General features: G+C 40.2%; 19 protein-coding genes and 4 long non-coding RNA genes across 49 annotated transcripts; 13 read left to right on the top strand and 10 right to left on the bottom strand.

The window, feature by feature from the left end:
• The first annotated feature begins 3913 nt into the window (after window positions 1-3913).
• Window positions 3914-9081, top strand: LOC145434239 (uncharacterized). The gene is made up of 3 exons (XR_013913308.1): window positions 3914-6576; window positions 6813-6914; window positions 7580-9081. It is a non-coding gene; the product is annotated as an uncharacterized LOC145434239 (long non-coding RNA).
• A 2692-nt stretch (window positions 9082-11773) lies between these two features.
• Window positions 11774-18592, top strand: LOC145434236 (uncharacterized). Its single transcript, XM_080311587.1, has 5 exons — window positions 11774-12972; window positions 16422-16502; window positions 16673-16849; window positions 16908-17097; window positions 17164-18592. Exons 1-5 carry the CDS (start codon window positions 12946-12948, stop codon window positions 17223-17225), a joined length of 537 nt encoding a protein of 178 aa, XP_080167713.1. The 5' UTR covers window positions 11774-12945; the 3' UTR covers window positions 17226-18592.
• A 10371-nt stretch (window positions 18593-28963) lies between these two features.
• On the bottom strand, window positions 28964-34450 carry LOC145434234 (MORN repeat-containing protein 3-like). Its single transcript, XM_080311586.1, has 5 exons — window positions 34229-34450; window positions 34004-34161; window positions 33093-33252; window positions 31324-31508; window positions 28964-29247 (listed from the first exon to the last, which is right to left on the bottom strand). The coding sequence occupies exons 1-5, from the start codon at window positions 34371-34373 to the stop codon at window positions 29182-29184; spliced, it is 714 nt and encodes a 237-aa protein (XP_080167712.1). The 5' UTR covers window positions 34374-34450; the 3' UTR covers window positions 28964-29181.
• An 11324-nt stretch (window positions 34451-45774) lies between these two features.
• LOC145434242 (retinal rod rhodopsin-sensitive cGMP 3',5'-cyclic phosphodiesterase subunit delta-like) lies at window positions 45775-50779 on the top strand. The gene is made up of 5 exons (XM_080311591.1): window positions 45775-46020; window positions 46080-46168; window positions 47539-47664; window positions 49090-49195; window positions 49757-50779. The coding sequence occupies exons 1-5, from the start codon at window positions 45977-45979 to the stop codon at window positions 49836-49838; spliced, it is 447 nt and encodes a 148-aa protein (XP_080167717.1). The 5' UTR covers window positions 45775-45976; the 3' UTR covers window positions 49839-50779.
• Window positions 50780-57152: 6373 nt separating this feature from the next.
• Window positions 57153-58569, bottom strand: LOC145434233 (uncharacterized). Of its 2 annotated transcripts, XM_080311585.1 has the most exons (4): window positions 58320-58569; window positions 58185-58257; window positions 57461-57868; window positions 57153-57401 (listed from the first exon to the last, which is right to left on the bottom strand). In XM_080311585.1, the coding sequence occupies exons 1-3, from the start codon at window positions 58523-58525 to the stop codon at window positions 57818-57820; spliced, it is 330 nt and encodes a 109-aa protein (XP_080167711.1). In that variant the 5' UTR covers window positions 58526-58569; the 3' UTR covers window positions 57153-57401; window positions 57461-57817. The 2 variants fall into 2 exon arrangements, with proteins under 2 accessions (XP_080167711.1, XP_080167710.1); XM_080311584.1 differs by having other exon boundaries at window positions 57461-58257.
• Window positions 58570-68491: 9922 nt separating this feature from the next.
• LOC145434231 (tumor protein p53-inducible protein 11-like) lies at window positions 68492-80280 on the top strand. Its single transcript, XM_080311582.1, has 5 exons — window positions 68492-72340; window positions 72459-72578; window positions 73937-74029; window positions 77742-77886; window positions 79821-80280. The coding sequence occupies exons 1-5, from the start codon at window positions 72254-72256 to the stop codon at window positions 79967-79969; spliced, it is 594 nt and encodes a 197-aa protein (XP_080167708.1). The 5' UTR covers window positions 68492-72253; the 3' UTR covers window positions 79970-80280.
• Window positions 80281-82779: 2499 nt separating this feature from the next.
• LOC145434229 (uncharacterized) lies at window positions 82780-126384 on the bottom strand. Of its 17 annotated transcripts, none has more exons than XM_080311564.1 (41): window positions 126271-126384; window positions 125886-126098; window positions 123592-123672; window positions 122915-122969; window positions 118198-118368; window positions 117985-118135; window positions 110321-110453; window positions 110082-110260; window positions 108895-108969; window positions 108712-108838; window positions 107101-107265; window positions 106960-107038; window positions 106346-106515; window positions 105548-105621; window positions 105273-105489; window positions 105091-105218; window positions 104150-104367; window positions 103050-103228; window positions 102817-102902; window positions 102599-102716; window positions 100139-100225; window positions 99590-99757; window positions 97844-97916; window positions 97677-97778; window positions 97269-97406; window positions 96460-96584; window positions 96265-96370; window positions 95842-95899; window positions 95456-95588; window positions 94152-94620; window positions 93493-93647; window positions 93279-93406; window positions 92804-92913; window positions 92614-92746; window positions 92069-92134; window positions 91894-92006; window positions 90686-90924; window positions 89707-89845; window positions 84654-84704; window positions 83582-83721; window positions 82780-82988 (listed from the first exon to the last, which is right to left on the bottom strand). In XM_080311564.1, the coding sequence occupies exons 2-41, from the start codon at window positions 126024-126026 to the stop codon at window positions 82968-82970; spliced, it is 5301 nt and encodes a 1766-aa protein (XP_080167690.1). In that variant the 5' UTR covers window positions 126027-126098; window positions 126271-126384; the 3' UTR covers window positions 82780-82967. The 17 variants fall into 17 exon arrangements, with proteins under 17 accessions (XP_080167690.1, XP_080167695.1, XP_080167692.1 ...); XM_080311569.1 differs by having other exon boundaries at window positions 90686-90858; XM_080311566.1 differs by having other exon boundaries at window positions 93535-93647.
• Window positions 110437-111955, top strand: LOC145434232 (uncharacterized). The gene is made up of 2 exons (XR_013913299.1): window positions 110437-110565; window positions 110825-111955. It is a non-coding gene; the product is annotated as an uncharacterized LOC145434232 (long non-coding RNA).
• Window positions 126385-130694: 4310 nt separating the features above from the next.
• LOC145434227 (uncharacterized) lies at window positions 130695-137656 on the top strand. 3 transcript variants are annotated; one of them, XR_013913296.1, is made up of 5 exons: window positions 131141-131679; window positions 132796-132966; window positions 133035-133114; window positions 135092-135213; window positions 137123-137656. It is a non-coding gene; the product is annotated as an uncharacterized LOC145434227 (long non-coding RNA). The 3 variants fall into 3 exon arrangements; XR_013913297.1 differs by lacking the exon at window positions 131141-131679 and adding an exon at window positions 131735-132150; XR_013913298.1 differs by lacking the exon at window positions 135092-135213 and having other exon boundaries at window positions 130695-131679.
• Window positions 137657-141555: 3899 nt separating this feature from the next.
• LOC145434215 (T-complex protein 1 subunit zeta-like) lies at window positions 141556-150231 on the top strand. The gene is made up of 15 exons (XM_080311550.1): window positions 141556-141752; window positions 141812-141911; window positions 142566-142664; window positions 142720-142893; window positions 143613-143827; window positions 144172-144286; window positions 144356-144409; window positions 145520-145590; window positions 145653-145761; window positions 145823-145970; window positions 146035-146135; window positions 149109-149250; window positions 149776-149848; window positions 149911-150001; window positions 150066-150231. The coding sequence occupies exons 1-14, from the start codon at window positions 141616-141618 to the stop codon at window positions 149987-149989; spliced, it is 1617 nt and encodes a 538-aa protein (XP_080167676.1). The 5' UTR covers window positions 141556-141615; the 3' UTR covers window positions 149990-150001; window positions 150066-150231.
• A 1935-nt stretch (window positions 150232-152166) lies between these two features.
• On the top strand, window positions 152167-152949 carry LOC145434225 (small nuclear ribonucleoprotein Sm D1-like). Its single transcript, XM_080311563.1, has one exon. It carries the CDS (start codon window positions 152248-152250, stop codon window positions 152608-152610), a length of 363 nt encoding a protein of 120 aa, XP_080167689.1. The 5' UTR covers window positions 152167-152247; the 3' UTR covers window positions 152611-152949.
• A 7068-nt stretch (window positions 152950-160017) lies between these two features.
• On the bottom strand, window positions 160018-160408 carry LOC145434226 (uncharacterized). Its single transcript, XR_013913295.1, has 2 exons — window positions 160168-160408; window positions 160018-160126 (listed from the first exon to the last, which is right to left on the bottom strand). It is a non-coding gene; the product is annotated as an uncharacterized LOC145434226 (long non-coding RNA).
• Window positions 160409-170701: 10293 nt separating this feature from the next.
• Window positions 170702-174434, bottom strand: LOC145434211 (protein Wnt-4-like). 5 transcript variants are annotated; one of them, XM_080311541.1, is made up of 7 exons: window positions 174219-174421; window positions 173878-174027; window positions 173728-173815; window positions 173411-173555; window positions 171797-172119; window positions 171185-171325; window positions 170702-171115 (listed from the first exon to the last, which is right to left on the bottom strand). In XM_080311541.1, the coding sequence occupies exons 2-7, from the start codon at window positions 173952-173954 to the stop codon at window positions 170813-170815; spliced, it is 1077 nt and encodes a 358-aa protein (XP_080167667.1). In that variant the 5' UTR covers window positions 173955-174027; window positions 174219-174421; the 3' UTR covers window positions 170702-170812. The 5 variants fall into 5 exon arrangements, with proteins under 5 accessions (XP_080167667.1, XP_080167668.1, XP_080167670.1 ...); XM_080311542.1 differs by lacking the exon at window positions 174219-174421 and having other exon boundaries at window positions 173878-174138; XM_080311544.1 differs by lacking the exon at window positions 174219-174421 and having other exon boundaries at window positions 173411-173512; window positions 173878-174036.
• A 14273-nt stretch (window positions 174435-188707) lies between these two features.
• LOC145434210 (serine protease 30-like) lies at window positions 188708-195158 on the top strand. Its single transcript, XM_080311540.1, has 9 exons — window positions 188708-188813; window positions 190945-191080; window positions 191154-191239; window positions 192053-192177; window positions 192244-192377; window positions 192552-192716; window positions 192828-192988; window positions 193046-193195; window positions 193882-195158. The coding sequence occupies exons 2-9, from the start codon at window positions 191014-191016 to the stop codon at window positions 194086-194088; spliced, it is 1095 nt and encodes a 364-aa protein (XP_080167666.1). The 5' UTR covers window positions 188708-188813; window positions 190945-191013; the 3' UTR covers window positions 194089-195158.
• A 9109-nt stretch (window positions 195159-204267) lies between these two features.
• On the bottom strand, window positions 204268-206341 carry LOC145434222 (cyclin-dependent-like kinase 5). The gene has a single exon (XM_080311559.1). The coding sequence runs from the start codon at window positions 206206-206208 to the stop codon at window positions 205333-205335; it is 876 nt and encodes a 291-aa protein (XP_080167685.1). The 5' UTR covers window positions 206209-206341; the 3' UTR covers window positions 204268-205332.
• Window positions 206249-207734, bottom strand: LOC145434219 (protein saal1-like). Its single transcript, XM_080311555.1, has one exon. The coding sequence runs from the start codon at window positions 207502-207504 to the stop codon at window positions 206284-206286; it is 1221 nt and encodes a 406-aa protein (XP_080167681.1). The 5' UTR covers window positions 207505-207734; the 3' UTR covers window positions 206249-206283.
• A 2681-nt stretch (window positions 207735-210415) lies between these two features.
• On the top strand, window positions 210416-256970 carry LOC145434213 (liprin-alpha-1-like). Of its 4 annotated transcripts, XR_013913293.1 has the most exons (32): window positions 210417-212229; window positions 213642-213707; window positions 214363-214461; window positions 215019-215120; window positions 217112-217276; window positions 218018-218092; window positions 219136-219207; window positions 219778-219908; window positions 219970-220063; window positions 220648-220794; window positions 221699-221791; window positions 222382-222507; window positions 222702-222833; window positions 223006-223068; window positions 223340-223396; window positions 223837-224012; window positions 224601-224655; window positions 224713-224776; window positions 224872-224995; window positions 225905-226076; window positions 238083-238180; window positions 238738-238900; window positions 241824-241993; window positions 242560-242641; window positions 243030-243230; window positions 243799-243870; window positions 247066-247241; window positions 248399-248496; window positions 248992-249167; window positions 250499-250573; window positions 253955-254302; window positions 254352-256970. XR_013913293.1 is itself a non-coding variant. In XM_080311546.1 (31 exons), exons 1-31 carry the CDS (start codon window positions 212167-212169, stop codon window positions 254135-254137), a joined length of 3570 nt encoding a protein of 1189 aa, XP_080167672.1. In that variant the 5' UTR covers window positions 210417-212166; the 3' UTR covers window positions 254138-256970. The 4 variants fall into 4 exon arrangements, 3 of the variants coding, with proteins under 3 accessions (XP_080167673.1, XP_080167672.1, XP_080167674.1); XM_080311546.1 differs by having other exon boundaries at window positions 253955-256970; XM_080311547.1 differs by lacking the exon at window positions 223340-223396 and having other exon boundaries at window positions 210416-212229; window positions 253955-256970.
• LOC145434214 (uncharacterized) lies at window positions 229626-237838 on the bottom strand. Its single transcript, XM_080311549.1, has 12 exons — window positions 237261-237838; window positions 236615-236747; window positions 235891-236055; window positions 234521-234682; window positions 234365-234461; window positions 233949-234066; window positions 233199-233697; window positions 231752-232093; window positions 231452-231579; window positions 231221-231392; window positions 230811-230923; window positions 229626-230465 (listed from the first exon to the last, which is right to left on the bottom strand). The coding sequence occupies exons 1-12, from the start codon at window positions 237493-237495 to the stop codon at window positions 229843-229845; spliced, it is 2787 nt and encodes a 928-aa protein (XP_080167675.1). The 5' UTR covers window positions 237496-237838; the 3' UTR covers window positions 229626-229842.
• Window positions 256971-259738: 2768 nt separating the features above from the next.
• LOC145434209 (eukaryotic translation initiation factor 4E-like) lies at window positions 259739-260796 on the top strand. Its single transcript, XM_080311539.1, has one exon. The coding sequence runs from the start codon at window positions 259864-259866 to the stop codon at window positions 260494-260496; it is 633 nt and encodes a 210-aa protein (XP_080167665.1). The 5' UTR covers window positions 259739-259863; the 3' UTR covers window positions 260497-260796.
• LOC145434208 (notchless protein homolog 1-like) lies at window positions 260763-268802 on the top strand. The gene is made up of 12 exons (XM_080311538.1): window positions 260763-260895; window positions 261260-261389; window positions 261513-261644; window positions 261734-261816; window positions 262879-263035; window positions 263665-263799; window positions 263859-264014; window positions 264074-264247; window positions 266377-266579; window positions 266637-266739; window positions 268338-268465; window positions 268527-268802. Exons 1-12 carry the CDS (start codon window positions 260876-260878, stop codon window positions 268537-268539), a joined length of 1434 nt encoding a protein of 477 aa, XP_080167664.1. The 5' UTR covers window positions 260763-260875; the 3' UTR covers window positions 268540-268802.
• Window positions 268803-270659: 1857 nt separating this feature from the next.
• Window positions 270660-271736, bottom strand: LOC145434207 (NAD(P)H-hydrate epimerase-like). Its single transcript, XM_080311537.1, has one exon. The coding sequence runs from the start codon at window positions 271601-271603 to the stop codon at window positions 270752-270754; it is 852 nt and encodes a 283-aa protein (XP_080167663.1). The 5' UTR covers window positions 271604-271736; the 3' UTR covers window positions 270660-270751.
• Window positions 271628-274586, bottom strand: LOC145434206 (uncharacterized). The gene has a single exon (XM_080311536.1). The coding sequence runs from the start codon at window positions 273912-273914 to the stop codon at window positions 271665-271667; it is 2250 nt and encodes a 749-aa protein (XP_080167662.1). The 5' UTR covers window positions 273915-274586; the 3' UTR covers window positions 271628-271664.
• A 572-nt stretch (window positions 274587-275158) lies between these two features.
• LOC145434205 (protein flightless-1 homolog) lies at window positions 275159-279991 on the top strand. The gene has a single exon (XM_080311534.1). It carries the CDS (start codon window positions 275221-275223, stop codon window positions 278965-278967), a length of 3747 nt encoding a protein of 1248 aa, XP_080167660.1. The 5' UTR covers window positions 275159-275220; the 3' UTR covers window positions 278968-279991.
• Window positions 279992-288358: the final 8367 nt, after the last annotated feature.

Genomic DNA, 288358 nt, shown 5'->3' with positions numbered 1-288358 from the left:
GATTAGGTATTATTCAAGCGGCGGTATGTCAATTCACCTAGTGTGATATCTTGACACCGGGTAATGCGCGAAAGTGTTTCAATTCTCACCGCGGCTTATGATGATAAAGTATTGTACCGGTTGTTAATCAGCAAACGAAATTGTTGTTTCATCTTTAGTCTTGGGTACTGGAAACAATTACATTTGTAAAATGTTTTCTGATATCCGCAATACGCAGAGTGATTTGTACCAACACGGAATATCTTCCAAATCAATAACATTTCAGACAAGTATAGTTTTACAAATCAATATGTTAATAACAACGTTTCCGAAAAGTTTGTTACTGTCATAACTTTCAACACAACGCGGGTCTAATTAACGCGAATAATTTAATAATCAAGTCGTGATCAACTATTACATACGTCAAATCAATGTGTCAATCCTTATGTTTACAGTATGATAACTTTTGATATAACACCTGTGTTCGATTGTAAGAAATGAATTCTCAACTACGATGGTCAGACTGTCAAATCTCGTATACTCAAACATATTATGTTAATCTCAAGTCGCCGACACTGGGAAGTAATTACTTTTGTCTTACAAAATATACCACATAGTAATTTCTTTGTCTTGCGGAATAGTAACGACTTTTAGTGGAATAAAAATACGAGTTGGTGGACTATGAATGCAACCGAACTTGCTATGGATTTTGGATTGTGGTGATTACTCACGTAGTCTTGTCTACTTTTCATAAGAATACTTTTTGCTTTGGTTGGGTAAGTTACAAACGGATTGATTTGACAAGGTTTTTTTGTATTTTACTCTTTGGGGTGTGGTAAGATGTTAAAAGATCGAGACGTAATACTATTTCCGTTCACTCGATTACAACAAAAAATAACCTGATAGTTTGTTGAAGGTTTCGACAAATAGATTGAAATATCCTGATTTAACTCATCGCGTCGCAACTTGATCACGGTATGCACAAGTGGTTGTCAAGTTAGAAATATTTACAACAGGTGTTATTTCATTGATTGATTCTATTGTGTGTAGTAACACATTAAAATATCGCGATAGTATTTACTGAAACTGATAAACGGAAAACTCAGTCGTGAATAGAGTTGTTAGTTTCAAGGATTGTTTCAAAGTATGATCTTGAAATGTGACTGGATCAAAGTTGGTAGTCATGTTTGTCAATATATTTCAATTCAGACTATGTCAAAGTCCAAATATTTCATTCTGGATTATTTGGATTTACCTTTAGTACATCCCGCGAATGGATTTAAAGTTGGCAAATTACCAAAATGATTGAATATTATCGGGTTAGAGATAGTTGGTATTGATTCTATAAGTGTTAAAACAGCGGCGTGGAATGTGTGAATGATCCGATGCGGGTGAATGTTGGCGTCAGTAATATTCAGGTTACGTTCGATTCAACAGATCGCGTTAATAGGATTTGTCAAAGGATTTGAGTTGGGTCGAATCAATACATTCAAATACGATTCAACTTGATTTGTGTAGTAAGTTACATTTCAAGTTGACAAACTAACACATTGATTGAATATTTTCATGGATCTTATCACGCAACTAAAGTCAGCCACTATTCGAGAGGCGTGAAACATATAGCGATCGCGGGCAAGTGACAAATTGTTGGTTTTCGAATCACCGTCTGCGATGGTTCTGGGACAAACTAATTACCGAAATATTACCTTGTGAGCGGGCATGAGGGATTGCTATGTCTGAAGCATTATTCGGTGAGTGGTCGTCGGATTTTAAAATTATATCACATCCTGTTGAATAAGCGTTCACTTCACAGAGGATTAGGGTTAGAGCGGAAATAAGTGACAATTTGTCGCTATTCAAGTTACCGACACTGGCGGTCTGTTATTCGTTACTTGTTAAATCTTACCAGCGAAATCAAGTTCTGTGACAAACTGATTACTAAAATTTCACCGCGTGAGCGAGCCAACACGAGTTTCCAATACGACATGCGAGAGATACCTATACTTGAAAGTACGACGTGCGAGCGCACCCATAAGAACACATGGCGAATCACCACCACAGCCTATACCTGTAACGTTATCATGTCGCCGCGTCCATAAGAATAACGATATATCATTGTCGTCCAAAATATTACTTATAATTCCTACCTTTGTAACACCAAACCACGAGAGATGACTATTCTGATGTGTTATCTTGTGAGTGGTCGTAGGATTTTTACAAATATTTCACACCTTTTTAGAGTGTTACTATGCGAACGCGGTTATTGTTGATATTCGAATAACCGTCTACGCCGGCTCTGCGGTAAACTAATTACCAAAATATTACCTTGGAAGTGATTCCTAGATTTAGCAAACTATTTCGCACTGACTGGATTAGTGTAATAATCGATACGATAGTAGCACAAAACAGCTGCCCGGGCAACAATTCAGCGCGCAGGTCATTCGAAATATAGGTCGCACCCGCTGCGTAATCCTCACAACAAACCACGTTTCCGTTTGTGCGGTTATTGTTGGTGACTCGTACATATTCAACACCGCGCGAGAGATGCCTGAAAGTACGAATCACGACCGCACTCATAAGAACACATAGAGCAGGGCCGGCCAACCTGTGGCCCGCGAGGTAATTTCCGAAATTTCTAATATCATCAAAAATGGATTGCACAGATTGTGAACTTGCAAGGCGAACCAAAAATTTGATTAGTCTGGCCGCAACACTTGAGATGTGATGTCTAAAATATCAGTTCCGACGCGTTGACAGATCCATCAGCCATTCACATATTGGTATATCTTCGTACACTAAAGCAGAATAATTTGCGATAGATTTATCAAGGGTAAAAATTTTCTACAAGTTTGCCGCCACATGTTGTCACTCGATTTCTTGTTTTCAATATTGTTGCCCTTTTGTGAAAATGGAAGAATACTCAAAGTATCAGATTGAGTCGAACTATATTCACGATTAGAAGACAAAGTGTCGTTCAACATATGCGACATTGCGTTTGCACTCGCAGTAAGACCGTCGACTATAAAACCTAGGCACGAAATGATTGACGCATGTAGGTCGCAGCTTTCGATATCGATATGTCCATGCGCCGAATAGCCTAGTCCTCGCAAACTTAGCCCAGCGATATACAACATGCCCGCAATATAGTGAAGTGACAATATTATTGACCTATGAACTACAAAAAAATTTCGCGCTTCGCGCGGCCAGTGGCCCGCGCAATAGTTCGTCAATCGAATGTGGCCCTTTGGCTGAAAAGGTTGGCCAGCCCTGACATAGAGAATCACCAGAGACCGCGTAAGAATACATGACAGGCACATCATCACCGCGGCCTATATCCACAACGTTAGTTCACTACGACACAAGAATCCGTGGGCACATCATCGCCACAGCATATATCTGAAAGGGTACCATCATCACCACATAGGCACATCATCACCACATAGGCACCTCATCACCACAGCATATATCTGAAAGGGTACCATCATCACCATATAGACACCTCATCACCGCGGCCTATATCCACAACGTTAGTTCACTACGACACAAGAATCCGTGGGCACATCATCGCCACAGTATATATCTGAAAGGGTACCATCATCACCACATAGGCACATCATCACCACATAGGCACCTCATCACCACAGCATATATCTGAAAGGGTACCATCATCACCACGAGTTTTCACGGCACATCACCGACGCAGCCTATACCCGAAAGGGTACCATCATCACCACGAGTTTTCACGGCACATCACCGACGCAGCCTATACCCGAAAGGGTACCATCACCAGAGATCCCATAAGAACACATGGCACATCACGAGCGGAAGGGGGGGTCAAAAGGGTACCATCACCAACACGAGTTCCAGGCACATCACCAGCGGGCCCATAAGAACCCCTGCCACATCACGAGCGATCTACTATACTACTTGCGTTAACAGCGGGATCGGCGATGAGGATATATACTGATATAATTACGAGCCTTGTAATATCTGGTCATTGTGTTGATATATAAGCGATTGGGTACTTCCAAAATTCGAGGCCTAACTACCATTTGCTAGTGTATACTAAGATAAGAATTAATATATAATGTTATCATCTGGGCATTAAATACAGTGCTTTGATCAAGATAGATGAGTTGGCACTTTTTTCCGAAAGCTGTATTTATCGTGCGTCGGTCGATATTATAGCCAGCTTATAACATACAAGCTGCACTGGGACAAAACGAATGTCACCTGACAGAATGCGGAGTAAATCATATATCTCAAGACTTAGACTGATTTTGTCTTTCTGACACTATCAACTAATTGAGGTATAAATCGGTGACGGAAATCAAACTTGATTTTCAATCTCCATTGCTGATTTATAAATCACGTGAATCGAGGACATATGACATCACAGAAGGTTAGTTTTAATTAACGCTGAACCATGACTGCTTACATAGTTGGGGGCTCCACACCCCACACTTTCTTAGATTTTCATAATTGCTGCATTATTCCTGTGTGTTTGGGGGATTTCCGTCCTATGGACATTTAGATGGGCGATGGTTTACATGATGCTGGAAGCTATTCGCCATGCTCCGCCTTCACTATACTGGCTGTGTAAATATTTGAATACTGACGTATCGAACGCTGAAAACGGGTATGAAGTGATGTGAAAAACATATGATATTTATTATGACAAGAGTAAATTTATGGTTTGAAGATGCTAATTATTGTCATTAATATTCATCGCCATCACATCCGATTATGCCAGGTCTTCCAAAAAGTCTAGGACCAGCATGCTAACGTGAAAGTGGCAGCTCGGGAATCATAATAGCAATGTCGACCAAGTACGAAAGAATCATAGATGTCCTGGTATCAAAGAATTAGTGGCCTACACAGTGCACAGCACACAGCCCCGTCCATATGTCGCGCAACATGGATGTCGGGTTGACCAGGGGTACAGTAAATAATCCCCGCTTTCTTCCGGATCACTGATACTATACATTCCATGCTAACTGCAATTGCAATAATTGTTTCGGTCGCGTCAAATCGGCTTCATATGAAAAGTTGGGACCGAAAGGAAATACTTTTGTCAATGATGCGTGTTCACGAACAGATATCAGAGAACGTCATACTCCTCCAGTGGGACAACGACGGACGACCTCTCTAACTCGATAGCTAACTAGCTAATGGGGATGGTGTGAACGTGGGGTTCACGTTCGCGTTCTGCGTGTGAACCTCTGAAATTTAGAGGTTCACGCTCAAAAACGATCCTTCATAGGTTCTGCACTGTGAACATTTTTCATATATTACAATTGTTATATCATTATTACATCTTTGGTTGAAATTTACTGTATTTCCACTGCGAGCCACTCTATGCATGGCGCTGGCAGCATAAAAAAAATCAACACTCAGCGAGCATGCACCTTCACAACCTCAAGAATTTTACTTGCTTTGTTACAAAAGTTTGCTCGAAATATACAGCTTACCGTTTGTGAGTATTTAGTGACTCTCTGCGGTGAGCTTGACCCGCAATCACAAAACATCAAAAGCGAAATACACTACATGTAGGTAGGTAATCAGCGAATTATACACATGCAACCAGTCAATGAAATTGATATCATTGTCTGATGTAAAAAATCTAGCAGGCGTACAGGGTCAATCTTGATTTAATATGTTTATTGTATGATAAAAATCAAATCCGTGCGATTGGGGTGTTGGCTCCTGCTGTATAACTAATTGGGTGATATCGGTTGCAAGTATAGAAACCCGTTTTACACTTTGCTCAATATCAACGTAGCAATACTCAGACGCCGAATACATTGTCCGGTCTGGCCAAGACCGTTAAGGCGTAAGCTTATATTCCCTTGCAAGACTTCCTCGGAAGATATTGATTTCATGGGATTATTATATCATTTAATTGCCCCAATTGATTGATACATTTGGCGACGTTTAAATCGTCAATATGTACTTCATCATTGTGGCATTATGTGACCCGAGTCGTCGCTAGGTATCGACTGCATTAATATAGGCTATCACTGAAATGTAGGATTGTAATTAGCAATATGATGTCATGTGACGTCACGAGGTTCACGTTCGCGTTCACACAGAACCCTTTCAAAAGGTTCGCGTTCACACGAACCTGATTATCCTTTCAGGGGTTCACACCATCCCCAGTAGCTAAGTAGCTCTTCAGCCCTTGGCTATGGACCTATGGTCCGTGCCTACGACAACTCTATCAGTTTGTTTATCTAATAAAAGGATGACACAACTGATGTAAAATCGATACTAGTTATAGTAGTTAACAACTTTTAATTCTGCTATTATTCTGGATGAATTGAGAATACCAAGTATATTAACGGGGTTGTTGCTCTAACATACTACATCCAATCAGAATATTGGAAGCTACCACGCTAGCAAACTTAGGCCAACTAATGATAACAACTGATGAGATTAAGTTTTTATTGCCTAAGCGCATGTGTTTTTTCAGTAATTCTTGATAACCTAATCTTTAGTATGACATAATCACCGTCATGGCTGAAGAGGGTCGAAATCAACGTCCTGACTCTCGTGATATCAGCACTCGCTTAAGCAACTCCTCGCTTAAGGGTTCAGGTAAGAATGTCGGTAGACTAGAGCAATGAGAGTTAAGCTTTTTGATACTCGACCATAACGCGATGGTAAAAAGATCGCACCCACCACTCTTATCGTCAAATCCAAAAGCATTGAACAGAGCACCGAGTCTGGGTGCTGATCTCGACCCAGTCTGCAGTAGCAGACATCCATGAGAGAATCCACGGTGTCCACATTCCACAGCAGATTTGTAATATGTCGGATGTACCATTTTGCAGCAAATGACAGCACAAAAAGAACGGGTCGTTCGTCGAGAAGAAACCGAAGATCTGTTAGATCAATCTTATGTTGCTCACAAAGATCACTGCAACATAAAACGGGTAATAAAACTGCTCTTTGTCAATAAAACCTTTAGGTCAGTGTTTCTCAACCGAGGGCCCACGGACCCCTCGCTGAAGGATTTGTCAGACTCTTAAGACCTGGTGTAAAAGGCCATAGTAGCCGAACACCATACGTACAATACTAACAACAACAACTATAGGCTGGGCGTTATATGTTCACTAAAAATCTGTTTCTCAATTTTGGTGTCATATATGTTGCAATCATACCCAAAGGTGTTGTTGGCAACGTTGCACGTTATTATTGCATTCGCCACCAACTATCTTTTTGAAAGCGGATTTTCGGCACTCGCTCATATCAAATAGACGGCGAGGATTTTCAAGACACGACCGCGTATGTCAGAAAAGTTAGCTACAGAATTCGCCTTAAAATAATGAAAGTATTCCCAATTTCTACATAAATAGTAAGTTATGATGTTATTTTTAAGAATGGTCAATTGGTCATTTAGTTGCTGTTTATCACTAGCCTACAGTTGATATAAGGGGCCCGCGCATACAGAAAGAGTGAGAACCGCTGATCTAGGTAGTAGTAAGCAGTGTTGGGATGACTCGAGTCATGACTTGACTCAAGTCCGTCTCGAGTCAAATTTGTCGTATGACTTGACTTGACTCGAGTCACTTTACATAAATGACTTGACTTGACTCAGCGCTTCAGAAATGTGGATTGACTCGTGACTCGGAGCAAAATTTACGAGTCAATATCAAGTCATCAAGTAAACGGTGTCGATTAAATCAGTGGTTCTCAACCGCCGGTCCGCGACGACATTCCTGCCAGGTAAATTACAATTTTATGCCTTAATTTCTAGATGCAATGTTGAAGGCTTGTCCATTGATAAAATAAAGAAAACGTCAAATTTTAAACTGATGCAGAACTTCGTGAGGTAACATTAGGGCTGGCAACATGTTCGATTTGTCTTGAAGTTCAAGACGTGTCATTTCACGACATCCGAGCTACAAGTACAGAACAGATACCAGCTGACTCATCGCTACACAGCGCAGTTTGCGCGATCATTCGTTTTCGATTCATTCATTTGTGCAGAACCCTAACTGGGGCACCCCAAACCTTCCAATTGGAGATGGGCCGAGCTTAAAAGGGCCCAAAATCATTAGAAAAATGAACATAAATCATACCAATTACACTACATGTAGTCAGCGAATGATGCTTATTCAGCCAATCAATGAGATTGATATCGTTGTCTGACGTAAAACAATCTAGCAGGTGTACGGGGTCAATCTTGACTTCATATGTTACTGTATGATTTCTACTTCGGTTCACTCTATGCATGGTGCTGGCAGCATACAAATCAACACGAAACTAGCATGCACAATGCACATTGCACATTGCGCATCGCCACTCTAAAAAAAATTACTTGCTTTGTTACAAAAGTTTGCTCGAAGTATCCAGCTTTCCGTTTGTGAATATTCAGTGACTCTGTACTGTGAGCTTGACCCGCAATCGCACAACCTCAAGAGTGAAACACGCTATGTGTAGGTAAAGTCAGCTAATGGTGCTTATTCAAATCCAACAAATCAATGAAATTGATATAAAGAATGCATCGTTATCTAATGTAAACAATCTAGCAGGCGTTCGGGATCCATCTTGATTGGATATGTTTATTCTATCATGAAAACCAAATCCGTGCGATTGGGGTGTTGGCTATTGCTGTATAACTTGCTGATGGGGTAATATCGGTGACAAGTATAGACACCCGTTTTACGCTCTGCTCAATATCAACGTAGCAATACTCAGACGCCGAATACGAATTTATTGCCTGGTCTAGCCTAGAGCGTTACGGCGTTATCTTATATACCCTTGCAAATCCTCGTCGAAATTGTTGGCAAAGCGACGGAAGATAATGATGTTATGGGATTATCATATCATTTGATTGCCTCAGTTGATAAATTTAACGACGTTTAAAACGTCAATATTACTTCAGCATTGTAACATTATGTGGCCCGAGTCGTCGCTAGCTAGGTATAGTATTTATTAATATAGGATCACTTCACTGAAATATAGGGATGGAATTAGAAATATGACGTCACGTGACGTCATGAGGTTCACGTTCGCGTTCACACAGAACCTTTCAAAAAGGTTCGCGTTCACACGAACCTGAACCTTTCAGAGGTTCACGTTCGCGTTCTGTGTGTGAACCTCGGAAATTTAGAGGTTCGCGTTCACAACAGAACCTTGGTAGGTTCTGCACTGTGAACCTTTTTCATATATTACAATTTTCACTTCATTATAAAAGATCTTTGGTTCAAATTTATTGCATTTCAACTGCGGGCCACCCTATGCATGGCGTTGGCAGCATTAAAAATCTACACTAATCGAGCATGCACCTTGGCAATCTCAAAAGTTTTACTTGCTTCATTACAAAAGTTTGCTCGAAATATCCAGCTTTCTGTTTGTGAGTATTTAGTGACTCTCTGCTGTGAGCTTGACCCGCAATCATACAACATCATGAGCGAAATACGTGGTCAAGGAATGATGCTTATTCAACGAAATAATGAGACTGATATCGTTTTCTGATGTAACAATTCTGACATGCGTACGTGGTGAATCTAGGCTTCATATCTTTCCTGCATCATTAAAACCAAATCAGTGCGATGGAGGTGTTGGCTACTGCTGTATAACTTGTTAATGGGGTAATATCGGTAGCAAGTCTAGAAACCCGTTTTACACTCTGCTTAGTATCAATAGCAATACTACGCCGAATACATTGTTCGGTCTGAACTATAGACCGATAAGGCGTAAGCTTATATTTACTGGTAGGTCCTCGTCGAAATTGTTGGCAAAGCAGCGTAAGATATTGATTTTGTGGGAGTATTTTATCCTTTGATTGCCTCAGTTGATACATTTAGTGACGTTTAAAACGCCAATTTTTACTTATGCATTGCGACATTATGTGGTCCGAGTCGTCGCTAGGTATATCGTGTACATTAATATAGGCTATCACTTCATTGAAGATAGGGTTGTAATTAGCAATATGACGTCGCGTGACGTCATGAGGTTCACGTTCGCGTTCACACAGAACCTTTCAGAAAGGTTCGCGTTCACACGAACCCGAACCTTTCAGAGGTTCACACCATCCCTAATAGATAGTGCAAGAGAACGAATTCATGTATCAGGCAGCTTTGTGACACAGGAAACTAAATTTTAGAAATATTTAAAAAAAAAATCATTTCAAACCATGACACAAAATAGACTTCCATGCCGAATTGAGCAAGACAGTTCAGATTTCTCGATGATAACTCTGTCCCACATAGTACCTTGTAAATTTGGCATTTGAGAGTCAATCTTGTATGAACGATCGGCCCAGCCTCTAAATATTGCAGATCTGGTTCCAATTAACGACTTAGATGGATATATAAATGAAACCAAACCTAAAAACAGCAACATTGACACCAGCATCAGATTCTTCCGAATTCCAATTATGAATATCGAGGCTACATCTTCCAAATTGTCAACTTAAACATCAGACATATTGAACAGCCGCCTGCAATCATGACCTTGTCAGATCTCGAGCTGGAAACCTAAGATCATCACCAATATAGCTCAGTTATTCTGGCCACAACCAGGCAGTGGAAAGACATGTGACAGTGGTGACTGAAGCATCTGCCCATGTTTCAGGATTCAAAAGTAGAGATGGCCTCATCAGACAAAAACTGAAGTCTTGCAAACATTTTGTTTCCAAGATAGAATTGATATTTGTGTTTTGAATGTGGATCTCCAATTTTTGTGCTTTCAATCAGGAGCTTTGTGATGCACGTGATACAAACCCTACAACAGCATGTTGGTAAAAAATCTCTTTACAGTCACTGTTTTTAAGTTATCGAAATCGCGAGGTCGCACTGCCGATGAACGCCGTTTTAGATACAGTTTTAGAAGTCACTATTGATGCCCGAGCCCTATTTATACTTGGTGGGGGCTTCATTTGTTTGAGCAAGTTTCGAAAAGTAGTTGTAATTGATGGGATATGTTGCTCAGTCATAAGATCAATCACTACACGCTTTTGCAGAGGTGGTCAGTAACGAAGTACTTCTACTTTTTCGAAGTAATCAAGTAGTGTTCCTCTACTTCTGGTACTTACTCAAGTAGATCTGATTTTCGCTACTTCCACTTCTACTTCGTAATATTTTGTGATCTACTTACTTACTTTTCGCTATTTTCGGTTTGTCAAGTAGAAGTAGTTCAATCTTCCAATCAGGAAGATAGCCTGAGGAATTTCGGGGCTGTTTTCACAGAGCTTCAGCATTTAATTTTCATAAAAGTTGAGAAAAGCCGAGAATTTTCGTCGCGCTTCGCGCGCAGTGTTTGCGGAGTTACCAGTATGATTTTACAGAAGTATCGATGAATATAATTTAGGTAGCGGGTTCGCGTGGTTCCATTCACACAGGGATATCTAGAACTAGATATGCCTGCGTTCACATTCATACCACATTGTCGCCCTTCACCCATATAAAATAATTCATCATAGTATATATGGCTCATCATAACCTTTGAAACTGATGTTTCGCAATCTACCATTTACTTGTCATATCGTAATCTAGCATGTCCATGGCGCGTCCTAACCTGGAAAAGTGGACTGTGACTTTTTATTTAGTTTTAGTGCTGTTTTAGCCACCTTGAAACTTTTAACCACCTTTGAAACTTTCTGGACTAAAGGCATGAAAGACGTGTTCTGCTTTTAGAAGTAGTATTTATGTTTTATTTTCAATTCTCAGTATCATATACTTTGAGTAATAATTAATATCAGTTCTTTTGTCTGGATAAAATACATGTTGAAGTGTAAAAGCAAGTGTAGTAATGCCTTTAATTTCCGGAAATAAAGCTATACACAATATGGTATTTTTACGGTCCCCCATATTTTTTACTAACGTTTACTAATCGCGCAAAGTGTTTACACCGTATCCTATACAACTTCTCCGTATTGCTCTTCGACTAAACTACGGACCTTATAATATGGGGGATGGCGCCATACCATGCTACTTCCTAAAACGCGCTGTTCGAGAAAACAGAGGATATCAATACTATCATTTTCATCCCATGATGTGGATGAATGCTTATGCTATCGAAAATTGGATACCTGCTGGTATGCATCAATATGAATCAAGCTCGTCCCCTTTCGCCTAGCTCAATTTGCACCTTTTTACAGTCCATGTGAACGAATTAGGATCGTTTTCACAACTACTTACTTACTTGAGTACTTTTAAAGTCAGTCAATTCTAGTTCTACTTCAAGTAGTTTTAGGTTGCTTATGGAAGAAGTACTTCTACTTGTACTTGAGTAGATTTTTTCGTCGCTACTTCCACTTCTACTTGAGTAGCTTTCTTGACTACTTTGACCACCTCTGCGCTTTTGACATCCCACCGACTGCTTCAGTGCTTAATTTTACCTATAAAATCAGTAATTTGCTTGTAACTTTTTTCTGTTCATTTTTAAGAGTAAGTGTTATGGAAGTGAGATAGAAACATGTTGCTTCTGCATCTTTTAAGCCTAAAACCAGCTCTCTAGTGTAAGCGGTTATCAAGATATGGCGAAAGTGGCTATTTTCGACTCGTTCGGTGAAAGTGCACGACCACTAGAGGGCGTACGAACCCAAAATTATGACAGAATTTATTTATTTGCTATTTGGCACCACATATCAAGACACTTTTTTGAAATTCAAAAATTTTCATTTTTCACTCCACCCTAGAGCCACGGGTGTCCTTGACGGTCCAGAAGGGGTCCGCGAAGACAACAAGGTTGAGAACCACTGTCTTAATAAGTCATCGGTATTGCCCGCTCTTTTTTCGATCATCGAGATTTAATCGCTTAAACTCCTTATGCTTTGCATATTCATCTATCCCGTATCGTGACGCTGCTAACAACCTTTACTTCCCACAGGAATCAACCCTTGTATTCGAAAAGGTCTTGCCCCTCTCATGTGTACTGTTTTATTCGATACTTTTCGAAGCAACCATTACCAAATGCCCTGAGCAAGATTTGTGTGCCAAATTGGAAGATTTGCGGATGACAATGAATTCGAAACTGGAAAAGGTCAGTCACGGTTATTCTGCCTCAAATATATTAATAGGGGAATCCAGAGAAAATAACTTGTGTCAAAACTACGAACGTCAATGCAGCGAGTTCAAAATGCATTCTCTTTCAAAATAGCGCTTCTCAAAACAGCGAGTGTGCTGGTTGGGATTCGCTCATGTCAGCGAGCGTCAGACAGCGAGTGTCATAATAAGAAATCATATTCAATACTGAGTCTAGAAAGAGCAAACGCGCATGATAACAGCTCGTCATTCTAGAACAGAGGTCTCAAACTCAAATGTCATCGCGGGCCAGTTTTCCAGTTTTTACGACGCCGCGGGCCGCAGCTTTTATAGGGGTATTCTTTGTCTTTCCAAGTTGGCTTTGTTTGGCGGGAATGAATTGTCCTATTGGAAGTGAGCCGATACAGCAGACTGACAGTAAACACACATCGTCAAAATGTGATTTACTTTTGTATCAATTTAGGCCTGGCACGAAAAGAATCATCACATTTATAACTATTTGAATAGAATTGTTGTTGTACTTGATATTGTCGCTGTGTATAGGTATCAGACAACTGTGTATTTCACGCCCATACGAGCATGTGACGTAGACTTCCTATTGCGATTATGCCGAGCGTTTATAAGCTCGTGCAAGAGCTAAAACGAGATGAGATTCATGCTAAACCTACCGAAATACGTTGATAATAAACTGTGTATGAACAATATATTCGTCCGAAGAATTCACGACTACAACGCAGGACATTCTCTCAGTTAAGTACCAGACAGTGCAGCCTATACCCCAGGACATCTACTCGTCTGAGTTCTACTTACAGAGCCATAACCTAATAAGTTGTTGCAATTATCAATTATATATCAATTATAAGATAGAGACACGATATGGGCGGACAAATGTATGATGCTATCATAAAAGCTGCCGGGTTATAATTTTGCAGCTACTATGAATATTTTGAATTTAACAGATTGATAATAGAGACTGATCTGATATCAAAACATTTTTAAGTTGAGCATTGTAATTCCAATCCAGGATTCAGGTATACTTCTGATAAGTAGGTTATTAATCTCATGGCCAAATATTTTCAAATTTAGGAGCAGAAAAAAATATAAATATAATATAAATATATTAATGAATGTGTCCTAGTGATTGAAATGTCGGAACGCCGAACGGCCTATTGTTGTTACATCGTTGGAGTGTACCACTGCGGTACTTGGTACTTTTAAGTGGCCTTAATAACATGGTTTAGCGACCAAAGATGTAACTAACAGATCGCCAATAGTTGCCATAACTACTTGCTTAGTTTGCGAAATACCAAGCTGCGACCTTCTGATCTATTGCTATTCTCCTGATACGCTATTAGCTTGTTGCGTCCATGATTCTAACATATTCATGGCATTCCGAGTCACTCCCAGTCCACTCGAGTCATTTTCATTTTGCCATCGAGTTAGCCCGAGTCTGAGTAATTCTAAGAAAGGTCGCGCCCAAGTCAAACTACCAAATTTCAGTGACGAATCGTCTATAGGTCAGGTTTTGTCATCATGAATTGGAAATGCGGCGAAATAGTGAGTCTTCCACTACATGGTAGCGTTTGCAATTGATGTGATAGTGAAGTTTAAAGAATAGTTTCAGGCTTTCGGAGCGATTTAAGAGGGAATTTTCACTTTATAACCCGAAAAGATATATGTGACACTTGAATATTGTCGAATTAATAAAAATCTAAAATGTCATCGCGGGCCGTACAAAATGCTATGGCGGGCCGCATGCGGCCCGCGGGCCGCGTGTTTGAGACCTCTGTTCTAGAAAGAGTCGCGCTATAGTCATTCAGTCACTCGCTCTTTAACACTCGGTACATGAGTGACTAGCAATTATTACGCATGCTTTATTGACACTCGCTATTATAAATGACTGGACATTTCCATTGCCTCACTATACTAACATTCGCTGTATTGAATACCAAACATTGCCGATATGCAAACTTATTTGTAGCTTCGTTTCATTTTGGAGAGTAGTCAAAGTTATATTTTCAGAAGCATTGGCCTGCGGACTTCGCCTTTGATTTTGCTGTAATCGTAATCGTAATCGCGTGATTCAGAAGTAATCGTAATCGCAATCGATTTCATTCATGAAGTAATCTACCCCTGTCTGATTGTTGTCCGTATAGCCTATACGCTGTTTTCTGTAATTCATTACTGCATTTTCTGCATACAACAGGCTGTATTTATATACGGTTCGAGTAGCAACCAAATATTTGTTCTTGGTAGAGCAATGAATCGCTATATATTTTAGACACACAACTGAGAATTAGAAATCTCTGGTAGTTGAATTTACGGTTTCAGTGTGGTATTATTATTTCCAAACAAGATCAATCAAATAGCCAGTAGGGATGGTTCTGTGTGTGAACCTCAGAAATCTAGAGGCTCACTTTCACAAACGAACCTTCGTATAGGTTCTGCAATGTGAATCTTTTCCATATATTACAATTTTTCACGCACCTTGCAATCTGAAAAAGTTTACTGAAGATATTGATTTTATGGGTATAGTATTTTATTGCTATAGTTGGTACATTTGATGACGTTTAAAAAGTCATGTAGGCCTACTTCAGCATTGAGACATAATGTGACCTGAGTCGTCGCTAGGTACCGTGTATTGTATATTAATAGGGTTGCATTTAAAACACATGATTGTTTAAAATACTTTGTTCGAAACAGTGTTTTAAACTAAGGCCTTTAAAAAAACTGTGTTTTTTTCAAGTTGTAAAATCATGCCATAATTGATAAATACCACCCACCCACGCACCATCCCTAATAGCCAGTACAGGCTACTTCTAGCAACGAAGTATCGAATTCCCATTATCTAGCAACAACGCTTGTATGTTGCTTAGCTAATTATCCTCGAATACTTAATGGACACATTGGGGAGATTTTGTGTCAGGACTCGAAGTGTCAGACGTTCAGTGGGTTTCTAATGTGTCGATACAATATTCATTGCTGCTAAACACAGTAAAGGTGGGTCTATTTTGATAAAATTGCACAATTTGGATGGTGGTTAGTGTTAGTGTTATGTTCTTGATCTTGTTGAACAATAACTCATACGACGGGGTTGCAATATGAAATCAGTATATTATCTGCACTCAGCAGAATAACTTTAATACAGGAGACACGATCCAACGTAAAACGAAAAGCCCAGCCAATGATATATATACAGCAGACAGCAGAACACAGGGTATAAATACGAAACACGACCAGGAGGAAATAATGATTGACGGCAATTACTAATCCGAGACAAACGATACCCACGTAAAATGCACGAACATAACAGTTAGGCCCATGTGAGATACTGAGTAAGCAATAGCAATACAATAGTACGGTATTTTGAATAAGTTGTGATAGGCATCATTGAATGGTCATTATCACGAATACGAACCTGTCTCACGAAACAGACATTGCATTTAGATAAGCAAGCTGTTGCTTGATTGCACAGAAGAGGTAATCATCGACTGGTCGCTCATTCGAACTTCCGTCAAGAAATATCAGGTAAGCCTCAATCCTCGAAGCTTAAACGTATGCTGTGGCATTGATCGTCACTTCCAATAACCGTTTCGGCGTTTTACTGGTTGATGTCCAGAGGTTCGGCCATTATTGTTCGGTACTATATTTTTATGTTATGATGAATCCGAATGATATTCCTTCCTCTCATATTCCAGGTTGATGTCGTGCACATTGTTGTGAATGGAGAGACACCAGTCGATGATTACAACAGAATTTTACAACAAGGAAATCAGCTGTCCGGATGTGATGTTCACGTCCAAATCCATGCTATGTTTTACGCTCAAAAAGAGGATGACTTGAAAAACATAGTTACAGCTAGTCAGCAAAAGACGGTAGTGATTAACACATGTGGTTACTTGCCTATTTTAAAGCAAATCTCCCGCCACACAGATATGGAACGTCCGATGCGCGTTGAAGTATCGATATCGTCCTTCACGCGAGGACATTCAGTCTCTAGTCAACAACTGTAATTCGAGGAAAGTAACACTGTACCTAACTGACGATGATTACGCAGAGGAATTAAGGAAAGTGGAGACATTTTCAAATGGTTGTGGTACCGAGTTGGAAGTCTTAGCGGAAGGTACGTCATTGCTTGGTTGAAGCGTGGCACAGATAATTATGTTCATGTCATCATTTTTCCTACCAGGTGATGGAGGATGTTGGAATTCGTGGAAGATCGTCGACAGTGAGAGGGTTTATATCAACTGAGTCATACTAGCGTAGCCAGAGGGCGAAGGTAGTCATGTCATTCCGAAGTCCAACCTTTTGTAGAAGATAATCGTGTTGTTGTCGTTTTCTGATCATGTGATATATTATTTGTACTTAATGTTTACGATTTCTTTCTGAATCGTTCGGTAATTCAATTTCATATCAACAAGACCAGGGAATGATTTCAAGCCATCTTCCTTTTTCTGCAAATTTGGGTGTCTTTATCAAAATCGTTGATGGGTTTCACCAGTCTGTTTTTGTTCTCCGCATTCAGCGAAATTTGCATTAGTGTTTATACTGGGTATAGCACAGGGTGAATGTCTTTGTGCAATGTGATGGTTATACTTGTGTAATCTGACTTTAGAAGGTTACTTGCACTATTCGCTGCGTCTACCTACCTTGCGACGGACCGACGTCCAGCGGCGGCAGTGAACGGCTTGTTTATGAACGTATCGCTGAGTCTGTCTTATACCACGTATTTCAAGATCACACGGACAACTGTCTTCGTTTCCGACGACACTTGTAGTGTTGAATTATATTTTATACATTGTATCAGTGGCTTAGCAGCATATGCTGCCACCCCTAGCTTTCGTTGAAGGTGCTGCCCTAAGTACACTACGGCAAATTTTGAAATAGTTTAATGTGAAGCAATTTTTTTCAATAAAAATAATTACAAGTAATGTGCCGCGTCTCATAAGTTCTCTATTGCTTGAGAAAGAAGCGTCACTGTCTCGGCGTTCAGGCCCAAAATAAAAGATAAAAATGGAGAACAAGTGTATTAGTTAAGGCGGATAACAGGTTTTCCTCGCCATCTGATCCGCATAGGCCATTGGTCGGGAACCTATGGCTCGCGAGCCATGTCTGGCTCTTTTGGGTATTAAATATGGCTCTTTGAGAAATTTTCAATTTTATACTGTATCAATATTCCAGCAAATCGTTGATAAATTTTCATGGCAGCGAAAATAATTATTCTCGTGGCAGCATAAACAATTAAACATGTGTTTTAGGGGTCAAGACAGTGGGGTATCCAAGGTTAGGGGCTCGTGCCACCCTATTTTCAAAATCTCGAAATTTAAGTTAGTAACACCACTCGCGAATTCGATCTAACCACTATCGCGCGCCTAGAAATTTTGGATTGCACGATAGCTTGATTGACGAAAGAGAATAGCAGACATGGCGACACTTGCAGGACAATGCAGTTTTCAAATACACATTGTTTTTCTGATCTACGCCAAGAAATAAAATGTCTTGGAAGTGATATTTACAATTATAAATTCAAATTAAAAACAACGCCATAGCTATCCATTTTCTTGATTGGTTAGTATCTTTCTAGCACCGCCGTAAAAATGTAGGTGTGTAACCCAACATTACTTTTCGACGAACATTTTAGAAGTCGATCAATACTTGGATTTTCAGATTCCACGCGACAATTACATTTGATTAATATCAGTGATCATAAATTCTAAGCTATTTAAGATGAGTTGCGCTGTTACACATAGGTGAGGCTTGGCCCGCCTGTGCCTCATCTGAGCCTGACCTCTCCTTTCGTGCTTTATTTACGAACACTAAATATGAAAATTCCGTGATTTATAAAAATTCCGTGATTTTGGGAATAAAAATGTTCAAAATCTAGTCAATTCATAAACATCGATAGAAGATACCAATACCCATTGAAGGGTTCACAATTTTCTTCACTCATCCCTGACGATATCTGAGGCACTGCCTCATGCACTTTCCTTCCCTAACCCCACGTCACTGACGTATCACACGGTGGGTATGTACTGCTGTAGTGACCATATTTGGTTCTACCAACCAGTGGCGGCTCGTCCTATAGGGCAACTGGGGCATTGCCCCAACTAAAATTCTGTTCAATAACAATTTAACCATTTATAGACGCACAGCGATCAATACATACCGAGATCACAGCGAAACCCGAGTTATTTTTGTGCTTTCGCTAGCAAATGCCCATACATAGCGAAGTCTCGGCGAAAATCGAATTCTCTTTTGTGTTTTCGCTTTGTGAATGCCTAGCCGGGGAGCGCTCAAGCTTTCACTATCTATTCTCTCAAAGCCGCGCACAATAAAGAAACGCTGATTTACTCTCTCATATTCGTAAAATGACCGAGCAAGTGGGGCAACTATGCCTGTTTGCCCCTAAGGTGTGATGTAACAATCATATCTATATCTGAACTCGGTTACCGTAATATGCGTTGAGTCGACCTTTGCTGGTATAGGTCGATTTTGGCGGCGCTTCGCACCATGATAATTCTTGAAACTTGGTATGATATGTCGTGAAGGTAGTATTTAGCACTGCTCCAAGTTTCAGGCTTGCTACTTAAAGATAAGGGTAGTTATTTCGTTTCCGAAGTTCAGTGTGTGCTGATCTATCATGTACATTGTACAGCAAATAGATTTTACTCAAAAGCCGGTATTGGTCTCCATTGATTTTGACGATGTTCCATACCGAGATCGGTCATGACATTTGGCACGGTAAGTCTTAATGTTAGTATCGATCGCTGTAACAAGTTTGAAGGTTGTCACTGAACTATGTGGGTTAGGGTTGTCCATAATTTGGAAATTCTTACGAATCCTCCGTTGTAATGTCTTATTCTATAGATTATTGATAAGAAACGACACTGAGCCTGAAAGAAGCTCACAGGAAGGCCGTTAAGATTTCGTGCAAAGCGTTTGAAAGTAGCTGCCGAAGAATGGGCGTTCCACCGACCATAGAACGGCGAGAACACTAGCAATCACGAAACCGCGGCTCTTGATTGGCTAATCCGCTACGCTTCAATGACCACGACATCAGCAGCTTGCTGTGTCGTTGATCAAGGAGTCTGCTACCGGCGGCGATTCTGAAAGCGCATTTTATGTCGGTTCACAGATAATGATTTAGGATTGATTCAGGGTATGTTGAGGTACGAAATACATGATGAACAAACAACAGCTGCTTCACAAAAACGTCTAAAGCATGATTGCTTTATTGTGAAGGAAACCGCCGTAGCCTATATGCCTTGTTTTCAATGAGGGAAAGTATAGGAGCTTATGCAAATACCGACGGATTCCTAGTTTTAGAAAGGCTATATCATTATTGAATACAAAGATAAAGCTTAACAATGACACTGTAATTTGTGTGATCTTATTGGGCTCAGGTTATAGTACATAATTGAAGTTTTGAATGCTCTAGGGATCGGCTGAATCAAACGGTTAGGCTTGGCACTCATCAGACGTTCACAGCAAATTGAATTCACTTGTAAGTGTTTTCAAAGTCCCTAATGATGCCGCAGAAACGAGGTTTAAATGCAAGCACAGACTATGCTTGATATGATGTACAAACTATGCTGCATGCTATGCACTATGCAGCATTGCCTGCGCCTACCTTCACACCCCTGTTATGTGCGAATATTAAGGACTTTGACATATCCTGTTCAGCATAGTAAGTGCTTACTTTTACACCTCTTTTCTGCGTCATCATCAAGGACTTTGACAACACTTGCAAGAGAAAACATTTTGATTCAAGCATCTGACAAGAGTCAAGCATAACCCGCTGATTCAGCCGATTCTTAGAGCTTTCAAAACTTCAACTATGTACTACAACCTGAGCCCAATAAGATAACACAAATTATAGTGTCATTGTTAAGCTTTATATTTGTATTCAATAATGATATATTCTTTCTGAAACTAGTAATCCGTCGCTACTTGCATAAGAGCCTATGCTTTCACTCGTTGAAAACAAGGCATATAGGCTACGGCGGTTCCCTTCACAATGAAGCGATCATGCTTTAGACGTTTTTGTGAAGCAGCTGTTGTCTGTTCATCATGTATTTCGTACCTCAACATTCCCTGAATTAATCCTAAATCATTATCTGTCAACCTACATACAATGCGCTTTCAGAATCGCCGCCGGTAGCAGACTCCTTGATCACCTACGCGGCAAGCTGCTGCTGTCGTGGTCATTGAAGCATAGCCGATTAGCCAATCAAGAGCCGTGGTTTCGTGATTGCCAGTCTTCTTGCCGTTCTATGGTAGGTGGCACGCCCATTCTGCGGTAGCTACTTTCAAACGCTTTGCACGAAATCTTAACGGCCTTCCTGTGAGCTTCTTTCAGGCTCAGTGTCATTTTTTATCAATAATCTATAGAATAAGACATTACAACGGAGGATTCGTAAGATTTTCCAAATTATGGACAACCCTAATGTGGGTGGTAATTTTGTTTCCAAAGTCGAGTGAGAGCTGACTTTTCATTTATCACTAACAGATTTACGCAAAAGCCGTTATTGGTCTCTATTGATTTTAACGATGTTCCATACCTAGATCTGTCATGAGCTTTTGAACGTTATGTCTTGATTTTAGTATCGAGCGCGGTGCCAAGTCTTAAAGTTGACTCTCAAGGATTGAGGCAGTTATTCCGTTTTCGAGGTCGAGTGTGGTAGAGATGCGCGCTGATCTGATACTTAGCCTACGTCCATCATTGCGGATCTCACGCAAAAGCCGGTGTCTGTCTGTGCTAATCTAGTCAGCGTTCCATAACGAGATCGGTGATGATATTTCCAATGGTATATCTCGATGATTGCATGAAACAGCTAACTAAGATTCTCGGTTTGCATTCAAATATTCACATAATTTTATGTTCACCAATGTCCATTTCACTGTGAAATTGTGGCCTTCAAATTTTACTCAAACTTCGCCGTTCGTCTGTTTGAATTGATTTTGACAGTGTACCATGCCGGGATGGGTTATGAGATTGCGAATGCTACTTTTCGATGATTTCATGTAACAGTATACTAAGTTTACGGCTTTCATTCATGTATTTATTGATTAATATATTTTCCAACGGCGATTTCGCAGCAGACTTATAGAGTGTAAGCAGTGGTTGCCCTACGATTGGGGGGCCCTGGGCGAGACTTCCGGGGGGGGGCTATAAGTATGCAATCGCAGCTTCGCAGATATGGGACTTTTTACTCATCTGAACGCAATCATCTTCTTAATTGGTACAAGGATTTCCCCGTCTTTCCGCTACAAACCCTTGAAAAAAGCGCTAAAACCGAAGAGGGGGCCCTTCGACCAGGGGGGGCCCCGGGCGACCGCCCACCTCGCCCACCCCAAAAGCCATCACTGAGTGTAAGCCGTATGTGTTGTGTCACAGTCTCCAGTTTCAAGGCCAAAATGTGATATGCTGTTCCGAGACCGAAGTTCCGAGGCTGCTGTCCTTAGTTCTTCAAAGACCATTCAAATTGATGTTCTGGATTCAATATGACAGGCCCAATCTGTGAGATAACAATTGCGTATGTGTCCGAACTCGTTGACCTTTGCAGTTAGGCTTACGCAATCTCTCGAGTTCTATAGTCATTGGAATTAGTCTGGTCAAGTCAAGTGCGAACATGAATCGTATTGAATCTTTGCTCCGTACGTAGTTTACGCAGTTGCCTTTAGAGCGAAAATTGGAGGTCTAGAAATTGTCCAGTCCATTGATCCAATCGTACGCCGGGTACCTCCGCTTTGGTTGCCTATCACCTGGTCGTTACTAGGGCTGGACAAAATCGAGTACCTGAGTGATTCGATTCTGAATCACGTAAAATGCTTCGAGTCGAGTCGAGTAATCGAGTATCACTCATTATGACGTCATAGCAGAATATTATTTGTCAATGTTCAAATATGTACCTTTTAAGCGACCACAAAGAATATAATGCCTGTTATCCATCATATTGAGCATACTTTGGTATTTTTTTCGACCATACCGATTTCATTGCACTTGGTGACAATATTGTGGGATGCTCATGACTTCGGAAATGTGCTATTTCCAGTAACGTTCGTAGCTTTGTACTTTATGTTTCGTATGCTACGATACGGCCAACCAAGGTTCCAAGGCTTCAACAGTGAAATTAGCATAAGCTCGTTGATCGTTGATAAACTCCTCGTTGATAAATCAACTTTCAGTGGTGAGGAGCGTATAATTTCAGTACTCAAAAAAATCGACTTTTACTACTCGACTCGAATCATTAAAATTAATACTCGATTCAGATTCGAGTACTCGAATCATTGTGCCCACTGCCCAGCCCTAGTCGTAACCAGGGCTGTGGAGTCGGAGTCGGAGTCGGGGTAATTTTCGCTTGATGGAGTCGGAGTCGGAGTCGTGAAAACTATAATAGCTGGAGTCGGAGTCGGAGTCGTGGGGAAAATACTGACTGGAGTCGGAGTCGGAGTTTGTGAGAATGACCCTGACTTCGACTCCGACTCCGACTCCAACTTCTGTATCATGAAAACATTTGCTTTCAAAGAGTTTTCAATAGAATTTTTATGTACCACCAATCACTGTTATTAATAACCATACAGATCAGGTGCGACCAGCCCGTGGCACACAGGCCAAATTTGGCACACGATAAGGCTAGGTGTGGCCTGCGAGGTAATTCTCGAAATTATTTATGACATCAGGTAAAATTGTAAGGCCAACCAAAATTTGATTAGCATGATTGCGACATTAGATGATGACTAAAATAACATTTCTGACGCATTGACGTATCCAGGTGCCAGCCACATTTATCGCAGATCTTCGTATATGACCATAAAGTAGAATATTTCATAGCGGATTTATTTGACTTGAAATTTTTCTCGGTACTTCGCATGATTCATTGTCACTAGATTTCTTGCATTCAGTATTTGAGCCCCTTTCTGAAATTTATAAATACATAATATTCACAGAATTGAGTCTAACTATATTCGCAATTAGGTAATAACGTGTCGTTCAACATGCGGCTTCGGTTGTGCACTCGCAGCGAGATCGTCGACAAAGCATTTGCACAAAATAATAGAGGCATGTTCACTGATACCGTCGATTTTGCTATGTCTAAACGTCGAATAATCCTGTCCTTGCCAAATGAGCCCAGTGGTATACAGATGCGACCCCCAATGTATATTAGCAACATATTTATTGATATAATTCAGTCATTATCTTGAAACAAAATTTCGCACTTCGCGCGACCAGGGCCTTGTTGCGCACTGCACAGTTGCATGACATATTGTTATCAATTTTAGAGCGTATTAATATAAGTCTTGTTTGCAATGTTACCTAATTCGGTTCGCTTCTATAGGATATCGGACGACTAAAAAAAGGTTATCAACATTCCAGTTGCCCGCGCAATGGTTCGTAAATCTCATGTGTCCCTTTGGCCGGAAAATTTGCCCTGATATAGATAAAATTAGACATTATTTGCAAATTGCAACTCAGTTGCACTGGGGAAGAAAATCGCAATATGCGTTTTCGCGATGCAGTCAAAATTGATGCAATTTTTGGAATTGTACCATGATACTGTTGCAGAGCAAATGCATCGGCTGGTTATGTAAAATTGTAAAAATGATGTAAATATGGCCAAACGATGCTTCCCACTTGACAAAATTAAAAATATTTGTAGTGTAGCTCAGCTGTTTGGGTCGAACAAATGATTAAGAAAGACTACAAGTCTTAGTCCTTGAATACTTGACTAAGTACATGTAGACTAGACATAGGCTATGGTCTTTGACTACTTAACTAAATTCCATTAATGACCAATGTCTATTAGTAGTACGAGTGTGTGTGCTTGTAATCAGTATAGTGTGCAATGACAAAATTAGTGAGTTCAATCTCTTTATTAGTTGCTGACTCATACACAATAGCTACACTTGGATTTTTATCTACATTTTTATTGTACAGGATTGGATATCTGCCATATTTGAATGATTCATACATTTCAGGATATTAGTGGATATTAGTCCATGTTATAAAAACTTGAAAAAGGAAGGATATTTAGGAAATCTTTCTTTCATGTTAATTGCATAGTGGATAATTCGAGCTGTGCCACAATGAAACAATTTAGCATGCCACCGTTAATCATATGTTGACAATGTGGCATATAATTTTCGAAGTAAATTGGTAATAATGCTGGAGTCGGAGTCGGGAGTCGGAGTCGGTACGTTTAAAGACCCAGCAGTCGGAGTCGGAGTCGGTACGTTTTTAGACTCAGGAGTCGGAGTCCGAGTCGGTATATTGAAAATGTGTGGAGTCGGAGTCGGAGCCAGAGTCGGTGGTAAAATTTACCGACTCCACAGCCCTGGTCGTAACCACCAGCTCAGTGGTCGTAACACACCGAGGATCGTGTACGAAACACTTTCGGACGGGCTTAGAAAAATTAGGGCCTATCGATTTGCGTAATCTCTAACTCTACTATGAAATCATAACGCATGCTACTAAGGATGACCTGATAATTGATTCGTGGCATAGGGACGATTCTTAGTTCACGTATATTTTGTAAAATAATCCTTTGATTAAAAAAAAATGAATAAAACATTTGTTACCACACTTCAAGTCACGGCTCACCGGCAAACCTCTCGCGGCACCTACGTTCGTTAAAATCACTGTTATCGGGAAATTCATGTGACCATCATAAAGTTACATTTTTACGTTAGAAAACGCCATTGTGACGTCATGTTGATAAAAGTCGCTCGCAGCCCTTGCCCCACCACCCGATATTGTCACGAGCCGCCACTGCCACCAACCCATTTGGGCAGAAAAATATGGCGTACACTACGAATCCCATATATTAGTGCTATCAATACGTCAAGGATATGACATGGTGACGTGACAGTTGATTGATATGTAAGGCTCTTAGGGACTTACAATTGAAAATACTGGGCCAATATGGCTCTTCGGTCGATAAAGGTTCCCGACCACTGGCATAGGCGGTATCTTACAAAAGCCTATAGAAGTGGGCCGCGCTACAATTAAGTCGGCAGCTACTAAATCATTATAAAGAATATCGTCCTGGTGAAAAGGACAATTATAGTCGAAAAGACGATGAATACCACAAACAACAAAAGATCAAGAGCCTCCTCAAAATTGAACTTGTCGCGCTTCCGCCGAAGCAAAATCAGCGATAATATATTCAAAATTAAGTTATTGAATGCACTGCACACTTGCACAGAAAACACTCTCAGCGAAACCAGAACCCACCTCAGACTTTTACAGAGGTATAAATCGAGTACAACAGTTTATTACAAATTATACATGCACGTAATAGGAACGTGTTATGCAATGTACGTACGTACACGTAGGCGCGTAGGATTTATGACCGCGACATAGTTCTGATTTAGGTTCTGTTTTCGTGTACCACCCTTTGTGGCCCTTTGGGTGTGAACTGTGAACACACACTCTTTTCGCTAAGAGTGTATGTAGTCTCTTTCTATATAGAAAGATTCGATATATCTATAGCCGATCATTATTCATGGTAAAACGTAAATACGACTTTATCATTTTGAGCTTCAGTCAGAAACTCCTCTCACACACAGCTCACAATTGAAACACCAACGGTAAGATAAAGTTTCCGACACAAGCATAAATATGGTGCCGAATCAAGTAGGTGTGATTTAGTCCAATCCCTGTCTGGACCGTACCAAATTAGCTCATGATTAGCCATCTTTCCGTGCTGTGTGCACTGTGTACACAGCCTGATTTGCCGCTCCCTTGCAACCTGCCACCCCTAGCGCAGAGCCAAAACCGCCAAGTGGTAGAAAATTCGTGGTGGTAACGAAGGCAACGACCTTTTTTTTAGTCAACCAACATAAAGTGTGAAATAAAAACTGTTATTCTGTAGTTGAGCCGGACAGTTGACCATTTATTTTTTTAGTCAACCGACCACGAAGTAGGTAAAATTTCACCTTATTTTCAGGATTTTACTCCACTATTCTAAGTCTGAAAATTTTGAAAAATCCTTTCCCGATTTCAAAATATGGTAACCCTAGCGGCATATGGTGTCCTAAATGGTGTGGACACAGCGAGATTGAACGGCACATTTTATTTGGGTTACGTCATACTTTCCATTCGTTCAAAGGCAATTTTACGGTCATTTTTGACCGGCTTGCCGAGCGCTCACTTTGATAAAACGGTTATCAATGGAAAGCCGCCGCTGTACTGAGTACGAAAATATATATTTTATTCTTCCAATGGCCCTGGAACACTACAAAATCAGACTCGAATTTCACATTGTGATGGCGTTTGGTAGGGTGCGGTGTATGCGTTGCCAAAATGATTGGCGGCTCTAAAACTTTGGAACAAAATAATTGCCGCATGCTGGCCAAAACGTTCGTAACATTGATATGCCTACTGTCCAGTGTCCAGGCGCCGAAATGACCAGCGTCGAATAGTCAGTGCCCGCAGCTTGAGCCGCATGTATCAGATGAGACCTGCCAAGGAAAATAATGAGCCCCGTGCCAAACGCGAATTGGAATCGTGTTCGTCTCGCAGAAGGAGACGTACGCCAACGACACGAGCACTGCCGAGAATACGAAATTTACGAAGGTATTTATAGGTTGCGAATCGGCAGGTGTAGGTGAATCGGATAGTAATGTAGCGGATATCCTGTATTGTGCATGCCTGCACTGGTTGCTGTTGTTACGGAATGAACTGATTGATTGCGACTGTACCGTGGAAGCGAAATCGGACACGCCGGCGATTTAACCCCGCTCTGAGATATGTTAGTATTGCTATCTGAGCATATCGCGGATAAACCCCTATTGGTGCTACGCAAACGATGTGCTTTTATTGCTTACTTCATCCACCAAAAGGTGGAGAGCAATACCACCACCACCACATAATTTTGGTAATTGTACGGCGATCTATGTCTAATTAATATGAATCCACTAAACCACATTTGTTTTCAGTGGGCCTATATGGACCCAACTTGGCAAGTTTTGATACCTTGAACCTGAGTGTGTTTGCTTCGCAAACTGTATTAACAAAGAAAGTACAGTCTAAAAACAAGATAGCAAGAGTAATGTTTGCACCATAAGTACAGCTATTCGTCTTTCTGTGTTTGTTTGTTTGTTTTGGGGTATTCATGGTGTTTGTCGACTACTATGGTCATTTACACCAGGCCGATATTATTCTTATTTTCCGTAACTGCCGACTTATAGCACGGCCCACCTCTAGGCTTTTGTAAGACACCGCTGACGCGGATGAGGTGGCGAGGAGGAGCCTAGGTAAACCTCCAACACTTAGGTCTTTCTGTGTTACTAAATATAGACCTCCCTACCGAACACCTCGAGTAAGCGGCTCTCTATCTTACCCAGCCTGAATCGCCTGAACATATATCTGAATCCAGTTCGAGCTATCCTACAATATCATGATGACATACGGTTTATCGCAAACGCATCCATCGTTATTTTTAATGTTTTTTTTTTCAGATTTGGCAATAAAGGCGTTTCTGAAAACCATAGAAAGAGCCAGTGAGAAGGAACAAATACCGTACCTTTATGAGCATATGAGTCGATCAAAAACGTTTCGTCTCTTTCGAAGGTAGGCTGGGAAAACTGCGAAGTTCAATGGGTGACGTATTGCGATATATTATGTTTCAAGGACAGTCACGTCCTCTCTTGGGGCTCTAGCGAGACCGGGGAATCTTATAGTCTACCGACCCTAGGTATAATAGGAGGGGAGAATCCGAGTTTGGTGGGGGTCAAAGTCTCAAAAAACTTCATTGACGCCACGGAGACGGTTGGAATGGGTCACAATTCCGCTAATGATGGGGCCTAATTGCCTGCAAACAATGATGACCAAGATGGCCTCGTTATCAAAAATCATATTAATGAGTTTAGTGTCTGTCTTGGCATCCGTGGAACCCCCGAGACTGGCTCATGCAACTCCTAGTGTTCCGTGGAACACCGGTTAATCGAATCACTGCTCTAATACAACAATGCCACATTGCGACATATTTGTGATAAACTGATAGAAATATATATTTTACTTGCGTAGCATAGCTAACATATTGTTTAGAAAAAATTTAGCTTAACCCTGCCATGTTTAAGTTTGGCAGTGGGGAAACGGTTGCCAGCACGTCGAGCCTATAAGCGTGCGGGAATGGAAAGACTGTAAAACCGATGGTCACAGTGTTTTGGATATCGTTACTGTCTTTGGTGATGACAAACAGATTCAATCTTCCGGTAGAAATTCGCTCTCCGCATCCTCGAGGACATTTCCAACGCTCTCTAATTTTACCTGAAATGAGAAGAAATTGGATCATGTCAAGGCATTTCGATCACTCTTAGGCGGGGATGATCTATCAGCTAGACATATACGAGGTTTGATGCAAATTAAAGCCGGATTAAACTCTGTCCCGAATATAAATCCTTGCAATATGCCTTGCACCCGATAATTCACTACTTACACCTAGGCATGCCATAGAAATCGCAATGAATTATGCATTGAACGGACAGTTGCGTCGCGACTGTGGAAGCATGATGAAGATAACCTACTTCTGAAATTGCAGAGAGGATCTGCACGAATAACGCAAAATGACTAACGACACTACAAATTGATGCAATTTCCACACTTATATTAGTTACCATGATACGAGCTCTATTTGCCCAGACGTTATGAGGTGGAAGTAGTAAAAAAACATGCCTACTGGAGTGAGTTAACAAGTAGGCAAAACCTACTTAAGTACTCCATGAAAGTATAAGTACTCATTTACTGACCAGTGACCACATTCGGATAGAGGGGATTATATCGATCAGCTGTTATGATCAAATCATCCAGGCACTCAATTTGGCCCTGTCCTACTGACTACCTCTTCAGGCGGTATGGACAGTGGACACTAGCACCATCAATGCATGTCCATATAATATGACATTGGATTACAGCAGTGGTGTATGTTATATCACTGCACCACTGGGGCTGTGGGTTCGTATCCGACCAAGGCCAACCAGAGCAGTGGATCTAAACCACCGGTCCGTGGACCGGTGCCGATCTGTGACAAGATTCCCACCAGATATATTAGAAATTTATGTCTCCATTCAAAAATGCAAGATCTCGGGTCCTTGTCAACTGATTAGAAAAATAGACATCAAATTTTAAATTTATTCAGAAGTGTGGAACGTATTAGATGCATGGTGTCGCAACATAGAGTTCATGGTCTATCTTACGTGTTGGTCACAATGTGTTCACAGTGGTTCGCAACCTTTATGTCTTCATTCCCCACTTCAGATTTATTCCGAGCCTTCATTCTCCACTACCCAAAACTTTTGTCATTACTGAGCAGCTATTTGCTTGTTTGAGTACACAATAGACACACAACCACACCAGTACACAAGACAATCACCTATAACAGCAACATAACCGTATTGTGAACCGATACTGGTAACCCTCAAAATTTAGCGAAAGCGTTATTTCACGTCATACTGGTCGTGCTGGATGCATTTGTGATGTCATCACTGGTTATCCGGAGTTAAAAAGAGTTTTTGTGAACAACACGCAATAAAATTTTCAGAGCAGTTAACTGGTAACGGTAATTGCGCATTTGTGTCCGTAAATATGTAGACTGTCCTGTAAAAAGTGTTCAACAAATGGGTCTATTCCCCACCAGAAACCATTGAATTCCCCACCGGTTGGAAACCACTGTGTAAACAGAAAAGTGTTATAAGTAACTGTTGAAAAGTACCCTAAAACTCGTTTCGGACAAGTTATGTGTGAAAGCATCGGAGACGTTTGAATTAACTCTTGGCAGTATGATAGAGCCTATCGCAAATAGCTAAGTCACATTTCTTTTAATGGACACCAAACAATGGCAATCAAGTTAGTGGTCTTCAATAGGACCTTGCAAACTTCGCCTTGCAGAAACATCAACAAATATTTAGGGTGAATTTTAGTTGTTGAAGGTTCATCCGTAACCAGCAGGATTTATTTTGAAGTTTTACTGGTCTGCGAGGTCAAAAAGGTTGAGAACCACTGAACTAGAGCCTCGCTGCCTAAGTGTTTGAGGTTCATCTAGGCCCCACCTCGCCATTTTCATTTTCTTTAGGCCATATCTTGGCCATGGGCGTGTTTGAAACAATGTGACTCGGATCAATGAATGATCAGAATAAAGTAACTAGGCACTCTAGCACCTCCACAGTGGATGAGTAAACCTTAAAACTAAAGTTTTAAGAAAAAGTCAGTTTTGAAAAAGTGTGTCATAAGCTACTTAGATTCCACAGCGATGAAATATTGATCTCATTAGGGCGCCACCAGGGATGATCAGCTTTAAAATCCGAATTTAATCTGCTGGGACACAGAGTATTAAACTCAACCACTTACTGCAGGAATTGGATACATGGTTGGAGAGGGTGCACTTTCGCGCAGAAAATCAATCATGGTCCCGCACTTGGCGATATCATTCACCCAAACGCCTTCATAAACTTGTCCGGAGTCGAGGTAAAAATATCTTCCACGTCCGTTTTTCTTCCCGTCTCTCCACTCCCCTTCATAACGATTCTCCGAAGCTGCAAAGTTTACAACATATTACCGTACCGTACCTATCTAAATCGTTTTAATTCCAGAGTGGCCTGAAACCACATACTAGTGTTTCTTAAGATGCCCGCCTGATGATATGTTGCTAATTTTTGTCGGCATAGTGGATTGAAATAGATGAACGTATACTATTTGAGAAGGTACTGTGTGAATATGTGTGATGCGAGAATACAGCGGGCTATTTGTGGATGTCAACATTGAAATCACCATGACTTTATTATATGACTAGTCCAACCGATATTAGAACTTTAGACCGATGGTGGTATCAACGATATAATAGATTTTTGTTAATAAACCGATACCAAAATATCACATATTCAAAGTGCAACTTCTAATTAGCGACAATAATTTGAAAATTACATCTCATATCACCTTCATGTATTTACAATAAATGGGAGCAGAGATACACTACAATTTCCATTCCAAAAGGTGTATATTATCCGGTAGGCTAGTTGAAGAAACACAGCTATACCATCACATAATTGTTCATGTTCATGACAATGGAGTGATAGAATCAACATTTTATAGTGGTAACAACTTGGGTTGCTTAGAGCAAGGAAAATAAAACACTCGTAATGCCCAGAGTAATTTGATAGGCCAATAAATATGTTCCGAAGTTGGTCAAGACCAATATTTTTACAAAGGCAGATATCTGCCGGTCGATATATCAGTCTGACTCTATATAAGACACTTATTTGGAATGATGTACGATGTCTATATAATGTTTTTATTTTAAATCACATCTATGTTTACTCTTGTTATATCCTTATTCTCGCTACAGCGAATTAAGAAGATTTGCCTCACAACATGCAGTTGGGTTGAACGTTTGTACACAGCAGCTCGCGCGCCCAGTGGCGCAGTTAACATAATTTTCTTTGTTGCATTGTTTCCTCAGATGTAGTTGGGATTATATATTTAAATCTAATACATCTTCCGCAGGAATGGTATGTCCCTAATCTCTCGTCATTATCAGGAGACAAGACTTATTAACTCTATCAGCATAATAAAATAGTTTTGGTGCATTCAAGTTAAAGCATGTTTACAAGGCTTTGCATAGACCGCCAAAATATTACAGATCTTATTTCAATAGGGAGTTAGGGGCAGAATATTATATATAAGATACTAATCCCCAGAGGTGGTCAAAGTATTCATCATTGGTACTCAAGTAGAACTAGAAGTAGTGATTTCCAAGTAAATAATAAAGTGTATTCTAGGCCTAGTTTTGTCTAGACAACTAAAAAAATGTTTAGTAGAATTACAAGTGGAAGTATAGGCCTAGTCTCAAATCACCACCATGTGAATAAGTAGTACCAGTGCGCAAAGTCTACTTGAGTACTTTGAAAGGTAGAAGTACTTTCTTCTTGACCACCTCTGCTAACCAACATATACAGGCAGTCTATAATTAAGAGTGGCATCCATCAACCAAAATCGACTGCGATTAAAGACCAAGTTGATTCAGTCCAAAGAAATCATATCCTACATCCCTATCGGTAATAGTTGCTGAATTAAACCCTTACATTGAGAGACATCAACCTGTGATTCAAATCGAAACTCACCTAATCTGTGCATTCCTCGGCCACATTGCTTATCTTCTTTCCATTCGCCTTCATATATTGATCCATCGCCAAAGTACATTCTCCCCCATCCTGACCTTTCATCTTTGAACCACTCTCCCTCGTAGTACTCAGTATCAGTGTAGAAGAAAGTGCCGTATCCCTTAAATATAGTAATGACCATTAAAACATAATAACATCATCCTTGAATCGAGAGTCTGATTTTCTATGTATATGGTGATTGCTGAGTACAGAGTAGTCAAGTGTGTCTGGTAACCCAAGTTGCTGAAGTTGCACAACATTTTCTTCGGATAACGATTGGTTAGAAATAATAAGATATGTGGACTTGCATTTTGCATATAGCTGACTGGGCAAACGAAGGGAGGTTTATTACCAGCATCTTCTTACATATATGGGATCGAGATTGAGCTCACAGATTATGCTACACTAGATGCAACAACCAGAAATACTTTTACACAAATTTAGAATGGCCAAGCACAGGTTAGGACAACTTGCCTTTTTACCTTGATACTGAATTGACCGAGCTATATAGTTGGCTACATAAGCTACTCGCTTCATAATTTATGACTCTGAAAAAATAAAACCTCAAGCATATTGTTGAAAAAGCAGGATCATGTACGGTTAGGACTCTTCTTTTTCTCAGGTGTAATACGCATCAAGTTCATGAAATATTTTTATAAATGTTGGTAGAAATGGAATTCAGGAATCGTTTTGAAGAATCGATACCGGTCAAGTCGTCTCAAAGCAAGCGTAACGAAAGGATTTGAGTTCAAGATGACTCGAAGTCTCTTTGTCGGAATCGAGAGAGTCAGATTGGCAAGACAGCTTCGAAGCTGACCCAAACTGCCATGTAAATGGGCCTTATGACTTGAAGATATGCAACCATAACCTACGTGTTTCATGTCATTTTTCCATCCTCCGGAATATTGCTTTTTGAAGATACCTGCTTCTTTATCTGGAATACTTAACGTTCCAAACCCATTCCGCTTTCCATACTTCCAATCCCCGTCATAGATACTGTTGTCTTCTTTCGATAGCTTTGTGCCCTTACCTAGTATATAGAGTGAAAATGAATCAAATAACCGCTTATTTAAGATTGAATTATTGAGAATACATACCGTGTCTTTTGTTGTCTAGCCATTCCCCAGTGTATTGATCACCATTCACAGAGTATACCGTATGTCGAAGTCCTTTCTTTTGCGCTTTGTAATCCCATGCATGCCAAAGCGGCTCAACCTTTCTAGCTTCTTTAATGCGAGGCATGATATTTGGTGTGTATTAGTGAAAAAATATATGTACTCTGCAATTTTACTTTCCCTAACAATAGAAAACATTCGACATGAGTTGTTGGAAATCGGGTCATGCTGTTACCATGACAATAACCCGAGGTTGTGTAATGAACCGTTACAGTCATTTGGTTCTGAACACCGACCATAGCCATAGACTATGCCATGGCCTTTACAAAGGCTATGCACCGACCAAGCCATATGCGAGAGCTATGCATTCTAAAATTACATGGTGATCTGCTTTTCTATGGTAAAGGATAAAAAAATTTGGGTAGTTAAGTATCATTTTATTATTAATTTTATCATGGTTGCTAATTGCTAAAATCGCTAATAAACCACTGATGATGGTTGTATTTGCATTATAATATTTTATTTAGTTATTTTATATATATTTTGTTCGATTTTGCTGATACCTCGCTTAAATTGACTCGATCAAAGAGGGTATTAATTTATCTAAAAACGAACAAAATTATAATCCACTAGTCGATCGTTGACTGTTTCGGAAGTCCGCTTGCCCGGATGAGAAGAATATCATCAACTTATCGGATTACGCACTGTCGTCGACACTCGCATGGATTAAATTTTTGCATACCACCAATTAATGTCAAGAGTGAGGAGGTTTTCGCCGAGATGCTAATACAGGGGTTTTCAAAGGGTGGGCCATGGCCCACTGGTGGACCACAGAGCATTCTGAGGTGGGCCGCAAAGCTATTTAGAAAATGTTGGAGTTAATGTAAGTTTAGTTATATTTGTAATGTTAAACGCTAGAATTATATTCATAAACTTTTCATCCGACTCTGAGGAGACGTAGTGGCACGTGTGGAGTCAGCATGTACAAGTCGAAAATGGGAGAGACAAACGGCGACTTTCTCCGCTGGCTATGACAACCTACGGCTAACAGCAACTAAAGTAATTTCGAGTATATGATAACTGGAAGTATTGCTGAAGTAACCAGGTATTCCGACAGGGTCATATGTCGTATGCAATGTTCCCTCTAATTTTTGACGAGCCTGCGCAAACTCACCAACTCGCACTGCGCAGACCCTGGGACAGCAGTGCGAAGCGACTAAAAAAAGGTCATAACTTCGGATTTTTTGTGCGCAACTTAGATTTTCTGTGCGCAGAGACTGTGTCAGCACTGCGCATTTGCGCACGTGCGCAGCTTGAGGGAACATTGGTCGTATGTCGTTGAAAGGGTGTGCAATAAACTCGGAATGAAGTGTAATTGATGTAGAGATTTACTGTACTTCGGCAGATCGGATTATTGTAAGACAAAAATAGCCATAATTGAAAATTATTAGCAACTTCTGGTGAAGGTATACTGCACCACCGCAACGAATCGTAATGGATTGAGGATTTCGTGGAGTGCATTAATCTTTGCAGTCGGTTTAAAATGTCCGGCATGAAAATCATTGAACATAATGAAAGACTCACATGAAGTGATTGTATCATTGGATTGAATATTCTGACATCGCAACTTCAGTTGGTTTGGTACGAGACATACAATGTACATTGTATAGCATGCATATTAAAAAAACTTAATCCACTTCTCTGTAGTACTATCACCAAATTCATTACTATGCCGCTCAGAAATCCAGACAGTTTGTTGCGTCACAATGTTCAACTCGATCACAATGCAAAAATCGTGGTTGATTTTGGGGGTTCAGCTCCATGAGCAGAATATAATTTATATTTAAATAATCAGTACTGCGGCAGCTTCTCATTGATACCCGTTTTATCAAATTTAGCGCTCGACAAGCCGGTCAAAAATGGTCGTAAAATTGCCTTCGGACAAATGGAAAGTATGACGTAAACCAAATGCAGTCAACCGTTCAATCTCGCGGTGCCCACAACATTTAGGACACATGCTTTCACCCCTAATGGGTGGGCTGGACCCAGATTAAGAAACCTGCCTTTCACAAACGCTCTTCTCGCTTGTAACGCGGTCCTGTTAACACAACACCATGAATGAAATACACTATTTGGCAGGCCGTGTTATTTTTGGCATATGCCAAAAATTGCTTATTTTTGGCATTTTCAAATTTTTATTTTTGGCAGTTTTGGCATCTGGCTCCTGAAATGCCAAAAATAACACGGCCTGGGCATGGCGCAATGTGCATGGCACAGTGTTTAATTCGATTATTCGATTTGTTTCAACCGGAAAATATCATATTCAGATAAACTTGATCGACACCGGATGGAGCTGGTAACGAGTGCGCCAATATCGAACGTCAAACCATTGGCTATTTGGTACGAATCGAGTTTCTATTGATCACGTCGTTATATCCGCCCATATTGCTCTTACAACAGTTACAGTTGAATAATAATTGCACATTTAAAAATTGAATTGAGCTGTATGGCTTAATGTTAACGAGTACGGTGTGCCAGTGTTAAAACGCCGCATCAGAATTTTAAAGCTGCACACAGCAATGGCACGGAGTAAAGTGCGTTCTAGTGCAACTATGAAATTATCGACAATTGACAAGTATTCATTATGTCGTCACAAGCCGTTACAGCGGCACCTATGTCTTCGTTGCTGCATCCGATGTTACTGACGGCTGACAGACTCTAGATTACTATAGATAACTAACCTACGGTTAAATTAGTAATCTATATAGACCAGGGGTGGCCAACCTTTTCGGCTAAAGGGCAACACATGAAATTGACGAACGAGTGCGCTGTCCACTAGCCGCGTCAGGCGCGTATAAATTTCGAAGGTAATGTTATTATTACTTGGGTGTATTGCGGGTCAACTGTATACCGCCCGCTGCGGTCAGTTTGCAAGGACAGGACTATTCGGCATCTGGACATATCGATATCGAAGATTTCCGCTAATAGACGACAATCCTTTAGTGCCTACAATTCATCGCCGACGATCTTTCTGCGAGCGCAAACGCGAAAATACGTTCTCTCGTAATTACGAATATAGTTAGACTCAATCGGATACATCGGGCGTTTTTTCATTTTCAGGTGGGGGTAGGCTACAAAGAAAGAAATAGTGTGACAATTAAACACGCGAAGCGTGAAGAAAAAATTTACTACTATTTTAGTTTATTGTAACGTACGACGATTTACTAAAAAATGTGACTGGACCCTGGATCTGCCAATGCGTCGAAACAGATATTTTAGTAATCAACATCCCAAGTGTCGCTGCCAGACTAATCAAATTTTTTGTTGGCCTTGCAAGTTCACGATCTGAGCAATTCAATTTCGATAATGGTAACAGAATTCCGATAATATAACGGGAAATTAGCTCGCGGGCTACTCAAAAACTTCTCGCGGGCCACATATGGCCCGCAGGCCGTGGGTTGCCCACCCCTGATATAGGCAGACACCTTCGATAGTTTTCAGAGCTGGAGCCGGAGCAGTGGTAATAATGCGGCTCCGGAGCTGGAGCCGGAGCTAATGTATGATAGGGGAAAGCTCCGGAGCAGGAGCTGGAGCAATGCAAATTTACGGCTGCTTCAAGGCCCTGTTCACAATAAAGCGGTTATGATTTAGACATGCCCTGAATTAATCCTAAATCATTATCTGCCAACCTACCTACAATGCGCTTCAGAATCGCCGCCGGTAGCAGACTCCTTGATCACCTTATCAGCAAGCTGCTGCTGTCGTGATCAATGAAGCATAGCCTATTAGCCAATTAAGAGTCGTGGTTTCGTGATTACTAGTCTTCTCGCCGTTCTATGGTCGGTGGCATGCCCATTCTTCAGCAGCTTCTTTCAAACGCTTTACACGAAATCTTAAGGGCTTTCCTGTGAGCTTCTACTTGGCCCATTTTTTTTTTATCAATAACCTATAGAATAAGACATTACAACGGAGCATTTTTAAGATTTTCCAAATTATGGACAACCCTACTGTGCAGCAATATAAAGTGTTCAAATACATCGTAGTTAACATAACATAACCTAACATACCACGCTTTCTGGTGATTCTGCCGAGTACCGACTGCTGAATCAGTCCATCGATGGGCAGGATGTATATTTTTAAGTAACAATCGAATTTTCCGAACAGTCCGACGCCTGGATCGACCATAATAAATTGCCTTGACATAACCGATTTTACAGTTTTACTGCATATTTTGCTGTATTATTCATCAATCGTTTCAACACTATACGCAGCAGTTGCCCTCTAAACCTCGATCGTACCGCATAAAGAGATCTAAATGTACGCAGTGAGCACAGACTATGCTGGTAGGACCAGTAAAACTACAGTTTGCTTGTATAGCCTAGCACATGGGGCTCTGAGCCCTTTCTCGGCCGTGGCCCATTTTCCGGTTTAAAAATGTGCTGTGGCCCACCTGATATCTTAGAGTCATAATCCTGTTTAGTGCGTGGTCATGGACAGCGCCTATGCCTATTTCTCCAAAATATGCGCATTTTCTCTAACTGATGATATTTAAATCTCGATCTCCCGGGATATGAAATCGCGCGAAGCGCGAAAAAACTTTCAAGTTGAAATTGACCAACGAAATAATATTGGCCCCCTTCGAGTTCCCCCAATTGGGGGTGTGGGTGCGGCAGTTACGGCCATGGTAAATCATAAGCTAAAACTCCTAAGTAGATTATTTTCATCCGCTGCTCCATTCGCGACGCGAAACACAATGATCAGATCCCAGCACTGTGTGTTTGGGACTTTAGTAATACTATTGTGGGGTATATTATAATCATTCTGGGCCAGCATCGAACAATTCATTGGTGAATGGGGTACTACAGAGAAGTGGAGAAAGAATTTTCAATATGCATGATGTACTTTGTATGTCTTGTACCAAAACAACTGAAGTTGCGATATGTCAGAATATTCAATCCAATGATACAATCAATTCCTGTGACTCTTTCATTATGTACAATGATTTCCAGGCCGGACATTTTAAACCGGCTTCAAAGATTAATGCGCTCCGATAAATCCTCAATCCATTAAGATTCGTTGCGGTGGTGCAGTATGCCTCCGCCAGAAGTTGCAAATAATTTGCAATTATGGCTATTTTTAGCTTGCAATAATACGGCCTGCCTGCCGAAGTACAGTAAATCTGTACATCAATTGCACTTCATTGCGAGTTCATGGCGTACCCCTTTCAACGGCATACGACATATGACCGTGCCGGAGTACTTGCTACTTCAGCATTATCTTCCAGTTATTAGACTCTTGAAATTATTTTAGTTACTGTTAGCCGTAGGTTGTCATAGCCAGTAGGAAATATCACCGTTTCTCCCTAACGTTTTCGATTTGTACATGCTGACTTCATACGTGCCACTTCGTCTAATCAGAGTCGGGTGAAAAGCTTTATGTAGCCTACGTATAATTCGATAATACGAATGTATTTTTAGAGAATAACATAAGAAATATAACTAAACTTACATTAATTCTGAAATTTTCTAAATAGCTCTGTGGCCCACCTCAAAATGCTCTGTGGCCCACCCTTTGAGAACCCCTGGCCTAGCATGTCCCAATTGAATCATAGATTACAGGCTGCGTCACTACTAATGCTTGAATGAAACCAGATATGGATCAAAAATGCATTGAAGCGATGCGGTAGTTACACTTCTTCAGAGTTCCAATATAAGCTACCTGGTCAGTCCACCTCCACATATCATCTTCTGAGCATACAGGATTGTGTCCAGAGCATCCATCACACATGGTGTGCTGCGCCAGTTTGGCGATGACTAATACTTTACCTGCACCCAGAAAAGCAGGACTCGGCGTAATCGCAGGCATGTCAGACTAGATATTTATTGGATTTATACTTAGTTCTACAAGTTCACAATCATTCGCTGTTTCACCTCTGCCATGTCTGTTATAGGCTATTGTTGCTCTAAACCACTGTTTCCCAAACTTTTTTGAGCTACCGCCCCCCTGGACAACGAATTAAGTGCTAGCGCCCCACGATTCCCCCTCACCACACGTAAATCATAAAACGAAAGTTGTTCTGCATTTATTACAGCTAATGATGAGACGGATGAAGCTGGTGCAGTAATGTTATTATCATCATCCTTGACGTCATTTTGGATTGGAGTTTTGATAAGAACAATCTCATTTTAAAATCTCCAGTCTTCACGTCCTGTGTGCCGTGAAGTCGGTTTCTGCTGTGAGTCGGGAACACGTTCTAACAAATATGAGCGGGGACGGGCAACGAAGAAAAAGCCAACCCGACTCCAGCGAGACTATTTATATATGATTTAATTGTGTATCGAGAACGATTGATTGGAGTTATTGAACTTTGCATTTACCTCAAAATTATTCTACACTACAATGTAATCGACTTCTCAATTATTTCATGCTTAGAAACTTTACAGAATGGATTGATTGTCCGGTAAGGAATTTCTAATTAGAACATATCCTAGAAATAAATCCCCATATCCTCGTGCAGTTTTCTGAGATGATTGATTTATGTGTCTCCTCTCCATCAAAATCGGGTATTCGAGCAGGACCGGTAGACCATGCAAGCTTAAGAATTGGATCAGTTCACGTGTCGCAAAATTGCGGTGCAATATCACGGATTTATCACTGAATCCGGACTGTGACATTTTTCACCTTTATCAGGCTTCATCATTACTAATAACGGATATATTCTACTCATAGATTTTGGAAAATATGCAGGTCAAGCAGAAGCGATATCGTTTCTCGCAATCAAAACGCCATGTCAAAGGCCACGGTCGCAGCACTGTGGAAAATCCACGATCGTTTGTAACGGAGATTAAAAACACGCTGGACAGTTTCTCTTAAAAAGTCATATCACACCTGGCAGTGAGCAATAACTTCTCAAATATTTCGTAGTGCTCACAGCACACATTGAACCACGAGTTCTAGGGACTGCTAAATTAGTCCATTGATGGGCAGGATCAACATTGTCAAATAGAATTTCTAGTACAGCTAATTAAATAGATTGATGACCCTAAATTGCCCTGACTGAATCGAATTTGGAATTACTGAGTGTTTCGCTGTTTTATTTATCAATCATTCCAACGCTGCGCAGCAGTTGCCTTCTAAACCTACACCGCCCCTATTTTCTCTCAGCCACCTCCCAATCGCCCATTTCATGGCCAGCGCCCCCTTCACGCTCGTGGACGCCCCCAGGGCGGCGCTGGCGTCCACTTTGGGAACCACTGCTCTAAACCTATCGTAACCTACTTTTAAAACTAAAACATTCAATGACCAGGTGTCACATTTCATCGTTAAATTACCAACATACAATGCACTTACAGAATCATTGCCGCTACCAAACTTCTTGAACGAGTAGAAGCACATAATCAGCAAGCCGATGCAGTCGTGATCATCCAAGCATAGCTGATTAACCAATCAAGAGCTGTGATTTCGTGATTACTAGCTTCTCGCCGTTCTATGGTCGCTGGCATGCCCACTCTATAGCAGCTATACTTTCAAATGCATTTCGACAAATCCTAACGCCTTTCCTGCGAGCTTATTGCAGGCTCATTGACGGTTTTTTTTTTTATCAATAATCTATACAATGAGACATGGATACGCATTATTTTTGGGATTTTCCAAATTATGGACAACCCTAATGGACATACGTTGAGGACCTCTTCTATAAAGACGCTGCTTCACTTTTGAGTGAATCCGGACTCACACAGTCCCATATTCCCCTAACACAGGGGCGGACAACTTCTCCAGTCGGCGGGCCAGATTTAGGAAAATTTAGTACTTGGCGGGCCGGATTGCTGAATCGATACATTATTCACCCATTTATCCACATATAGGCCTACAAGGAATAAATCGTATTTAATGAATGTGTTTTAACGACAGCAATGTCACTTCAAAGCCAATTCTCGTCCCTGATGGCGAAGACAATGTGTATTTGAGAATAACATTGTCATACAGGCGCCGCCATGTCTGCTTCTATCTGATCAATCAACACACGGTGCAATGTCTAATTTAGATTTCAAGGCGTTCGATAAGCCCGGTGACCCAAATTTACCTAGATATCAATTCATTAGGGTTGAGTAGCGTCGTTGTTCAACTGTGTGGCCTAATTAATCTCGATATTGAATTCATGCGGCCCGCGTCCTCTAAGAAATTTGAAAGTTGTCCTGCGACTCGTTTTGAGTTGGCGGCCCCTGGCATATGCGGTGCAAAAAGCCTAGAAGTGTGCCGCGCTACAAGTCGACGGTTACGGAATAAAAAATAAGAAATATCAGCCTGGTGTAAATGACCATTGTAGTCGACAAAAATCATGATTACCACAGACGACAATAGGGCTGAGTGCATCGTAAATGCCGATAATGCAAGTCTTCTCGCTTCGACGAACTTCCGCGTAAGCTCCACTCTCGTAATGCTGCTCATACACGCATATAATAACTAGGGCTGGGCAAAATCGAGTACCTGAGTGATTCGATTCTGAATCACGTAATATGCTTCGAGTCGAGTCGAGTAACCGAGTATCACTTATTATGACGTCATAACATAATGTATGACGTCAAAGTTCAAATATGTACCGTATAAGCCACCACAAAGAATAAAATGTCTGTCATCCATCGCATAAAAGATATTGGGGCATTTTTCGACCGTACCGATTGCATTCCACTTGGTGACAATGTTGTGGGATAATCATGACTTCAGAAATGTGCTACGTCCAGTAACCTTGGTAGCTTTGTACTATATGTTTCGTATGCTACGATACCGCCAATCAAAGTTTCAAGGCTTTAACAGTGAAAATTAATATCGAAACTATAATTCTCGTTGATAATTTACCTTTCAGTGGTGTGGAGCGTATAATTTCAGTACTCGAAAAAATCGTATTTTACTACTCGACTCAAATCATTAATATTAATACTCGATTCAGATTCGAGTACTCGAATCATTGTGCCCAGCCCTAATAATAACATACGGTCACTAAAATTTGACGTAGTAAGCAAGTAGTGGGGAGTCTCGGCAGACTGGGTCCGCGGGCCACATTATCATGCAAGACGGAAAACTGTCCGCGGGCCGGACAAAATTCCTTCGCGGGCCGGATCCGGCCCGCGGGCCGTATGTTGCCCGCCCCTGCACCAAGGTTGGTTTACATCTTATAAAAATAGTTTTTTATAGCTAGTGGCCTATTGTCCCTCATGAAAGTAGATCTCGCTAGAGGAGTTTAAAATTTGAAAGTAGGAAATTGCCTCTCGAAGATCACCACGGAGCTGAAGGAACTTCAAAATTTATTTTTCTTTTTTCCAAATAAATTTCTTTATTTTCATTTTTTCATTTTTCGTTATTATTGACTGTGTTCAGGTGGTTTGAAATAATCAATTGTGGCTATAAATGTCCAGTAAGAAAAAGCGACTAACGGTTGACATATATGGCTTCAGAATGAGTTTGTGGCATCGCTGTTGGATTGGAAAGTAAAGTACATCTTGATGAATTGAGCAATTTCATTCACTTTTGTTGAATTTTTTAAGAAGGATGTATCCAAGCAACACAGAGGAGAGGGAAAAAGGATAATAGCTCGTCCAACTCTCGAGGGACTCATTTTCACGACATTGAGTCTGGTCAAATGACTGTTGAAATTTGTTCATTTCTTGAAAGGATTGCATGCCCTAATATATAATAGCAGTTAACAATGCATTATGACTGCATAGTTCCTATGCAGTATTATTGTGCCCTCCATTTCGTGTGGTGGAGAGTTAGTTGATATACGCATCATCGTCATTGAATCGTCATTCTCGTAATTAACGTTTCTTTAATGACCCTGCGATATTAAATGTTTAAGAGAGTCAGCAGTGCAGACAGAACATGTAATCTGAAAAATATAGCATATTAGATAGCATAAATGGCACTGGTGCTAATGTTAGGTCTTATCCATATCAGTTTCTTTTATATATATCACTTCCATGTGGGACTTAACATTTTATCATTCCAGTATCCATTAGTGAATGCGTCAATACGTCTATTTTTTCCGAGAATAAACGGTTCACATAATTACGGGGCCCCGGTCTTTGTGACTATTCCGTTATTCGTTAATCTTAATGGTTCACAAAATTTCCCACAAATTTCTCAATTCTACGCGGTTCGACTGCCGAACCGTCCTTTGAATAATTTTTCTCTTTTCACTCCATTATGTCATCTCAGTTTACGATAAATTTGTCTTGCGATATAAGCATATATACACGTAACTGTAATTTTGTATTGTCGCTAATCACGTATTTTTAGTGGAGGCGGCGTGGAGCGTCTGGCTCTCTCTCTCTCTCTCTCTCATATCTGTATATTACGTGATTTATATCTTTTTTCCCGTACCACGTGACTGACCATTTATCAGCCCGTGCATTTGAATTATAAGCCAGACTCATTTGCGGTATCCTACTGTAGGCTATATTCCTTGCATATTCGACCAATATATCTATCTGAGGCAATACTCTCGTTGCATTTTCGTTGAAGTTGTCAGATCAAGGACTAACGCAAGGAACCTGCGTCTACCACCGCGACCTAAGTATTATCTACCCAGCCACACATTACGTAGGACTCAGGTTACAACTCTAGCAGGTGATCAGACGACACACGCCTTCTATAGTACGGAATCATCTTCTTGATTGGTACACGGATTTCCACGTCCATTCGCTATAATCCTTGATAAAGGCGCTTAAACCAAAGAGCGGGGCCCCTTCGAGCAGAGGAGGCACGGGCAACCGCCCTCCTCGCCCGCCCTAAAAGCAACCACTTACAAGGCATATAGGCTCTGCAGCCGTTTCCTTCACAATAAAGCGGCCATGCTGTAGAAGTTATTGTGAAGCAGCTGTTGTTTGTTTATTATGTATTTCGTACCTCAACATGTCCTGAATTAATCTTAAATCATCATATGCCAACTTACCAACAATGCGCTTCCAGAATCCCCGCCGGTAGCAGCCTCCTTGAACACTGTCGTGATCATTGAAGCATAGCCGACTAGCCAACCAAGAGCCGCGGTTGTGTGGTTACTAGTCTTCTCGCCGTTCTATGGTCGATGGCACGCCCAGTCTCGCGCAGCTACTTTCAAACGCTTTGCCCGAAATCTTAACGGCTTTCCTGAGAACTTCTTTCAGGCTGATTGTTGTTTTTTATCAATAAGCTATAGAATGAGGAACCAATACGGAGCATTTTAAAAATTTTCCAAATTTTGGACAACCCTAATGTATATGTATCATTGAGACAAGTCATACGATTCAGGGATATCCCTGATGCGATTGTACGATTGTTGATATACAATGTTATTTCCAATTCTCTACTAGTGGCTGACGATTACCCTTGACGAGTGTCAGCCGAAAATATTCGGGTTCATTTCAATATGAATATACTATTCAAATAAATTTATGAAAATATGTCAATGTCTACGTAGCAAATCGGACGTTGACGTAGTTCACGCATAGATCCTAATGTACTTTTTCATTTCGACAGCGACATGTATTCCGCGTCTGTTGCGACGGTTTCCGTTTTATTAGTTCTGTAATTTAATTCAGATTTATGTATCGGTGGGGACGAATCTGTGGTCTTCATAGAGCGGTAGATCCTATATATATCATCAGTTAATTTATTGTTGGCCATGACACTTCATCTTTACTTATTTCAGTCAAGTTAAATACCTATATAAAAGGTAGGGTAGAGCCACCAGCCACGATGGAGGATGAGAAGGCGAAAGGCATCATGGAAGGCTTTCAATTGTATGATCACTGCAGATACGAAATTCCAATTTGTAAATTACATGAGATCTTTTTTATAGAAATTGGATGAACCTCAGAGATGCATCTTCGGGAAAAATTTTATGGCAAGGAACAGAAGATCTTTCACTGCCTGAAAAAGAACATGAAGGTTTGAATTGTAATTAGCAATCTCATTCCGACTAATAGTGCCCAGTCCCGCTCAGCTCCGTAGTCAAGTGAATTACATCAGCAGCAGTTGTCCTCGCCTTACAAGACAATGGCTGATGATTGATTAAGATTATTCTCTAACAATATATAGAACTGTAGGCCTATTATTCTTTTGAGAAATGTTGGTGTATAGGTTGTTAGGTAAGAAATACGTTACGCTTAGGTGAGAACTTAGCATGGATGTTGCATAAGTTGGGCCAGTTCATGATAGTCCAATGGGGGTGGTATGGTAGGCCTACTATAACTGCTGGGTAACCTGGGTTCTTGTCTATATATGCAACGATACCTAGGTGCTAAAGGCCTATAACAAGCCACGCTGCATAGGTTTGTCGTATTGATCACTAATCGTCTAGCTGGCCACCCCATATCACATTAATTTCAACTCTGAAACCAACTTTCAAGGAAACAAGATGATGTCAATAAAATCAAGAAAAAGTTATAGCCTCAAGACTTGGTGATGTTTAGCTTTGTTGTTAATGAGACGTATGCGCGAGGGTCAAGTTTCGGGAATGTCATGAATTGACGGCAATGCTTTATTTTTTAAAGTAAGGGATATCTAGTTCTAGATATCCCTGTTTAAAGTCGTTGCCATGTTGAAAGATGAACAATAGAGATTGCCCGTTAAATCATTTGTGGTGCCATGAAACATTATCTTGCGTGCTCGGTTTTCTGGGTATTGCCTACCCGACCTACTCCGAGTCATAAACTTTCAATCAACAGAGATCGAATTGCACAAAAGTCCGCTGCCAACTATCGGCTCAATATGCCAAAGTCAATACGAATGTCTAATTCCTAAAGTTTTTTTTTAGGATTTTAACTCGACAGTGACTAGTTAGTGAAATACTGTGTCAGCCGTCAATAGCTGCTTACGTAACCATTGTTTCAATCTACTTATAGGCCTATATATGATATGGTATTATATTTCCATTTCATGATGTCATTTATGATATTGGATTCCGCTAATCAATATCTTTGTCAAATTTTATCTTAACCAAGATCAAAATATGCGATAACTGTTCTCTTCATTGAATTATTAATACATAGCCTACTTTACTGATAAACATGATACTGCCTTAAACTGCGATATGTTCCAATGCAGTTGTTAGAATGCATGTCACCTGTTTCAACATTGTCAAACATGAGGACACTGACCACCAATTGAAGAACGATGTACATGACAAAAATATTTTTGTTTCTCCCATCTTATAAAAGATTGAAGTTGGTATTGTTATGTGTATGAAGCTGCTGATCCAAGGTTATGATATAGGCAGAAGATCGCACATATTTAACTGATGATCATCTTCTGTTTAGCGCGTGTTCCAAAGAAGATTCTAAAATGTAAATCAGTGTCAAGAGAAATTAACTTTTCATCGAAAGAAGCAATGGAAAAGTTTCGACTCGAACAGAAAGTATATTTCAAAGGAAAAGTACTTGAAGGTAATGTTCAGCCTACCGGTGTGAGTAAGAGCTGGCCTTTGTATGGTCATATTCTGCAAATTTGAAAACTATGGATTTATAGCGATCTTTGAATCCATCTACATATACATGTCGTCAGGAAACTGCAATGAAACGCACTAGCCTATTTCATAAAAATATGGGTAAATTGTAGGAGTCATCAATGCTCCTTGATTTGACCTCTGTATAGATGTCTTGTTGGCGTTAGAATCATTCTCGAAAATCAAGTCGCGAGAATAATCAATTTGATAACCCAGGTTCAACTTGTTGTGATACTCAAATCCTCTTACATTCACAATTTGACTTAGTATATGAATCTGAATCATTCATGCTTACCGAATCGATTGTCCATGCCTGATTGAATACAGTCGAGCGGATTACAGTCCCTGATTGAAGTATCATTGACAGTGTGATGTATTTATGGTGGAGACTCTTATAAAGTGAGTAGCTCATAAAAATAGCAGGTCTTCCTGATGTCTTACTGTGCAGTGCGCAAGCAAATTGCCATTTATTCTGGCCATTGTCAACCTATAAAAGGTAATGATAATCTTCAAACACTGATTATTCTGCACATTTTTTTTTATTCTTCACTACAGCTGCCCTTTTTATTTGCAGTCTTTGTCATTTGACTTTTTCGGTGTAGGGGGTCGTGTAGACAGTTTTGAAGTTGAATAAATCTGTCCAAAATACTGGTCGAGGCCACGGATTGGCTACCCCTGGCCTACATAATGTGTAATATTACGGATCATTAGGGTTCTATTCTTGCCTTCATTTGCAAACAATGGAATAAAAAAGACACCGATCTTCCAATTGAATACAGTGGCACAGTGGTTTAAACACAATAGCTCTTAAATATGTGCTGGTGCTGACATATTGTGATTCTCTCTTTGTAGTGTTGTGGCTCAGCGTATGCGTCACAAGAGATTTAGCTATAAAGACATAGTGTGATTATGATGCACAAGGTGTCGAGTACTCACTTCTGTGAATTTACAGTTGTCAGTCCAGTTATCCTGAAATGGATAAATGAATTGTTGGGCCAGATCGTTGAAGCTTTGCAGGAGGGCTATGCCAAATCTCTATACTTTGTAGTTCGTAGAGTCACCGATAGTCAGTGTGATTCGGTAAAACCAATATGACTTCAAAATTTTTCTAATCTCCGATACGGAAACTGTTTGCAAGTAGTAGGCTACTCCACTCTTCCCATGATAACTAGGGGACATGAATCTACATTGAGGGCTATTGACCGGCAATGACGGTTTTAGTTATTGAACCGGGTTCACTCCTAGTGCTTGCACAACCCAATTCTTTTGAAGCTCTGCTGATCATGTTTCAATTGATTAGCAATTTCTATCCCGAGGACCTATGTTAGTGGGTTATTCCATTAGAAAATTTTCATGTTTTTTGCAGAATGGTTCTTTCAGTTCGGATTTGTCATTCCGGATTCAACAAACACCTGGCAGTCCACGATAGAAGCCGCCCCACAAGGACAAATGATGCCCGCCAGTGCTCTCAGGTAATAATCGACTCACTGCTTTGATTGACACATAATAAAGTGGTAGGTTAGAACACAATTACAGATTACCCACATTGTGTTCAACTACAATTCAGCAGTTGAATAATAAAAGCAACTGAAAGTTGTCTGTAATCGACACTTTCATGAAAACAGCATGGGAAATAGTTCTGTAAAGTGGTGGACTTGAAAAAGATATTCTCAGAATGTAACTTGTAATGTCCTACAAAAAGCTACTATTCTCTGCTCAGCAAAACTAGATAGAAAAGTAGGTGATAAAGGAAGTTTTGTCTTTCGAAAACTATTGGCATGATATGGCAAATCTTATAGAAGACATAGCCACTGTACAATGGCTAGTACAATGTACAGTATATGCTCCTTTACGTTGTATATCCAAATAAACCACAGTGCCAATTTTCATGGATAACACAGCTGCGCAGTAGTGATCACAAAATTTGATTTATTCCACCACCAGAACAGGTACACCTAATGCAGGGTTATCATTATATGGATCCGCTGTTTTCGTCAATGCACTATGTAACAAAAAATTTGTTACCTTGACAGTGGGAATGTTGTAATTGAAACAAGCTTTTTCGATGAAGATATGCTTGTGAGCAAGTCCAGGGTGAGAGTGTTCTACGTTTGAATCCGATTGAATTTCTGAAGACTCCGGGTTTGCCATGCCTAGAATTTGCATCACGTTTACTGCAACAAACTCTTCTCAATTGACTGCGTTCATTTCGTTTACACTGTCCCTCTAATCTAGCTTGCGAAATAGTTAACAGTAATTTAAAAATACAAATATCTGTAAAATTATCAGCGATTTCGCTAGCAACTCTGAAATATTTGAGATGTACAGAGTTACTCATGCTATAAGTAACCTATTACATCAGCAACGCCGAGACCGCTCATTGATAATAACTGATTGATCAAAAGACCTGGAACTTAACATTCGCAGTGTAAACCGACCCATATGCACAGTTACGTGGTTGCGTCGCAGACTTGCAGTACCTGTGAATACGGTAAATGAAATGTGCGTTTTTTGGTACGTGTTTTATGTTTCTTGGTCGAATTATTGTGGGCTTTCGTAAATTGAGAGGATGATGGAAATATGATGGAGCACGCGTTGTTGGTGACTATTTCCATTGGACGCTTGTTCTAGTTGAAGCCAGATAATTCTTCTAATCCACTGTAGTGACGTATCTGACTTATCAATATGATCAATTTCTGTTTCATGCTCCTATTTGATGTTCAATGATTGAAGTGATTATTATTAGGCATGCATTGTATGGAAATGAAATGTGTAGTCGGTATATATTTAATAGCCGCTGGAGCCACAGTTCTCTTTTCCGTGTCACAGTGCGGTGCATTTGATACGTTGAACATTTAAGGTAAGGTGTCCTGAACGATTTGTGTTTTTTCTGTACGCTTTATTGCTGTCTGAATGTAGATCCGCGCAGTACCCATACAAGTCTTGAGAATTTCAAGTGTGCGTACGTGATTTGGCAGAGTCGAAAATATTATATTGTGTCTTATCTGTATAGGAGAGTATATTTTTTCGCTATTACAATTCTCTTGTGGTTGGTATGACTGCTGACTTGTGTGAATCGGGTTACCAGTGCGCGGAATTAGGATTTTGTCAGCTACATTCATTCTGCTGCTGTATGTTTCTATTTGATTTACTTTGACACAAGAGTGAAGATTTGGGGGAAACCAGTCATTTTCAGAGTTCATATAGTTAACTGCATTAAACTTACAACAGGGTCCAGAATTATCGCCACTTGAATAGAAAGATCATCATTTTAATAAAAATTTTATCAAATCAATGCACCACAAGATTGCAATATAATGAAAAGATGGAAGATGAAGATATGACTTGGAGTTATCTTTTTATCAGAGACCCACCTTTGCCTACGTACAGCATCTAAATAAGAGGCATGCACACTGGATTTAAGAAAGGATAACATTAATGGAAGCGACGAAAATCCTAGCTGTAAAGGAGGACGAATTGCCAAAAAGGTGGAAAAAGGAGGGCAAATTCTAGTGGGGAGGACGTATGGTAACCAGAGGTGGTCAATGTAGTCAGGAAAGCTACTCAAGTAGAAGTAGCGACGAAAAAAATTATACTCAAGTACGAGTAGAAGTACTTCTTCCATGAGCAACCTAGATCTACTAGAAGTAGAATTGACTGACTTTAAATCTAATCAAGTAAGTAAGTAGTTGTGAAAACGAACGTGCCCGTGGTTTAGTCGCAGAGCAATACGGAGAAGTTAATTGTATCAGATACGGTGTAACTTTAATAAAAAATATGGTATATCGTAAAAATGCCATATTTTGTAGCTTTATTTCCGGAAATTAAGGGCACTACTACACAATTGCTTTTAGAGGTGGCGAGATAGCGTCGTGGTATAATCCACGGCTGCAACACCGATGGGTTGCGGGATCGAGTCCGACCTAGGTCGACTCCAGAATTCCTACCTTAAGTGTTGGAGGATTATCTATAGATAACTAACCCGAAGGTTAGTTATCTATAGTTTATCTAGGCTCCTTCTCGCCATCTCATCCGTGCAAGCGGTGTCTTAAAAAAATCCTAGAAGTGGGCCGTGCTACAAGTCGGCAGTTACGGAATATAAATGAAGAATATCGACCTGGTGTAAATGACCATAGTAGTCGACAAACACCATGAATATAACAAACAAACAACCAGAGGTGGTCAGTAACGAAGTACTTCTACTTTTTGGAAGTACTGAAGTAGTTTCCCTCTACTTCTGGTGCTTACTGAAGTAGATCAGATTTTCTCTACTTCTACTTCGTAATATTTTGTGATCTACTTACTTACTTTTCGCTATTTTCAGTTTGTCAAATAGAAGTAGTTTAATCCCCCAATACGAAAGATAGCCTAAGGAATTTCGGGGCTGTTTTCACGGAGTACTAACATTTAATATTCATAAAAGTCAAGTAAAGCCCAGAAATTTTGTTGCGCTTCGCGGACAGTAGTTATATGGAGTGACAAATATGTTTTCATTAAAATATCAGTGAATATTATTTAGGTACTGGATTGCTTGATTCCACTCACACCGCATTGTCGCACATATCACATATTTCATCACAGTAAATATGGCCCACCATAAGATTTGAAAATACCGTTTCGTAATCTAGCAATTACCTACGATATCGTAATCTAGCAGCCCATGACGTGTCCTGCTAATCTGGAAAATGCGGCTTTTTTAACGTTACACCTGTTTTAGCAGATCACCTTTGAAGCTTTATGGACAAAAGACATGAAATATATTTTCCGCTTTTTAGAAGTGGCATTCATATTTCATTTTCAATTCCAAGTATCATACTGTGAGTTCTAATTACTTTCAGGTTTTTTGTCTGCAGAACATACATGTTGAAGCATAAAAGCAAGTATATAGTAATGCTTCTATTTTCCGGAAATAAATTAAGCTACGCTAAACATAAATTTACGATCCACAATATTTGTTATTAACGTATACTAATCGCGCAATGTGTTGAAACTGTATCCGATACAACTTCTCCGTATTGCTCTTCGCCTGACTTGGGACCTTATAATATGGGGTAGGGCGCCATGTCATGATATTCTCTAAGACTGGATTTTCTAGTAACCAAAGGGTTATTATCGCATTTTCATATCAATTCTATAATTTACATCCCATGATGCGAAAGAACGCTTATTCTGTCGAAAATTGATACCTCGCTGGCATGCATCAATACTAATCATGCTCTCTGCACCTTCCGCATAGCTCAATTTGCAGCTTTTGACAGTCCATGCGAACGAATTAAGACTGTTTTCAAAACTACTTACTTACTTGAGTAGATTTAAACTCAGTCAATTCTACTTCAAGTAGTTTTAGGTTGCTTACGGAAGAAGTACTTCTACTCGTACTTGGGTAGATTTTTTTCGCCGCTACTTCTACTTCTACTTGAGTAGCTTTCTTGACTACTATGACCACCTCTGCAAACAACACTTGCTTTTATAATTCAACATGTATGTTCTCCAGACAAAAGAACTGATTCTAATTAAAACTCAATTGGGAATTAAAAGTGAAGAATACTACTTCTAAAAGCAGAAAATGCATTTTCTGCCTTTAGTCCAGAAAGTTTCAAAGGTGGTATGCTAAAACAGGTCTAAAACTTAAAAAAAAATCATCAGAGTCCACTTTTCCAGATTACGGCACGTCTTGGACTGCTAGACTACGATATGATAAGTAAATGCTCCACTGCTAAACATCAGTTTCAAACGTTATGATGAGCCTTATATACTGTGTTGAAATATTTCATATGGGCGACAATGGTGTTAACGGAACCACGCAACCCGCTACATAAATTATATTCACCGATGATTTCGTAAATCGTATTGGTCACTCCCATCCACAGTGCGCCACGAAAATTCTGGGCTTCACGCATTATGAAAATTAAATGTTGATACTCTGTGAAACAGCCCCGAAATTCCTCAGACTATCTTTCTTATTGGAGGATTAAACTACTTCTACTTGACAAACTGAACATAGCGAAAAGTCACAAAATACGAAGCACAAGTAGAAGTAGCGAAAATCAGATCTACTTGAGTAAGTACCAGAAGTAGAGTAAAACTACCTGATTACTTCGAAAAAGTAGAAGTACTTCGTTACTGACCACCTCTGATGGTAACCCTATACCTTCTCAAATGTGGATTACTAGCGAATACCTACATGATGATGCATCTTCGGGAGGGTCAATTTTTATTAGTCACTTTGTTACATGCTGACCGCATTTCTTGACCTCCCATCAGGATTGTCGGTATAATGGAAATATATTGGAATCGGTCAGACGTACCAGAAACAAATTTGCTTCGTGAGGAGCACACGATTCCAAGTTGGTATTTCTATATAGGGTTCATCATCGAAAAATCGAAAAAGGAAGTCACATTGAAAAATGGACATGGACAGTTTAAAATCTGTATTTGGCGCCCAGTTTGTTCATTGCGAGCTACATATTCCCTGGAATGTGGCCGTAACCTATCCATGACTAATCGAAATGCGGCCGTGATTAGCAAAAAGGTTGGCCACCCCTGGTCTATAATATACAATGCGGTTTCGGAGGGTATTGTGCAGTGTCTTGGGAACAATGGTTCTCAAACAGGTCGTTTGTAAAACCTGAATTTTCAACATGGTAGATAACCTGATTTTCTTAGCTACAGTCGACCATATGAAGCAGTTCATAACCGCTAAAACGCCACGGCACACATCAGCAGAATGGCCGTTCAGATAAAAATATCCAACCCCATTTTAATTGCATGTATGCGATATAGTTAACGGGTATCCAGGACCGAAACAGCACTCCGTCCCCGGACCCTCCTTTTGCAACAGGCCTTTTATACTGCACTCTAAACCGCCATCCTTAATATGATGGACATTGGGCGTATTTTTCGTCTGATCGTGCCGCGTCCGAAAAAGTTTGCCAATATTGGTAATTGTATATACTATAGGCTACTATTCATTTTGGTCCTCATTCAAGCCACGTGATCAGATGTATCTGTGGAGCAATTACTAATTACTCTGTAGCATGTTGCTATTTCGTGACCTCCCGTCTGCTATGTGTGTACCATGACTAAACGATAAGAAAAACTTCTTTCATGAGATGCACACGATTTCAAATTGACATTTCTTCACGGGCTGTGCATCATATTTTTTTCTGCAGGGGCATTTGTCCTATGGGGCTCATTCATCACTAGGGAAATTATTTTTCTACCGAGAAACGAAAGATTCTTTTCTTAAAAATCGAAGTATTGCCATTAAAAATCTTTACTTTGAAAAAGATTATGACCAACGAAGAAATCTCTCCTGGTCCATTCAGGTAGCGCGTGCATTGATACAGCATATATACAGTGTTAACGTCATCATTATCAAACGTAAATCTAGGGGATCCTTTGGCTGCATCCGTTGTCCCGATTGCAACAAAATATGCGCAGCCAGATAGACTGGGTTAAAAACGACGAGGCATTAATATCCGAACATTAAAGTACTGTGCTCCAAATATAACGTGGTCTCAAATTAAATATAAATGTGTGAACGTCTGCAAAAATTTTCTACAGGAAATCACCGTGTTTAAACTGTAGCTAGGTAAATGATTTACACGAGTGTTACTTTCCACTAGAGATGGTGTGAACGTGAGGTTCACGTTCGCGTTCTGTGTGTGAACCTCGGAAATTTAAAGGTTCACGTTCACAAACAAACCTTGGTAGGTTCTGCACTGTGAACCTTTATCATCTATTACAGTTTTCACGTTATTATAGCATCTTTGGTTGGAATTTATTGCATTTCAACTGCGGGCCATTCTATGCATGGCGCTGGCAGCATAAAAATCAACGCTAAACGAGCATGCACCTTGACAATCTGAAAAACTTTACCTGCTGTGTTACAAAGGTTTGCACGAAATATCCAGCTTTCTGTTAGTGAATATTTAGTGACTCTCTACTATGTGAGCATTACCCGCAATCATACACCTTCAACAGCGAAGATTGCTACATGAAGGTAGTCAGCGAATGACGCTTATTTTCAACAAATCAATGAAATTGATATATCGTTGTCTGATGTAACAAATCTAGCAGGCGCACGGGGTAGGGTTGCATTTAGAACAAACGGTGTTTTGAAACACTTTGTTTAAACATGTTTTAAACAGTGTTTTAAACAAAGGCCTTTTAAAAAACAAAATTGTGTTTTTGTAAGTCGTAAAATTATGCCATAATTGTGTAAATGCTTTCCAAAAGACATGTTGTATTAGCCTACGGACAATTCCCATCCGATTTAGCTGACGTATGTCGATATGAGCTGGATGGGACCCTCAAAATAGTCGGTTCAGCAGTTATGGTACGGATATTTCGTCAAAGGAGCTATATCTACCCTATATTTTCAATTGTCAATGTCAATCTATTATGACGTTACAATTGAATATTCGTGACGTCATGACTTAAAAAACGCAATAAAAAACATGTTTTAAATTAGGGCCTTGCTAAAGGTCAACTGCATCTTCATGACAACTTTGCGGAATCATGTTCAGAATTTTTTTTCATAACGAAATTACCGACTTTCCGTGTTTCAACTCAATCGGAAATTGCCGTAATTTTGACTGAAAGTTCCAATATTGGCATGTTTACGGAAAAGCAGAATGTGCATTGTGACGTCAAGTGAGTGACACATATTATCAACACCGGTCACAGCGGCTGTTTGTGTTCTCGCAGTTTTTATTCTATTCAGTTATGCCCGAGGTTTCCATTGTAACGGATTTGCCAAGTGATATTGAGACTGAGTCCGAGTACTCGGATGTCGAATGTAAGTATCATTTTTGCACGTACTTACAAAATTACCGTTTAAATGCCGGATTGGTTCAGGTGTTGATGCGCTAGATCCCACGTCAGTGGAACCCCTTGCAGCTTCATATGATGGGTCATGATCAGCCTAGCTTGCTCAGCGCAAGCCACTCGTCGAGACTACATGAAATACAGTTGTATAATATAGTCTGTAGTGTAATAGCTCGTTTCAGTCATGTATCTTGTCTATCTTGATAAGTTTTTGCTGTAAGGAGGTTCCGAGAGTTACTGACAGAATTAAAGTGTATCACAGAATTGCCAGGATGCAATTCAGTGTGTCTGGACGTTGACGTATTGCAGATGTCCTACTATGGATATCAACAGGAATATGGCCGCAGAATAACATCGAGTTCAATACATGAATAGGATGAGTCTCTGATTCGGTCGCCAAATACTTGTCTCGCACTAATACACTTGTTTTCACTTTTCAGGAAGTTGAAACATACTGCCTACAGAAATTGTGTTCGCTGGGTATGGGGATTCTGTGGCAAAAAGCAGCTGAAAATCCTGCCTGCATGCGTTGTTACTGCTGTCCGAACAAAATTTACGTCAAATCATTATAAACGATTCCAGTTCAGTAACGCCACATTGTGAATGTACAGTTGTATTCCAAATAATAAACGCATATATCTCATCGACCAAAATAACTACTGTGTCAGGCAGAAAAGCATATCGAGTTTTATGTCGGTCGGGCAATAGCTTCCTCTCTGCTAATTTTGATTATGCTGCTAGTCAGAGGAGGTGGAACGGTCTCAGCACAATCACTCAACTCAACATCAGTTTCTGGTCCAGTTCTGATGAGTGCTTGAACTTCTTCGACAAGCTCATTGCAGTAATCTGAACAGGCATAACAATATGACGAAATCTTATGATGCAGTCAGATCGACGGCAGTTACCAAATGTTGAATTTTCAAGTATCTTGTGGACCGTACATTCCCCATTTTTGTACTTCGGGTATTTGACCGCGGTGCTCTTTCTTTCGGCATTTTCTGAGTTTTTGAGCAATTTTCATTGAAATGCAGGATTGTCAACCGCATCCTACAAAAAATGCATAATTGATGAGGCTAGTAATCATACCAAAATCTGATATAGGTTGTTTTGAATAGCCGAGACACTGCAAGGTACCTACCTGGCTTTTTGACTGAAATATGGTTGTAGTGATATAACTTGCAGAAATGATTGAGGAGGGCATTCATTGAATGATTCACTTCCAGCAGTGCTTCCATTCGGCGATAGATGGCGTATGTCATTTTTCATTCGCGTGGAGTAGAGAACATCGCAAATCCTTTCATATGCCAATGAATCTGAAAATGGATTGTCATAATGGTAAACAACAGAATCAAAGATGCTATTCATTGTAACTTAAATTTAGGCCTATATGTATCATGTATATATGCTGAATGCTGGAGCAGTTTGTTTCTTTTTGATACAGTCAAGTCTAGGCTATTTCATCTTTAATGGATGTGTAACGGCATCTACACTACCCGTAATGGCCGTAAATCAAAATCTGGAGTATGAGCAGTTAGTGCAGTCTTGCTTGATTCTCAGTGTGCTACCTAAACCAGACTCTTGCACGTCCGACTCTGATTGACACATTGGACAATGTTGAAAAATGCTCACCAGCTTATTTCTGTCCACAATCACAAACTGGGTCTTCTTGCTATTCTCCAGACATTCCTCTGAATCTGAATGCCTGCAAATCAATATCTTGGTGAAGACTTGGTACAAATATGATTACACTGTTCAAGTACTCACTCTGACTCGCCATCTAACTCTGTTGGGTGGAAGCTATCATCAGTTGACAGGGATTGGAAAGCACTTTCACAGTCTTCATAATCCTCTCCAGCAATAGGGTTTGGACAGCGATGAAAAGACACTTTGGGTACCGAATATCGCGTAATCGAGCAACCATACGCGACACGAGATGTACCTCCGTGCCTCATCTTCTTTATACCTTCCATATTCACAATCAAATCCTGTATCAAAATCAATCCCAACACTAATAACTAGGCAGTGGCTATTCGTCCGGAACCGGACGAATAGCCCGCAGCCATAGTCCAGGCTATTCGTCCGGAACCGTGTGACGTAACTATCCGAAATAAATGCTTCGTGTGACGTAACTGTTAAAAACCAACATACTGCATACTGGCATGATTGAGTATTGACAGACTTCGGCTGTTCATGTGTTTAGGTTATCGGTACACAATAGCGCCATGCTCTTAAATATATCTAATACGTTGTTTATATGGCAGCACACGGGGAATCTAAAAGACACAGTACACGATGCGTGAGCATGAGCATGACTAACTATCTGTTTACCATACTGAGCTATACCAGGACTTTAGCCGTGTCACTCACATGACGTCATTTCATAGCTGAATGATTTCACATCCGTTTTTCAGCTTTTCGATTTATAATTTAAATTACTTGAAAACTATCATGTAATTTCAATTTTTATTATTTCATTCATATTCCTAACCACATAACGTACGATATAAGGCAAAGTCATTTTTAAGATGCAGTTGACCTTTAAACATTTTTGTTTTTAATTTATTTATGTTTTAAATGCAACCCTAGTAACGGGGTCCATCTCGATTTCATATGTTTATTATGTCATAAAAACCAAATCCGTGCGATTTGGGGTGTTGGCTACGGCTGTATAACTTGTTAATGGGGTAAAAACCCGTTTTACACTCTGCTCAATATCAACGTAGCAACACTCAGATGCCGAAGACATTATCCGGTCTGGCCCAGACCGTCAAGGCGTAAGCTTACATTCCCTTGCAAGTCCTCGTCGAAAATGTTGGCAAAGCGACGGAGAATAATTCATTGTATGGATTAATATATCATTTGATTGCTCCAGTTGATACATTTGACGACGTTTAACAAGTCAGTATGTACTTCAGCATTGCGGCATTATATGTCCCGAGTCGTCGCTACGTATCCTGTATATTAATATATATCACTTCACTGAAATTTAGGGTTGGAATTAGCAATATGACGTCACGTGACGTCATGATGTTCACGTTCGCGTTCACACAGGACCTTTCAAAAAGGTTCGCGTTCACACGAACCTGAACCTTTCGGAGGTTCACACCATCCCTACTTTCTACCTTAGCTTATTTATTTGAAGTCATAACCATTTTCCAAAGTCCCGGCACGCATATCACCATCTCGACGCGATCAAGCAGGAAATTTGTGATATTTTCATTTATATCCCACATCATTTTGCCTCAGTTTTCGATAGAGGTTGTCGCAAATGGTAAATATGCACATTGCACAGAGATCGAGCATTATTTGTGAATTGGCTTATACTTGTTTTTAATGAACAAAGAGAAATTGTGATATAGTCTTACTGAATTTCGGAGCTTCGGCTATGCGATACACTACCATCACCAATCTTATATGGAAAACACCAGTATGCTTGAATAACTATTATAACAGGGTCGGGCAACATACGGCCAACGGGCCGGATCCGGCCCGCGGACAGCTTTCCGTCTTACATGATAATGTGACCCGCGGCCCCAGTCTGCCGAGATTCCTGACTACTTGCTTACTACGTCAAATTTTAGTGACTGTATGGCAATGTTCCCTCTAATTTTTGACGAGTCTGCGCACACTCAACAACTCACTGCGCAGATCCTTGGAAAACGGTGCGTAACGACTAAAAAAAAGGTCATCACTTCGGAATTTTTGTGCGCAACTTAGAATTTCTGTGCGCAGAGACCGTCTCAGCACTGCGCATTTGCGCACGTGCGCAGCTTAGAGGGAACATTGCTGTATGGTATTATATACGTGTATGCGCACCGCAGCGTTGCGAGAGTGGAGCTTACGCGTAAGTTCGTCGAAGCGAGAAGACTTGCATTATCGGCATTTACGATGCACTCAACCCTAATGTCGTCTGTGGTAATTGTCGACTACAATGGTCACTTGCACCAGGCTGATATTTCTTATTTTGATTCCGTAACCGCCGACTTGTGGCACGGCACACTTCTAGGCTTTTTTAAGTCACCGCTTATGCCAGGGGTCGCCAACTCAAAACGGGTCGCAGGCCACTGTTCACATTTCGTAGAGGACGCGGGCCGCATGAATTCAATATCGAGATTAATTAGGCCACACAGTTAAACAACGACTCAACCCTAATGAATTGATATCTTGGTAAATTAGGGTTACGGGGCTTACCGAACGCCTTGAAATCTTAATTAGGGATTGCACCGTGTGTTGATTGATCAGAGAGAAGCAGACATGGCGGGGCCTGTATGACAATGTTATTCTCAAATCCACATTGTCTTCGCCATTATCGGCGAGAAATGGATTTGAAGTGACATTGCTGTCGTTAAAATACACTCATTAAATACGATTTATTCCTTGTATATGTGGATAAATGGGCGAATAATGTATCGATTCAGCAATCCGGCCCGCCAAGTACTTAATTTTCCTATATCCGGCCCGCCGACTGGAGAAGTTGACCGCCCCTGTATTATAAGAATCGATCTTTAACCGAGGAGGGGCGTTTATAACACACCTTACATCAAAACTATGGAGCCAGGTCGACGAAGATCAAGAACTTAATTGCCACTACCATCCACCTTTGATTGCCATTGGAATCACAGTATACCAATCGAGAATCGATTCCTTGAGAAATATTTGTGGCTATCCGATCGCCGTAAACTTAATGGAGATATCAATAACATAATATTTTACGCATGACTGCACAAATTCTACAATAGTACAATTCGTTCCATAGAATGGTAACACACTAGCGAATAAATCAATGATCAAAAATTGCATTTGTATCGACCCCGAATATAAAGATCACAGAATCACAGTATACGAATCGATTCATCGATAAATATTTGTGGCTATCCGATCGCCGTAAACTTCATGGAGATATCAATAATATAATATTTTACGCATGACTGCACAAATTCTACAATAGTAAAATTCGTTTCATAGAATGGTAACCAATTCAATTACACTACCGAATAAATCAAATGATCAAAAATTGCATTTGTATCGACCCCGAATAAAAAGATAAAAAAAGTTATGTTGTTGGAACCCACTGAAGAAGTCCGTCTATTATGAATCTTGGTAGTTCAGAATATCAGCATTCCTTCACTGTTGCACTTTCTCTGCGCCTTTATTTGGTATAGTTAGGTGGGAAATACGTGATGCGTCACATATACTTTGCCTTTTCTTGATACAACAGCACTCAGTCTCATATAACATTAAGTCACAACGATAGACTCCAAAATTAGGGTTACCATATTTTGGAATCGGGAAAGGAGGACACTTTGTCAAAATTTTCAGACTCAGGATTGTGGGGTAAAATTTAGAAAAAAGAATAAATTTGTCCCGATTTTTCGGTTTGTCGACTAAAAAAAGTCGTCACTTTCGTTCGAACCACGAATTTCCTATTTAGCGTCATTTATCTGCGATCTGTCCACTATCTTAGCTGTAAAAGCTGTAAAGGAGGACGAATTGCCAAAAAGGAGGACATTTAGGCGTCCTCGGAGGACATTTTCAAAACCCCGAATAAGGAGGACAAATCCTCCGAAAGGAGGACGTATGGTAACCCTATACCTAAATGGACCGCCATATCGCATACAACTACATTTTCTCCTATGTAGTAGCTCAGTGCTGACGACGTGCAAATCCAAGCATGGCGAACTGCTTGGTATAGGCACTAACAACTTCCGAAACTTTCAGTATAGAATGTAAACATTCTATACTTTCAGTGAAATCGTGCCGGCACTTTCCTATCTGAACGAATGGTATAGCCAGACATTGCGGTAGTTCGAAAGAATCATTGTTTTGTATACTACTGAATTAATGGATATATATATATTATATATATATAGTATACTACTGAATTAATGGATATATACAGTATCACGAGGTAGGAGTCCTCTTATATCGCGGGCTATGTGACCTGGTCTGAGCCGAGGATATCCTGTAATCTCGTTGTGTGTGTGCAAAAAAAATGTAACCAAAAAGCGATAGGCTGTAACTTTCTCGAGTTAGCAAACGATATATTGAGAAGCTCTGAACATTTAGCAGCAAAAATATTATAGATCCAACCTCGAAATGATAAAACAGAGTATCAGCTTGAAATTAAATGAAAACTGCTACGGAAGTAATTTGACTGCCATAATTCTGCAAAATTCCGATTTTATTAAGGCGCAGGGAGAGGATATCGAATGACACATATGTAGTATTGACTATTTAGCGCCGGGTATTTCGGTCAAGATAGAGTGATGTATGATCAATTGATCATATACCGAAATCCTAATATTCCAATCTGGCAGAAAGCAATGTGGAGCGGTAGAGTATGGAGATGGTGGTAGTTGCTGGCACAAATTCATATAGCATTTCGTACACCATTACCCAAGTCTTTTACAGTTGCATATGCATGGTGCGCTTAGTGTGCGTCATATTTATCAACTTTCAAAATTTGTTGCTCGACCGTATCATCGGCCCTCACCCTGTGGGTCGAAAGGAACACGACCTGGGGACCTATGTGACATAAGCTCAAACTCTTAAATGTTCCAACTTTTCTTGGTGTGAAATATAATATAAGCTACTGCAAGCCAACGAATAATGTTTGATCACAACTGTCACGAAAATAGAATGAATAAGTCCTCAAATCTTGCCATGAAATCATGTTTCGATTTAAGCTCAAACTCACAAATTTGAAGTCACATGCACGTTGCCCGTAAATCGAGATTTTGTCTTCCAAATAGCTCATCACGATAAAATATCACAGGTAGTACTATACTATGTACTATATAGGTGTGTTACAGTTGTTGCATGACTAATTAATCCAACTATTTTGCTTGATTTGGCAATGGTATCATTGGCATAAACTCTATTAACTTTGTAATTGACTTGAAAATAAGTCCACCCAAGGATGGTATTGAATAAAATAAATGTGTGCCGTTATACAGCCTGGTACATGCCCTACACTTCACATTAAAAATGATTGCTGATCTGTTCGTGTTGAAGGTTGCAAAGAAAAATGTATGAGTCGATTAAAATTTATTTTACACCTAGCAAAACAGAACATCTCTGAGACACCATAACTCATGCACGTCGAAATTTGTTTGCGTGTGAGGAAAGATTCTGACAGCATGCAATTGTAGACAAATTCACGAAGTGTAATCATGGGATAATCATAGAGAATTTTTCAAGTATTTTCTGTCCCAGTGTCTCATCGGTACCACATCTCCCCTATCGGTTAAAGAGGCCTTATAGCCAATTTCATAGCGAAGATAGGTATCTTTTGTTTATTCAATTTGTTGAATGTTCCTAAAATTTATCTGCCCTTTGAATATTTAATGAGCGGATGTTGGTGCGGATTCAACTGATTGATCAATGCCTATAATCGCAATAATTGTTGGGAAACCCAAGGATTCAATCAGAGATCGCCCATCATGACGCATAGGTGTTTAAGAATTCGTGCAATCTGTATTTGACAAAACTACGAACTGAGAGGTCGGGATTTCTTAGGGAGAAGAGGGCTCATTGTGGGAACTACTATCAAGTATACGTCGTATTCTTTCTATATTTTAGGGATGGTGCGAATGGCAAATTTCAACGACTACTTCACCTCGCGGAGACAAAAGCGCACAAGTACAGCACACGCTCGTCATCGAAGAACAACTACCATGATCAGGACTGAATACAAGAAAACGCATTGCTCTATCAAGTATGCCGGACCCCAATTGTGGAACAGCATCTCGCCGGCTATCCGACAGTCGTCGAGCATGTCCGCATTCAAGTCGAAATACAAGCAATTTCTTCTAAATCAATACTAGCCAGTCTTCAGGATTACCGGACCGCGAACTAACATCGACCTCGCCCTCCGCCACATGCCACCTCATTTTCTCGCTTGCGTCTTGTATTCTCTGCATTACTTTTCATTCAGTGTGCATGCCTCTTATTTACTTCGTCTAGGCCAGGGCTTCTCAGCCCTTTCTTGGCCGTGGCCCATTTTCCAATTTGAAAATGTGATGTGGCCCACCTCTTATCTTGGAATCATAATCCTGTTCAATGCGTGGTAATCAACAGTGGCGAACTGGCGATATGCCTATTTCCCTAAAATACGTGCATTTTTACTTAATTTACTGATGATTTTTAAACAACACATCCTGGGACACGAAATCGCGCGAAGCGCGCCGAAATTTTTCACGTTGCGTAAATATATGCTCCAACAAACGACCAACGAAATAATCTTGAGCCCCTTCAAGCTTCTCCAATTGGGGGTCTGGGTGCAGCACTTACAGCCTGGTAGATCATATAGGCTAAAACTCCTGAGTATATTATGATCAATGATATAAATATTTATATCATTGATTATGATCTTCCACTACACCAGTCGCGTCGCGAAACACAATGATCAAATCCCCGCGTCCACTGTGTTATCTGAGATTTTGGTTTCACTATATTGAGGAATAATATAATCATTCTGGACCAGATTCAAATATTTCATTGATGAATGGGGTCCTACAGAGAAGTGGAGAAATATTAGTTTAAAATATGCATGCTGTACAATGTACAATATGTCTTGTACCAAAACATCATTGCATACCCCTTTCAACGGCATACGACATATCAACTTGCTAGAATACTTCTTTACGTCAGCATTACCTTCCAGTTATTATATACTCAGAATTTTTTTAGCTGCTGTTAGCCGTTGGTTGTCATTGCCAGTGGAAAAAGCCGCCATTTCTCGTTAACGTTTTCGACTTGTAGGCTGAATACATGCCGACTCCAAACGTGCCACTACTTCTAATTACAGTCGGATGAAAAGTTTTATGCAGCCTACGTATAATTAGATAATGTATTTTGTAGCGATTAACATAACAAATAAAACTTGACTTACATTAATTCTGAAATTTTCTAAATAGCTTTGTGGCCCACCTCAAATGTTGCTGTGGCCCACCAGTGGGCCATGGCCCACCCTTTGAGAACCCCTGGTCTAGGCTAAGGTGGGTGTCGGATCTTAATGGCTACTCCAATTTGTTTCGACACCTTCCTATCTTTTCATTGTATCGCAGTCTTGTGATGTTTTGAAACGATGAAAATATTAATAAACCTGATTGATTGATTGATTGATTGATTGGCAGGTTCACGTTCGCGTTCTGTGCGTGAGCTTCAGAAATTTTGAGGTCCGCGTTCGCAAACGAACCTTGGTAGTTTATGCATTGTGAACCTTTTTCGTATATTACAAATTTCCACATCGCTATAACTTGTCTTTATTTGAAATTCTTTGCTTCTCAACTTCCAACCACCATCCGTAAGGCGCTGGCAGTACGAAAAGAAACTCAGCACTAAACGAGCATGCACCTTGCCAATTTCAAAATCGAAAGTTTGCTTGGAATATTCAGCTTTCCGTTTGTGAATCTTTAGTTACTATCTGCTGTGAGCTTTGCCCGGAATCACACAATAGCAAGATCGAAACACACTACACATAGGAAGTCAGCGAATTGTGCTTATAGTCAACCAACCAATTATATTATGTGTACATCAACAAAATTATATAAAGAATGCTTCGATACCTGATGTAAAAAATCCATCAGGCGTACGGGATCTATCTAGATTTGATATCCCTATTAGGGCTGGGCAAAATCGAGTACCTGAGTGATTCGATTCTGAATCACGTAAAATGCTTCGAGTCGAGTCGAGTAATCGAGTATCACTTATTATGACGTCACAACAAAATGTAATATATCAAGTTCAAATATGTACTTTTTATGCGACCACAAGGACAATAATTCCTGTTATCCATCACATTAAAAATACTTTGGTATTTTTCCGACCATACCGATTTCACTGCTCTTGGTTTTGGGATGATCATGACTTCGGAGATGTGGTATTTCCAGTTACGTTCGTAGCTTTTGTACTATATGTTTCGTATACTACGATACGGTTTCAAGGCTTCAACAGTGAAAATTAGTATCGAAACTATAATCCTCGTTGATAAGTTAACTTTCAGAGGCGAGAAGCGTATAATTTCAGTACTCGAAAAAATCGTATTTTACGACTCTACTCGAACCATTAAAATTAATACTCGATTCTGACTCGAGTACTCGAATCATTGTGCCAAGCCCTAATCCCTATTGGATACCCGATTACGGTGCTGGCTACTGTATAACTTGTTTTAAGATAAAATCTGGGGCAAGTATAGAACCAGGTATTTCTCTCTTAAGGGGCACTGCGTTGATGCGTTCTAAAAATGATGCGGTCTCAAATTGAAGAACAGATCGGAGAAAAATTGACCGCAGCCTTTTTTCAGAAAGCCATCGTTATATTGCTGCAACTAAATGATTTTTTGAATAGCGCCCCGTTCCAATCCAGCTCCCGCGGCTGCGCGTCATCGTTTCTTAACCCGCTGCGAAATTTCTAGCACGATATCTCTACTGCCGCCATTGTTCGACGCGATTAGACAGCCCCGCAGAGAAAGCACCTTAGTTGTCAGACGATATTATGAAGGAATTGTGTCTTACACACCAATTGGTGGTTTAATTACGTTAAGTAAGCGTACGGTTAAGACTGGTTAAGAAACGATGATGCGCAGCCGCGGCAGCTGGAGTGGAACAGGGTTCCATTACGGTGACTTTCTGGAGAAAATCGCTGCGGACAAAATTTTTGTTCGATCCGTTTTTCAATTTGAGACCACATCATTTTTAGAGCGCAGTGCCCCTTAAGAAAGAAATACCGGGTTCTATACTTGCGCCAGATTTTATCTCAAGCACAAGTTATACAGTAGCCAAACACCCTATTCGGGTATCTAATAGGGATATCAAATCAAGTTAGATCCCGTACGCCTGATAGATTTTTTACATTAGACATCGACGCATTCGTTATATAATTTCGTTGATGTAAATGCAATTGATTGGTTGACTCAGCGCAATTCGATGACTTCCTTTAAGAATATACTTTCTGGTCTAGCCACGAGTCCTCCTTGAGATTGTTGGCAAAGCGATTGAAGATTTTGTGGAATTATTATAGCATGTATTGGCCCAGTGGATACATTAGAATTAGGTGACGTTTAAAAACTCAGCATTGTGACATAATGTGGCCCGAGTTGTCGCGAAATATCACATACATTAATATATTACTTTACGGTAATATAGCGTTGGAATTGGTAATATGACGTCACGGGACGTCATAGGTTCTCGTTCGAATTCACACAGAACCTTTCGGAACTGTTCGCGTTCATACCTTTCAGGGGTTATCACCATCCCTAATATTTATGTCATAGGAAAATTTATGACTTGATCGCAAATATCTGCGCTGTTTCATAATTAAATCAAGGATGAAACTTGTTTAAGAATTGTAGTCAAAATATGACCAATTCAAAACCAGATTCACGTGAAGTAGGAAGAGTTCGCGCTATACATTTGTAGGCATGGTAATTACTGCGTTTCTGGACTCTGCGTATATACTTTATGTCATAAAGTACCAACTTCCACACCATCACACACTATTCGTTCTTGTAATAGCCCATTATGATATGAATCTGCAAACTCGTAAATTCAACTTCTTCGATTACTCCCTGAGGGAATGGCCACACATTGCTTCTTGTGAAATTCGGGAGCGACACCAATTAGAGACTAAGTGGATCCCATTAAATTGAACACCAAATGATTGATAATGACACATATTCGCCGCTAAAATGCGAAGTCGATCGACATTGCGGTGGGTGATTACAGCGTGGCGTGGTTTTGATCGGTTTTATGTGTGCCGCATACGCGTCTCTCTTTATTCCAATGAGACCAGCTTCGATGACGCAATCCAAGAAAATATAGGCAATCCATTGACATGAGGCATTTCCGCAATTGTAAATACGCTTGTATTCTGCCATACAACTGGCAAAAGTGTTCAAATAGTCAATGAACGACCGTAGTACAGGCGACACGCAGTCAGCAGTCGGTAGCCGTAGTACCAGAGAATTAAATAAAGGCGAAGGTTGGGAAGAGTTAAAAGATTTGATAATAAATTGGTTGAATAAAGGCGAATGTGAAAATGACAACCGTCTATATTCTGGCGGAGCGTGTTTAGCTCGTGCGTTTGTCCAAAATGTATTTTTTCGTGCTGCATAACCGCGTAAGGCTCGGGCTGCGCGCCATGTCTCTGCAACACAGCTTTTTTTTTAATGCTTTGATCAATATGACTGGAGCCTGCTCATGTTTATTATGTAATTTGTGATTTCGTCATTCCCTGGACATTGGATAGTCCTCAATATTGTTTATGGTGGTATATCTGGCTTAATTTATGTTTGTCCCCTTCAGTCGACATTCATTCTCCATTATAAAAGCTTGAGAATAACACGATTTTCATATCGTGCCGTGTCAGGGTTACGTACTCTGCCGCTCGAAAAGAAAATTCGGAAAAATCGATTCTAACTAGGTGCCGAGACGATATAGCTCCTTTCATCTTGTTCTTCTTAAGTCACGAAAGTCCGGCCTATGTGGGGCTGTGGTATTTGATTCGACAACACTATAGTAGCCTACGTGCCTCCGATTAATAATAATGACCACGCGACGACCAACTTGCGGAAAAACTTCACTATTTTAGACCTGTGGTTCTCAAACTGAAGTCCGCGGTCACGAGACAATTTTTTGGTGCTGTGAAGCACATTCCAGAAAATAAACGTGATCCCGAAAAAAGGGAATTATTGGAATATGAAATGCGTCACATAAATTAACGTAAACAGAGTTTTTGGGGTATATTTATTCAACTTGAAATTTTCCTTCGCGCTTCGCGTAAGTTAGTGACACTCTGACACTAGAATATAGATTTCTTGATTTTATGATGGGTACATCCTCCCTAATTAAATACCCATAACTTACAGAAACTAGTCTAACTATATCTGTATAGCAACGCTTGAGACCGGTGGGAGGCTTCGGTCTTGAGGTGTGCATGTGCATTGTGCAGCTTGCGGCATTTTATCAGCATTTTATCGCCCGTGCCATTTCCACCCCAGTACACGCCAAGACATAACAGTTTTTGGCCAACGTTCGACTCCACAGCGTGCGCTGCTAATACAATCCACAACGGCGATAAAATCGTGGCCCAAAATGACCACCGCACGTGCAAAAATACTTCGATATTGAAATGTTCAGTTCAGGAGTCATAGGCGTAAAATAGTTTGAATTCAAATAATCCTGTCCTTAGCACCTGAGCACCGCGGTGAAAATGCGACCATCAGATGACAATATAATGCACCTCCAAGTGAATAATTAAACCTGTAATCAGTATGATGTCTGATTCCCGAATCACAAATGTATAGTGTATATTTTATTGCACCACAACAATCGTAGACGCCTTCTCTCTGAATTCGTAACTGTTGAGATATTTGTATTCGGAAGGAGAGAATACCTCACTCGGACAAAGTCCTTATACTTAGTGCTAGTCATTAGAGAACATATTTGCGTATTTTCATAACTTTCAGGAAGTGAGGCGAGTGGGCGGTAGTTACGACGATGTGCATATGAGAGATCGAGGTCGACGCTTCGTTTCTGTATCGCGCCACCAAAATGCGCTAGCAAATTCTGGTATGGATCCGGTGCCGCTAAGGGGTATGGTACGTAATAACGATCTCGGTAGTGCGTCATTGAACAGTGTAAGGGGAAATTATTTTTGTAGAGTCGTTCAATATGCAAGTTTGGGTGTCAGCATATTTCACAGAAGGGTTTTAGTTCCTATACAATTTAAACGCTGGTGTTACTGGGTTCGAGCTGTGTGCTCTGCATTCACACGCTCCCTGACTTGTCGACTCCGTTAGTTAGCAAGTGTCCATGTCCATTGTCCATTCTTGATATAGAAAATACCAAATTAGACATACGTACGGGCGTATGTTGAAAGCAAACAGCGCTAGCAAAATATGGCGGTACCATGAGAATGCAATCATCGCGAGCATTAGAGCAATGTACCGTAAGAACGAATAATATGACCCTATTTGAACTTCCACTACTACTGTAGCAGTTGAATGTACTTTCGTGCGCTAATATCTTAGTGATGACAATCCTATTATTCAATTGATGTTCTGTACCTCCAAGAAGCTCTTCAATCCTATTATTATATGCAGCACTGCGTCACTCAATATCAGGGAATATGCCGGTACGAAGATGCAGGATGTTCTATTCTTCGATTGTCTGATAAAATGTATTGTGGTGAGCGTTCTTGTACGCAGAGAAATCTCTGCCTCTGTTTTGGAATGCTTACTGCCATTGCATTTCCTCTGACGTAATGACTTGTCTGCCTGCTGTAGTAGACTTAACCACAGGTTTCAGTTTTCGTGCGACATCATAACTCGTGTGTGTGGATCGGAGAAATTTACTGGCAGCAGCGGCACTACTACAGTGATCAATGAGATTATAATTAGTATACATGTTAATAGTCACATCCGGAATACTGTTCTAACTCGATGTTCCCTTACCAGTATAAGCAAGGGCTATTCCCTATAATCTAATATTCTAGTGAAAATGGGTTTCGATATCGTTTTATATATTCAATTTATGCGTTATAGACCTTGTATCTAATTGCAGCGTTTTAGTGTGCTTATTATTCGTTTATTCACTATATGGCTCGACAATCATATCTTTTATAAAATGATTTAGAATATAGAGCTTTTTCACTTGACTTTCCATGGTGCCCAGTCGGGTGTGAGTATAGGTTAATCAATGATCAATGATCAATGATCATGCATGCATACAAATACGAAGGCGGAAAATGATTCTTATGGTGAAGTTGATTAAACGTCCGTGGCAAGTGAATTGATATACCAATTTCTGATAGGACAAGTGATTCAGATATTTTGAGAATTATACAGGTGGATATACTTTGATATCATTGAAATAACTGCTGCACGACCCCAGGCAAGATACACACTACACAGCTATATATTGATCTATGGATGGGCAATTGGGCTATGGGCATAGCTTATTGCGAACGTGATATTCTATAGCACGATATGCTGTGTCGTAAACCGAAAGCAATTGCTTTACTCACCCTTGGTTGTTGGATGAATTTGAGAATCGCGTCGCACGTTTCATAGTTATGGTGATATCTATGTATATGCATATTGTGTATAGTTTGGAGACTTAAATCAAACATTCGTATGTGGAGGTGCGGGCAGACTGCAGCGTTATTACCCATAGGTATTATTCCCGTACGGCATGCAGTGCTTCTAAGGCATTTCTAAAGCCAGCCTCACTTTGGTTATCTCGTATGGACTATCACACTGTATATTCCCATAAATCGGTGTTACAATATCAATAAGGACAAATTTGCCTACTGTCAGAAACAGGCCTTTTCCGTCTATGAAATCGTTGTCAACTAACACAGCATTGATTACGCATAACAAGAACTGTGATCATATTTAACAATTATTTGAGTCGCATGTTCCCCGTTTCATCTGCGATAGTGAAGTCGGCGACGGGTCTCAAGTTTTGAGGTGCATTAGCAAAGCGCCGAAGGAAGAATTATATTATTGCCCGAGACCTCTCGTTTCCAGATTTCGCTCTGTATCGCATTAGCTTGCCATTTTCGTTTGTCTGTATGCATTATTGATTCTGCTTTCAAAAAATACCGCGTAATCGTTTTTGCATCAGAGACGCGTTTTGAATCTATGTAATTTGCTATCTTGATCTTCATCGAAAGCTCGAGTTCTTTCTGACGAGATGATGCAGAGCATCCAGAGCAGGCTCAAGAGCAGAAAAGTGCTTGGTGTCGGAGAAGGTGCAAACGGGCGTCAACATCGCTCTAAGGTTGCTTATATTTATATGATATTGATTCGGCGAAATATATATGTCCAATGTCCATGCCCATACTAATTAAATCTATCGATCGCCCATTTTGTTACTATGTATTTCATTTGAAATTCAGATCACTCAGATCCTCGGATGCGATTCACTGACGGACTCGCAGCTGTCATCATCTGATTATCCCGTGTTGCTTAAACTCCTGCAGTACGCGACATGTCTATTGTTTTTGACGATCGGTTTGGTTAGTATTGCATTGTGACTTATTGTTAAACGTGCGTTCCACGCGAATCTTAGCTGATTGTGTTATTCTGAGATTCGGCGTAGTATTTATTAGTAACCACCGAGCACTGTTGTTAGTATCACTCGAGCTAATTGTATTAGTTTTCTTTGTCTGTTTCTTTACTGCATACATACAGTGCTTTTCGCACGCGACGACAGTTACATTCATCAAAGCCCATTGTCTTGACTTTGTACAATTTTGCATAAATTTATACTTTATCCAATTCAGACGAGTTTCACCCGCGCGCCCCTTTAGTCATTGGTATCTCTAGTTTTCACGCGTTTACATATTCATCATTGCTGCGACTGGTCTTATCTTTACCTTGAACTGTTACATACAATGAGTACGGCGGATTATCAGCCTAGAGCAGTGGTTCTCAAACTGGGAGGCGTAAAGCATCTGAAGGTGCGCGAAGTCGCGTGAGAGAAATGAAGTTTCTTGGACTCGGAATGAGTTTAATTTGTGCTGACACTTCCAAGTTCCAACAACAGCAATATTCCAAATTTTTTTACTATTTCAAAAGTCGTAGTTGCGTTGTACCGTCCATAGATCTATGCTAGATTGTGATTGATACCGGACCTTGCACCGACCAGAAGATGTCTCTGAATTAGGTATAACTGGTCAATGCGTGTAGGTGTCAGCTGATGCTTTTATGGTCTCTCTGTCGAGTAACTGTGCAGAGTGGGTAGAAAGACACAAAGTTATGGAGAAATAAGATATTTCCTTATAATACCATGTCAAATGCCATGTATGTGGCTCTGGCTATAGCTTATGGTCGGGTACGTTTGAGCCAAACCCAAGTCAGGAAATCAAAGGTATTATACACCAAAATCGCGAATATTGTGATATGCTATGTGCTACCATTGCACGTGATTGCTTTTGACAGATTATTCAAAATAAGATTTAGCGCGATTTAACTGCAGATCATCAATTGTTGATCTGCGTATAGCTCGAATTTCATATTTGAGAAGTCTCTCAACAGTCATAACCTTCTATGCCATGAAACTGTGCGTTTGGATTGCAAACATTCTGGTTGCTCTTCTTAATATTTTTTGATATGGGGGGCGCTAAATTTTTCACCATCATCAAGGGGGCGTGTCAAAAGGGGTTGAGAACCACTGGCCTAGATAAATTCCCGTCACATAGAAAATATGTAGAATCGGGGTTCGAAGGGCTCCGCCACTTTGAAGGGTGTCGTGACGGTGTCGTTTGACTACTGCGTCACTCGCTCCCCCTAGTTTCCTTTGCGTATGAAATCCGTTCAGTAGCCAATATAGCGACATGAATTTGTTACGTTAAATGGTTTACGTGTATTGCAGGTCCTCTTTTTCATGCCAGGTAGCGAATTCTTGGATGATGTATTGGGCACCGGGATTGCGAAGGGCGATGATATGCAGCAATGCGCGAAAGATGTAAGTTTCCATTATAGGCGTTGGGTGGCGTGAGATTAAATAATAAGAAATTGACCTCAAACTGTGAACAGATAATATATTACATGGCTGTACCCCGTAGATAGGTTTGAAATTGTGTCTTCCAATCAGGAATATGTCAGATGAAAATGCTCTTGGGATGGGATTGAATAATCATTCGTATCGCACATATGAATCTGACAAGAGAAATCATATCGAACGAACCTGAATGCATATGACAGATCAATTGAAGTGCAGTTCGTTCTGTCTCTAGACATTTCACATTACATAGTGTATTAAGGATGTCATTTACGCATAATAATCAATGTTCTTGGAGAATTTTGTAGACAGGCCAACATTGGCTCGAATGATTGATTGCCGCACGATTTTGTTTCGAAACTGCTGATATTATTCTTAAACAAACAAATCGAATAAATTGTAAATAAACAAGGCCCACCATCTACCACTGTCAACCAGACATAGTGCAATCGTAATTGTAATTAGAACGATTACAGCGTTTTCAAGTAATCGTAACAGTAACAGTGTTGGAAAGACCTGAGTCAGATTTTGGAGTCAAGACATTGAATATTATACTTCGCAAAGCATTCTGAATCTGTTGGTCGTACTGAGAAGTTACCGAATCGTCAATACTCAGCCGCTGTTGTAGTGGATTCCATTTTGAATTATGTTTTTATGTGATTAATTCATCTGCAACGACATCGCTGATAAAACACTGTCGTCATGCCCGTAACCGTCGTCGACTGGCAATATAATATCACTACATATACAACTAAGGATAAATGTATCGTGTATGGCACAGGTTCCGCAGAATTGAAGATCTGTGTGGTAGTGTGTCATATATGTCTGAATTCATTTTGAGCTATATGTGACTTTTAAAATCGAATTTACGACCACCAGTAACGGGTGTGGTTTTAGAATAACCATATGTTTGTTACATTATTTCGACAGTCCGTCGTTAAATTCGAATCCGCACTGTATGTAGGGCGTCGGCCTGTAGGCATTTTTAGAGGTAGGGGTGCACCACATACAACCGCGAACGAACAGATATGCGAAGATATGTTTAGTTGAATGGTGAAATGCTATTACTGACAACAAATGTTGGTGATTTCTGGACCATTTCGACGAGTTACACAATCAAACCATGTCGCAGTCAATAAACGTGGCTTACATTGAATTAAACTCCCATGATGGCCATAGTATATCCTGTGAGTAGCAGTCTCAACGACTTACATGAATAACCCGTGACTCATATAGTCTTGGTCGATTTGAAATGGCATGGCACCAAGTTTGACGCACTATTATGGCGCATTGAGTAATGGAGTATGCAACTGCATCCGCTCATTAACTCAATCGACACAAAATGAAAATATTTGTTGACTTGAAATTGACACAAAGTCTGAAAATTTGAGATGACCATCTTGACTCAAGCCACTCTAAAACTGTGCGTGACTTAGTCGTGACTTGACTTGGAAATTTTCGAAATTACTCGACTTGATTCAAGTCAAAATTAGAACGGACTCGAAATGACTTGCGACTCGAAGGTATGGATTTTATCCTAACACTTAAACGTAGTCGATCTCTTGACAGATTCCAGAGACAATCGTAATCAAATATTTTGGATATTCGATTGCGTTGTAAAACGCTGATTACGCGACTATGACATCAACTGAAAAAGTAATGGTGCCGTATACCAAGTTCTTGACAGCAGAAACATCAAATTAGTCAACCTCATGGGTTAATATTATCACATCAAAATACACTAATCAATTGTAGCGTCACTGATTATCCACACGTAGTTGCGCACGGTCTGTAAGTAGCCTACTCGATTCTCGATAGTCGATACTCGATAGTATTAGATGACCACTGCTCCACAATATTTCTGGTCACCAATAGGTACCGCATGTTCGTATAAGGGGAATGACAATCTCCACTTTACTAGAATTCAAACTTCTTTGAATCGTGCATGTCGCAATTAGTAAAATTGGTGTTTGATTGTTCTTGCCAGGTAATCGCGGTTTGATCGTAGTACGCAAACCACACAAATGTTAATGAATCGATTAAAGATTTGAAAATATTTAAGCTGTCGAATAAAACACTTCGATTGGCATATCAAGTTACTATAACTCAGCGCTGGCTAACAAAAATAGATTGATGATTTCAATAACAATATTTGATCTGTTGCTGCTGTATGCTTACCGTGACGTCACTAACGAAAGCCGAAATTTGATTAATTTATGAAAATGCGAAAAATTCATACGGAAAAAATCTTACGTGATAGAGAAATTCTAAGAATAGAATCGGATTCGGCAACCTTTAATTAGCCTAAATCAATCATTAAGATTTTTAACGCAATTTTTTTTTTCGAAATTTGTAAACCAGTGTAATCGCCCCATGTCTGGTATAGGCAGTCGATCACTCCAATGCAGGGGTGGACAAACTTTTTAGCTCGGGGGCCGCATTCAATATTTGTATCCATTCGCGGGCCGCACTATATAAAATTGGGATACTAAGCCAAAATTCAATTTTGTTACTTGATTATATAGTGACCGACGACATAGAAATACTATAAGTGTATTTGTATATTTAAAACGAACCAAACATTGATTTGATGATAACGTATACACGCGTTAGAAACATTGACGAGAATTTATAAGCTGGTCGTCCTCGTGGTCAAAATTAGGGATGAAAGTCGGTTGTCCCGATTCTTAGAACTGGGTGTAAATTTGAGTCTGTGAGAAGCAATCTGTTTATAGATTTACTGATTGTACTTTTGGTTTACCTCCAGGGCACACAGCGTCATTACCATTCTACTTTTAAATCCGCTTTTTACAATATATAAATATTATAAATATAAATACTTCCACACTTACAAGGAACGAATCTATCTAACTCGCTCTCGAGTCGTTTTTTCCAAGCACAGCGCTAAAAGTAATAAACTTTGTCGTGTTACCAATCTAAAATCACACTCTAGGTCCGAATTAAGTCATTTGCGTTTCACTATCAGTAATGTTTAGCAATTGAAACCATTCAAAATGCATGGGCCTCGAAGTCTGGCTGTCGTGCCGTCAATGATTTAAAAAATGCTATGATTAGAATTAAACTAATCATCATCAGGTTGAAAGATATTAGGAAAAAGTTTAGCCTAAGCAAGTAATTAATAAACTCCATAGATGACGCGAAATCTGCAATGTGGATGTTCGGGCGGGTCTTTTGGGAGTATAGGGCTGGAAAAATGACCTTTTTATCGTTTAGTCACACAACGTGATTCGGCAGTTTTCTAGTCCGGTAATCTAACTTTTGTAATTTGTAAGAAGTGTCCTCCTTTCAGGATCCCAAAATATGGTAACCCTAGTGCTAGTGTGAGAATAGTATGATTGGGCGGTGTTCGTATTTCTTTTGTATTTGATCCGTGAAGTACAGCCTACTCTCAGCTGGTGCGCAGTGCACCGCATGTTCAGTTCAAATCAGTATCGTGAGATGCTTCATGCTCCCAATGCGTGGAAATGTTGACTGTTTCACGAACAGTAAACCGTAAAACCGATATTGATAAGCAGTTGGACTAATAACGAGAGGATGCAACAAACTTGTTTAACACTGAAAGTTTTAAATTTGTATATAGTAGTCACAGTGTGATATCGGATCCCTGTTCTCCATATATTTCGTCGTGAACGTTAAACTGAGCATTTCATTTCAGCTGATGTATGCGCGAAAATTTGGTGCGGCAATGATCACCTTGGCATCGTTGTTTTTTATTGTAACGTTTAACAACTGGCAAAGCAGAAGAGCTGTCAGAATATCCTTGTTTGTTCTCAACGTGTACATCATCTTTGATTTCCTAAGTAAGTACGATGTGACGACTGCTTACACTCAGGATCGTAACAGCACTTCGTCAGCCCCCCGTTGTACGCTTTCACATCGATGTGTTCCCGTTCTCGATGGTCAGCGTGCTACTACTGTCTGGTCGCGCGAAACGCGAAAAAGTTTAATCCATGGTTGAACTACAGTCAATGATAATGGTAATTGGATATATTACAATCAAACTCAGCTCACGTGATTAGAGGTACTGTTAGAGCTTTGGGAATTTACGGCCCGCAATTAATACTTATACAGCATCTGCGGAAGGGCCCGTTGTTATTAATTACTCTGTTGTGTGTTGGTATTTCGTGACATCCCATCTGCCTGCTACCGGCCTACAGTCAAAAGAGTGCGGAATAGCGCAAACCTACCCGACCTAAATAACTTCTTCCGTGCAAAGCACACGATACCTAAGTGAAATTTCTGCACGGGTGTATAATTTTTCTCTATAAGCTCGCCACCCCCCCCCCCCCCCCCAACTGGGGGTTTTATGCTGCGGCAGTTACGGTCCGATGCTTACATTCATTGTACTGCGCTAGTGTACCGTACATATCACGCTTTGTGGTGAAATAACATAGTGAAACTGCTGACAAACCGATTTATTTTGACGATATCTAACGCATCTCCAAGAGATGGGCAAAATCGAATCACAGCCAATGCGTATTGGAAATACCAACGTCAGAATAGAATGGAATCCCTATTTTAATGATATCTTGAATGAACGCATGGACAGAATGCACAGTTGACACTGGACACGTAGTTATACTGAATGCACAATTGTACATGCATATATAGTGTACACTGTATTCAAGAGATCGTTTAAGAAGTGAGGTCGCATCGCAATTGGGGAGGGGGGGCTGTCAAGCATGACTGCTTTGGTGTATGAGAAAAAAACGATATGGTAATATTCCTGTTGATTCGCTTCGAATCAGCCTATTCCATTTTGTAAAGAGGATTGCTTTCGAACTGCTTGATTCGAATCGGACGGCAAATTGATTCGTAACGATTTGGAACTTACAGTGATTCGTTTTGCCCATTCCTAATGATGACCAACTACATTGCATTGGTTTGCTCGTTAGCAATATGCGTTAACGACATGCTTCTAGGCAATTATAGTTGCATGTCACAGACACATATGGATTTTGGATACGAATATATATTTACGAATTAATCACGTACGTGTTGCGTCGTACGTCATCAAGTATAGAATCACTGGTGTATTGTAGAATTGGTGGCGACTTCCAAGGTATGCCGCACAAAAAATGCTGAGTTGGTAACTATTTGAATTTGTGAAGCCACAGCAAATTTGACTCGGACGATTATGTCGACTCCCGAACCATATTTGTTCCTCTCTAACTGAGCACCTGACGGCATAAATGCCACGCTCTATGGGATGCATTCATGTAGGCTTACCATACGTTCTCCTTTAGGAGGATTTGTCCTCCTTTTTTGGGTTTTTAGAAAATGTCCCCTTTTTTGAGATTTTGTCCTCTTTTTGAGGAATTTTGGTCAAATCCATATCAAAATTCGACTGAGATTCCGCAAATCAGCACCGAAGTGACGCTCCGACGGGTATTTCGGGAGCGGAGTGGAAAGTTGATCTTTTTTTTAGTCAACCACCTGATAAAGTGAAGGAAAAAACAGTATTTTGGTCGCCGTGCGAGAAAGATGACCTTTTTTTTTAGTCAACCGACTGCGAAGTTAGAATTTTTTTTCAAGTTTTCAGGATTTTCCACCGGTATTCTAAGTTTGAAAATTTTGACAAAGTGTCCTCCTTTCCCGATTCCAAAATATGGTAACCCTAATTCATGTAATCCCAAATAAGAATTTCAACGTGAGATAGGTTTCGTGCATATTCAGATCGTTGATAGACGTATCTAAATTAACGCAGAATTTAGCAAATGGAAACACTTTTCAGCTGTTTGGATGGACAGTGACACCTTCATATGGACAAGCGAATTCCGCTTATCGTTGCTGATAAGGGCAATCATACTTTTGCTGTCCTCGTACTTTTACAACTACACGGGAATCTCCAATCCATCTATCCCAAATCGGGCCGGCGAATAGCGAGCATTGATTTCTGACAGCTTCACGAGACGATTCTGTTTCAGCGGTGGAAATGCATCGCGCCAACCAAACCCAGGAATCACAAGTTATTGTATCTTCGCCCGATTACGTTTTGGGTATCACTACCTTTGGATATGAACTCATTTTCAATCGTTGCCTATGGCAAGTCCGATTATTGTGTATTGGTTGGTCTATTTGTGATGGCGGGTCATTGCCGTGACCCGCAGCAGTATTATTATTGCTTCTTTTTTGCACTCTTTCGTTGCCACGCACTACGTACGGGTCAATATAATCTATTTTGTTCATTCAAACTACTTAGCGTCAGCAGAAACATCAACCTGTGGTGTAGTCAAGAGAAATATATGTTTCTTACGTATAGGGTTCATTACTTAGTATACTTCCGTTATATCCGTGGTTCCAAAACTGCGGCGACCCCGTCACCGTTTGTGGCAGTCTGATGCTCATGATGGGAATAATACAGTCAGTAGACAACTGGAATTATGACTTTGAGCACGTGGGTTGAGGTTAGATTAGGGCAGTGGTTCCCAACCGGGGAGGATTTCCCCCCTTGGGGGAATTTTGCAATTTTTAGGGAGGAATTCCACTTTAGAATTGTAGCAGATTTCGCAAATAGTTCATGTCCGAACTGACATGTAGTCAACCAGTTATATTCCAACGTATGCTCCTTATGGCTGTTTTTTGTTTGCTGAAAGTATGTTCACATGCTATTTGAAATCTCTTTTTCACATACAACCCCCCCCCCACCCCTTTTTAACTAGTTCAGATGTGTTGCAGTTCGCAAGAAAATTCTGTAGGCCTGCGACGGCCTCTCAATCAAATACATCCTAAGCAAGCAAATGTAGCCTACTGCCGAATCTATCACAACAAGGCCTCTAGTGGAAGTATTTATCCTATATTTTCAAGTCAACATTTTCAGACAGTGACAAAATATTCCAACGTCATCAATTCAAGTCAAAGAGATCGCTAGCCTTGCTTCATTTTTAGTGAACAGCTACCCGATCGAAAAAAGACATGGTAAACTTGGTGCAATGTTGCCGAAACGTAATGGGTGTCCTAAATTTCAATGAGCTCCAGCAGGGAATCTGATCACGTGTATGTTATATATCAGGGCTGTAACCCAGTCACGAGGCTCCGAGTCCCAAGTCAATCTAACTTTCATAGTTTTGACTCAAGTCAAGTCGAGTCATTTTCAATTCACCATTGAGTCAAGTCCGAGTCACCGAGCAGACGGTCGAGTCCGAGTCATGGTCACGTCATCACTGTTTGGTGATATTGAATGATTTGGATTTATGATATACAAATTTTCCTCACTTTGAGCAGTTTCTTGTCGCATTGTCAAGTACCAGGATCAATAGACGAAATTCCAACAGGGTGGTCACTTTACTGTTCTTCGAAATTACAATGAAATGTCGGTCTTGGCCGTTTTATAGTCTTGAGTCAAAGTCCAAGTCGAGTCAATACCCAGATTGTCTCGAGTCGAGCCGTTTCCGTATTTTGAGAAAATGACTCGAGTCAAGTCGAGTCATCAGAAAATGGTGACTCGAGTCAGACTCAAGTCTGGTCAACCCGGCTATATAAGAAAGTACCAATATTCTTGGCCAAATGCATACGCAAACTTAAGAAAAAAATCGCGAGACCAGTAAATTTATGGATACTGATTTTTCACAGCAGTTATATTAGCGATTGGTGCATGGGAAGCCGAAAACACAAATGGAAGTGTGGGGGTCTGTTGAGTCAAGCATTCCAGAATTTGTGTCATTGGGACCAAGACCATTGTTTTTGGAGGTCTACAAAGTAATATTACAGCTAGAAACAAACACTCGGTACCGCCCGTCTTATTCTCTCAGTCAACAGATGTTTGCGCGGTAAAAATGACCATTTTTAATCATCGGGCAGATTTATCATAAGGGGGGAATTTTGGCTAAAATTTCGGCCAAGGGAGGCACGAGATGAAAAAGGTCGGGAACCACTGGATTAGGGTTTGGGTAAGGAATAGGTTCGCGTTGATGTCGGGGTCGGGTTTGTGGTAATAAAGTTACATGCGAAAGAGTCGCATGCTCATTGCTCAACTGTCAGTTTTCATTGCAACTCGTGCTCAAATGTTAGGCAGCCGATTAATACAAGAAGGCTATACTCATTATCGTGTGGATACTGGATATGGTAGGTAGGCCTACTTTTAATGTACTATTTAACCATTTTTCACAGAAGACTAGAGCTTGCTATACCACCCTTCTCAAGTTTCACGGGACCTAATTTATTCGGTATCGTAAAGTTCAGTCCATATCTGTATAGTTGTTGACGTGAATTGCGAGAAAACACGCGGGCGTTTTCGTAACATGCAATCAGAATCTGTGTTGGCGAGAGATTGTCGTACTTACACAAAGGAATACCTTGTACTGAAAGGCATTCATTCCACTCACTCATGGATTAGGCATTCTTACAAAGTTAAAGCTCGATGAAGCGTTTCGCTCGTATCCAGCACGCAACTCTAAACGTTGTAATTAGTTACATTATCTGCGTCACATATCCGCTTAATTATTATCATGAGCATATACCATTCCATATTTTTTCGTTTCAAAATCTTAACAAGATAGCGATACCCCATTAAATGACAGAAACGACAGATTTAAATTAAATTTAAACACGCAGCTTTTCAAATAAAAAGCAATATTGAGGCATACACAGTACACACCGAAGTATGAATATAGCATACTTTTCGGCCCATACCCAACCTAGAATACCCTGCGCAGCAATAACTGATCTCTCCACAGAAGAACTGGGTACGCATGAATGATAGAAAATATTTATTTCGTCTGTACCATGAGCATGAAATGAAAACAAAAATTGAAATGCAAGAATAACGGAAGAGATCCACGTCCATATTGCGTTGACGGAAGACATGTAGCATCTGGGTTGGATCAACGTTTGCATGGAGAGAATTCTGGCATTTGAAATTCCAACTGTAGCCGTGACGGATTCACCACTTTCGTTTCGTAGTCTGGAATAATTGGTGTTATGTCGTTACACCAAACGAACTACAATTAATGTACCGTAAATGCTATAATTGATGACATTGTCTGTCTCAGTGGTTCCTGTATGGAAGGAATTCGGCGCTTAGGAGTAATGCGCGTAGGATATGTATGGTGTGAACCTCTGAAAGGTTCAGGTTCGTGTGAACGCGAAGCTTTTTGAAAGGCTCTGTGTGAAAGCGAGTGTAAACCTAATGACTTCACGTGACGTCATATTGCTAATTCCAACCCTACATTTCAGTGAAGTGATAGCCTATATTATTGCACACAATACCTAGCGACGACATGCAAAAACGATCACAAGGCCGCTATAGACAGTGTTTACCTTTTTATCAGTCAACGTCTGCAATAAGACATGCTGAATTCATCAATTCCATCAATTAACCCACAGAGTCACAACACGCGAAAGCGCTGAAATCCTGGACTTTCAGTAAGTCCTTGTTTTGAGACATAAGGCTATTTTGAAGAAGAACTCTTTGGGGCAAAGAAATATTCTCAAGTCAAGCCCTGAACAACGGATATGAATAGAATTCCGAGCCAGGTGGCATCTTGAATACCATACCTGTTTGGCGCTCAAATATCTCAACATCGGCGGGACTGGTCGTTTCGCAAGAGCCGGCGTGGTGGCGCACAGTTTTTCATCGATATCGCCTTCGATATTCAAGGACACCGATGACATGGAAAGCATGTCTTGCCTATTGCCTGGAAAATACGGGATTCTTGTAAACGCCAAAAACATACACGATGTAGCTGACAAATATTAAGGCACGAGTCACGCAGAATGAATTATTAGCAAATAATATCAGAGCCCATTTAACGTCGTTTTGTTGTTAGCACAAACTGGAAATGACATCACAATATCAATGTTGTATGAACAGTGGAATTTTACGCGACCACACTTATGCAAAAGTCATCATTTATGAAATGATACATGACTGATGACGGACATGACACGCTACGTGATCAAATATTAGCTGAAAAATACACGGTCACGGCATATTTGTAGACGGTCTCAAATGTGTCTTGGTGATAACGACCTTTCACAAGTAGGCCTATATATTTTCAATTTGTTGGAGAAGCTGGAATTCTAGAACGCAATTAAGAACGAAGTATCGATAAAATAAATATACGTTGAATCGGATGTTGGTGTAATTGGAGTTCCTTAAGATAAAGCTGTCCTGTTGATAGACCTACATGTATACAATCATACATGCTACTAACGGTTCTACATTACATTGGATAATAATCAGGAAGGTTCTCTGGTTTTTTTCAATCGTGACAATACCAATCCGTGGATAAATATACCAAACAACCCAATTCTTCAATGTTTGTTTCACAATGTCTCAAAGAAAGCGACATATTTTCAAATACAGTTGTAAATTATTGAAAGGTATCGTTAAAATTGCCCGTTACAATCGCATAGATCGTGTTTGTTTTCCTTGCTTTTCAATCTAGCCCAATTAGATATAATGTGTGGATAAGTGGTGATATTAAAAGTGGATGGAACGGCAAGTGATGCCCAACATTTAATTGACCATATGGCACGAATTCCACAGTACGATATGGCGTATGTAATATTTCGCTTAACTTCCACGCAAAAATGGTTGAAAATCGTTGTTTAGGTTATAACTTACACTCAGCAAGTTGTTTTTGTTTCCCTTTGTTCGTTTTTGATCCTCTTCCCGCTATATAATTCACAAAATTGATTGAAATGAGCTGTTTTTGAATAGTTCACAAAAAGCTACAGCAATAAGTTGTCGCAATTGAATCGCAAAAACACGAGGAATTTCGGTAATGTTAGGAGTACTCGGCAACGGCAGAACAGCAAAATCGTCAACACTGGTCGCTGTGTACAGGATTGCATGGTTTCCAGAGATATCATATCTTTCTGCATGATCACCATACGGAAAGGCAAAAACAAATACACACTACAACTTAGGCATTGGCCGATTGCTTACACGAAGATCGAGTCTTGCGTGAATGTGGAAAAATGTTAATATTTTTAAACCTTTCTACTGTCAAAACATCTCAAGGTTCCGATACTACGAAAAGATAGCAAGAAGTCCGCTGGTCTTGCGAAGATTATTGAGGAGTACTATTGATACTGCAAAATACAATGAAATTGAAACGAACCGTGTACACTGTACAGCACACTGAATTAATATGCAAGTGTAGAGCAACAGTCACAATGAATTGAGTAATAGCCAGGGCATGGTATGGTATGGAATCGGAATTTTTCATACTCCATACCCACCCAATTGTTCCATACCATACTTGGCAATTTTCCATACCATATTTGATACTTTTTCCATACTTTCGCAACTTGACCAACCTCTCAAGTGATACTCTATTTTTGATGTGTGGAAATGTTGCGGCGTTTTGATATTCAAATTATTTTGGATGAAATCACCCATTTCAACAGCCCTGATGCAACAATGATATCCCCAGTTTCTTTATATCATGTATCGTCAGCTATGTAGGAACGTATAATATATACACACGGGATTACTTGGAAATCACAATGGAATCTCACGACATGTAAATCTATGTGGTAACGCACTGCTAGCAGTAACATCATCTACAGAATTACATAAAAAACGGTATTGTCAAATTATAAAATAGGTCCCCAACCTTTCTACACTTTAAAATTACTCTTCCAATTAAATTTGGTAAGTCTTTCTTTTGTAAAGACTTGCTATTGGTGAAAGTTAAGACCCCCAGAATGGAACAGACGCAATAAATTTAATGAGCAGTGAACTGGTAACCATAAATGCAATGTTGCGTCTCAGTAAAATGATGCATATGTGAGGTAAGCCGACAGAAAAGAGAAAGGGTTCGAAGTTTTTTCAAATGTACCAAGGTAGCATCAATTTACATGTGTAAATGCCGAATATATTGCATGGGTCAGATAAACTTCCTGGTCTTGAATAACTTATGCGTATGGTAGATATAAGCCACCATAACCTACACTGCCGCCCGCTACTATTACTCGAACGGTAAGAAACATGTCATTTCATCAGTAACAAGTCCGGCTATGCTATCAATTAGCGATTCCACGATCTCCCGTGAATACATATTCGTATACAAATGAACTTTTATTATAATGAACCATGTGATTTCAATGACACCATTTCGCATACGAATGAATAACAATAACCTATATGAGGGAGGTTGCGTGTCACTGTCCAATCTATTCTCGCTAATTGGAGGCACTGATAATACGAATTGCTGAATTGCAAATGAGCGAAGTAATATTGGAGATGCGATCGGCATTTCATACAGAAGTTTAATAATCGAGGTTAATAATGTAAAGAATTTGTTTTCCAAGTGAGTCTATTCTCAAACAGAAGCCCTAAATTCCCCACAATTGTGGAATTCCCCACCGGTTGGAAACCATTGCATTAGAATATATCTTTAAATATAATTTTACATCACTACAATCATTTTGCGACAGCTGATCAAATGTCCATTTTACCCATCAATCTGTGGGTCACACTCATTAGCTTCATTAGCCAACATCAGGGTGTCCGCTGTCCAGTGTACATTATATCAGAAATAACCAGATTTCATGAAGTTACAATGCGTGATGTAGGCCGGCATATCGTAACGTCACTCCAAGACAAGCTACATATTTTTGAATTACAATGATGGTTCCGTCGAATAGATATTACGTGATGATCATCCTCCCAAAGTGCAGACAATTATTTCCAAGTTCAACAAATTGATAAAAATATTCATGTAACTTCTACATTATCAGAGTCCACGATTTTAAAACTCCATTGGTCATTTACGTAGTGGAAGTTACGATAAGCGAAATGACATTGTAACGCGACAGCGGTCGAATATCATTCATTTTGATGATATTTAAATTAGAATAATTACACTGGTCAACAAAATAAAAATAAATTTTTTAGGCAGAACATCTGAGAGCCGTTTCTGGGGTTTTTGAGGCTGCTGATTACGAATATCACATTAGTTTTGTCAGATTGGCTCTTCGTCAGAAGATATTTATACCCCTAAAAAAGCCCAAAATTACTGTATTTACCCTTAAATATTTCGCTTGCTAGGAAGAAAACATATTTTTTTCTAATTTTATACTGCGCATAAATAGCCAATTGAATATGAAGAACCCTCATGTCATTCTCAGTCATTCTATCAATATTAACATGACATGATGCGAAATATTTGTCTGTCAAAAAAGCAGTGTGTCAAGCCTAACAATTGTACTTTTGCACAACGGAAATACATATTCTCCTGTATCAATTGGTCATTCTACCAAGATTGAAGAGGAGTAAAAAACTATAAAATTTGTCCTTGAATGGCCTGACTACAATACTCATATGCGTCTCATTTCTTTTGACTGGTAAATGGATAATTTTCCGTTGAGGCAACAAAGTGGGTATTCCTAGTAACCCTCTGAAACGAAAAGCTTAAATCTGGTATCTGGTATAGTCGAAAACCGATGAAAGATTCCAATTTCCCATTAGGAAGGAGTTCACTGCATGTAATTTTCCCTAAGATGTAGTAAATAAAACTTTTTAGATGATCACAAAGCAACCAACTACAAACAGTAGGTCCGAAAATTCGTATCTGCATATCGAAAACTTGAGCACAAACATGACCATAAAAGTTCACTTCCTATTCAGTCATCTTGATATATTTACTGATTATCTTGTTGATTAGCAAGGGGAGAGGTTCTATCAAGACATCAGAACAGCAAAATGAAGATATCAGTGGAGAGGAGATGAACAATTGAACATATTATGCCAGACCATCGCCGGAACTTTTCGAGAAACTGCACTAAATAGCTTACAGGCGAAAATCGAACAAAAAACAATTGTGATTTAAAATATATCAATAATATTATATTCCAACTCATTATTTCAAATTTATAATAGGTGGTTGACGTAAAACTGATTGAATTAATGCCACGTTATTTGAGTATCTAGCTAAATACTTATATACATGACTGGAGTTTATTTATGTACATGATATCCGTGAAAGTCTGTTACTATGATAAATCAGTTACCCCTAAATATAGTGTTGTTGCTGTATTTTGATTTAAAAGAGTCTTCTGTGTGTAAAAATAACAAGCAGATTGAATTTATAAACTTTATAGTACGACTGAGTCGATTTTATATCTAGTCTTTACCGCGAAAATGGGAGATTTTGGTCTAAATAGCCCCATGGGTTATCTCCACAACAAGAGCCAACTTGAAAAACTAAGTTCATATTCGTAATCAGTGCCCTTCAGAACCCCCAAAACCACTCTTACTTTGTCTGCTTAAAAATATGTGTTGACCAGTGTTATCAATAATATTATTTTCATTCATATGCGTGTCGCGAAACTTTTTTGTCTTCAAATAGATGTCGACCGGAATGGGTGAGTCATGAATAACAATTTGAGATATGAACATTGACAGCGAGCGATTTTCTGTGGTATGCAATCAATTTGACAAATCGAAAGTAGGATTATTGTCATGGTTCTGGCAAAACTGCCAAAGTATGGAAAAAGTATGGAAGTATGGAAAACGCGTTCCATACCATACCATGCCATACCATATCATGCCCTGGTAATAGCTAGTAAGTTACTACGTAATTAGTAATAACTAGGGTCATTTAAAGTCATTAAAGTCATATTTTTTTCTATGCATCAGTAAGTCGTGAAATCAATTTTAACGTAAAAATCGCATCCATAAGGGGTATATTAAGAAAGTTATGAAGTCATATAAAGTCATATTTTCCTGGTTAGGTCATATTTGAGTTATAAAGTCATATTGTTGTATACTTTAAATAAAAAGTGTCAATTGAAGCAATTACGCACTAAGAAAGTAAGGCAATTTCTGATTGAGCGAAGGCAAACTGTAAGGTTAGCCTACATAACATTACAGTCGCAGACCTATGAGGTCACACATTGCATTATGAGGTCACACATTGCATTGTGTTGCTACGCGATCTGTTTTACTGCTGTGCACTGAAGTGGGACGTAATTTGAAATTCAGAGACTTTCACAAGTGAAGGAAATAGTCAACGCATGGTAAGCTGAAGGAGTTATTGTAAAGAGCGTCAAAGATTCAGTGAACGATCCAAAGTTGACGAGTCAGTTAACAGAAATATGCCTCCACTACAACCATATTTCAAACTTGATACGGAAAATGGAAAGTTGTACGTACACTATCAAAGAGGCTCTGCTGATTTAAATGCCCTCGATTTCGGAAAAGATCCGCGTTAGCTCAAAAATTACATTAAGAAGCGATTGCACAAAAACGATGTGAAACAAATTATGGAGCTACAAAGACAAGACATTTCACCAGCCCTGTATGCAAAACTGCAGAAGTGTCAACAAACATCAGCGTCTGTGGAGCGCTCATTTTCCTTACTAAAGTCATTTTTACGTCCAAATGGTAACTTTAAAGACTCCAACATTCTACACTACATGAAACTGTACTTCAAAAGTGGTTTAAAATAAAAATGGATGTGTATTACTGTTATGTTGTTCATGTTTTACTCGTCAGTTCCATGAGTGACGTTGGTTACATGTAAAAATACACGATTTTCGCATTAAGTCATATAAAGTCTTATTTTCCCAAAAATAAAGTCATATAATTGATTTTTTAAGGTCATATAAAAATGGCCCTAGTAATAACCATGCAAACTGCCGGTCAATGATATCAATAATGTACTTACTAATGGAGGACGGCACAACCTGCCGTTGGTGGACGTCAATCCATTGTTCTCGTATGCGACTGGTGTGTTCACTAGTTCTTGCACCAAATCTGATACTCGTCAAAGAGTGATCATTAAGTTTTTCGATGGTGGCGTTACCCTGCAATGAACAGGAATATTATTGTTCCTTTGCAGAGGTAGACTGGTCGCCGGACAGTAACAAGGTACTTCTCCCTTTTCGAAATATCGAGCAGGTTTTGTCTACTCTCAAGTGGGTGCTTCTTTGACTACTTCCAATTTTAGTTAACAATTTTTTACGCAAAATTATTTATTTTTTACAATTCGGATTTTGTGAAGTAGAAAGTCGTTTTGTGTTATGCTTGCATCGCTTTTGATGAGTGGAATTGTCACAACAACTGTGAGCGAAAGAAAACTTGATATATGTACTAAAATTGTAGCTAAATTGTCATTGAACACTTTGGGCTACTTGCAAACATGCCCCATGCTATTTAGAAAGCGGCCACCTCCGGTTAACATATAAACAGACTAGGGTTACCATATGTCCTCCGTATCCAGTTGATTTTTTAGTCAACATCACAAGATTTCTACTAAATATTACAAAATCAGCTGTTTTCGATTTCGGTCAACTAACTTTTATGTGTTGGTAAAAGTGTACTCCTTTGCCGATTCCAAAATATCGTAACCCTAATGCAGACAAAACATACTTTTAGAAATTACTTGATTACTTTTCGGATATTCATTGTCTACCTTTACTTGAAGTAGTTCTGACATGTCTTCGAAATTACTACCTTTACTTGAGTAGAAACGCTAACAACTTTGACCATCTCTGTTCTTTCGCAAACTTCATCGGGCCACATTAAACAATGAAACTGCATTTCGCAATTGTATTAGACATTCTTAGCAGCATACAGGAAAAGTGATCAAACTTCAAAGTATATGTGATTTTTTTAAATATAAGATGATTTCCTCGAAAAGTTACCTGTGAGTACGTCCTGATCTCATTTGCAGTCGGCCATTTTTCTTCAACATATTCTTCGATTTCACCCGAGTTGTGTTCTCGGCGAGTAGCGTTTTCAGTGTTACGGTGATTGGGAGGTGTGCGTCTCCTGCCTTTTCGTTCCGAGCTCTTTTGCGCGTCCGTTATTTCCCCATCTACTTTGTTACCGGTACAAGATTTAGTCGAATCATTGCCGTGACTGGTCTGATGGTTAAGGGACGCTGTAAGTAATACCCGAGGTGGTCAAAGTAGACAGTGTGGCTACTCTTACGGAAGTAGAAGTAACATCAAAAATTACTACTTTCTTCCAAGTAGATGTAGGAATTTTCTAGACATATCAGAAATATGCTTGATAGATAGATAGATAGATAGATAGATAGATAGATAGATAGATAGATAGATAGATAGATAGATAGATAGATAGATAGATAGATAGATAGATAGATAGATAGATAGATAGATAGATAGATAGATAGATAGATAGATAGATAGATAGATAGATAGATAGATAGATAGATAGATAGATAGATAGATAGATAGATAGATAGATAGATGGATAGATAGATAGATAGATAGATATATCGATGGATGGATGGCTGTATGGACGGATGGATAGATAGATCGATGCAATATAAAATAAATGCTGATTGTATTAGTAAAAATAAATCGTAAATAATTTTCGTGACCATGTGACTGAGTACAATACATACATGCAAAAACACATATAATATTGTATAATATATTTGTCATATGCACAGAGGAAGGCGGTATTCAACAGCAGTACGTATCCAATACATGTTGCTAACTTCGAAATTGCACGATGTATCTCCACTTCACCTTCATGATCAATGCAAAATGGCCAAGGATACTACAAATAGGTAGAATCTTCGAAAATATATTCAGTTATCGTGATAAGGGTAATTCACTCAGTAATATGAGGCAAAGTTATCCCAAAACTTATACTAACTTCTCAAAATCCAAATTGTGGTCTGCCTAAAACATAAAGTCAAATAGAAGTGGAACGGGGCCTGCGAGGAAGTAGTCCAAAAACAGAAACGCTTGAGTAAATAGTGCAAATAGGCGAAACCTACTTGAGTACTTCAAAAAGCAAAAGTACTGCGTTATTGACCACCTCTGAGTAACGCGATTGTTGAAAATATAATTTCCCACTTTATTGTGGGGCACTGTACCTGATTCCACTCTGGAATTTTCTTCTCCGTTCATCATTTGCTGCGCGGGATCTTCAAAAATCGAATCTGCAAATCTAGTGTGTGCGCGAGGCCGTAAGTTGATTGAACGACGTCTTTAAAAAGAAATAAAGTTTTGCAACGGGCGTGATATCATTGCATAGATAACTGCAATTACTTTTGCACTTTCTCTTCGGTGGTATTCTTCTGCTTTGCCAAGTTCGGGGGAGGGATTCCCTTGATGCTAAATACATGCAATGCGTAAATGACGAGAAAAAGTCTTTTTTGTCTAGCTATCATCAGTATGAAGTGACAGCGGTCATAAGCACAGTAAAACACAGTCAGATCTCACTGTTAGCAGCTTAAGCCAGAAATAAGGGAGGGAAAAGTCGAAACGAGTGGACACATTTCATATATTAAATATTAAATTAGTAATGCTTTGGAAATCATAAAACCTGTTTGATCATGAGCCATGAAATTGAGCTCTTAGTCATTTATGATTTGCAAAACTCAGTCGGGTCAGACGTGGAGTATGAAGCAAATCTACAAAACTATTTGAGCAAAAGAAGCTTGTATAATAAGCGGCTATCGCTCCACACAATTTCTAACCAGAATCCAACCAGGTATAGAATTCAAACAAGCACAAATATCCGAAGACAACAGCAGAGTTATATGAACATAGTGACCAAGTTCGAAATATTATAAAGTAGGTGCTTGGTATACTTTGGTTCTTCATCTTTTCCGTCACGTCCTTGTCCCATTAACGATCGCCTCAGTTCGGCGATGTTTGCAACTACTGGAGGTACCCTTTCCCCATGCTTTATGTTGCCTGACATACCAACTTGGTCAGACATGCCTACACGTAAATAACTTGGTTATTTGCAAAGCAGGTAATAGCAAGCAGACAATCTACCAAAGTAAGTTTCAGTGTCACCGTTTCCTTGATAGGTTTTCACTCGGACGCGGCTAGTGTGACCCTCCGCAATAACATTTGAAAGTGGGTTCTTTTTTCCTGATAACGCTCTGAAAACGAACAAAACATTTGTGTAATCAAAGGATCGCGAACCTCGTAGAAATGTAAGAGCACTGTAAATCGTGTCGAAAATTGCGAGTCTCAAAAGCCAGATGATATTGTATGGCATCCTTTGATGGATTAGTAAGTTATCAGAAGAGGAACGTGAGTGTAGAAACAGACAGTTTTAATTACGTCATAATTAATATATTGTCATAGATATTATTGGCCTTACATGAGAATGCGTGATACATTCATTCATTAGCTAAAAGTAACATTACAACTTGGAGAGTGCACATAAGATTTGCTTGTAAGATTTCAAATACACGATGACAGCATCCTATGTGAGTGTCATTGAAGTTATACAGAAATGAACCTTGGTCTGTCACGCTTCACTGGTTCTGGAGAATTCGCTTCTTTCACATCTAATACTACAAGCTGCTTCTTGCCACCCCATTGCTTTGGTATTTTTTCCATCGAAACTTCATTTGATCCGAAAGTATCCTGTAGTAGAATTGCAAATATAAATAAATAATCTATAGCAAATGTTATCGATTTACTATTAGCAACTAAAAACATTTAACACTAACGTTTGTTAAAATGGAGGCTTGACTATTTGGCTTCATCCTCACCCGTTGTCCTGGACTGATCACGACTTCTCTTGGGGCTATTTTTTCTTTGAGGCCTTTGTCAAGAGTGGTATCCAGCAATTCTCCAAATACCGAATTAGCTGCAATGGTTTTTGCTGAAATCGAGAGAGATCCTTAGAGGGATCTTGCTACAATCACAGATAAAATCGTATACTTTTTCTCACAAACTACTGTTTTAATTTGATACAGAACGGTATAGACAGGTACTAGTTAGTTAGCCATTGGTCTCTAAATTATATCAGGTATGAACATTAGCATCAATACTAGCCTGTGCCTCAGATCACGAGATCAATTGACACCTTTCTGTTGAAGTTAAATTCATAGTAAAGTTACCTCTTTATTTCAATTGAAAGCCTTTTAAATATGAAGAGTTATCTGCTGTATAATCTTGATCTAAGGCACGCAAAACATCCTCTAACTTAGATAAAGTATGCTACAATAATTGATTTAGTTTTAGTAACAATATTCAGTGCAGTACACCAACCAATTACTCAATGCATATGCATATCAAGCACTATGATACGCCACATTTTGGATCGACCCAACAAAACTATAAAGAGTCAAAATTAACTATATATATGTTGAGGCATATGACTAACCTTTTTCAATTGACGATTTGATGCCAATAGCTGCTGCAATATCTTGAGGCGTAGGTTTCTTTGTATAATCTTCAATGGCTTCATTTGGCATTGTAGCAGAAACTTCTTCAAATGACTTAACATCGTCAGTAATTGTAGTTTCTATGACAGGATTGTTCAGCCTTCCAAGACCCAAGTCGGGCTTTTCTTTTATAATAACTCCCGCGTTTCGTACATTTGTCGCGATTTGCTCACCAAAAGTTGAGTCATCAACGTTTTTGTTGTCGACTTCCATACCATGGGAATGCATAGATGAGGATATACTTGATATATTATCACTACTAGTTTTACAGCCTTCAGAGTTATTAGGCATTGTCTGTCTATTTCTTGGAAGTATATTTGAACTAAGTGTTTGCTCGGACGGAGTATCGGAAGTCAGTTTTTTGTCCGCAGCTGGTGTGTCTGAGCTGGAATCGAAAGCTCTACTTTTCTGAAAATAATAACCAGACAATAAATAGAAATCTAGAAATATTGGTAATTACAATGAATAAGGTAATATAATAAAATATTCAACTATGATACCAATCACGGGTCTCCAACTGCATGCCAAACAAACATGAACACATTGATTAGTTCCTTTCTGAGAGTGGCAATAAAATTTCCTGATTCGAGTACATCCTTACATAAGCGACTTCAGTTTTAGATTACCTCCCTTTAAACATTTTTAAAGGTAAATTGCTTGTGTTCAAAATTGTAACAGCTATAAAGTCGTTTTTGATAGGAACAGCATCATTGTTATGAATAGTAGTATGTTATGAGTATTATATGCCGAAGTGTGCTGCATCATCAACATGACCATCGTATATAGCTTTGAAATTAGAGCTATTTATAGCCAAATGTGTCAGTGAGATCGTGTAATAGGGAAGCTCAAGGACTATAAATAAATTGTCACAAAGTAATTTTTTAAACCACGTACTTTTCTACTGTTTCTCTTTTCTAATTCTACATGAAGTAGTTTTAACCCCCTTTGAAAGCCATTATTTGTATTTGTACTTGAGTGGAGGCCTAGAACATTACTTATATTATTACATCAGCAATATTATCGAATACTTTTGACCACATCTAGAAAATATTCCTATCATCAGCTACTATCATGACCATCATGCTGGTATTGAAATTAAAATCAATTTCAATCGACTGCTGCTACTCTCAATTATACTAGACTCATTTTCAAGCACACGGATACTGTGCCTTATCATACTAATTACACATTCCGTATCCCAGATAACGAGTTGCGAACGGGTATTCCATTAAAATCTCAGTACCTGGAAGGGGTATGTCGAATCAGAGGAAGGCACTGCACTTTTATTTGAGGTAGTGATAGTTCTTGCTGAACTGGATCGGATTGCTGCTTCATTTGAGCTAGGAGGACTTGCTGATCGTGCCGCCTGAATTTTCCTAAACAATCAATTACGAATTACCCCCTACCACTTACCCACATCACAAATGCAGGGATATCATGGGAATTATGGAATATAGAAGTTTCCTACATTAACTGAAATACGTGATATGACATCGAAAAGAAGTCATGCCATGGTATGAGATTACGCATGCAGAAAAGTAGGAATTTCCAGGCGAAATTGAGCAAGTATCGTATATTCCAGCATGCACAATTTTCAAGACTAAACAGATTTAACATTAAGAGCCATACCTCACAGTGTCTTGCCTCCATGTAGCAGATGCACAACGAGAATGTGGTACTGACTGACCTGGATATTGTGTGATTATGAGATAGCACATGCAAGAAAACAGAGTTTTGATCAGCACTCATAAAGCATAGTGTAGCTTGCCATGATTAGATATGAATTACAGAAAGATGAGATTTTTATCAACTTCATATCATTGTTAGGGTGATTGTAATGAATCGTCAGGTGGTAGTGGAGGAATAAGGTTAACATATGATACCCAAGAAAGATTGGATCCAGTAAATCTATTGTACTGGTGATTAAAGAGATAAAATTATGCTGCAAAAAGAGATATCAATCTTTGTTGTGTTTCATCAATGTATCAGGAGTGGTGTGTAAGCAATTAAGCTCTTCCATCAACAATTATAAAAATCTTAGTTTATACATACCTAGCTCATCTGCTTCAAAGGGGTTTGGGTGCTGTTTTAGCGGTGTCCCACTACCACGACGTACTTCAGTTGCTGAGATAACTGGACGATGAGACATTGTTGTTGCCTGGACCACAGAAAAATGTCGGTTTAGCGACGTGATCTATGACGTTGATATGATGTTTCCTCATTTCAATACTATTCTACACTATTTACCTGTTCCTTTCGTTGTTGCAAATGTGCGACAGCGGCCAAATGTCTTTGTGCCAGAATTCGTTGTTGCGCCGGAGATAGTTGGCGTCGCAAAGCAGACCTCCTCAGAATTTCGTACTGTTCTTCAGCTACATAATATAGAAGTGCATAATTACAATCTGGTATGATATATTTACAACAAAACGCAATCCAGGCAATACCAAACACAAAATGAAATCTACGAAATCAGTCACTCTGTAATAAAATAGCATGCAAAGGTGATAGAAACTCAGATCACAGCAACTATTAGAACAACAATCACTACAAAATATTTGATGATCATTAACCATTTTACTACACAACTATATCTTTAAGTCAAGGTTATTGCTAAAACTATGGCATGCCAGTGATATCAGGGCTTATCAGTTTTGTATAGAAAATAAGTATTTCTCCTATATACACATATGAGAATCTATGTAGGAACTGGTGATGGAACTAGTCGGTGAGTCAAATATATAGAAAATATTCACTACACTATAAAAACCTCACAAGCAAATGTGATTCAAGAATATTGTTATCCATTCTCAATGCCTGAACTTATAAAATGGATGTTACAATATCATATTATTTGAGGAAGTACCCGACTGATACAACAAGTTCATCAGCAGATCAACAATACTGCTGTTACAAGACATGGAAGGCATTTGAGATCCTTAGAAATATGAAATGACAATCATGCCCACTGTAAAGCAACTGAAAGCCTCTGATTGAATATTAGTGAGAAGATAGATGAGCACCCAAGAGCTATGATAATCCAAAACTCTGTACGGAACCTAAAACTGCCTCTTTTGTTGCATCATCACATGATTTATTGTCGGAATCGACATTTTGATTCAAATCTGGTTGGGGTGACCACTGACAAGCAGCATTCCGCATCAGTGGCTCAGCGTCATTTTCCGAATCAGATTCAACTAAATTTCGGAGTAAAGATATGTATTAGAAATAGTGGTAGTGGCGTGGTGAAAGTCAACTGGGTGCAAGCAGTCTATCCTTGTTAGTGAAAGTAACAACCAACAAATGATAAGCAGAGTGCAATTATCAAATATTAATATTTCTGGAAAACTTCTCATCAATATGCACTATGAAAGTAAAGAATAAGTTTGAGGTTTAAAACTTTACAATAATATCATTAGAACAATTCAAGGATGGACTGTATGTTCCCAGCTGAAAGTTATTCTAACCTGTCAAATCACCCAGTTTGTTGGTGAGATATTGCACATTTGGGTTTGATTCTTTATTTTTTCCAACACTATTTGTATAGCGCATGGAATAATCAGACGCTGCTAAAATGAAATAGCATGCTATGGTATTGCCGGCATCGTAAATATCTACAATGTTTATTACATACCATTCTTTTTATCGGGTACCATCAAAACACCGCTTCGGATGTATGCTGTTGTAAGAGCTTCAAGGTAGTCGGACTGAATAAAAAAATCAGTACTTTTGAAAATATATGTAAACCAAAAGAATCTCACTTGTTAAAGAATTATAAAATATAAAAACAGAAATAACCATGCTCAATAGAAGAGAAGCAATTCACATGCAACTTCCCTTAAAAAATTATAGAATTTTGAAAACGGTCAGCATACAAAAGGAAGCCGAAATGAAAAATAGGTTTGGAAACCCAAGAACCTGACAGAATTTATTACGCATAGGATATACACAGATAATGGGACTCAGCAACCAGTACATAAATTGATATCCTTTGAACCACGGTAAAGTGTGATTGACTCTTAGTCAGTTTAAATCGACTGACTGGTGATCACAAATAGTGTCAATCAGTCATTATCAAAGACAGAAAGTGGAACTTGACATCTATACAAATCAAAATTAGATAATTATAATTGACCACAATGCCACTCTCCAAGCAAAAGCAAGGGTTGTCTGCCATGGTGTAATACACCCAAGTCAAATGCTGTTTAATCTGCCGAGTCTCGATTAAAATTAAAGATTGAAATCACACCAATGACCGAGAAAGAACTTTATCGTTAATTAATAGAGCGAGATGATGATATTTGATAAATTGTAGCTACCAAATCACATACCTGAGCTACTTCTAGACATCTCCACTAGCATGACTGATCTGTTTTACAGGAATAATCTGATAAGGTTTTCTGATGCAGGGCTTCTCAAACTTTTTAACTTTGACACACCATTTATAAAAAAACAATTTCTATGCGACTTCACAATAGGGAACACTATCAATAGCATATAGATGTAGTCATTGGCAGGATTCAGTCAGTTCGCACCAATTCCATAGAATAGTCTGATGACATTTTATGAGATCAGCAAACCAGTTAGCATTACTAGTTACTGCCAATGACTTTTTGTAACAGAATCAGCAGAAAATATGACTTTTGTGACAGAAGTGGCTGGCTAAAATTTTGAATAGCACCACTGCATGGTATGTTCGACATGCAAAAAGTCCTTTAAAGAAAAACACGTGCCAATGCTAATATCAAGTGTTATTTTCATGAAAAAATACCCAATTACAAAAAGCGTAAATATTTATAATAATAATAATACTAGGGCCCGTATTGTATCTCTTGGGCAAATGTTTACTGCAATATCGGTAAAAGCTCACCACACACACATGCAAGCCATAGCTTCCTGGAAACCAACTGTACAATAAAATCAAAATTAAATAATGAATAGGATACTGCTGGGATATACAAGAACCTACACTCGAATGCAAAAGTGTCATGAGGATACAGTTTTGAGAGCGCATTACGATGTCAAAACTTTAATAGAGAGTAATAGCCAAGTTATTCAAAGCAAATGCATAAAAATTCAATGGTGACGTGACCACTGATCAGTCTTGTAAACAATTCAGAAAAATACACAAACATGACTTAGCAATGTATGCTTCGCGACGTCAAATATTTTTCTGATCTCAAATGAGGTCAATTCATAGTTTGAGAAGCCCTGATCTACAGCAAGCATCATTCAAACTAATTATAGCATATAACTATTGTAAGTGGTTATTAAATCAACATGGATGCAACCAGCTTTGATTTAACGTTGTATAATCAATCTTTATCCCGACATTTTGATTTGAAATAACTATCTGGCGTGCTATCCATGCAAGCAATACCCTGCGCTGTGTGATTTTGAAAGATAATTCCCGCTTGGAAATGTGGTCCTGTGGTAGCAGTGGCGGTTTACTGTCGAATGCCACGGCTTGTGATGTTGGCAAAAGGCTGAATACGGCTTTCTTATCCGGATCGTGATGTCCTACTTTCCAAGGCGGGGGATGCCGGATCTCCAAGTAGGAAATTATAATGTTTTAATTAGGAAGCATAGTAAATTAAGATAATCTACAGGAGCAGATTCACCACTGCTTTGGAATGCTAGCAATTTGCTCATAGGATCTCAAGCATTGTATAACATTCAATATGTCATTGATCGATTACTAACTGACTAGCACGTCAATCAATACAAAATACACATCATAATGAAGTGACTCTGTAATGGATACACATTACACAATGATTAATTAAATATCACAAATCGAATGAATTTTTGTGTAAAGATGAACAGGATGATCAATCTCTTAGCTTGGTAACATTGATTGGTTTTGACATGTGCACAAATTAATTGAGACACGCATGCGGTGCAGTACACAAAGTGGCTGTTACTCAACTCTACTGGTTGTGTGAGGCCGATCAAGATTTTGAATGGTCAGAATTCCGACCAAGGGTTCGAAGTACTTTATAGATACAGAGTTGAGCTGTAAAAAAATGTCACTAGTTATAATGACTTCAAATGTAAGACGCTTGATGGTTTTGTAAAGCTTCAGTTAGGAAATACAAACAACATTGGAAGCTTGTTGAATAGTGCAAACGGTTGTGCTGTGCATGAATGCATCTAGGGTAGGGGTTCTTAAACCTAACCCTAAATTGTTTTGGGTGGTTGTATGAACCACATACCATTTTCAGGACAAAGATAAAATTATGAGTTAAAATTCTAGAAGTAGATGACAAAAATGTGCAGGTCATGACTTTAAGCTACCTGGTGACTAAGGTCAACACTTCTGCCTAGTCCTCAGAACAGATCTTACAAGGACAATTTAGTTTCAACATTGGCCTCTGATTGAGTCCTTAAAACAGGAATAATGCGGAACCCCAAGGGAGTGTATATTTTCAAAGGTATCAGCAATAAAATGTTCGTTCCCTGATATACTGATTCTGGTTTGTAAAAGCCTATAACTATAATATAACAGCTCAGTAATTTCATCCTGCCATCTTGGCCTAACAAGACTCGATAATGAAGTCGCTCAGATGAGAGACCTCGCTGCGAGCTAACGCTGCTCCTACCCCTCCACACTCGTAACTACGACTCTCGCATTGCTACAAATCTGCTTTACAGTCTTTTGAAAAATACAGCGCTAATTTCGGCTCGTAAATTTCTATCTTATCGACTTTGCTTTTGGCGATCTTTTTCGATGGCTTCGTCAGCAGGAAGTTGACCGTCTTTTTCGGCGACTTGTCCACCTCGTCCGCCCTCAAAGTCGACACGTTGACAGTTTTTGGCAGAGACATAAACGACTCTGTCTGTTGGAAGTCGATATGGTCGTAGAATAACTGGACGTTTTCAGCCGGAGGTTGCGGCCGAATGGTCGATTTTGGTGAAGCCATCGTGTTCAGTGCTCGCACGGTCGTGCTAAACGGTCGGTTTGGCGCAGACGATATTTGATTTCTTTTCTTGTCGCAAGCGGCGGCTAACTTTCGTATCTCTTCACGTGGTCGAATCGGTTCGCCGACGCTAGCACGGTTTCTAGCTGAGTGTCTCGAGGCCCGTAGTGTCTCCAAATCGATCTGCAGCTTGGTTTTTGAGCCCTTCTTGTCTGATTTTAAAGTTTTACCTCCACTCCACGAGTTTCTAGCGGACGATTTAGAAATACTTTGAGGCAGGTTGGGTTTTGGTTGCGGTAGCTGTTTAGGATTTGGCTCATCTCCCGACATTGCTGTTTTCTTCTGGAAATGCCCGCAGCCCTTTTTAAACTTCGATTTATACTTCATGATTTCCTCGATGTTGATATCGTCGCCGAACGTCGTGGGTTGCGCGATCATGTTGAGCAGCGACGGGGAAAGTTGAATTTTATGTCTTTTCGGGATCGCGTCGCGTTTTCCGTTTTTCACGTCCTCTTCATCGGAGACGGCAAAGTCCAAATGAGACGAGAACACTCGGAACAGATCTTCGATCGGGCCGTGCTGACTCGCATCAACGGATTTGGCTCGTATGCACGCCGGTAGTGGCGCATAACCCGTCGTCAGCTGAAACGGCTGAGTTTTCCTCGGTCTGCGATGAGTCATGGGGTGCTGATGGGGAATGATCACCGGGCCGTTGAGTAACTTGTGGGGCGGGTTGAATTGAACGAAGGTCGCTTTGGTGGCGCCACACCTCATTCCAACCTGGGCGAAATGAGTGACAACATGAAGTCGGTGTTAAAATTGACCAACAACACTGGCTCTAGGCTACATATTGCTGCTGGGTTCGAATTAGCCCTCACATGACTGAACTGAATTGTTCTGCCGACCTGATATCCTTACGTTTCCATCTAGTATTTATGCACCTCATTGAAGCCTGGGTGAAATGAGTGACAATATTCAATTGATGTTGAATTTCCAGCTGGTTTGTACTGGGGTGACGGATATTTCACTGAATTGTTCTGTCAGCCAGTTTTTCTTGCATTTCCATCTAGTCTGCTGTAATGATGTAACGAATTTCCGTGACAGGCCAACTTTTACAGTATATTTATTGACCCTCTGCTGTAAATTTGTTATTTTGTCTACTACTATTATTGGTTCTGTTGCTGTTCCAACTTCTTCCCAGCTGTTCGGCCTGTAGCTATTTTACTTCAATTTGAGATCATTTTAGATACAAGAAACAGTTTCTAGGATATTATAGCATAACTCGTACTCTTTCAATGCAGTTGACTAGAAGATCATCGGGATCTCTGGCTGCAAAATGTATTGTGTTTTAATTGCAATTATTGTAAAATAAATTGTCTGCCTGCTTCTATTCTAACAAGTGATCGTTAACGGAAACAAGGAATGGCATGGTTTGAAAACAGTAATCTACCGATATCATGAATACCAACTTTTTTCGCAGCCCGGGCGTTGTCATCAGCGTGGAAAGCGGTGGCTTGCGGCGTTGTGCCCACACTGACTGCTGGATTATTCTCTTCACGCCGTTTACCACCCGCTGTTTGCGAATATCTGTTAAGAAAGTTCAAATTAGTGCGAAGGAAGTCCAGAGCCAATAATGTCACTTCAAATAGGCTGATACACTTTGAAAGAAAAGTATAGGAGTTACAACCTGACAGGTTTCGGCGCTTTGTCGAGAATCGGTTTCGCTCCATGGCTAGGCGTAGGCTTAGCATCGTCGTGACCAGTTGACGATGGCTGTGGCAGAAATTGATTGTAATATTAATCCATCCGAGTCACAATAATGTGACCATAGCAGAGAGAATAAATTCACATTGAGTTCCAACATTTTCATTTATACTAACAACAATCATGGCTTCAATGGAATTATCGATATAAACTAACCTTCCGTAATGATTGTTTGTTCCGGTCACGCCTCGTCTTCAATCGTCTCTTCCGCTGTAGTTTCGGCGCGATAGCAAGCAAATGAACAGGCAAGCGATCATCGCAGGACGAGTCAGATCCTGATGTGTCTGACTCGTAGTCGCTCGAATAATTGTCGATATCAACATCTCCAAGTGATCCTAAAATAGATATAGTATTACCAGACTATTGACCATATCAGCCTCTAACGCAAGCACTATCATACTCCAAAACAAGGACGTCAAACACCTGACCGACGAGGGCTGCAACGTAATTTTAAGTGGCCCATGACAGCATTAAATGCCTGATTGTACAAACATGAATGTTGAACAACGTGCAGCAATAAACTACCAAAATGGACAGCAATGCTTCCAAATCTATCCATCCAGCTATTTACCCTGCATGCATTTATTCAGACAAATGTTTCTTGCGATCAAATCATCACATATGTATTCCACATGCAAGCAATAAAGAACATTTACAGTAATTCAGCCACGCTCAACCAATACGGAATACGCTGGCTATACAGTATAGAGTTGGTGCCATGTCATATGTTTGATTAGTACTTTTTATTAGGTTGCACAGTTTGGCTCTTCATTGATGGTAGTGGTGGGTTTAATAACTAAAAAGAATTTAAACACATATTTCCCTGTACCTGATATATTTTATAAAGGACGTAGTTTATTTTTGTCCATGATGTTCTTGTGGCATATACACCGACTCATGATATACATGCACACGATCTGTGTATATATGCATACCATAAGTGCATGATATAACTTGAACAACTAATGTACTCAGATCTAATTCTCATTATGGATTCGATACACCTGAGTAAACTACATTGGATTGCATCTGAAATGTGTATCTGACCAATTGCTGATGTGAATTGTAGTGAGTGGATTATGAAGCATTCATATCAGGTGAGCACCCAAAGTGCCACATGCGGGTCACAAGCAGCAGGTTTGCATCGACTGAACCAGTTTATATACACTATTACTAGTCAACTAGTACTGAAGTACTGAAAACATTCAAATGCATTTAGTTCAGACGCTGGCTGTAACCTACTGATTACGACTTACCAGATCCATTGCGCATCTGCATTCTCTTCAAGATTTGTTTCCTCAACCTATCCTGAATCTCCTGGTAACATGCGTCAGTCTTGGATGTGTCCGGGTCGCAATAGTCCAACAGGGTATCGCAGAAGTTGTGGCCCATTTCCTCTAAGTCTCTCGAGCTGAAATGTGTCCCTTTGCGAGAGCCGAGAGTCGTTCCGCCAAAAGTAGCTTCCATGGTGTAGCTGCGATAATATACGAGTCACGAGTAGACAAGTGCATCAATAGAAATCATGGATTTTGCGCCATCAAACATCATTTAATCAAAACTTGCGCCTCAGAAGCATTTTAATCGAAGCATAGTGAAATTGAACAAATATATATTGCCTTATCAATACTGCCAAATGTAGACTGCCGACTGGATCCGTAACATGATAACAATAGGAAAAGAGTAGCATAAAAAACTTACATCCATGCTATACTTCAAAATTGTTAAAATGAGAGCACTAAAAATTTTAAATCAGTAAGCTCACAGTCAAGCGATACTGTAGCAAATTCAATTTGATAGCGCATAAAATGACGCCATCTTTTTTCATTCCCTTTGTTTGTCTTGGCACTCCGGTAGAATCCACAATAACATCCGTTTTCCTTTGCTGTGAATCCATTATTCCGTTTGCTCACTAGCTATATGTCATTTTTCATTTGGATTCACTTCATTTTTCTCAAGCTTAATAGCAAAGAACTTTACACGGTTTGCACGGTGGCTCCAATGCAATTCATTACAGATGGATATAATGATAATGATCCGTGCCAATAAACGATTACTAGGATTTTATATTTCTTCAAACACAACACTGAATCGACCCGATCGTGCCGAATAATTCCACATGTAGCTCACCAACAGATGACAGTTAATCCATAGGTCAGCACGTCTACCTACACAGATTACTCAGGTAGCATTTTCCTACCTGTTCATCACGCCCATCAGCCACACAACGACGCGCCCGGTGCCTTCTTTGCTTTTTTGCACTTTAAACTTGCAGCTTTCGTACGAGAACTTGGTGTCGGCATTCTTCGCCAGCATCAAAGGAAATATCTGCGCGAAAAGCGATCAGCTGATGCTATAAGGAGATCTACATTATCTGCCTACCCTTTCCTTCAGCTTTCTCTGCGGGTTGTTCTTGTTTTCACACCCGTAAATGAAGATGTTGTTTTTCCGCGAATGCCCGTGCAGGTCGCAGTACAAAACGATTTCTCTCTCAACGTGCAAACGTTTGATCATCATTTTCGTGTGCCATACCGACGGAAACGAGTCTTTTAATACGGACTTGTAGTTACGATTGAGGTCACGACCTGACAGCGAGCATCTGACAATCGATCGGTGTGTTATTAGTGCAAAAAATGACTCAGGATCAACTTTGTTACCTGTAATTTCCAACGATGACTCCGTCCGGATTGAGCATGGGAACGATTTTGAAAATGAAATTGTCACGGAGCAGCTATCAAATAAAAGCAACAGATCGTGATAAAGCACGCTGGAGAAAGTAATATTGATAATTCTGTTCTGTTTCTGCTGACGTTTAAGGCTGGGTGATTCGAGTACTTGATTCCCAGTCGAGCATCAATTGCAATAATTCCATGTGCAATTTTTAAGTAACGAAAATTTCCTGGTCATTATCACTATAAATACCTGTTCTGTGATGATGTTATAATGTAGTGTTCTCGAATACTCGACTCGACTACAAGCCAAATAATCGACACGGAATGGAATCACTCAGCTACTCAAATTTACCCATCACTACAATGTTATGAGTGTCACATAGAATAATTGCATGGCAATAACAAGTATGGAAATATGCTCCAAATAAGATTTCGTGAAACATTATTTACTGTTTTGTGATTCATCAAGTACAGTACCGGTATGCAACAGTTTGTGTCGCTCAGGGTTGTAGACTCAAAGTCATAAAAATTGAAAAACCCTTTCAGAGTTTGTTCGATTTCCCTTGATCCCGACTCCACCGAGATTTCAAATCTCATCAAATGTCACGAAAAAGTGCCAATAGCAAATGTTACTTGTAGGCTAATTATAGTAAATAGGATAAGTCCCACAGAAGTGCCATAGAATTTAATTTATCAGTATTATTAGCCGTAGCCGAAATGTGGTGATGTAGTATTTCGAATAACGTTGAAACATAGAAGTGGCGAAAAATAGAAAATGCATACCTTCGCATCGGGGGTACTTCCAGACAAAAAATCTAAAAATCCCTTCATCATCCAAGATGAATTGGTTTCGCCCGGATGAACCCTAGCGGTGAGAACAACCGCCTTTTTTGCCCTTGCGATCTCGGGATTTCGCGATGGCGATGTCACAGTAAGAATGTAAACGAGATTTCCTGAAAGAACCAACTGCCAAGTAACTCATCAGTATCAGCATCGGTTTATTAATAATTTCAAAACACCCGAAGACTGCGATACAATGAAAAGATAGGAAGGCGTCGAAAAGACGATAGACTACCTCGAGATTTTCCACAATGCGTGCAAGCAGCCTCAAGCAGTTGCTATTTGATGACTACTAGAGTGCGTAGTAATCACCTCCGATCTACTGCTAAAAGTATGCGACCCTACGACGAAATCTGATTTTTAAACTACTTACTTGAGTATTTTTCAGACCTTTCATTTTCTACTTTCTACTTGTAATTGAGTAGAAATTCCAGGTGTTACTTCCACTGCCACCTGAGTATCAAAGCTTACAAGTTTGACCGCCTTTGCAGATACTTATCGTTATCACCACCACAACAACCAGTTCATGCAAAATTGTATTAACGTAATATTCAAACCTGCTAACGTCCTGCATAGCACTCGTTGCTTACAAAATCTTGACCGTACCGGATCGTTAGCAAGCTTCAACAGATATTCCTGAATTGAATGTGTATTAATGTTGTGCAGCGATACTTCGATGTAACATTACAAAGTCTCACCTGTAAATCGGTATAAGTATAGGGATAACAGTGCGCAAAAAAACAGGTGTCATCTTTGTGTGGGAACTCCATCGTCCAAGTCAGCGAATAAAACGTACGACCCGATAGACTGCCGAGATTATTACGATAATATCGAATATCGGAACCGGCACGAGTCCAACCAATCTGGGAGGAGAAAAATATAGTTTTATTCATGGTTCAAGAGAGAAAACCTGAAGACATAGATATATATGACTGCTTCTGTACACTATAACAGGGTTGTAACCAAGACACAGGGCTCCGAGTCACAAGTCAATCTCACTTTTATAGTTTTGACTCGAGTCAAGTCCGAGTCCAGCGAGCAGAGGGTCGTGTCTGAGTTATGGTATTATGACTCTCGAGTCCGAGTCCAAGTCATTGTGTTGACTGCTCAGTTTCCGGTTAAAGTTTTGTTAAACCCTCATTTTATAAGTCTGTTAGGTGATATCGAATGGTTCGCATTTAAAATATACTAATTTTCTTCACTTTTAGCAGTTTCTGGTTGCATTTTCAAGCACCAGTACCAATAGACGAAATCCCAACAGTGTGGTTACTTTACTATTCTTCGAAATTACAATGAAATGTCGGTCTTAGACGTCTGAGTCTTGAGTCATATGACTTGGTTCGAGTCATGTACAATGACTCGAGTCCGAGTCGAGTCATTACTCGAGTCATTACAACCCTGCATTATAATACAGTAGTGGTCTTTTCAATGGGTATTGGCTGTGATTGGCGATATGATCATGCAGATCTTCAAATGAATAGGTACTATGAGTAATTATTTATTTAATATTTTCAAATCATGCCTAAATTATTATCGAAAAATTATCGCGATAAAAGACTTCGCGTCGTCGGAAGAGGCCGTTCACACTTTCATTTGTATGCCTTGGACTTGACTTTTATCAAAATATGCCGACCTAGTTTGTACCAACAGAAGGAGTTCGTGTGCCATCTAGATATAGTACATTGAGCTTAAGCAATCTTTTTGCCTCGATTATTCGAAATTTAATATTTGGTGATACGATTGTTGATCTACAATGTTCTTCTAATTCTCTACAAGTTGCTGACGATGACCCCTGACGAGTGTAAGTCGAATATATCCGGGTTATTTCAATAGGAATATATTCTTTAAAATATTATTCGCATAAAAGTATGACGAATGTACACATTGTACACTGTGAACATAAATTTGGAGAATCAAGTGGGCGGAGTTGGCTTTTGAGTGAATAATATTTTAGTTGCAAAATGATGCTCTTGGCAGGCGAATTTGATTCCAATTAATGTAACACTGTTGAGTGTATCAAATCAATCCCTGCATTTCGACCCTTGCAGTGGGTCAAGATATTTCAAAACCGAAAATTCCAAAACCTTCGAGGAAACCCACGTATGATTATTAATCCTCATTACTAGGTAAAGTATGACTTTCATATGACATCGACTTGATGCTGACAGAAACACATCACAAGTTGAGCATAGTTAAATAAAGAAATACTGCAAAATCACTATGAGGAAACATCTGTAATGTTTACATAGTTGGTTTGGAAGGGAAAATGTTCATTTTAATTTGGCAACAGCATCTTGCAAGCAACATACCTTGTTTTTCTTGGCATCGGCATCTGAGTAGAAAAGTGGCTTCATTCCATTATTATATAAGCTTGAAGGCTTCATCAAATTCACAATAGTTAGTCTATACGGTTTCCCAGGCACCATGTTTTTTACCCTGCAACAGGTAGACTATGTTACTTATACAACCAAGCATTATAACAAGGATCATACCGGAAGAAGTACCATTGGGTATGTTTGTCGGTGTATAAATCCGGACGCAATGTAAGCTCATAATCGTAGTCGTTACTGGAACAAAATATTTTTGGATTAAGGCTCTATATTAGGATAAGTATTAAAGTCAACAATGTTATAAAAAAAGAGTGAAACGTTGATAGCCTATTTGTTAGAGACGTGGGTAATAGTCGATCAGCAGAATCAATGAGGACGTGCCAAACTCAATTGGAAATGAATGCGATTCAGTAATTGAACAATCAACTCCGGTGAAAGTCATGTGGAGGCAAATAGCAGACCATAATATAACCATGTTCAGTTACGAGACCCAATTAAAATCTCCCAAATCCAACATCTTCTATTGACCAAGTGAACATACAACAGCTGATAGTGATTGTCTAGAATTGAGTAAGTGTTCTGTTCAAACTCAAATATTTCTTGGAAGGTTGCTTTGCCAAATATTAATCATGCTAGAAGTCATTCTATGCAAACAGGCCGCAAGTAATTTTACAAAATTTGTCCAGTACGTTCGATATCTAGTAGATAAAGCTGACAATTAAACTACTACCTACTAATGTGTCACACGCTGGGTAAAGTACAAGCTTGAATTTACTCTATACTGATTACACTGGTCAACAAAATGAAAAAATTTTTGGCAGAACATCAGGGAGCCGTTTCTGGGATTTTCAAGGTTGTGATTACGAATATCACATTAATTTTGCTAGATTGGCTATAGAAAAGAAGATATTTATATTTTATTTTATATTTTGATTGAAAACAGTTTTTAGCGTGTCAAAATAACAAGTAGATTGAATTTCAGAACTTTATAGTACTACTGAGCCGAATTTTTATCTAGCCCGTACAGCAAAAATATGAGATTTTAGTCAAAATAGCCCCATGGATTATCTCCAAAAATAGAGCCAATATGAAAAAACTAAGGTCATGTTCGGAATCAGTGCCCTTCAAAACCCCCAAAACCACTCTTACTTTGTCTGCCTAAAAATATGTGTTGACGAGTGTTATTGAGTTATTACTATCCATGTGTTCCACCACAGACATTGCTTGTGCCAGCAGATTTATCTGATACGGCAAGGCTAATTTCTGCAACAAAGCGCCATGTGATTCATAACGAACTAGGGCTATTCATAACATTAAAGTTCAAAAACGAAATCAGGCAACATCCGTACATCTTCACCGCTTTGAGCAAGTTACCACTCTCGAATCTCGATTCAAACTCGAGCGTGAAATTTCCTTGATCGACAGTGTCCCTCGGTGTGAGACTGATATCTCTCATTGCCAGACGGCAACCGGCCACCCTTGACCTCATAAAGTAAAAATCCCGTCCAGGATCGTTGAGATAAACGATCTGCGATGACGACGAAGACCAATCAATCAGAAATTTAACATCGATGAAGTGTTTAAATACCTCTCCACTAGGAGTGCCTCGAACTGCTGGTGTTGCTTCTTTTCCCGTTGGTTCGTAGAAAGGATCAGGAACTTTTGGTGTGTATTCGATAAAATGGATTGGTGAACTGACAACTTGCATGTGCGATGGCCATCTGAAAATATTAGTACGTCTTGTTTAGGTGCTCTATAAAAGCAAGAGGCGGTCACACTGGTCAAGGAAAGAGTGTGTTCAGTGCCTAATCAAGCTGTTCTGTTTTAGAGATAGTGTAATTGTTATGCGTCCTCCTTCTCGATCGGTAGGTCTTGGGTTCGATCCCCGGCCGGGTCATACCAAAGATTTGAAAATTGGTATCCGCAGCTATCCTGCTGGGCGCTCAGCAATCACGGATAGCATGGAGGAGAAAAAAAAAACAGGGGCGCAGACTAGATGACCTTACGGCCGTATCGCAACTCCGTCGTCAAAGCATTTCGATGGTGCAGGCGAAAAAGAATATCATATCTCTCTCTCTCTCTCTTGGACTAGTACCATTGCTGCTTTTAACGCTTTTCGAAGCTGGAAATCTTGCTTTATAACTCAAAGAATCTCGGGGCGCCTCTCATCAACAGTTATTGACAGACTAACGGGATTCAAACAGATTCAAAACCAGAGGTGGTCAGTAACAAAGTACAGTACTTCTACTTTTCCGAAAAACTCAAGTACTTTTCCTCTACTTGCAAAAATTACTCAAGTAAATACAATTTTTGGCTACTTCTACGTCATCATATTTTTACTTACTTACTTTTCGCTATTTACAGTTTTTCAAGCAGAAGTATTAAGTTCTTCCAATAAGGGGAGAAAGAGACCTGGACAGAGAAATTCGGAGATGATTTTAGCAGAGAATCCAGAATTTTCGTTGTGCTTTGGTGGAAATGTGTTTCCATGAAAGTCTCGGTCAATATCATTTATGTAGTAGTTTCGTGATTCAAGTGTGCAATTTCAGCTCGTATAGTCGCCCTTACGATAGTTCCATGACAGATGATATGGCTCAGCCAAACATTTGGAATTATACTATCTGTTGTATTTTCGCTTGCCTTCCTAATCGCGCAAAGTGTAGTATCTGATGCAACTCATTCTGAAAGAGTGTACTGCCATACTGTAAGTTGATATCATTTGTATCCTACGATGTGGTGGAATCCTTATGCCGTTGAAAATATATGTAACCCTGCTCTCTCCACCATTCGCATAAGTCAGTTGCCAGATTTTGACTGAGTGTATTTATAACTGATTTTCAAAACCACTCACTTACTTGTGTAGTTTTCAAAGCCACCAAATCATAGTTCTACTTGAAGGGCCGCTTCGAAAAGCACACTTCTACTCGTACTTGAGTACAATTCTGCCTCACAACTTCTACTTGATAGGCTTCTTGACTATTTTGACCACCTCTGTTCAAAAGTGAAACCAATATGGCAAGGTATCACATAACAATCAAAGTTATAGCAATGGAATTTATATTATAACATTGGCAACAACAAACTTTGAAAGGTACCATATAACAATAGCAATGCTAAAGTAACAACGGCAGACGAGATAATCAAAACAGAGCCAATTAATGAAAGATACGACGACCCATTGGTGTTGCAACAGTGAAATGAATCACTATGCTACTCACCACCAGACATGGGGTGATTACTTCATGAATGTAATCGATTACGATTACGATTACTTCTGAATCACGCGATTACGATTACGATTACAGCAAAATCAGGAAGTAGTCGATTACGATTACGATTACATTGGAAAAGTAATCACGATTACTCACGATTACATTTATTTTGCTTCTTAGAACTAATCTTAGAAGATATTGGTAGAAAATATAATTATTGTGATGAAAAGGCGTAATGAGATAACAACTTTATTTATAGATGATATATCATTTGCGTGTTACGTCATAATATAGGCCTACCGAATGCCCAGCTTTATAGATGACGATTTATCGCACCCACTCATTTGCTTTCTTGCCATGTCCGTAACTGCCGCACCCCAAACTCCCTAATAGGGTGGGGACTGGGGAGCAGGGTTGTAATGACTTGGGTCGCGATTTTGGTGACTCGACTCGAGTCGAGTCATTTTTTCAAATGCGTAAAATGACTCGACTCAAGTCAATTTTTGCATTGACTCGACTTGTACTCGAGTCATTATGCATGACTCAAACCAAGTCGTACGACTCGAGACTCGGGCGGCCAAGACAGACATTTCATTGTAACTTTGAAGAGAAGTAAAGTTAACACATTATTGATAATTCGTCTATCAGTCCTGATACTAGACAAATAGGGCCAGAAAGTGTTAAGACTGAGGAAAATTACTATATTATGAATGCGAGCCATCTATATTACTCAGAGTTGAAAAAGTGGGTTGAACCGAATTGTACTGAAAACTGAATAGTGAACATATAATGACTCCGACTCGGCCCCTTACTAGCTGACTTGGACTCGGATTTGACTCGTTGGTGAATTGAAAATGACTCGACTTGATTCGAGTCAAAACCATAAACTGAGATTGACTTGTGACTTGGTTACAACCCTGGTGGGGAGCGAGCTCGAAGGGAACTCCAAAGTATTTCATAACATAAATTATAGGGGGTATTTTCGAGAGATTTAATTAACTTGAAAATGTTCTTCGAGCTTTGCAAATTATTGTCTCTAAATAACTTGATTTTGAAATGCATTCGTCTCTCCCTTAAGAATAAAAGCATGTCCAAGTTATAGGAGTAGGCATTTCGGCGCCTCATCCCAAGATATATGCAAATTCAGTCAACATGCGACTCCGCGAAGTGTGCTACCAAAGTAAGTCCTAGGCCGAAGCTTTCAGTATGTGTCCATTGTCAATAGCCGCGCTGGATGGACGTAACGAATAGTCCTGACGTTTCAATCTCAGTCCCACAATACAAATGCCACCGGGGGCACCCACAGAGGAATGAAGACATGACAATTTGTGTGTGCGTCTCACGGAAGTTTAGTCTGCTGCGTTTGGGTGACTACACTATATTTTGATTATATAACAGATGGAAGGTCACGAATTAACAACATACAATAAAGCAATTATAACAACATATCACATGTTATTACTAGGGATTACGTGCACCCAGCTCTACCAGTAAATCTGACCATCGGAGGTTGAAAGGATTAAAATTGAATAGTAATATATTGTAAATACCAATATTCTGACGAAATCCAGTCATCAACCTGAAAATTAAACACCGTATAGGGCCCAAGACTAACGTTTGGAGTTGGGGTACGACTTGCTGTTTTGGTCCTGGTTCTAGCTACACCTACAACCCAAGCTAACGTGTGGTATTAGCGGATGGCTATGGCGGCAGTTCCAAATGCTGAGTAAAGAATCAAGTAATTACGATTGGAGACCGTTTCAAGTAGAGTCATAGGAGAAAAAGATAAAGTGAACATGAAATTTTGTCTTCCACTTAATACAGATACTGCAAGTTGCCGTTACGAGAAACGGCGAATGACGGCTCGGTTATGATATATATCAGCAAATTCATTGTGGAAATCGCAGTGTTTCTTTCATTTGACGAGCACAAAATTTCAAATCTTTGTCCGGTGTACGTAGTACGTACGTACATAGGCCTACTGTCCGCCAAGCAACAACGGTCTAACTAAGCATAACCATGCAGACGTCAGTACTTATAAGCAATGTTCCCTCTAAGCTGCGCACGTGCGCAAATGCGCAGTGCTGAAACGGTCTCTGCGCACAGAAAATCTACGCTGCGCACAAAAAATCTGAAGTGATGACTTTTTTTTAGTCGTTGCGCACTGTTCTCCAAGGTACCGCGCAAGCGCGATGACCCTTGAAAAATTAGAGGGAACATTGTCAAGGGCAGATAGTGTTCTCACTGAAGTCTGAAACCGAGGTACAATTGCGCACTGTGAAGAAATGATAATTTGCAATGACGTGGGCCTCACGAAGAAAATGTTTCTTTTAGTATGGTCTCGTACGCGTCAGCGATAATAATATCATTTCAATAGCGCAGTCTTTCTCTGGGAATGGCGAAATAACAAGGTTTAACTAAGTTATAAATAACAATGGAAGTTATTCTGCGGGAAACTAACGAATAGTATTCTCCGCGTTGCATGAACATTGCATAAGATTTACTGTACAATTACATGCCGTGAATTTTCGAAGTCATCACTTCCATCAGGCAAATCTGATCCGGTGTGATGAGATAGGATAATATGCAGAATATGCAAGTACAAGCACCAATATTGTTGAAAATATCAATCCCCTTACAAACGTTGATCGGGATATGCTTAATTGCGCAACGTTGAATCAGCTTCGCAGCAGCATAAATTTTGATTTTATTCGATTCGTTTTTAACGGGAATGTTCTGTCGAAAAGGTCATACACTATTATTGTTCTTGCTTCAGTCAGACTTGAATATTCGTATCATTATAAATTACTATATGTCTTGATAGTAATGAGTGCATTGCGGAAGATATCACATCAGTGTTTTAACACGGTAGGCCTACATCCATCGCATGTATTGATTTGAAGTGCGTTCTCGTGCAAGTCGGGTGTGTACTGTGTATGCCTACTAGTAATCTATATGTACCATGTACGTTAGGGCTCTTCAAAAAATGACTTTTTTCTCAAATCGTACTGGCTACTTGATAAAATTGTTAGGTTACCTAATTTAAGCCTACACACAAAAATTGGTTCAATTCCAGCCAGTAACCGCTTTGCTACAGGAGAAGAAAGTTTCTATTTATTATATAAAAATATATAATAAAAAATTTTGAAAATTTTCTGTTTACCCCATGAAAGTGTTAGGCTGTCTATAGAAACTATGCTCACCAAATTTGGTTCAATTCCAACCAGTGGAAGCGGAGTTATTGCCGTCGAAAAATTTGGATTTGAATAAAATAGTATTTACGGTGACCGATTCTTTGTTTATTTATTATAGTTCTGCTCACCGTAAATACTATTTTATTCAAATCCAAATTTTTCGACGGCAATAACTCCTCTTCCACTGGTTGGAATTGAACCAAATTTGGTGAGCATAGTTTCTATAGACAGCCTAACACTTTCATGGAGTGAACAGAAAATTTTCAAATTTTTCATCATTTATTTTTATATAGCAATTAGGAACTTTCTTCTCCTGTAGCAAAGCGGTTACTGGCTGGAATTGAACGAAATTTTGTGTGTAGGCTTAAATTAGGTAACCTAACGATTTTATAAAGTAGCCAGTACGATTTGAGAAAAAAATTCAATTTTGAAGAGCCCTAATGTACGTACACGGATTTATTGTGATGTCACATATGGTCGTACAAAATTACGATTCGCCGTCTACTTGCGGTTACAAGCGTCCATTTGTGTCGCTACAAGTGTTTTGACTAGCTCAGAGGTCTCAAACACGCGGCCCGCCAGATTATTCTGTGCGGCCCGTGAAGACATTTTAGAATTTCAAGTATTTGACAATATATAAGTGACAGACACATATCTTTTTTATGTTTAAAAGGTAAAATTCCTTCTCAAATTGCTCCGAGAGCCTGAAACTATTCATCAAACTTCACCATCACATCAATTGCAAACGCTACCATGCTGTAAAAGATTCACTATTTTGCCACATTTCCAATTCATGATGATAAATCCGGACCATTAGATGATTCATGACTGAAATTTGTAAGTTATTGTGACTTGGACGCGAACTTGCGTAGAATTACTCGGACTCCGGCAGACTCGATGACAAAATGAGAATGACTCAAGTTGACTCGGAACGCCGTAACTTGGTCACAAATATATGGATGCAACAAACTAGTCACGTGTCATGGGGAATAGTAATAGATCAGAAGGTAATAGCTTGGTACTCCGCTATCCAAGCAAGTCTTTATGGCAACAATTGGCAATTTGTTAGTTACATCGTGGGTCCCTATATCCATGTTATTAAGGCCACTTAAAGGTACTGACTACTGAATACCGCAGTGGTACGCTCCAACGATGTGACGATGTTCGGCGTTCCGACATTTTTATTACTATGACACATTCAATAATATTTTTATATTGTTGTTTATATTCCCCAATATTCCACGGTATTTGACCAAGGACAATCATGAGATTAATAGCCCAGTTATCGGGAGTGTACCCCAATCCTGGATTGGGCTACGCTACACTGCTCAACCCTAAATGCTGTGATTATATCAGATCAATATCCAACATCAATCTGTTAAATTCAAAATATTCATAGTAGCTTCAAAATTATAACGCGATAGCTTTTAGGATGGCATCATGCATTTGTTCATCCGCATGGTATCTATATCTTATAATTATTATCTATCAAGTACAACGGCAATCCTATTCAAATTGTTATAAATGTGATTATCTTTTTCGTGCCAGGTCCAAATTGTTCAAAAGTAAATCACATTTTTGCTATGTGTGTTTAATGTCAGTCTGATAGGTCGGTTGCTTTTGAATAGGACAATTTCATCCAGTCGAATATGGCCTACTTGGAAAGACATAGAATACGCCTATTGATGCTGTGGCCCGCGGCGTCGTCAAAAACTGGAAAATTGGCCCGCGAGCACATTTGAGTTTGAGACCTCTGGACTAGGTGCTTGCCTGTGTGGCCAACGTTGAGTGAAAACTCGCTAATTCTGGTTGTCACTGTTTATACTGATCGCTTTTAATGATGACATCCCTTCACCAAGCCAAATTAACATTGAAGTGCGAGCCGTTTAACATGGACTGGTTGTCGGAGCATGTGAAAACGGAAGACATAAGTAGGTACGCCCGAAGACCTTTAATTACTATTTAGGGGTCCTATACCTTTTCCAACACACCTGACTCGATGAGCTCAACCGGTAAATCAAATTACGTGAGCAGAGAGAGCATAAAAATTGATAGCAATATACCTACTCAATCATAAATTACAGAGATTTTTCGCGCTTCGCGCGTTCAGGCGACACACCCACCAAACAGAGTTACAATGTAGATGATAAGCAGCCGCAAAAAAATGCATAGCCCGAGGGGGGTCTGGGGGGCGAAGCCCCCCAGAAGTCCGATTAATCACCTTATGGTTGCGCACTGTTGTCCAAGGGCCTGCGCAGTGAGTTGGCGTGCTTGCGCAGACTCGCGAAAAATTAGAGGGAACATTGCTTATAAGTTACTATTTGAAACTAGGCAGAGTGGTGATTATTATCCTGCTGCAAGGTAGTGGCGTCTGGAGAGTATTGATAACCTGATATACAGCATAGCATGACAGGTGTTCTTACAATCGCACTACGATGAGCATCGAATGCCTATTTCATATCTGTGGCTTTGGAGGGTGGATACTTCTTACGCAATGACGAGCAAAGCTAATACTTCTGACGTAATAATGAGCAGTGGCGTTCAAAAATCAGGCATTTGTGCTATCAATAAATCTGGTATAATATCTTCTTGTTGACGAATGTTCAGTTTATGTCTTAGTCCCTGTGCAAATAAAATGTAATCGTTCAAGGGCAAGAAATCGATTAGATATGTGAAGTAGTCGATTACGATTACGATTACTTCGGAATTTTTTCAAATGTAATCGATTGCGATTACGATTACTTAAAAATGCTGTAATCGTCGTAATCGATTACGATTACTAATCGCGATTACCCCGTGTCTGCTCACCACCACATACAAAAGGTATAACACGAATAATATGTTACCTGGTTGCCTGCTGGGGTCCGGGCTCTTTCGTAAGAGCATACAAATTTCTCGGTTCTCGTAATTTCGGAATCTTCTTTCCCGCTTGATAATGAAACACTAGTTGCGTTGTTCTGCTCAGCAAATCGTCCGGCGGATGACCTTCTGCAAAAACTGTAAGCAAGAAAGCAGTGTTGTTCGAATATCACTGCACGGGCATTTTGAAATTTGCATACACTGTCCCAATCCTGCGTCCATCGGGATGTTTTTATGTGATTTGAAATGACCCATCTTCTTCAGGTGATCATCGTCAACGGAGAGGCTGTGAGTACCGCTCAAGCGTAAGTCATAGTTCCTATGCCAGTTTTCTAAGCCATCAAAATTATTCCGGAATGATGCATTTCGGCCTGAAAGATTTAATTCTGTTCAGGTTGAGTTTTCTGTATCAACACTTTCATCAAAGCACAAAACGACTCGGAATAGTCACCATCACCTACACAAAATATAAATTAAAATTTATACACCTATATATGCATAAGGCATCAGGGAAGTTAGCGCAGTGGTGGCATGCATAGCCAGCTACGCAGGCGTTCTAGGTTCAATTCCGTGTTAGAGGTTTATCTGGGCTCCTTTGGCTCTGTGTCGCCGTTCTCACGGTGACAAAAATGACCACAAAAACACTCGGTGAAGAATGCAAAGAATAGAAAGAGCTTCTAAAACGGCCACCGAATAAAGATTACCATGAAAAACAGTGACATCGGATATGAGGCCGAGGTGGATGCGAGATTAAGAGACCACAATTGTTCGTTAAGGCATCCTCCTATCTGTTTAATACATTTCATTGTGACTCATGTATCGCCTTGTACTTAGTGTGTGTCTTGCTCGGATGAAAATATAATTTGACAATTATTGATTTATTGATGCACCGTGAATGAAAAGCAACAGAAGATAACATAAAATGGACAAGTAGTGAAAATGAAGTGCCATGTGTCGGAAAATCGGTATGTCACATTGCCGCACGGTAATTTCAACCGCAAGATATCATTCATTCAGTAGCCTACAATCTACTAGTATTTTGCCATGAAGGTGGACACATGAACAATGGACATGCACAATTTTATTGCACAATTCCACAATTTTGGTCCATTATACTTGATAGAGTGTTGTGTTCTCTTGTGATTATACTGATTGTATTATAATAGGACGAGGAGGCTTGTGTGTTATACTTATGTGCAATAGATTCCAACATGAAGAAGTCGTTGAATTTGGCGGCACAGAGATTGCATTACCTGATAATATACTTAGCAATGTATAGTATCTTCGTGTCTTGTATGTTCAGATTGGTTGAGATATTTCATGAAGAGGCAATTAGTAAAATGTTGTAATGTGATGTTGTCAACGTTAAAATGAACTTTTTTTTACCAAATATAAGCTCAATCTGTATTTTGTAAAACTGATAGAATTCACTCACATATGGTAGGCCTATGAAATTTAGCTCAGTATATAGCTGGTGTAACATAAACTATAGAGTGCGCATGCCAATTCTCGGCTTTGAAATTCATTCTTCAATTGGTGTTTTGAAGAGTGCTGTTGTTGGAATTGTTGGTCTTTCACTTGTCTCCAATCGTTTACAGCCTAAAGCAAACATTCAATCGCTCTCGACTGGATAACAGAGTGTCCCGTAATGTAAATCGACGTGAAAGTAAAAATTTGTTGCCACAGCCATTGTAAGGCTGAGCAAAGAAAACATTTACAATATAGATGTCAGTCACTAACGCATTGTCGGAAAGACATCATAGTAACATAAATACTAATTCATATTTTCATTAGTAGGAGTGACACTGCCATGTGAAACGATCAACTCTACGTATTACCACATTAGCTCAATTGATAGGATTTCAGCATCTTAATGACGAAGGCAGTCTGGAGTATGGATGGTATACGTGTGAGAAGTAGAGCAAGTCACAAGTATCAAATACCCAGATACTTCATTTACCAGTGTGAAATAGAAAACCTTCCACAATCGGTAGCAATGATTGTTAAACATCGGAAGCCCGAGTGAAATGTCCTACACACAAACAAAGTGTCTTCGGGCAATGATTAATGAAGCATCCTTGAAATACAGAAGGGGCATATCGAAGTAATTAGATCATTGAAATATGAGAGGTGTTTCACCACCGACTACTTGTAATGAAAACAATGGACAATGAGGGATAAAGTGAAACCTACGTAACAAAGGTGGAGATTTCTACGTATAAATTGGTCTAAATCAGTGGTTTTTAACCATTTTTACGCCAGCGGCACTTTCCAAAAATTGCCTCGGTCTACCTTTGGAAGAGCACATGCAAATCGCAAATGACTATTTAACGTAATTATGAAAGTATGAAACAACAAATAAATTGGAAGAACAAACCACTACAAAAAATCGTTTTAGCACTACAATGCAATACAACGCAATACAATGCAACAGTATGTCCTGTAACAGTGTAACATTGCGTGCTCATTAGACTCCGTAAATGCTCTGTTTTCACGACTGGGGAATTGTGTTTCTGAGATCACAATAAAAAAAACATCATTCAGCTCTGAGAAGATTTTAGGATTTAAAATTGTTAAAAAAATTTCCGGTATATCTTCAGACTGATTCTTGCCAGTATAGTTGAAAAGCCTATCTAGTGATTGCTTAGAGCAAAGTGTTATGTAAGCAATTGATAACGAAATATCCTGTCTTACTAAATATTTAGATAGCTCTCCACGGAAAGTTCAGCTTCATACGACAGTAAATAATGACCATTCATTCCCATTATGAATCGCTGAGACACACAAACAATCCGTAAATTGGTCTACTGATTTGTGACTGCCTGAACTAAGAAACTACCGCCTGCCATCTGATACATCTTGACAGGGGGTCGAAATGTTCATTGTGATGACGCTTGTTGCTATTGACATTGAATACAGTTTCTTTGGGAGTTAAGATTCGAGTTAGTTGTTGGTTTACTATGAAACAAATGAAAATATAACACAAGGGCACCAAGGCACATAAGAGGATCATGGGTCAAGTGAAACACATAAGACATGGGTTATAAAAACAGATTAAATATTTGTCAAGTCGAGTCTGTAGCAGAAACTGTATTACTTCAAGAAAACTTGAATTGAACAAGCAATATCACAAGATAATATACTTAGCAGATAGAATTTGTGCAACTTACAAAGAGCAAGTAACTTTTTTTCGGGTATCAAAGCCTACATCATTTACTCAATGCATAGAGATATTAAGATGATAATTTGTTATTCATATGATAAGAGTTCTTGCTGTTTATAAGAGGAAAAATAAAATAGTTGTTGGGATTCATTACTCAAGTGCTAGAAACATACTGTAATCAAATCGCATTTTATCAGAGGCAGTCATTGTTTGCCACCATCGTCATTTCTAGTGTAGTTCTACTTTGATGAAATTCCAACTCAAGACAGGGCAGAATGAATGATTGAGTAATTCCACAAGGTAAGCAGCCTACAATGTAGGCTACTTGGCAATATCAAGTCAACAGTATATTATGATAAAAATGAAAGTTGATAAGAATTTTTAAGTTCAAGCCCCAAATTCTACTATCAAGTATGAATGAACTCAATCAGCAATTTATTAAGGAGAAGTTCCCTCGCTCTTGGTCAATTACTTTCTCTATTTATCCTGTCGAAATTTCACGACTGTCAAGTAGGCAGTTTCTCTAACATTTTAAGGACATTCACACTGTGTGCGATACATCATACTCTATACACGAATAAAATTTCCCATGCACTTCACTCATGTTAAGTGACCCTTCGATGGCATTCTAGAAATCTGTTATCTGAAGCAATATCTCATAAACATCTTAAGCGAATACCGAACATTACAATTCTTTGAACATATATTATCTCCATTAAGAACATGACATTGAGTATTTTGAAATGATCTTTCGAAGCTTTATCAAAACCAGAATTGCCAATAATATTGTTACTCTTGATATTCAGGTACACTAAAACCGATTTTGACACTGAACCTATACCTCAATTATGTGAATGGCACAACATTAGAAAATTTGTGGTGAATAAGGAATTTCCAATTAAATAGTATATTCAATATTAAAATGAAACCGAATATTTGCGACTGACACTCGTCGGGGGGTAATCGTCACCAAGAGTGTCAGTCGAAAACATTTGGGCTCATTTCATTATGAATATACTATTCAATCTTATATTGTAGTTCTGTACTACCAAGAAGCTTTCCATAAGGAACTTCAAAGATTCTGGCAATATGTAGCAAGGAAGGGAGTGGCGGTTTACTTTCTTCTTCAACTCAGAGGTGCTCGGAAGGTGGAGGACCAAAGGAACCACAAAGCTATCAAGTACCCCGTTGGGTTAAAACTTTTCATGGATACATTGCATACAAGAATAGCTTTGTGATATCAAATAAAAATACTTGCTATTAGGTAGGCTGGTGTAGTCTGAAGAGCCCTACTGGCGTAAAGAGCCTGTTTTCATGTCCCTGCTATATTTGAGACATGATGTTTGTATTTTTGATAACAATATGAACTTTTTTGATTGATACTGCCACTGTTTGCTACTGGATGTATATTTGTTCGTGAAGACATATTCTGACATTTTAATTTTCTATATTGAGATAAATTATCAAACATGTAAATAGAATTAACTGGTATTACTTTTATCAACAAATTGAACAACAGAACGGAGCCACTCGGGAATGTTTATTAGTAATTTACATAGTTTGAGTAGAAAAACAACAATATTAAAAACTTATAAAAGGGTGAACAGCTCAACACTGAACACAGGCCTACATGAGGGAATAGTTAATCTTCTTTCCAACGATAAGTGCATTTCACTAACTTTTCTAATATAAGCAGTTGCACACATACACAAATATCCCTTTTATGCTATACGGTATGGTTATTAAACTCCTACCAGTGAAATAGCCATAATGTTCCAGATGTCTTCTCATAAATGAGTCATACGGATCCTGAAAAACAAGGGTAACAGAAACCTTGTCAAGAATTATTGAGAGGAATTGATAAGAACTGTTGCTTAATGTAAAATACATTGATAAAATGTGAAGCAATTATATTGCGGTAGTGCCTATATTTTCCTTATCAATGCTAGAAGGATTTTGACTGACATTAAATACAATAAAGTAAAACACTTTGATCCAATCTAGGAATTATATATATTGTCTTAAAACTTGTTATACCTTCTCTGTAACACATATCTGTAACACGCTCTTCTAACTGAATTCCTACTTCATTTCAAATCCGCAAATTGTGCGGCTACAATATCTTTTGTTGAGGATGTACCCTTCTGAAGACTAAGTGGGTATGGAAATATTAACTAACCTAACACTGAAAAATTTGAATTTCAATGTTTCTGCAAATGAAGAAATATTGCCAAATTCGATGTTGCCAAACTATGAACAAGTCTTGAACATCCCAACTTGGGCCTCATATAGTGTTAGATCAAAAATAATTCAGTAATCAATTATTCTTATCAATATATTCATATCTTCTCAATGAAACAATTTGGTTTTTCACAATAACCCGACTCGTTTATTTCTACTCATCCTCATGAAGTAGAGCGTGTCTACTCACATCTTTCATCTTCTCAACACTGCTAGCCTGCAAGGTTTCACACCATTCATCCTCTGACTGCAGATGCTTCCAGAATCTGTTCTACACGGTGATGTAATTAATTTTTCATCACAAGATTATGAAATACTCATACTTGACCAAGGCAGGGTGACTGCAGTATTAGTTAGATCGATATCTTGCGATATAACTAAGCTGTCTGAGTTCAATAGCTAAACGAAATAGAAATTTTAAAATCTTGAATTGTGGGACAGCAATTGCTAGCCTTCTAACGCTAACCTGACATCACGCCTTAAATGTGTATGTTATGGCTAAAATGCTTACTTACATTGTCTGTCGGATATTGTTGGAAATCAATTGCTGTTCATCAATTCAAATAAATCAGAGTTTAGCTCCCTCTACCTGTGTCCTGTCTCAACAATGATTCAATAAGTGGTATTGATCGTAATAGGCTACTAATATAGATGTGTACAGCACACGCGCGTCAACGAAGAACAACTACCATATCATCAGGACTGAATACAAGTATGCCAGACCCCAATTGTGGAGCAGCATCTCGCCAGCTATCCGACAGTCGTCGAGCTTGTCCGCATTCAAGTCGAAATACAAGCAATTTCTTCTAAATGAATAACAGCCAGTCTTCAGGATTACCGGACCACAACCTAACATCGGCCTCGCCCTCCCCACATATGCCACCTCATTTTGTCGCTTGTGTCTTATATTCTCTGCATTACTTTTCATTCGATGTGCATGCCTCTTATTTTCTTCGCCTAGGCTAAGGTGGGTGTATGATCTTAAAGGCTACTCCAAGTTGTTTCGACACCTTCCTATCTTTTCATTGTATCGCAGTCTTGTGATGTTTTGAAACAATGAAAATATTAAGAAACCTGATTGATGATGTGTATTTGGGCAATGTATATGAAAATTACTTTTAGGTGAAATATTCGTTATCTCAATAATATCACTGATACATGTGTAAAGAAATTATGCTGTCTGGTGGTTAAATCAAGTCTGATTGTCAAGCAAAAACAATGATTGCGGACAGAGAGCGATGAACAACGTCAAAGCTTCAATGAATTTATTGAAAAGCTGGGGATGCCTGGGAAACAAAAAATGTAAAATGGATGCCTGAGAATTTTAGTTAACGTACATAGGGCCTATCCTATATTCATTGGAAACATGTTTCAGATTTTAATTTCAATTTAAAGAATTCTCGTAACAAAAAATGAAGTCATTACTTCTTTTCTCACAAGGTTTGCACAACCCGGGCCTGTGGGTTTCCATATATGCAAGGTATGATTTACAATTTTTTTTTCAACTTAGGAAAATTCCTCAGGTTGAAGATCACAGTAGGAACTACATGCTGCCATATCATTTTCTACAACTCGCTAAACTGGATCTGCAATCAAATGTTACATAAAAATTATATTTTGTCAACAAAAATGATATTGTTGGTTATAATAACATAGAGAACTTCATCATTGGTTAATTAGCAATTTTTATCAGTTCAATACACCACAAAAATGCGATACAATGAAAAGACAGGAAGGTGTCGAAGCGACTTGGAGTAGTCTATAGAATCAGACATCCACCTTGGCCTATGCGATGTAAAGAGGAGGCATGCACACAGAATGAAAAGTAAAAGAAGTTAGTATAGAAAAGAGAAAGCGACAAAAAATTGGGTGGCATGTCATGGAAGGTGAGATTGATAGGTCAGGTCGTGGTCCGGTAATCTTGAGGATGGACTAATATTTATTTAGTAGTAATTGCTTGTATTTCGACTTGAATGTGGACATGCTCGTCGACTGTCGGATGGCCGGTGGGATACTGTTCCACACATCTGGTTCGCCATTTGATAGAGCGATGATCTTTTCAGTCGATCATATGATATTTGGATGACGTGGACGCGGTTGTGTTGTACTTGTGCGCTTTTGAAGTCATCGAAATATTCGGGGCAATGACCGCAGTGGAACTGATACATAAACTTGGCGATTTCGAATTTCCGCATATCTTCTATGTTTATGACACCGAATCTCTTCAGCAGAGACTTGTTGGATGGACATCCAGGCCCCTTTGGACCCCTAGCTATGATACGGAGTACGTTATGTTGTAGTTTTGCAGTGGCTCGACTGCATTTTTACTAATTAGGGCACCTTCAGACTATGTCATCCTTTCGTTTGGTCATATAATTATAGCTGTAAACCAAATATCTTTTTAACTACATTGAATAAAAAAGATATATTACGAGACATGACTCATAATTAGAATCTACTCTATCATTACTACCAAAGAATTACCTGATTATCCAATTCGCTTTTGTTATCAATTTCTAACAGGACATTTTCCGTATCTTCAACATCTACGGCTTGAAGAAATTCGTTGCCAATCTCCTCAGTCCTCCTGGGAGAGCCAGTTTCCATCACTGCGTTTTGAGCCATTTTGTTTCTTGAGGTATATCTTCTAAACCATAATCACGTGTATACAACTTCAGGTGTTAAACATAACGAGACCTGAAATGAAGTATTCATAATTTACATGCAGCGCTGAGACGGTTTCTGCTTGGCATTATCTTATCAGTTTATCAGTCATTGCAAGAGCACTCAGATCAAATGGCGGCATCTCTAACCCTAGCTATAAATTTATCTAGTATGTTCAAGAGTATTGAAAGAGTAGCGAACTCACCTTATTGACAGAGACGCAGGTGTCGCATAGCGTCGTTATTTTGATGCGATCTACTCGTTGCAGCATGCTTGGTTGTATCCTAGCAACATTCGGAATGGCGCAATGGCACCATCATATGGCACCGTTTTGCAAGTACAAAGTGTTTTGAGAGAGAGAGAGAGAATCTTTATTCGTATACGTTACATATCAACATAACACTACACAAATGTAACAGTGAAATGTGACATGCAAGGTAGACGGGAGGCTCGATATGACATAGTCTTCAGAGCCGAGCCACCCGGGACAGGAGCAATTTTCACAGTCGATAACTAATGAAGAGAGCAAATTTAAGAGCAAATTCTCTGATGACATGTGACACGCTAATCATAGCAATTTACAACGTTGCAACGTTGTAAACGTTGTAAATTGCTATGCGCTAATGCTAACGCAGGGGCGGGCAACTTCTCCTGTCGGCGGGCCGGATATAGGAAAATTAAGTACTTGGCGGGCTGGATTGCTGAATCGATACATTGTTCGCACATTTATCCACATATACGAGGAATAAATCGTATTTAATGAATGTATTTTAACGTCAGCAATGTCACATCAAAGCCATTTTTCGACGATAATGGCGAAGACAATGTGAATTTGAGAATAAAATTGTCGCCGCCATGTCTGCTGCTCTCTGATCAATCAACACACGGTGCAATCCCTAATTAAGATTTCAAGGCGTTCGATAAGCCCGGTACCCGTGGTCTACCAAGTTTACCAGTTGAGTAGGTCGTTTATTCAACTGTGTGGCGTAACTAATCTCGATACTGAATTCATGCGGCCCGCGTCCTCTATATACGAAATTTGAAAAGTGGCCTGCGACCCGTTTTGTGTTGGCGACTCCTGGTATAAGCCGTGCCTTACAAAAGCCTAGAAGTGTGCCGTGCTACAAGTCGGCGGTTGCAGAATCAAATATAAGAAATATCAGCCTGGTGTAAATGACCATTGTAGTTGACAGAAATCATGATTAGCACAGACGACATTAGGGTTGAGTGCATCGTAAATGCCGATAATGCAAGTCTTCTTTCTCCTCGCTTCGAGGAACTTACGCGTAAGCTCCAGTCTCGCAACGCCGCGCGTGCGTATTACTATACACTATACAGGTGTAGAGATATGATATTCTTTTTCGCCTGCACCATCGAGATGCTTTGACGACGGAGTTGCGATACGGCCCCATGAGGTCATCTAGTCTGCGCCCCCGTTTTTTTTCTCCTCCTTTTTTTCTCCTCCCGTTTTTTTCTCCTCCTCTCTTTCTCCTCCTTCTCTCCTCCTCAAGATAGCGTAATGGTTAAGCGTCCGGCTTCTTGATCGGTAGGTCGTGGGTTCGATTCCCGGCCGGGTCAGACCAAAGACCTGATTAGTAACACTGGTATCCATGGCTTCCCTGCTTGGCGCTCATGCATTACTGGGATAGCATGGAGGGGTGGTGCATGACTTAGAAAGTCGTAAAGGCTATATCTGCACTTCCTTGTCCAGCGGCATATGCAAATCCTGCACTCATGGTATGCATATGCGCTGATCGTGTGTATGTATATCATGAGTCGGTGTTGTAGCGAACCGCTGGTCCTTTTAACCCGATGTCCCTAGCTAACGCCAGGCATCCGTTATGAAGGAAATATACTTTGCGTGTATTAGGATTTTAGTATATCATGACAACTTGTAGAACTCTACTATCTCTGCTAGTGTTGCGCAAGCTTTGTAAGCATTGTTACGCCAAACATAGTCCTAGCTAGAGTACTGTCTTTTTCCTGTCACTAGAACTTTACCAACCCGTTCTCATTGGCTAACGCATTACAATCGCATTCATTGTTACGCATTTCCGGGTATATAAACCCACGTTTCTCTGTGACGTCCCTTGAGATCTGAGATTCACCTCAGCGCCTAACGTATCTCTGCTGCAATACATCCGTACCGAGTGAAACTGTGAGTTAAGAAGTCGCCAACCTAAAGACAGCCAGCCAGTCGCCAAGTCAGCTATCTACTGCTCCAGGCACGACACAGCCTCACCGTCACAGTGTATATGCCGCGAAAACATCAAGGACAAAAATAAAACTACGTCCTTTCCTTTTTCCTCCATGCTATCCGTGATTGCTGAGCGCCTAGCAGGATAGCTGCGGATACCAATTTTCGAGTCTTTGGTATGACCCGGCCGAGGATCGAACCCACGACCTACCGCTCGAGAAGCCGGACGCATAACCATTACACCATCTCGCTCGGTCTAATAATAGCATATAGTCACTACAATTTGACGTAGTAAGCAAGTAGTGGGGAATCTCGGCAGACGGGGACCGCGGGCCCATTATCATGTAAGAAGGAAAACTGTCCGCGGGCCGGACAAAATCCCTTCGCGGGCCGTATGTTGCCCGCCCCTGTGCTAACGGGTTATAATAATTTGGTTCCAGAAGTAGAAATGTACTTTTAAGCATCATGAACCAAGTAGATCACGTGGTGGAAATTTTGTTGGATACTTTCTACTTTCAAGAAGCGATTCATTTAGCAGCAGCAATGGTGTGGCACCAGATTATCATCTCGCCTGCTTAGTTTCTACATATTCTGACATATTCATTATGATAAAAGGGCCAAAGACCAAGTCTAAGGTGTTTCTGTTATTCATAGTGTCTGTCGACTGGTATGGTCATTTACACCAGGCCTATTTTCTTCAATTTTATCTGTAGCTGCCGACTTCTAGGCTTTTATAAGACACCGCTTTCACGAATGAGATGGCGGGGGCAGCCAAGATAAACTTCCAACAAATGTTCCCTCTAATATTTGACTAGTCTGAGGACACTGCGCAGACCCTTGGACAACAGTGCGTAACGACTAAAAAAGAGGTCCTTCACTTCGGATTCTTTGTGCGCAACTTGGATTTTCTGTGCGCAAAGACCGTGTCAGTATACTGCGCATTTGCGCACGTGCGCTGCTTAGAGGGAGCATTGCTTCCAACACTTCGGTAGGAAGACCTAGGCTATGACTGCCACCTGTTACGCTGCATATACAAAATATAACTTCGGGTGGGACGAGTTCCAGGGGTAATTATGGTGGTGGGTAATCCGCCGTCAACGACGCAATAGAACACTGCTAGATTCTCGACGTTAGAATTGTATCGAATGAGACTATTTAAATTTGTATTCATTTGACTGGTCAGACCCGCAAGGCTCAAATCCGGGCCGCAACCCACTGACGAATCATAAGTCGCAACCAGAGGTGGTCAGTAACGAAGTACTTCTACTTTTTCGAAATACTCAAGTAGTTTTCCTCTACTTCTGGTGCTTACTCAAGTATATATTTTTTCGCTACTTCTACTTCTACTTCGCAATATTTTGTGAACTACTTACTTACTTTTCGCTATTTTCAGTTTGTCAAGTAGAAGTTATTTAATCCCCCAATAAGAAAGATAGCCTAAGGAATTTCGGGGCTGTTTTCACGTAGTACCAGGGTTGTAACCAACAGTGTTGGGATCAAGTCACTACCTTCGAGTCACGAGTCATCTCGAGTCATTGCACATTTTGACTCGAGTCAAGTCAAGTCAATGGATTTTCGAAGGTGACTCGAGTCAAGTCAAGTCACTCGTTTTTTGGAGGTGACTCGAGTCAAGTCAAGTCAAGTCAAGTCGAGTCACGAGTCAAGTCACAATTCAAGTCAAATTGAATTTTCGCAGTATCAGTGACGATTCAAACTCATTACATTTTGTTAGCTGTGTGATAAACAGAATAATTGGCCATTTATCTTGAATAAAATAACGAATATAAAAACTGTATTTAGTAGGCCTATAGCTACTGCTACATGATACAGTCTGTTATTATCAACCAAGAGGATTGAATGCGAAGCCCCGAGAAGTTGAAACAAATTGATATGATACAATACACTTCCCATATACACATCCCTGAGACTATAGACGCATAAACTATATTCGCTCGATTTTTCAATCATACCAGAGGGTTGGTTAAGGTGATCACTGTAATCAATGTAAGCACTGGGCCACCTAAAGAAACACCTGAGATAGTTGCTTTTGGATTAATCTACTGCTACTACGACAACGTAAGCTGTGATCATTTCGGTTGTGGTCAATCAATTTGTGATGTAACAGTAGAGGATCAGGGAACGTACCATCAGTGAATGTGTGGTTACACTCACACATGACACAGGCGTATCGCGATCGATACGAACAAACACAAAATACAGTGATTTAATCGACATCGTTTACTTGATGACTTGAAATTGACTCGTAAATTTTTCTCCGAGTCACGAGTCAATCCACATTTTTGAAGCGCCGAGTCAAGTCAAGTCAAGTCATTTTTGCAAAGTGACTCGAGTCAAGTCAAGTCATAGGAAAAAGTGACTCGAGTCTGACTCGAGTCAAGTCATGACTCGAGTCATCCCAACACTGGTAACCAACCCAGCAAACACCCGATATCCCATGGATTTACTGGTATGTCCACAATTGTTCCAACTCGTCCCACCTCCCACGGTTAGTTACTGAGGACTTGCTCAGTTTGTCACAAACTGGACGTCCAGTTATGTAACTCCAGATGACTTCCAGTGGAAGAAATTTTTGGAATATTCCTATTCCCGTCACCAATGAATATTCCAGAGGATGTCATAGTAGTATGTCACCTGGATGCGACGTACATAGGAGTTCATCAGGATACCCCTACTTGGATATCGCTTTCATGGGGTCCAGCTGGCTTGTTGAAAATGACATATTATCATTATTCTTCCCCATGTGGGTTGCACACATCGCGGACGAAATCGTAAGACATATAGGCTTATAGCCATTTATCAGTGTACTGGTTTTATGAAAATATATCACAATCCTGCGTTGTATTGATTCGATGAGATTGTTAATAAGCTGAACAATAAAGAGGCGTATAGCTGGACCCATAAGCGTGCACAACTGCACAATTGTGCACATCATGGCGAAATACGTGTTCTGAATATGTATCCCGATATAGCGAAATACAGGAACAAATGTGCGCATCAATGTGAAATTGTGATGCACGTGGCGGCATCACAACGTGATTCACTAAGGATGATACGCCATGACTATTCGTAGCACACGGCACGTCTCTACAATCGCGGCCCTATCATGAAAACCAGACAGACATCTTCAAACCAGACAGCCTTCTTCCTTCTCCGTCACGTGTTACCTGCGCAGTGCAGCGCGACGACGCGTGCATCTGGCATTTGATTTGAATCTGAGTTGATGTCTGTGCGACTGATGCGACGAGTTTCTTAGAGATAATGGACGCAGACAAAACATAGTCATTGATTAGATTGAGAAGCTGTACGAAGCAAAACAGAAGACTTGCTGTCTGTTGTTAGTGTTGTTGATTCAGAAACTATACCTGAACCGCTCCAGCAGAGAAACAGTTTGAATTGGTAAGAGTTCTAATTTTTACAATGATGCGTGGCGTAAATAGACCTTACTATACGGTTTACCGTATACATTTCTTGTGAGCGTAATTTAGCTTCTCCTTTTTCGTCGATAGTTTGTGTTCAATATCGATATATGGTAGAACAGAACATTAATTGTTTGCTACGCCTTCTTCGAATACAGATACGCCATACTGTGAAGTGTGAATACGCTGTAATATGATTGAAACGCCATAGATACCGATTTGCTGATTCATTCCAATAGCAATGCTTTGCTGGTCGATAGACTTGAATGTTCCTCAAGATAGTGATAAAAATATCTTGTGTATTTGCTAGGTCATATAGTAATTTATGTAATGAGGCAATTATATATTGCTTGATCACTGGCTAACTCTATGAATTATACTAGTTCGGTTGCGCTTGAGACTGGTTGCCGCCATTGTGGATTATTCCCAATTTACAACTCCTGTTGAACTTGTAAGTATTCTGCTGACTTTTCCTTCGAAAACCTTATAAAATGAGTACATTTACTGAATAGTATATCTTATATACAATCTCTATGAGTAATTGAGTCTGAACAAGTGCAATTAAGTTATATACTTTGATAGGATACCATGATTGATTATTATCAAGTTCATTGTTGATGACTATGCACCTTTGTCGTACATGAAACGCTCTTGCCGTGGCCAAATTCACCCTGTATATATAGCCGCACCCGTGTAAATTGTCCAGTATCGTCAACGGCAAGGTAACTGATGTGATATACAAGCATATTGTTTGAACGTGATGGAAGGCATTGTTTTAAAATTGGGTTGAACCCCTCTGCAAGGTAAGGAAATGCATGTGCCTCAATCAAACCCTCAACTCAGAGCCGCGGTTTGGCCTATATTGCCCAGCAAATCGCAGCTATCAGGATGAACTATCGAATTACCATTGATGATGTAATCATATTCCGGGTGATTCGCAGTACGGTAGCCAATATTCTCGCCAACAATAACCTGATAACTGGTTAGTGTGTAAATGTACTATTAGCAGCATGCTTGCACCCGCATCGGTTTGTTTTTGTTTCACGTGCTGTCAGATGCCTTTAATACAACCATTCTGATTATTTCAATTTCCTAGATATCAGCAATGTCTACCATTGGTGATGAACACGTCAAGCAGACTGTACGAAGAATGCATTATAGAGTGCGCAGTGTACCGTCAACATAATGAAGTACTAAACCACAGCATGGGCTTCAACTCGATAGAAAAGAGCACGGACCAAGTGGTGCCTGTATGATATCATTTTCTGTGAGTTGCATGGTAATCCTACCTATCATATCCGAAAATCAATGTTCAAAATCAGAAGCTATTCTCAGGCACCGGATGCGAAATCCATTCATCAACAATGTCAAGTGTTGCGCCATGCCCCGGTATCAAAGTTGGAGAGCAAACGAAGGTAACATAAATAACTTGGATACAATTTGAAAAAACCAAAGATGGTGTAAGAATTTTTGGTTGGTACTCAATCAGTCATAGCGGCATACATTCCTGCTCAAGTTAAAGTAGCAGTACTGACCGAGTGTTCAAGTAGAAGTAGAGAATCAAGTTCTCAAAATTGCATGAGTATCAAGAAGTGGATTAGCCCGAATTGTGGAATTCTTAAAGTATAATCGTAAGTGACCATTTCCGAATATAGGTATAGTCAAGGTAAAAGTATATCGTCGCAGTGGAAGCAAAGTATCTTATGTCCATTTTACACATTTTGGGAAAATTAACTTTGAGTGAAGTTTTCATCTTCTTTCAGCCATATATTGGCCCCGATTAACTTTGATACACTGAGACAGATATAACCATGGCTAAGCTATGACGGAAAGAAATACAAAAATTTTCGAAAAGTCGATTTTTTTCAAGTTTGAAAAAGGGAGCTTCAAAATTTGAAGACTGGACATAAGATACTTTGATTCCACTGCGACGATATTAGCATTGGTACTCCAGTAGCACTAGAAGCAACATCCTAAATTTCTGCTCCAGCGTACGCAGCAGTTTACAAGCAATGTTAAAACTACAAGTGGAAATAAAATTATAACCCAAGCGAAACATCAAATTTCTAATCACGTGTACGTAGAGATCTCTGAGGCATGTAAAAACTGCTTTTAGTACAAGCAGAAATAGAGTTGAAAGAACTCAAGTAATTTGTTTGATAGAGTAGATTTGGTCTACGTCAGAAGTGGCCAACCCGTGGCTCGCGAGAAGGTTTTCAGTGTCACGTGAGTTAATTTTCGAAATTGGTTGTTGTATCAATAAATCAAATAGGCAGGTAACTTATAGTGAGCTTGCAAGATCAACCGTAAATGTGATTAGCCTGACCGCGAGCTTTATGATGTTGATGACGAAAATATACGTTCCGACTCATTGACGGAGGCAAGGACCATCCACATTTTCGTGTATGAACATGAAGTCGAATATTTCGTCGCAGATTTATTTGACTTGATATTTTTCTTGACACTTCACGCGATTTATTGTCACTCGATTTCTAGTATTGTTTCCCTCTCATGAAAATTAAATATGCGCCCATTCTACAGAATTGAGCCTAACTATATTCGCAATTATGTGAGAACGTGTTGTCCTACATGCGACTTCGCGCCTGCACTCGCAGAAAGATAGTCGTTGATGAAACCTTTGCGCAAAATGATCGACAGACGTCCACTGAAATCTTCGATATTGATATATATACAAGCCGTGATTATTCATGTCCTGGTCAATTGAGCCAAGCTGTATACAGAGGCGACCCACAATATATGCAACATTATTATTGCCCGAATTCATTCATTAACTTTGAAAAAATTTCGCGCTTGGCCCAGCTAGGACTTGTACACAGTGTTTTCATGACATTTTCGTTATCGAATTTGATGCATAGTAATATTAATATATGTCCTATTTTTACCATTACCCAATCCTGTTTGCTCCTATCGGACGATTAAAAAAAAGGACATCAACATTAAAGTGGCCCGTGCAGTGGTTCGTAAATCTCATGTGGCCCTTTGGCTGAAAAGTTTGGCCACCGTTGATCTAGGTGTTGCATTATCATAGCATGTAATTGTAAATTACTGTTTCCAAGTACATGTTATCCAAGTAGTGTTGTTACCCAAGTAGAAGTAGAGGTGACATCATAAATATATTGTGTATATGTATCGATTTACAAGACATGATAAGACTACTCCAAGTGGAAATAGAAAATGAACTTGAAAATTAGTCAAGTAAGTCGTTCAAAGAAGTAGATCTGGTCTTGGTGTCGCTTTCTTTGAGCATATATAATTGTTCCCAACCATTATGCAATCTGTACTGTGTATTCTGGCATTGCGATGCTATGATGTATTATTTCTTGTAATCCATGTACGCCATATACCAAACTAATCCGCAAATCAATGAAAAGGTAATCACTTCTCCGCTGCCTGCTGCAAAGTCCATTCATCTGCAACACAAGTGGACTACGAGGAAGCAGTGAATTCTTTGTTACGTCATGCCCCGGAAAAAGTCAAAAAGCAGCAATTGAAGGTATCGATCAGTTGAGCTCATATGAAACCGGGAGGGGTCAAAGTAGTCGGTGTTGGTACCCAAGTAGAAGTAATGTCATAGATTCCCTCCCAAGCATAAGTAGCAATTTACAAAGTAAAGTCGAGTCCGCTGAATTCTGAGACCGTATAACCGCTTTATTCGGCCAAAAATGCTTGTACAGGAGAGAAATAAAATTGCATTTAAAATACTCTGGCCGGTTAATGCGAACAGCGCCGATTATGTGGTTAATTCGGCCAAAGTGGGCGGAACCACACTGTGAATAAAGTAGAGTCGACTGTATATCAAAACTGTACTGAAAGTATGAGTAGCGATTTACAGGGTATGCCATACCTATTTCAAGTGCAAGTACTCTGTAGTTTAATGAAAGTCGATTTGGGCGTAATATCGCATTCATTAAATATGTAACGCAGTGGCGACAAACTCGCCTGATGTCGCAGGCCGGACTCGAAAGCTTTAGATCGCTCGCAGGGTCCATCAATGGAGTATTCCAAACTATCACCTGAAAATCCGTGCAATGGCCTTTCATTTGAAACTTTTCTATCAGGCCTTTCAACACAGTAGTGTAATAGATGAATTATATTTCGGATCATATGGGTTCTATTCTAGTTGCACCTATATTAGCAAACAACGAAATTGTCAATAATATGGTGATTAGGCGGCAGAATACAGTTGAAAATCAATGAAACAGTATCTCTTCTAATATGATGCAAGTCGGTATTTTTCTATGCTACCGATGTTTTACTCGAACATGGTGGTAAACCTGGGTATGCGTTGATGTAAACAAAGTATTTAAATGTAAATGCGGACGTTGGAATTTTCTAATCGTCTTAAAAAGCGATTCTGGTTTCCCTCAGGCCGGAAACCATTGGAGTCTTTTGTGATGCACTAGTGCGACCACAGATATTGTAATTATATTTTTGTGAAACTATCGTATTCACCATGTAACTTGCACGTAGCAGTTCCGTATTGGCGTTTTTGCTTCTGTTTTAGGGAATTTTTCCATAGAACTCGGAACACAATATTCAATTTTTTCCGTACTGGACATTTGCAGTGTTAAAGGATTATTTAATGGAATTATTTCTTGTGAAAATTTCAAACATTAGAAAAGTGCTGCATAATACACGCATTGTTCAATCTACGCAGAATTGCTAGGCAGTCTGTATGTTTGAAACCCCTGATGTAATGGAATGTGGCTTCTTCCGAACACGGGTTGGGTAGTGAAGTAGAAGTAGTCAGTACTGCTCAAGTAATACATCATTTCTATTGAAGTATATATAGTGGTTTACAAGACATGTTAAACCGACCTCAAGGAAGCAGTTAGTGTGATGTCGTAAACTTGGTCGAGGTGTCGGTTGATTTTAGCATATAACTGTAAGTGGCGATTATCAAATAGAAGTATTCAGCGTTGGGACTATAGTGGAAGGAGAAGTAACTTGGAGTAGTTTTAACATACTTCGTAAATCACAGCATACTCCAGTATATATTGAAGTTGAAAGGTACTCGAGTAGTTTGAAAATAGTAGATTTGGTTGTAATGTTTCATTCTTTTACCATGTAATGGTTCGAACATGTGTAGCCGAAGTAGAAGTGGTTGTTTTTAGTGCTCAAGCTGAAGTAAGAAGTAACATCATAAATTTCTATTGAAGTAGAAGTAGCGATTTTCAAGGTATGTCAATTATTTCAAGTGGAAGTAGAAATATAAGTTGATAAGTACTCGAGTAGTTGAAATAGTAGTCTTCGTCGAACAGGAGTAGTTAGTTCTCAAGTAGACATCTAAGTAACGTGAATCTGTAGTGAAGTGTAAGTAGCGCTTTCCAAGGCGTTGTTTAACTACTTCGGGGGGAAGTAGGCAACGTAAAGAATTCACTGACAATCTGTATGTATTTCAGGCACAAGCGCCAAGAAGAAACGTTTTGGTGCAACCACTTGCGATTGCCGAAGAAAAAGAATAGGAACTCAACATCAGCAAACGGTGCTTTGATTTAATTCTTGCATTGTGAATTTTTACTGAACCCGTTTTGTCATGCTCGTTTCAAATTGTTGCTGTTTCTTTATTCCTGTGATACCATTCTTCCATATAATCAATGTTTTTTTCACGTGGACTGTTCCATTAGCTTTGAGTTGTCCTAGCAGTTGCAGTGTCTTATATTCCTACGACACCTTTTTATGTACTTAAACTAATGACAAACAGTCAAAGTAAAAAAGCATTGAGTGATTTTAGCAGCTGCTGTTTGGTAAACCCCTGTGACACATTTTCTATGATTACTTGTTGCAATATGATTTTTCACTTCAGTGGTAGCAGTTCTCGCCTTTCACATTTTGTGTTTCGTTAATAGTAGCATAGCTTCGTTGATAATAACCAATATCATATTTGTATTTAGCCAGTTTCGTTACCCACTCACCCAATATACGCTGTGTGTGAGTAGTATAGCTTCGTTGCTCGCTCAGCCAATATACGCTGTGTGTGAGCTGATATGATGTTGTATCCCATGTTGTTAGCCGTGAGGCGTTGAACCAGGTATGGAGTGGAGATGAGAAAGAGGGTGAATGACACTTCCATAGGGAGTGACGTCATGTCCACAGTACGTGAGGCGTGTCAGTAGGGAGTGGCGCCATGTCCACAGTACGTGAGGCGTGTCAGTAGGGAGTGGCACCATGTCCACAGTACGTCAGGCGCGTCCATTAGTGAACCACGTGACGTCCACAGTACGTCAGGCGCGTCCATAGGGAACCACGTGACGTCCAGGCTAGGTCAGACGAGTCCATGAGGAGTCGCTTCATGTCCACAACACGTCATTGCGGACGTACTCAGAGAGTGGACAGGACGTCTCTAGTTGTCGACAAATCCAATCCAGGGAGGTAACGGCAGGAAGTAACCGGATGTCCGGCCTGCTATTCCACCGGAAGTCAACTGGACGTCAGGTGTTTGCTGGGCAAGTCACAAGGCTCCGAGTCACAAGTCAATCTCACTTTTATCTTTTTGACTCGAGTCAAGTCGAGTCATTTTCAATTCCCACCAAGTCAAGTCCGAGTCCAAGTCAGCGAACAGAGCATCGAGTCCGAGTCATGGCATTATGACTCGAGTCCGAGTCCAAGTCATTTCGTTGACTGCTCAGTTTCCTGTTAAAGTCTTCTTGTACCCACTTTTTTTTTTAACTCTGTTTGGTGATATTGAATGGTTCGCATTCATAATATATCAATTTTCCTCACTTTTAGCAGTTTCTGGTCTCATTTTCAAGCACCAGTACCAACAAACGAAATCCCAATAGTGTGTTGGTTTCGAAATTACAATGAAATGTCGGTCTTCGCCGTCTGATTCTCGAGTCAATGACTTGCTTCGAGTCATGCGCAATGACTCCAGTCCAAGTCGAGTCAATACACAGATTGACTCGAATCGAGTCGAGTCATTCCGTATTTTGAGAAAATGACTCGAGTCGAGTCATCCGAAAATCGTGACTCGAGTCTGACTCGAGTCGAGTCATGACTCGAGTCATTACAACCCTGCGTAGTACCAACATTTAATTTTCATAAAAGTCATGTAATACCCAGAATTTTCGTTGCGCTTCGCTCACAGTAGATATGGAGTGACAAATATGTTCTAACGAAAGTATCGCTGAATATCATTTAGATACCGGGTTGCGTGGTTCATCTGTTCACACTGCATTGTCGCCTATACCAAATATTGCATCACAGTAAGTATGGCCGGCCACCCATAACGTTTGAAACTATTGTTTCGCAATCTAGCAATAACCTATTATACCTAGCTGCCCATGACGTTTCCTTATCTGGAAAGTGGACTTTGACTTTTTTTCAACATTTGACCTGTTTTATCAGACCACCGTTTAAACCAGTGGTTCCCAACCTTTTTCGACTCATCGCCCCCTTTTGAAGCTCCACATGGATCATCGCCCCCCAAATATTGAGAACCGAAAATGGGCATATAAACTGGGATCACCGGCGAGTTGACCAATAAAAAAAGGCTAACTTTTCGGCTCGACCTCGAAATTACACTTTTACAGCTAAATTTTCGTGAGTTGACTAAAAAAGGTCATTACTCCGACTTGACTCTAATCATCACCGTAACAGCACTTCGTCAGCCCCCCCCCCAAAAAAAACATTGGTCTTTGGCCCCACAGGGTGCAAAACCAAACCCCAGACCCCCCTCAGTCAGTGGGCTGTTTGTCGCTACATATCATCAGCTATACCCTATTTCATTCAACTATTAGCTCACCCGGGCCTGCATGGTGCACAAGACCTTAGTAGTCGAGCACCATAAAACCCCTTATAGCCTACATACATACCCTATTTCATGTACTGTTTGGTGAGTCACCGTACGTCGCCTAAACGCGCGAAGCGCTAGAAATTTATATAATTCATGTTTGAATCGGTCAATATTTGGTCGGGAATTGCATAGGCCTATATATTGGTATCAATTTTTTATCCTCTCTCTGCTCACGTATTCAGATTTACCGGTAGAGCTGAGTGAGGAATGTTGGAAAAGGTAGGACCCCTAAATATTAATTAAACATCTTCGGCCGGAATCGTTGATATATTGACTTCGTTACATGATGCTATTTCGTGACCTCCTATATCTGCTATGTCACAAGATACGGAAATCGCCAAAACGTACCAAACTAATAGACACGCATGATTTCAAATTGGTATTTCTTTACTGGCAAATAATTTTTTCCCTGCGGGATGGCATTTGACCTGTAGGGCTCAGGTCGCCAGGACAGGAACATTCGACGCCAGCCATTGAAGCGTCTATGTGGACGATTAAACATTTATATATATATATATACCGAAGTTTTCGGTCATCACAAGAGCGTTCCTTTTCGGCCAAGGTCTTCTCGCTGCTGATCGTTAAGGCACACTTCTCGGAGTCGCATGTTACATGGCTCATCATAACTTCATATGTCTTGGTGCGTCGTGGTGCAGTAACGGCCGACGCCGAATTCTTCCATTCCCATAAATTATGCGTCTATTTTTGTTTGGTGACGGGTAGCCTACCCCAAAATCAAAATATATGGCCATATTCTATCGCGCCCAGCGCGAAAAATTTTTGTAAATGTTGCATGAATTTCAAAAAAATTACTCTGTAATTTATGTTAATTCAAGAAATAATTTTGGGCCTCCTTCGAGTTCGGGCCCTCCACCCCCAATTGGGGGTTTGGGGTGAGGCAATTACGGTCCTGAATCCAATATAGCCGTTTTAACGCGTCATCGCCCCCTATCGCCCCCTTCGTCCGTTTTCGCCCCCTATCGCCCCCTTCGTCCGTTTTCGCCCCCTATCGCCCCCTTCGTTATTTTCGCTCCCTAGACCGCCAAATCGCCCCCTGGGGCCGATATCGCCCACGTTGGGAACCACTGGACTAGGCGATGTAAAGAGGAGGCATGCACATGCACACTGAATGAAAGTAAAGAAGACAGTATAGAAATAGAAAGCGACAAGAATAGGGCGGCATGTCATGGGAAGCGAGATCGATAGGTCATTCGTGGTCCGGTAATCTTGAGGATGGACTGTATTTATTTAATAGTAATTGCTTGTATTTCGACTTGAATGTGGACATGCTCGTCGACTGTCGGATGGCCGGCGGGATACTGTTCCACACATTTAGGCGTCCTTGGAGGACATTTCCAATTTCCTGAAAAAGGAGGACAAATACTCGTAACGGAGGGCATGTGGTAACCCGAATTTATCTGTTCATTACACCGTCTTGCCGGGACCGTATTCTAAATTGCCTTGAGCGGATCAAAATAGGCAAGGCATATTCCCAAATTTGGTATCAATAATAAATTTTCCAATGTCACTAATGTCTTGAGAATGATTTTTCATCGGTACTATGTTGATTTGATTCCATGGTACATATTCATAATAAACTACCAGTGGATTGCCTTATTGATCAATGAAAACGAATGTTCTGGAAAACTTCCATGTTCACCGAACCGTAGAGCGTGGGCCGTTGGTTATGAAGTCAAGCGATAACGGCACATGTTTTTGTTGAAGCTGAATCTAGATTCGTTCTAATTCATGTAGTTATCCGGAATACTCGAAAATTATGTGTCTATATTTACTGTTATGTTCAATTATTCAGTAAATAACAAGTCTACCATCGCCTTAGATTGTTGAATGGAATGATAGCATTTATTTGTGCCGGACAAGTTAACAGCTGTACATGTACAGTATAGGCGTGACCAATACTTTTGTCACGGGAGCTTAGCACAGCAGAATCCTAGTTCAGTAAATTTGATAGTTTCGCTTTTGTAAACTGGTGTTGAATGTATCTAGTTGAATGAAGTCTATACTATACGCACCAACTTTCAGTGATTTCATGAACTTCAACTTATAGTTTGCAGAATTACTTGATTAACAGTTGGAAAAATGGCGGCTATCAAATCTCTCAATCCAAAGGCAGAGGTTGCCCGATCTACGCAAGCCCTAGCGATTAATATCAATGCTGCAAAAGGTCTTCAAGATGTATTACGAACAAACCTTGGACCGAAAGGAACTATGAAGATGTGAGGACGAAGTATTCCATTACCGTACTTGATTCAATTTCATATCCCATAATTTTCAGGCTTGTATCAGGAGCTGGTGATATCAAACTTACAAAAGACGGAAACGTACTATTGAACGAAATGCAGATACAACATCCGACCGCTAGTTTGATTGCGAAGGTTTGACAATCATTCTAACTTCCAACCTTTATAGCCTATAGGAAGTTTATCTGGTGTAATTTTATGGCGTAGGGGTGTGCAACTCACCTATCTCAAATGGTTTCCAATTTTCCTTTTATAGCCTTATATATTTTATACCCAAGCTCAAGTAGATTTTATACCCAAGCTCAAGTAGACTAAGACAAATAGATAAAAACTAATATCACTTTAACATGTGGATGCGGACTGATAAAAATTACTGTAATCCAATAACTTTATCATTTTTCCGTGCTGTCAATTACAGGTAAAAATCATAGTAATGAGTAGTAGGCTATTATATAATCCTTGCCATCGCCGTGAACATATTTAAGAGACATTGAGCTTTGAAACTACTAGAACACCTATTGCCGGGTCGCAGTCTTGCCACATTATCTCTATCTGGGCTGGCCACCTTGTCAAAAAGGTTGATCCCTGTGGCAATAAGTGGCGCATGACAGAAGGGTTTCTTTTGCATTGGATAATCAAGTAATTACACAGAAAAATAAGCCTGACGTTGCCACCAATGACCAATTCCACTCAGACCCAGGGCTTTACAACTTTGTGATAAGTGGTGCTGGAAGGTGAAACTTTTTTATTTTTCATTTGAAAATGTTAAATTAGTTGTGAACCTTACAGGTCGCGACTGCGCAAGATGATATCACAGGAGACGGAACAACTTCGAACGTGCTCATCATCGGCGAGCTCTTGAAACAAGCTGATTTATACGTCAACGAGGTAGCTTCAATGTTCGTTACTCTGCGCCGCTATATTTGACAATGAATTTCGGCAGGGTGTCCATCCGCGAATTATCACGGAGGGTTTTGAACTCGCTAAAAAGAAGGCAGAAGAGATTCTCGATTCTTTGAAAATCATGAAGGAAATGACCCGTGATGAGCTGATTAACGTTGCGCGCACTTCCCTGGCCACAAAAGTTCATCATCAGCTTGCTGAAAAGTTGACCGAGGTATTTGGTGGCTAGATGTCGTACTGTTTTTATTCTGACTTGTTAAAACTGGTATTCTTTCGTTCATAATTTCACTCCTTGAACTTGAAACCTTTGATGATATCTAGGCCCATAAATTATATTGTAGACCAGTCACTGCCAGCTGGACTTATGACTTGTGTGGTCAATGCATCTAGTACAGGAATACGACATTGTTTCTCACCCGTTTATATCTAAAGCGTCACTCCATTACACGATGTCACTGTGCTTTTAGTTTTGGAATTGGTATCGATTAGTCTCTTCCGAAGGCAACATACTGTTACCAGAAGAAATTTTCCCAAGTCAGTATTACCCGTCATGTACAAGCTCAGTAAATTAATCGGTTAGCTGACAGAGATTAAATAATTAGCAGTGTAAATTTCCACTCGTCAAATTCACTACACCATTCCGTCTCTTATTTCAATGGATTCCATAGCAGCCACTGTAGCTGAGCGGCTAGAGAGAAAACCTGGCAATCTGGTGGCTTGCGTTCAAATCTACCCCTATAAACAGCAAGCAAATTCCATTCCAGTACAGGTTTAAAGCCTGTGAAAACTGGTAGGGTTGCTGCAGAACAGGCCTCTGGCATAAGAACTTTAGTCAAACCATAATTCGGATCATTGATCCTCTGTGGCATGGGCATGGCGGAAGGAGAATGGAAATATTTTGAAAGATTTTAATGAATTATGTAAATGTCACAGGTTGTTGTCGACGCCGTGTTGGCAGTAAAGAAAGAAAACGAACCTATTAACCTTCACATGGTCGAGATAATGGAAATGCAGCACAGAGTAGACTCCGACACGAAACTTGTCAGAGGCCTGGTCATGGACCACGGAGCGCGACATCCCGACATGAAGAAGAGAGTTGAAAATGCCTACATTCTCACGTGCAACGTGTCCATGGAGTATGAGAAGAGGTAGGAAACTTTGGATATTTGTATATATTTTCGATGATGTTTCGAGCAAATATCCACTGCGCTCTCAGCTTACCCATCTACCCCATCCTGAAACACCCCTCTTCGTCCAATTCTGTAGTCTATTTCTCATCGAGTATGTGTGTCTCTTTTTAAGACGTTCTCATATCTGTGTTGCTATATTTGTCGACAGAGGCGTTAAGTTTCATTCCTTGACTTCATTACCTTTTCATCGTATCGCGATTGTTGTGATCCCAGGAATTTATGAATATGGTTGTTAAATGACACCGAAGTACACACGGAAGAAATCTAGAAGGATGTTTATTTTCCGGATATGTTTTCTTCAGCGAAGTCAACTCCGGCTTTTTCTACAAGTCTGCGGAAGAACGGGAAAAGCTAGTGGCCGCCGAAAGGAAATTCACCGACGACAAAGTCGCGCAAGTAATCGCCCTTAAAAAGCAGGTAACGGCATCCAAATCTACCAAATCTAGTCTGATGCGGTGCCATTACTGTTAAACACGTGCGTTTCAGATTGTGAAAGGTAGCGGAGACGGCGATGTCGGTTTCGTCGTTGTCAATCAGAAGGTTGGTATTGTCGAGATGGTCAATAACGAAGTAGCCTACTTCTACTCCCACTCCAAATTTAGAATCGTGCCAAATGTTCTCGAATTTTTCCTAAGCAGTGCTGTTGTAGCAGAGGCGCATCCAGCCGAGAAAAAACGGAGGATATTTTTTATAAGAGGATAATGCTTCAAAAAATGATGTTCCAAGTTCTAACCGATTGATCGGGTTAAAGTATGCATAAATTCAGATATTACAACGGTTAGACATAATATCCCTCATTTGTGACTATTTCATTCGCATCTACAAACTAAGTTGTACTAATACAGCACCACAACACATAAGCTAAGATAACTGCCACTAGGTATGTTGACCTCAATTACCAAAGCGAGGTTGTTATCAAGAGCTCAGATCAAATTACAGCGCAGCTGGAGATCTCTCCATTTTGTGCTCAAATACGAACAGTGAAGATTAGCTATTGAATTATAGCATGTTGCCGTTTGTATCAATTGTTCAGTCTGTTTTTGCACATGATCTGGATTAATTTTGTTTAAATTGATGTGATATATACTGTCTGCCAAGATGGTGTATTTTTGGTGTATGGAGATGGTAAAGACCAATTAATGCTCAAGCTTGTGCGATTGTATCTCGTAAATAACAGTGGCCCGACTCAGGCTGACAATCTAAAAGCATTCCCAAATGCTTTCACGGTGCAAAAGTGACAATTGCGAATTGTCCAGGCCATGACTATAACTTCACAACATTAAAACATCACATCAAACAATGATAGCACTATCACGCGCCGCGAGTCATGGAGCGGCCCAAATTTCCTAGCCACCGATGTTTATACTACTGGCCGAGCTCGTTGAAACAGGTCAATCAGCAGCCCCGCCAGAGGCCCTAATGTGAAAGTCGGAATTTTGTGCGGAAAGTATTTGGTGCATTGAAAATGTCCGGAGTCGGTGGTTTAGTAAAACAACACCCCAGTCTTGCTTGTAATCGGTTAGAATTTTGTATTGCCGACTCTATGGCTTGAAACATTGACTACTTAAGCCGTCTCTGATTGTTAATATAAACGCTGCCCGATTTGTTACATCCTCGCGATGCTATTTTCACGGTATTTCCCGTCTGCAGGGTATCGACCCGATGTCTCTCGACATGCTCGCCAAGAACGGTATCGTCGCGCTGAGAAGAGCGAAACGCAGGTAAAGCGTGCTTGGGGGTATGCAAGTATGTATGCACATGCCTCAACTTTACTTTGTTGCAGAAACATGGAGCGTCTCGTCCTTGCGTGTGGCGGCATGGCTATGAACTCATTTGACGAATTGACACCGGACTGTCTGGGCAAGGCCGGTCTGGTGTACGAACACGTTCTTGTGAGTCCATTCTGCGTACAGCCTCTTTTTGCTAGGATTAACGTGATTCTTGACCCTGCAGGGCGAGAGCAAGTACACTTTCGTGGAGAAATGCGCCAACCCGCAGAGCGTCACCATTCTCGTGCGAGGTCCCAACAAGCACACCATCACGCAAATCAAGGACGCCGTCAGAGACGGCCTGCGCGCCGTGAAGAACGCGATTGAAGATGGCAAGTTGATTTTTTTTCTGTGGTGATTTTGCACGCACTTACTTAACTGTCTTTTACTTTTTAGGCTGCGTCGTGCCTGGAGCCGGCGCATTCGAAATCGCCGCTCATTCCGAACTGTTGAAATACAAGCCGACTGTGAAAGGAAGAGCTCAGTTGGGCGTCCAAGTAATGGATTTTCCATTTTGCTGCTAGTTACGGTGTGTTATGTTCAGAGGTGGTCAGTAACGAAGTACTTCTACTTTTTCGAAGTACTCAAGTAGTTTTCCTCTTCTTCAGGTACTTACTCAAGTAGATATTTTTTTCGCTACTTCTACTTTGTAATATTTTTTGAACTACTTACTTATCACTATTTTCAGTTTCTCAAGTAGAAGTAGTTTAATCCTCAAATAAGAAAGATAGCCTGAGTAATTTCGGGGCTGTTTTCAGCAGACCACCGGTGAAACTTTCTGGAAAAAAGACATGAAATATATTTTCCACTTTTTAGAAGCATCATTTGTATTTTTCTTTCAATTACGAGTATTATACGTTGAATTCTGATTATAGTTTCTCTTCTTTTGTCTGGAAAACATACATGTTGATTGTAGTAATGCCTGATATTTTCCGAAAATAAAGCTATACACTATATGGCATTTTTACGATCTGCCATATTTTTAATCAACGTATACTAATAGCGCAAACTGTTGAAGCCGTATTCGACACAACTTCTCCGTATTGCTCTTTGACGTAACTTGGGGGCCTTATAATATGGGGGAGTGTGCCATGCCATAATATTGTTTAAAACGGGGTGTTCAAGTACGGTAAACAAAGAATTAGTATCGCATTTCCATATCATTTACATCAGTGGTTCCCAAACTTTTTCGGTGTGCGGGCCAAATTTAGAATTTCAGAGTACGGTCGGGGCCGCACGAATACCACAGCTATGAAACGGACCCAAACAGTCATCATGGCTATTTCGGAGTAGTTTTATTGCCCTGACGAAATTTCAAAACTGTACAGAGTACAGTGTGTACACTGTTTACCGCTACTTATCTGCTGCATTTGGTGTCAGTTAAGTGAATCAGCTTTTCTCGCCTAAACGCGCGAAGCGCGATAAATTTCTTTAGTTTCATCACTGAATCGGTCAATATGATCGGGAATTGCATGTATTGCTATCAATTTTCATCCTGTCTCTGTTCACGTAATCTGATTTACCGGTAGAGCTGAGTGAGGTGTGTTTGAAAAGGTATAGGCCCCCTCAATAGTAATTAAACATCTCAGGGGGTATACCCGTTGGCAGGAACGTAACAGCACTTCGTCAGGATCCCGGGCTCCCATAGGGTGATAAACTGACCCCAGATCACGTTGTTCGCTTTTTGCCACGAAATTAAAGTTGTACTGTTTAGTGAGACAGCGCGATGCGCGAATATTTCGATAATTCATGATAAAATCGGTCAATAAGATCGGGAATTGCATGGTTGTCCTCTTTGCCCACGTAATCAGATTTACTGGTAGGGCTGAGTGAGAGGTGTCTTAAAAACTGCAGACCCCGTAAAATTAAACATCTTCGGGCGGGCGGACCCCTAGGTTAGGTATGACTTCTTTACATGATGTTATTTCGTGACCTCCTGTCTGCTATATCAAAAAATGTAGAATTGCCCAAACCTACTAAACTAAAAGATCACACGATTTCAGGTTGGTATTTCTTCCCTGGCATATAATTGTCTTTCCTGCGGGATGGTATTTGTCTTGTGAGGTTCAGATTGCCAAGACAAGAACATTCGGCGCCAGTCATTTAGGCGCCTATATGGACAATTAAACCTATATGTATTGTGTTTATATAACGATGTTTTTGGTATTTCGAAGTTTTTGGTCATCATAAAAGCAGTCCTTTGCGGCAAAGGCTTTCTCGCCGATCGTTCTGACACACTTCTTGGAGTCACATGTTACATGGCCTAAAACTTTATGTCTTGGTGCGGTCATGGCCAACGCTCATATTCCCATTTCTATAAATCTTGCGTATTTTTTCTTGGGGAAGAGTACCCAATAATCAAGATTATGTGTGGCGAATTGAAATAGCGCGTAGCGCGAATAATTTTTGAAAAACTCGCATAAATTTTGGGGGCCGCAAGAAGACTATCTGGGGGCCGCGTTTGGGAATCACTGATTTACATCCCATGATGTGGACGAATGCTTATTCTGTCAAAAATTGACACCTCCTGGGATGCATCAATATCAATCAAGCTTGCTACACCTTCCGCATACCTCAATTTGCAGCTTTTGACAGTCCATGCGAATGAATTACGATCATTTTCACAACTACTTACTCAAGTAGATTTAAAGTCAGTCAATTCTACTTCAAGTAGTTTCAGGTTGCTTATGAAAGAAATACTTCTACTCATACTTGAGCAGATTTTTTTGTCGCTACTTCTACTTGAGTAGATTTCTTGACTACTTTGACCACCTCAGGTTATGTTCAGGCTCACCGTTCAGACAACTGTGATCTGATCTCCATCTGAAAGTGGATATAATGAATTGCAATTAGTGCTCTCGGTCTGGGCTTGTAGCAACATGCTTTATTTCGACTCGGCTCATATAAGATTCAATGTCGGAAACGTAGCTCCCTATACCTACTCCTGCTCTGCTGCCGTTAATATAAGTTGTCAGTTTACTGCACACTTGCACAGGTATAGAATAGTGTGAGTATGAGCGGATTCCCAAATTGCAGAATCAGTCTGGCTCTGACTAGTGGTCTGTAATTCAGACTCGGAAATTTTGATGTTGTGCTATATTTAGATGTCCTGGGTGAAAACTCTTATGCAGTTCTGCTACTGTAAACTTCGGTGAAAACCAACTCTTGTATTAGTTTTGGCTTGAAACCAGGGCTTTGAAGCAGGCATAAATGTTGGATTGCTCCAGCTTCACTACAGATTTAAAGATGAATGCTCCATTTGGGATATCTAGACTTTGAAAGTAATCACAAACAATACAATCACTTAACACAAAACAAGCTTTCAAATAGTACCTTGGGTCATCCCTAGATGGTCACAGTTTTCAATTTTCAAAATCAACTGCTCTTCTTATTAGGTTCTCGCTGAAAGAATAAAGTTAGAGTTACACCATGAGCTCTGTCGCACAATTGCATCCCGTTGATTCTTGCAGGCGTTTGCGGATGCTCTTCTCGTGATTCCGAAAGTTCTCGCTCAAAATTCTGGCCTCGATCCCCAGGAGACTATTGTCAAACTGCAACATGAACTCAATGTCAATGGAGGGAAGGTTCCTGTCGGAATTGATCTGCAGACTGGTGAGATAATCTGCTGGTGTCCAATGTAGATTTTATCACTTGTAAAGACTCGCTTTCGTGATGCGACTCACAATAGGGCACAAAGATATATGCGTAATCAAATTGTTGTGGAGCAGCTAATTGAATAATGAATTGAATAATCCATGTGCAGATTTGTGTACTGTTTGTTTACGACTCTTCATGCTGTATGTAGTATTTCACGGTCTTGACTGGCAAAGTGATTTTAATGAGGTCTGTATGATTATAGGCGACAACCTAGAACAGGGTGCTCAATCTGCTCACACTTTTACATCTTATGATCTATTTTCCGAGGTCTGGCAGTCTACTCAAACTGACGTCACCCTCAATATCACTAAACTGTGTGCATCGTTCGCCCGCTGACCGAAAAAGGTTTTCAGTCCTGTGTGCTATTCCCCTTTTTTGCTCCGCGATGGAGGCATGTTGTGCTGTTCTATCGAAAATGCATGTTCTATCAGTAGATTGTAATCGAGAGTAAGTGGGTATAAAATTTACTGCGCTTGACAGGTGAGGTGCTGGCCCCAGTGGAGGCTGGAATAGTGGACAATTACTGTGTTATGAAGCAACTTCTTAATTCATGGTAAGATTTGGTACTCTTCTATGTTTTATAAAATACTGTAGGTATTCTTTCTTTGTCTATAGTCAAATCATTGCATCCAATCTTCTCCTGGTCGATGAGATGATGAGAGCGGGTATGGCAACTCTGAAAGGGAATGCGTAACGAATTTGTGTGGTGAGCATCTCAGCTTCAGTACAAGTACAATTACTTTTTCTTCAAGGTATTGATGAATTTTTAGACCTTATCGGCATCGCTATAGCTCTTGACACGGATGAAGGTTGGAGACTCCTGCCGCCAAGTCTACACCGAGCCGTCACTAAGATTATTTTACTTGGAGTTGATACTAGTGTCACTTTTTCTCAACGTGTTCGTAGAAAATTGAATAAACCTTTTGCATGTCAGAATTTTGGGTTCGTTTTTTTGTCACATTGTTGTTTGAAATGGATGACAGCGTTTTCCGACTGTGCTACTGAACACTAAACGATTATACTACGTAGTTATATAGCAGACGTTTGGATTAGTGGTAATTTAGGCCTGTCAGGTAGGGTTACCATATGTCCTATTAGAAAATTCGTCCAGTTTTGACGGCTAGGCTAATGGACAGGCTCAACCAGAAATCGCCATAAATACGTAATGCGGTCATTCGATGGCCTTTTTTGTAGTCAACACTACAAGGTTTGCAGTAATAATTATAAAATCAGCTGCATTATATTTTCGGTATATGGCTTCTATGATTGGTACAAAGTATCCTCCCTTCCCGATTCCAAAATACGGTAACACTACTGTTAAGGGGGTGACTTGGCGTCCTCGGGTGGCTTTGACTTGCTGGTACGAGTCTGGTAATTCGCCGAGTTATTTAGGTTCATTTCTGACAGTCAGTCAGATTCATATTAGCCTTGACCTTGAAGCGGAATATGAAATTGTGATTAATGCGCACTTGCGCAAGAATGTATCAGTTTACTTACAATCTCCTCGGTTCAAAACACCACGAGACTGCGATACAATGAAAAGTTGGGAAGATGACGAAAGGACTTGGAGTATTCTTGGATCAGACACCCAACTGGGTCTAGGCCAGAGGTCGCCACTTTCCAAATTTCGTACAGGCCGTGGGCCGCAAACATGCAATATCGTGATAAAATAGGCCACGCATTTAGGAACCACGTTTTTAAATCTTTACGTTAATTAGTACAACGGCAACGGGAATAGTTCCAACAAAAGAAGTAATATTTTATTATTGAAATAAAATTCAACAAAAATATCATGATAATCAATTTCATTTTACTTTGATCTGTGAGTTGCGCACGATACTGGAAAACACTTTTCAGAGACTACTGAATCTATGTGGGTGCTAGCGACACACGGTGCTAGCTGAAACCCTATCTCCTGGTAGAGCCTGATCTTGTGGGGAAGCCCTCTAAGCCGTTTCGGTCTTAGCAGTGTCTGAGCCATTGCGCATCAAGGCAATATGCCCAGCCCATGCCCATTCATATCAACTGATTCTCCCCCGATGGAATGCTGTAGCCATCACCAAAGTGGTTTCAGCTAGTGAGGAATAGAGATGCTGGACATAGGAGAATAGCTTCAATTAGCGTTCTATCGAAATCTGAAATCGCGGGTCGCAAAACATGACCTCGCGGGCCGCATGTGGCCTGCGGGTTGCGTGTTGGTGACCCATGGTCTAGCCGATGTAACAATGAGGCATGCACAGTGCACACTGAATGAAAGTAAAAGAAGGTAATATAAAAAGCCAAGTAACAAAATGAGGGGGCATGTTACGGAAGGCGAGATCTGTATGTCAGGTTGTGGTCCGGTAAACTTGAGGGATGACTAGGATTCATGCATGGACAAGACTACATCGAAAACAATTAGACGATGGTCGCTTTTTGTTTGAACGGACAGGTATTTCTGGAAATGTGATTTGATCCACGACAGCCCAATCTGATGGACCAACGTGTACTATAATCATAATTCGCGGTTCTGTGATTTTCATCCACTCAAGACACACGTGCGATGTAATGAACAGGTAGGAAGATGTCGAAACGACAAAGTACGGTCTAGCAATCAGTGTATTGGATATACATTCGATTGTCGCTGGCCAGTGGCCACCGGTCAAATGCTTTTCCATTATTAGTTTTTCAAGTTACTTCAACTCCTTCCTTTTAGTAATATCGCGATATTAAGGTGCCTTTAATTAATCATAGTTTAAAAAGTACTGAACGAGGGAGCGGAATCCAGTGACGGTACACATAACAGCTAGTGGCGTGTAGCGCAATCATGCATGTGAAAACGTTCAAATCGAGATGAACACGCTTCAATGGTATTCACGCACGACGAGTCAGTGGCGCTTCGCGCTTTCCCTCAATTATTCTGAGAAGTTTCAACTCGCAGCGCTGTGTTGGATTTAACGCAAGTCTGTAGTCATGAAGCTCGCTCGATTTTTAATGAAGCTCAGTCACGAGACTGTCACGATCGAGCTGAAGAACGGGACTCAAGTTCATGGAACTATTACGGGAGTGGATATATGCATGAACACCCATCTAAAGTCTGTCAAGATGACAGTGAAGAATAAAGAACCGGTGAATCTTGAAACTCTGAGCATCCGCGGCAATAACATTCGTTACTACATCTTGCCGGATAGTTTGCCACTCGATACTTTGCTCGTCGATGAGGGTCCCAAGCCCAGAGTTCAGAAAGGTGACCGAGGAAGGGGTCGTGGCCGAGGACGCGGACGGGGCAGAGGAATGCGAGGACGCGGTCGGGGTGGACCTCCCAGAAGATTTTAAGAGTGTGTCTCAACTAATACTAACAATAATTGTTGATATCTGTCGCTACCCTGTGCATAAAATTTTTGAATGGGATTGCCAGAACTGAATTTGAATCCTCACCGAAAGCCCCTACAGCATTGATAGTGTTCTCTGACATGTAGAGGATGAGGATTCATACCGGTATCACATCCCGTGAAACATGGTCAAAGCCTTCCTGCTGCTATAGCTATTGAGATTTGCGCTGACTGCTATCATGATTGTTGAAATTAAATTCTGAATTTGTAGGAAAAATGATTATGATCCGAGTAACGTTACTATACTGTATACTCATTTTACTCAAGAATTCAGCAATGAAAACAGTTGAGTTTTTGATGGGTATGTGAGCTCATCTCGAATTTCCATGCCGCGGTTTTAAATTGCCCTTATTCCTGTCAGTATTGTTTTGAGCATGTGTAAGGTTCAGCAGATCAGATGCATCTAAAACAAACGCAGTGCGTCCCCATGACAGCCTCATTGATATCCTTTTAAATTACATACTTTGTTTACTAGCCTGCTCTAGATCTTGCCCCCTACGGCAGGCTACTAAAACAAAGCCCCTTAGTCAATTTCTGTTGCAGAGTGGAATTGGTGGCAATGTCACGCAGGATTTTCTGTTCAATTACTTAATTATTCTAAGCAGAAAAGCTCTCATCACGCAGGATTTATTTCCATAGGCGACTGTTGGGACTATACAATAGGGTGACGGTGGAGTGACTCTAATTTTTTTATCAAATCGTTAAAAGAGGGTTGTTAATTGATTTTAGGGGATTGCCCCCATTTTCCAGCCGGTAACCCGCCAATTTCTGCGCGTGTTGGGGTAAAATTGCCTATCTCGACAACCACTGGTCGTACAGTCATGATATATATAGCTCAAAAGCTGCCAAAACATCATATCTCTATCTGTTTCAAGAAAAAAGTTTTCTCTATTGTGAACTCAAAACGAGTTACAGCCTAAAACACTAAAATTTTGAAGCGGGTAAATGGTGGGAGTAACTAATGTTACATGTTAGTGTGATTTACACAACAGCTAGAGAGCAGAAGAGCTGTTACTCCATCTATTTTTAGAACAGGATCGCGACCGACTCACTGGATCCGTGCGGGCTATCGGGAGCCCGTGGGCACCGCATTGGTGACCCCTGATCTGGAACATAGCTGTGGAAGAAGACCCTCAGTGGTCGTTGAACCCCCCTGAGTAGGGTGGCAGGACACAGTCGCAACACAATTCCAGACCTCTGCGGGACCCACTGGTTTCCACCCAGTGCTTGACAAGTTTCCTAAGATCGTTAATGGCCCAATAGGCGTCCGCCCGCGCACACGCTCCGATACCCTCCAATGTCGGCCGAGCCGACTACATGACGCCTTAATGCATCTTCCAGACGGGGACCCGCTTGTTTCTCCTCTCGGATTTTCGTTTAGACCTAATTCTGTTGCCACCAGAGACTAACCCATCCTCAGGCTGGGAGGCCATTGCTGACATGATATATTTGCTACTGAGGCCACAGTCAAAGCAGGACTTGCCTCTTCTTTCTCATACAGACGTCGCCCGCTTGGGTATTTCTCGGCCCACTGACGGCTATTCTCAATAGTCGATTCACTATGTGTGCAAAATTATCGGCATTCACAGAGGTCACAATACTTATGATAGCAATTCAAAAGAGTTTCTGACACGTATTGTTCGCAGCCTTCACTAATCAACTAAATAATCAATATGATATGAAAAATTATTCACACGGAAATGAAAAACTACGAAAGGACTGAATGTATTATGTATGGTACCGCGGCCTACGTAGGCCCCGATGGTACGTATAGATCTGAAGGCATTTCACACCATGCCTGTTGATTGATGAAACCATGTTCTTATTGGCAGGCAGTGCTTATTTTTGGCATTTTACAGATTTTATTTTTGGCAGCGAGAGTAAATACCGAATTGACAACGGTGTTGGAGAGTCAATTCACCCAATACAAAACCGACTACTTCTGAAATATGTGATCCTAATAGTCGATTCGATATGCGTGCATACTGCATAATTACCTGCATTCCAACAGATCACAATACCACTAATGATAAAAAAAATCAAAATCGTTGCTGACACGTTTGGATCACAGCCCTTCACTCGCAAACCAATGGTTCGAAATCACGAGTGGCTTTATTATTCAATATCCTATGAAAACAGTCAAGGAGTGAATGTTTGTAGGCCTGTGTATGGCACGTAGGATATTGATGGGGGTTGGTCACTTCTTGGCGACTGAGGCATTTTGCACTGTGTAAGTTCAATTGTTAATTGATGAAATTATTAGTCTAGTGCTGATTGCACCATAGGCTGACTTTTTCATCAAGTTCGAAGTACTGTAAATTAGGCTTACCATATTTTGGAAAAGTAAAAAGAGGACACTTTTTCAGAAATTTCAGACATGCAAAACTGGAGAAGAATTCTCAAAAACCGGTAAATTTTTCCCACCTCGTGATCGGTTGACTAAAAAAAAAAAAAAAGGTCTCTTCTTTTCGCTCAGAGCTTAAATCACCACTTTTCCCTCCGAAATACCCGCCGGCGAGCTTCACTTCTGCGCTAATTTACGGCATATCACTCGCGATTTCCTCTAAATCTGACCTAAATTTCCAAAAAAGAGGACTAAAGGGCGTCTCCGAGGACACTTTCAAAAAAGTCAAAAAAGAGGACAAATCCTCTTAAAAGAGGACGTATGGTAAGCCTAAGTAAATGGAACTATATAAACATTAAACGCATGAGCTAAATGCACCAGGGTTGCGCGTGTTGGCTATATGAGGTAACAAAATGCAAGAGCGGTGACAAATGACAACAGGAAATGCCAAGTCATTGCACTAAATGAATAAATTTCGGCTCTCATTCACGGATTCCAAAATATGCTAATTTGATACCAACGAAGACCCTGCTGTTGCGGACAAGGCATCTTCATCCTATTCGCTCGACATCACTTTTTACTACCTAGGTTGATCACAGTATACCGTAGCCTAAATCCAGATTTTAGTACTCGACTACCCGACAGTCGACGAGCATCTCCACATTCAAGTCGAAATACAAGCAATTACTACTAAATGAATACTAGTCCATCCTCAAGATTACCGGACCACGACTGACCTATCGATCTTGCCTTCCATGATATGCCACCCCATTTCTTGCCTGTCGGTGATCATTTTTCTTCCGCTGGGCACTCGGAGAGCGACATGACTGTCAATGTATTGGTCGGGAACATGGAAGACGCTACTCTCCGCAAGGCTACAGAACAAAAATATATCGACAAATTTGATACTTTCCGACAAGGGCTGAATATAGATAGAGGATGTATGTCTCACTACACCATGAATGTTTGACTTAACGCCTTTTGTTCTTTTCAAATTAGCATATAACACCTTATCCAATCCGATTTTAGGCACATAACTCACTATTTCATGACACATTTGAATAAAATATTCATTTTATTCCCGAAGCTTTTCGGCTGACCCTCGTCAGGGGAATATCGTCAGCAATAATGCGAGAATTCGAATAACTATGTTCAGCAACAAAATATATCGCTAATTATGACGTCACACAGACAATATACAAAGTTGGGAAAACGAGAGAACTGCAGCGTTGGCATGGAGATAGCTAAGCAAAACAAGTTAATGCGCGATTTTCAAATGATACACAAATTCTTTCTGTTGGCATAGACTAGGTTTGCTCATAGTGATGATCGTGGACTCAAGAACAGACAAATGAAATAAATTGCGACCCTTAGCCAATATAGAGAACATGTCCTCGTGATAGTTAGCAGCACACGTATGATTTTCTAGTAAATGTTTGCCTATAGAAGATTTTTGACCCATGGCCTGGTTATGTTCAAGAACAAGCGGATTGTTAAGCTGCGAATTTGAGATATAAGATTTGACAGACGGTGGAATGTGTTCTTTGATACGGTCCTGCAACCGTTTGGAAGTTCTCCCTACGTACCGACAATCACAGTGGCACTTGAATTCATAAATTACGTTGCTTTGTTTTATAGCGGGGAGAACGTCCTTTCGGGTTGCAGGAAACATTGGTATCGTGGTAAAAACAACATTGGTTTTCACCGCTGGATAACAGCGGTAGACTGCTGAAGTTATCCGTTTCTCAAATCGATAAGAAACCGGGCCAAGCCAAGGAAGATGAATGTACACATCCCTATTTTCACGAGAAATTACTTCGGGGGTTTCTTCTGGTTTGGTATCATTCCAATGACTTAACTTTTTACTTATTGTCCGCTTAATAACATACTCAACATACTCAACATACTGGAACCTGTTCGCGAACTTTACGGGTCGCATTGCGTACGCGATTCTTTTACCTTCGCTGATGAGATGCGTCGCTCACAGCTATCCGCGCGCGATAATTTCCTAGGCTCATTCGACATAAAGAGTCTTTTCACCAACGTACCACTAAATGAGACGTTGAATATTTGCGCTGATGCTCTATATAACGGTAAGCTAATACCCCCTCCTTTCTCGAGAGCTACCTTCATTGAATTGATGAGAAACGCTGTGTGTTCTGTTGAATTTAGCTTCAACAATATCATGTTCCGGCAATCTGATGGTGTAGCAATGGGATCACCATTGGGTCCTATTCTAGCCAATATATTTGTAGGATTCCATGAAGATAAGCTCTTCTCTTCTTGTATTAAACCGCCCTTATCATACCATCGCTATGTCGATGACACGTTCGTGATATTCGATAATGAATCTGACTGTGATAGTTTCCTGGAAAATTTAAACAAACTACATCCAGCATTGCAATTCACGTCGGAAAAAGAAATTAACAATCGCCTGGCATTCCTTGACGTTCTTGTGGAGAAACGGGATGACAAATTCCTTACCTCCGTTTATAGGAAGCCCACATTTTCGGGTCATTACCTTCGATGGAGCTCTTTCAGCCCAAAAAGTCGTAAAATCAATTTAATCGGCACCTTGGTTCACCGGGCGTTGATGATTTGTTCCGAGGTCAAATTGAATAATGAACTTGACTACATCCGTAAAATTTTCATTGACAACGGATACCCAGAGTATGTTATTAAGCGGACAATAAGTAAAAAGTTAAGTCATTGGAATGATACCAAACCAGAAGAAACCCCCGAAGTAATTTCTCGTGAAAATAGGGATGTGTACATTCATCTTCCTTGGCTTGGCCCGGTTTCTTATCGATTTGAGAAACGGATAACTTCAGCAGTCTACCGCTGTTATCCAGCGGTGAAAACCAATGTTGTTTTTACCACGATACCAATGTTTCCTGCAACCCGAAAGGACGTTCTCCCCGCTATAAAACAAAGCAACGTAATTTATGAATTCAAGTGCCACTGTGATTGTCGGTACGTAGGGAGAACTTCCAAACGGTTGCAGGACCGTATCAAAGAACACATTCCACCGTCTGTCAAATCTTATATCTCAAATTCGCAGCTTAACAATCCGCTTGTTCTTGAACATAACCAGGCCATGGGTCAAAAATCTTCTATAGGCAAACATTTACTAGAAAATCATACGTGTGCTGCTAACTATCACGAGGACATGTTCTCTATATTGGCTAAGGGTCGCAATTTATTTCATTTGTCTGTTCTTGAGTCCACGATCATCACTATGAGCAAACCTAGTCTATGCCAACAGAAAGAATTTGTGTATCATTTGAAAATCGCGCATTAACTTGTTTTGCTTAGCTATCTCCATGCCAACGCTGCAGTTCTCTCGTTTTCCCAACTTTGTATATTGTCTGTGTGACGTCATAATTAGCGATATATTTTGTTGCTGAACATAGTTATTCGAATTCTCGCATTATTGCTGACGATATTCCCCTGACGAGGGTCAGCCGAAAAGCTTCGGGAATAAAATGAATATTTTATTCAAATGTGTCATGAAGTTCTGTACTCCTAAGCGTCTCTTTGTGTACTTCCGGAAAACTCACTATTTGCATTTCAAATCAAAACTTGATACTTGTGTCTATGACGCCATAGAGTACGTGACTTCGGAATCTATAATTTCTCACTCCCTATGATGTCATAATATGTATATGTTCAAATTGAAAATATTTTTGCGTTGCTCTTTTTGCGTTACTTTCGCTTTGACACCTGATGAAGGAGCAGCGCTCCGAAAGCTCGTGTAACTAATAAAGTTATATTCATTCGCAAGTGGACGTTAAATAGAGTGTGAAAGCTACCAAGGTCTTACGTTTATATATATCGTCTGCTATCGGCGCAACAAAGTATTCAACCCCATTTCTTGTTGCTTGCTTTTTTCCTATACTATCTTCTTTAGTTTTCATTCAGTGTTGATGCCTCATCTTTACATCGCCTAGGCCAAGTTGGGTGTCCGACTCCATAGACTACTCCAAGTCGCTTCGACACCTTCCTATCTTTTCATTGTATCGCATTTTGTGGTGTAGTGCAGTGGTTCTCAACCGCCGGTCCGCGGACCGGTGCCGGTCCGCGACGACATTCCTGCCGGTCCGCGAGGAACATTACAATTTTATACTTCAATTTCAAGATGCAGTGTTGAAGGCTTGTCCTTTGATAAAATAAATAAAACATCTAATTTTAAACTGATTCAAAACTTCGTGAGGTAACATTAGGGCTAGAAACATGTTCGATTTGACTTAAAGTACAAGACGTTTCATTTGACGACATGCGAGCGACAAATACAGAACAGATACGAGCTCACTCATCGCTAAGCAGCGCAGTTAGATCATTGGTTTTCAATTCATTTATTTTGTGCAGGACAGTAACTGGGGCACCCCAATTGGAGAGGGGCCGAGCTTGAAAAGGGCCCAAGATTATTTCGCAAATGAACATAAATCATGCGTTTTATTTGAAACTTTTTCCAACATTTTTTAATTTCTTTTCGGGCTTTGCACGATTTAGTGTCCCTAAATGTCTTGCTTATTAGGTGCACTTCTCCGAGAAATACGCATGATTTATAGGCATTTCGGCGTAAGCCATTGCCGCACCACGACGTATCCACACATAATGAAGTTTCAGTTAACTTATGGGACTCCGAAATTTGGGCCTAAAATTCGACCGCGAGAAAAGCGCTTCAGTCGTGAATGATCGAAAATTTTCGCCATTGTCGCGATAAGCTACGTAAACTCTCTGCTTACGCTGAGTAGAATGGATATGATCACAAGTACAGGTGAAAACTTCCACCCAAGTGTAGGGGTCTTGGGGCGAAGCCCCCGGAAGTTTGGCTTATTGCCCTGTGGGGGCCCCAAGACCAGCTTTTTTGGGGGTGGGCAGACGAAGTGCTTTTTCGGCCCGGATTTGCGGATGGCCGATATAGCTGCTGTAATGTGTTTTCTTGCGTCACGCACTGTATTCGTAGTTGCCGGAGTAGCCTGCGTCTGGTGGCAGTGGGTAATGAGCAAGGTAGCACGACAAGGTGCTTGGTTCGACTCCGATACGCTTCTTCTCTTGATATTGTCAAAGAGAAGAATATTACGGAGTTGACGTGGCCGTTTAAACCCACGGCCTTTGGCGCGAAAGACTGTAAACGACCCTCGGCGGTAGCACGTTTATCTGGACAAGGCAATTTTACCTCGACTTGGCAGACTCACTACCATAAAATCACATGGATGCCATCATGAATATTATTAAATACGATCAAAACGCTCCAAATGTCACTTTCTAGCATCATATAATTGCCAAAAACGGTTGCATACTTTACATTTTGGCTTCATTTCAATTTTGACAGTTCACCGGTCCGCCATACATTTTTTGAAATTTTACCGGTCCGCGAGGCGAAAAAGGTTGAGAACCATACTGGTGTAGTGAACTCAGTGGCGGCTCGTGACAATACCGGGTGGTGGGGCAAGGGCTGCAAGCGACTTTTTATCAAGATGACGTCACAATGGCGTTTTCCAAAGTAAACAAGTAACTTGGAGTACTATAGATAACTAACCTACGGAGGTTAGTTATCTATAGTAGTACGGTAACACGAACGACAACAGTGATTTTAAACGTATGTGCCGCGAGAGATCTGCTGGTAAGCTGTGACTTGAAATATGGTAACTGTGTAAACGGCGTGCGGAACAAAGATTCGACCCGGTTCATGTTCGCACTACACCTGACTAATTATCTGGAGAAATGGAAATGACTATAACTCGAGAGATTGCGTAAGCCTAACTGGAAGGGTCAACGAGTTCGGACACATACGCAATTGTTATCTCATAGATTGGACATGTCATATTGAATACAAAACATCATTCTGAAGAACTACGGATAGCAGCCTCGGAATTCGGTCCCGGTACAGCATAAGAGATTTTGGCCTTGAGGCTGGAGACCGTCACACGGACATACGGCTTACGGTCTATAGCAGTGGTTCTCAACCTTTTTTGACACGCGCCCCCCTTGGAGATGATCAAAAAACTCGCGCCCCCCTGACCCCCCTTGCATTTATCGTCATGTCAAAAAGAGCACATCATCTAATACAGAGGTGTGCAACGTTTTTGATAATCATGACCGCATTTCGATTGCTTATGTAGCGCAAGGCCGCATTCCAGGGCATAGCCACAATGAACGATCTGGACGCAAAATTCCTACGGTAAACTGTCCATATCCATTCCCGGTGAACTCCGGACTATTCTACTTTTCACAATGGTCTATTGTACGCACCGAAATCGCGAGTGGCAATGTTATGAATAGTTGCCGGGAGGTTCATATTGTCGCGCGGAGCGCGAAAATTTTTCAGGGCCGCGAACGAATTGCTATTTCTTGCCAATTCCCATTCTGGCTCAGATTAAGAAGGGCGCTACTGCATTAAAATCGGAAAATGAAGTCTTGTTGAATAGCGCGGAGGGCGAAGAAAATTTCAAGATTATAATTAAAATCTCTTGAAAATGCGGGAGTGAATTCGTAATTGCAATTTGCATATCTACGGCCGCCAACACATACTAATTGAATTAGGCGTCGACGGCCGCTCAAATTCCCTTCTACGGCTGCAGGCTGCCCACCCCTGATCTAATAGTATACATAAGGTATATCTTACGCCAATTTTGAATCTGCATTCCAGTTGTTGAGTCTTTTACATTGCTGACAAATTTCTTCAAACTTGTTTGAAAATAACAAAAAAACATTGCGTCGTTCTGTCCTGCCAGGCTAAATTTGATCAGTTTTCGAAATGAATTAATTGTGTTGATTTATAGCCTAAATGAGGGCGACACCGGGCAACCTATGTTGCATCTAAGTCTGTCTTAGGCAGTGCAGTTCGCAAGCTACTAACAAGAGCTGCCCAGCGCGACAAGCTTTAGGCTACTGTCAAAGCCATGAAGCAATGAATGACTTACAAGTGGGAATTGCTCTCTATATCTCCAAAGAATTTCAAAAATTTGCTCAAATGAAGTTGAAATCAGACTATACTCAGTTGAGCCCTGTTGCTAGAGTTTGTATTTTGCAAGCTTTCTTGAATATGGAATAAATTTCATCTTCATTAATCGTCTTCTCATAATGGATGTGAAACACATGTTCAGACACGTACAATTTATACTGACTTCGTCAATTTCTCGCCCCCCCCCCCCCAGGTTGAGAACCATTGGTCTATAGTGTCTATATGTCTGCTGCAAAATCGACTTTGGAAAATATATTACCGAATAAATACGTGATTGAAAGCCTGAAACTTGGTACACTGTTACATGAAATCATCGAGAAGTAGCCTCATGACCGTTTTCGGTATGGTACACTGTCAAAATTAATACGAACAGATCAACACCGAATTTTGCGTAAAATTTACTGAGGAATAGGCTGATAAAGCGATCAGCTGTTAGCCGCCATCGAAAACGAAACAGCCATCGCGCTTGACAGGGGTTGTAATTGTAAGCAAATGGCCTGAAGGCCACAATTTCACGGTGAAATTGACATTGAAGAATATGAAATAAAACTAAATATTTGAATGCAAACCGAGGATGTTAGTAAACTGTTTCATGATATCATCATTTCATCAACTATCTCAGTATGGATCACAGTTAGCGTTAACACAGATACACCGGCTTTAGCGTGAAATCCGCAATGCGTTAGGTTGGCTAAGTGTCAGATCAGCGCACATCTCTACCATACTCGACCTTGATAACGAAATTGCTGCCCGAATCATTGAGTACCAACCTTGAGACTTGGCACAGCGTTCGATACTAAAATCAAGACATACCATGCAAAAGCTCATGACGGATCTAGCTAAGGAGCATCGTTAAAATCAATGGAGACCAATACCGGCTTTGCGTAAAATATGTTTGCGATAAATGACGAGTCAGCTCTCACTCGACTTAGGAAACGAAATTACAACTAACATAGTTCAGTGACAAACTTGAAACTTGGTACAGCGTTCGATAATAACATTAAGACTTACCATACCAAATGTCATGACCGATCTCGGTATGGAACATCGTCAAAATCAATGGACACCAATACCGACTTTTGAGTAATATCTGTTTGCGATACATGACGGATCAGCACACACTCAACTTCGGAAACGGAATTCCTACCCTAAACTTTGAGTAGAAACCCTAAAACTTGAGACAGTGTTAAATACCACCATCACGACATGATATACCAAGTTTCAAGAATTATCATGGAGTGAAACACCATCAAAATCGACCTATACCAGCAAAGATCGACCCAACGCATACGACGGTAACCGAGTTCAGATATAGATACGATTGTTACATCACACCTTAAGGGCAAGTATAGGCTATGTTGCCCCGGTTGCTCGGTAATTTTATGAATAGGAGAGAGGAAATCACCGTTTCTTTATTGTGCGCGGCTTTGAGAGAATAGACAGTGAAAGCTTGTTATGAGCGCTACCGGGGCATGCCCCGGCTAGGCATTCGCAAAGCGAAAACACGAAGAGAATTCGATTTTCGCAGAGACTTCGCTATATATGGGCTTGGGCATTTACAAGCGAAAGGACAAGAAGAATACGATTTTCGCTGTGATTTCGGTATATATAGATTGCTGTGCGTCTATAAATGGTAAAGAATTGTTATTAAACATAATTTTAGGTGGGGCAATGCCCCAGTTGCCCTATAGGACGAGCCGCCACTGTGAACTGATAAAATTGCTAATAAGCCAATGATGATGATGACTTTTTGGCCTCGACCGTAAGATTTTCATTCGCATTACATAGATCAGAGGCCGGCAACCTTTCGTATGCAGCGTGCCATAATGTCTAAAAATGTTGCGATATTACCTAGGGTTACCATATTTTGAAAATCTGAAAAGAGGACACTTTTTCAAAATTATCAGACTTACAATAGCCTACTGGAGTAAAATCCGGATAAAAATGGTCAATTTTTCCCGACTTCTTGGTTGATTGACTAAAAAAAGTCATTTTTCCGACTCGGCTCCTTAACTTCACACTTTTGTTGAATTCTCCGTTGGTTGACTAAAAAAAGGTCTACTTCCCATCTCAGCTCCCGAAATAGCCGCCGGAGCGTTACTTCAGTGCTGATTTACTGTATCTCAGTCAAATTTACCCTATATTTGACCAAAATTCCCAATAAAGAGGACATTTGGGCGTCCTCCGAGAACACTTTCTAAAAAGAGGACAAATGGTAACCCTAATATTACTGACTTGCGTGACAAACGTGTTTCATTTTGTCATATTTAGCGTTTAACAGCAAGGATTTCCTACCAACTACTTATCTGCAGATGGCATCGGTACCACATCTCCCCTATTGGTCGCGGAGGGTATAAATTTTGGTCACTGCCTTACTAGACATTCACAGTGCACACTACTAGACTAAAACAGCCAAACGGTTTGATACGATACTGGGTTGCCGTTGTTTTATAATTGATAATACCATTGGATCAATTTCTGTATACCTTATGCCAGGGGCGGGCAACATACGGCCCGCGAAGGGATTTTGTCCGGCCCGCGGACAGTTTTCCGTCTTACATGATAATGTGGTCCGCGTCCCCAGTCAGCCGAGATTCCCCACTACTTTCTTGCTATGTCAAATTTCAGTGACTGTATGTTTTTATATACGTGTATGCGCATTGCGCAGCGTGCGAGAGTGGAGCTTACGAGTAAGTTCGTCGAAGCGAGAAGACTTGCATTATCGCCATCGGCATTTACGATGTACTCAACCCTAATGTTGTCAGTGGTAATCATGGTGTTTGTCGACTACAATGATCATTTACACCAGACTGCTATTTCTTATTTTTGATTCCGTAACCGCCGACTTGTAGCACGGCACACTTCTAGGCTTTCGTAAGACACCGCTTATGCCAGGGGTCGCCAGCTCAAAATGGGTCGCGGGTCACTTTTCAAATTTCGTATAGAGGACGCGTGCCGCACAAATTCAATATCGAGATTAATTAGGCCACACAGTTCAACAACGACGCTATCTCGTCACCTACTCAACCCTAATGAATTGATATGTTGGTAAATTTGGGGTACCGGGCTTATCGAATGCCTTGAAATCTTAATTAAGGAGTGTACCGTAGTCCGTATTGTCCTATATGGTGTGGACACAAGCAAATCTCACGGCTCAGTGAAATTGGTTTACGTCACACTTTCAATTTGGCCAAAGGCAATTTCACGGTAACTTTTGACCGGCTTGCCAAGCGCGAAATTTGATAAAACGGGTATCAATCGAAAGCTACCGCGGTACTGATTGCGGAAATATAAATTTTAATCTGCTCGTGGTCCTGGAACCCCAAAAAGCAGCCTGGAATGTTAAATTTTACCGGAGTTTGGTATTGTGACGCCGAGATAAACCTCCAACACTTAGGTAGAGGTAATATTTCTGGAGACGACCTCGGCCGGACTCGAAACCACAACCATTGGTGCTGTAGCTATCGATTACACCACTACGCTATCTCGCCACCATCGCATCGTGCGTTGATTGATCAGAGAGGAGCACACATGGCGGCGCCTGTATGACAATGCTATTCTCAAATCTACATTGTCTTCGTCATTATCGGCGAGAAATGGCTTTGAAGTGACAATGCTGTCGTTAAAATACATTCATTAAATACGATTTATTCCTAGTATATGTGGATAAATGGGCCAATAATCTATCGATTCAGCAATCCGGCCCGCCGAGTGCTTAATTTTCCTATATCCAGCCCCCCGACTGGAGAAGTTTCCCGCCCCTGCCTTATGCATATTTTTTTGAAATATTTTCCATATATATATATATTGTGGGGGGTGTCACATTATATCAAAGAAACCATGAGCCAGTAAATCGCGCCAAGCGCGGAAAATTTTTTAAGATCATTAAAATCTGTTTTATTTCGATTTACGAAATTATTTTGGGTCCCCTATACTAGGGTTACCATAAATCCTCTTTTAAGAGGATTTGTCCTCTTTTTTGTTAGTGTCCTCGGCAGTGGCATAGCAGGCAATTGGCGGTTCTGGCTCTGCGCCAGGGGCGGCAGGCTCCAAGGGGGCGGCAAAATGAGGCTGCACAGCGTACAAAGCCGGCTAAAAGCTGCGTAATTGGTAGTCCTATAGCTGGCATCCCGTGAGCTAAAATTTAATCAAACTGGTCTCAATCGAAAGCTAGTGTCGCGCTGATTCCGAAAACACGAATTGATATGTTAATATGGCAATGGAACCACTCCAAAATAGTCGTCAAGGCCGATTGCTCCTAACAATCGGAGCGCCGCAGCACACTGACCAAGTGACCAATTGACCATGATAATGGAAATTATATCGAGCGATTATTCGGAACAATACCGATTTTCAGACCAGTAGTTAAATTGTATTTCCGGAATCACGTCAACAAGAGCTTTCGATTAAGATCAGTATTGTTAAATTTGAGCGCTCGGAGGGCCTGGCCAACTATAGGATGACCATTGACCATGACCAATTATGCTGCTTTTAGCTAGCTCAGCAGTAGGCCTGTAGGCCTGGGTATTCAAGTGTGACAACTAAACTCGAAGATCAAACTGGGTTAACCGGCATAGCCTACACCACTTAATGATATGTTTGAATTTTTTAATCCCCACGCGCTGCTGCAAAGCGAAAGTCACAATTAATTCACCAGCGCTTTTATAAGCACCTATGACGACGAGGTGGACTTTTTGGAATAGCCTGTGGAAATTTACAGATTTAAGAGGCTGGTATGGAGCAGTGGTTAGTTAATGCAAAGCTACTTGATTCGAAACCACATTTATGCTCGTGTCTGAAACTTTATCTGACCATTGGTGTTTCAATTGCAAGCTGAGAGAGGAGATTCTCAAAGCTCAAACTGATTAAGTCTTATTTACGTTCTACCATGAATGATGATAGGCTATCAGCTCTATCCATTCTGTCTATAGAAAGAGACTATAAGTTCAAAAACTTGAATTTGAGGTTATTATCGCTGATTTTGCTTCAGTGAAAGCCCGAAAAGATTAGTTTTGAGGCGGCTATTGATTGCTATTTGCACAATACATTCGTTCGCTATTTCTTGTCTGTATTATCTTTGGCCTTATTACCGTTAAGACGGTAAAGCTGAGATGCGGCATGTTATTTGTAATTATTTGTATTGACAAGATTGCTTGAAAATCAATATATGTCGAAATCTGCTGCTGTCTACTTAGGGAGGGGGCGGCATTTTAAGCGAGAGCCAGGGACGGCAGCACATGCTGATACGCCATTGGTCCTCGGAGGACGCCCAAATGTCCTCTTTTTTGAGATTTTGTCCTATTTCGGGAGCTGAGCCGGAAAGTTGACCTTTTTTAGTCAACCGACCACGAAGTGCAAAAAATGGTCCGGTATTGCGAGTCCGAAAATTTTGAAAAAAATTCTTTTTTTCAGATTTCCAGTATATATCGACTTTCAATTAAATAAAAGGGCAAAAGAAAACAGGAAACAAAAGAACATCAAGATAATCAGTTTTGGTCTCTTGTTAGGTGCCTCCGGCGAGGGCGGTCGTGGGCGTCTTCGAGCGATAGCCCGCGTTGCGCTAGTTCGGTCTCTATTGTCGAGCGCCATGTGGTTCTATTCCAGCCACCTCTGCGCCATGGCTCCGTCGGAATGTGGTGGATGATGGCGGCGGCTGGTTGATCGTCTTGATGCCGCACTAGATGACCGATTAGGCGGATGCGTCGTTCAGCAGCCAGCAAACGGAATGGGAGCGTTTTTGTGAGTTTGTGCAGAGCATTGGTGGATATGTGCTCCGGGTGGTGGATACCGAATGCGTAGCGGAGGAGTGTATCGTAGTTGGCGTTGAGTGTCTTAGCCAGCTTTTCTGTCAGCGTGAGTGCTTCTATTCCGTAGAGAAGAACCTGCACGACAGTGGCACGGAAAATGCGGGTCTTGAGCTGAGTGGAAGAGGCAATGTAACCGTTTTGCCGCGCCCCAGGCCTTTGCTCGCCTCGCCTTCAGTGCTTTTCCAGAGTCCGCGACGTCAATGCCGAGGTATATAAAACTCTTGACATTCTTGAGCCTGACTTCTCCCAGTTGAATTGGTATCGCGGCAGAGCTGGTATGGCCAGAACCTCAGTCTTCCTGGCATTGATCAGGAGGCCAATAAGAGCGGCGGCGGCCTCTAGTTGGTTGATGAGTCGCTGTGCCGATGCGGTATTCGGGGCAAGCAAGGCGAGGTCGTCTGCGTAGGCAAGAATACCTATACGTGGATAGCCTCGCGAGTCGTACGCGTACGCATTCCTTGCCGTGGCCGCCATTCAAAGAAGTCCGAGTTGTCCGGGAAGGCCGTTCTCTAGTCTATACGAGATTTGTCCATTTTAAAAACTTCCGTTTCTTCGCGATCCAAAATTACACCCTTCGCAACCCTTGTTTGGGTCGAGACCCATACTGAAACCCTGTTTAATATGTCGTGTGCGTCAAATTATTATAGATTACTAACCTCCGTAGGTTAGTAATCTATAGTCAAATCATTTGGCGAGCCATGAAAAATCATCTCGCGTGTCGGAGGTTGCCGACCACTGACAGGGGCCGGCAATCATTTCTATGCAGCGTGCCAAAATTTCGAAACACTGTGAAATTATTAGCACTTGCGTGCCAAACGTCTTTAATTTTGTTATATTTAGCGTTTCAAGCAAGTAATACCACCAACCGCTTATCTGCAGCTGGCAACGGCATCGGTTACACCAGTGATTCTTAAATTATTGGTCGCCATCGCACTAGACGGTCAAACGCTTAAATGTACGTAATATTTGCACCAATTATTTTTTTGTCGCGCAATGATCGATTTTTATCTATGGTTGCTTTGGTCATTTCCAAGTCAACTGTGTCCGGTCCCATATCCAATCAGTGACAGGCCAATCAATGTTGTTACAATGATATAGCCCAGGGGCGGGCAACATACGGCCCGCGACGGGATTTGTGCGGCCCGCCGACAGTCTGCGGTCTTACGTAATGATGTGACCCGCGTCGCCGTCTACATGCAATTGGGCGCAAACATTTTCGACCATCAACATTAGCAAGACAAAGCAACGTTCCAATACACCTGATGTCCATCGCATTGGCGTAGCAGGGGCGAATGAGGCTATGCCATACCCGTTTTTTTCGAGAATATTCGTAATATCTATAAAGAGTATAATATTTTCGGACAGATGGATTCAAACTAAAAAAATCGCGCGCTTCGCGCGTATCAGTATGTCTGCGTAGTGTCTTGATTGTGAGGCCGTTGTGGCCCGAGGCCGTTGGGTTGCAGGAGTTTTGAATGAAGTATAAGAATAAACCCGCCCGAAGTGAATAATCTGCGACAATATTCTTATGGCATGATCAATGTTCAAAATTATAATTACGTGCCGTAAATTTTCGAAGAAACCACTTGCTCATACAAGCACCTATATCATTGATCAAATTCATTCATTTATTCAAAAAGCTTTCGCGCTTCGCGCGACTGGTAGCCAAATGCACACTGATTTTTTATCACATTCATATTACCGATTTGGACTCGCCCGTGAGTTAGTCTCCAAATACCAGATATAGTTCGCATCTGCTAGAATGTGTGTGTCTCTGAATCGTATGTACAAAGAGTAGTGCAGGGTATGATGGAAGGATCTGTGGCGCGTACCCACGGCGGGAGTTCCCCCAAACTCAGAAAAAAATTTAAGGAATCCTGCCCACCTTATCTTCATGTTTCCCTATCCGGCCCGTCTGGTGGAGAAGTTGCCCGCCCATGATATAGCCTAATGATGAAAAATTTTCCCACTCCTGCATCAGCGCGTCATACAAGTCGGTTTGATGTCACATTAAGGTGGGTCAAACACTAGCGTTGTCTGCTAAGCCTATATAGGTCGCGATAAAGCGGTACAGGTTGTCGTTGCTCCGACCAGATATCGCTTACACGTACCAGACGAACCTAAAAGTAGGCCTGTATCTCCTATAGACGAGCACGATTCCAAAGTAGCATTTCGACGCAGGGGCTTATTATTTTCCTCGGCGGCTCTCATTTGATACGTAAGGCTCAAGCTGCGGGCGCTGGACAGTTTGTCGCTGGTCATTTCAGACCGAACATTTTGGCCAACATGCGACCGTTATTTAATTTCAAGGTTTTATTGCCGCCAATCATTTTGGCAGCGCACACACTGAACGGAGTCGCATGTTGCCCAAAACGTTATGTCCAGGTCGTGTCTTCTATAGCGTGAAAATGTTCAGCGCCGAAATGCTGGTTCTTATATTAGTCGCGCTCCTCACGCTGCACAGTGCACACTCCTAGACTAAAGCAGCCAAACCGGTTTCATATTATAGTAGGTTCTTTCATAATTGCTAATACGGCTGGACCTATATAATTTCTGTACATTATCTATATTTTTTGGGTTCCCACATGTTAATCAAGAAACCAGGTTCCAATATATCGCGCGAAGCGCGGAAAAAATCGAGATAAATAAAATCTGCCCCAAAGACTATTTAAGTAGATTTACGGGATAAGTTTGGCTCGCCTACGAGCGTTGTACATTTTAAAAACATCTATTTCACTTCTTGCTGCATGGTTATAATAATATGTCGTTTGCGTCAAATCATTTGGCGTGTCGGGGGTTGCCGACCCCCGGTGTAGTTAGTATCTGTGGATGAGATTCCGGGACACAATTTCATCTCTTAGCTAAGATAGCTATGGTTTTAGATTCTCATTTCAATTCCATCGGCGAAATACTCACACATCTATATATTATTTATTTGTATTTTGTCACCTGATTGACTTTGTGGAAATGAAAAAAACAACAATTGTAAAGTGTGGTTCGGGTCTAATTTTCAGTCACCTCAGCGTCATTTGCAAACATGAACTAGAACCTCACTAAAACACGAATCACAGTCTACCCGACAACAATTCACGAATTGACAACGGCAACGAGTGGAAATTATCTGGGTTCGTGTCTGAAATCCTCGGTTACAGCATAGGTCATCGCACGAGCCAAGGCCAAAGGAATACGGCATGCATTCTCTTCCCCTCGTTTCGCAAAATTTCTTCGGGCGGCGCAGGAAGATTAAATCACCCTTTTTGATGTCATTGAGGCTTCGATTTATTGGCTGAAATGCTCCATCCCCAAAATGACTTCTCCGCAATCTAACCTGAATACACGCGGAAGCCGTTGCTGCATGCCAGACAAATTCTTGTATGGGTCAACTAGTGATACTCACGCGAATCGCTTTGTCATATTTAATCTTCAAAGATTTTGCGATGACAGCGAAGGGTGGGAGACTTTTCCAGCAAGTAGTTACTTCACAACTCCCTGTCATTCCGTGACATGCACAATTTTTCCTTAGGCTCTGATGTAATATCTAACGTATAATCAGACGTGGTCAAAGTCGTAATTGTTAGTACCCAGTTAAACCGTTATATTATGCTCAATTATATCAGTAGTAGCGAGTTTCAAGGTCGGCCAAAACTATTTCAAGTTGAAGTACGAAAATGACACTTCGAAGAACATTTAAGCAGCTTGAAGATATAGAATAGAAATAGGCGTCTCGGTCTATTGAAAGTCATATTCACTACGGCACAAATGATCTGTGGGGTCGCGTCATTGGTGACAAATTTTAGACGCCCTCGGTAAGTACCAGGCTTGATAATGTAGAGATCGGGAATGTTGAAGATACATATTGACGCAGTTTGGTGTTTTCAAGATTCGTCGGCCCCGAATCTATCTGTTTCGTCTGCTTCGAGTCATGGTGGAATGGGAAATGTTCAAAATGGAACTCTGGCGAAAATCACAGATATATCAAAAATCACAAATGTTTCAGATATATACTTACGTTCGTACCGGCCGCGTTATTTCGCAGGTTCGCGAGTATCTTGCCCAATTTTTTCCACCTGGAACCTTTATCTTTGTTGCCGAGCTGTTTCGTTCTCCATAAGCTGAGATCCCAAGACTTCATGAAGGCTTCGGCGAATGCAACTCCAACTGCAACATTATCAGAACAACCAGACCAGGCAAATGCCGAGTTTTCGTCGACTTCTGCGCCCGGATCTTCAACACATCCACAATCTGATATTAATCCCCTGCTGCAATACTTCGACAGCGTGAATGCTATTGCGGATGATCCCAAAGCGTGAATCAGAGCAGATTCTCGACTACCTGCAAAAGATTGCAGAACATAAACGAGATAATGGGTTGTACTAGGAATGGTGTGAACCTCTGAAAGGTTCAGGTTCGTGTGAACGCGAACCTTTTTGAAAGGTTCTGTGTGAACACGAACGTGAACCTCATGACGTCACGCGACGTCATATTGCTAATTCCAACCCTATCCTTCAATGAAGTAATAGCCTATATTAATGTACACGAGACCTATAGCGACGACTCGGGCTACATAATGCCACAATGCTGAAGTACATATTGGCGTTTTAAATGTCGCTAAACGTATCAACTGATGCAATCAAATGATATAATACTCCCATAAAATCAATAACATCCGTCGCTTTGCCAACAGTTTCGACGAGGAATTGCCCGGGAATATAAGCTTACGCCGTAACGGTCTTGGCCAGACCGGACAATGTATTCAGCGTCTGAGTATTGCTACATTGATATTGAGCAGGGTGTAAAACAGATTTCTTTTTGTTATCGATATTAGGCTACCCCACAAGTTATACATCTGTAGCCAACACCTCAATCGTACGGATTTGTTTTTTATGATACAATAAACATATGAAGTCAAGATTGACCTCTTATACGCCTGCTAGATTTGTTACATCAAAAAACGATATCAATTTTTTTTTTGATGCTGGTGTGATCAGACTAGATGACCCTCACGGTCTTATCGATCATTCCTATCTAATACCGAATACTGTGCATGCATATTTTCTGTACCACCACCACTGCCGAGTGTTATGTATTTTGGTTTGATGAAAAATAAAGACTCTCTCTCTCTCTCTCTCTCTCTCGCATTGATTGGTTGAATAAGCATCATTTGCTGACTACATGGAGTATTCGCTCGTGATGTTTTGTGATTGCGGGACAAGCTCACAGCAGAGAGTCACTAAATATTCACAAACGGTAAGCTGGATATTTCGAGCAAACTTTTGTAACAAAGCAAGTAAAATTTTTGAAATGGTCAAGGTGCATGATCGTTTTGTGTTGATTTTTCATGCTGCCAGCGCCATGCATAGAGTGGCCCGCAGTTGAAATGCACTAAATTCGAATAAAAAAAGTTATAATGAAGTGAAAATTGTGATATATGAAATAGGTTCACAGTGCAGAACCTACCAAGGTTCTGTTGTGAACGCGAACCTCTAAATTTCAGAGGTTCACACACAGAACGCGAACGTGAACCTCGCGTTCACACCATCCCTAGTTGTATAGCTTTTCATTATTCACAACAGCATCAACAGAAATTTTCTCTTCTAGAATTGCTTGTTCATTCACAACTCACCAGATTTCGGGGCGTGTCTGAAGCGTCCAGTGGATTCCACTGTACAGTTCCAATCTCGATCTGCCATTTGAATCTGACAAGCCTTTATCGCCAATTTTGTAGCTGAAATAATCGCTGGCATACTCATTGTGTGATCCTTGCATATCTGCCATTGCACACATTATATAATGAGTTTGTTACATGCTTTACTGATTTTATAGGGCTGCTAGATCAATGCGTCATTATCAGTATATTGTTCGTTATATGCGATATAGGCATATAGTGAAGCTGTATCTAGATTGTAGAATGTAGGTAGATAATGATAATGGAAATGGTACCTTTCTTTGCCCCGATGCAAGCCCTGGAGTACGCTTGCACCATTTTCTTGTGATTACCACATGTCGATCAGCTATGTGACTGGCAGTCCTGCAAAAACGCATTTATTGTATCTAACTATCCTGTTTTCGATTTTTTCATTGCCAACTCACAACCACTGTAGATCGGCAGCCAATACAAACACGATCTCGCAAAAAATGATTGATCCCGTAATTATTGCCGTCATCATTTCATCACAATTCGGCGTTCTTCGCGACTATTTGACAGTATGCAGTCACCGTTCCTGAGTCCCATACATCTTTCTAAAAACATTTGTAAAGACGCTGCCATGAGGAGTTTTTTAGGACCAAAGCTCTGGCAACTGATTTACAACGTCTTGCACGCAATAGCGACTCAAAATTCTTGCTCGTTTATACATCAAATACAACTAGAATAGCATTTCATCGCCCGTTTATCATGTAAAATATGACTGCGTCTTAGTTTCAGAGCTCACCGAGTCTAATTTATTGATTTCAAGTCTTATGCAGTGTTGGGTTTCATCAAATCCATATGAATTATGATTGCGGGTACTTTCGTTCTCATCTGCTCAATTAGTCGTGCAAAGTGGTTTTTGGCTCGCTTTCAAGATAAATTCCCGTCTCTTTAGTCCCCACTTGATGGTACGCACACAATACACTCAAGGCGAATATGAGACTGTAGACGAAACAGAATAGCAATGTTCGAACTCGATTCACGCGAAGCGTTACGGCTCTTGAGATATGAGAACGTCAATCATAACCTACCGTCGGGCCAAGTTTTCTTGTTCAGATTGAATCATTTTCATAAAATCGCTTAAATAAAATATACGTTTGTGTATACTTAGTTGAAACGGGGAACTTGGATAGTAATATCAGTGTAATAGTAATCAGCATGAAATCATATAGTCCAGGTTTAAAAGACCATAATCAAAACAACTGACCTATCGCTATCGACACGAATTTGCGTGCACACTGCACATTCACATCATGGTTGTGACTTTGAAGTTATAAAAATTTGTCAATAAAGAGATAATATCAATAATAATCGTCAGACACACACAATGTACAATGCGATAAGACACAAAGGCGATGTAATGAACAGATGGGAGGATGCCGAACGACCAGTTTCGGTCTCTTAAACAGGTATCCACATCTACCTATAAGTGTCTGATGGCACAGTACTTTTTTCGATATTAATCTGTATTCCTTGTAAGTGTCTTCTTTCATCGGGTCTTTTTTCTGGGCTTTTTAGTCGCCGTAAGAACAGCGACGCGGGGGGAGAGGAGCCATAATATACATCAATACCAGGGATATCATCATCATCATCATCATTGGTTTATTAGCAATTTTCATCAGTTCAATACACCACAAAATGCGATACAATGAAACGATAGGAAGGTGTCGAAGCGACTTCGATTACTCTATGGAATCAGACACTCACCTTGGCCTAGGCGATGTAAAGAGGAGGCATGCACACTGAATGAAAAGTAAAGAAGATGGTATAGGGGAAAAGCAAGCAACAAGAAATTGGGTGGTCATGGAAGGCGAGATCGATCGGTCAGCAGTCTAAGCTGCGGGATCGGGCACTACGCTCGTGACGTCATACAAAACGGCAGAAAGCAAGAGGCTTAGGACTTCGGCGACGCTATTGATTGCGCGAATAACAACAATCGACTGGCTAGCATAAGCTAGGGTTACCATATTTCTGCGACCCAAATTCCGGACACTCTTCAGCGCCCACTAGTGGATTTCAAAATGAGTTATGACGTCACACTAGAAAAGCTTTGCTCATAGATCAGAGGTGGTCACGATCCGGTTCAGGAGTATGTGGCTGTATTTGGGTAACCGATCCAGTGGTTTCCAACCTTTTATGGTCGCGACTCCATCTCCAATTTGAAAATGTTCCGTGGCCCAGATCAAAATTTGACGAACTGATTGCTAAAAGAAGTCAGCACCTTTTCTCAGACTTACTCACGGGCTATTTTGGAACCTGATTACGTTCAACATATTCGCAAACCCCAGAATAAAGCCAAACGACCCACACGTTTGGAACCACTATCTTTGAATAAAGTATTTAAACGGCCTTAACGATCTCTAGGAATATGCCGTTCTCCTATAATTGCGATTTCAATTAGGCTTATTCCAGTAAACGAAGGTTGCTTTTATTTATATTTTATTGCAGCTTTTGCGAAGGTGGTAATCTCGATATTAAAATCAATAAATGTCATAGTAAATCGAGCGCAGCGCGAAGAAAAATATCATGCCTCAGCATGAATAGCCCCAAAAATAATGTTTTTATGTTGATTTACGAAAAAATATGAGCCTACGTCAAGTCTTCAAAATTCCGGACATTTGGTATATTTTAGAAATTCCTCCCGGACGCTAGCTTGAACAGTGAAATTCCGGACGTATGGCAACCCTAGCATAAGCTAACTCTCTTCCGCGCCCGTGCTAAATATCTCATTTTAAATCTCCGTTGTGGGATTGTAAACGTATAATTATCTTCAGGCCGCTGTACTTTCAAACGTGTACTTTCAAACGTATCTGCTCCGTAAGTGTTTGGTACCCTTTTCGGCAAACAAACGTATGTCGTCGCTTGCCGAGCTATAATTTGCGCAACTAGGTTGATGCTTTTTATGGATACTGACATCCATTTATGTATGACTGTACCCTATCATCATCTTCAATAAGTGATGCGAAGATGGATTTATATTCGAAACCGCCAATTTCTAAAGTACGATATATCGCAGTTTATAATTCGCATTCACATGCAGAACGTGACTTACTTTATGGAAAATTGACGTGATTTAGAATGCAATCATACAAATTTGGGACCATCTTAGATCGGACGAAGTTATGTAACTCAGTCACACCGAGAGATAATGTCTTTAAAGCATATATAGCTTTGTATATGATCGTAGTACCAATGTTCGAATACGTCTGTATCTAACACCGAACTTCTCGTATGTTTGTCAGCAGTGACGTGCGGTCCAATGAGGCAGGTGAGGCAGTGCCTCACCTGTCGTCAGGGCGAATAAGTGAAAATTGTGAAAACCCTCCATGAGTCGATGATTATTGATATTTTATATCGATGTTTATAAATACCTAAATTTGAATATTTTTTTACACAACATCATCAATTTGCATAATTATTATTCAAAAATACAGCGCGAAAGGAGAGTTGCGGCACAGGTGAGGCACGGGCGGGTCGTGCCTCACCTGCTACAATGCAATTCATCATAAATAGCTCGGAATTCATAACAACTGGTATCAATCAAATGCAATCGTCACACTGATTCCGGAAATCCAAATATTAACACTGTCAGACCACCGGAACCCCCTCAAAATCGCCAAGGCAGGTGACGTTCGGCTTCATTACAAACAATGCTATCGCAGAGAAACGATAGCTAGGTGAGGCACAAACGAATTTGCCTCATGCACTATTCGCTAACAATTGGACAATCGCAGCACAGTGAAACGCGCTATCGATTTCGGAATTCAATAGTCTTGTAGGAATTACGTATAGTAGCGACGGTCAATGCGTAGTGCGGAGCAAATACATTCCCTTACTTATGTAGTTGTTATTTATTTTCCGTTAAATTATGGTATGTGATAGCTACTTGCATAGGCTGCATTGTCGTTGCTTTATGCTTCGAATAATTTATACCGGTACTTGTAGAGATAGTAATTATTATCCGTCTAAACTTGCCAATTTAGCACAATAGCGACCAGTCCTACATGTATTGTATAATGTGGAATTGCAACGGCTATCAGTGTGCAAAGAAAATGCTTTCTATACCCGCTGCTGTTGTTATTCACATTTTGGATCTCTTTATCAGGTAGGCTACTATACGTGCGTGTGTGTCGGGGGGGGGTCCGTGCCTCACCAGTCATGAACCTCACCGCACGTCACTGTTTGTCAGGGAGGTCATACTACCACATTTGTCGTATGTCGCGTGATTTGTTTTTAACAAAATACAATTTTCCGCTAAGAGGTATGACTTTCTCAAATTGCTTCATGTTTCAGACAAAGATATATTTTCGAATTTTGTGCTATTTTCTAGTGGAGAGATCTTACAACCCACTTAGGATAACGTAATAACTACACAAAGTCCCAGTCATTCAGGATAAAATATTCTAAAAGGGTTGGTCTATGGGCCTTTTAAAATCCAAAAATACGCAATTACACGTTTGAAAGTACTATAAGGGACGTGAAAACATGCCTCGCGTATAATCCAGATTAAGGAGTGTTACTCATGCCCTGTGACACATAGCCAGTTCGTTGACACCTCTTAAATTGCGTATCATGGTTACGGCGAAGAATTTTGTAACAATTTATGAATATCATTATCAATTAATAGTAGTGGGCGGAACCGAGACCCTTTTCGAGGTGATATACAAACATTCGTAGTATACGCTCTTATCGTGAAGTTATTACAGTATATCGTAAAATCATCCGTTTCCAGCACCGTGGTGCCTTGTTTACTTAATCCAACCGAAATAGATGCTACTGCCTTCAGCAAAATATTTATCGAACCATCCTCGAACTTGACACAAACCCAACAGTTCACACCCAAGATTATTGTATAAGCACCTATACGCTGTGACCGCTGGTTAAAGGTTTCCGTAAATAGAAATTTAGTCTGTAACGTCAGTTACAAATCCAGTCGCACTTAAGATGGACTGCACTGCATGTTAGGAATTATATATCTATAGTAGGGTTACCGTATTTTGGAAATGTGAAAAGAGGACACTTTTTCAAAATTTTCCGACTTATAATTCTGTAGTAAAATCCGGAAAAATGGTAAATTTTCTCCGGCTTTGCGGTTGGTTGACTAAGAAAAAAAGGTCAACTTTCCGGCTCAGCTCCCGACATAGCCACCGGAGCGTCAAAGCAGAGCAGAGGAGTTCCTTTAAGTGTCGATGTGTTAACACTGAACGATGGTTTGACTTGATAAATTTCATTCGGAATGAAATGACTCACACTAGGCTATGTTATCATGAAAACAGAAATCAGTTGGAAAGCAGTTTTTCTTCAGGGTCGACTATTTTGCATCTGGGACTTCCAGAACTCAACTCAATTCTGCAATTTTTGCTAGTATGTACAAAGCACAAATGTATGCCCCATTGTATGCCTGGAGTAGAACGCGACCTGTGCCGCCGTGATTAATTATTATCAAGTTAAATTTTGATCACTATAATACACTATTGTCGCGTATGGAATGTTCATGTTAACTCGATTCGAGAGTTCAATTGCTGGATTATTACCCTGTTGTAAAAATTCACATAAATTTCCCAATTCGTACATGTACGGCAAGGCAAGAAGCAATATGAATACAATACGAATATTGTTAATGCCTGATAGAATGAATTGTTCGATAATAAACCTCTCAGCAAGCTGCGTAAACGCATGTATTGTACTTTGTACCTAGAATCATAAAAGAGCCGCAATCAAAGGCTGCAGTTTGGCCACCCCGGCGTTATACCTTCATGCCAGGCTTGCTATATCTGGTAAGCACTTGACATAGTTTTTTTCATACGAGGCATGGCCCAAGTGTCAAACAAAATTCAGATTCAATCATAGTTAGTCTAACAAAATATAGGATGGATGGTGGCCAGTCGCCAATTCTTCAATGTCACTTGATCCAAAAATACTACTTTTGCTATTAACCGGTCGATAGTAGGCTAGGCTATATCCATAAATTAATGGTAACTGAAAATTGAATGTTACTTCGCCACAACACACCAACACATGAACTTTCGACCAATATGATACTCCGTGATGGATGCTTCTAAATACGTTGTCGACGGGAAAACTTTGATCGAAAATGATCACTACATGTTGGCCGAGACCTTCGATTTATATAATTATGTATGTATAATGTATATGTCCAACTGTCCATTGTTCACATTGGCAGCAAAATGGCCGGCGCCGAATAGTCCTGTGTTGGTAATCTGAAAAAATAATGCACCCTGTGAAGAAATGTTGACTTGGAATCGTATCCGTTTCACGAAATAAGTTTTTCTTTGGGATTATAGTCTCGTACGTTTGGACGATTCCAATATATTTTGACTATATAGCAGGCGGGAGGCCGCGAAATATTAACATGCAACACAGCAATTGATCATGTGGGATGAAAGAGGGTCAAAAACATGTGGAATTACTATACAAAATTGAGTCATTAATTTGAAAATTTTGACGCGCTTCGCATGACTAGAAAACACATATACGGCGACGTCTTATATAACGAACGCGGGGTTTCGAATAGTTGTAAAAAGAACTTTTCTCGCCAGACCTTCGGTTAATCGGGATTCGGGGCTCCAGACCGACCAACGCTTTTTCTGGGTTGACGAAGTCCTGTTGTTATAGGGAATTAATGGTGCTTCGTCAGTTATGATCAATTTACACCAGGCCGTTATAATACCTTCATTAATACCGAGATACCAACGATCCATTTTCGATCAAAAGTTTCCAAACTTATCGTGATACACCTCTTGCGGTGATTAGATGGCGACAACAAACCTAGATCAACCTCCAACACTAATGGTTTCTGGAGTCGCCTCGGCAGCATTAAATACAGATTCGTAATAGCACCTTCATTTTGTGTCACGTTGTTTTCTTAATGAAAATCGGCCGTGTGACTATATCACCGCAACATCACAATGAGCGATGGCGTATACACGCAGAATTGCAAAGCATATGAACTGATGGCAGTTTAAAAAGAGTAGTAAATGTTTTGATTGGCCATTTGTCAAAAAGGTTAGGTGAAAATATTTATCACCACAAATTTGATTCCGGCAGATTGTCTTCAACTTCATCCTAACAGTCAAAACAACAGCTGTTCGACGACTGCAACAATGCTTGCACTTCAGTTATCGCATATCAGGTGGGTTTATCTTATTGGCAATCTGTAGCATCATAATGATTGCATGATTATTGATTATTATGATGAGTGAAGCTCTTGCAGTGTTTGTACAGAAATTTGTTGTGTTGGGGAGATGAAAAATAACCAGCTAAACTTTTAGTATAAGACCAACATATGAATTCTATCATGGTCGGCCTAATGATTGGCTTATGTTTCATTTCGTCATCAAGTTTGCGGAATGTCAATAATAGCAGATGAAGCTATCGCTGCAGTAATATTATTATTTTTATTATTTATATTTGCACAGCGCAGTGGCGCTTATCGCCCTTTTCAGGCGACTTTCATTCTCTTCTCTCTCCCTACCACGCGTCCCCATCGTTGTCTCTGCTGCCGACTTGTATGTAGCACGGCTCACTTAGAGTCTGGGCTTTTCAATGCACAACGGTAGTAGTGAGATTGGCGATGAGGATCCCAGAGAAACCTCCGACACGGAGAATATGGTCTAAACCGGGATTCGAACCCACTTTCATTGGTTTCGTGACTGCACTGTTTAACCCACTGGATAGGAATATTTGTTCTACGGTTATTAAATCGCAAAATGTTGCAGAAGAAACGCAAATTGTACAGTACACTAACTTGATCAATTTGCACTTATAGATACATGGTTGTAGTGCCTATAGAGTAGAATATTCCATGGCACATCGACGGATTAGAGCAATAGACTATTGACGTGATTGGACCAGTGGTTCTTAAACTTTGCTAACCCTCGTAACCCTTACGTTAATCTTCAAGGCTTCGCGGAAGTCCAACTTTTGGCTGGGTCATAAATACAAAAATCGATCACAATACACATCCAACTAGCAACTACACATCTAATACATTGCAAAGGATTACTGGTGCACAGAATGAACCAAATCCGTGCGATTGGGGTGTTGGCTACTGCTGTATAACTTGGGGGTGATATCGGTAGCAAATATGGAAACCCGTTTTACACTCTGCTCAATATCAACGTAGCAATATCTAGACGCCGAATACATTGTCCGTTCTGGCCTATAGACCGTTACGGCGTAAGCTTATATTCCCTCCCTTGCAAGTAGGCCTACTCGTCGGAATTGACGGAAGATAGCGATTTTAGGGGATTATTATAGGGTTACCATATTTTTGTGAAGCAAATTCCGGACGCTGTTTAGCGCCCACTAGCGGATTTTTAAATGAGGTGTAGCACATTATCCGTCAATATGACGTCACACTAGCCAAGCATTGCCCAATGCCCATCGACTGTATAATACACAAGAATGGAGTGTAACATAGGTAATGAATTGGGCCATCTGTAATGTGATCTCTGGTGATTGCTACTTGCTAGGGTCTGCAATAGCTTTCTTCACGGGCCGGATGAAATCGTCTGGTGGGTTGTGTCTGGCCTGTCGGGATTGTGTTTGACAGCCGTCTATACTGTTTGGTCGGTGTGGCTATCTGGTTATGTGTTTAATCAGGTCCTAAACAACATTTTATGTCCCATCCGCCCAAAAAAGTACCGATCTAGGGCCCACCATAGGGTAGTCGATGTAATTTGTTAGGCACTTAGTATATGCATTTGGTTGTTAAATTTTATATATGAATTCTGTCAATAATATTGATTCTTCCATGTATTAGGGCTACTATAAATGCACCAGCAGGTTTCGCCGGTGATTTCCAACTATTTATGGTCGCGACCTCATTTCCAACTTGAAAATGTTCCTTGGCAAAGCTCAAAACTTGATAAGCTGATTACTAAAAAAATCAGCTTGCCCAAACTTACTCGCAGCCTGGGAAGCTGATTACGTCCAACATCATCGCGATCCCCAGATATAGGCGAACGACCCCAAGATTTGGAACCACTGTCTGTGACTGAAGCATCCAATCGGCCTTAACCAACTCTAGGAATACACCGTTTGCTTATAATTGCAATTAAAATCAAACTTATTTCAGTAAATGATGGTTATTTATATTTATTTTGATAGCATTTTTCGCCGAGGGTGGTGCCTGGTGCCCATACTGATATCATTATACGCTGGATTAACTCGCGCGCGGCGCGAAGGAGAATTTTGAATAGCATAAATCTGCTTGAAAATTGTATTGTTTATGTTGATTTATGAAAAACTTTTCAGCCTGCTTCAAGCCTTCAAAATTCCGGACATTTAGGCATATTTTAAAAATTCCTCCTTGACGCAGATTTTTCAGTGAAATTCCGGACATGTCCGGGAAATTCCGGACGTATGGCAACCCTAGATTATTATATCCTTTAATTGCGCCAGTTCATACATTTGGCAACGTTTAAAACGTCAATATGTACTTCAGCTTTGTGGCATTATGTGATCCGAGTCGTCGCTAGGTATCGTTTACGTTAGTATACGCTATCACGTCACTGGAATGTAGGGTTAGAATTAGCAAAATGACGTCACATGACGTTATGAGGTTCACGTTTGCGTTCACACAAACCTGAGCGTTTCAGATGTTAACACCATACCTACTATACCTTCCATTTACTGAAAATATTCCTGTCACACAATCATATTATATTTATGCTATGTTGTGATGGCGAACGCAAGTCAATGTCTCACATAGGTTAAAAACAATCTCAAATTAATAGCGGCATTTATTGAGTAATTAGTCAAATTCGCATCTCGATTTCTTTGACATTAGCTGGAAACGTTTGGGTACTGCGAATAAGATGTTCAATTGTAAGTAACAACTTGTACCATTCTAACTGCTCCTTAACGACGCTTTTAGGAATGGTGCGGTGCGGAGCATTAGTGACTCTGTAGCTTATGGCGATAATCGATCTTTCAAATTATACCACTTCATCGGGAAATTAAATCAAATATGTGTGAGTGATCGTTTTATTGAAAATTCGGCGGCTAACCACAGTAGATTCCATTTGCGTTCTCGGAATTCGCGGTTTTTAATTTGCTGTGCTCTGCGAATGGATCATACAGTCCACGACAATGCCTTCATTCCCATTGCCAATGAAAGTTATGCGGCTCCCCACATCGATCATCGATCAAATTACTCATGCGCAAAACAGACCTGGTCCTGTTAGTCACCGCTTCAAGATGATAACCATCCTTGTAAAATGAATATATATATAAGGTGACTTGTTTTTATTCTGGAACTGTAGTGAATTCCATGTAGTCTGGGCGGAAAGCATGCTATAGGGCCTACAGTACAAGTGAGTATCAGAAGAAATTACTTTCTAATACTATCTGACCGCGGATATGATTATAAAACATTAACAAAAATTGTTCGTCAATTTATATTGATATTAAATTGGACTATGCTGTCGATCTCAGGTCAGAGGTGGAGTCCGGATGTGTTCGTGTACGCGTGGTGCGAGTGCTATAGGCTATACAAGTGTGCACTGTATACCTTACGTTAACTACATTGGGTTGATATTACTGCCTGATTTCCGACCGTATTAACACGAAATTATAGTACAGATTCTATAGTACAGATTAGTCGGTGGTCACTGGTCAAAGTGGTCATGGCCATTAAACCATAGGCTATATGTGATCCGCGTAAGCGGTGTCTTTCAATTAGCGTAGATCAGAACTGATGGGCCATGCTACAATTCGACGGATCAGGAATCATAATATGGAATATCGGCCTGGTGTCATGCCCATATAATAGTTGAATCACCATGCATACCAAAACAGCAACATACAAGATCCGAAATATCGGGCCCGAACCCATAAATCCAATCGCTGGCGGCAGATGTTGATTGAGAAGAATATCGCCAGTCAAAGGTCCTTCAAGGAGATGAATGAATCCGATTAACTGTAAACAGACATACGGAGAGCATTTATTAAAATGAAAATGTCCACCAAGTGGGCTATACCGGTTTATCAATGATTCAGTTGCTGCTGAATCGTTCTGGCAATTTCAGACCAGTTAGGCACAACTCCTTGCTCCAAAGCTATACCCGTATTAGGGCATCAAGTGTCTTTTCAAGAAGACCACTCCGTTTCCTCGTTTCCACCTACTTCCACCTACTGTCCACGAAAGCCCACTTCCTCAAATAAGTTGTGGTGTTTTGTACAAGAACTTTTAGTGGTCTGTTTTGGAACCAGACTTCTGATTACGTGAATAAGAGGCATGCACACTAGGAAAAAAAAAGATAACATGAAAGTAAGCGACATTACGTAAATATTATTTCACTCTGGCTGATTAGAGACAAAGTTATTGCAACAGCTACGATTACCGGTGCGTCGTAACGTAAGTAGGCCTAAAGCAACTTGTCACGAACGCGTCGCAACAAAAAAAGTTAGGGAGTCACTATTCTTAGTGACCAATTAATTTATTTAAAATTTCCACGTCAGAAAAATAAAAACATGCACAATTTTCATCCGCACTTATCCGAACCACGTTTGTCATCCGCACTGCAAATTAATTCTTATCCGCACAAGAACTACCATCCCACAGATTGAAAACCACTGGTCTATAGTATATTGGTGTGCAAATTGCCATAAAAGAATTACGATGTGACGCCTTCTTTACAGATATACTTCATTTTTTTTTAATGGATTTCCGCGTCCAAATAATGACGAATCAAAAACTTCAATTTGAGAAAAAAATACGAACGTTCATTTACATCAGATTCCGTAAACGCGAAAGTCTGAAGTATCTACATTGCACTTCTCTTTGTGGTATAGGGTAGAAAGTTAATAAATATTTGGAAGAATTTGTCGGAATGTACTAATTGCTAATATATAAACTAATTATAACCAACAACACTTGACGGCACTTGGCGTTTTCGCGCACTTTACGGATTACGAGGTTCCTTATCCTGCTACTTAAGTATCCATTATCACGTGGTTGAGATCACCAGATCGGTTGCGGAACGGTAGCCTGTAATTATTCCATCAAATAGCCAGCAATTTGATGGGGAAATGGATTGTTTGGCTCGGACCGAGTGATCTCCAATCATTTGGCAATCGCGAAGACGCAGTTCGATAGGATGAAAGTTGCGCATGAAATAATTAGGTTATAAATTGTTGACATTTTACGCGGATAATCGAAGTGCAAAATTGATTGATGGCAGGAGAGCGGTCACTTTTCCCTATTTTAGGCCGTGTAAGTCTTCAAGAGCTTTTCAGTTTCAGGGTGGTAGAGGTCTGTTGTTATGAATGAGTCGCCGCGGTTTCAATCCATCGCCAGGCTTCACTAGAAGGTAAGGATTAACTCATTACGCACTTGTCAAATATTTTTCCAAGATCAGCGCTTAGGAATGACACCGCGGACACGTATTTCCACATTTCTAATTGCCTTCTCGAATGGATGTGAAAGTCTTACGGCTCCAAGATTCCTATAAGTGGGTTAAAGTGGGAAAGTATTTTGTATGTCGTGACATGTAAAATCTCGCAAAACAGTGGCGCAGGATTGATATCGTGATAAAGTTTCGGACTTCGCGGTATCGCAGCGCACCTGAAAATATTGCGAGCCTGCCAATATCGAATGGACGGTTGCACCTTCGCAGCGTGGCAAAAACCGTAGGCCGATGCCACACCTAATACTAAATTTCATAAAGCATTTCATCATTAAATTACAATCCGCATGGACGCTCAATTTCCGAATGCGAGGACATTATGGTTAAGAGAATCGGCATTGATATTTAAAAAAATCCGTTAACTTCCTTTCATCAAGTTCCAATCTCTATCGTATCCAATTAAGTTATTGCAGGCAGTGAATTTCTGGCACACCGTATATATTAATGGGCGCGGCAGCAAGATTTTATTGTTCATTATATCCGCGAATTCGTAAGTCTTTTAACTATAAGCTTTGTAATCAAAATATTCCTTTCCAGAAACCTCATGTAATACCATTTCATTCATTAGGCAAATTCACTTTTCAGTTGGTTTCAGTAACCAGAAAATGGAAGCGCTCCGCAGTACAAAATGACAAAAAAAACAATAGTTATTGTCATCTTCTGTTCCTTTAGAAAATATGGATACGTAGAATAGGTCAGTTCAGACGCTACATCGTAAAATTGAGCGGAAAGATTTTATACTCGCATCGTGCAAGGCTGCGACGGACTCCAGCGTATAAATTGCTTTGACTTTGCGTTTAGAACGAATTGACGAATTATTGATCGGGTTAAGATCGCGTGGGATCGTTATCTCACTCTTCTCACTGTCAGATTAATATCCTTGACCACAACCGGCGCGGAAACCATGTATGATATAAATCCTGAATATACATAAAATTATACAGGTGTCAGTGAACAATGAACATCTTGCAATCTTCGATAGGGTTGGGCACGGCATAGACGTCTTGGAATTGCCGGATTGTTATTCGAATATTACGTCGTACAATGCGAATACCCGTTGCCAGGGCTTATGTTATGTCATTGGGAATACAGTATACTTATATTTATGCTTTTAAAGCGTAGTCTAATTTGTACGCAGCTGCAAATGCGGTGTAGTTGGTGCGACGATGACAGTAATCTAATCCTAGTCGAGTGGGGCTATCATGAGAGTAATGGCGTTCTCAATTTTATATTGCTTCAAGTACCGAAATAATTTCTTTTGAGATGAATAATTACATTGCAGCATCATCGCTTATTACTGAGGCCAGGCACTTTCTCAACAGCAAAGAGGAATTGGAAAATCGATTCAATCGCATGTTGATTGCAGCATTTCTACAACATGCTGTGCGTAATTCTCTGTAGCCGAATGTAACAAGTGGATTTCGATGAAATGTATTAGCAACATTTTCAAAATATCGTCAATAGTGCTTCTGCCACTAGATGAACCAGAGAGAACTTCCATTGACTATAGGAATTGTAAGCGGCAAACACACTCTTCATATCTTGACAAGAATGCATGTATAAAAATGATACTGTAAAGTCTGGTTAAATTAACAGCTTATATATCGCTCGAATGAAAACACTGATTGCACCATTTGATCTGAACGCAAGACACAGACGTGCAAAGTTCTCGCACATGATCAAGGCAAGGCTGTTCGAAATCTATAGTTTGGAACCGATTAAGTTCACGTATAGATCGCTCGATACAAATTTTATAATCTTTAAATACGTCTTCAATTTTGAAGCACCTGTGTCTTTCATCAAGGTCAGACGTAGTGCGGAAGGAAGAAATTTCGAATTTGTCGGGCGTGAAGGATTTTTGTCAGATCGCGTGCGTCGCGAACGGGAGTACATCCGATCATTTTGAATTATCGCCTCGAGAAAAAGTTTTTGTGTGGGCGCTCGGTTAAGATTACAAATCGATCGAAACTTTCTCATTTGTCAATGATAGATCCGTGCTAGAGGGAGGCTTGGGTCATGGCAAATTTTATATAAAAATCAGACAGTTTTCAATAGGATCAGAATATATACGTTGTCCTGTCCACGTGAGAGGGAATTGTAGTACCGCAAGCAATGTCGTTCTATTTTATATTCAAAGATCGCCAATAGCAATCGATCATATATTACATTTGCTGACTTTGCACTTTAAGTGCTGCAATGCGGTTTGTATAGCGATAGTATGTCGAGATCGCGAGACATATATCCCTGTGTTCAAAACTATCCACTAATATATATATATATATATGACTTATATTTCACATCAACGTAACACATCCTTACATTCATGGCGTATAGAATATCGCAAACAAGGTAATAAAGTTGCTAGGTCGTATCAGCTTATTACGAATTGTCTAGGATAATCGATAATAATAATATATCAACTAGGCTTATTACCAGTTCAGTTTTTATCGTTAGTGATAATAAATTACAGTTAAAACTTCTTGATAAATAGTTCAAACAAACGTTCACATGGGAGTTCAATCGATATCGTTCCAATGCGTACATTCTCATGCCGTCCCCAATAGTAGATTGTTTCCACCTGAGTTAGTGAATGTGAGACATATGTTTTGCAAATATAAATATGATAATTTATGATTATATGGTTTCAAAAGCATATGCATTAAATTTTATTTGGACCTGGCTTATATATTTAGCCTTCACTTGTTTATCCTCAATGGCCCTAACATAGAAAGCAAATATTAAAAAATACATTATTATCCGTGGCGCAGAAGACCGGAAATGGTCACAGGCGCCACTCATAATAATAATTCAGAGTAATAATAATTCAGAGTTGACTGGAATATTTTATTTATGGCATGTGTACGAGACATGGGTATCCATGGATGGATGGGTCCATGTTTACTGTGAGTTAAATTCACTTCGTTATTCGGTATAGTATTGTACGTTCTAAGGTTAATAATGATTGTTGTATCATATAATGAACAATGCGAACTCACTATTTGATCTAATCGTCAGCAATACCGTTGAGTGTGGTAATTCACCTGCACATATTTGATCGCCAGATTGAAATTAAGTCATGTAAAAAATAAATTATAATGTTATCATTTCATTCTGATTTCAGATTACGTCACGAGGATGTGCATAAATATGACCAATTACCTCGCTCTTTTACGATGAGTTATCGAATAGAATACGATCGACGTTCGATAGTTACGTATATGTACGTCGGGCTGTTACAAAAGTTACGATGGAATAGCTTAGTAATAAAAACATACGAGTATGGTGATGAAAGGTCAGGCCTCGCCTATACACGAGGAGTGTCAGGCAATAATATTGTAACATGAAACATTATGACAAAAAATTGTTTCGCTAAAATCCTATTGGGACCACAAAATAATTGTTTCTCTCGATTCCTAATTGATCCTGGGATCATGCAACATGAGTTCACGATTAACCCGACCGCAAATCTCACGGTTGTACGAAACTGTGCCGTATTTCACAGGTCTTGGTCCACATACAAAACTATTTCGTCATATTTAATGGAACCGCAATAGGTTTCTAGTAAATACATGATGCTGGTAACGCCCAAAAGTAATGAATTCCATGATATAGTTATCTTTGTCTTCGGTTATAAACTTCGTGCCGCCGTGCATGAAGACAAATATCCACAGGGTCCGCCATGATTGCGATTACTTTGTGTTGCAAAGTGTTTTATGGTTGCATTAAGTAGGGTACATACAGTTTTAAACTGGTTAAACATTACAATATTTTCTCAGAGCCTGCTGTACGCTGTTATTATGTAAGACTAGGCAAATCGAGAACCTCAGTGAATCGAATGCGAATCGAGTATTAAACATAATCTGGTATTTTTTCAATCGGACGTATTTCATTGCTCAATGCACATGCACTTAGTGAGAATGCTACGCGTTGATCGCGACTCCACATAATTTCGTTTCCACTTACGTGTAAAGCTGTTTGCTATACTTTAGATGCTGTGATACTAGTAATCTAGGTTTCAAAGGTCCCACTGCGGTAGGAAAGTATCGAAACTATAATTGCCGTTGATAGATCTTAGTGGATGGGGTCTTATACATTCAGTACTCGAGAAGATCGTATTCCCCTACTCAATGATATTTACAGCATTGCCCTACTTGTCTCGAATCATTACAAATTGTACTCAATTCGGATTCGGTACTCGAATTTATGCCATCGAGATATTGACATGGACACTGTCATAAGGTTCCGTTAATAGCCTGATCATTCCGAGTGATAACGTTGATCTGTTGGTATCTAGAATCTAGATACAAGAATGAATGTATGAGTAATGATATCATTCAGCAAATGCGTATCTCAAATACCCTAACTTTTCTCGTCGCGACATATCCAGCGTATTTGTATATTTAGGTTACGTTTTCATACTATTTTGAATCGAGTTTGTAAGGTCAACAGCATCTACGGTTAATTGTGATTTACATGTAATTGAAGAAAATTTGCTGATTTAATCTTCCGACTGAGCTGTAATCACTACCGAGTTAATAGGTAATCAAATGCCGTCAACGAACCTTCGTTGCGACCGCGAAACCGCAAACTTACGGAGCAGTTCCATATTTATATTGTCGATTACACGAAGTTATAGCCTTATGAAATGCACTTGAAACGTTCACGTTTGCGGCGGTGGACAACATTCTTCATAAAAATAATTGGTATGTCTGATGCCCTTATTCAACTACTATACTCTCAGTTCATCAATCAATAAGTAGCCTAATTCAAACATTCCAAGTCTTCAAAACGGCTTGGGACTTTCATATCTTCGTTTGCCCATATCCTCACGATCAATACAGAAATGTGGGTGAAATTTTGGTGACTACTCCAGGGATATCTAGAACTGGTTTCTAGATATCCCTGGACTACTCGTATGGTATGAATTTCCTGGTAAACGAATTTCAAAGAAGCAGATAAATGTGAAACGAGGAGAGCTACACGCGATCTTATCAACAATGACTAAAATCGTGCTTTAAAATTAATTATTTTCAGTTAATCTCATAGCTGCAACGCAAATTTTTATATTCTTCGTGCATGATTTAACGACGTCTTGTGACCGACATGAAACTGGAACAACTATTTTGTATTGCTACTTACCTCTGCGTGGAATATATTGCCTATGCCACAGGTAATGATTGAAGCAGTTGCTAAATCAATAACTCTCCGGCACTGTGATAAGAATGGATTTTTGCATTGGATAGGAAGTGCGTGCGGAAAAGTTGCCACGACTGAAGAAGAAAGAATCATCGGCGGGTATGCAGCGAAACGAAAATCGTGGCCGTGGGTGGTAAGTTACGAGTAGCCATGACTATAGACTATATCTACACTTTATGCACGAGTGGTTCCCAACCTTTTTCAGTTCACTGACCATACTTTTAAGGCAGGTTTTACTGCGCAATCCACAATGAGATATGGCCAAACGAATGAAAAACAAAGTAATGAGAAAAGAAGCCATTTATACACGTGTATTCTACGATCAATGCGTATTGAGCTTGCATATTATATAATAGATATTATCAAAACAAGTGCAGGCTTTATAGGCATGATATTCCTACGCGGAAAATGTCAAAAAATACCGAAAATTGAGATTCCTAAAAAACCATTGCCATTAAAATCGAGTGGCATCAATTTGCAAACCAACAACATCTGTCAACAATACAGTCATAGCATTCCTAATTTCTGGAAAGCTTTTTAGTAGTTATTGCTCATTTATGTAAATAATCGTTGAATTGTTGCTATTCCAAATCTAGCGAAGATTTTCGATGAGATTTTCGCGTTACAAGTTATTTAACACACAGTGGATAATCTGTAAAGTACACCGCACTTCTCTGTTCTCGGAATATTACTCACTTCATTTCCATCGACCTTAATTAAAATAAAGACAACGATCGCGTGCCTAAACGTAATTACATGTCATTCACATTTTTGTGCAATTTTGGCTTGAGCGTAAACTAGTAATCATTGACTCGTGTCAACCCTTCCCTGTACCGAAACTCCTTTCATCGCTCCGCAAGGGTCAAACTCAGTGTGAGATGGAGAAAGTCCCTAAGAATTGATTGAAGAAGATGGTGACAACTGCATGCCAATGTTTTATTTTCAGGTGAGCATCAGTTTTGGAAGTCCACTGGAAAATCCAAAAGGAGTCAGAGACGGTCACATATGCGGCGGGACATTAATCCATAGACAGTGGGTACTAACAGCCGCGCATTGCCTAGACATACCAGGGTGCGTTTATCATTTCTTAATATAGCTTATGAACTAACATAAATAACTGATACTTGTCAAATTCAGGCGACCCAATGTGTTTCCGAAGAGAGTACCCAAACAGTGGCGGGTCATTGCGGGGATGTATAATCGTACCTCTGAGGAACAGCAAGAAGGATATTGGCAGATATCTACCGTGAGAAGATTTGCATACCATAACGGTGAGTTTAAATGGTATCCGAGTCGAAATAACATCGCGTGATTGTGCGTGATTGTGATTGTGATTGTGATTGTGCGTGCAAAACTTTTCATTTTGTTGGGCTGATTTCCAATGGTGCCCGCATCCGCACCTTTTGTCGGGTCTGATGTTAACACGAAAATGTGATTATTTTCAGATTTTCAAGACTTCAGCACTTACTCAGTCAACGACGTAGCGATGGTACAACTCTCCCAGCCATTCACAATTACAGACTACGTTCGACCCATCTGCTTGCCGAGAAGACGCCAAAAATTACTGGAGGGGTGGAATAAATGCTTTATAGCTGGTTGGGGAACAATGGGTAAATTACATAATACAAAATAACTGTTCCTATAGAATCGTTAGACGATTGAATTTACGAATTTGGTAACGTCGAAGTATATGTTAATTGAGTCTTTCTTATAACTTGCAGAGGAAAATTCGACGACATATTCTTTGACACTGCAAGAAATTCCGATGTTCATTATTAGTCAAACGTTTTGTGAGCAAGCCTACACCACTGTGGCGTCGTATCGCGTGAAGCAGCATATATGCGGGGGTGATACGGTCAACGGCAATAAGGACGCATGCAAAGTAAATAGTACATGAGATGGAAATTTGCACAGTACACAATCACCGTGCGTTTGACAGGGTGATAGCGGCGGGCCATTGGCTTGTGAAGGCAAAAACGGAGATTGGCACGTCGCGGGCATTATATCATGGGGAATCGGATGCGGTAGAGCCAATACGCCTGGAGTATATACGAAAGTCAATACCTACATGGAATGGATTCGCCGCATGGTATAGTCTCAACTCATTGTAAATGATTTTTTGCCTTATGTACACTTGTACAGGCCATATAGCTAGGTCCTCCTATGGGAGTCTCACTAATACTCCAATTTCGAGCATATATATATTATATATTTACGGAGAGAGGATTCGATTCAATAATGCATTTAATATATAAGGAAGAAAAAGCGCGTCCGAACAATGATTTCCAGGCGCACTATATTATTTTTGAGCAAAATAGAAACAACTGTATATATTTGTGCACTTGTATTGGTCGACGTGTCTCGGCCAGGGAGTTTTAGATATCCGGTCTCGGCGCACATTACATTTCCGTTACTCAAACCAATAAACAAGCACCGAACTATCGCATACGTGGATATATGATTGATTGGTCGACATAAATGCACATTTGACAAACTGCCGTCACGACTTGAGCATCAGCATCGCATGGCTCTATCTAAATTTGTCGTATCAAGACTATTCTAATACACTGATCATATCTCATGCGTGATGGTATTACAGATTTTACTTTTCCATAATTAGGTAAAGTGAAATCACTCGGTTTTGCTTAGCGTTTATCAATTATATCTAGGCTTAGAACGTAATTCCGTTACGGTACACGATCATAATGGTGAGAGCCTCGAAGTCGTCAGTGTAAGACCGGTAACACGTTTGTCAAACCATGTTGTTTCATTCAGGCAAACAGCTACACCGTGCCGATGAGGAAAAAGATGATTCCAAAAAAATCAGGCAGACGTCGCAGAAGCATCATTAACACAAAAGACTTCAGCTTACAATCGACACGGCACATGCTAGCAGAAGAAAGGTATGGGTTTTGGACAATGATGCAAAGAAAACGAAGATCCACATCAAAATCAAGTTTCTTAAAATTCATTCGGCACTAGAAACGGATATTTCTGGTTATTCGGGAAAGAAACATCGTGTCATGGATGTCTCGCACCGGATTGAGCATGGTACTGGGTATCGTGTGTGGGACACCCGTATCAATGAAGAGACATTATACGAAAGGCGGCAGGATCTGCGCGCAATAACTGACATCTTCGTTATTCTCATTCCAAATCATTCTTATATTTATACATTGTGAGCAGAAATATGTATTGACGTAAATCCCTGGTTTTAACCAGGGAACATATCGAGGTCTATGTCAGTTCATTTCCACTTTCCTCAGCGCAATTGTATGGTCAGATGTTAGATAATTTGAGAAGGCATAATGGTGATGTCATATGTTGCCTATTGCTACAACTACAGGCCTACGTTGGATACGCCACTGCTTGGCAAAATACATTCCTACAGATATAATATTATTATTTTGAACATCACACCATTCCAATAATTCCTGGTTTGAAATCACTAAAATTAGTGGGGTAACTATTAGAATAGGAACGTTATTATCATATATAGTGCAATTTGTACAATGTACAATATGTTCTAAGCTATAGGCCAATGTTCGGATTTATATAGCCATCGGAATCTGGTATAGTAGACCTATATCATTGTTTCTCTTTTGTTCAACGAAACCTGTTAAGGCGAGATCAGTAGAAGATATACGAATCAAATGTATAAATCACCTTGTAAAATTGATCATGATTTCGGTGTTTGATTGTCACAAAATAATAGACTTCACATTCTTCACTCATAGAATGGCAAAGGTTAGACGATGTATATATCATCGCGTGATGATGTTTCCAACTGACGGAAAATTGCGAATGACGATATATGTTATCTTATTATCGACGAAGGACAAAAGAGTCTTCACAAAATTATGGTCGTGATTACAAGCACGCAGTCTGTTCCATGTTTATTTTGTTGGAATTAAGATAAGACAGTGAAAATCGTAATAGTTTCGCATGCCGATTACTTGAAACGTTGTAATATGTTTTGTAAGACTTACGCCAATCACGAAATGAAATGATTGATAAATTACAAATGGTGTTAATGTTATACCTCATCGCAATTGGCTGTTTCCGTTGAACTCATAGTCTACGTCAGGGGTCGGGAGAGTTTCTGGTCGTAATTCAATAATAATTCTCGAAGAGCCGCAACAACAATATCAATATACTGTTACGTCAGATTTGAAGATTTGTGATGTCATCGTGACACAACATTAAAGTTCACTACATGGGATTCATAGTGTACGCCACATTTTCTGTATAAAAGTCAGTGTTGGGATCAAGTCACTATACCTTCGAGTCACGAGTTATTGCAAATTTTGACTCGAGTCAAGTCAAGTCGATCTATTTTCGAAGGTGACTCGAGTAAAGTAAAGTCACTCGTTTTTGGAGGTGACTCGAGTCAAGTCACGAATCATGTCACAATTCAAGTCACATCGAATTTTCAAAGTATGAGTGATGATCAAAATTCATTACATTTTGATAGCTGTGTGAAAGACAGATTTATCTTGAACCAACTAACGAATATAAAGTCAAATATACATGAAAAAAGGCCTTCCATCGCTCACGAACATGTAGAAATGCGTGATTAACTGTATAGCTACGTGCTACGGTCTGTTATTATCAGCCAAAATAGAGCATGGAATACGAAGCCTCAAGAAGTTGAAACAAATTGATATGGTAATGAGTATACATGTTCCATGGTATACAGCATACACAGAGGTGGTCAAAGTAGTCAAGAAAGCTACTCAAGTAGAAGTAGAAGTAGCGACGAAAAAATCTACTCAAATACGAGTAAAAGTATTTTTTCCATAAGCAACCTAAAACTATTTGAAGTAGAAGCAGAATTAACTGACATTAAATCTACTCAAGTAAGTAAGTAGTTGTGAAAACGATCGTAATTCGTTCACATGGATTGTCAAAAGGTGCAAATTGAGCTATGCGAAAGGTGCCGAGCTTGATTCAGATTGATGCATACCAGGAGGTATCCAATTTTCGAAGGCATGAGCATTCGTCCGCATCATGGGATGAAAATGATGATATTGATATGGAAATGCGATACAAATCCTCTGTTTACTCGAACAGCACGTTTTAGAAAATATCATGGTATGGTGCCCTCCCCCATATTATAAGGTCTATAGTTTAGTCGAAGAGCAATACAGAGAAGTTGTATAGGATAGGGTGTAAACACTTTGCACGATTAGTAAACGTTGATAAAAAATATGCCGGATCGCAAAAATGCCATACTGTGTAGCTTTATTTCGGGAAATTAAAGGCATTACTACACTTGCTTTTATACTTCAACATTTATGTAACTGATATTAATTAGAAGTCAAAGTATATGATACTGGGAGTTAAAAGTGAATTATAAATACTACTTCTAAAAGCGGAGCATGTATTTCATGTCTTTCGTCCAGAAAGTTTCGAAGGTTGGTATGCTAAAACAGCTCTAAAACTAAATATAAGTCAGAGTCCACTTTTCCAGATTAGGACACGCCATGGACTGCTAGATTACGATATGATAAGTAAATGCTAGATTGCGAAACTTCAGTTTCAAACGTTATGATGAGCCATAATATTATATACTGTGATGAAATATTTGATATGGCGAAGGGCGACAATGTGGTGTAAACGGAACCACGGAACGCGCTACCTAAATTATATTCACCAATACTATCGTGAAATACTACTGGTCACTCCGTATACACTGCGCGCCATGCGCGACAAAAATTCTGGATTTTACTCAAATTTTATGAAAATTAAATGTTGATGCTCCGTGAAAACAGCCCCGAAATTCCTCAGGCTATCTTCCCGTTTGGGGTATTAAACTACTTCTACTTGATAAACTGAAAATAGCGAAAAGTAAGTAAGTAGATCCCAAAATATTACGAAGTAGAAGTAGAGAAAATCAGATCTACCTGAGTAAGTACCAGAAGTACAGGAAAACTACTTGAGTACTTCGAAAAAGTAGAAGTACTTCGTTACTGACCACCTCTGGGTACACATATTGTATACACTACCCATACCCATCTACACATCCGTCAGAATATAAACGCATAAACTATATTAGTTCGATTTTAATCATACAAGAGGGTTGGTAAAGATGAGTATTGCATGAAGTACGCAATGAGTCGTTGATATACGTTGCTATTAGATTTACTACTACGACAACGTAAGCTGTGATGATCATTTCGTTTGCTGTCAATTTATTTATGGTGTAGCTATCAGAGATGAGCAAATTTGAAATTTCTATGTCCTAATCCAATCCAAATCCGAACCTTCAAATCCAAATCCAAATCCTAATCCATAACTTTTTCAGATTCTAGTCCAGCGGTTCTCAACCGGGAGGCCGCGGACCCCTAGGGGTCCGCGAAGCAATTTCAGGGGGTCCGCGAGACCTCTAAATTTTTAAAATGCTTGATAACCTAATTATTATTTTATATTTTAATTTGCGAAAGATGAGGCAATTTCGTACCACAACTGCTAAAACCTCATGACTCATATCATCATAATAATCGTCTGACATGAACTATCATAGTGTGGAAATTCATTTTCATTGCCAATTTTCCAATAAGCTGCTGATACAAACATATTGCTGTTTGGAGACGTTTTGTTGGGGTTTGTGGAAAACATAAAAATATGGAGATAGTAACGTCGATCAAGGTCACTTCGTAATGTCTGCGAAACCTTCGATTTAAAGTTGTCAGTCTCATCAAATTAGTGAACAGTCGTTTGAAATAACAATTTCCGAAGTATTTCCCTAATGTGCCCCAATGCAGGAATTGAAACCTCTCAATGAAATCCATTTTATACTGTGATATAAATAACCACTATTTGAACAGCTTCTTGGAGGTACAGAACATCAATGTATAATTGAATAGTTTATTCATATTGAAATGAACCCGAATATTTACGGCTGACGCTCGTCATAAATCGGACAATGATATACTTAAAGCTCGGCTATCATATTTGGCACGTTCTTATTGCGGATGCCCTATCGGTTGGTTTTTTGATGAACAAGTAGTGTTTCGTTGCTGTCAAAGCATTGCGCTCCAACCCTGAAATTCATATCACCAGTTACATTGGTGTGTAGCCTTGTCTTGTTAATGTTCAATTGTTCATGGTCGAAAATGTTTGCTCGTAAATATATATCTAAACCGGAACAGAACAAGTCGTTTCATGACAGTCTTTCTCAGGTTGGAAAATGGGATCCATTCATTGGCGCATAAAATTTGTCTATACTTTTAGATTAGGATTTCACTTTGACTGTAGAAACTCTCTGTGGGCCTATCAAAACATTGTCACGGACCGAATCCGGCCCGCGGTGCGTATATTGCCCCTCCCTACGCTAGATGCTGGGCGTGATATGTTCATAAAATATTTATTTCTTCATTTTGGTGCCATAAATGTTGCGATCACACCAATAGTATCGTCGGAGGCGTTTATGCGTTAATATTGCATTAGCCTCCATCTATCTTTGCGGAATTGGTTTTGGGCACTTCTCATTCATATCAAGACGAAGTCGCGGATTTTCAAGACACGACATCGTACTTCAAGAGTTACAGCAGCAAAATTAGCTTTGAAATAATGAAAGTCTACCACTCTCTACATAAATAGTATGATGTTATTTTGAAGAAAAATCATTATTTTGCTGTTTATCACAAGCCTACAGTTCATATTTGCACAAGACAAATATGAAGGTTGCACCATAATAGAGCTAAAATTGAACTAAAACTTGAGGGGGTCCGCGTGGGTCCGTGACGGTTAAAAGGGGTCCGCGAACCCAAAAAGGTTGAGAACCACTGTTCTAGTCCATGTCCAATCCTAATCCGATTCCAACTGCAAATTCAGAAAAAATACTAATTTATGCAATGGAGGGATTCGAAAATTTTCTTTCACAACCAACGATTGACTTGATTCAAGATAACTTAGTAACCATAATTACATTAATAACTGATCTGAATAAAGTTTGTCGCCATTCGCCACACGACATTTCAATCTCCCAGAAAATAGGTAAATCCAATCCAAATCCGCTCTGAAAAAAATGTCTAATCCAAATCCAATCCAAATCCGACAAAATTTCACAAATCCTGTTTTTTCAAAACTTAATCCTAATCCATGCTCATCTCTGGTAGCTATGGAGGATAAGTGAACGTACGTCGCACAATCAGTGAATGACTGGTTGCTCTCACAAGTGACACAGACGTATCGCGCACAATCCGAACAGACCCAAGATACAGCGATTTTATCGACACCGTGCTTGATGACTTGAAATTGACTCGCAAATTTTGCTCCGAGTCACGAGTCAATCCACATTTATGAAGCGCCGAGTCAAGTCAAGTCATTTTTGTAAAGTGTCACTAGTCAAATCAAGTAATACAAAAGAGTTGACTCGAGTCAGGTCATGACTCGAGTCATGCCAACACTGTCAGTGAAGGGATCAAGTCAGTACCTTCGAGTCACGAGTTATCCCGAGTCATTGCACATTTTGGCTCGAGTCAAGTCAAGTCATGTCAATCGAGTTTCGAACTGACTCGAGTCAAGACAAGTCACTCGTTTTTTTGGCGGTGACTCAAGTCAAGTCAAGTTACGAGTCAAGTCACAATTCAAGTCAAATTGAATTTTCGAAGAGTGAGTGATCATTCAAAGTCATTACATTTTGCTAGCTGTGATAAAGACAGATTGGCCATTCATCTTGAATCAAATAACGGATATAAAGTTAAATATACATGCAAAAATGCGTTGTATCGCTCACGCACAGGTGGAACTGCTAATAAAATACGTCAGTAACTAGCTACACCAGGGGTGTCAAACATACGGACCGGCAAATGATTTCATCCGGCCCGCGAAGCAATTCTGAGAAAAGATGGATTGAAAAATGCGTGTATATTATCCAGCACATTTCTCGAATTTCTAGTAAGAAATACTTCTAATAAATATTCCTTCTAGATAGCAAATGTCGAGTGTGTTCATAAGCCACATTATAACCATGCACCCGACAGCGGAGTTGTGATTTCTAGTCATCGTCAGGAGCATATCGCTGACATTGACAACCGATAATGCGAAAAAGTGCATATATTGAGTTAATGGTTGGTAATATTTAGGAATCATTTGACTGATGCAGCCAGTCTGAGCAACATGCTAAATTCTGTTATTATCGGCCAAAATAGACGATTGAATACGAACCCTCAAGAAGTTGAAAGAAATTGATATCCTCTACTACAATATACAATACACCAACCATCTACACATCGGTGAGAATATAAACGCATAAACTATATTCGTTCGATTTGAATCATACGAGAGGGTTGGTAAATGTGAGCGCTGTGCAATGTAAGGACAGAGCCGTCTAATAAACAAGGATACGCTGCTGCTGCGATTCACTTCTGTTACGACAATGCAAGCTGTGATCATTTCGTTTGCGGTCTGGTAATTTGTGATATAACAATGGAGGAGCAGTGAAACGTACAATCAGTGAATGACTGGTTGCTCTCACTGGTGACACCGGCGTATCGTGAATAATTTAATCCGAACATGCACAAGATACAGTGGTTTAATTGACACCGTTTACTTGATGACCTGAAATTGACTCGTAAATTTTGCTCCGAGTCACGAGTCAATCCACATTATTGAACCGCCGAGTCGAGTCCAGTCAAGTCATTTTTACAAAGTGATTCGAGTCAAGTAAAGTCATACGACAAAAAGTTGACTCGAGTCAAGTCATGACTCGAATCATCCCAACACTGCTAGATATTGGGATGTGATATTGCAGAAGCAGTCGGTTTTGTACTGGGTGAATTGACCAGAGGTAGTCAAAGTAGTCACCGTCGCTACTCAAGTAGAAGTAGAAGTAACGCCGGAATTTCTACTCAAGTAGAAGTAGGAGTGGTGGTTCACAAGTAAGTAGGTATTCTACGCTTATTTTTGCCTACAAAACTAAAAACTGTCAATTAGAAGTAGAAGTAGTCTAAAATCATACCTACTTAAAAAGTAGTATGAGTAGGCAAAATCTACTTCAAGTAATTCAAAAAGTAGAAGTACTTCGTTACTGACCACCTCTGGAATTGACTCTCCAACACCGTTGTCAATTCGGTTTTTACTCTCGCTGTTTGATGACACAAGGTGGATACTCCGTTTTGCGACTTTCGTTTGATATGAAAGGCCAAACTGAAACGTTTTACATCGTTATATCACGTATGAAGTCATGGCGATGCCAAAACTAAATTCTGGAAAATGCCAAAACTAGCACGGCCTGTACATATTTCATCATCATCATGATCATTACGATGATGATGTAGCCTACTGTACATATTTTAGCTTATCATATGATCCAAACCGGTGCTTTTCAACCTTTTTCAGCTCCATTCGAACTTTTTTGTAAAATAAATTTCATTCGCACAAACTAACCGATAATTGTTGTACAATAAGAAGACGAAGATACCTAACCACATTTTAAGATGTGCAACAAATTGGCTACTATGTAGCTTAAGCTATCAAATGTCTTAATAAAAAGGCTACTTTTTTCGCTCGTTTTGATTTCAACAAGTTGTTGGGTTTTGTACAAGAACGTCTACTTGTGCGTGGATGGCCAACTCTTGAAATCTGTTCTGCACTACTATTCAAAATACAGCATATTTTTCGCGAGTGAATAATGCTTGCTGGTAGAAATCGTTTTTGAAAGCTGACACAAAGGTTCCGGAGGCTCCAGTTTGTCGAAAGGGTGAAAAACTCCCATGTTTGTGTTGAGGCTTTTGCCTTTATGTCTTGGAAATGAGCTCCAAAACGATCAAAGAGAGAAGGCACATTAGAGCACGCTACCTTATGATAAGTTGCTTGAGAGAGAGAGAGAGAGAGATGATATTCTTTTTCGCCTGCACCATCGAGATGCTTTGACGACGGAGTTGCGATACGGCCCCATGAGGTCATCTAGTCTGCGCCCCCGTTTTTTTCTCCTCCATGCTATCCGTGATTGCTGAGCGCCTGAACTTGTTTTATGTTTTTTTTCTTCGATTTCCTATTTTCTGTCTCGCGAGTAAATGAGAAGGGCAAATAGTCTCACGATAACGTGTGTCCTGCTCTTTAACTCAATTTAACCAGAAAATTCATAACAGTTTAATAACGGTAAAGCAGCTTTTTAGACTACCACCAAAATCCAAGTTTTTGTGGCATCTCGCGACCCGAGCCTCACCCATGAAAAGGAATTCATTTGTAATATTACAGTAGTATGCTACGATTTTACGGACATGTATGACATACAGAACGCGCACTCCACAATTCTATACCCAAAACAGCTCTACAAAACATGTCTTGACGCACGCGATTTTAACTCAATTATGGTGAATTAAATTCCTCTGCGTGTCGCAGTTGTACTACTGTAACTACTGTCTACTCAGATTGCAAGAACGGGACTATTCCGTGCCGACAACGGAACATATCCATATCGAAAGGTTCAGCTATCCAGCATCGGTTATTTTTTGGCCAAGGTTTTGTCGCTGATTATGTTTTTAGGACCGGGTTTTATCCGCGGTTTGTTGGCAGAAGTGGTTGGCCTAGAAATGAAGGAGTCTCATAAGCCTGAACTCGAATGCAGAAAGTCAATTTGACTTTACAATGCAACATTCGAGGCTGATTTTAGGGGTTCCAAGACCACGAGCAGAATAAAATCTATATTTTCGTTTCCGTTTTATCAAATTTCGCGCTCGCGAAGCCGGTCAAAAATTACCGTCAAATTGCCTTTAGCCAAACGGAAAGTGTGACGTAGACCAATTTCACTGAGCCGCGAGATTTGCTTGTGTCCACAGTGTTGGGATCAAGTCACTCCCTTCGAGTAACGAGTCATCTCAAGTCATTGCACATTTTGACTCGAGTCAAGTCAAGTCACTCGATTTGCAAAAGTGACTCGAGTCAAGTCAAGTCACCCAATTTTTGGAGGTGACTCGAGTCAAGTCGAGTCAAGTCAAGTCAAGTCACGAGTCAAGTCACTAGTCGAGTCAAGTTGAATTTTGAAAGTACGAGATATGATTCAAAGTGTTTGCTTTTGCTAGCTGTTTTGCATACAGATGGAGTCCCTATTTATTCTGAATCGAGGAACGAAAAGATAGTTTAAAAAAAGACACTGTATAGCTCACGAATACGCAAAACATCCGAACTACGCAAGTATAACGACACTGCGTCTACAATTATCAGCCAAAATATAGGATACAATACGAAATCTCAGGAAGTTGAAAAATGATATGGTGCAATACCCTACCCAGCTACATATCCATGATATGCAGTTATATACGTATGGACGATATTCGTTCGATTTAAGTCATACAAGAGGGTTGGTTGAGGTGAGCACTGGGCAGTGTGAGCACTGAGCAGTCTATGGAGCACAGATGTATTGCTAGTATATTACTTCATCATACTAGCTTACGAGAACGTACGTTCCGATCACTGCGCTTGCGATCAATTTATTTGTGATTTAATTGTGTAAATCGCACAATCATCCAATAATTGATTGCTCTCGCAGGTCACATCGGCGTATCGTTAACAATCCGAACTTATACAAAATACAGCGATTTAGTCGACATCGATTACTGGATGACTTGAAATTGACTCGTAAATTCTGGTTCGAGTCACGAGTCAATCTGCATTTTTGAAACGTCGAGTCAAGTCAAGTCAAGTCATTTTTGTAAAGTGACTCGAGTCAAGTCAAGTCATACGAAAAAGGTGACTCGAGTCATCCCAACACTGTGTGTCCACACCATAATAGGACACTATGATGTGACACAAAAGACGCGTTCTATGTTCACGCGCTCAAGACAGACATACAATGCGACACAGAAGACCCAACAATGCGGTGAAGGACTAATAAATAGATAGGACGTCGAAACGACCAAGTACGGTCTCTCAATCTGGATCCAAATCAGCCTAGTGTCCAACGTAACGATCTTGATCTTTTTTTAGACGCTCTTCATTGCTCTGTTCCTTCCATTCCCGACTTTTTTGATGCCGCCAGAATCAATGACGGATAGCTGGAAGTGATTACGACGCTTTGACTGCTCGCAAGAATCAAAAAGGTCTGCGTCTACATGCGTATTTCACCACCACGCCAACTACCACAAAGGGGTATGGGCCTTGACGATGAATATATATCTGGATTCATTGCTGGTTCAAGTTCATTCAAACAACTAATGTGCGTTCGAATTTATTGTTCACATGTAACTATAAGCGGAGGTACATTTGAACACAATCTGTCACTTCCGCACCGCGGTGAAGTTCAAATAGGACAACTATCTATCTACTGGACGAAAAGCCATGCAAATACATGTAATGAGAAATCGAAAGATATTTATGAATGTTTGAAGCCTTCCTCTTCCTCTGTACATGAACCTCATAAAACCAATACATATGCAGAATGAGACTTGTCAATGAGATTCAAACAGTGGCAAGAATCCGATATAAGTGCACACGCATGTATGCGTGCACAATGCACATTAGGGCTCTTCAAAAATGATTTTTTTTCTCAAATCATACGAGCTACTTGATAAAATTGTTAGGTTACCTAATTTAAGCCTACACACAAAAATTGGTTCAATTCCAGCCAGTAACCGCTTTGCTACAGGAGAAGAAAGTTTCTATTTATTATATGAAAATAAATAATAAAAAATTTGAAAGTTTTCTGTCCACCCCATGAAAGTGTTAGTCTGTCTATAGAAACGATCCTCACCAAATTTGGTTCAATTCCAACCAATGGAAGCGGAGTTATTGCCGTCGAAAAATTTTGATTTGAATAAAATAGTATTTACGGTGACCGATTCTTTGTTTATTTATTATAGTTGTGCTCACCATAAATACTATTTTATTCAAATCAAAATTTTTCGACGGCAATAACTCCGCTTCCACTGGTTGGAATTGAACCAAATTTGGTGAGCATCGTTTCTATAGACAGCCTAACACTTTCATGGGGTGGACAGAAAACTTTCAAATTTTTTATCATTTATTTTTATATAATAAATAGAAACTTTCTTCTCCTGTAGCAAAGCGGTTACTGGCTGGAATTGACCCAAAGAGCCCTAATGCACATGCGTGTAATGTTGAAGCTTTTAATTAGGCCTCCTCAGGAAAAATAGACCAGGAGTGTTCCATAATAACCCCCAAACATAACATATTTTTACACATACTGCATCCGGATAACATTGCATCACAATTGTGAGACTACTGCATCAGCGATTCATATCAGTCAAAATCTTGACGTCACGTGGCAAAGTCTGCAAAATATTGATGCTGTAGTGCCTCATCTGCTAACATACGTTTATTAGGGTTCACTATGATCAACTGTGCTAGTAGGTCACGGCCTTCCGCAGATAATTGTGGTACAACATGATACCACATTGAGTTTGGTGGATATGGCGGAAAAGGTTTATAATCTGGCAATTTTGTCAGACCAGGCCATGATTGTTCAGTTGGAGTGCCCAATAATTTAAAGATCTTTTTCAGTTGGTCATCCACATCATTACCAGGAAAAAGTGGAGCACCGGCATTAGTCATTTCTGCAAAGATGCATCCAGCGCTCCAAGTGTCAATGGATGTGGAATACAATTTAGCACCGAAAAGTACATCCGGAGGACGGTACCAGAGAGTCACGACCTCAGCCGAGTAACATCTCACAGGAATTCCGAACGACCTCGCCAATCCAAAGTCCGCTAATTTCAGCTCTCCATTCTTATTGATGAGCAAGTTCTGAGGCTTCAAGTCACGGTGAAGAATATTGTGATTGTGACAGAACTGCAGCCCCTTCAGCATCTGGTACATGAAGGATTTCACGACTTGCTGATCGATCACGCCTCCACACGTGTCAAAGTACTTTTTAAGATCTTGGTCGCAATATTCAAACACCAATGTCATGTTTCTCTCACTGTGCAGAACATCATGGAGGCGTACAATGTTTCTGTGCTTCAGTTCTTTGAGGAGACAGATTTCTCTCAACGCCGAGCTAGGAACGCCTTCGTCATCTTGATCAAGACGGACTCGCTTCAATGCGACGATTTCCATGGTCTCCAGATTCTTGGCTTTGAAGACAGTCCCATAAGTGCCCTCCCCGATCTTTTCTATTTTCTCGTATTTATGCATGATCGTTTTCTTTGATCTTAGCACAATCAAAGTTACGCCCCTGGAAAATAGTTGGAATCTGTATAAAATTCGTAGCTACTGAATCCACTTTAACTTTGTTATAATAGATTTAAGGTCCTTGGCAATATCAAGAATTGGCACCCCTTTGACAAGCGTTTCATTTACTTTCAAGCCAGATACTTTTTCTCTGGCACAGGTTTCAGTCTCAGCTGACTGTTGCTCAGATTTCGACACACCGTTACGAGAAGAAATGGATTCACAGTACTCGATGGTAGAGTAAGTCAATGATGAAACATTTTGCTTTTGCATGTCCGAAATAGCGTCGAAAAAATCTTGCCCAAAATTTTCAGACAATCGTGAAGAATCTAAAATAGCATAGTAAATAGTCATGCAGCTTGCAAGAGGAATTACTGATGGGTTATCATCGGCTATACTGAATTCGTCAAATTCAGACCATATCTCAAAGCATTTGGCGACAAATTGAAAAATATTACGATTACAGGCAAAGATGTCAGAAACCGCATCTTCGACGGCAGTGATAAGATACAAAATGTGTAGGTGCGTGATGGCGCTAGCAGACCAATCACCGGATTGCAACACTTGCAAACCAGCTTTTGCGACAATGTCTGAAAATTCTCTTTGAGAAAATGACATCAGCATGCTATCTCGGGAGTCTAAACAGATATCCAAGACTTCGAGGGTGTATTTCAGTACTGATTCATTGGTACAGGAGCGCAATATAAATGTCACATCGTCATAAAAATTAGAAACATTCGATTCTAAAAAGTCCAACCAGTATCCCTGACAAGTTTGAGTAGACAAACATGTATTCACTAGACGCCCTAACTCCACAAGAGTCATAGAATCACGACATGAGAAAAGAGATATGATTGCTAAAAGAGCTTCAGGACTTTCTGACAATGCTTTACAAGGTTTCTCTGCACAGGTCATATTTCCCAATATCCCGATTATAATCTCCGTAAGTCTTGGACTTTTGCTGGCATTCAATATTTTGCAAAACATATCAATAGAGTCTGAATCTACAAGAAAATTTGCCACATCCTCTTCAACACATAAGTCCCAGAGTCGACACATGTCATCTTGCAAGTCTTCGGAAAGATTAACAACTTCCTCTTCTTCAACTTTCTGGTGCGAATCCACCACTGTGCAAACTTCCACCAATATTTTGTAAACCCATTTCTTGCTTATCGTGGTATTTCCGATCAAATCTTGGCGGAAAGTTTCCGCTCGATCATCGAATTCTCTAGGCGGAGACGGATTCCTCTCGTCAGCCATGCTCGGAAAAGAAAAACACGGACAACAAAAGACGTAATATGATGAACTCGAAAATTTTCTATATCAATAATAAATCAGGGTACAGCGAAATAGTAATGGAACACTTGACGAAAATTTCAGAAGTAGCATTCGTTAGTTGATAATCATACGTGCATCACTTTAATGTAGTCATTGTAATCACAATGCAAGAACGTTGAGCGGTGACTCATTATCTTCACTCCCACATGTACCCACTCCCAAAACCCACACATAGTAAAGCACAAACATTACTACGATTATTTGTATAATAGTCGTCGAGCATGTCCACATTCAAGTCGAAATACAAGCAATTTCTGACTACTAGCCAGTATTCAGGATTACCGGACCACGACCTAACATCGACCTCGCCCTCCGCCACATGCCACCTCATTTTGTCGCTTGCGTCTTATATTCTCTGCAATACTTTTCATTCAGTGTGCATGCCTCTTCTTTACTTCGCCTAGGCCAGTGGTTCCCAACCTTTTTCATCGCGTGCCCCCCTTGGCCGAAATTAAGCCAAAATTCCCCCCCTTAGGATAAATCTGCCCTATGATTAATAAAGGTCATTTTTACCGCGCAAACACCTGTTGACTGAGAGAATAAGACGGGCGGTATCGAGTGTTTGTTTCTATCAGTGCTGTAATAACACTTTGTAGACCTCCAAAAACAATGGTCCTGGTCCCAATCAAACAACTTCTGGAAAGCTTGACTCAACAGACCCCCACACTTCCATTTGTGTTTTTGGCTTACCATGCACCAATCGCTAATATAACTGTTGTGAAAAATCAGTATGCATAAATTTACTGGTGTCGCGATTTTTTCCTCAAGTTTGCGTATGCATGGCCAATAATATTGGTACTTTCATATATAGGAGGGTTGACCAGACTCGAGTCACCATTTTCTGATGACTCTACTTGACTCGAGTCATTTTCTCAAAATACGGAAACGACTCGACTCAAGACAATCTGGGTGTTGACTCGACTTGGACTCGAGTCATTGTGCATGACTCGAACCAAGCCATATATGACTCGAGACTATAAGACGGCCAAGACCGACATTTCATTGTAATTTCGAAGAACAGTAAAATGAACACCATATTGGAATTTAGTCTATTGATCCTGGTACTTGACAATGCGACAAGACACTGCTCAAAGTGAGGAAAATTAGTTCATCATAAATGCAAATCATTCAATATCACCAAACAGTGTTGACTGGAGTGTGACTTGGACTCGAGTCATAATACCATGACTCGGACTCGGCCCTCTGCTCGGTGACTTGGACTCGGACTTGACTCAATGGTGAATTGAAAATGACTCGACTTGACTCGAGTCAAAACTATGAAAGTGAGATTGACTTGTTACTCGGAGCCTCGTGATTTGGTTACAGCCCTGATATATAATATACACGTGATCAGATTCATTGCTGGAAATTTAGGACACCCATTACGTTTCGGCAACATTGCACCAAGTTTAACATGTCTTTTTTCGATCGGGTAGCTGTTCACTAAAAATAAAGCAAGGCTAGCGATCTCTTTGACTTGAATCGATGACGTTAGAATATTTTGTCACTGTCTGAAAATGTTGACTTGAAAATATAAGATAAATACTTTCAGTAGAGGCCTTGTTGGGATGGATTCGGCACGACATTTCCTCGCTTAGGATATTTTTGATTGAGAGGCCGTCGCTGACCTACAAAATTCTCGTGCGAACTGCAGCACATCTGAACTAGTTTTAAAAAAGGGGGAATTTGTATGTGAAAAATAGATTTCAAATAGCATTTGAACATACTTTCAGCAAACAAAAAATGCCGTAAGGAGCATACATTCGGATATAACTGGTTGACTACATGACAGTTCGGACATGAACAATTTGGAAATCCGTTACAATTCTAATGTGGAATTCCTCCCTAAAAATTGCAAAATTCCGCCCAAGGGGGGAATTCCACCCCGGTTGGGAACCACTGGCCTCTAGGCCAAGGTGGGTGTCTGATATTAAAGGCTACTCCAAGTTGTTTCGACACCTTCCTATCTTTCATTGTATCGCAGTCTTGTGATGTTTTGAAACGATGAAAATATTAATAAACCTGATTGATTGATTGATTGGTAATAGCATTCCCGGTAATAGAATTCTCGGAATTGACCGGACACCATATGTGAGTGACTTTGGTCAGTATGCGCCAGAGATGAGCATGGATTAGGATTAGGATTTGAAAAAACAGGATTTGTGAAAAAATTTCGGATTTGGATTGGATTAGGATTAGAGATTTTTTTCTGAACGGATTAGGATTGGATTTACCTATTTTCTGGTAGATCATCATCATCATCATCATCATTGGTTTATTAGCAATTTTATCAGTTCAATACACCACAAAAAATGCGATACAATGAAAAGACAGGAAGGTGTCGAAGCGACAAGGAGCAGTCTATGGAATCTGACACCCACCTTGGCCTAGGCGATGTAAAGAGGAGGCATGTACACTGAATGAAAGTAAAGAAGATAGTATAGAAAAAGAAAGCGTGTCGTGTGGCGAATGGCGACAAACTTTATTTAAATCAGCTATTAATTTACTCACGGTTACCAAGTTATCTTGAATCGAGGGGATCGTTGGTAGTGAAAGAAAAATTTCAAATCCCTCCCTTCCATAAATTAGCATTTTTTCTGAATTTCCAGTTGGAATCGGATTAGGATTGGACATGGACTTGATTATGAAAAAGTTATGGATTAGGATTTGGATTAGGATTTGAAGGTTCGGATTTGGATTGGATTAGGACATAGAAATTCCAAATCCGCTCATCTCTGGTATGCGCTGCGCAGCTCTTGTCATTTGCCGAGTGCTGTCGCTAGAGAGTTACGAGCAAAAATCATTAGATTAGTAAACTCAGGTTCGCAGGTCGGTAACTCAGTCAGTCATTTTATTAGAAATCTTCATCGGATCAAAACACAACAAAATTGCGATATAGTGAAAAGATAGAAGGACTCGTCGCTGTTCGCTATGACCAGAAAACCATGGTTGTTTCTACGTTCTTAGTTTTCCTGAGCCGCGCTAGGTTTACTGACTCAATGGTATGCCGTATATATATGCCATGGTACCATTATTATATGTATATCAATTCCGGTTCATTTTTCAGTATGGTTTTGCTGTCATATTTGATTATATGTTTGATCTGAGATACCCATTAATTTTATTTGTCAGTGATTTTTATTATTTAGTTTCTGGTTCTATCAGCACTAAGGATAGGCCATGAAAGACACTCCACGTCCAGGCCATTTTGCACACATCGTCAAATTATATCTTTACTGTTGTTGCAGTAAATTAAATAGAGCGCGAAAAAAATTAATCCGCATGTATAAAGTTCCAATGACATTGTTGTATAGTTGAGAGACAGTAAACATAATTTCCGAAAACGAGGTAATAGGAATTTCTTCACTTCACGCTATCACACTATAATACAGTCAAATTTATTTTTAATATAAGGCCACCCATCTCCCTACCTAAAATTACATAGGATTTATAGAACTCAGTCCCTTTGTGTCTTCGCAGTTGGAAAAAGGTGAAGTAATGAATTTTCTTTATGGTTCTTCATGCCTTCAATATCCATACCCCGGCGGCCCGACATTAAATGCAAGTGATAATATGAATTATGATGTTTCTGAGCGTAAAGTGGTGTCTTGGGGCGAAGATCCCTACACGATACATTAAGGAGAGGACCATATTCCAGTCCCATGGTCAACATTTCGGACAGGACCTGACATAATGCTTTAGAGCTCTGCTACTGAATACTGATCATACCATGTCAAGCCTAATAGTCCTATTTAATCAACGTTTGAGTTATGTTTGAACATTCATATTTGCACAGGTAAATATGAACATGCACAATACTAAAATATTAATTTGAGGGTCATAACATTTGAAATATAAATGACAGGTCAAATTGACTACTGTACCTAATTGACAGTTTATGCAAATTCAAAATAAAAACACATGATTGCCTTTATACTACACAACACTGGTTGATGTTGCATATCTTTGATATACGTGAAGACCAGCACCAGCACGCACAAGATCCGTGTAGAGTGCTTTGACTTCATAATAAGGCGGTCTAATGGTGAAATTGTACTTGCGAAGCCAGGTAAAGCAGATTTACAAACAACAGATGTGATTCTTGGCGCAATAAAAGATTATAAGTAAATATAATCAAGGCCAAACCTCGTTAGATTTATTGCAACTCAATATGTCAGCATTTGGAAGGAAGTGGCATGAACTGTCGCGATGTGTTTCAAAATAATTCGCTGGTTGCATGTTGATACCCCTGAAGATAGTCAATATGGAAATGAGATCTTTCATAATGATTTAGATATTTTTACAGAAATGATCTTGACCTGTGTAATATATCAACTCAAACTTATTGTCGATGTATAAGCTTGTGTGTTTAACATTATTTCCATATTTTACTCATTCTAGGATTGCACCTATGATGATAATTGGTGTCAGCCTGTTATAGCCAATTCTCACACTCGCAGTTGTCAAATTCTGATTGCATCAGTGGATATTTCATTAGTACCAGGGATGTAAAAATCAGCTTGCCGTCGACTTGGGTAAAAGGTTGTTATTTGACGGACGGAGGGACGGAAGAAATACAAAGCGATGGGAGAGAGAATGCCAACCATCTCTGAAGACAAAGTCTATGATGATGAAGACACTGAAGAGGTAAGCTCATTCTTCAAGTCTAGTTAATGAAATTCATGCGACCAACGCAATAATAGTTCGTCAACCTAATAGTGTTCGACTAGGGACCGATGATCCAGAATCATAACATGTTCAATGCCTGTAATCCTGAGTTGTTGACTCTATAAATATTTCACTTGTGCAACTATAGCTTTATTTGTAAAACAATGTCACCTCATAAACTTTTCACCATGGTCGTTTTAATTAAAGGTTTCACAAACCATGTTGACTCATCAAGTAGATTTATATTTTTCCATGTATCCTGTGGGTAAATAATAAAGACTTGAACATTTGGAGAAGAGCATATCTCCAGCAAATTGTTATCAATTTCTGTGGTGGGATGATTGTATGTTTTATCTCTCCCTGTGAGAATCAGTCTTCCTGGCTTCATCAGAATTCAACTTGCATTGACTCCCAAGATTACGGTCATCTCTTGTTATATTGCACCAGACGCATTCTGTTCTAGAATTCGTCATGTTACGATAATGCTCAATAATTATGTCTTCACAAAATACGATGATAATTATTGTTATCAGAGTTCTGGAATTCTTTGTAGCCTGCGCTATGGAGGTAGGTCAGCCTTATACTACTACATTACTCTGCAGTCCCTATCCGGGTTGTTTCAGAATCTTCTATTATTTTGTAATGAAGGCTGATGTATAGTTCACCTACACTGGAGAATAAATGTGTCTCTTTAGCTTTGATCATATTTTTCTTAATGTTAATGATTTTGTCATAACTTTCTTACATTCTATGTAATTTTGTGAGAGTAGCGTGGTGTTGAAAAGAACTCTGTCCAACTTATAAAGGTATCATTGACCATATAAATTCGACATTGTAAACCTGGCAATGGTCTTAAGCGGTAGGCTCGTATGCCTGTACTGCATTCAACCGAAATGGACCCATCTTCAATCATAGTGGTTAAAAAGTATTGGCGCACCAATACTACCATAATATCTGTTTATGGTGAAATGATTCAATACAGCGCAGCAGGGTGGCCTTGGTGCACACCGTTTTTTACTACGTTATTCAATTTCTATACATTATCCAGGCACTTTGGTAATGACATGGCTTATTGAAGAGACTCACCAATGGCTCAGTTGGCTACCCAGTAGAAGTATATGTTCCATATTCCTACTTCACTGGCTTATTTTCATTTGCACATTCAAATTTTGTGTAGTGAAGCAGAATATTTCAGATGATTGATTACAATGATTACTGATTACCCAACTCTTATTTATTTATACTGGCATCTAGAGTCTTGAAATCTAATCGCACAAAAGATGTCGTATGTTTCATGCTATGATAATTTCAGCTTACACATGCATGTCCAATTTTCCATATCAAAATTCTGCTCGTAGTAGAATATCTAATAGCTGTTCATTATTTCTCAGACTGAAATGGAGAATATGATAGTTGCTTTGAATGATGAACGCGAGAAGTTGAATGAAAGCTTACAGGTAAACTGCTTCACTTCTTCTTGTGATGTCGAAATAATTTTATATGTTCATGCATTTACATTCTCAACGGCTAAATCCATTGTTCTAATTACTGTTTTATGAGATGCACTTCCGTCACATAATTCGACTTGTAAGAAATGAATCTCATGTTGTTTCCAATTTCCACGTCACATAGATACAACTCTTAGCATATTATGATTTATCACAGGAGCAAATATTCATCAATCTTGATCGTAATACTGTGTTCAGTGTGCTTATTTTTATTGCGATTGCGAGCTTGAATCAAATATGGACAAGTAGGCTTCATTACAGCAATATAGATTTCGCATAGATTATAATTACTTGAAATGCGAGCACTAATGATGATGATACCTTCTAGAAAATTTTGGAGAAATTGATCCGAAACGACTGGTTGACCTGGATTTTCTCACTCTCCCTTCCTGCAGAGCAAAACTGAATTCTATTCCTATCACTATGCATAGAAAGCACTACCATTCAACTTCTAAATGTAACTCATAAATTCGAAACATTTTAGTTACCCTCACCCTCAGTGATGTGTTAGCAGATGATTGCATTTTTGGCTGTTCTTGTCGCCTAGCGGCTTTCCATGACCTGAGCGTGCTTATATTTTACCATTTGGTTGATGCATTTATAGTTGTTGAAAGATGAAAACGACGACATCAAGGCGAAATATGCGGAAGCCAGTGCGGAAAGAGATTTCCTCAAGAGGCAATTATCTAAAGGTGTTCCATCTGTAAGTATCCGGGTAGCCTGAGTCTAGATAACTAGATCCGCCCGAAGAAATTCAAGGCGGAACGTACCTTGCATATTACAGACATATTGACTGTAATTCTTCAATTTCAAAATGCATGCAACTGTATTTCCTTGCCATGTTCTGTCGGCTCTGGCATTGGATTGGAAACTTGTAAACTCCCGAATAATGTATTGAAGTCACACTGTCATAGTTGCAGTACAGCATCTGGTAGCAAGTTCATGATTGAATATGTAAATTACAACACAAGAAAACTGTAAACCCATATTGTCTATTTTGAGGAAAAACCAATTAATATACTCCTTGCCACATCACAGATCATAAATGGTCGTAAATTTGTCACTTTTATTTGTGCATGTCACGCAACCAGAACTCAACACAAGAACTAGATTTGCAGGGAATTTTCAGCTTTCATTTCCTCAGATCTACCCGGTGCCTGTGGTGATCTTGCACCAAAACTCTTGAATTCATTAACTTTCCACGTTAAAACTTGCCAGGTCTGAGTATGAGTTTAATCCCAGCCTTAATTATTTTAACAGGATATTGCTTCCTTAACGAAGGAACTGGGTCACGCACAGAGTCTCGTGAAGGAACAGCAGGCCGAGATCTCTGAGTTTCAAGCCGAACGCAACAACACTCGGGTACATGTAGTCACGTTTCTAGACTACTTCTACTTTTACAGCAAAACTACTTACTTTTTCACCTTGTTTATATTAAGTGGAAAGTAGTTTTGGGGTATGGTTGCGACAACTTTTTGTGTGTGAAATTGTCATAACAACCAGGTGCCACAGAATCACGGTTCCTGAATGTGTTTCCGAAAATTGCAGCTATTTGTCACTTTGAGTTATTCCCCAAGATGCGCTTGTCAATTTCAAAAGTAGAAATCTCCGAGTAACCGCCGCACATACGCGATCCCTCAACCAAATCAGCTTCCTTCCATTTCTGCTCCCACTTGATGTAGTATTGACATGTCTCGTAAATCACTACTTCCCTTGTACTTGAGTAGAAATTTATGACGTTATTTCTACTTGAATACCAGCACTGACTACTTTGACCACTTCTGGAATATATTACGTTGCTCTTTAGCTTCGCAGTAATTTATCACCGTATCAAGAGCTTCGATTGCTTAGCAGCAGTCATGACTCTCTGATTTTCGTAAAAGAATAGGCCTAAAGACCTACTTTGGGACAGACATTACAAAGTAGGCCCTACCGTTTGGAAAGTAATTGGAATCATCTCTGATTTGGTTCGACAACTACGGCCATCACACGAGCGATCATCGCTTTATATAAAATGCCGTTGTGCGAAGCGGTTTTCATGGGAAAACAGGAACGTAGTGTATACATACAGTATACACTATACCAATGGTTCCCAACCTTTTTGTCTTCATTTCCCACTTCAGATTTATTCCGAGTCTTCATTCCCCACTACCCAAAACTCCTATATACTAGGGATGATGGTGTGAACCCCTGAAAGGTTTTGGTTCGTGTGAACACAAACCTTTTTGAAAGGTTCTATGTCAATTCGAACGGGAAGCGTATCATGTCATGCGGCGTCATATTGCTACTTCCAACTCTACATTTCACTGAAGTGATACCTACACGATACCCACTATGCCACAATGCTGAAGTACATGCTGACTTTTTAAGCGTCACCACTCACCATATATACAAACCGGAGCAATCAAATGCTATAATAGTCTAATAAAATCAAAATCTTCCGTTGCTTTGCCAACAATTGCAAGGTAATATAAGCGTTCGCCTCAACAGTCTGGGCCAGACTGGTAAATGTGTTTGGCTTCTGACTGTATTGCTACATTGATATCGTTCAGAGCGTAAAACAGGTTTCTATACTTGCTATCAGGTGTGAATCAGACTCCAATAGATTTTGATCTCATTTTCCTGTCATTAGTCATGTATGAAATAACTTCAGTATACCGTTATCTGCAAACAGGTGCGCGGTAGTAGCCTAGCAGTATGTTGATCTTCAAGGTCAAGTCCGCCCATCGTTTACACCTGCATGTCATTCACACCATCGAAACGCTAAATCTGCAGTGGTGTGTTATATGACGGGTTATGAGTTACACCCCAATCTATATCTTGTTTTGACACTAACCACGTTCTCTATGCAAGGTAAATGATTCGTTCCACAACTGACAGCGATATGCGAGCTCAAAATGAGCTTCGCGCCTGACAAGACCTTTCACAATTTTCCGATGACTGTTGAATTCAATTTTGGTCTGACAAGTAGACTGTTAGCATACATTTGGAATCATTATTATCAGGCTGAGCTGGACGAGACCTTTTCGAATTATCAAGGATATGCTGTATCTGTATGATATTATGAATTTAGAATGTTGTCATATGCATAGTACAAACTGTATTGCCAATTGTAGTCTAATATTTTTGGTGCGTCGAAATATATTAAATTTTCGCCGTGGACATTAAAATTACATCCTCGAGTCCTGGGAATATCATTTTGACCAATTCCGAAAAATGAACTTACATAAGTTTTGCGGCCAAGTGATGGTTTTTATGAGAGAAACAATAGTCCAATTAGATTTTTTTTGTCGTGGTGATCCTGATGTGTCGTACAGACTTGGCTGTGAACTTACGCCTATTTTCACTTGCAGTTTTTAATCGAACATCTCGAGGCCCTGGTGTCGCGGCACGAACGATCCTTCCGTCTGACTTTGGTGAAAAGGCAGTACCAGCAAAATGCCGGCGTCTCGAGCGAAGTGGAGGTTTTGAAAGCCCTCAAATCTCTATTCGAACATCATAAGATATTGGATGAAAAGGTGAGTTGACCTGGTTGCTTGCAGGGGCTGCCAGGGACGAAAAAAACTTTCTCCAGAATATGTTCTGCTTTCATGATATGCGACTGTGATATATTATGTTAACTCCCAAGAAAATAAGGTGCGTCATCCCGAATGTGATTTCTATTTTACTTGAGAAGTATTAAAGTTAAATATTTTTGCGTATATTGACTTCAAAAACTATGGAACGTTGAAACGGAAAGCTTGACAAACTTCAAAAGTTCACGTCTTCAAAAACTTTAGAGAGATGAGACAATGAGTAGCATTAAGTAATGAAGTTAGGCCTGTATCACAATCGCATAATGTAGACAGGAACAGGACAGGACAGGTACGAACCCGCTTATTTGCAGGACCGTTGGTCATTCCAATTTATTCAGGTCCGCTCATCTTGCAATATACTGTACTATGTTACATAAATAATAACAACTAAATCTTTAGTAATTTTCCAGCTTTTTGTTTTAAATTTTTCACCTAGTTTGGAGCATTGATGACAGTCGAATATGCATTGGGTCCGATTCGAAATGTAATTATATGCGGAAATTACTTTACGTGACTTATTACCCAAGTAATTTCAATATACATTGATTGCTGCTGATTCACTGCTCCGATAATCGATAGCCTGTTCCGTCGTCGTCACGTAATTTGTCGTGTGCCACACACGTCGTCCATACTCTGTGATTGGATTTGATCTGTACATCGCTGATCCGTATTCTCGATATACAGATCAAGAAAAAGCTGAAGGAGTCGATAGAGCGTGGAATGCAAATGGAGGAGATGTTGGAGGCTTCCTACGGCGAGGTAATCTTTCTGGCCGAGCTACGAGTGTATCCGGACGCAACCCCGAAGACGCTAATTGCCCCATATGAATGCGGTCTACTTTTACAAATCAGCTCATTAATAATATATCTCGAGACATGATTGATCGATGAATCGGGCTTGGCTTAACGATCCCAGTACTTGAATTTGAGCCGAGTGTCAATTGTAATCATTTGAGCCAAGTGCTGGCTTCAAAAAGTGATATATTTGAACTCCTCACTCATTATCACGGGTATCACATTATAATAGGTGGTAGGCTACTCTAACAGAAGACTTGACTCGAAATCGAATCATTCGGGTGCTCAATTTTGCGCAACGCTATGGACAATGTCGTGAACTGCGAGCAGACTCGGCAGCTATGTAATTCCAGTTGTCTAATTATAGCGGAATGCCGGTAATCCAGCTGTAATCTAATTCGTGAAATGTTTCGTTCTTCTCATTTTGGTTGTAATGTAATTTCTGGTTTTCCTGAAGATGCTACGGGAGAACTGTATAGCGTGACACGACACACGAGTCAAGCTTGCTACAGACATTTGCAATTGTCATGCTTATAAGAGTGAACTCTAATTTGTATATATACTGATTGCTGTTGTGTATATTTTTAATTCACAATTCCATTCCATTTCCAAGTTTTTGAGAAATCGGTAATTGTAATTCTAATGTAATTTTGTAGTTTTCCAACACTGACTGAGAGCGTCACAGTACAATTTTGGTGGAAGTTTTGTCTTGTTTTAGTACCCATTTTTATTTCTTCGCCCGATTATTCAAAGTTTCATGCCGGTGTCGTGGCATACAATTGAAATACGATTGTAGGTGTACAATGTTCTTTCCAATTCTCTACTAGTTGCTGACGATTAACCCCTGACGAGTGTCAGCCGAAAATATACGGGTTCATTTCAATATGAATACAGTACTCAATTGTATATTGAAGTTCTGCGCCTCCACGAAGCTCCTCCTTTATCACTCTGTGGGTTGCTGCTACTATTTCGGTGAGACGTACTCTCTTCCTGTGATGTGCTTTTCAGAATAAGTTGTTGCGGGGACAATTGTCGCAGTTGAAGATATCTTTGTCTCAACGGAGCGATAAAGATAAATCGGTGTGTATTGCGACTGGTTAGTCCGAATAAAGACCACTTTTATGCAGATGTGGTCTGAGTAGGCAGTGTTGCTACTCAGGTCGTGAATTTGTAGTCTATTAAAGGGTAGAAGTAGCGATTTTTAAGACAAGCCAAAACTATAAATGAGAATATCTGAAAACTACTGAAATAATTCTAAAATGTAGATTTTGCATACTTTAGAAATTGTAACTTGAATGACACAAAAAGACACTACTAATTGAGCGATTTCTATAATCTAATCTGCTATCACGGTACATGTGCTATTTCGTCGGTTGATATAATAATTTCACTCGCAAAAGTGTTGGAAACCAATCCCGAGACAGGGCGAGACTACTTTCTGCTACACTAAAGTGAGTAGGTATGCATCGAAAACTGTTAAGCAGAAGGGAAATAGTCTGAGAGCATATCCACTTGAGTAAAGAGTGCAAGTTGACGCAACCTACTTCAGTATTCCAAAAAAGTAGAAGTACCACAGAGTATTGTTTTTTTTTGTACGTGAATCTTAGTGCTAAATCTCATCTTGCCTCCGATTTCATTCAATCACGATAGGGGGTCGAGTCAGATGAATCCGGCGAAATACTGGAAGAAGCCAGCCGGGTGGTGCAGCTCGAGAATATCATCGAAACGCAGAAGAGCGAGTTGGACGTCGGCAGGAGACAGTTCAGCGTCACGTTGTCCAAGTAACTTTGCAACAACCGCTCATCGGCTTGATCGTTCACGACGATTTTCCTTTACTCTCAGGCTTTCAGGTCTGGAGCAGGACCTGGATATTGCTCGTACGGACCTCATGAAATCGGAACAAACGATCATTCGCTTGCAGAAGGAACTGCGCGACGTAGGTTTCTTGATTTTTCGAGATATCCCAGTTATATTTTCAAATCCGAATGCCGTTCAGAATTTTCGTTTCAAATCTGCCACTGAATCCGGAATTAATTTTGAGTCACGTCCCAACTCGTTGATCCGGTAAGACTGACTTATATTGGAAAGTCGTACGAAAGCTGGATATTACCAAATTTCTAAACCAAACGCGTCTTTGAAAATTCAAATCTCTGAATCGGATCAAAATACGGAATTTCAAAGGTCAATTTGATGCTCAATTTCTTATCTTCGATGCGATGGTCACGTGGACGATTGTTCTATCAACGATATATACAAAATATATATGGAAATTTGATGCATTTATATACCATCATATGGTAAATGCCTATGATTTGACCACCCTCATCCAGCCACCTGCTTCAGTGTTCTAGGAAGATGACCAAGACGCATACCGTACCTTTCTCAGTCATTCATACTGTTAGTATATCATAAGGAGTGATTCGATGATACTAGATTTTCGCAAGCTTGACTAACAAAATGATAAGCGACTAGTGGTATCGGGCAGGCCCTGTCACTAAAGATCCGCCGCCCTCGTCACAGATTCAGATGAATCGGCAAGAACTGGAAGACCGCGTCGCAACTCTCGAACGCAGATATCTGAACACGCAGCGCGAAGCCACGTCCGTCCACGAATTGCGGGATCGATTGGAGTCTGAACTCGCGAACAGAGATGACTTGTTACAGCAAGTAAGGCCCATTCCACAAATCGAGAACGAATAGCCAGACCTGTTCAAGAACGGGAACTATTATTATTAGGATTCGGATAGAAACGATGAAACAAAGATATGAACGAAGACATTCACTTATATTTAACGGCATATCCACATACTTTTAATGTTGTTTTCAGCCCTGCATTCATTGCAGTATCATTCATTTAACTCGAGGACATTTTGTGAGTCAAAAGAGGTAACCGCACAATAACAAGTATGATCAGAGATCCGAATGAAATCCGCTTTGACAAAGTATGAGGTAGCAGTGTAATTTTCAAGAGAATGCTAGACCAAATGCTCTGTACCTGACTTGATCTAACGTTCTTTCTAGGAAATCAGTCTCGTACTTGAATTTGTCAAAAGCCGCTAAATGAAGAGCTTTTGTAATTTGACTGGTTTATACGGTGATAATTTTGATTATCAAAGTTTGTTTATTTCAAGTTGAGCCGATTAACAAAATTTTATAAACAATATGATTCCAAATGTAATAAATCTGGCTTGATCAACAGTCAAAGTAGCCCATGAAAAAGAAAGTACCCGGTACCAGCCGCCTCTAATTCAAGTGTCTAACACTGATGCTGAAATGCCACTGCGTGCCTAGCCATTATTATGATTGGGACCCGCAGATATGATGCTTGTAATTGTAATTTCACGCCGTTAAATGCACGACAGCTCAATAATTATCGACTCTCATAGTTAGGTATTCGCCGCGTCATCACTATGCGTAATGGATGTTAATTATGCATCTGGAATTGAAGTTCTTCAATTGTGGCCGAATCAATAATTTTATATATAAAGGAGGTTATATTTCCATATTTTTTGCAAAGTACAGCTGACAACCGCTTTGTAGTTGACAAGTTGGAATACCGAACCTATTTCAGGCCGAGGAACGAAACAGTATACTGCAAGACCGACTAAAAGCTGCCGAATCAAAACTGCAACAGTCTCTGAGACGGGCCGAAGCCTTACCCGAGGTATGAGGATGACCTTGTATGCCTTGATCGGGATTCGGGAACATTGGTTCTTGGTCTCTCATTCGCCGGTTACCGATTCTGGCTGCAATGTCGCGCCGATTTGTTCTGATACACGTGTAATTGTAAAACATTGCAAAATAACGCACAAAAATCTCTTTACTGTAGTGTAATCACTAGCCAGGTTTATGTATGACACACTCGACTTGATTATTTTCTGTGTTGGATTGATTTGAAAGTGTAATGAAACATAGAACGGGTTATGTTCATTGTTCAACTTATATTACAGGCCTACGGGAATTCACCTCGTCCTCGCTTATGAATTCATATACCCTTATATACTTTTGATTTGAACTTGCCTACATAAGCAGTGAAAACTTACAAAGTCGAGCATCTCTTCCGACAGCACTAGTCTCAGTTCGACCTCCAAAACCTCGAAGATTTGATCGTTAAATGTCAGTTAACCTATCTGACAATCGTGAATTTCCCACGCTCGGGTAGCGAGTGGGAAAAGTTTAAAATGTAGTGGAATTTATCATTGCCATATAAAATTCTCTTTGTAATGCGTGACATAGCAATGTTCGAATATGCAGGTCGAAGCTGAACTGGCGCAGAGAGTTGCCGCCTTAACCAAAGCTGAAGAAAGGCACGGCAATATCGAAGAGAAGCTGAAGAGCTTGGAAACGCGTCTTGAGGAAAAATCTCAAGAGTTGTCGCGGGTGAGCCGGCTGGATTCAAAGCCAAACTAAAATGAGTTCCGCATCATGTCCAACTGCAATTTTGAATTCTGCAAAGACTAAAATTTTTCAGTCGAATTAAAATTGAAATGATTTTCCACGTCCAAATTGTCACAATTCCATATCTGATCCAAACTCCTCATATCCGTTGTTTTCAAATCATCTTCGATATTCAGGCGCACCAAAGAGATAAAATGAACGAGGACCACAACCAGAGACTGACCTCGACCGTGGACCGACTGCTCGCAGAATCTAACGAGAGGCTTCAGTTACATTTAAAGGAAAGAATGACAACGTTGGAGGAAAAGGTAGGGTTTCTTCCGAGCGAATTTACTATTTTGAAATCCAAATCTCGTTGCGGATCAGCGTTCAAATCCAAATCCTGAATATCTGTCGAATCTTGTACAAATCCGATATATTTTAAAGTCGCATGGAAATTGGCGTTGAATTTATGAGCATGCTTTTTAATTTTGTTTGTAGAACAATTTGCAGTCTGAACTCGAGGGACTTCGTAAAGTTTATGACGAGTGCCGACTCGAAAAGGTAAGCCCTTGTTGCAGATTTCCAAGTTTATTGTATAATTTGATAATGGAAGCTGCTATATCCATGTGATCACCAAATTCCTTACATTTAATTCCTCACGCATTTTAGTAATTTACTTATTTAGTAATCTTGGTAATTGATCTGCATCGAATTGAACATCCGTTGCGGATGTAGGGCTGTAGGCTGTCCTACCGCGCCACCCTGTGCAGCCGGTCCCACAAATCGACTTTGGAACGTAACTTGAGTAGTTCTGAATGTATTCTTGATGTAGGAGGTTCTGGCGCGAAGCTTGGACAAAGTGGAATCGGATTATCTCCGCAAAAACAAGGTATTGCTAGCGATCTAGCGACTGATTTTAGATTTGAGCATGTGGAAATCAACAACTGGGCGTGCTAGCACTTCTAAAGCCTATCCTTATTTCACTGATTTGCGTCCGATGCTTGAAATTATGTGATTTTAAGTTGCATATTCTTGTAACCATACTATTGTATAACTCGTAACTATAAATGGTATCTCTGTTTCACATTCTTACTCGAACAATGTGCAGTTTGAATGACCTCGACCTATGCGTATACATTGGCTTTCCATGAACTCACAAACAGTCGTGCCATTCCGTTGTTGATGCGTTTTGCAAGTATGTCAACCACTCATTTTCTGGGCACGTGTTTGCCATGCTCAAACATTTTCGCCGTGTTTCTATATTCAGCGCATTCCGCCTTTGTTGAATCTGTCAAAGTTTGAAATGGATCGGTCTTGTTTCTTTTTCAGTCTTTCGACCGGTCGGCGTCGGGCGTCCAGCTTTCCGCGACGTCGTCTAGTTCTGCCTCTATGTCATCGTCTTGGAAACCCAATCATAACACGAGCAATACTCTTGATGTGCGTGGCCGCCAGCAACATGTCAATCATACTTCTGCCAACGGCGCTCCTTCTAATCATACGTCCTAGTAAGTTTCCGAAGCGATTGCAATAGTTGTGGTACGTTTTGCAACTATTGCCTGTTCTCGTCTCCCGATGATGATAGTGAGGTGAGACACCGGGGGCAGTTCAAAAATAACTTTTTTCCCGAATTCAACTGGCTACTTGATATAATTGTTAGGCTACCTAAACACACGCTGCACGCCAATTTTGGCTCCATTACAACCAGTAGATATGAAGTTCTTGTGGTAGAAAATTTTGAATTTATTTAATAAAAATAGATATAGAAAATTTTTTTCATGTTTCACTGGCTACTTCATGAAATTGTCAGGTTGTCTGAAAAAAACGATGCACATGAAATTTGACGCAATTCCAACCAGTAGAAGCAAAATTATTGATGTTCAAAATTAAAGATTTCAAATCATAGTATTTATGGTGGGTAGATCTATAATAAATAATTAAAGAATTTGCCACCGTAAATACTACATTCTCCAGATCCGAAAATTTGCACTCCAATAACTCGCTTCTACAGATTGGAATTGAGCCAAATTTGTTGTGCATCGTTGCTTGGGTTTACACATATGTCTTCTTGATTTTTACTGCTTGTTTACTTTCAGTTCGAGGGATTATTCCGGGAAAAGCAATACGATGCCGTCACGAAAATCAGATAAAGTAACTTTCCCTTATTTTTTGCTTGAGTCTCGTGTTTTAATGCGGATTATGTATTAGCCGCTTGCCGACTGGGAAAGAAGTCTGCAAAGTTCTTTCTTGGACAGTAATCGTGAATTTGAAGGTACGGTGGAATTTAGATACTATTAGCACATTGCACAATTGGATGTCCCTGTTTCCTGGTAAAGCCCATTCAAAATTTCACTTGTCGTGTTTCAGGGGAGCTGGGCGAACATATATTTTCGGCTGTGGACCTACGGTCGTCGCCGGGTCAAGCGAACAACTCTTTCTCTCTGGCTGGGATGCTGCAGGACCAGCTGGATGCCGTCAATAGAGAGATTAGGTTTGTGATTTTATTGGTTATTGAATTTTTATGCCTGTGACTTCATATTTGGCGATACGGTTGTTGATATACAAATCTCTACTCGGTACTGACAATTGCCCCATACCCCTTACGAGTGTCAGCCACAAACATTGTATAGTGAAGTCGGCTAAAGTCTGGCACATTTTTTACTGGATGATGTTGCTGCCGGTGAAGTGAAGCCGTCAAAGTAGTCGTTGATGATAGCTGAATACTGCTTCACTATTCAAAACTGTGAAACACGACCATAATCGGATGCGGAACGAACAAGTAATATATCGTTAGATTCAGACTGTCAACACATAACTAACTACGCCATGAAGCTAGACGAGAGCAGGACATTATAATTAAGAAAACGAGATGACCTTGTTGTAAATATGGGTCTACGTGTTTTGGTTACTAGGGTCCACAACGTATACTGACTGGCTGACCTCCGGCTGGCGCATGAGTCAGATTGCGGTTCACCGTGAAACTCTCCACAATATTTTGATAGTATAGGTCGAATTAGCTGAGCAAAAGCGGTCACTCATGGCTTGCTTGAAAGATGAAATATCTATTGCCGTGAACAGCACGTACTTATTCGCACTAGGTATAAGTTCTGGACTCTGGAAGGAAGTAACCAAAACATGTACATTTTCACAACAAGGTTTTGTCGTCGTCTTGATTATATATACGCTCGGTTGACCTGCTCGCGTCTCACTTCGTGACGTAGCTGGTTAGGCGTTGACATTCTGAATCCAACGATATATTACTTGCTGGTTTCGCATCCCATTGAGGAAGTGTTTAAAAGTTTTGAAAAGTGAAGCAAAATTTTTCGGAAAAACCCGCCGGTGCCAGTTGGTTAATTGCTGATTTGCATTTGCTAATGTTCCATACAAATTCCATCTACAGCGCTCTGCAAAAACAGAGGCAGTCCACTGACGTTAGAAATGATTCAGCTAACGATTCTTACGGATACAATTCTTTGCCTCGTACTTACAATAATCAAGACGACAGATATCCCGCAATGGTCGATAGTGACTTGCGATCTCAAACGTTGCCGCACCATCACAGCCAGCCAGCGGTAAGTCACGTTTACAGTTGTGATATTGGTCACAATCGCTTATTTTGGTGTGGTATGGTATTTTACAGTAAGCCTACGTATTGTTTTGTTTGATTCGGTACTTGTAAAGCAAACCGGGTATTGTTTGGAACAGGCCGGAGGCATAATATTATTTTAGATTGCTTCGAGTACCATTGTGACGAAATATTATTTTGGCCGAAAAGCTGGATGATATTTTTATCACCGATTGATCGGTGAAACCCGGATTTGTTGTGTGGACAACAACGGCGAAATCTGTTTAGAAATTCCCGGGATCTCGTGGGAACAAAATTTCTGACACCTGTTAACCTTTATGCGATATCAACTTGATTACGATGTCATTTTGCTTAGAATACTGTAAAACTCGTGGCTTTAAAACAGCTGGTGATAGTGTTGTTTGCGGCTTTTTCCTGGTTATGCGCCTGTTCATGAGTGATTCTGTATTGCTTGACTTTTAACGGAATCCTGAAATCACTATGATTAATTGTCAGTGGATTGATTTGAAGAAAGTGCATTCGATCAACTCATTCCATTAACCCGATCGAAACGGCCGGCCTCAAGTCCAAATTTCAATGCATTTAGTAAAATGTTCATAAAATCCGAACCACGGGAGTTGAACCGACACCCAATATATCGCTGTAATCGTGAAACAGCCGCCTAACCAACTGAGCTACTCTCAAAGCGAGAGAGAAACAGGTGATGCCCCTATACCAAGAAGTGTTCTCAACTTTTAGAAAATAAAAGAGAATTTGATTTTTGAATTTGCGACTACGTCATACAAAGACCTGCTTGGGATAGAATCATCGCCTGACTGATTTCGCAAGGATATCAGGATTCTAAAATGACCTGAGTGAGGTTCTTACGATAATACAATCGAGAGTAACGACCGCTGATATAGCGATGGCTACAGTTGGATATAGCGCGATTGATGCCAGGCGTCTCGCATTCGGCGCACATACACGCGCCGTGAGTTATTCTAGTATCGACGACGTTCAATGATTCATTTCACCGCGCCGGTGTATATATTAGCTTTGTACGAGTTACTAAGTTCTAGATAGTGCTTTGTCGAAACACACCTTGCTCTTGTATAACAACTAGAACTGAATATATAGTGGTTGGATTGATAGGTAGTCATACCTGCAATATAAAATACAGTGTTTCACTGATATTTTACTGGGCATTTGAAAAAAGATTAGGTCATATTATGCAAGCCTTTTATCGATAATCGTGATGTACACAATCGCTTTGAGACAAGGGCTGTCTATTGAACAAATAGGCATTTTGAAAACCCAGTGTTCACGACATGCGCACCGCAGCAATCAGCTTCGAAGTGCACAACTCGACCGCTGACTCTACACACCTATTTTATTCGCTAATTTGACAATGGACATTGGACATTCAGCCATATTTTGCTTTTGTTCTCTACCATGGGCCAGATTTGAAACATTTTCACCAGAAGTGAAGCCATTTACGGACATAACTTTGCTGTCATATCGATTGCGCGTTGGAGATCTTGTAGCTCGTTGCACATTATCATGCTGGTAATGCTGTATTAGTATAAAAAGCAGCAATCGATATGCGTAATCTGCAACAGCGAATCTGCGCTAATCACAACAGCAAATATATTACCGCGTGTTATTGTTTGGGTAGTAACATAGTATCGCGGACGTTCAAATGATTCATTTCACAACGTCGGTATATGTAATCGCTTGTCTATCCTTTGTACGAGTTAGTGCCATGTGTTGAAACTAACATTGCTGTTGTACAACACGCGCATCGCAGCAATCAGTTTCGAAGTGCGTTCGTGACCGCAGACTCTACATACCTCGATCCGCTAAATTGAAAATCGACATTCAACCATATTTTTGTAAAAGAATTTATTGCATGGCGCAATATATCATGAAATAATGCACCACGTGTGTAATGCAATAGCAAATCGAAATAATAACAAACCAGCACATCTAGCACCAACACATGGAAAAACGTAAGAAACCATTATAGCATTGGCAACTGAAGTTATTGCAATTATATTCGTTGCCCACACTGCAATGATAATAGGTCAACTGCTTTGACAGAGTTACGCCGAATTTTCTTACCTCTCTCGTGAATCATGGACGAATAAAATACTTTGAATCAAGAAAGCACGTGCTTTGATTAGATGGAACCGGGCTTTGCTGGTCATCAAATTTTCATAAATGACCTGCGCGTTGTGGACGGAAATCTCGAGCAGACACGAAAATACCTTTCAATACCAGAATCGCGACCGGAGCATTGATGTGCCAGTGCATTTCTTTTTATTCGCTACTACGGAAATACGTGAAACATTTCCACCAGAAGTGAAGCCATTTACGGACATAAATTTGCTGTCATATCAATAGCGGAGATCTTGTAGCTCGCTGAAGAACATCATGGCAGTATTGGTGTATTAGTATGAATAGCAAAAATATTCAATATGCGTAATCTTCAACAGCAACAGAAAATACATTGCTAAAACCCGCGCATGTTATTTCGTAACATAATTTTACTTCCAGTTCGAAGAATCTTCTGTGCGACTAATTTTTGATTATAAGTATTCCAATAGATGGGCAATGGGCATAACCAGCACATGTTAGGAGAAAAGATCTGCAAATGAATTTGATGTCTCGGAGATGCGCTGATTTAGGTCACGGGCGCTGGTTTATCTCACGCGCGCACATTCACGCGAACGTCGTGGCGAATTGTATTTTGCGCAAAACGTTTTTATGTATTCAATCTGCATTTTGAACAGGCTATTCGATAGTATAAGATGTTATTTATGGCTCGACGTATGCGTATTGATAATAGCTATCCATCTGTTATAGTTGTAATTGTCTACGACCAGAACAACCCAGGAAATTTTGGATTAAGTAAAGCGTGTTCGTGAAAATACGCTCAGTAATCATTAATGAGTGTGCCGTTTCGATCGGGTTAAGAACTTGATAAATATGATGAATACTTTGTCTGGCGGCTATGTATCAGGAGTAATGGGAAGCATCTGTTGAGTCTGGTACTGAAATTGAACAGGAAACCACATGGTACAGGGACCTTACCGCCACTTTATGACACTTCTGGAAAACCAGTAAAAGCAAGATACCAATAGAGTGTGTTCAATACTCCCAGCTGAATCCGCCTACATTATGGTCTAATACTATTGCCACCATATGATATACGTCTGTGAAAATGACCACATTACTAGGGATCGAGAATTTACACCAATGCATATGACTTTTGATGACTGAACGTCCTTTGATGACGGAACTCGCTGTCTTAAGTGCTAAGTCTCTGCCCGTTAAAGTTTATCAATGAAATACCCTCGCGCGATTAGGTCTGAGCAATTAAATATTTGCGTGGAGGTCGTATGAAGTCATCGCATCTAAACTAAAGTTGGGGCATACATTCCAAATGTTATAATATTACTATAATTAGATGCACGGACAAGTCCGATATTACTTGCATAAATAGAATGAGGGAAACAACTGTCTTGCATTATCTTGTTCACAACATGCGGACAACTTTCATGTTCAATATTTATTAGTCACGGTATATTGTACGTTCTTGAATTGAAATATTTACGGACTATACGCATTACGTGGATAATAAAAAAGCATTGAGTAGCATTCGCAGTAGGTGTGCAAATAAAAAGCGATCCGCTTCTTCCTGCTGATGTATCTTGGGAACGAAGACCAGGCAGACTGGGCTGTATCGATGGTGTTCGGTAAGGTTTTATTCCTCAATGTCCCTTGTCGGCAGTAACTGGTATGGGCTGGACCGCTGTCGAAACGGTGACACCTCGGATCCCACTGTACCCGACCGTCTCGTGGTCTTCCACTACCGCGGTTCGTTTGTCTTTTCCGTACTCTGGAAATGGGGTACTGTGAAATATCTTCCTTTCAAACGTCCCCCTCTCCATCCCTGTTCGGCTTTGTTTTTGTCCTGGATTCGGCCGCTGCGTAGTTTGCTTCTCGGAAGGCTTATGTACGGCTTTTGCCGCCGTTACCACGTATAGCGGCACTGCAGGCTCGGGCGCAAGAACGTGAGTTTTTTGGTTATGAAACGGATTATAGTAAAGCGGTTGCTTCTTGAGGAGGATTCGGTCCAAGTGCTGTCGCTGGAGTATCTGCAGGCTTCCCAGGGTGGAATTGGTGGCTTTCAGGCCTGGCTGGCGATTCATGCGCATTGCCTCGTACAGTCCGTTGACGTCGACTAGGTCCGATACGCTGGGCATGAATGTCTCAGCGTGGACGCTTCTCAGATATTCGAATGGCCTGTGGACGGGCGATAAACCGTCTGTTGCGTTTACGGTAGCTTGCTTTTCTTGTGCGTACGGACTTGAGTGTTGCGATGTGTGTTCGCCTGAAAGAAATGTGTTTTTTAACATACACACTGCACGGCACGTCGCCACATGTTTGGGATGCTGTTACTAAAGAAGAAAGTATTGCAGCGACAATTCTCCATTGAAAATATAGTTCTTAGTCGCTGGAGGAGTATAACTTCAGTGTTGAAAGAGCTTTATGCATGTATCAATCGAATCATTGGAGAATTATATTGTATTTCAAATGGATGGCGTCTCGATATCATAAAAGACAGTCGCTATATGACGAGTACTGTTGCATTTAGGAATGTAGTCACAATAGCAACTTATTGATGTTTTCTTTGTATTGGTCCCGTACTCAAAGCCTGAAAGAAATGTCTCATTACCATATCTGAGGTTATCGGTTGAAGTTTCTTGATTCTTCTTCTTTGGATGGAACACGTGGTGCCCTTTCAGGAAGTCGACTGGGCTGCTTGAAGGTGCTCTCAACAGAACTTCACTGAAATTAATATGCTACAGGTAACTATCGATTCATTGGCATTGTTGTGAGGTATAGGTTAATTAACCGATGCACATTGCTCAAGTATTCCAATTTGAATTCTTTTTGGTAACTCTGGATGAGAGACGCGGGAAAACTTATCACATATATTATATCTGTCCGTGTTTTTTAATCGAATGTAACCGATTATAAATGTTTTTTCCTCGCCTGCCCGGCCCCTTAGTGGCAGAATAATAGTGATTTGGACACGTCTCATCCACATGCCAAATTTCAATCGAAGCGCTAACAATCGTAAACCTGTTTAATATTGCTGCCGTCAGACTGGTTATTGCCAATTGTTTCGGATCCGCAATCATATGCTTTCCCATAACTTCCTTGGCACGCAACTCTTGTATCTCGCGTTGCCTTTTTTCTGCCTCATTGGCATTCTCGACAAACGCAACTCTCAGCACCTTCTGCTGCTTCAACGCTGAAAATGAGACGTCCGCTTATTTGAAACATACAATGGCGTCACAGGACTTCACATACCTTTTCTGTGAGATTTCATAGCTCTCTGAAGACTTCTGGACTTTTTAATGACCTCGGAAGCAGCGGCTTTACTTTGAAATTCTGTTCTTGGAGGTGCTTGCTGAGCGGTAGCTCCTAATATACTTACCCTGTATAAAAAATATAAATGTTTACTGCCCAGATGTGTTCATTGCTATTCAAAATATTGTTAATATACAATCACTTCATATACTACATTACTTTTATGATATTATTGGTCTCATTATGCAATGTTTAGGAGGTTACACAATAATTTATGTACTACCCTGTGTCTTGTCTCACCCATTGTTAGTAGTTCCTCCAGCTGTTTGTGGTATGGGCAGTGTCAAAGTTCTCGTATGCGAGTCAGTCAGATCCGGTAACTGCTTCTCAAACGAGGAACTTGGATTTTGTGTCTTTGGTCGATTCGCAACACCAGCTTGACTCTCTTCCTTGCTTCTCTGTTTAATTCTTTCAATTATACGACTCGATAAAGATGTTGACAACCGTGTTCTGGCAGAATCGTCACTGATGCCTCGCATCACAAATTTCTGCTCTCCGTCACGTCCTTTGGCAGTTGTTAGTGATCCTATTCTGGTGATGCTCGGAAATCGATCGTTGTTCGAGAGCTGATATCTTGATACACTGAAAAGAAAAATCACTCAAGCTATATCCATTGTTGGATTAGAACACTAATTTATTTTCTGATTTGGTTTCCTGAGCGTAAAAGTCTCCATCTTTAACAAATATGGGTGATTACAATTCATTACGTTTTTCTACCCCGTCTATATCCAGTTGACTGCATTCCTGAAAACTCCAATATTCAGTATTCATGCATTTATTTACTTGGACCAGGGGTGGCCAACCTTTTCAGCCAAAGGGCCGCATTCGATTCATGAACTATTGCGCGGGCCACTAGCCGCGCAAAGCGCGAAAATGTTTCGAAGTTCATAGGTCAAATATATTTTCACTCGACTATATTGCGGCCTTCTGTATATCGCTGGGCTCAGTTTGCATGGACTGGATTATTCGGCGCCTGGACAATTGACATATCGATATCGAATGCTTCGACCATGCAACATGCGTCAATCATTTTTTGCCTAGGTTACATAGTCTTTCACGGTCTTTCTGCGAGCGCAAAAGCAAGGTCGCATTTGTTGAAAGACACTTTGTCTCGTAATCGCTAATATACTTAGACTCAATCTGATACATTAGACGTTCTTTCATTTTCACAAAGGGGTAACAATATTAAAAGCATGAAATCGAGTGACAACGCACGAAGCTTGTAGAAAATTTTTACTTTTGATAAATCTATCGCAAATTATTCTGCTGTATTGTAGTGTACGAAGATCTACCAAACTGTGACTGGCTCATGGATCTGCCAATGCGTCGGAACTGATATTTTAGTCATGACATCTCAAGTGTTGCAACCAGACTAATCAAATTTTTGGTTGGCCTTGCAACTTCACAATCTGTGCAATCCATTTTTGTTAATATTACTAATTTCGGAAATTACCTTGCGGGCCACGGGTTGGCCGGCCCTGACTTAGACAATATATCTCAGCTCCTACTCATTCCATGACATATAAAGGACTAAGCTTTTGATTTGAGAAGTAGCGCCATCACTTTTTATGTCAGTGATAACGTCTGAAAATATATTTTGTTTCAATCCCATTCACTGAAATTACGGCAAAAAGTTTTCTTGAAAAGGCACACGATACTCCAACACGCATTAGTAAAACAGACTGACCTGTTCCTGAAATATGACCGAGGCTTCTTTTTTACTGGACCCTTTTGTCGCATCTGCTCATTTTCTGATTGTTCATGTTTACTTTTGGCGCTATTGTTAAGAAGCAGTCTGAGTTTTGAGCTCAAACTTGATTTTGTGTTCGGTCTTTCCTCAAACGATGGAATCGGTTGCATTGATTTGGCGCCTGGTAACTCTTCTGGCCCGTTATCTTTACGCTCAGATAAGTTCCGTTTTGGATGACCGGACGTTTTTATTTGTCTAACCTGCGCCAGTCCCACTGCGGTAATTCCAAGATCGTCCTTAGTGCTCATGGAACTGGCCGGCTCATTTCTTGAGTCTGCTTTCGTCGGGAGGGTATTAGTTGGGGATGATCTGGAAGTGGGTATTCCTTTCGGTAGAGCCAATTGTTGTTGCTTTCTGCTTTTGTCAATATGGCTTTCTCCTTGCTCTTTCCTTTTCGTAGCAGGGGGTTTGCTCTCTTTGGTGTTCTTGAATTTTCCTTGGTTTTGAATTAAAAGTATGAAGTTGAGGAAATTCAAATGCTTTTGATCGACTACAATGTGTCCATTGTTAGAAATATCAAGCTAGACACCAGCAGATGCGACTCGTTGAACAAAACGGACATGAATCAACGTACTCAGATATTGTCAAAATAAAGGGTGTTAGATACTTTGCCATCCTTGGAGTTGTATCCGAAATTGAATAGTTCTGCTAATAAATGAAAATGTAACTATCAATATGTTTCCCCACCGTTGAACATTATCTTTTGCTGAACGTTAGGTTTCCATTCCTTATCTGGGGACAGTCTGAACATTGGGTCTGAGGCGGGCTCTTCTCCTTCGTTGAAGTTTTCACTATCTCCTTCCACCTGTATAATGTACATTGTACAGTACATGCATAATGCTTGCATCTATTTCTTATTTCATTTTGAGCAAATGTGAAGCAAAAGAAAAATACTCCTGCTGCTCTGGGGGTGTATTCCCAAACACCAGCTAATGTTGAGAATTTGATCTAGTACGTCTGTCTGTAGATTTGCAATTTGGACTCTGAGTTTGTAACCAGTCACACATTTTATCCAAAGTAGACAATCATGGGGAAAATTGAAAATGACAGGCTCTCAGCTTCAGTGTAGGCCACTGATCTCTGAGATGAATCTTATCATATACCTTCAACAAGTTGGTTTCTTGGGTAACTCTCTTCCTTTCCTTCTGCTTTTGCGTCGCTGCTCTTGACCTTGATTGCAGTGGTCTGCGTAACTTTTCTCTGTGATATCAAGATCTGCATAGTTTTTAATGAAAATATTTCCGTTCCTGAAAATTGACCTGTATCTGTTTATTCTTGTGACGGCCTCTCTGTAGTGCATTGCCTCGAATTCAATAAGGCGTTCTCGTAGTGCCAGTTGACGAGCGTAAAATCCAGTTTCGTTTTTGTCGATCTCTTCCAAGTACGCAATGTTTTGCGACCAGCCCAGGTTGTCGTCAGAGCTATAACAATGGAAATGCAAATCTCTATAATGTTATAATTTCATTTCACTCTGACGGCATAGTGTTTTATCGAAATGTGTTGACAGTTCTAAGAATTCAATTCAAGTTACAATAGTCCTGTAAAAGTGAAGATCTTGTGAACATTTCAAAAAAGGACTACCTTATTGGCAATGACATTTATAGGCATAACCGGCTCACTGCGACTCCCGACCACTTACCTCTTAATGAAAATTCGCAAACTCAGCTGACCTATAGTGAGTGATTCACTCGTATCTTAATGAATAACCGCTGGTAAATTACAGGTTATCCAACTGTTTGGCAGTTATGTACTGAGAATATCTAAAAATTCCCACTATGTTTCATACAAACGCTATTGTTGGTTTAGTGTCAAGAGTGGTGTTGAATTTGAATTATAGCTCAACTTTAATCATTTTGATGGCCACTTATGTGGCATTTACACTGAAGTGCTGGAAGCCTGGTGATATAGCACGATTTATAAAACGGTTGATTGTGCATTGAGTGCTCTGTGATTAAATCACATTTATGTACAGCTGGCATTGTTATCTATTCATATTGATGTGACCTGAATAATTTACTTATGTTGTGGCTGGTTAAGAATAATGTAGTGGTAAACAGCTGCTGGCTGTATATATCCTAACCTAAAGCTCCTAAAATCTACTTATGTTTGTTTGAGTGAAGCATATCATGTCTACTTGAAAGATGAAAGGCCATAAAAAATATCCGATAACATGTATTTTAGGTGAAGTATGAATATCACTAATATTTACTGATACTGTTATATATAATTTATTACAATTTAAATAAGTGGATCAGGGGCCATATTGCTGCATTAATTGTTGTGGATAAAGTAACAAAAGATTGTGAGTCTCAATAATAAATACTTCATAGGACAAAAACTGTGATGCCAGGAAGGCACTGAGTGAGACATCTACTATGGATGAGATTATTTTGCATTCAACTCCTTTTGGATCCAGTACAATACAAAAAGATTAGGCCTATTGTTTACTGCAATAATCTCATTTTGTATCATCCGATGTAATTTTAAATGGAATAGAAATAATATCAAAAACTTGATGTTCATCCCGGAGGCCGACTTTTTCAATCAATCTTTAAAATTAATATACTTACACTGCATGCACTCAACCAGTCAACCAAGTCTTGTGTTGCAAGAGTAGAGTAAAACTTACCTTTCGTTCTCCATAGAGCTTTCTTTGTTATTGGACGTGTCTGTCTTGTCGACTTTGCTCCACTTACGCTTGCCCCGTCTCGAATGCTGCCTGGAACCTTTCCAAAATTTCAGCGCTCGATGGCGCCTTTGCTGGGGTACTGAGGTTTTTGCTTGTGGTATCACACTGTAATGGAGTTGAAGGTTCATGGTATGATATGCATAGCGGGATATATCCTAATCACTCCATATTGTGAGAATGTATTCACGTTGTCGATATCAGTCAAATTGAGTGAATATCTGTGTCGTGAGACGTATAGAGAAGAAATGTTAAATGTTTAATACTGTCACAGTTGTGCAATACACACACTAACACTTTATCATGAAACTATAAATTCACACAAATACCTTGATTTTGAATGAACTTGGAGATCAACTAACGAAATCAGTATCTCGCTACACGACATTTGTCAATATATAAACTAAAGCAGAGCACAAACCTTTGCCGATTTAGTTATGTCAACTCAATTACAATTGTTAAGTATAGATTAAAAACTATTATGAACCACCGTTGAACCACCGTTCGGTAAACACTGATCTAAATCTCTATGACATTAACGAAACATCAAAATTATGAGATAGTGAGAATAAGCGGGCTCAAGATGATTTGAAACACCTTCTACATCTTTTGCGTATCGCAACTCCGGGAGAATCCAGCAATCTGCATCTACCGGCTTTTAACCTACCTCTTTTGCAAAGAGTCGATCGTCCGTAATCTTGAATTGTTGTTCCTACTCCTTTTCCCGTCACCTCTCAACGACAACACCGATTTCGTCGCTCTTCTTTCGGTTCCCACCTGCCACTTCCAAGGTGTTTCTCCTGTCAAGGAAGCAGGCTGATTGCGAATCTCTAGAAATTATTCAACTGACACGCTGTATTGTCCCAATCAACCAACTGGGGATAATTGTTTGATGTTACAGCGAAAATTGCTGGATGTTTGAGTTGAGCTCAAGAAGGCCAAGACGGCCAAAATAACAATGAATATGCATAATATACGGACTTTGAGCATGAGTATTTTCAAAAAACTTTTGCACTAAGCGGGATTCACTTTCAGGTGTTCACGGGTGTTATACGTACCGCGATACTAAATTTTATTCATAAGTCTCGGTCTCGCCATCAATGCTAGCAATTTCTGATGATATGAGGAACCTTGCAATTGCAATTACTAAAAGCTTATGTGTGGCCCGTGGTTTCAGTGTTTGCTGATTCTGCCCTGCTTGTCAAAAAGGTTGCACACCCCATGTATAATATACATAGGCCACTATGAAGCTTTCAAATACTACCAGATTAATCTGTTTGCTACAAAATAGACAAATCTCTTTGTTGATTTACCTCTTGTCTTTGGTGTGGCGTACGCTATAGGTGGTAAGAATGGAGTCGCTCTTTCCCTGTCTACTGATGCTCTCCCGGTATTTCCACCACAAACGCCCAAAGCACTGCTTCTCTCTATTTGCCCTTTTGCAAACAGAGCTCTGTTTTGATTCTTTTTTGTTTTTGTTTGGCTCAGCATCAGATTTTCTTTCGTCACCAAAGCCGACGGAATTGTACTTTCCTCGACCAGAAACATATCGCTTATTGATGTGATAAGTTTACTAAACAGTATCGAATCTCTGGAACAATAGCGAGGAAGAATTTACGATTTTGCGTTGTGCTGTAGGTCTATCACTTCATATAGTATTGCTGTAGTAATGTTGTAATGCATTCAATCGAAGTCTTGGGCCATTATCCCACTGCATCTGCGGTATATTGACATCCTTCACCTGCTAAGGTCTTACAAGAGTAAAGGTGTTATGTTTCATTGGACACTCCTGACTCTGGTAATTTAATTACGTGGACAAAAGGTCAGGTATCATTGTGCATTCACAATGTGAGGTTGTTACAAAACAAGACAATACCCGACTGTCTTCAATGGGAAAATATGAAATTAATATTCTGGTATACTATGAAAGTATTCCGAGCCGTAAATGTTTGTATTTTGATGGAGATTTGATGTAGAATTTATCTTATGCTGATTGTTATTGTCTTTCGAATTAGAGGCACTTGTTTTGGTTTGTTTCTTGCTACTTCGATTTTGCAATTGAAATAATACTTTGATTTCTAAAAACGTTGAAGTTTTTAAAGATTCATTGTATATGATTTCATTTTCTCTTTCAGGATGTCGGCCTGAATCATCAGAACAACCAGATCACAATTCCCAACTGGTCTTTTGAGAAGATTGGTGCATTCCCGGTCGATCAAGACGACAGCAAAAGGTAAAGACCTTTTTTAGTTTCAGCATTATGCAGCTATTAATCACATCAAAAGATTTCAAATACTCTTCCACTGCCCAAAGTTTGAATTGTCCGAGACGCATATCGTTTATTCATATCTCGATTCCAGTGTGATACCGAATTTCAAAGCAATCTCATCTGTGCCTGTGAAATGCGAAGCTATTCCGACTCAATGCTTGACAAAAATTTTGCTGTACTCCTGACTTGGCTGCCTACAATGGTAGACAGAATTCGTCTCCTGAATTCTTCAAATAAAAATTAGTGACTTTAACCCGAAATATTCAAACTTCCAATTCGCAACTTTCAAGACGTATCCCCTTATCTGTAGCGATCTAGGGTAGGTGCTGGTTTTGCTCAGTATTTTTATTACCGTTTCACAAGGCAGGCACTGAAAGTCCCCAACATCTTGCGGCTCACACTGTCTTGTATGGTTATATCATTTTATAGCGTGTTGTTTCCATATATCACACCATAGAGGTCTTGTAGAAAAGACGATCGTTCCGACTTTGGATCAGGTTTTAGTTGTCGCACTTTTACAGTTCTCAGGAAGATGGCTCGAGTGGTACGCCAACCAGCAGTAGTTTTGGCAGTCAGGAATCCATACCTCATCCGAATCAGACCACCATGGCTCCCTTAGCTACGACCAAGAAAAGAGGACGCATCAAGTCTTCTATTGAAAGACTGTTCAAGAAAAAACAAAAGGTTCGGGAAGCTTGTGATGGTTTGAACTTTCAATATAGCATATAATCCCGAACGTATAGTCTGAGAAGATACAGGGATAGTAAAATTTGGACACCTTGAATGAAGTTCTTTATACTGGCTAAAAATGTCCATTAAATGTAAAATAAGGCTAATTCTTTTTTCTGTTTTAATGTGGTATGATTTACCTTGTCAAAAATAGCAGATTAGTACTGCAATACCTAGTACCAAAGTGTGTGTGTACATTGGTACATGTACATCATTTAAGCACTTCAGTTTTCAATGGGATACTTTTGGCTTTAGTACATATGGTGCCCAATCACTTGGTTTTTTTATTCTCTGTAATACAACCATAGAATATAGGATGCTGCTGCTTCTGCGAAACGTCTAGCTCAGGGGTGTCGAACATACGGCCGCGAATCCATTACGAGTAGATTGAAAAATACTTCTATTATCCAGCACATTTCTAACAAACGATGAAATTTTTAGTAGGAATTACTTCCAACAAACGATCCCTCAAGACCACAAATGTCGAGCATGTTCATAGGCGACATTATAACCATGCGACATGCAGTGGTCTACTTAACATAGAGTCGGCGTCGTTGATACCCAATTCCTAGTTTTATGGAAAAAAATTACCATGAAGGATAGATATTTATAGAATAGGCGAAATCGCCAATGCTAAACTGTTATTCAGGCTACATCAGTGGTTCCCAAACGGTGGGGAATTCCCCACTGGTGGGGAATTCAATGGTTTCAGGTGGGGAATAGACGCATTTGTTAAGAATTATGTACAGGACAGTCTACATATTCACGGAATCACATGCGCAATTACCGTTACGAGTTAACTACTCTGGAATGTACGTATCGAAAGTTATGTTGCGTGTTGATCACAAATCCCAATTTTTAACTCTGGATGGCCAATCATGGCGTCACAAACGCATCCAGCACGACTAGTTTGACATAAAATATCGCTTTCACGAAATTTTGACCATTATTGGTATCGGTTCACAATACGTCTTATGTTACAGTTATAGGCGATTGTCTTGCGTACAGGTGTGGTTGCGTCTTTGTTTGTTTTTGGGGTATTCATGGTGTTTGTCGACTACTATGGTCATTTACACCAGGCCGACATTCTTTTTATTTTCCGTAACTGCCGACTTATAGCACGGCCCACCTCTAGGCTTTTGTAAGACACCGCTGACGCGGATGAGGTGGCGAGGAGGAGCCTAGGTAAACCTCCAACACTTAGGTTTCGGAATTCAGAAGTCGACCTTGATCGGACTCAAACCCGCACCCATTGGTATTGCAGCCGCGGATTATACCACTGCGCTATCTCGCCACTGTGGTTGTTTGTCTTGTGTAGTCAAACAAGTAAATAGCTGCTCTGTGATGACAAAAGTGCTGGGTAGTGGGGAACAGGACCGTAACTGCCGCACCCCAAACCCCTCAATTGAGAAGGGGACGAGCTCGAAGGGGCCCAAAATTATTTCGTGAATTAACATAAATTGAAGTATTTTTTTAAAATTTATGCCACTTTTTCAAAAAAATTCCGCGCCATGTGCGCGATTTATTATTGTCCAATATCTGATTATTGGGTAACCTTCCTCTACGAAAATACGTATAATTTATAGAAATAGAGACTTCGTCGTCGGCCATTACTGCGCCACGACGCACCAAGGCATATGAAGTTATAGGCCATGTAACTCCGAGAAGTGTGCCAGAACGATCAGCAGCGAGAAGACTTTGACGGAGAAGGAATGCCCTTGTGGTGACCCTGGACTTCGATATATATACAATACACATATATGTTTCATTGGCTAAACGGGTCCGCCCGAAGATGTTAGATTCTTATTTAGGGGTCCTACCTTTTCCAACATACCTCACTCAGCTCTACCGGTAAATCTGATAACGTGAGCAGAGAAGGAATGAAAAATTGATAGCAAAATATATGCAATTCCCGATCATATTGACCGATTCAAACACGAATTAAATAAAATTTTCGCGCTTCGCGCGTTTAGTCGAAATTAAACGATGCAGTAAACAGTAGACCAAATGTAGCTGATATATAAGTTTCACGGAAAAAACGTACAGGCTCAGCGGGGCTGGGGCCCTAAGGCCAATGTTGTTTTTAGCGGGGCTAAAAAACTGTTGTTTCGGTCCTGGAGGGGAATTAAGGCTCGGAATAAATCTGAAGTGGGGAATGAAGACAAAAAGGTTGGGAACCACTGGGCTACATGAAGAATGTAATAGTTACACAAAATTATAATTCAAATATCCTTGATCGCAGTGCTGTATCACTTCTGACGCAAAAGTTCCCGGCCTCCAGAGAGACCCGTATCGCGATTTCATGACAATAGCCTAAGGAGCCGAATTCCAACTTCCCCGTTTACTGATAATATCTCTTGTATTCCTCACTTACGCATACGCAGAGCTAACGGCTACGACTAAAACAACGGGAGCTTTGAAATATGCCAACTTATATCACCATTAGAGCCACTGTTTAGTGGTTAATAACCGTATAATTCAACCAATAAATCATCGTATTTTGCCAATTTCTTTGTTTGCGAATAACAGTTTTGCTAGAATAGAACGCCTATGATCCGTAATATAATTAAATGCTTGATAATAAAGTTAAAAAAAACAAGGTGATAGATTTCGAGGAAACATTATGTAACCATTTGACTGGTGCTACCCGCGAGCGACCCGGAGGTCCGAATCTGGCCCGCGTTGCAATTTCAGTTTGACATCCCTGGACTAGCTGTTCTGTGTTGATCAATGATCATGCATTATGGTGAAATATTTTTGATATTAAAAAATTAATTCATCCTGACACAAACGTTACGCAAGTCATCCGTCCCGCGGTACATGAAGGGCTCCCTGCTTAATTTAACGAGACATTGCATAGATTGTGTTTGGTTTTCAGAATTTGAAACTAGAGCAATGGCGGCGGCACGACATGCCTCCCTCTTCTGCGTCTGTTGCAAATTACGCGACGTCCGACGGGAGAGTGTATTCCAACAAGGCTTCCTCCGAATCTATAGACAGCGTCGGAGTTTCCAGGCAACGAGACCAAGATGAAAAAATCAAGAAAAAGTATGAAACATAATCTCTAACACCGGTGGTTCTTGAAGTGGACGATTCCTGAAGCGAAATGTGAAGTATTCGTGATGTCATTTTCAGTTTCTTGTGAAGTTGAGTGTCAATCGATGAACGATAGACATTGATGCTAATGTAGAACAGCATATAAATGTATTCCTTTTACGAAATTTCAAGCTCAACGATATGCTACAATGCATTATCACCTCACCGAATTCGGTCTTCACAGCGAGAGATTTGAACAGCCTACCTTAGCTAAAGCGTGTCTGCTGATTCATACTGTCATAAAAGTAATTGAAAGTGCATCGTAAAGCTAGTTTTCAATTGACAAAATTAAGTATGCACTAAATGACCTCTAGATATTAGGGGGGGGGGCAACATGTCCGAAAAGTCAAGAACCACTGGTATAGATGATAAAATATCTCCATAGGTAAGGTAGCCGAAATATCAGTTATCTGTCCGAAATTATAATGTTATGAAATGCCGCCCATTCCTTGCTTTTGACGTTATGCTATGCGCAAAAGTAAAATAAGGTTTGTTCCATTATCTTTCTTTTTGCTCAGATATAAATTGCTTGAAGACGTTCGAGAAAACGCTATTCCTTTCGCTCAATGGAGCGGTCCTACTGTGGTGGCTTGGCTCGAGGTAAGTTCACGGCTTTGTGCAATGCTGACACTATCGCGCTTCACTCATCTGAGCGAAGTAACGTACTTTTTGTTGTTATGTGACAAGCAGTCCATTGTTTTGAAGCTGGATTGGATTTTAGTTGGACTTTTCAGACTGGCTTTTGATAGTATACGCAGAAGCTTAGATATCCACGAAAATTGGCTTGGCTTTTGAATTTTCTCGGTAGACCACAGAGATCATATTGAACAATAGATTTTAATTTCTCATATCACTCTCAATGAATTTGTCAATGATAGGCTGACTTTTCTACGTAGTTTGTGTTTCAAGTGTTGATCCACTGGGCAGCCCATATAGTTAAATTGGGGATGTCTCCTTGGTAAGTGTCACTTCATTTGTACCATTTCAGCTTTGGGTCGGCATGCCAGCGTGGTACGTCGCTGCTTGTCGGGCGAACGTCAAGTCTGGCGCCATCATGTCTGCGTTGTCAGATACCGAGATTCAAAGGGAAATCGGGATCAGCAATCCTCTGCATCGACTCAAACTTCGCCTCGCCATACACGAGATGATGAGTTTGACAAGTCCGTCGGCGCCGGCCACTTCGAGAACTGTAAATATATTGTAGTTGCTTCTACGGTACCGTTAAGTTAATTTTTACGTGAGTGGTCTCCTTCGAAATAGTGACAGCTCAGTGTAAGGTCAGCTATTGTCTTTGTCAAAGCTACCACATTCCTGGTCGTCAATGCGTGCGGACTGATCCGTTACCCGCAAGGTTATTTTGAGGGACTCAGGAGAGCCTTTTTAACCATTGGATTGAAGAAAAAGCTTGAATAAATGAAGTGTTTATGGGAAAAAGCTACATTTCCCAATATTCAGCTTGATTTATATAGTGCCGATGCGCACAAATCATCAGCTGGCGGGCCAAGGCTTTCTAGGTAGGCTCGGTTAGAAAACACTGTTTTAGATTCCATTACGACACGGAATGTAATAATTTTCATCAATGCTATGCGAGGGACCCATTGTCGCCTACATTATGTTCGCCTCTTAGTATAAATTTCATTTGTTCCCCTGTCTGATCGAGTTGATCTGGTTTCAACACACGGCATGCTGTGCCGGTCCCAATAAGTAGTACCGTTGTAACGCATCGACTTCTTTGTGCTGCTTCCGCTGGCCGATAGACTACCGGGAATATTTGGATTACCAGCGAAGAGGTCGATTGCGACCAACTGTCAGGCCGAGCGATGCCCACGGTAATTGTGTTGTTACGCCGTTTCGATGTTGTGTCTGGAACCTGCATCCCCGAGTGTGTCATGGAGTGTTGCAGTGCTTTTAAACCTGTTGGGTGCAGATAATAAAAATTGCAATGCGGATGAAAATGGTGTATATTTTTACTTTTCCTGGCGTGGAATAATTTAATACATTTGATACAATATTACGTACAGTGGCTCACTAAGTATTGTAATCGCGACGAATTCGTAACAACTGGTTGGACTTACGACGGATAGTTATTATACAAAACCTGGTCATCCGAGCGCTAGAACTTCTTGTACAAACTTATATAGCTGAAAAGGGTTTAGTGCACTACCTAGTTGATATCAAACCGAGGAAATTCAGTTGTCTTCTTGATGAGACATTTGATGGTCTCGTTCGGGGAGCTCTAGAGCAAGAAAATGTGCCCAACTGGTCTGAAATCGCCAAAAATATTCAGGAGAAACAGAATCGTTCATAAACCGGTAGCCTGCCTGTTGGACATTTAAATAAAAAAATGCGAAGTCTCTTCATTTTCTTTTTGTTTACCACTTTCCGGTTTGTTTGTGCGGATGAATTATTTACACACAAAAAAGTGTGGATGGTTCCAAAAAAAGGTTGAAAAGCACTGGACTGTTTGTATAGTATAGAATGGAATGCTTCTGGTATGCGTAACGTGACAAATTACTCACACCTATCCGCAGAGGTGGTCAAAGTAGTCATGAAAGCTACTCAAGTAGAAGTAGAAGTAGCGATGAAAAAATCGACCCAAGTACGGGTAGAAGTACTTCTTCCATGAGCAACCTAAAACTACTTGAAGTAGAATTGACTGACTTTAAAACTACTCTAGTAAGTAAGTAGTTGTGAAAACGATCCTAATTCGTTCACATGGATTGTAAAAGGTGCAATTGAGCTATGCGAAAGGTTGCTGGCTTGATTCATATTGATGCATACCAGCAGGTATCCAATTTTCGATAGCATAAGCATTCGTCCACATCATGGGATGAAAATGATAGTATTGATATGGAAATGCTATACTAACCCTCGGTTTACCCAAACCTGTAGTTTAGTCGAACCTGTAGGCCTGTAGTTTAGTCGAAGAGCAATACGGAGATGTTGTGTTGGATACGGTGTAAACACTTTGCGCGATTAGTGAACGTTAATAAAAAATATGGTGGACCGTAAAATGCTATATTGTGTAGCTTTATTACTGGAAATTGAAGACATTGCTACACTTGTTTTTATACTTCAATATGTACGTTATCCAGACAAAAGAACTGATACAAATTAGAAATCAAAATATATGGTACTGGAAATTGAAAGTGAAATATAAATCTAAAAACAGAACGTGTATTTAATGTCTTTAGTCCAGAAAGGTTGGTATGCTAAAACAGCTCTAAAACTAAAAATAGTCAGGGTCCACCTTTCCAGATTAGGACACGCCATGGACAGCTTGATCACAATATGATAAGTAAATGCTAGATTGCAAAACATCAGTTTGAAACGTTATGATAAGCCATATATACTGTGATGATGTACTTGATATGGCGAAGGGCGACGATGCGGTATGAACGGAACCACGCCAACCCGCTACCTAAATTATATTCACCGATTCTTTTGCGAAATCACACTGGTTACTCCGTAGTCACTGCGCGCGAAGCGCGATGAAAATTCTCGGCTTGACTCAACTTTTATGAAAATTAAATGTCGATACTCCGTGAAAACTGCCCTGAAATTTCTCAAGCCATCTTCCTGATTGGAGGATTAAACTACTTCTACTTGATGAACTGAAAATAGCGAAAAATAAGTGAGTAGATCACAAAATATTATGAAGTAGAAGTAGAAGTAGTGAAATTCAGATCTACTTGAGTACTTCGAAAAAGTACAAGTACTTCGTTACTGACCACCTCTGCCTATCCGTGGTGTTGGTCGATTTGCAGGAGTTCCCAGTTAAGCCTGTGTGAAAGTTTGCTGTAAATATTTGGTTCCTTGTTCTACCTGACAAACACTGCACTGATGTTAATATTGATTGGTAAACTGTAGAATTTATTGCATAACTTGCTAGACCTGAGTCTAAAATTGGGTTTTGGATCTGATGAGTAGCAGCCAGACAAATGTCTCCAATAGCTGATTTGCGATTTAGCACTTCAATAAAGCTTTCAAAGGTCACTTGTAATAATTTTTATTTGCACACGTCTTGCACGATGAAGAATAATTGACAGAGTGTGATACAAAACCAAATGAAGAATTGTGAGGTGACAATGACAGATCTAAAATAGCATCAATGGAACAGGAACCCACAAATAGGGGTGAGCGGGATGTAAGATTATGCAGAATAATAGGACAATTGTGTAATGCGGAGGAGTAAAATTTTAGTGAAACAAAAAGACTACGGTATAGGAAAAAGCTAGTGTGATTTCTATGTGTATGTGGGCTGTGGGGGCTGTGCTACGTAATCTGGTTGCTTGTAAGACATCTTTTGTATTGCTTACCATATCAACTGCTGTGTTTCATATGGTTGTCAATTGTCATGTATCATATGATATGCATTGCTTGTAATGTTGCTACCTGTTTTTTAAGTCTTGTTTTTATGTATGTTAAGCTAAGTTCAATTTCTGAGATCGGGTTTAAAATTATTATCAAGATTCCATGCCACACACAAATTTCTTAACATCAATATATATTGCATTCGAAACAGTCCCACGGGAATCTTACAATGATCAATATGTAATGAATGTAAAGGTTTATTTAGTTTCAAGTTCGAAAAGGTCACCGTCCATAAGCCATATAATATATTCTAATTTAAATCTGGCATTAACTTGTTCCGTACTTTGGATGGACAGCATGTCAAATTGTTTTCAATGCCTACGTCATGCCTCAACTGCTGTTCGTTGTTCAGTAATTCATTTTCAAATTACTTGAGCAATTAAGGCCCAGCTTCCGATATGGTGAATGGTTCATTTACAAGTAAAAAAGTTGGAAATAAATATATTGTTTCAGCTATTTGAAGTTGAACTACTCAATGATGATCTACTAAGATGTACTAAGATGATAATTTATTGACCCTAGCTATTTCTAAAACTATTTAGAAACAGAATCAGACAATGATTAGCTCAAGTTGTGAAATTCTAATTTATAACTCGTAAGCAGTAAAGTACAGTACATTGACTTATATTGGGCCCACTTCGTGTTTGTAGACTCTTGCGTTTGGTGACATGAATCACGAGTGGATCGGCAAGGAGTGGCTGCCGAGCCTGGGGCTGTCGCAATACCGCTCCCATTTCATGGAGTGTCTCGTCGACGCCAGGATGCTCGATCATCTCACCAAGAAGGATCTTCGACAGAACCTGAAAATGGTCGACGGATTCCACAAGTGGGTATTGCTTCTGTGCCATTCTTTCGCCATTCTGTGATACCGTCTCGCTTTGAAACTGGGAGGAAATTCCGAAATGTTGTAGACTAGGAGATTCCAAATATCCGACTATGTCTACCTTGTTTTCTGAATGGTCTCATTTCAAATGCCAAGTAATGCATTGATATCACCTATCGCCCCTTCTATAGAATGAATGAGACTGTATGTTACTCCTATAAATTAGTTGCCCCTCGATTTTCAAGAAATGTTATTCTGGGTACTCGAATTGTTGATAGTTATCTCTCTTGTTTTAGATGTGAACGTACATTGACTTGAATCAATCCAGGAAAGTGCTATGAGCTATTCTAGTATCGATGACATCACATGACATTTTATCATAGTCCAGAACACATGCAATATTTCCGTATTGGTAATCAAATAGGCATACCAATATTGCTAAACAATGCAATCCAGGTGTTCAAATATTGACAGCTGGTAGTTTTGCCGAAACTCTTTATACATGTCACATAGTTTGTGTGTGTGTGCGTGCGTAGACAAGAAGGCTTCTTGATCAACCAACTTTCTAATTTCCTGCTATGATTTTGTAGAGGTGATGATCAATTCTAATTTAGGTTATCAAATTTATGCGTCTCACTGTTGTTAAATCATATAGCAGTATGAGAGACCCAATACAGCAAGTCTGTAAGTTTGTTAGAAAATTGAATTCTAAGTAGACAAATTATGGCATGTGCGAAACTTGTTCATTTTGAAGTGTCCGTCGACCGTCGTTATGATTGTGGACTGGACTATGGATTTTAACCTTGATAGATTTGGTAGGGTCATTTGAATTTCAAATAATAATGTGAAGAGACAAAGATGACATAGCAATGCAGATATCGACGTTTTGTGTGCATAATAAAACCATCATTTATTTTTTAAATCGCTTTTCCAAAACCGGGCAATGAATTGTAGAAAGATGCTGCGGTATTTTTCTCGTCATTTACCTGTAAGCTCAAAAAATATTGGAAAGTAACCACTGAAGAACTCGACCATGACAAAAAATTAACTGAATCTTGTTGTTATAAAGAGACTGACTGATTACAAATTCCCACAAAAACATTCCTCATGATCTAATTGTGTAAGTTTAAGTGGTTGTACGATATTCACATTTCTTTCAGGACAAGCTTACAATACGGGATATTGTGTCTGAAACAGCTGAACTACGATCGTGCCGTACTCGACCGACGGCGCCAGGAATCTAAAGATGAAGTCAAAGGTTAGAAAATTAAGTAAGGAATGGTATTTGAGGAAGTAGTTTCCAAAAGTAAGGTCGATCAAGACGTCACATTACACACTGGAAGTGCACGGAATTGCAGTGTGCCTCTTCTCGACTTGTGCAGAATGACATTGCGAACAGGTGCAATTTTCAAGAATGTATATTTATTGGGTGGGATACTGGGCTGTTTCCCCTGTTGTTATGATAATTTCACTCCTAAAAGTGTTGCAAACCTAAAAGTGTCGCAAACTCCGAAGAATAGAGTTACTTCGTTACTGACCACCTCTTACTACAGCAGCCCGTCTAGTTTACAGTGAAATGCATCTGCAAGCCAAATTAGCTCAGCGGTTGGTGCAATCGTCTCTCAATCCACATACTTAGCCACAGACTGGTGCAATCTATTCAGGTGCCCGGTCAAACGGGCAACCTTGACGTGCTGGAAAATTCGAACGACAAGGAAGTAGAGATAATTCCGGTAATCCTTTTCCGTCACAGATATTCTGGTATGGACGAACCAACGAATCATCCGATGGCTGCAGAACATCGGCCTCCGGGATTTCGCTCACAAGCTTCACGATTCGGGAATTCACGGAGCTGTGATCGCCCTCGACGACACGTTCGACGCCAATTCTCTTGCCCTCGCGTTACAAATTCCCAATCAAAATGTTCAGGTGTGTGAAAACTGTTGTATGTCGAGTTCTATTTTCTCGATTTTTGGATCAATCAATTCTCCATGTTTTGGATGCTATGACGTGACAGATCGAGATTTGGAAGCTTCCACGGTGGGAAAACACCGTCGTCGAAAAAGTAACTCTTAGTGGCATGGTGAAGCGTGTGGCATAGGTCAAGGGTCCCGCGGTCTGATTTTAGATATCGGAAGTGAGCTGAGTAAAGCATTTTGAATTGCTGAAATTGATTTCAATTTCAAAATGTTGTTGTTGTTGTTTCAAAATAAGCTGTTCTCCTGTGCCCGACATCACTATTCCTCACTAGCTAAAACGGCTTCGGCGGTGGCAACAGCATTCCATCGAGGGAGAATACACTGATATGAATATGTATATTGCCTTGGCATGCAATGGCACAGACACTCCCATGACCAAGACACTTAAGAATATAGCTTATGGCTACCCCACAAGATCAAACTTTACGAGGAGATGGTCCTTCAGTTAGTACAGCGTCTTACCAGCCCCAAAATTGATTCCTTCGTCGCTAAAATAGTATCGTTGGCAGCTCGTGGTTCAAATTAAATTTATGATAATGATATTATTGTTGTACTTGTATTTCTTTAATCAAATATTACTTCTTTTGTGGTCACTATGTCAGTCGCCCATGTTAGAGTACACAGCGTTGTACTGACGTAAAGATTTCAACTTTTGTTGCTAAAAGTGCGGCCTATTTTGTCTTGATATTGCATTCTTGCGGCCCGCGCCCTCTACGACATTTGAAAAGTGGTCCTGCTACCCCTGGCATAGGTGATTGGTAACGAAGTACTACTTTTCAGAGTACTAAAGTAGATTTTGCCTACTTGTGCTACTTGCTCAAGTGGACTAGACCTAGAATACTATTTTGCTTACTTGGAAATTTCCACTTGTACTTAAACATCGTCTTGGAGGTACAGAACTTCAATATACAATTGAATAGTATATTCATATTAAAATGAACCCGAAGTGAACCCGGGGAGTGTCAGCCGAAAATATTGGGGTTCATTTCAATATGAATATACTATTCACTAGTACTTAAGTAGAAGTGTACCATGATACTTCTACTTCTAGTAAGGAATAGGACTTGAGTACTAACGCTGACAACTTTGACCACCTGTATCGTCTGTCAGCTTACTTTCCCACTGTCGAGATACTCAAATTAATAGCAAATGTAAGGGAAGCCCTAAATCCTGATTCTTTTCAATTGAAAAGTAGATCCTTCATATCAATCGCTCCTTATGCTCGGCAGTACCAATGGTTCAAGTCAGCCTTTTACTTAACGAATGTTGCGAATATCCCAGACTCGTCAAGTCCTCGAAAGGGAATATAGCAATTTACTTGCGCTCGGCACGTCTCGGGAAACCGGCGATGGATCGGTGAGTTGTTCTGCTTACTTTATTCTGTCCTTCTGGTGAATGCCTGTTTAGCAATCCTATATTGTTTTATAAGAGATTTGCGCATCCACGACCCTCATCCTTATCTGCTCTGTCAAGTTAACAAATGGGTTCCCGACCTTTTATGATTGTGTTGTGACCCAAATTTCGATTTGGAAATGTCTTGTGACCCACCTCTAAATTTGGGATGCTGATTACCAAAAAAATGGTAAGCACCTTCGCCCAGGCTTACTCACGGTCTATGTGGGAAGCAATGATGTTACCACTCTGCTGAAACTCATATATTCAATCCACGCACAACAGGGTGGAGTGAAAAATGAAAATTTTTGAATTTCAAAAAAGGGTCTTGATATGTGGTGCCAAATAGTAAACAAATAAATTCTATCATCATTTTGGGTTCGTACACCCTCTAGTGGTCGTGCAATTTCACCGAACGAGCCAAAAACAGCTAATTTCGCCATATCTTGATCATCACTTACACCAGCAAGTCAGTTTTGGGCTTAAAAGATGCAGAAGCAACATGTTTCTATCTCACTTCCATAGAACTTACTCTTAAAAATGAACAGAAAAAAAGTTACAAGCAAATTTCTGATTTTATAGGAAAAATTAAGCACTGAAGCAGTGGGTAGGATGTCAAAAGCGTGTAGTGATTGATTTTATGACTGAGCAACATACCCTATCAATTAGAACCAATTTTCAAAACTTGCTCAAACAAATGAAACCCCCTCCAAGCATAAATAGGGCTCGGGCATCGAATAGAGACTGCTAAAACTGTATTTAAAACAGCGTCCATTGGTAGTGCAGCGTCACAATATCGGTAAGTTTATAACAACGGCCCTCAAGAGATTTCTTACCAAAATGCTGTCGTAGGGTTTGTATCATATTTGTCACAAAGCTCCTGAATGAAAGCACAAAAATTGAAAATACACATTCAAAACACGAACATCAATTCTATACTGAAAACAGAAAATTTTTGTAGCAGTATCATATGAGTATCAGTGTGCACAAACATTAAAATCATGTTTAGTATTGAAAGATTTCATCTGCTTTCAAGACTTCAGTTTTCGTCTGATTAGGCTATCTCTGCGTTTAAATCCTGAAACATGAGTAGATGCTTCAGTAACCACGTTTTAATGTCTTTCCACTGCCGGGTTGTGGCAAGGATGACTGAGCCTTAATGGTGATGATCTTAGGTTTTCCACCTCGTCATCTGACAAGGTCTTGATTGCAGGCGGCTGTTCAATATCTTTGTGGTTTAAGTTGACAATTTGGTGGAAAGATTAAGCCTTGATGTTGATAACTGGAATTTGGAAGAAACTGATGCTCAATGTCGCTGTTTTTAGGTTTGGTGTCATTTATACATCTTCCTTCAAAATCATAATTGGAATTCGGTATGGTGTGGTTGTTCTGCGCATAGCTGTAATCTTGTTAACTGTAAATCTTCGGACGTTTCCCTCCTCGTCACCAAAGCATTCCCAGCAAAATATTTTCTGGATGTTCAAAATGAGCATTTCTTTGTAGCAAAGATAGTGCAAGGGAGTGAATTCGGGTATCAGTCAGCTTTGTGACACAGGAAACTATATTGTGGAAATTTTTAGCACCATCTACAATGGAATTGTGCAAACCATAACGGAAAATAGACCTCCATGCAGAATTGCGCAAGACAGTTTAGATTTCTCGATGGACGACTCTGTCCCACATAGTACTTTAAAACGTAAGATGTGAGAGTCAACCATATTGAATGAACGACGGCCCCAGCCTCTAAATATTGCAGATCTGGTTATAATTGACGACTTTGAAGGAGGATATATATATGAAACCAAACCCTAAAGCAGCAACATTGACATCCGCATCAGATTCTTCCAAATTCCAGTTATCAACATCAAGGCTTAATCTTTTCACCAAATTGTCAATTAAAACCTCAAAAATATTGAACAGCCGCCTGCATCGCAATCAAGACCTTGTCTGATCACGAGCTGGGAAACCTATGATCATCACCATTACGGCACAGTGATCCTTGCCACAACCAGGCAGTGGAAAGACATGTGACAGTGGTGACATAAGCATATGCTCAATGTTTCAGGATTTAAACGTAGAGATAGCCTCATCAGACGAAAACTGAAGTCTTGAAAGCAGATGAAATCTTTCAATACTAAACATGATTTTAATGTGTGTGCACACTGATACTCATATGCTACTGCTACAAAAATTTTCTGTTTCCAGTATAGAATTGATGTTTGTGTTTTGAATGCGTATTTTCAATTTTTGTGCTTTCATTCAGGAGCTTTGTGACAAATATGATACAAACCATACGACAGCATTTTGGTAAGAAATCTCATGAGGGCCGTTGTTATAAACTTACCAATATCGTGACGCTGCACTAGCAATGGACGCTGTTTTAAATACAGTTTTAGCCTTCTCTATTCGATGCCCGAGTCCTATTTATGCTTGGAGGGGGTTTCATTCGTTTGAGCAAGTTTTGAAAAGTGGTTCAAATTGATAGGGTATGTTGCTCAGTCATAAGATCAATCACTACACGCTTATGACATCCTACCCACTGCTTCAGTGCTTAATTTTACCTATAAAATCAGAAATTTGCTTGTAACTTTTTTTCTGTTCATTTTTAAGAGTAAGTTCTATGGAAGTGAGATAGAAACATGTTGCTTCTGCATCTTTTAAGCCCATTTTTCACCCCACCCTAATGCACAATCAGCAACTACTTGGTCTAGCCAAGTGTTTCCCACTTACGTTCTTCCTTTACCCATTTTGGAACTGCTCCCTCTTACTCGTATTTCTAAAGAAGGGAGTCCTAATACTGTGGAACCCTCGCATTTCAACTAAATTGTTTTTGTACAACTACTCCAGAGTAAGACCATTGTGCTAGGGTTCTAAGAGTCATTCCGATCAGAGGTAAATACGGGATTAGGGACCACGCACGACTATAAAAATAACCGACTAAGCCTGTGTTTGGTATGGGTTATCAAAACCATTATTTGTGTTGAAATTGATATTGGCCAACTTGAAATATAACTTGAAAATAAATCACATGTGACATCGCCGATTATAGAATTTCAATATGCAAGTTTTTATGAAATCCAATCCCAGAACTCGTGAAATTGCTCCTTGGTTGAGAACCAGTCTAGGCATCTAGCATTCATTTTGATGTCAACGTTACAGCACACTTGGCCAAATTGGTTTTCATTTCAATCTCTGTTGATTTGTTATTGTGTGTTAACTCTTGATGAGGGCATCTCTGTTGATTTGTTATTGTGTGTTAACTCTTGATGAGGGCCTCACGAAAAGGTAAATATTGCACTGAAATGAATGTACCGTAGTCATGTCGTATTCACGTGTCTATTTCAGGGTGAATCAAGTTCTTTCGAACGGTCGGCGTCGTGGCGTAAGCGATTCCGCCCTGTCGACGACGCGAAATCGCCAAACGAAACGTTCGGCACCATTCCCACGACACGCACTACCTCTTCGCCAAACTCCAAGACGGACAGCCTTGCCTCGAAAACGGACGCAACGCCGCGGACTCAATCGTGACCCGTTTGCGATTAGGTCCTGTTTGAGTACCGCCTGTTTTTACTTCATACTAATAAGAACTGATAACCTTTGAACCGGTATTTACCATATTGCGACCGCGAGGAAAACAACGCAATTTTCACGGCGAATACTTTTGTCTTCGTCTCGATTGCGCTTTGTGACTATGTCCATGTTGATGGGCCAATCAATAACTCGAAGAAATGTTGTTCCCAAGAATATTTGTAGCCTCGCGTGCTTCAGACGCTAAATTTTGACCATCATAAGTTTCAAGACTCTTGTGGGGGGAAGAAAGTACCTGAAACCGAGTTTCTTGTCGATAAAACAACCGTTAGTTCGATAGTCGTATAATTTCATTGCTCAAGACCGCCAACTTTCGCTAGCTGCGACTCAAAGTAATACAATTGATACCCGGCCCTGGCTATTGTCGAATTCTCCAGTCTATGGTGCTAGAGTGCCTTCTCGCAAATACTCACGTTATCTGCACTCCAGCCCCAATAATATATATCTCATGTAACCGCCACCTCATCCCTCGTTCCGTAGGTGAGATGGCTAACCAGATATCGCCGTGCAGCGTGATTCCATTTCCAACCGAGTACTTTGAGGCTTCTAGGGGGACAGTGTATTAGAGTATGGCTCATTGTAGCGTCATAACGATGTGGAAAGTTGAAATATGTACTTTTTGTGCGGCTACAAAGTAAATAATACTGGCTCTACGCCACATATATAATTTAGTATTTTTCGACCATACCCATTTCACCGCACTTGTGATAATGCTGTAGGTGGATCATGACTTTACAGGAATGTCACTGACCCCAACCTGCGTGGCTTTGTGCTGCGTGTTTTGGATCCTGTGATATGATCACTTGAGGTTTCAGTCAACCCACGGAATATCTCCGAGAAATTGGGTATTTTCGGTGTCGAGTAGGAAAGTTGACCTTGATTTTAGTCCGTCAACTACAAACTCTGAATAAATTTACCAATTATTCTGGACTTCACTCCGGTATTGTAAGTCTGAAAATTTTGAAAAATTGTCCTCTTTTCAGATTCCCAAAATATGGTAACCCTATTTTAAAGCTACGCCTTTGACGAAATAATTCTCGTTTAGTCAAAAGGAATGTGTAACTTGAGTAATGGGTGAAATCATCTCTCGCTCTTGGGATTCGGATACGAGTACTCTAATTGTGCCCAACCCTAGTCACGCTACGGCTGAAGTAAGGCACTTGTGAAAAAAGTGCATTTTTGCAAGTCTGCGCCGATCGTCAGAAGAGTTGTATCGTACAGTGTGTATTGCCAATGTAGCCTTCCTTTCGTTATAATCGCTGGCAACTAGCGTGTGCGTTATCAAGCTGATGCGATATGCACCTGCGCTGCAGTATCGAGAGCTTTTGTATTGCGATAATCGTTTAACCCGTGGAAAACCTGGCCGACACACAATTTCTCTTCGCTTTGAGACTCGCATTTATCTTCTATCGGACGATGTCAACTTGTAAACTGTACTGAACATTTTTGTTTAGTTCTGGGCTAGGGCCGGCCTTGTCAAAGTGCCGATTTATTTGCTATCACATCTTCGGCAATCTATGGTAAAGTTGTTCTGACATAGCACCATCGCGCTTGTTTTTAAGGTATAGTTGTAGCGCGCCAAGCCTGCATTTATCGTTGTGATGCTACTACCTTTCCAGACTGGTTTGCAGTACCCGCGATTGCGGTGTTTCAAGAATGTTTCCATCCTGCTATTTACCGATCACTTATATTTCCGTACCTCCGCATCAACTTACCCTGCGTCCGTGGCAGTATTCAAAATGTACTTTTACGCCGTTATCTGTTTCAACGTTCACATATTGTCTTCAAACTCCTGCCAGATTTTTTCAGCTATTTGCCAGTCATGAACTCGCTCTATCTCCAGTGTGGAATAACCGAGAGGAAATGCGGTTCCGAATTTTGTCTGTTCGTGCGTAATGGTATCGTGTTTTGTTATCAACCCGCTAATTTAGTGTTGATTCCGAACCGTATGCTCTGTGGGAACAACTCGTACTTGACTGGCAAGTTCAAATCAATGTAGCCTACTTATTTGGCAATCGTCCATGGTTACTTTCCTCACGATAAAGCACTTTATAGGAAGCTGGTGCTTGTGTGGATGTACCTTAAGGTTACCTGGATCATATAATATTCTCCAAGTGGCAAGAATGTATTTTAAAAGTTTCATATGATTATTTCTTGACAGCTCATCTACGCTAACGTATCATTTATCTTTTTCTTGCATGATTTCTATTTGGTGCTATTTGTTGAGTAGTATAACGTATGTCCATTCAGTATATGATGCAGGTTTGCTACATTTCCAAACCGTCACTGTGGGTTTATCGTTTCCTACATATGTTGCACACTCTACCGGCCATGCATGGAATCGCTATATATAATGGCATGTTCCCGCAACCTAGCTAATCGTCTCTTACCGTTTTTAAATTATCTTCTTCATCTCGATGATCTCCTGAAAAGACTGGATCGATTTACGCATTTGGTGTCATTCGGTTGGCTTAACGAAGTTCCTTGTTATGCTACAATTTGCCACCAATAACGTAGCGCTTTTGCTACCAGTGCAGACATGCGCGTCTATAATTGTTTTTCATTTTACTTGAAAATGACTGAAAATTCGCGATCAAATTCGTTTTTCTAGTTAGGTTTGAGATTATGTAATTTGTCAACTGGGCACTTCAGCATGCTTACCGAATTTTACCGTTCTCTGTACCTTCGCCCTTCGTCAATGTTCGATTCATATTGTCTGTAAGTGTTGATTGTTTATCTATCCTGAAATAAATGGCATTAAATCGATGATATTCGACACGTAGGAAACCTATATTTATATAGTCGAATAGTACGTAACTACATCAAGTCTTTCCGTGGACTCTGATTATGAGAAGTAGTGACACAGGCGGCGAACAAATGCCCCTTTTCCCTGGCTACCCCTGATGATGAAAACCCACGACTGGCTGGCTGTGCGCGAGTATGTCGTCGTTTAGAGTTGTAAGTAGTAGTTATAGCAGGGTGGTAAAGTAGGAAGTGTCTAGGGATGACAAGGCTACTCGGGTTTGTGCAGGGATTTGTGTGCGCGAGGTAGGTGGTAGGGTTTTGTGCCAGTGTAGGCTCTGCTTAGTGGTATGATGTCAGTATATACAATTATACATATAAAACCATACAGACTTGCGTTGCCGGCATGAGCAATCACGAAAAGGCAAGATCTTGAACTCAAAGATGCAACGACGTTTCCTGATGGATCTTGGCATGCCATATTCTATTATCGCTTGAACTCGTTCGAAGACATTCAAGTAACAACCTACAATGAACGTATCTGAAATATGATGCATCAGGTGTACTGTATGGATTGATATTTCACCAACCCTCCACCAGAATAGCTGCATGCAAACTATAAGTAGGCTTGCTGGTAGGCCCCTACCTTTGCAGCTTAAACTATGGCTAATATGGTGTTAGCTAGCCTACCCTACATGATTAGTTCTATCGTACACACCACTCACTAGGTTGCCTATCTGCACCTTGATCGATTACATTCCATACTTTTACCAAATCAGAAAAGTTATGGTGATCAGAACTGAAATCAGTGATTGAAAAAAAAAATTGGTGGGTTGACTAAACAAAGTCATCACTTTCGTTCGACTCCCGATTTACACACTTATTACTGAAAAACTCGACTAAAAAAGGTCGTCGCTTTCAATTGAACCACGAATTTCCTAGTTAGCGTCATTTATGCCCATTTTCACTCGAAACTATCCATTATCTTAGCTGTAAAAGCTGCAAGGAGGACGTTTACGCGTCATCAGAGGACATTTTCAAAAACTTGAAAAACGAGGACAAATCTTCCTAAGGGAGCACGTATGGTAACCCTAAACTAGATATAACACTAACAGCCTACCCCTGGGGAAGACAGAGTGTGCCCCTTCAGACCCCCCTCCAAAAAGGTTGATGATGCCTGTGCTGTGAATACAAAATAAATGGCATTCAGGTTGTATTCATTCAAAATATATCTTTGATTCCTAGCAATAATTTGAATTGAATGCAAATAACGTCTTCATCTCAAGGACCATTGCTCACTGCTCACAGTGATTAGGCTGTAGGCTGATAACACGAAATTGAACCATGCCGGTAACATCTCCTTATAGTCATAGAGGCAGATAAAGAGACTCGATCCTCATATAACTCATTAAAAAAATGTCACACTACGGGCACAACAATACAACTTTATCGCTCTTCGGTCCAGCGTTTTCTTCGTCTGTGGTGAGGCGCATGCTCCGTCACCGAACCGGCACAGTGACTAGATACGGAAACGAAATGATACGGAACGCATGTGATAGACGGCCGAAAGAGAGAGTATAGTATCGGTTTGTTGAGTGGTGGGGTGACATACTTTCAATGTTGTATAATCTGAACTAAGTTGAAGGCCGAAGGGTAGAACTATGAATTTGAAATTCTCATTCCTTGTTACCACGATCCAAGCTGATTTCGACTCTTGCCACTGCGGTCGTTATTTGCCAATTTGAGTGCTCCATTTGGATGTCGTTACGTAGTGAATCATTTAGGTATTTCTAGCTGGAGAGATGACAGCAGTACATAATTTATTCTCAATCAACCATCCTTGCTACCACCTAACCTACTATACCAACAAAGCTGTATCGAATTTTCAAACTTGTTTTGTTCTGTCTTATGGCCCACGGACTGCCACTGATTTTATGTTGAAATTGATGGCCATGCTACAATTTCGATATGGAAATAGCCAATCCTGTAGGCAGTTGCGCGAATTTTGTTCCATACTGGAATCGGTGGTTGTTTTCGACAACATGTGCGTGACAGACGGATTTCTCGTGTGATTGGAAAATTTCATCCGCGTGACGGAAATATTTTTCGCTCTGATTCAATACTGAAATACTTATTAAACGACACAATGTGCTAAAATGAACCTGGTATACGCCGGGCTAGGGTTACGCCGCATATTCGCTGTTAGGCAAATGCCACGCTTGCTTGAGTTCATTGTAAAGCGCAAGTGCCTTATTCTGGATCTGGACTCTGACCAGAGTGGAATTGGTGACAACGTCACGCAGGATTTTCTGTTCAATTACTTAATTATTCTATGCAGAAAAGCTCTCATCACGCAGGATTTATTTCAAAAAATGAACCGAGATTCCATAGGGGGACTCTGGTATCGCTTTGTGACGTCAGCGTAATTCATTAATCGGCGTGATCAGATATGAATGCTCGCGTGACACTGCGCGTGCCGTTACGACCGATTCCACTCTGTCTTTTGTGTGATTTATCATAAATGGTGTCGATAATTGAATTCTGTTGGCTCGTTATTTGATAGTTGATAGAAAGGTGACCCAACACAAGATTTGATATACCGTACTATGAAACAAGTCCTAATTGAAATTGAGTTGCAAGCTGATAACTATAGATTGAAACCAAACCATAGACACTTATCTGATGGTTGATGGTTCCCCTTCTGTATTTTTGTTGCATCATGTTATGCATATAAAAATGGCTGATTGTGTGAGTTGTGATGTGAGGTAAATCCTATTGTGTTGCACGATATGTTGATTAGACTCTAGACATATTGTAAGACTGTAATTATCGATTGCTGCAATTTTAGCAGATATTTGGGGCTTATTAATTTGCTGTCAGTAAAATTTGAGGATTTCAACTTGTCGGTTCTCGTCCATTCCAGCATGACTGAGGAGAAGTCTGAAGTGTTCAACCCAAAACAAGAGATCAATGTCGAAGACCTCTCGCCTGATGGAGAATTAGATATCAAGCATCCATTGGAAAACAAATGGGCTCTGTGGTTTTTCAAGAACGACCGTTCCAAGAAATGGGAAGACAACCTACGACTAGTCACCAAGTTTGACACTGTTGAAGACTTTTGGGCAATCTACAACCACATTCAGTTATCAAGTAAACTGCAGGCCGGCTGCGACTATTCCATATTTAAAGACGGAATTCAGCCAATGTGGGAAGACAAGGCAAACAAGAATGGAGGCAGATGGCTGTTTCAACTTCAAAAGAACCAGAGATATCAGGAGCTGGATAGGATGTGGTTGGAAACGATTCTCTGTATGATAGGCGAGTCTTTCGAGGCCGAATCTGATTTTGTAAATGGCGCTGTTGTTCAAATTCGTCCGAAAGGAGATAAAATAGCCGTCTGGACGTCGGACTGCAGTAACCGTGATGTTATTCTTAAAATTGGGAATAAGTACAAAGAAAGGCTGCAGTTACCGCAAAGAATAACTTTAGGGTATCAATCTCATCAAGATTCTCAAACAAGAACCGGATCCACCGCAAGGAATCAATACTCTTTATAACACTCTTGAGGATAGGCAATTTTTTGTTCTACGGAAAGTTGATGCCCCAGTGTTTTGTCGCATAAACTTTATTGACCAAAGTCATATTAATGAAAATATGTACATAGGGGTCTGCTAGAAAATTGTTCTAATATGTGTTTCTTTTGGTGTTACTACTTCAAACTGTATTCGCAGGAGATTTGAAACGATGTGTTTTGATGAGAACTGGTCTCATTTTGTTTGTAAATATTGGTGGGATTATTTTAATGTATAGAAAATCCTTTTCGGAATCAAATTTGTTTTTCTTTGTTGTATTATAGATTCATTAAATCACAGGGAACGAATTGCCATCAGCTTTGAGAGTTGACATTTGGCAATTACTTCTGGAATATATTCAAGTATGGATGCGCCAATGGTAGAGTAAGTGAATAAATGATTCTCCACGTATTTTATATGCCCACTTTTAACAAAAAAATCCGAAATCTATGTATAATATAGTAGTGCATTTGAGTAGTTGTAGCCTTCAATTATGAATGGTTGAATTACCATTTGCAGTAGAAATACCTATTGTGTGGTCGAAAACATTTCAAAATATCCGACAGCATTGTTTAATAAGTACCAATATGACTCTTCTTCATGTAATTATGATGAAGTCTACCGATAAATTCCGTTCAACCGTCGAAGGCAACTGGTTGAAGCGATTTTGCTTTTGTAATGGATTACAGCACACTATCGATTCCAGTGTAGTTATTAATACCATTTTGTAATGCTTACTATTTTTCAGTTCACAAGATGCCACTGTCCTAGCCTGTCTGTGCAGTGAGAATGGAGACAGTCTCGGCAGCCCCTTTGATATACCATTATCCATCACCCCTGAACAACTTGGGCTGCTTTGCAACTCGTTGCTGCAAAATGTAAGTTCCGTTATTGCTAAAGAAGTAGGCTTACTACATGAATAGCCTATGTTTTACATGCCTAATATCCTAATGTGGATTGACATTACATTCAGTGACGTTTAATCAACATGTTTTGTTCAGACAGATCCCAAACCATACGCGTTTTTTGTCAATGACAAAGAAATAATCGACAATTTGGACTCGGTTGTGGAGGGTAATGTTTCTACCGAAAAGACTATTTCTATTGTTTATCAGCCTCAAGCTATATTCCGAGTGAGTATAAACTTTTGAAATATCAGAAATGACAATATTTTCGGTCATTACCCATGTGGATAGCCTACAGTCGTGTTTTTCAACTTTAGGTAATTGCTGTGACTCGGTGTACTTCCTCAATTGAAGGGCACACGGAAGCGGTTTTGGCAACTTCATTTAGTCCCAATGGAAGGTTCGTGCATAAAATTCCGTTTGTTTCAAAGATATTTTGGATGGCTGTAAAATCTTGATATAGGTAAGGTCTACTCTCACTACCTGATGATCTCAGAAGAAGCATTTGCTTGTACCCGAGGAATATGCCATACCAATGTTCCTGTTGTGCATTTGCACATTACAGTGTGCTGAACGTATTCAAAAAAGTACACCAGATCACTTTTTGTATTTTTTTTAACAATATCTGCTCCACACAAACTGCAACAGTTTGATTTATCATTCATTACTGAATCCTGTTGTCTCTCCAGCTCCATACCCTTCTATTAGTTGTACACAGGTTAGGTAAACTAAACATGCCGATTATCAGGTTTTCCTCAAGGGTCACTGCACTTGACCTATCATTCTACAACCTCTGTTTTGGGTGTATTATATTGCCGATGGTCTCTTATTAAATTAGTAGAGCTTGCCATGGCCAAAGGCTAAAAATGATATGGTTGTGTCTGGGTACTTGTGCTTTGAGTGAGTACTTCTGCTTCATGGTTGGTTTTTCAATATTTTAGCAAGAAAGTTTGCTTGAATTCGGATTCCTCCTTGTTGGGCTCTGATAAGCAGATGTCACCTATGAGTAGGCCTACTCCTACCTTGAAAATCATATCAGGATTTTATCACCTGACCCTCTTTCTTATTTAGTGGGGACTCTTAACCTTTTTGGTTAACCCGCATTAACTAATCGTAATTTGATTCACGCCCCCCATATATCTAAAAGCATAAGAAAATGTGCCCCGCTTGGCGGTCTTGATAACCTGTGACACTTCGGTGGGAAATTCGCACTGCTTCCTTGCTGCAAAACTCATTGTTTGGAGTTGAATTTCACCAGATGGACAACGTATCTCTCCTTCAACATGCCCTTCATTTTTTGAGCTGATGTAGTCTGAACTTACTGATTTTGCTGAGATAATTTCAACTGAATTGTGCGTTATACAGTCTTGGATATGTATTGGTTGTGTATTTTCATCAAGCCACATCAGATTGTAGAATTTGATATGGTGTTTATTTATTTGGCCTTGTAATTCATTTTCAGACGTCTAGCAAGTGCTTCCGGCGATACCAGGGTACGTTTCTGGGATCTCAACACCGAAACTCCACAGTTTACTTGCGACTCTCACAGACATTGGGTCCTTTGCATAGCGTGGTCGCCTGATGGACAAAAACTAGCGTCTGCTTGTAAGAATGGACAGGTTAGTAGACCTATTGCTGAAACTTTGTTATGTGCCAGAATACTGCTGTTGTGAACTAGAGAACTTTTGTTAATAGTCAATGTCATTCCTACCTGATTAGACGCAGTAATATTATGATACTACATGGGTCCAATATTTTGGTACAAAGAGCACACAGAACTCCTTACTATTGATCACGTAGATCAGTGGTTCCCAATCTTTTTCGAATCCTCGCCCCCTTATCAAGCCCGACCTAAATTTCCCTTATCCCCAATATTCACGGATCCGAAAAATTGGACATGTATACGGGAAATTTTCTCGCGCAACTCTGATCGCTGGTGAATTGACTAAACGAAAGATCAATTTTCCAAGTAGGTGCTCGGAAAACCGGTTTGCGTGTCTACTTTCCGTTGAGTTCACCTTTTTTAGTCAACTTTAGTGTCATCTGCAGGATAGGCCGTCTTTACGTGTATTTTTTGGCTGTGGTAATTAAATATATCTAACAGGAAGTTCTATCATTTTCGCCCCCTTGTTTCTCAAAATCGCCCACATTGGGAACCACTGACCTAGATTCATCGTGTCTGAAATACCTGCGTATGGCTAGTGCCTGTTCTCAAGAAAAACGAGTCACATTATAACTCCAACTTCAGATCTGTCTCTGGAATCCCAACACAGGAAAGCAGCTGGGCAAGAAGCTGAGCGGTCATAGGCAGTGGGTGACGTGTCTAGCTTGGGAACCGTTTCACTCGAACGCCGAATGTCGAAATCTTGCGAGCTCGTCGAAGGTACGGTAACTGGCTGCTTCCAGAAAGACTTGAAAAATGGAAACGCTTACCCGTTTCAGGATGGCTGTGTAAAAATATGGGACACAAAGCTGGGAACGTGTACGTTCACTTTGAATGGGCATATGCAGTCGGTGACGTGCGTCAAGTGGTCTGGAGAAGGCCTGATATACACAGCTTCCCAGGATCGTACAATCAAAGTTTGGAGAAGTGATGATGTAAGATATAAGACACACCTCTGTATTTATAATTGTTCTCATAACATTTACCATGACAGGGTGCACTGTGCAGGACTTTGCAAGGTCACGGGCATTGGGTGAATACAATGGCTCTCAACACTGATTATGTTATGAGGACCGGTGCTTTTGAACCAGCAGAAGCTGGTTCTTGGTCTGACCATCAGCCTAAAGAGCTTCAAATGAAGGCGTTGGCCAGATACAATTCAGTCGTGGTGGGTATCATTACCGGAGTAACTTGTTTCGTCAGTTAGAGTGGATTGGAACAGCGAATTTTCCACCCCGTCTCGATTCCGGCTTCCTGAATATTGGATCTAAATCTGACTGTTATTTATCATCGAAATGAATGAATTGTCACATGAATGTCCCGAACTGTGCAACGGTGGTTAATCATGCATAAATTCCATTCCAATGCCAGTGGCCAATGGCCATCTTCATCCTCTTCAAAAACCCAATTCCTGCCGAAACTACACCTGTATGGTCCACACTAGAGCTGGGCAAGATCGATTACCTGAGTGATCTGATTGTGAATCACGTATGATGCTACGAGTCGAGTATCACTTATTATGACGTCGCAACAGAATGTACTGTGTCAAAGTTCACCTATGTACCTTTTATGCCACCACAAAGAACACGATGCCTGTTATCCGTCACATTAAAGATACTTTGGTATTTTTTCGACCATACCGATTTCATTTCACTTTGTGAGAATGTTGTGGAATGATCATGACTTCGAAAATGTGTCATTTCAGTAATGTTTGTAGCTTTGTACTGTCTCGTATGCTGCGACACGGCCAATCGAGGTTTTAAGGCTTCCTAAGTGAAAAATAGTATCAAAACTATAATTCTCGTTAGTAAATTAATTTTCAGTTGCGAGCAGCGTATAATTTCAGTACTCGAAAAATCGTCTTTTACTACTCGACTCAAATCATTAAATTTGATGCTCGATTCAGATTCGAGTACTCAAATCATTGTGTCCAGCCCTAGTCCACACTACTATAGGCAGACTTGGACAACTAGATAATTCTAGTTGTCTAATTTCACTAAATTAGAGCGAAATGCCAGTAATCTAATTCTAATCTAATTTGTGAAATGCTTCCATGCTCTAATTCTAATTCTAATCTAATTAGTGAAATGTTCTTACGCTCTAATTCTAATTCTAATCTAATTTGTGAAATGTCCGTATTCTCTAATTCTAGTTCTAATCTAATTATTGTTTTCCTGAAAATGCCTCTTTGTCCGAGGCATATTGCACTATTGCAGTGAGTTAAAAAGAATATCTCGCTTGTGCAGGGAAATCCAGTGCCACCATCGCCTTACTTACACCGTGCAGTCATAGTAGATATTATGAATATAGCCTGCTAGAGTAGCTTGTCTGCGAACAACACTCTAGTTTCTAAAACTTTGCGTTAGTACATCGCCATGCTGACTAACATGGGCGATGCCCACGGTTACCATAAAAGAAGTAATATTTTATTAAAGTATAGTAAAAATCGAGCCAAGCTTGGTGTACAGAAGTTAACCATTCTCATGTTTATGGGAATGCACTGTTGTTGTTGTTTATTAAACAAAAATATGTGGCGCTTATCGCCTCACGGCCTTGTGCACCACGCACTGTGATTTGATGTGAACTGCATTTTGCTGTTTTCATTTACCATATACAATTTCATTCAATTTCCAAGGTTTTGCGAACCAAGTATAGCTCTAATTCTAATTCTAATCTAATCTGGAAAAAACCTAGTAGCTCTAATTCTAATTCTAATCTAATTTGAAAAAAGCTGTGTAGCTCTAATTCTAATTCTAATCTAATTTGGAAAAACTGTGCAGCTCTAATTCTAATTCTAATCTAGTTTGAAAAAAACTGTGGAGCTCTAATTCTAATTCTAATCTAATTCAGAAAAGCTGAAAATTTTCTAGTTGTCCAAGTCTGACTATAGGTGCTCTTATGTGAAGACTTAACAGCTTTGATAGGTAAAGCATTGAATGCAATCTTCCTATACCTAACTCTAGGGTCGCTATGGATATTATTCTAATAATGGCAGTAACTTCACATCAATATATCAGGATTAAAGCCCAGGCTCTGCATGATTGCACAATGCACATGGCAGCACATTTGATCTTGAAATTATTGGCTTTTCATGAGTATTGTGGTGAGAAAAAGCTATTAGTCTTGAAGAATATTCAAATTTACTGTGTTCATCCTTTTGACACCCTAGAGCACTGAATGTGAATCTATGTTTGAAAAAAGCACAGTTGACCAGGCATTGCTAATTTGTTTCCATTTGCTTTATGCAGAATCTCCTCTTTTTTGGAATTTTCAAAATTGATTTGATTTGAATTACAGTCTTCCAACCCTGAGCGAATGGTGTCAGGCTCCGACGACTTCACTTTGTATCTGTGGAACCCGTCTCAAGAGAAGAAGTCGCTGGTCAGAATGACTGGACATCAAGCTGTTGTTAACGACGTTAAATTTTCTCCAGATGGAAGGATTGTCGCTTCGGCATCTTTTGATAAATCGATCAGGTTGTGGAACGGTAAAGATGGAAAGTAAGTGGTACCACAGGTTCCTCTCTGTGGGATTCTTATCGTATGCACCATTTTTAGGTATATAGCGGCGTTGCGCGGGCATGTCGGACCAGTGTATCAGATTTCGTGGTCTGCCGACAGCAGGTTATTAGTCAGCGGTAGCGGTGATAGCACCCTAAAGGTGAGTCATTGAATTGGTGCTCTGCTCTACTGAGGACTTTGGAGCTGGAGCTCGACCTGAAATTCGAGTGTGTATTTCACAAGATCTATCTACTATTGAGGCTGAATTCAAATACTTAACAGCAACCCTTGTGGAAGGAAAGAATTGCTGCCAACTTACCATGTTGCTGTGAATTCTCAGCAGCAGAGCAGTGACATGTTCATGGCTGCACCTGCTGGAACTGACTGACCCATTCGGTCAGTGGTTCTTAACCTTTTTCATATCGTTACCCCCAAGAAGAAAACGATTAGACGCAATCACCCCTTTTCAAAAATAACAAATTACAGCTTGCACTATATTGATTGTAGAACAGCACAAATATGATGTCATAATGTACAATGTGCACTGAAATGACTGTTGAAAATATCGAGCCAATGGGAAGGCTGATGCTGTTTTCGTGTTATCCAGTGGTCAAATCTTGACCAAGGGGAGGGTAATAGACAGCATCTCTTGTGTAATTGTCAATCGCAAACTAACTTCATTTTCATAGATACCATTGCCGAAAATCCTACTTCACCACAGCAATATGTTGAAGGAAATCCAATCATAAAGTTCAATGTCATTATTATGACAATGATCGGTTATTCACTTTGAAGGCGAATTCAAAAGGTTCTGAAATCTTCCCCTCGTTTCCTCGAAGGCATTTTGATGATTTCAGACTTAATTTCACTGACTAGACTAGACCACCAACATACTTTTCAATACTAACAACTATATTTCTACGATATTGTTACTGCAATATAGGTGTAAAGCTAAACTTAGACGCCCCTTATTGTCTTTCAATTTGCCGGCATTCGCAACAATATATGATCCGCACTAGTGCAAAATTAATTGGACTTACCTAGCACTATAGTAAACTACATTCGGCCCTGTTATTCATAATCACTAAATGGTTACTATGATATCACTGCAGGCATGGTGTATCACGTGATACGAAATATATACAAGCTAGCAAAAATATATGTTAGCCTACATTCCTATTTACTTTTAAAAATACTTCAGTGCAGCGTTACAAGTATATTGAAAACGTCACTGCATTAGATAGTTTTCACTCGCATTTTAAGGTGACTTCAATGGTGTAATTAAGTTACCTCTTTATGACTATCATATCTCCTGCAGCCACAGATGCAGCAGGAACATTGTCGACACTAACATTCTCAAGTTTAGACCTCGTGCTACTCGGTGCTGATCCAGACTTTGGTGTTAGGATTAAATTTCATTCCACCAAAATGATTTGAAACCGTGTGTACTGTATGACTAAGGAAACCAATGAATCTGTCGTTGCCATCTATTTTGACAGAGTGGATGTAAGATGTAACCCAAGTTATGTTTGTCAAATCAAGAAATTAGACGCATTTCTGCAACCAAACTAGGATTAAAATCATCAATTTCATGTGTCATATGGAACGGCATCATTCTGATACTTACAAACTGTTCTTGCCTAAGTTCAAGTTTTTAACGAGTGCAGCTGTAGCTAATATATGAAACTGGAGCAGTTCAGTATTCAAAAATCCCGTTTTGAAGGCGCAATAACTATGTAACTGACTGTTTCCTGGCAGGTCTGGAATGCACCAAAGCACACGCTTTTGCTCGATCTACCTGGACACGCAGACGAAGTCTATGCCGTTGATTGGAGCCCAGATGGCCAGAGAGTCGTCAGTGGTGGCAAAGACAGGGTGCTGAAAATGTGAGTTTCTGACGCCAAATATGCCGTAAAAGTAATCCAATTAATTCACTTGTATATGTAGATGGAGGAAATGATCAAGTTGCCTCCTCTCAAATGTATACCAAGCTGGCCAGTGAGCCCTGCCGGCGCAAGCTCTCAACGAAAATGGCCGCCTGCTGTGGGGTGTGAATGACCATGTGGCCATTGTCTCGAGGTCGTGTGCAGATATCATCGGGAATAGAAATGAAGTATTGACCCATCACAAGTTTGCAGAATTTTTGCTTCTGCCAATATGGGCGGGATTGCACAAATCGGTTGAATGTAGTTGGTTCGCTGCACATTACAATAGCTTAACTCGCTTGGTACTGTGCGTTTTGATTTGTGGGATGATCATCAGGTTAGGTTACCGTCACAAATCTTACAAAGGCTGAGCCACAGCTGAACAATTGTCAGCTCTGTTCAGTATATGTGAAATAGGTCGGATAAGAAGCGTTCTTTGTTGATGATGCCCACATGAGGTCGGTGGGCATCCATTAGGTTTAAAACATCAGCGTAGGAATTGACATCTCGTTCTCTCAGCTTATACCATGTAGTGTTGATTAAGTTGTGTCCTAAGCATTTAAGACGCTAGAACTCTTGGCTGATGTCATTAGTTCAGGTTTCGTATGCAACAACACTCTCGGTGGCATTTCAATGCTATCATGTAACAAGTTGATAGTTTTGCCAACCTGTCAGCCTATTTGCCGTATACCGCGAACTAGCCATAAACTTCTTGAGTACTTCTTCAGCTCAAGTTGCAAAGACGGTTGTTCATTTCATTTTACAAAACTTCCGCTTGGAAGGGGATGCACCAGAATTCTGTGTGTTGAATAACTAAATCGTCTTAGTAACACAGGAACTGCTCAACATGTAACTGGTGATCAATATTACATTATATCAGTGAAAGGTGACCTTCTGCACTAGAAGTGTCAAAAAACTCAGCATTGGGTATAAACCTCTGATAATTGTCAATTCAAAATAGCAAGTAGTGAAATTTGATAACCTGTTCAAGTGGTTGGTTGCTTGAACACTGATGATGGAATGCATTAGAGATGTTACAGGATTCATTAATAAGCCTTGTTATGGATTCCATTGAAAACAGGCCTACGGTTTCACATGGTGTGTGGATACTGCATAACAAGGTCATCCTCTGAGGGGGCGTACATGAACCAAGACCTTCCTGACATGCTTGGTTAGGCAGCTGGTGGACTAGTCATTGCCATAATAAATCTTCGTAGTAGAACTGGGAACATTGTGGCAGTAAACCATGATGTAGCCGACGGAAAAAAAACAATATTGTACACAGTAAAAAATTGATTTGTTTTAGCATCAATGTCCATGAATTGGAATGGAACTCAGCAAACTAGATGGTTGGTAGTTGACTGGCAAAGCCAATTGGTAATCAGCAGGGCAATTAGTCAAAAAAAGTCAAATTTTGTCAAAATTGTTTACGAAGTCAAAATTTTGTTGCAAACCGCTTATCGTTTGTATCGTAGAGTTTGCACTGCCTGTGAACTTGTCATATGACATCTAACAGCTTGTAGCCTACTTTATAGGCCTACCGTTGTAGACGGCCCATTCTCAGCTCATTGTGAATCATAAACATTCAAGTGAAACAAATAGGTCGACATGGTGTTATGCTCCATCCTCCATGTACCGCAATATCCTAACTGAAGCAAGACTGCATGGGCATTGCATGGTTCTTATATCAGGATACGCTGAAAAATTGTGATGTAGCCAATATAGTCAGAATGAAGCAACACCGTGTGTCACCACAGTGTACGCACAACTTCATTGTTGTCAGCCAACAACTGCTGCTGTTGAATGTTCTTTCTCCATCCTTGGCAAGCTACTTAGTAAGGAAAGACACTTTCTACCCGAGAATGTAGGAAAGTATCTTTCGTTGAACTACAACAAATTTTAATTATTTCTACCATAATACATGATGTAACTACTGGAATTCTTAATACGGTCAGATTTCATTTAAATAAAGTTTTTTCATGTCCAAATTTGTCAGTTTTTGAGTCAAAAAAGTTTTTTTTCAGGCCGAACTACTTTCTAAGGACAGACAGAATTCCAACCAGAAATTAAGATAAGTGGTTCTTACATAATGTGGGAAAACACCTAATTTGCATATGTTAGGTCAAAATTTAGATTTTTCAGGTAAAAAAATTGCCCTAGTATTCAGATATATTAGGAAACTCCCAACACGATGATATCGATCAATCACTACAATAAACTCTCACAAAGTGATAGAACTTGACGAATCTATAATTCGACCACACAATCAGTTCCTGGATATGCTGGCAGATTTAGAGAATACTTTGCCTCCAGCGCTTTTGGTACAAACCTCCCGCCGAGATAGTGCAACCGCCCCTTGAAATACTTGGCGCATTTTTTCGGCGCGGTCAAAGATATCAGAGAGTCTGGTCGAATAATCAGACTATCGTCCAATCCAGCTGGGCCCTTTTCGACATCCCATCCGGATGGCACGTCAACACTTATGATAGGGATGGATGTCTCGTGTAATGTTTTTAAAATCTCTCTGAAAGGTGGACGCACCCCATCTCCAAGCTTGAAGCTGAAGCCAAATATTGCATCGACAATTGCGGTGTAGTTCTTGAGCTCTTCATTAGAAGGAATGTTCTCGATGAATTCAATATCACTCTTCTCGCACTGTGTTACCAGGTTTTGGTAAAGGGTCTTTTGAGGGCGCTTTGGGTACAAAATTGTTGGCTTAATCCCAAACAACAAAAGATGCCTCGCACAAACCAATCCATCTCCTCCGTTGTTACCAGGTCCACATATCAGCAGCACATTCTGCTTGGATTCAGCGGGACCATACGCTTTCGCCACTGCTGTAGCACAGCTGAGCCCCGCCAGTTCCATCAACTGGTCTACACTAAATTTATATTCATTGAAAAGCTCCAAATCAATATCCTGCGCTTCCTTTTGCCCTAGTAATTTAATTCCGCTGGCCATTGAATACCGTCGACGACACTGTATTTGTGGACAGAATATATCCCTAATTGATGATACTTCAGAGCTTCCGACTCGACTTATGCATTCAAATGTAGAAACTAACCAAATAGAGTTAGTAACAAATCGCAACTTCAGCATATGTAGTATGTACGGGTAGGCAAATCTGAAACAGGAAGAGTGAAAAACTTGGTAAACCAAATTAATAACAATCTAAGATCACTGAATCATCATCAACATTTTCATCTCCTGGTCGAAGGCATTTATCGGCAGTGCCTTGTTCTAACGAAGATAAGAGCTCCAACACCAAGGAATTCAATTCTGGTGTACTTTCCAGGCATTTTTTGGACTGCAAAGAGTCGATTATGCCAAAATTTATACCAATGGTTGTTGCTTTCTCTTTCACGACATCATCATAGTCTCCCTGCATCTCGCGTAACATTGATGCGAAGGTGTTTGATGCAGCACCGGACTCATTTGTCTTTTTTTCGTAACTGATTAGCAGCGAGAGAATATCAAGTGTGTTGTACTTCACTTCCCAGTCGAGATCTTCAAATAGTCCTCTACGAATTATGCTTAGTACCTTTCCCACATCTTCATCATGGGAGAAATTTTCATTTACTGCTGAGTTATATAATGCTGAGACAAGCTCCTTGTGCTTCTTCAAGTATTTTGTCAATGCCGCAATTGCTTTTCTCCTTGGCATGGTATCTGAATCCTCTTGCAATACTTGTATAATCGCGCCCAAAGAGGTATCAATGTCAGAAAACACTTCTGTTATTAGTACAAGATTTCCCAGCAGTTCCAGAGCAGCACCGCGGACATGCGCATTACTATCGTGACAAAGCCTGAGGCATTCCTTGTGAACAGAATGTTCCAGGCATATATTCGTAAGGTATTCGCAGGTAGTCTCAGGGAGATTCAGCGACACAGACGACAAAAATTCAAGTGCCGAGTCCCTAGTTTCCCAGCGTCTGTCATGTAGATTCTTCAATGAAGCACTAATGCATGCGGACATGAAATCTTTGCAGAATGAAATTTGCAAAAAAGATATCGCCAACATATAACAATGCTTGATTATGCTATGATGGGAGCTGGGTTTTGTAAGAAATGCTAACACTAACTTTGGTATGCAATCACCGTTTGCAACAAAATAATTGCAATTTTGCAATAAACAGACCAGCAGGGCATTCAGCGCATTACTATTCTCCAGGAAGATGCATATGGTGATTTTGTCTGATACAGCGTCGGAGCTCAAAGCGGCTGTCACAACTACAACTAGGGAGTAGATGATTCTCATAAGATCATCCAGATTTGTATCGGTTTTATTGTTTGCCACAGCATTCAAAACATGACAAAATATTTTTGCCATGGCCAGTTTGTTATGTTTACGTGCATTCAACACTTTCTGACAGGTGTCAAATTCACAAACACCTACGAAGCAAGAGCCTTGAGGATGATCTTGAATTTCGAGGATTTGAGAAATGATTGATAATGCCATTGTTCTTTCTTTTGATGGCGGACTGTGAATGATAAATGACGTCAAGATTTTCCAACCGGTAGCCTTCGCTGGATGGTTAGAGATACAATTGGATGCACATCTCAATGTTACATGAGGGAGAACAATGCTCTCAGTAACATCAGTTAAGAAAGTTTTATACTCGCTACAGAAAAATGACTCAAAGAAATGACACAGATCTTTATCATAATTGGCACATAAATCTTTTAAGTCTCGATCAATTGCAATAAACTGTAGCAAATAATTTTGTGATGCAAGTATCTCAACACCAGCGTTATAGGAATGTGTGAGCAGAGTATGAGCCAGTTGAATCAGACTACTTGGAGAAAGTTTGACATCTGAAAACTTATTTAAAAAGGGACACAAATCATGGCCTGATTCGTGAAGTTTTACAATAATTGCTGCTAGAGATTTTACAGCTTGTCTTTGGACAAACATTGACGAGCAACCCGTCATTTTCAATACCTGCAAGTATGTACTGTCGGTAGCTTGAAAGTGAGAGATGAGCTCGCAAACATTTGTTACGTTACGAATCATGGATAGCCATGAATACGAGAGAGAATATAAATCATCACGAGTATGGCTTTCAAAATGCTTTTCAGGATATACCAACAAATTATTGAGTACATTTCTAGTAGAAATGCTGTCACGAGCTACTGTGAGAATGTGGGAAGCAAATTCTATTATAAAGCAATATGCTGATACAGAGCGACAGTCATCAAGCCTCTCTAAAAGCAATTGAATTTCGGTTTGGATGGTATTTAAACCTTCTGGGTTATTATCGGTATTTTGTAGATGGCGTTCCACTTCAGAGAGAATACGATAAAGGCATGTATCGTCCTCCACGTCGCCGTCGTGCTGCAACAGCAGGTTGCAAAGTTTCAGACAGAGGTTCAGACCTTCCATTGTATCAACGCTCCTGTCTGTTACCATTGCCTATAAAAGGACACGCCGTTGCAATGTCCACAAATCGTCAGAATACAGCTGATTTCAGTTGAGACTGGAATAATGTTACACGCGCATCTTGACGTAATGGTTAGCGTTGCACTGTTGCAGTATAGTTTTCTATAGTTGCAGCGAAACAGACGCAGCAGCACATGTACCGGATACGGATTGTGATGTAGCGAGTACCGGACATCGGAGTAACATAACATAACATTGTTGGGTTATATTTTCATCTGAACAGTCACACTCAATGTACAATGCGATAGGACACAATGCGATGGTAACGCTTTCATAGACAAACAAAAGTAAACAACGTTATTACTTCAACTGAGTTGTTCACTGTTCAGTAACGAAGTACTTCTAATTCTCTAATTAGTCAAGTGGCCTTAATCTATTTCCAGTACTCGTCTCGGATACGTTTTGGACTAATTCTGCCGTTTTTTAGAATTTGGACAGATTCCCACCACTTTCATTGCGGTAACAGATTATGATTTTGCACCTATTTTCGACGCCATAGGCCATACCGCATAGGGCGAGAAGATGCATCTTGCAATCTGTTTCCGCAATCTGTATTCTGGAAGTCGAATTTCGATCTCCTTAAAATAACCATTCGACACTCCTGTTCGCTACTAAATATACTGCTTTACTTGAACTCGAGTACTCTCAATGACTGTACAACACATCCCAACGCTGCAAATTGCTATGGTCATGGCGTTCATGTCAACCACAGAAACTTATATCAGACCTAATTTTCCGGGTATGTCTTCTGTCAGAATCACGTTGATAAACAAACAAGCTATCATTGATTTCCGTCTCGGTCTCGCTTGCGCTTATCAGAACTTCAGAAGGAGGTGGGGTCGGGTGTATTTGACATTCTGACCGATGAGATGTCGACTTCGCAGTTCGGATCACCCGTTTTTGAAGCAATGTCATAATTCTCCGAGCAATTCGATTAGCACCGATATTGTTGGGATAACTCAATTTTCTGATATATTCATTACTGTTCATCCTCGGTACGTTTTGCCTAATAACAGGTGAGCAGCGATGATTCTCCAAGTTAGAGTTATTAAATTGAAAAATTGAAGAATTGTGTGAGCGCAGGACACCGATTTCATACTGGATTATTCGTTATAATCTCATCATGATCATTAAAAATAATATTTGGTGTTCAGAGAACTATAGTTAGGCCTTGACTAATCATGTTCTAAAAAACTCTATTTGTTCTCTTATGTGATCCTAACAATCCGCTCATTTTGCACAGAAGTATAGTGTTGTATAACCTTTATACTGCACCATGTCTGTTGGGGTACTTCCCTTTGTCAGAGGAGTCGATTTAACTCAATATGACTTCAAAGGTGCCATGTTTCCTGAAAAGATAAAACACATGTCCGGTTTACGCTGGTTAAAGTTGGACCGAACACACCTATGCTACTTGCCAGAAGAATTGGGTGACATGAAAAAGTTGGAGGAGATATCAGTGTCAAGGAACAACTTGGAATCATTACATGGCGACTTGGCGTCACTTCCGCAGCTTAAATCAATCAATGCTCATCACAATATGTTACGAAATGCATCGGTACCTTCAGATATATTTGGTCTGGAAGAGCTGACGGTGTTGGATCTAAGCCACAACTTGATGACAACAGTCCCTCCGGAATTAGAAAATTGTCGCGGACTGCTTGTTTTGAATATGAGCAACAACGAAATAGACGGCATCCCGCCGCAAATGTTCATAAATTTAACTGATCTGATCCATTTGGATTTGAGTGGAAACAAACTAGAGACTTTACCACCTCAGATGAGGAGACTCGTGAATTTGACGACTCTAATTCTCAACGACAATCCGATGATTCATGCACAGCTTCGGCAACTACCATCCATGATTGCTATTCGAACTTTGCATTTGAGGAATACGCAAAGGTCTATCTCCAATTTTCCAAGCAGCTTGGAAAATTTGAAGAGTTTGGACGATGTCGACTTATCACACAACGAATTCACCCGGATTCCAGAATGCCTGTATACTTGCCAGTCGCTGAAAAGACTGAACATGTCAAACAATCAAATTCACGAATTATCAATGCTCGTCGACACTTGGACGAAGATGGTGACTCTGAACTTGTCAAACAATCAGTTGACTTCAATTCCAACCACTATGAGTAAAATGCAATGCCTCAGACGGCTTTATTTGAATGACAACAAACTCGACTTTGAAGGCATTCCCGCAAGTATCGGAAAACTGTCGAGCTTGGAACAGTTTTGCGCGTCGGATAACAATTTGGAACTGATACCGGAAGGGTTATGCAGATGCGGGGATTTGAAGAAATTGATTTTAACCAACAACAGGCTCGTGACTCTACCGGAAGCTGTTCATTGGCTGGAACATTTGCAAGAATTGGACGTGAGAGGTAATCCAAACCTGGTCATGCCGCCCAAGCCCGCGGCAAACGCGGAGCCCGACGACAAAGTATACGACATAGACTTCTCTCTGAGCGGTCAATTGAAAAGAATCGGTATCACTCCGCCATCAAATGTAGATTCCAGCTCGTCTGCTCAAAAGGATCACACCAGTCGCCGTCACCGACTCAGACGCCCGAAAGCGGATGACGCTAAAACGGCTCAAGTTCTTCAAGGTCTTTCCGACGTCACCGGACAGAAACGACGTAAATCCACATCAACAACCGAAGAGGATTCCAGTCACGCTGCGTTGATCCGTAGTTCAAAACGGTGGAATGAACAGTTACAGAAACCGGACATAGACTACACCGCGATATTCACAGACGAAATCGGTCAGTATCCCGGGCTCACCATCTGGCAGATTGAGAATTTCTACCCGGTCCTTATTGAAGATCAAGCGTTCTACGGAAAATTTTACGAAGCCGATTGCTATATCGTGCTCGGCACAAATATGGACGAAAGCGGGAATTTAAACTGGCAGATATTTTACTGGATCGGCCTCGAGTCTACCATGGACAAACAAGCTTGCAGCGCGATCCATGCGGTCAATCTCAGGAACATGCTAGGCGCAGAAGGCAGGTGCATTCGAGAAGAGATGCAGGATGAGAGCGACGAGTTTCTTGACCTTTTCGATAACGATATTGCGTATATTGAGGGCGGAACCGCAAGTGGTTTTTATTCTGTAGAAAAAACTGAATATCCGTTGAGACTGTATGCTTTACGTGGCACGCGGACGTTGACACCATTTCCTGTTCCAATCGAATGGTCTTCGCTTAACCCAACGCAGGTTTTAATACTCGATAACGGCATGACGATTTATGTTTGGGTCGGAGCGGAAGCCAAAGGAGTGATGCGTTCCAAAGCGAGACTAATCGCGGAAAAAATCAACAAGTACGAAAGAAAGAATCAGGCCGAGATCGTGATGTCATATCAGACCTATGAAGAGGACGATTTTTGGGAGTTATTCGGCGGCATGCCTGACGAAATATCACCGGCTGACTTGTCCATCTACCAAGGCGGCAGGCCCGCTCTGTATCGCGTCAATTTAGGCATGGGCTATCTAGAACTGCCGCAAGTCAAGTATCAACTTTTGCTGGAACACGAGACCACACCCGACCTGGAGCTGATACCGAAGCAGAGATTAGTCTCTTCGCTTTTGAGCACAAAGTCCGTGTACATCCTGGACACGCAGACCGATGTTTTCGTGTGGATCGGACGCAAGTCAGCCCGCCTCTTGAGAAACGCGGCTTTGAAATTAGCTTCCGAGATCATGCACATGATACACAGACCCTCGTTTACGATAGTGTCGCGGCAGCTCGAAGGCACGGAGAGTGTGATCTTCAAGAGTTATTTCCACGGCTGGACTGACGTGCTGAAAGTGGATTACACGCAAAACGCAGATAAAGGGACGATTATCCGACAGGATAAGAAGAAAGATCAGATCGATTTGTCTGCGATTTTCATGCCGCGTCAGCCTCCGATGCCTGACGACGAAGCCGAACAGCTGATGGAAGAGTGGAACGAAGATCTGGAACTGATGCAAGGTTTCATTCTCGACGGAAGGAAATTCACGACGCTCTCGCAGGAAGAATTCGGCAAGTTCTACACCCGCGACTGCTACGTGTTCTTGTGTCGGTACTGGGTGCCGGCCGTCAACGATGAAGACGACGATTCCGACGAGGACAAGGAACACGAGGACGACATTCAGTGCGTAGTGTACTTCTGGCAGGGCCGCGAAGCGTCCAATATGGGATGGCTCACGTTTACGTTCACGCTGCAGAAAAAGTTTGAGGCCCTTTTCCCCGGCAAGCTCGAGGTGGTGAAGATGCGGCAGCAGCAGGAAAACTTGAAGTTTCTGTCGCATTTCCGGCAGAAATTTGTGGTTTTCAAAGGGAGCAGGAAGGAGGCTGCGGTGAGGAAGGAAAAAATGGATGAACAGCCTCAGTTTTTCCACATTCGGTCAAACGGCGGGCTCTTAACAGCCAGGTGCATCGAAATCGAGCCTGATCCGCTTCTGCTCAATTCTGAGTTTTGCTACATACTGAGCGTGCCGTTTAATAGCGTTGACATGACCGGTATCGTGTACGGCTGGATCGGGCGAGTCGCGTCTGCTCGCGATTCCAAATTGATGGAGGATTTGGTGGACATGATGTTTTCACGGGATCACAGCGTCCAGGTTTTGAACGAGGGTGAAGAACCGGAAAATTTCTTCTGGGTCGGGCTCGGTCAGCGTACCGATGCCTACCCGGAAGAGGCAAATTACATGCGGCACGCCAGGCTGTTTCGGTGCTCTAACGAAAAAGGATACTTTGCCGTGTCGGAGAAATGCGCCGACTTCTGTCAGGACGACCTAGCCGACGATGATATCATGATACTGGACAACGGCGATATCGTCTATATGTGGGTGGGCGGGCAGACCAGCCAGGTCGAGGTCAAGCTGGGTTTGAAGACTTGCTCCGTTTACATTCAGCATTTGAAAAGCAAGGGTATCAAACGGAGGTTGCGGTTGGTTAGGAAAGGCAACGAAGGGAGGGAGTTTACACAGTGCTTTCACGCTTGGGGCGATTTTATCAAAGCGCCTGAATAATTGTGTGCAGCGCTGCGATATTCGTTATGCTAGGATGCTCAGAGGTGGTCAGAGAACTCGGCGTCTGTACACATTCCACACAAGTAGTGCTGACGCTGTAAATATCTACTCAATTACAATACGAGTAGTGATTTTCAAAGTATGTCAAAACTACTTTGAGTGAAAATAATAAATGATGGTCTGAAAAGTACACAAGTAGAAGTAATAACATATATTTATTATAATTACAAGTAGCAGTAACGATTTTCGAGACATGTCAAAACTACTGAGAGAAGAAGTAGAAAATGAAGGTCTGGAAGACTAATCTGTAAGTAGTTGAAGTAGCAGTTGATCGGAGGTGGCTTCTTTACAAATTGTAAGATGACTCTTTGCGACCAACGCAAAACGACCGATGACAATTGGCTGCAGTTTTTTAAAATGTGTATAGTTGCCATGGTTCGGAGGTATTTCGCCCAGTTATGACAATTTCACTCGTGGCAGTGTGAAAACGTAGGGGGTACCAAACGTAGGAGGATTTGTCCTCCTTTTTTAAGAAATGTCTTCCCTTCATCCAAGTGTCGTCCTTTTTGACAATTTATCCTCCTACTTGGCCTAAAATGACCCAAAAGACCACGGAAGACGTTGAATTTCGGCCTTAAATATGAACGACGGGTTACGCGGTAGTCAGTCAACACCACAGAACTATAGGTAAAAAGTAAGTAACAACAAGTTTTCCAGTTAATATTTCAAAATCAGCTGTTTTCAATTTCGGTAAGCTAACTTTGATGATTTGATAAAAATGTCCTCCGTTTCCGATTCCAAAATGAGGTAACCCTAGGAAAGGTAAATAGTGCTAAAACATGACCGCTTGAGTTGGTTGTGCAGATAGGATAAATCTACTTCGAGTATTCAAAGAGGTAGAAGTACTTCGTCACTGACCACCTCTGAAGACGTCTGAACTGTTTTATTGTTAGAGGAATGTTTAAACTAGTTTCACGTCGATATTCTATTATTTCAACTTGTGAGAATGCCTCTATCCATGCAATCGCATGCGGGTTATGTTAGTTGCTGCTCTTCACAGGTCTCTGTGAGCGTTCTATTTCAAATTTATGTTTTTTTTTCTGGCACTGACTACTGTTATTCCAGTTGTGCTGCACGCTCACGGCCTATTTACGCCGCCAGATTAGTTTTACATGGCCATCGTTGGGGTACAACGACCCATCTTGTAAAATGCCTTGTACCATGGGATAGTGGACTACCCATTCCCTTATGTAAACGGAGAGCCCTCTTTGCAAGCTGGTTTCTTGCAACGATGTGTGTCTGGCGTGCTGACGATTTTTACAACCTCAAAATTCGTAAATAATGTAAAATAGTTTACTCAAACTGGCAGTGTAAATGGGTCTTCAGTTACTTAGTTCGGACAATCACAAAATCTGATGCGTATGTATGAACTTGTTTGCAGTTACCATTATTTCTGATCTTGTTTTTGATTAGACTTCCTGGATACGTCATTTTATTATGTATTATTTCGTATCCACAGTACAAATATATTATGATTCTTCGACGTATATTCCCGTTCAGATTGCGTGCGTTGGATTCGCCATAAGATGGATACGGTGGACTGGTAGATACGATTCGTGATTATAGTATAATTTCATTTAATACTCTCAAAATAATATCAAAATGCGTCGAGCATTGGTCGGTCACGAGCCGTTCGTGACTTGAAAGTAACACTGATTTTGATCATAAAATTGGCGATGATCTCACACCAATGGCGCGTGGTATCAGCCTGAAGGCATACCATATACCTGAATTAGCCCTATTGCTATAGTAGTCAAATGATAGCACCCATTCGCGAATGATTGTGTTAGGTTGAGTCCATTGGGGTGTGTTCATGCCAGTTATCCAGGCAGTCTATGAAACTGCAGCCGATCAGCCTCAAGGCCTGTTATAGCAGGCAGTCGAATAGCATGGCCTTGGTGTTTACTACAAGTGTCATGTCGTTGCTGATTTGATAATATTCGTTCGGGCTCCTAGTTTGCGCTAGTTTAAACACGCAATTTGTCATGAAATGACACAGAATTGACCTATATGGTTCCTGGAAGAGTCAGTCGTGCTGCGCGTTCTCCGAAACGGCTTGTCTGATTGTGCCCATAATCCGCCTGCTAGGAAATCAGGATGGCGAAGAGCATCTTCCTTCTATGCAGGTGCAGGGCGCCTATAAGTTGGGTCGCTGTTCATTGCTTAAATTGACTCGATACTTTACTCGGAATCGAAACAGCCATACATGTGTAAGCTCTTTCCGTAATTGCGCTAGTATCCTGGCATTGCGATAAGCCAAATCTGTTGGTCGAAAATTGTTTAGGCTATATGTTCTAATTTAATGCAGTATACGACGACTTTGTAGCTGACTTGCCTGTCGAATACATGTGAGAGGCCTGTCTAAAATATAAAATTCACATAATGAAATCACTAATAATGATCAATTAATTCTTTATATCTAGAAACAGCAACGTGTATGTTCTACTACATATGTATACAACTATACATAGATTCCCCGTATTGAAGCGAGAATCAATATCTTGAATTCTAACGAAGATGATTACGTGAATATCCAAGAATATTGTTGCACGGTAAATCAGTGAAGATTGGCGCTTGTCACGATTCGTGCAATATGATGACGACTGACCAAAAAAACTTAAATTGGGAATTGACTTTAGTGATTGCTTCAGTATGACCTCACCTCGACAGTCATAGCAACTATGGGGAGATTACCTATGTTGGATCGGTTGAATGTAATTTTAGTACTGCTACTGAAGAGTCCGACAGATATCTGTTTGCCGATAGTATCGGGTTCACATCACATACCTTGAAAGAAATATCGTAGTATCAGCCATTAGAGGTAAAAATATAAGCATTTTTTGTGAAGTCATACGATGGTAGCAGGGAAGGAGTCAGAGAAGTATAATTTGCGTCTGTGATGGCTGAAGTATAAATCTGTTCAGATGAATTCTCTGAAGTTGAAGTTTTGTAATGTACACCTAGAGATAGATGCCACATCTTTTGTATATCGTCTGTATATATCTGGGTTATCGGTGAAGGTATAATTAATATATAGTCATTATGGCTTGAAAATCCGATATCGGTCGGGCAGTAGTATAGGCCTATAAAACTATACTAACAGTTGATATCAAAAGTGTTGGTGGAGGGGTCTAACCAATGTTCCCTCTCATTTTCCACGAGTCTGCGCACATTCACCAACTCACTGTGCGGTCCCTTGGACAACAGTGCGTAACGACTAGAAAAAGGTCATCACTTCGGCCTGTGTGCGCGGCACACGTTTTGCAGTGCGCGGCGACTTTAAAAGCAGTGCGCGGCCGCGCACGCGCGCAGCTTAGAGGGAACAGTGTGGGTCTTACACACCATAAGGTGGTGCTCATAATCAGGAAGATTTCACTTTACAGCAGTGGTTCCCAACCTGTGGTACGCGTACCACTAGTGGTACGCGAAGGTCTTCCAGGTGGTACGCGAGTAGATTCTGTTTATTTTTTCGACCAAAGGAAGTTATTAGTTCAGGTGGGTTTGATTTTGAATTTTTTGAATTTTTTCGACTAGTGGTGAAAAAACAATTCCATTCATCTCATCAACCCGGGCTGATAATGCCTAGTTTAATAAAATTTGGTATTAGTAGGGCTATTTTTTTTACAAAATTGAGCGTTAAGTCAAAAAATTGTCAAAATTGTTTACAAAGTCAAAAGATTTTTGACCCCTCCATTTCGTTTGTATCGTAGATTTGATACTTTAAAGCTTTAAGCCTACTTTATAGGCCTACCGTTGTAGGCGGCCCATTGTCTGCTCATCGTGGATCATAAATTGTCAAACGAAACGAATAGGTTGTCAATTGACATGGTGTTATTCTCAACGTACCGTAATATCCTAACTGAAGCAAGACTGCTTGGGCATTGCATGGATATTTTATCAAGAAGCGCATGATGAATAGGCCTAATTGTGATGTATGACGTGTATGACAACATTGTCAGAATGAAGCACCATGGTGGGTCACCAGCAGTGTACGCACAGTTTCAGTGTTGTCAACCAACAACTACTGCTGTTAAACGGTAGGCTATTTTTCCATTATTGGCAAGCTACTTAGTAAGGACAGACAATTTTCACCCGAGAATGTAAGAAAGTATGTTTCGTCGTTGTACTACAACAAATTTTAATTAACTCCTCCATAATACGTGGTGTAACTACTGAGCCAGATATCGTTAAAATAAAGTTTTTTCATGTCAAAATTTGTCAGTTTTTAAGTCAAAAAGGCTTTTTCAGGCCATACTACTTCGTAAGGACAGACAGTCCTTACCAAAATTGAATATAAGTAGTACAATTTTAACATTATGTGCGAAAACACCTAATTTGCGTACGTGAAGTCAAAATTCGGTCAAAATTCTCCAAATTTTTAGGTAAAAATCGCCCTACACCCCACATAGGCCAATTACGGGATTATGACGTCATAAATGGTGAAAACATTTTCACCGCGTACGTCGTGCGTAAATTATGTAGGTGGTACGCGAGCACTGCATATAACCTCGAAGTGGTACGCGGATGGAAAAAGGTTGGGAACCACTGCTTTACAGCGACGGGAATTTAAATTAATAGCTCCTCCGGAAGTAACCAATCAAAGCGATAATATCAAATTATGCATATAAATGATTGGCCGGGGTTCTGCTAAGCTACGTCTTTTGGTATCCATATTAGAAAGTCTATAGCAGGGATGGGCAAACTTTTTAGCTCGCCGGCCGCATTCAACATGCAAATCCATTCGCGGGCCGCACTCTGAGATTATAAGTCAAAATTCAATAATGTTATTTGATTGTATAGTATAAAAGACGTCGTCTGATAAAGCTGCTGGAGTTGTAACCCGAATTCCACGTAATGTGTGGCTAGGTAGATGATATGCTATTTAACTCGCAGTGGTAGACCCACGTTCCTTCCGTTAGTCCTCGATCTGACAACTTCAACGTGAATGCAACGACAGTATTTCCTCAGATATATTGGTCGAATATGTATGGAATATACAGTAGGATTTGGCAAAAGAGTCTGGCGCATAATTCAAATACACGGGCTACTAAATGGTAAGTCACGTGGTACGAGAAGAAAGACATAAATGACGTGATATACAGATATGCAGTAATTCGATTTTAGTACACATTTTATCAATATTTTTGTAACATATCTTGAGACTTTCGCTAGTCGCACAAAATGGTCTTGCGGGCCGTCCCATTCAATTAGCAGAGCCAAAAAATGCACGTGAAGACATCTTTTTCTGCATCTGTCGCGAAAATAAGTCAACTCAACGGAAGATAAACGGTGAAACCGGTTTTCCGAGCATCTAACAGAGTGTTACCATATTTTTGTAACACAAATTCTGGACGCTTTTAGCGCCCACTAGCGGATTTCAAAATGAGGTATGAGCACTTTGTCGATCAATATGTCCTCACACTAGCAAAGCTTTGTCTATCGACCAGACTTGGACAACTAGATAATTAGAGCGAAATGCATGTAATCTAATCAGGGTTGTAATGACTCGAGTCATGACTCGACTCGAGTCAGACTCGAGTCACGATTTTTTTATGACTCGACTTGACTCGAGTCATTTTCTTGAAATGGGAAAATGACTCGACTCGAGTCAATATTTGGATTGACTCGACTTGTACTCGAGTCATTACGCATGACTCGACCGAAGTCATTGACTCGGCTTATTTTATATGACTTGAAGATGAAGAAATTTGCGAATCATAATGGCTAACGCATCCGACGAATTCTGCCGACATCGCTATTTGTCACCACTGCTTTCGTTGCACTTGTCTGATATCAGATATGCCGCCGTAAAAACAACAGAAAATGATACATAGTAGCAATGCATTGTACAAAATTGTCCAGTGATGAAGAGGTAATAGATCCTCCGCAATTAAAGTACTCAAGACTTTTCAATTATACAAGCAAACAATTGAATCAAAGTTCAATTAGAGCCAATGAAATGACTCAGATGGTGAAGAGACTGATAAGCTCATGTGTAGATTTGAAGGCGATGATTCTTTGCATTTTTATGCGACTAGAAAGAATGAGTATTCAATGCTCTTCAGTGTGGTTCAAAAATGCTTGTCAATTCCTGCATCTAGTGCACTAGTGGAACGTGTATTGTATTGTGTACGTGTATTGTGACGTGTATTGTATTGTCAGTAGATGTGAATTCATTCTACGGCCATGCCGCTTTAACATATTTGAGGATCTCCTTTCCACATTAGTATTTTTGAGGTGTAACTCATTGATTTGATCTGCTGTCTGTGAAAACACACAATGCCCCTCGTCCATTTGACGTTTTGTTAGGTATGTGCATTGTGCACGTGAGTAATAATGAATGGCTGATGTTGTGTGATGTTTGTACAATATGGCTGTTCTAAAATAACTTCTTTTTTATTTTACTGGGTGGTTACATGATAAAATTGTTATGTTGCATAGAAGGAACACTGACTCTGGCTTAATTTGAAAAAGTGGAATCAATGATGTGAGAGGAGAATATTTTGGATTTGAAAATAAATGGAGTATTTTAGTGAGAAATTCTTTCATATAATATAATTACATAGTAGTAAGCCGACTATTTTTTCATATCCAAAACATTCTACTCTAATAACTTCACTTTTTCTAGTTGGAATTGAGTCAAATTTGCGATGAATCATATTTTTACACGATGTAACAATATCATGAGATAGCCGGTAAAATTCGAAAATCTCTATTTGTAATTAGTCAAAAAATTTTTTTCATAGCATTACTTTCTACTGGTTGGAATTGAGCCAAATTTGATTTTTTAGGCAGTGTAGCAATTTTAAGAAGTAGCCGGAAAATTTGAAAAAATGTTTTTGAACAGCCTCATTGTACAATTATTTCTCCAATGCAGTAACTGCGATGTAGTCTGTAATGCAATTGGGAAAACCTTTAGTATAATCAAAAGGTATCTGTTCGGTTGTCACTGCACAATGCACATAGTTGCATGCACGCTTTTACAGCATGCTGGCCTGTTGTAAATACCTCTACATAAACAGGCATCTATTGATTCTCTATCAACTAGTATCTTGACGTTCTCTATCAGATAGTATGTAGACGTGAATTCGTTGGTTCTCTATCAGCTATTCGTGAGCTATCGTCGATGTGTTCATAATAAAAACTGAATGCTTGTATTGGTGATGTATCAGACTGACAAGAGAGATATTTGGTTTTAAGTTCTAAGATCAGTAAAGTTATCTTTAGCATCGGCAAATGAGGCCAGGACCTGTCCGTTATCTGCCTAAATAAACACGTGCCAAGACTCTGATAGGGACAAAATGAGCATGTTTCGCAAACAAGGAATTCGATATCACCCAAGCAGGATTGAAAACATGAGTTGAACATGACTTCAATACTGTGACTTGGACTCGACTCGAGTCATAACACCATGACTCGGACTTGACCCTTTAAACGGTGACTTGGACTCGGACTCGAGTCTGTGATGAATTGAAAATGACTCGACTCGACTCGAGTCAAAACCACAAAAGTATGATTGACTCGTGACTCGGAACCATGTTACTTGGTTACAACCCTGAATCTAATTCTAATCTAATTTGTGAAATGTTTCTATGCTCTAATTCTAATTCTAATCTAATTTGCAAAATGGTCCTATGCTCTAATTCTAATTCTAATCTAATTTATTATTTTCCTGAAAATGCCTCGTTGTCCGTGGCATTTTGCAGCGAGGTAACAAGAATATCCCTCTAGCGCAGGGAAATCTATGCTAACTGCCAAGCCGCCATCGCATTACTTACAGTAGGCCTACACCGTACGTACGTCGTACATGTACAATAGGGCTGTTCAAAAATAACTTTTTTTTCGGATTCCAGCCATTCACTGATTAAATTGTCAGGTTACCCTAAAAAACGCTGCACACCAAATTTGGTTCGATTCTAACAAGTATAGGACTCCGCAGATCCAATTAAAAATTTTAATTTATCATGGAAAATTGAAAAAAAAAATTCCACATTTTTCTGCCAACCCCATGAAATTGTTGAGCTGTCTTCAAAGACGTTGCAAAACAAATTTTAGTCAATTCCGACCAGCAGAAGCTGAGTTATGTGAGTTTTTCGTTGATAAATCGCGGATTATCCACCAATGAAGGATAATCTGCGGATTACCATCGAAAAACTCACATAACTCCGCTTCTACTGGTCGGAATTGACTCCAATTTGTTTTGCAACGTCTTTGAAGACAGCTCAACAATTTCATGGGGTTGGCAAAAAAATTTGGAAATTTTTTTTTTCAATTTTCCATGATAAATTAAAAATTTTAATTGGATCTGCGGAGGCCTTTACTAGTATTTACGGTGAGCACAACTATAATAAATAAACAAAGAATCGGTCACCGTAAATACTATTTTATTCAAATCAAAATTTTTCGACGGCAATAACTCCGCTTCCACTGGTTGAAATTGAACCAAATTTGGTGAGCATCGTTTCTATAGACAGCCTAACACTCTCATGGGGTGAACAGAAAATTTTCAAATTTTTATTATTTATTTTAATATAATAAATATAAACTTACTTCTCCTGTAGCAAAGCGGTTACTGGCTGTAATTGAACCAAATTTTGTGTATGTAGGCTTAAATTAGGTAACCTAACAATTTTATCAAGTAGCCAGTACGATTTGAGAAAAAAAAGTGATTTGTTAGAGCCCTACTGTGTACAGCAATGGCATGGAGTAAAGTGCGTTCTAGTGCAACTATGATGTTATCGACAATTGACAAGTACTCATTATGACGTTAAAAGCCGGCACGGCGACACCTATGTCTTCGTTGCTGCATCCGAATCCGATGTTACTGACGGCTGACGGACTCTAGATTAGGCCTACCATTGATAACTAACCTAGATTAGTAATCTACATAGACCAGGGATGACCAACCTTTTCGGCTAAAGGGGCACATGCAATTGACCAACGAGTGCGCGGTCCACTAGCAGTGCCAAGCACGTAAAATTTTCAAAGTTTATAAATGAACTTTAGTATATTGTGGGTGTACTGTATACCGCCAGCTGGGCTCAGTTTGCAAGGACATGACTATTCGGCATCTGGACATATCGATATCGAAGGTTTACGCTAATATGCGACAATCATTTTGTGCCTACATTTCATCGTCGACGATCTTTCTACGAGCACAAACGCGAAAAGACATTCTCCCTTTAATTGTGAATGCAGTTAGACTCAATCGGGTAAATTATGCGTCTTTTTCATTTTCAGGAGTGGGTAGGCTACCAAGCAAGAAATCGTGTGATAATTAAACACGCGAAGCGTGAAGAAAAAGCTCACTACTATTTTAGTTTATTGTGAT

The sequence above is a fragment of the Botryllus schlosseri genome, chromosome 2 (genome assembly GCF_051294905.1).
Source record: "Botryllus schlosseri isolate E-star chromosome 2, Bs_hap1, whole genome shotgun sequence".
Lineage (NCBI taxonomy): Eukaryota > Metazoa > Chordata > Ascidiacea > Stolidobranchia > Styelidae > Botryllus > Botryllus schlosseri.
This window is presented reverse-complemented; position numbering and strand designations above follow the sequence as displayed.

Coding starts and splice junctions, on each gene's coding strand:
- LOC145434236 (XM_080311587.1), top strand. CDS start 12,946: ATGACAATGAATTCGAAACTGGAAAAG. Junction 16,503..16,672: donor CTTCCGTCAAGAAATATCAG/GTAAGCCTCAAT, acceptor CTCATATTCCAG/GTTGATGTCGTGCACATTGT. Junction 17,098..17,163: donor GTTGGAAGTCTTAGCGGAAG/GTACGTCATTGC, acceptor TTTTCCTACCAG/GTGATGGAGGATGTTGGAAT.
- LOC145434234 (XM_080311586.1), bottom strand. CDS start 34,373: ATGCCTCGCATTAAAGAAGCTAGAAAGGTTGAGCCGCTTTGGCATGCA. Junction 33,253..34,003: donor GGAAAAATGACATGAAACAC/GTAGGTTATGGT, acceptor ACTATATTTAAG/GGATACGGCACTTTCTTCTA. Junction 31,509..33,092: donor CCGAGGAATGCACAGATTAG/GTGAGTTTCGAT, acceptor TAAACTTTGCAG/CTTCGGAGAATCGTTATGAA.
- LOC145434242 (XM_080311591.1), top strand. CDS start 45,977: ATGGAGGATGAGAAGGCGAAAGGCATCATGGAAGGCTTTCAATT. Junction 46,021..46,079: donor ATCATGGAAGGCTTTCAATT/GTATGATCACTG, acceptor TCTTTTTTATAG/AAATTGGATGAACCTCAGAG. Junction 46,169..47,538: donor GCCTGAAAAAGAACATGAAG/GTTTGAATTGTA, acceptor TCTTCTGTTTAG/CGCGTGTTCCAAAGAAGATT.
- LOC145434233 (XM_080311584.1), bottom strand. CDS start 58,525: ATGGAAGGTATAAAGAAGATGAGGCACGGAGGTACATCTCGTGTCGCG. Junction 58,258..58,319: donor GAGTTAGATGGCGAGTCAGA/GTGAGTACTTGA, acceptor ATTGATTTGCAG/GCATTCAGATTCAGAGGAAT.
- LOC145434231 (XM_080311582.1), top strand. CDS start 72,254: ATGATGCAGAGCATCCAGAGCAGGCTCAAGAGCAGAAAAGTGCTTGGT. Junction 72,341..72,458: donor GGCGTCAACATCGCTCTAAG/GTTGCTTATATT, acceptor TTTGAAATTCAG/ATCACTCAGATCCTCGGATG. Junction 77,887..79,820: donor CATCATCTTTGATTTCCTAA/GTAAGTACGATG, acceptor AACACTTTTCAG/CTGTTTGGATGGACAGTGAC.
- LOC145434229 (XM_080311564.1), bottom strand. CDS start 126,026: ATGGCTCAAAACGCAGTGATGGAAACTGGCTCTCCCAGGAGGACTGAG. Junction 97,779..97,843: donor GGTACCCGATAAAAAGAATG/GTATGTAATAAA, acceptor ATTTCATTTTAG/CAGCGTCTGATTATTCCATG. Junction 93,648..94,151: donor CAAATCGTCAATTGAAAAAG/GTTAGTCATATG, acceptor TCTCGATTTCAG/CAAAAACCATTGCAGCTAAT.
- LOC145434215 (XM_080311550.1), top strand. CDS start 141,616: ATGGCGGCTATCAAATCTCTCAATCCAAAGGCAGAGGTTGCCCGATCT. Junction 141,753..141,811: donor CCGAAAGGAACTATGAAGAT/GTGAGGACGAAG, acceptor CATAATTTTCAG/GCTTGTATCAGGAGCTGGTG. Junction 143,828..144,171: donor TCCATGGAGTATGAGAAGAG/GTAGGAAACTTT, acceptor TGTTTTCTTCAG/CGAAGTCAACTCCGGCTTTT.
- LOC145434225 (XM_080311563.1), top strand. CDS start 152,248: ATGAAGCTCGCTCGATTTTTAATGAAGCTCAGTCACGAGACTGTCACG.
- LOC145434211 (XM_080311541.1), bottom strand. CDS start 173,954: ATGATGACGGCAATAATTACGGGATCAATCATTTTTTGCGAGATCGTG. Junction 173,556..173,727: donor TTGCATCGGGGCAAAGAAAG/GTACCATTTCCA, acceptor GTGCAATGGCAG/ATATGCAAGGATCACACAAT. Junction 171,116..171,184: donor AATATGACAAAGCGATTCGC/GTGAGTATCACT, acceptor GCGTGTATTCAG/GTTAGATTGCGGAGAAGTCA.
- LOC145434210 (XM_080311540.1), top strand. CDS start 191,014: ATGAAACTGGAACAACTATTTTGTATTGCTACTTACCTCTGCGTGGAA. Junction 191,081..191,153: donor ATATATTGCCTATGCCACAG/GTAATGATTGAA, acceptor TGCATTGGATAG/GAAGTGCGTGCGGAAAAGTT. Junction 192,989..193,045: donor GCAATAAGGACGCATGCAAA/GTAAATAGTACA, acceptor TGCGTTTGACAG/GGTGATAGCGGCGGGCCATT.
- LOC145434222 (XM_080311559.1), bottom strand. CDS start 206,208: ATGCATAAATACGAGAAAATAGAAAAGATCGGGGAGGGCACTTATGGG.
- LOC145434219 (XM_080311555.1), bottom strand. CDS start 207,504: ATGGCTGACGAGAGGAATCCGTCTCCGCCTAGAGAATTCGATGATCGA.
- LOC145434213 (XM_080311546.1), top strand. CDS start 212,167: ATGGGAGAGAGAATGCCAACCATCTCTGAAGACAAAGTCTATGATGAT. Junction 224,013..224,600: donor CCTTCTAATCATACGTCCTA/GTAAGTTTCCGA, acceptor GTTTACTTTCAG/TTCGAGGGATTATTCCGGGA. Junction 238,181..238,737: donor GATCAAGACGACAGCAAAAG/GTAAAGACCTTT, acceptor GCACTTTTACAG/TTCTCAGGAAGATGGCTCGA.
- LOC145434214 (XM_080311549.1), bottom strand. CDS start 237,495: ATGTTTCTGGTCGAGGAAAGTACAATTCCGTCGGCTTTGGTGACGAAA. Junction 231,393..231,451: donor TATGAAATCTCACAGAAAAG/GTATGTGAAGTC, acceptor TCTCATTTTCAG/CGTTGAAGCAGCAGAAGGTG. Junction 230,466..230,810: donor AACCGATAACCTCAGATATG/GTAATGAGACAT, acceptor CATTTCTTTCAG/GCGAACACACATCGCAACAC.
- LOC145434209 (XM_080311539.1), top strand. CDS start 259,864: ATGACTGAGGAGAAGTCTGAAGTGTTCAACCCAAAACAAGAGATCAAT.
- LOC145434208 (XM_080311538.1), top strand. CDS start 260,876: ATGGATGCGCCAATGGTAGA. Junction 261,817..262,878: donor TCATTTAGTCCCAATGGAAG/GTTCGTGCATAA, acceptor ATTCATTTTCAG/ACGTCTAGCAAGTGCTTCCG. Junction 264,015..264,073: donor AAGTTTGGAGAAGTGATGAT/GTAAGATATAAG, acceptor TTACCATGACAG/GGTGCACTGTGCAGGACTTT.
- LOC145434207 (XM_080311537.1), bottom strand. CDS start 271,603: ATGCTGAAGTTGCGATTTGTTACTAACTCTATTTGGTTAGTTTCTACA.
- LOC145434206 (XM_080311536.1), bottom strand. CDS start 273,914: ATGGTAACAGACAGGAGCGTTGATACAATGGAAGGTCTGAACCTCTGT.
- LOC145434205 (XM_080311534.1), top strand. CDS start 275,221: ATGTCTGTTGGGGTACTTCCCTTTGTCAGAGGAGTCGATTTAACTCAA.